General features: G+C 38.8%; 2 protein-coding genes and 1 long non-coding RNA gene across 5 annotated transcripts; 1 reads left to right on the forward strand and 2 right to left on the reverse strand.

The window, feature by feature from the left end:
* Positions 1 to 25,494: 25,494 nt before the first annotated feature.
* On the reverse strand, positions 25,495 to 214,475 carry XRCC4 (X-ray repair cross complementing 4). 2 transcript variants are annotated; one of them, XM_048045656.2, is made up of 8 exons: positions 214,399 to 214,475; positions 197,259 to 197,408; positions 190,032 to 190,219; positions 131,103 to 131,269; positions 126,138 to 126,290; positions 125,399 to 125,502; positions 92,336 to 92,474; positions 25,495 to 26,307 (listed from the first exon to the last, which is right to left on the reverse strand). In XM_048045656.2, exons 2-8 carry the CDS (start codon positions 197,395 to 197,397, stop codon positions 26,199 to 26,201), a joined length of 999 nt encoding a protein of 332 aa, XP_047901613.1. In that variant the 5' UTR covers positions 197,398 to 197,408; positions 214,399 to 214,475; the 3' UTR covers positions 25,495 to 26,198. The 2 variants fall into 2 exon arrangements, with proteins under 2 accessions (XP_047901613.1, XP_047901615.1); XM_048045658.2 differs by lacking the exon at positions 25,495 to 26,307 and adding an exon at positions 88,864 to 88,918.
* A 5-nt stretch (positions 214,476 to 214,480) lies between these two features.
* TMEM167A (transmembrane protein 167A) lies at positions 214,481 to 235,767 on the forward strand. 2 transcript variants are annotated; one of them, XM_048045660.2, is made up of 4 exons: positions 214,481 to 214,609; positions 225,955 to 226,064; positions 231,433 to 231,467; positions 234,527 to 235,767. In XM_048045660.2, exons 1-4 carry the CDS (start codon positions 214,607 to 214,609, stop codon positions 234,595 to 234,597), a joined length of 219 nt encoding a protein of 72 aa, XP_047901617.1. In that variant the 5' UTR covers positions 214,481 to 214,606; the 3' UTR covers positions 234,598 to 235,767. The 2 variants fall into 2 exon arrangements, with proteins under 2 accessions (XP_047901617.1, XP_013047248.1); XM_013191794.3 differs by lacking the exon at positions 214,481 to 214,609 and adding an exon at positions 225,655 to 225,717.
* A 32,264-nt stretch (positions 235,768 to 268,031) lies between these two features.
* LOC136789017 (uncharacterized) lies at positions 268,032 to 279,295 on the reverse strand. Its single transcript, XR_010827715.1, has 3 exons — positions 278,948 to 279,295; positions 271,749 to 271,865; positions 268,032 to 268,140 (listed from the first exon to the last, which is right to left on the reverse strand). It is a non-coding gene; the product is annotated as an uncharacterized lncRNA (long non-coding RNA).
* Positions 279,296 to 288,358: the final 9,063 nt, after the last annotated feature.

The raw sequence follows: 288,358 nt of genomic DNA on the forward strand, positions 1-288,358 counted from the left end.
GGCTGCCAAATGTCTCCCGTGACAAATCATTGTTTTCAGATGTTCAGATTTGTGTGAGAAAACCCAACAAAGGGAAAATGTTTAGGCTTTGTCTCAATCCTAAAGCATGTATCGTTAGAGAGAAAAAAAAAATCTTTTTAGCTACATCGCAGTCCAGAAATGATGAAAAATGTTATTTTCATTACACACTTTTTAAGCACAGGTTTTATGTTACTGACTCAACAATGGTTATCATTTCAAATGTGAACCACAGACCCTAAATGGTTCTTTATGAGAAACCATTGTTTTGAAATATCTGAAATTAATTAGACTGTGGCTATGGCCAACATGCAAATATCAAACTGAGCATCTGTGTAGAAAAAAGCTTCCCATCACTTGAAAGAATATTGTGAATCTGAAATACAGTCTATCAAGGAAAAACTCTCTCATCTGGCATAGATTCTCTCGAGCCATCTCCCTTGACAGACACCTTTTCTTTAGCCTTTTCATGTGCTTTTTCCCCATTTTCCCCCCTCCCCAGCAGCTGTGTGTGAAAAGCCCTATGTAAAAGTCAAGGAAATAATTCATGTAGTTTGGATGCCAGCAGCAGTAAGGTCAGTTCAGGCAAATCAAAGATCTTTGCAGAGCTACTCCGTTTGGCCTACCAGCCCTGAAGGTCCAACTTCCCGTGCCCTTCTGCTTGCAAACAAGCCGTGCTGGGCCAGCTGTGCTGGCAATGAGCCCATGGCTCCAATTTTCCTCTTAAACGTACTGAAACATAGGTTGCTTCCTGGCTCTACTGCGATTCCATTATCTAAAACCACCGTGTTTTCAGAAACCACAAAGTCTTTTGAAACAATGGACTTTTGCAAGTTCTCAGATACCGTATGTAAGAAAAGCTTTTTCCAGCCATTCTCTTTCCTGTTTCATGTCAAGCTCATTTCCAGAGCCAAGCTAAAACTCTTCAAAGGAGTCAACCTTAGCAGCAGTGGTAGCTGTAGTAAGAGTACAACCACTTTCAGAAATGGAACACTGGATGTCTTATGTCAATGTTTCTTTTGTGGCAAAACCCTTCTCCACCTATTTATACTCCGTAGCTCTGTAGCAAAGGAGGGAGCACTAAGCTATGAAAAGCTACGAACGGAGTGTTTCGTTTGGTATCAGAACAAACCACAATTGATGGTTAGGTATTATTTCTGCATTACATGTAATGATGCAGACACCACATTATCTACACAAAGACAGTCAGTTTCCAGAGCAGCTGTCCTTTACCCAAAGGAGGTCTGGGACACGGAGGACCTCAGCATCACTTGCCTGAGCAGAGACCCCCCTGCACAACCATATGTTCTTCTCCCACGTTTTGACTCTGCCTTCTGTTCTGCCCTAGTGTTTCTGCCCCAACGCTACAGGCAAGGGGCCAGGCTGGGTTATTTTACTCATGCAGAATGGCTTTGCTTCCATGGCTAGCCTCGCTGAAATCCGTGTTGGACAGCTGGTGGTGTTCGGTGCTCCTCCATACACCCACAGGGCTCAGGCTTTGTCTTCAAGTTAGGCTCAAGGAGCAGTCTGCTTTATGCAGCCAGACCGGACTCTCCAAAGAAGAGTTGCTCTCTGATTTTGGGGAGGAGCTGTCAGAGCGAAGAGGTCACCGCCGAGGTCCTTCTCAACAGTGATGCCTATGAGGAGCGGACACGAGGCAATGAGGGAAGACACCGAGCAACTTATCAGCGTGGGGCAACTTGAGCCAAAGTTAAGTATTGTGCTAATCCCTGCTGTCCTGGGCTTCCTCTGATAAACTCCATCCTGGACATGCATTATTTTTGTTTTGATAACTCAGTGGCTGCATCACAAGCTTGAGTGCAGAAGTAATCCTGAAGTATCAAATGTGGTTTTGTTCGCTTACGGTCACCAAATGAAATGAGCCTTTCATAACTTTTTTTTTTTTTTTTAATATGATATGAAGGTACCATCTCTGTGCAAAGAACAAACTTGCTGGGTCTGGTCCTGCACCAATAGGGTAAGCTCTTGAAATGGATTAAGAGAGATTTTCTTAACTAATCTCTTTTTCCTGGGCCTTCTCATCCCTTGCTAACACAACAGCAAACATTCACAATGAGATCAATCCTAAACCCGCCAAATCACTAGAAAGATCCTGCTGACTCCACAGGTGTCAATCAGTAGTTTCTTCTCCTTTGCCACACTTGAAGGAGACCAAAGAAATAAAATGGAAAAGGAAGGTCCTAAAAACTGGAGATAAAGAAGACTGCAGGCTTTCTCTTTGTCCCCCATTGTGCATGAAAGTCTCTACTTCTCTTCTCCAGGGTCTCCTTTTGGTAGATCAAAATAAAAATGCAGATATTTTGGAGGGTGTTAGGAGGCAAGGAAAGAGATCCACATCTACAGGGAAAGCAGACCTACCTCGGGGAGAAGAGTGTAAGCAGGTTGGAAGGACTCTCATGATTTTGAAGCAATCTTCATGTTTCAGGGAGATGGGCTCAGTACATTGGGAATTTTGGAACTGCCAATAAATGAGAATCCCTTTGTGGAGCACACCCTGAGCACACCACGACCTGCAGCTCACTCCCGCCCTGAAAGCCAGGCACAAGGCAATGCTGCTAAAACGCCTCTGCAGCCCCAACTTGGGACTCCCTGTCTGCCACCCAGGGAGCCTCAGGCTCTGATTTCCCACCACAACCTCCCCAGGTCTCTGTTACAGGCAAGTGTCGGCACCAAGTGCTTCTCAGCCACCTCCCAAAGACACGTGCTGTTATCATTTGGCTGTGAAGGAAGGATGAAACAAGGCTTTTCTGGTGTCTGGATACTCAGTAGGTTTATTGTGCTGAGTGGGGTCTCCCAGGATGAGAAAGGATGGCAACAACTTTGGTGATCATCACATTAGCTACAAGAGCTAAAAAATGTCATTTTTTGTATAAAATCAGACATAAACTTTACGAGACTTTCCCATGCTAATGCCAGTGAACCTACCACATCTGTTATGTTGGCAGAGGAGCACAGCAGAGGTGTCCTCTCCTCTGTTTTGAACTGGACACCCCACTGAGCACACACCTTCAACACAATAGCCCTGTCCACTGACATTTCCATGCCAACAGCACTGAGATAGCTCATCTTCCTTCTCTTTGCTTTTCATCCCCCTGTACAGAGGCACGAGGGGTAAGGTAAGCTGTGGCTGTGACGGTCCCGGGATTGTAGGGGAGGGATGACAGGACTGGGGACCCTGCTTTCTGCAGACTGCCTTCTGGCCAGTTCCCATTAGCTATTCCACAACCCTAAATTGCATGGGGCCTATCAGCAAAGCAAAGCAATACAGAGTGTATAAGTTAGAGGAAATCCCAAAGCGTGGAAGCAATAACTCATGGTGAAGCAAATGCTGGCTGGTCCTTTGGACAATGCTACTGCGAGCCAGCGATGACCAAGCTGTTACAACACAGCACTTCGGAGAAAAGCAGCCTCCCCCTCTGGCACTAAACAAGGATTTCGCACTGCAGGCTGAGGTCGGCTCAGGAGGAGAGAGGATGCCCCCAAAACACTCCAGGGGAGCAGCTGGAGGCAGCTCGGAGTGGGGATCTTGATGCTTTTATGCATAAAGGCGTGAAATAATTTTGCACTGGGGGATGTGAGGAGCCATGGGGATGGAGGAACTACATGGTGGCAGCAAGGTAGATGTGCTCTGAGGGACAGGAGGCCTGGCTGGTGGCCAGAGAGGTCTTGTGTGCAGCCAAAGGGGGCTGAGGAACAGTGAGATGCCCCGAAAATGGGAGAAACCTGGGGACATCCTAGCTGAAGGAAGGAGGATGAGTGTCAAAACAAACGCCAGAGAATGACAAAAGGCAGGGGAGAAATACGTGTTTGTTTTTCTCCCTGTTTGCTTTTTAATGAAAATAGGCAGGCCAGTGTTTGAGGGCTGTTAGCATTTCATGCTGACCTGCAGCTGGTGCATTTTTCACCCAGTTCTGTCAGAATTTATTTGAGTTTGGTACTGAACGCTGATCAGACTTTGCCCCTTGCTTTACTTAGGCTTGGAATTGCTTATACAGCAAACACTCTCTGCTAGGGTTCTCATTAATCCACCTCTTTGTTGAGGTTTCCTAGAGGAATTCCTATTTGGTAAACCAAACAGAATTAAAAGGAATGCGTCTGCACTCGGGATATCCATCTTGGGTCTCCGGGCTCTATTGTCCCTTCTAAATTAGACTAGGAGGCCCCCTGTGTTTGCCTGGTGCCACCATTCTCACTGGCACCCGATAACGAATTAAGAGCAGCCCGTACTGGTCCCGAGAAATAAATCCGTGAGGCCGCGGCCGCTAGGTGGCACTTCCCTTCTTGCAAATTACTGCAATTAGCGGCCCCGGGCGCTGCCGGAGAGGGCTGCACGCCCTTCTCCATCGGCTGAGGGGGATGGAAGACGAAATATAAATTAAAAAAATAATTTTTTTAAAATGACAAGGTCGGGGGTATTCATCCGTGGTTTTTCTCAGCTGCGCACTTTGGCTTCTGCACCTCTGCGCTGGTGTTGCTGAACCTCGCCAGAGCCCTGCAGGCAAAGCATGCTCCTGAAAACACGGATTTCAGTTCCCCATTCTTTCCTCGCCTCGGTTCTGGGATCAACCAGGGAAAATGTCCGGGAAGGCAGACAGGACCTGCAGCTGCTGCCCCGCAGCACCCGCGGGGAAACGCCAGCGAGATCTTCAGAGACGGGCCCGAGAAGGCGTACGCTTCCTCAAAAAGCAAAAATAAAAGAAAGAAAGAAGAAGAAGCCAGGTTTTACTGTGGCTTACATGACATTTCACCTTGTGTTTTAAGTTTCTAAAAGCCTAGTTTGGGTCAAACTTATTTTGGCAGAGCACCAGGCATAACTAAGAGCTTCATATAGTTTCCATCTGAAAACATAAATCAAGCAGCAGGCTCACGGGCAGCTCGGCCAAGCCTTGCTGAATCTCACTGCCCCAGACAGTGAGGCTTTCAGCGGGTGTAGTCTGATACCTGCCTCTGGCTATGATACGCAAAGATGTAGCTTGTTTGTTTTGCAAAGCATCTGGGCACAAGGAGAGGAGGGAAGATAAGTGAAATGTGCCTTTTTCCACGCTCAGAGGCTGCCCTCGGCTCCCTGGCGAACAGTGGACTCTTTTACACAGCCCCGAGTGGCTCAGGGGATCACGTGGGATGCCGACAGGAAGGCTTACAGAAGATTCATACATTTCTTAATGCACGCACAGATGTATTTACACTGCATCATCCACGCTGCAACCAGATATCCGCTCGTACCCACCCTCTCCCATTGCCCGCATCCCTCTTTACCCCGTCATCTTCATTGCCTCCCTTCGTTGGACGAAGGAGGACATGGAGGCCGGGCTCTGCTGAGCCTTGACGCCCTCCCTGTGCCCAGTGCCATGGCTGCTGTGGGAGGATCAGGACCAGGGCAGGGTCTGAGCGCCTGCAGAGTGCCTCAAGGCAATCAGTTCAATAGGAGTGCTTGTATTATTTTAAAACTGGATGAGGGCACACAATTTCACATTTGTGGCATGGTTTAATAACCTTAAAGCAACACAAACAAGGCTTGGTTTGTTTTGCTTTGTTTTTCTCCCATAATTTTCTCCTTTCATTGTAGCTTTTTTATAGCATGAGAGTCCGAGCGGACTCTAGCAAAAGCCTTCACACCGTGTAACTCTGCTGATCACCCTACGCTTCTCACGCTACTACAGCAATATTCCTCCCATCCACAGAGGGCTGGATTGTTTCTGCCTCTGAGCATTCAATATCCCTCAGGATTAATGCCCTTTAAAACTTCCTAACATATTCCAGCCCGTTCTGCTGCTTTCAGCATCGCACTGATGACTTTCAGCACACCACTCCATGCTGCAGATTCAGTGCCTTATGAACAAATACTAATTATGTCGCTGCGGGCACACACTGCAATGGTTTCCTTATATGCAATCCAGGTATGCAAAGACAGGAAAAAAAAAGAAAATAAAAAAAAAAAGAGAACTAATGTTCAGTATGAAATGCTGGATGGATACAAGGCGAAGGTGTTTTTCCCCTATCACTACCATATTGCAAAGCTGACAAGGAGAAGCACGCTCCAGTTTGTGAAAGCGGGTTGGAAGCTGAGGGATCCAGCAGGGGTGAACCCCCCTGAAAGTGAGCTGTGCCCAAAGACTTCTTGACAAGCTTTGTTCCTCTTAATTAAATTAAGCAACTGTGAAACTAGCGAGAAGAAGGCTGAGCATGGCAAAGAGAGGAAGAAAAAAATTTTACTTTCATTGCTCTGTGGGAAAATTTTGCTGTCTTTTTTTTTTTTTTTTAGGCTAGAATAGCGTTAATTCCACCCCAAAGAAAAAATAGCTAAGAAAATAAAACTCTTATCTTAAGTGGGAAAGTTGAGGAAGACTTTAGACTAGTAGACTTTGCTTCATTCTTTCGCAGACAATTGCAAAATAATAAATGATAATTAAAGAGCTAGCTCAAAATGCTCCCCACGATGCAAAGTAGAAATAAACTTTCCACTGTTGTTCAGTTCACAGTTAAAATACCTGTGGGATATGTAAGAGCCTCCCCTGAGACAGCTCTCAGCAATGCCTTGTGGTTGGCGTGTATTAGCCATCCAGCCACAGATGAACCCTGAGTGCTAAAAGCCGCAGAGATGCTCGCTGACCTTTAACACTGGGAGTAAAGTGGGTAAAGCGGACAGAAATACCTTACAAGGAAGTCTGCACAAGGAAGTATGCCAGTCTTTAATTACCTAATACTCGTTACCTGGACCTGGTGATGCAGGGGGAGGGCCTGATCCGTGGTTGGAGATGTCAGCTGCAGAGCGAGCAAAATCACCAGAGTGACATCTCTGTTGGAACAGGAGGGGCCACAAGGTCCCACAGACAGCACTGTAACTACTAGCTGTTCGTAAAAATGTTTGGCTGGTGGAGCCTCAAAGGGGAACCTTTTCTGGACAAAGGGAGCAGATATTGGGTAGTGGAACAATCTACAAGGAGGAGATACGAACACAATCTACAAAAAGGAACAAAAAGAAATTGCTTCACAGGAGGTTGCTTCACAGGAGGTTACTTCACCATCCGTTTTACTAAACTGCCTTCAAGGAGCCGTTGCAATCCTAGGTCTGAGTTTTCCAAATTTGCCAATGAATATGAGGAATTGTTAAGATCAAATTTGCGTTTTTTGCTTGTGAGATGTGTATGTGTAACCTCACAGTTTAGTTTATCTATGTAATTTTACTACATTTGCATTATTTTTCACTACTATTAGTTGTCTTTAGATGTTATTGTTAGACTAGCCTGAGTTCCAAAAGGAAGAAAATATTGGAGGTATCTTTATTTCTTATGATTTTTTTACAGTGCATGCCTGGGTCCTAATCCCAAGGCCTCAGAAGGTTTCCATTGATCTCACAGGGCTCTGAGGTGCCCAGTAACAAGGTCAAACAAAAGGAACACACTGATCATGCTCGTGCTTCTATAAAACAGATCCGGAAGGGTGTTAAAATAGAAAAATACTGTGTTTCTGAAATGCATGCTTTTCAGGGCCAGGCATTAACATGTCCCCGGAAGACTTCAATAAGCAATTCACATAATAATGCAATTATTTAAATACAATGTGGTAGGATGCCCTGCCTGTGTGAGTTCATACAGCTTTGCTATGGGGGACAGAGCTTCATGTCCATCACCTAAGGACAGACATTGGCAGGCTCCCCAGGTGCCTCTGAAAGCTCTGAGACCTAAGGACCAGGCCAACCAAAGTCATCTCTGAGCCAAGAAGCTGCAACTTCAGTGTTCCAGTGCCACAGCTCCTGCTGCTGGGTAGCATAAAGGAGCTTTAGCTCAACCCCGGACCACGTGTCCTTCGTAAGGATTTGATATCAGAGGCCATCTGCTCACATTTACCCATATATTAACATTTCTGCTGCCATGCTGCAAGTTGCACAAGAATGTTTTTCATATTCCTGACTTGAAAAAGTGCTCCCACAGACAACAATTCCATTAATGGGTCCCAGATAGCAAATGAAAGCTCTTACAGAAAAGGACCTACACAATGACCTTTTCAGATTAAAAGCTGTACAGCCAGCCCTTTCTTAGAGCAGCTGGTGCTCTGCTAGCAGCCAGACAAACTAAAAAGAGCAGATATTTTAATATTGTAGCCATTTCTACTTAGGCATGGGGCATCATGCAGTAAGCATTACCATTCTTTCCCAGAAACCTTCCTCACTACCTATCCCTGAGCAGCACCCGCGCTGGTCTGACACAGGTGACCCACCCACAGACAAGCTGCTAAACAACAAATGTCCTATCTCTCCATATTTTATGGTATGGTATAAGATGTTCCTCACCACTCTAACAGGAAATATAAGAAACACACCTGTGAATGCACCACTACGCACCGCTCCATCAAAAGTAAGAATCTGGAGCCTGTGAGCGCTGTGAAGCCATCTGGGAGGTGGTCACCCCGTACACAGCTGCTGCAGGTTTCTGCTCTCTCCCTTCCTCTGTGGTGGCTCTGTCACCACTTGTCCTCAAGGATTGTATCCTTGGTGCTCAGGTATAACACCAATGCAATAAATAACACTAAGGGATTGATACACAGGGCTCGCTGAAATATGCTTCATAGATTTATCATGAAAATATAAGGTGAAAGATTTTATTGTATAATGTGATGGCACTTTTGGTTGCTAAAGAGATATTTTAAAGTTGAAAATGTCAAGAACACAGGGAAATTAGAAATGAGCATTTCAGTGTTGTCTTTTCTAATCTGTTTGTAAAGAAAAATAAGCTCAGCAATCATAAATTTCCACTTTCTTTTATTGTCATTAGAAATGTCTCTACCTACAGCCCAGTCAACAACAATTCAGCTGTGATTCATGGTTTTAAAGCCTGAATTGTGACAGAAGAAGTCATAAATTGCAGGAATTATTTTACTTTAAATATGATGGAGTATCTACACTGACCAGAAGGCTTTTAATCTATTATATTTCTTAAATAAATATGCCTAAGCAACTAATCACTTGCTATTAGCAGTCTCCTATGATCACTTCAACTAACATAATACTGTATCTCTTAAATAAACTGGCAGAGTCCACAGGAGAGATTTATGGGACTTAATTTCTCAGCTCACACTTGTCTCTTTTGCATTCAAAGCAAATCCCAGAATGTAGCTGGCGGACGATATTTGTAGGATCCATTTATTTCATGTTTTGAAAGAAACTAAAATACTTGTCAGCTAGTTTTTGCCTGCATATTCTGCATGACAAATAAAAAGTAGTAATAATTAAAAAAATCTAACAGGACAACAACAATGCCTCTGGGTAATATGGCAGCATTTGAAAACATCTTTTTCTTTTGTTTTTTATCATGACAGCATATTATGTATATTGCCTCTCTAGAGGAGAAGGTGTGGGTAGTGCCTTCAAATGCAGTATTACTCTGATGCAAGTTGCAGAAAAGCTCAAGTGATGCAAGGAGTGGCTGTGCCAGCAGGATCTTTGCTAACCCCAGCTGGCAGATGGCAGCTGGAGAAGTCAAGTCATGAAATTCTGGTGGTTTGCCACCCACACAGTGCCCAAGCAGGTCACATTTGAAGTTGTGTAATAAACATGGGCCATCCTTCTGCTGGTGCTGGTCCAGGCAAGTGACATATCAGAATACTTTTTTAAACTGTTGCAGGTATGAAGACAACAAAAGTTTCGCATGAAAAAGCTTATTCATGATGATGGCGAAAGATATAACTTCTCAAGCAAGCTTTCACAGAAGAACACCTCGCCTCCGACACAGTTCTTGTCCTTCACCTTTCCCAAATGTATTTGGAAGGCCCCAAGGACAGGAGAGTCAGACTGCCTGGGGAGGATAGGGAAAAGTCAAAGCATCCTCATTACTTCATTTGGATAAATCCCAGAAGCCCTACTGGCATTTTTCGCCTATAACAAGAGCTGGAGAGGGAACAGAGTTTTTTTTTTTTTCAACTGCTAGCTGAAAACAAATAAAATAAAGGACAAACAGCAAAGAAGATCCTTATTTCAGGCTGACCCAAAGTTAATTACTTTCTGTCCACTGAAAAATTTCTTTGGGATTAAGCAACATTTTCTCATCCTTAAAGAATCATTTTGGTTTTGATTTAGATTTTTAATTTAAAGAAGTAAGGAACAAAAATCTAGCCTAAATGGAAATCCCCAAAATAATATGAAGCAATGCTTGGACTTCTGTTTCCTTGCTGTTTCCAGTCTTTTCATGGACTTTCTGGGAATTTTTATAGGACAAAAAACTTGGCAAAAATCAATTTTGAATTTGCAAAGTGTTATGATATCACCACATCTGCATTTTTCATAGGAAAAAAAAATAGTTTGGTCTATCAAAACAAAACTACCAGACAGAAGTGACATATAACAACAGTGATCAATACAGCTTAGAGAGGTGATTATCTCCCATACATCAGTTGGAAGTGAAATTATTTCCCTGTTTGTAGGACAACATCTTCTCCAAGCAGTGTTTCATTCCTCTGTAATCACTACTTTCCCACTCATTGCACTGAAAGGGAGTGAGGTGTGGCCTCACAAAGGCACACAGAGGCTACTGGAGAGCAAATGCAGCTTTTGCTTGCCTTAAATTGCCAGGGCACAAATAAGACCATGCCAGCAGCTGGCTCACAAGCAGCACGGCCATGCAGCACTGGGACGAGCTGTAGTGCAGGTCTGCTAGCCCCGGAGACCAGAGGATGTTGATGAATATCCACGTGCCCCACACTGGGAAACAGGATGGTACTGGTGCTCCACAGCATCCCAGCAGTGGGCAGTTTGTGCCAGGGTCTGCTGTGTGAGCCCTGAAGCTGAGACGTAAGCCCTGCTTCCTCACATGCCCTGAGAGCTTGCATGCCTTTGCAGACGGCTTAGGAATATCTCTTATGGGGTCACTCATCTTAAATGTTCTTCAGATGCACCTCTAAAGAAGCATGGCCTGGTGTGTCCATCTCATACTACTGCTCCAGGCGCTGTGGCTCATATATATCATTTCTGCAGGTGCTTTCTACCAGGCCATAGGCTTCCATTCATTTCCTTCACACCTGCATGGGAAACCACCACTAGTGAGAGCTTACTGGCAGTATCTCACTCCCTAGTTTTTCTTTAGGATCTGCTGCTCTTCACCTTGGACCTTGTCTGACCTTGATCAGAAAGGGCATGCATCCATTCATCTGTGGTTGTCATATAGTAGCCATGCACTACAGCATCCAGGTAAGAGCAAAATTTCCTGTAAGGATTAAGAGTGCTTTTGCATGGTGCTATTTTAGAAGGCAAATGGCCTGACGTTAAAATTTTTTAGTCTTGTCATTATTTTTTTTTTTTTAAATAGGCCTGTATTGAACCTTCAGTCTGCATGTAAGCATAGATGATACCTGGGAGAAGTACTATGTAGAAGATCAGCATTTCTTACTAAGACTTAAGCCACCTATAGCTGCATCAGGATAAAGCTTGGGTTTGGGGCAGAAGTTAGACACCAGGGGTAGAGCTCTGGAAGGCTCTGGTTGATGTTCAGCCCTGGGTTTAAACATTGCAGCCCGTGCTTAGGCAATCTGACCTTTCATACAGGTGACCTCATAAGAAAATTTACAGAGCTTGGCCCTCTTTCTTGCGAACCTCTGGCACAAGGGTTCTTGAGAGACTTCAATGGTATTTAGACAAACTCAGATAAAAATTAAATAAATCCGTAATATCGTGGGATGTCATTTCTCAGCCTGTTATCCCAGCTAAGAAGAAGTGCTGCTGGGTTTAAATTCAGGTACTTATTGTGGAGAAGGAGAATGGAGAGGGCAAAATATCAGTACGTTGATTTGCTGGCAGGTTACAGATTAGTTTGCTCTAAGTTCCTATATTTTATCTGTTACATAACTTTGCATGCATTAACTGCATCACTAAATTTATTTCTGGACTTTCCAAGTGAAGAAGGGAATTGACAGAGATGGCATGCATGTACCCTCACTTGTTTTAGATGTGTACAAAACCTGATCAAAGCCAAGTAAAAGAAGAAAAAAGATCCAAGAAAATCTGGGATATTTCCAGTGCTATGCCCCTAACACTTTGTTTAGATTATTATGTATCTCAGGGCTTGCTTCATGCTGCCAGAGTGAGAAATCCTCCTTGATCCCTGTGTGCAGTCAGAAGCAGTTGGGGCATCTGCTCTGGTCTAATTTGAGAGAGTAAAGATGTCCGCATAGTAATATTGAAATGCATGGCAATTTAACCTAGAGGGGCATGCCTTTTCCCTCTTCACATATTCCGTTCCCATCACCCTTTAAAATTAATTGTCTGGGTTCTGTAGGAAGTAGTTTTGCAGAATCTAAATACTCTCTTTTATTTAGTTTATGCTTGTTTTATGGAAAGCGACATGTTTTCAGGTCAGTGGTCAATGGAATTCTTTTTACAGCTGCCTCCTCCTGTTTATCTTTATCTGTCAGTAAAGTAAACTCTCTTGTAGTTGTTTAGAAATGAATGTATTCTGTAAGAGCTATCGTTACATTACAGGCAGTGCCTAGATGCCACGCTCTGCCCAGCGGGAGGCAAAGCCCCTGCTGTCTTCTGCAGGACGGCTACCAATACGAGAGCCTGTGTGAAGGACGGGGACACCACCAACTTTGTTTCTGGCATTCAGAGGCAACCCACAGACATTGAGTGACATTGATTCTGTTTGTTAGCTCTGACCCACCGAGATCTGCGTCCACACACCAGGCCCACGTGGATTGAGCTTGCCCCTCATCCCAGCCTCCTTCTGGCTGGATTTCTGGCCACTTCCCTGGGGTTGTCCCCAGGGTCTGCCTCCATCAGCACTCCCCCAACCCCTTGGCAGGGCACCTGCGAGGGTGTTGCCCCAGCTTCAGCTGTTTGTTAATGCTTCTGGCACTCGGTGACCGTGTGTCACAGACACACTTCAGTCCGGTCTCCCCTTCAGCCCCGTGGCTGGAGCACAGTCCTTCACCAAAATCACTCCAAAACATGCTGTGAGGAAATAGCCTTGTATTTTGGAAGGAAAGCAAGTGGCTTAGCTGGGGCTAAAAAAGTGTCTATGCTCCATGCTTGTGCCGTTTCTTTTCCATGAGAAAGCATCTCCGAGAGGCTGGATTCCTTCTTTTATTTGGCCGTATGCTTGCACTGTAACTAAATGTTTTTCAAAAAACAACCCTACACTAACTGTACATTATTAACCCCCAGAGACAGAAACTTCATTTTAATGTTTTCCTGTAAGCACTGTGCAAAACTGGGGTATAATACTAATGTCTTTTTTCTTTTTTTTTTTTTTTTTTCTTTTTCCCTGTCTATACTTTGAATGTAACAAAAAGGGAAGTCAACTTTAAGAAAGAAACAAAAACTGATCCGACATGGAGCATCCAAATTTGAATTATATTCTGGTAGAAAAGAGCGTGCAGGTGGTAAAACATCTGTTCTCTCTCTGGGCTTTAGGTATCCAGCATTGGCTCATGCTTAGCAACTCTCTCCTCTCCCATATGCGTTTCTTACAGGTTTAACACTTACTTGTTGGAATCTCTACAGTATTTTTAAATTCAAAATAGGAATAGAAAAATGCTTCAGGTGGTAAATTACAACCTTATTTTCCACGGTTTCTGTAATGAAGTTTCCCTTCTAAGTTATGATAGCTGGCACTTTGTTTTGCATAAGACCCTCGTAACAGAGACACCAGCACCCGCTGAGCGTAGCATGCAGGCCTTTGCATGGGCTGCATCTAGGCTTATGAGCAGGAAGGCTCAGGAATCATGAAACAGAAACAGGAGAGGCTAAAATCACTGGCATAGCCCAAACAAGGAGGGACCTCAGCCAGCGACAGGTTTCTCTTCTCAGCCCGTCCCCATGGACGGAGCAGGGCAGCCCACAGGCAGCCATGGAGCAGGCCGCAGAGCGGTGCAGAGCCCTCACCAGTGTGACATTTTGGGGGAGCACTGGTCTGCCACCAGTATCTGCTGGGCAGTGACTGGTGCCTGATCCTGGGAGACCCCTAGAGCTGTCCCGAGCACAAGGAGAAGGGGTTTCCTCAGAAAAGGTGTTTGGCATCGTGTCGGCTCATGAAGGAGGGTTTTGGCACCAGGCCTGGCATGGTGAAGTGCGCGCCATCGCGTGCAGTTGGAGGGCTGGACGGCTTGCTGAAGGCAAGGACATCATGCCAGATGAATGAGAGCAAGCATAAGCTGCGTCTTGACTGACTGCCTCAGTGCCGTGATGTCTTTAGGAACAAAAAATGTTTCTGGCCCTGGTTCCTGTACTTTAGGGAAAGAAGGTTTATTACAAGAGATCTCAGAAAATCCTGTGATGTCTTAAAGGTCTCAAGCTGGGACCTGTCAGGATATAATTAACAGATGTAGACAGCCACTATCTCAGCATGACTAAGCTAGTTTTACACCAGATAAACCCAAATTATATTTATTTTCATTTCACAACATGTTCATAATTTTAATGAGCCAGTGCGATATACAAACAGGAAAGTGAGGCACCATGACCAATCCTCCTCCCTGAACTGCTGGGCTTGGTATGTTAATGGACAGAACTAACACAGCAACTTCACCGAAACAAAAATCTTCCCTAACAATTGAGCAAGGCAGCTGGCGGGGAGGCAGCAAACAGCTCCCAGGGCCCACAGCTATTATTATCTGTTTGTGATCGGATCAAGCAGTCGTGATAATGGTACCTTAAGAGCATGGCACTTCACTCCAAACGCACTCAGTGACGGAAGCCAAACACAACAATTAGTCAGCGAAACACATCTCTCAGGCTGACACACAAGAACTGTGTTTTCACGGAGGGCAACGTTATGCAAATGTGTAGAAAAGTAACTGGAGACCCAGGCCTTCTTCAGCAAGGGGAGCTGAAGAAGACACATGGGGAGGACAATGGGCTCTGAAATAAGTTAGACCTGGGCCAGCTGCAGCGTTGCAGCTCCTGCTCCTGAAGCAGAAACCATGTTTTCTCTACCGCTGGTTGCTATCGGGAAGCCCAGGGATGCTCCATGGTGGTACCTGTGTGTACCAGCATTGCCAATGCCAACAGCTGTCCAGGTGTTCACTGGCAGAGATAAGGCTTTTCTTTTGCAGTAGTTGAAAAATTAAGCATCTTATTTAAAGATGTGATTATATGGTATCCATGGAGCGTGACATTTCAATGTCTACCTGCCAAATCTGCCAATATTAGATGAAACTCAACACACTGAATGGCACCAAGTACCACAACAGAGCACTGTTTTAACTTCTAAGTACTCAAGAGAAGGTGATTTAGTGCAAGGCCACACTCAGCTCTGACTGTGGATGGAAGGACACAGTGATCACATTTGGTGCTGTTGTGCAGCATGGGGCAGGAGTACCCACCTATGCCACAGGAGAAGGGGAATAAGGAGCACTGAGGAGATAACAACTCACCATCCTCAGAAACCCACTCAGTGGTTGCAGGCCAACATTTGCTAGGTTAATCTTCAACACCAGTTTATGTAGGAATTTCCTGTTTGCTCTTGTAACTTCTTCACTTTTAAGCATAAAACAACCTGTTAATAAGCTGCACCCGTGGGAAGAGTCATGGCTGGTTTAGGCCACAGGTCTATTCACCTCAGCACCCATCCCCAGTGCTGGTGAGATGTTTAGAGACAAGTAGGAAGGGGGTAACAAGTGTGACGCTTCCCCCCAGCACTCTTCCAGCCCACAGACACAGTCATCTCAGGGGACTCCTCTGGCCTGTGCTCAGTGACCTTTTCCATACTTACATCCCCTTTCCTCTTGGAGCTGTGTTAGCTTTTAACATCCACAGTATCTTCTGGCAAAGAGTTTCAGAGACCTACATGGCATTGCATGAAGAACTGCTTCCTTTATTTTTTATTTTTTATTTTTTTTTTTGGTCTTTAACCAGTCCTAGATTCAGGGCTGCTATACTCACAGATGTGTGAGTTTAATTCAGAAGTTATACCAAGTCCCTGGTCCTGTTTTTGTCACACCTGGGCAGCTCAGAGAGTCCCTCAAAGGAGAGAGCAAGAAGACAGGGAGGACCTCTTAAACCGCACCCATCTTCAGGACCAGGGCCACTGGTGGGGCTACAATCTGCAGCCTTGTAGGTTAAAAATCAAACTCCTGCTTTTCAAAATCTGAGCAAGACACTTCCTCATTCTTTCAAAACATCCCTTTCTGTACATTACCCAGGTCTTCAGAGCTCATCTGCATGCAAGGTGCCCCTGTACACCATGTGCTTTACTTCTTGTCTAGCACCTCAGCTGTGCATAGCCCCACTGAAATGTGGCCATTTTAATGAACCTTAAAAAATATATATATCTTGGGTTACCTCCTTGTTTCCCAAACTCTGCATAACATTTGGGATTGGCTTCAGTGAGGTGAGGACTTGACTCATGGACACCCTTAGCAAAACCCTGTCAAGTCATTATATGCCACAATGAAAAGCTATTCATTACAAAAGGGCTAAAATAAAAATCCAGCTAGACAAATAAAGGAAAAGCACCACTGTCACTAGAATTTATTGAGACATTTTTAAGGCCTTCAATGGGGTTTTATTTCGTGATAGTTTTCTATTCAAATTGTAATCACAGGACTGGGTGTGGAGTTACTTCTATTTGGCAACATGGTCCTGGTGAGGAGAGCAAGTGTGCTACGGGCACGAGTATCAGGGAATGGGCAGCCCCCGACCAGCTCGACCTAGATGTGAGCTCCTCCCTGAGCTGGGTTTCAGAAATCAGTATTACACAGCAGAATGTGCCCCCAGTGCACACTGCCTCCACTTTAGCCTGATTTTTGTGTTTCTCTCAAAATCACTAATGTGCTGAGGAGAGGAGGAAAGGATATGAAAAAGTTATTGTGAAACCTACAAATATCTTTTGTGAAATCAGAGACCACTTTTTGGCTTGCGTACCTTCTTGGGCTGGTTAAGTTTCATTTCTCATTTTATGGACTTGAACTGGAGTGATGAAACCCATCAGCATCACCCCACCACGTCCCATTGTTTTGAGAATTGCCAATAGCTTTCATGCATAAAACTTCGGTCCCGGCTGTGTAATCTGGGGACTTCAGCTCCAGAGATGTCTCCTCAGCAGGACTCTTGCATTGAGCAAGTCTGCAGGTTTCATGGCATGGACTCCTGCCCCTCACACAACATCGCTTCTCCTGAGAACCGTACTGACAGACTGTGTGAGCTCTGGTGTCATGACAGCAAGTTCGTTCCTGGACGTTGTGAGAAGGAACATAGGTCCCTGTGAGGGTAGAAGATGGTACACGAGTCCCCATCTCCACTCTGAGCGAACCACCCCTTTAAAAGCCAAATCTTTCCAGTACCGCTTGCTTCTTTCCTTTGGCTGATCTTACTTCTTCTGTGGGCCTGAATTCCAATCATGTGCTCATACTGCATGTCTCTGATAAAGTTTACTTAAGTAAATACATCAATTTCAAAAAAAAAAAATTTGAAAAGGTGACCTGAGGGCAAGAAAACCATCTGCTGAAATCCTTGATAGCAACAGGAAAGGCCCTCACGTTAGTTCCAGTTGGAGAAAGCAGGCTGCAAAACCAGAAAATTGTTAGCTTTTTCCTCTGCACATGAAACTGAAAGAAAAATCAGGATTAAAAAAAAAAAAAAAAAAAAGAAGAAGAAGAAGAAAAAAGAAAAAAAAAACAACAGCTTATTCCGGGTTTACTGCAGCTTATTACTGAGCATTTGCAATAAATCATCGTCCAGCTTGGCTGATCAGCTCAGCTCTCCTCTAGCTGCGTGAAGTCAGAGGGGAAGACACAGCATTCCTGGGATTTGTCATGAGGAGGTTTGTCACATCTTCCTGAGGCTTGCGTAAGGAGCAATGAGACAAGCTGCAGAAGGCCAAGTGTTAAGCAGAAATTATTTCACTTCCTCCATGCTTTTGCAGCATGAAGTATTTCTGGCCATAAATCAGCCCTGATTAGTTTATTATGGATGTTTAGGTTAAATGTCTCAATTGCTCTTTTGTTCTTTGGGAATCCAATCTTATTTTTATAGATATTTATTAGTACAGCTTCTAGACGACTGATTTCATTTCCCATCTCTTTCCCATATTTTTGGCTGCGCTGTGGGAAGGACTATGTCATAAAGCTAAAATACCCGCAGACATTAGCAGCGGGACGTGGGCTTGCCTCCCTACCTGCCACGCTGACACCAAGCAAGGCTGCGTGGAGAGGACATGAGCCCATGCAGAAGCTGACTCCCAGCTCTTCCTCTCCCACAGACCTGCCACAGCCTTTGGGAGAAATGTGGCTAGCAAGGCATGGCCACTGAATGAGAGCTGCTCTAAGCGAGCCGGTCGTGCTGAGAAAATTGTGTGAGGAAACACGTGCCTCTCATTCATACGTAGGAAAGGTTCGCACCGTCATACAGTTTAGCTTCTGCTCTTCCCTTCTTTAAAACCACTCTGCCACAGCCTCCTGAGGAACTGACATGAGGGGTGGCCTGATGTGAGCAGGGGGCTCTCCTCCCAGATCGCCGAGCCTTCTTCACTCCCACATGAATTTCTCGGTGGGCTGCTGCGGGGACGTGGCTCACTCACCCTGTTACTTACCTCGTGCATCAGCTGCGCCGAGTAATTCACCAGCAGTTGTCGAGAGGCCATTGCAGGGGAAGTACTGATGTGGCAGATGTTACTTTGGTTTAGAACCTCGGTTGTTCAATAACTACTACACAGGTTAGGTGTCGGAGCGCTCAGCTCCAGATACCCACTCTGGCGGATGGGTCGTGCTGCTGCGCTGCTGCGTCCACACCTAATATAACACTTGTACTTGGCTCCCAACACTGCCGTTGAAAAGAGGGTGGAGTGAACTTGACTTCAACATGTCTGGTAGAAAGTTCCCTGCAGACAATGTCTAATGAGGTTTTGATTTTCCAAAATAAACTTACAGTAGCTCGCACGAATGCAGAGCCTCTCCTGCTCTATTGCTCCCCCCCGACAGAGGAACTCCCACCACCTGTGTGCCAGCACAGGTTTTCTGGATGTGGCTGCAAGACAGAGGCTTGGAGGGGTGGAGCAAGTGGTGCTTAGATCAGGGTGCGCTCTGGGGTTGCCAGCAGCCTTTCCAGCAGCTTACCGGAAAGGATAAAGATTAACTTCTTCCCTCTGTATGAAGGAAAATTAACCACATGCTCGCTGTGTGGAAATGGTAACAGAGAGTGTTGATAGTGCTTCCTCTCCAAATACAGTGAGAAGTCAAAAGTAGAAAAAAAAAATCACTTGGATGATGTGGGAAACTAATAAGATGGTCGGCTTACCCTGCTCTCTGAATTACCCAGACCATCAAGAACCCCAAACAAATTAATCCGTATCACAGCAGATGGGTTTGTGCTTGATCTTATTATTTCATATTTTGGTACTATATATTTGATATCTATGTAATATACATATTCATTTGCTTCTTTATTATTATTATTATTATTGTTGCTGTTGTTGTTGTTCTTCTTCTTCTTCTTGTTTTGTTGTTGTTGTTGTTGTTGTTATTATTATTAAATAATATTATTATTATTTGTGTGTGCGTGTGTGTGTGTGTGTGTGTGTGATGTAGAAGCTCTTCCAGTGTCTTCATAAATAAAAAATTAAAAGGCATCTTCCTCTTTGAGGTCACGTTTCTTGATATCTGCCCTATTCATAAGGAGGAAATATCAGGGAACACAGCGGGAGAACGTCTTTCCTTGAGTGCTGCATGGTGGTCCTGGTATCAGCTATGCTCAGGTGAATCAGTGGGGAAAATGTTCAGACTGCCTGCAGATACAACACTGCACAGTGACTTCTCCTGCCCACCAACTTGAAAGGCTCTAATAACTCCAGATGTCAGGTGTCCTGAAGCACTTCTTTGCCCTTCAAGAGTAAAAAATCCACAGTAATGGTAGCTACCAACCCACTGGTGGTCATCCACTTAGCTCCAAGCAGCTGCAAGCTTCAATGTGTGCCATTCCTGTTCCCCTGATTCTCATGGAGAAAGTGAGGGTTACCACCTGGGAGCTAGCCATCCTATCCTAAGATAGGCAAGCTGAAGATACCCACCTTCTTCTTGGTGCTGAAGGAGCCTCTGGGTGACTGTCTTAGGCTGAGCATCTCACCCACACATTTTAATACAGCCCAGAGAGGTTTCTCCTCGCTTACATCCTCTCCATGTAGCAGCTAGCCCCCATTTGGTTAGTCTGCTCAGCTGCGCTTGGTGCACCCTTGGAGGCACCATTCTTTCTTCCTAAACCCTACCCAAGGCTCACCTCTCAGAAAAAAGCCTGTAGGCCAATCTCCCATTCTGACCACAGGTTTGGCAAAAGAGGGGCGAGGTGACCATGCATGAGGCAGGACTTCCAAGTGATATTTAATTAAACAGGGGAAAAACAAACCAAACCAAAACAACAACAAAAAAACCCTGACCTTTAAATTTTCCTTTCAGATATTCCTCTGTCAGGCTTTCTCTCAAAAATAAAGCTCCTCCAGAAACAGAAAATGATAATAGCAGTTTTCAGCTTAGAAAAGAGAATGGTTCTATGTATTTGTTTCCTAGTTGTCCTATGAAGACTAGTCCAGCTAGGACCCACTGGTTTAAGTCTCAGTAGAGACATAAAGCTAAGACTTCATGGAAAACCTTTACAGCACTTGGGGTATCTATAAGCACTTCTACCGAAGACAGGGAGACACTTGCAGTAGGATGGACGGGAGCATTTATCAGCACTGCTGTCTGGTGACTGCAGAAAACTTCACAAAATCCCAGCAGACAGAGTGATTTACATTCAGAGCTACTGCTGACATTAAAGCTTTTTGGAAGATGCAGACTAGATTTATTTTCTTTATTAAATAATGACAGACTGGGCAAGGTGTGAGAAACTTGCCTAGGTTGACCCTTCCCTGAGCGTTGGACTAGATGTTCTCCAGAGGCCCCTTACAACCTCAGCTGTCCTGTGGCTCTGTGATGTTGAGGTACAATGGTAATTGTTCTTCAGATAAATATTTCTGACAAAAAGACAAATACAGACACACACACAAACAAAAACAAACAAACAAACAAAAAAAGCAACCAACCAGCCAAACAAAAAGCCTACAGAACTATTCTGCTTTCCCGAGAAATACCCTGACAATAGTGTGTTAATCCTTCTTCTCCTGGGCATTAAAAAACAACTCACATCAGATAATGTTAAGGCTGCTGTAGCAGCTTGACAAGAGATGAGAATTCTCTCACAGAAGGCAATTTCCGGTTATTGTGAACCCCTCTGACCGTTGGCATTAGCAGGTAATGTAAGATCTGACAATGTCAGGTGTCTGCTGCAATCCTGTTCCCCAGAGAGAATGAATTAGAGAGGGCCAAGTATCTCTGCTCGTCTCCCATCCCCCCTTCCTGTCACACTCAGGCCAAAAGTGCTCTCAATTTCTCTTTCTTTCTTGCCATCTCTCACATGTTCTCTCTGTCTTTCTTAGGCTGTACTCCCACAGATTATCCCAGCCATGTCCTTGTTTTTGCACTACCTTTTTTTCCTTGCACTTTTTGTCATCTCTGTATGGGCACACAAATTGCCACAATGCAATACCTATCAGAAACTACTAATCCTGCATGCCTTATTCATGAAATGTGTTTAAAGGTTTAAAGGCTGCTATTACTTCAAAAAACCAAGCAGCTATTTGTCATAAGGCCTCCCAGATTCATCTCATCAACAGATTTCATTGGGGTGCCTGTTTTTTTGTGCCAATGCCATTAAAGAAATATTGAATGAGATTGGGATCAAGACTCATCCCTGGGATTCTCTGCAAGTAATCCTCTTTCAGCTGGGTGTTTTCCCTTGTAGTAGTTATCAGTTTTAAAAACATACAGAGTTTCATTTTCCTAACACTACCAGATTAATACTGATAGATTTTATGAATTAGATTGATTTTGTGGTGTATTTATGATAGTAGCAAAATAAATTAATGGTCGCAGAGAAAGATGAAAATTCACATATTGTCCGACACTATATGAGAAAGAAATGAGACAGGGAATGGCAGATTACCAAAAGGAAATTTAGGATCGATGAAAGGATTGAGGAAATTTAAGATTTGATGAGAGCTCAGACTCTGTATGGAAGTACAGAAGTACAGGACTATGGGAAGAGAATTGGAAATTCAGCTAGAGCTGAAAAATAGCAGAAAAGTGGAAATAACCCCTGATGAGAGGTTTGATGTGTTGCTGAAGACAAGCAGGAATAGAAGAGGGTTTCCGGAAGACGAGAAGGTTCTGCTTGCTGCTTCTCCTTCAGCAAGATAACTAGTTCCTGGAAGATTTTTAGATTTGCTCAGAACATAATACCTTTAGTCTCTAAGCAGCCTGGACATACTTTTATTGACTTGTTTTCCTACCATTCTTGCTTCACTGTTTCCACATTTTATTTTTTCCACGAAGAAAAAGAAAAGCCAGAAAACAGAAAAAAAAAAAATATATATGCTTTTCCTTAAATATTTAGCAGCATCTGAATTCCCATGTGTAATGGCTTCTCCTATCCGCCACCTTGGGTATCTCCAAGGTGCTAGAGCAAACTGCAGAGGATGTCTAAGTCAGCTAGACTGTGCTAAACATTTCCAAGGAGTCACATTTATAAACACAATTGTTTATATCCTTACAGGCAAAATGCAAGGAAGAACAACACATTTTATATATACATATATACATATGAGTGACTCCTTTGGGGAATAATACTGAAAAGGTAACTAAAATACTGATATGAATTGCCAAAACATTATCTCAAAATCAGAATAATATTTCAACCCAAAGGCAATACTTTATACAGCACTTCCTCAAGAAAACAGTGTTTTTTTTGTTTGTTTGTTTTTTGGTGCGGGGTATAACACTGTCTCTTCTATTTAAAAAAAAAAAAAAAAAAAGTTGTTAATCATTTTGAACTAACTACTGAATAAACCCAGACCTCAAATGACAAATTGTTATGCATAAAAACACCCACTCTAAGAAGTTACACTGAAAATATAAAACTCTAGACGAGTCTAAACCTTTAATGAAAGATGGCATGGTTTTCCTCCTGGAAAGCAAATGTATGTTTTATCTTCCCCTAAAGTATAGTTTAAACTGAAGAACAAATTTACCTGGGAAATCATTTGCAGAGCAATATCAAAGAGAAGTACTAATTAAGGACAGCCTTTGAAACTGGATCTGCATTTCTTGACATTGGTTAATTTCCTGTCTTGAAAAACCATTTGTGGGGAGGTTTCTCTAGTTTGTCTTCCATCATTACTAAAATATTTTGGACAGGGGAGAAGCAATTGACTGATATCTCATGTCAAGTTATTTCATGCGATGGTTTTATACACTTGCCCAGAAAACATGCTCTTCCAAAAGGTGAGTTAGAAAACCATGCTCACAAAGCGAGTCTCAGTTGAGTAACCCTGCTAAGTGGAAGGAAGAGTAAGGCTTAAGACCAGAAATGTTCAATGTTTTTATTAATGGTCTGGGATATCAGCAATGGGAAACTTACAATGTTTCCCATAATACTGCACTGAGAAAGAACAAGCATACAAAATCATCTTGACAAATGAGGGAACTCAGCTCCAGAAATTGGATGCAAGTTCATAAGGTGAAATGCCAGTTACTAAACTCATTGAGGAAGTGTCAGCTGCACAAATGCAGAAATGAAAAATGAGTGACTACCTAGTAATTCTGCATGTGAGAGCCTAAGGATAATGGTGGATCACAACAAGAACATAATCTGGTACATGCTATGTTATTGCAAAGAAGGTAAATGTTGCATTCAATTTATGTGTAGGTGTACTTGACTCTCACGGGAACCCTTCTGCTCTGTCAGCTTTGGAAAAATCCTACAGCAAGAACTCCATGGGCACAGAGGGATAGCAAAGGTCCCAGCTTTTCTCTGAGACTTCACCAAGAAGCACAGAGTACTGTATTACTTCCATAGGTTTTTTAAAAATATCTTATGAGGTGTTATTACTGAGTTCCCTTCCCAAAGATCGCAGGTTAGTTTGAAATGGATTTTATTTGGCATGGCCAAAGGAGGCCACTGGGTCCGTTTCAGTGCATCAGGATGAATGAGTTTGCAGATGAAGTGGATGTCTCCCCTACTTGTGGACGAATATGCATTGTAGGTAAGTTTCACTCATTTTGTGTAGGTTTCACAAGACTTCCTCTGCTCTGACATGAGCTCCTTTTGGAATTATTAATGAGATGCTCCTTCGTCTTCAAAGTCAACTGGAAATTGGAACCTCATTGGCAGAAAAGCTATAGCTTCTCACACAAACTCTTTGGAAGGGACATTTCCCTAACACATTCTCACACAGTTGTGGAGATAGACATGTTGTAAGTGTTTTTCGAGGGAGAGGAGGTGTTCCCGTGTATACAAACAGCCCCAGCTGACTCCGACTTGACGGAAACTGGCTCCGTATCATAGCTGCTCTAACTAGACAACACATCTGCGCTCAGTCCAAGGTACAACCCCCATCACGTCATTTCCTACTAAGTTCCTGGTCTGATTCTATAAACTCCAAAATAAATAAATAAATAAATAAATAAATAAATAAATAGATAGATAGATAAATAAATAAATATTCTGACAGAATTATTACGTCTGCCAACTGAGTGTAACATTTGCTATTTATATAATAGCATTTTATTATTAGAAACCAAGTTTCTTGAAAGCAGACTTTTGCAGGATGTTCAGGTCCATTTACCTTCATTTTCTGCTCTTCTATTTCAGGTAAAGTCATGGAACATTTTCACATTAAAATTGAAACTATATACAAGCTTTTGCTGAAAGCATTGTCAGATCAGCACTGGAAGATTTTAAATCAGGCAATGTCTATGAATGGGTGTATGAATAGGTCTTTTGTGGTCTTGTCATTTCTCAGGCGCAAAGCCTATAGAGCAAGCAAAATATTTTGTCCATTCATGTTTTTACTATGTGATTTATAACACTGTCCCAAAGCCCTTTGTGAATTTAAAATGCTGTGACCGTGTTTTTTAGAAAGGACTGCTTAATTTTAATATTCCCAGATCCTCACTGAGATTCTTAAATGAGGCCCTGATCCTGCAAATACTGACACCGGTGCTTTTTATTAAATATAGGACTGAATTTTGGCAGGATGAGGGCCTAAATAAACTGGCTTTTTAAAAATACATGGTAATTTTCAAGGTCCATTACAAGCCATTGAGCACAGAAGCAGTACTATGTTGCATAGTGCTGCTGACTTCAGTGGGATTATTCACGTTTAAAACTCTTGTTTCTCAGGCAGAAGAATGGGTCCCCTCTGCCTTAAATGAGAATTGATTCAGGCTCTTAAAACTGCAAAGCAGAAGTCTGACACACATGCTTAGTTCTATGCACTGGATTTTGACCTCTGAAGGTAAATACACGTTGCTAACTTTTTATCTGATGAAGCCTTAAACCTAAATGAATGTACCAGCTTCAGGCAGGAAGAGGTCAAGCATTAAGGCATTTTTCTAACTAGTCCCTTTACTCATAGCAGGTCTAAGCAAATAAAACCAAAAAGATGCCCTTTTAGAAAGCATTTTATTATCTTAGAAATCATCTTAAGAAAAACAATGAAATATCAAAATGTCTCTTTTACAGTCTGTGGGTTTCTACAGGTCTATGGCATACTACAGAAGGTCAAAATAGATTCAATATTAAACACTTTACTCCCCAAAGCAGGTATGCACCATATAATGCATAATACTACAAAGAATCTTTAAAAAGCAAAAAGTCATTTATTTGCACACTTGATTTTTTAAAGATATACCTCAGTCAAAGCTGAGGAATCAGACCACATCTAAGCTGAGCTGCTCGAGAAAGGGGCAGAATATCGCATAAGTACAATGACAGCCTTAAGTATTCCTTATGTCTGATTTATTCTCTGGGGATATCTGAAAACCAGTTGATCCTGGATACAACTAACAGCCAAAGACTGTTAGGATGTAAAACGTTGTGATGGGGCTCTCTTTCCCCATATGCATGTGGTAATAGCTCTACACAGAGGCTGAACTGATTTCAAGGCTGTCACAAATCAAGACTCAGCAGGCCAAGGGTCTACAACCGCGCAGTGAAGAATGGGGACAAGGCCAGTGAAAGAGAATTAAAGCAATATGTCATTAAATACCATACAGATTTTGGCTCAGTGTCTATACCAAAGCCTTTTAGTTTTATAACTAAATTTGATGTGGAGCACCAGTCTCTGAGTTTCTCAGACAACACATGGCTAGATGTCATCAAAGAGGTCCTCCGGCTCACAAGTGTTTTCCAGTGTTTCGAGAGACATCACATCCGGAGACTGCTTGCCTGATGTCTTCTGTGAAGCAGGGTCAGGCCTGGAAATATTAAGCAAAGACATAGGTTTGAAATAAATTTAGATACGGATATAAAAAAATCCAACATACACAAGACCAAGGTGCCTGTTTAACAGTGTATTTTGAGTTTTTGTTAAGGTTACATGTAAGAGAAAAGAGCTTTTTGAAAGACCTAATTTTGTGCTGAGATGTCAATGGCAAAACAAACAGATGAAATTCAGCTTATAAATATCAAGCCTTTAGCTATTTTGTTACAATTTTTAGGAGAATGACCATTTCACCCACAGATTCCACATGGAGAGCTAGGGAGAGCAGAACAAACACAGAAAACAAGGAGAGGACCTGCCCTTCTGCTGCTATACAGGATGATGCTCTGTGAATTATTCTTTATTTTTACCCTGGTGCTAAGCGTGTGTGTGCTGTCCATCACTTTGGCACACTGAGTTTTCTCAAAAGGTCCATGCCCCGAGGGTGCAAGCCTGTTCCCACGCTGCACAGCAGAAGAAAACACAGGTAAATGCAGAAAATCCTTCCATAACACATGCTCTCCACCCCTGGAATCCAGGTATTGAGGGACTTCCAAATCCCTGTCCTCCACCTATATATATATTATGTTTACATGTGCTCTAACTGTGTGCAAAAAAAGCAGTCATCATTCACTGCTACTTATATGCCAAGGTGCAGGTTTCTCCTTAGGTAAGTGGACAGCACAGAGTCCTACCTGAAAACTCTGCTTGAATTAGACATCCTTTATTATATTGGATAACACACTGCTCTGCAGCAATCGGCCCTATTTAGCCCTCCTTTGACTGCCCTCGTCAAGACAGATGATTTAAATGTTTGTTGGCTGTATGAGCTCCTGGCATTTGCTGAGTTCATGTTTGCTGCTTCTCCTCTCTCTCTGAGACAGCATTCTGACAAACGCAGAAGACAAGGTATCCTGCACTTACAAACATGATGACATTTGTGACAGCTTCCAATCCCTATGGGAATTAATACATATAGACTGGATCCTCCCCCAAATCTCTGAATCCTACACAGATTTGTTTTTGTGAGCTTGAGGAGGAAAATCACTGATCACAGATAGTGGAGCTCTCAGTGAAGTGATATTCCAGGATGGTATCACTAGATGCTTTGAAAACAAGAACTAATCTCTTAGTCTTGATTCAGTAGACTGTAGAGAATCAGCATAGGAAGCAGGGAGTGGACTCGTGCTTGCACTGTAGGGTTTGGGGTTGGCTGGAATTTCATGAGGGTCGATGGCTTCATGCCCCTGCATATTCCACTGGTGTAATCGTGACAGAAGGTAAAAAATCTGTGTATTACTAAAACCAACACACCATTCACCAGAATGGGAAGAACTAGACAGAAATGATGGAAAGTTACTCTGAAACACTGCCATACACGGGCTTTGTGTAATGAGGCATTCAAAAGCCATCTTAATTTCCAGACTAATTCAAACCTTCAACCGCTGCACAGCTGCCAATATATTTAGCCAAAATCAGTGTTTTTGATTGCTGTTTTGAAGTTTGGTTTCACACAGATTCGGAACCAAGCTTTAGAAAACTCCCATTCTAACTGGAAAACTCCAGGAAGCAACAGTTTTAAAAAACACTGCAATCTTCAAAATGTGATAATCTTCCCAAAAACCCAGCCACTACCTGATTCATGGCTTCTTATCCTTCAAGTCTGTGAATCTACCGGAGGTTGAGAGCTCTCACTACAATGTTTCCTGGAGAATGATTTCCAGTTAGAGGTGGAGCCCTCTGTGCTCCTTGGGAACCAGCAAAATCCCATTAAATGCTGAGTTTGGGATGCCTTCCCTTCGTATGAAGTCTCCGGTATTCAGAAGGGTTTCCTTACCACCCTATCCATCGTTCCAGTTCTGCAAACTGCTTTAATTTCAACATACTATTATTTTCAGATTACGATCATTACTTTCCCTGGAAGTCTAACTAGGTTCCTCTGTGAACTGCAAAATGTTCTCCTCAGGTCTGAATTAATCATGTCAAAGAATATGTTTTGTTTTGTTTGTTTTGTTTTGTTTTGTTTGTTCTGTTGGCATGCAGTGACATCTAGACAGATGACAATTCTCATCAAAAGCCACTTGGACCAACTGCAAATCAAACGTGCCAGAATCAGACCCTTAGCCAGTAACCTCTGGTCAGCAGGATCAGATCACTCCACACCATTCTGATTGTTAGTGATCAACTCATTCATACCCTTTTTTTAGGTATAAGCAACATATATCATGTTCAAGTTCACTTATTGAAGGTGCATAACCTTTCTTGATCAGTCTAAAGCATTATGTCTCCAGTGAGAACACAGGTGAACCACACAGTGTGGAGCAGCACACATATCATTTTAATTAATTTTGAGTGGTCTCACCAGCAGATAAATTAGGCTGTGAAAGACCTCTGTATCACCACAGGTTACTTCAGGTACTGGAAGTCTCCTTCAGAGTAGCTTGGGAATTTTACACTGTCCATTAAGGTAATGGACATTAAGGTAATATTACACATGCCATTAAAGTAATATTGAGTCTGAGATTTGCTGACTTTGAGGGTTCACCTATTGCAGCATTTTCTGATCTTGAAAAGTGCGCCTGACATTGTTTAAGAATGGCAGTATCAGTAACAATTTTATCCTCATTAGGAAAACTAACTGTTTTCAACATTACACATGAGATCACATCCATAAGCCAAATCACTGGTGAGTTTTAACATTACACAGCTAGAACTATTAAGCTTCTGTGTTCTTGTAACAACATGGTACTCCCATTTACTCTCCAGAAGTTGTTATACCATGCCTGTGAATAAACCCAACTACACTTGCAAAGTGGAATCATTAGACTCTTTACATGAAGTTCATAAGCAACTTGATTTTGGCTTTAAGACTGTATGAATCATATTTGCATGGCAACTATTCAAGACATGCCAACAGCTTGCTTTTTGCTGTGAATTTTTGAATCTTGGATTCTCACTGAAGCTGTATTACCATATCCTGATGCATAACTGAGGTAATTTCTTTAAATTGCAGTAAGTTGTATAGTCCTCTCTTGCCAAAAAGCCTGCAAGTAAGGGCATTCTTCTTGAAAGTTTATTCTTCTGTTGGATCATTTTTTGAAGTCTTGCCTTTTGGTAAACTTAAACTCCATTAACACATCTGGAGAACTGCTGACTCTAAGAGATCATTTCATATTTCCTGACATTTAGTTCAAGCCCTTCATAAATTGAGACAGAAGACCAGATCCACAGCTGGTGTGAATCACTGGAGCACTAATAATGTCAGTGGAGCTCTGCTGACTTACACCAGCTGAGATTCTGGCCCAAGATTTGGAAGAAAGTGGTTATATTACTTGGTATTTCTTTCCACAGCTGAGTAAGAGCCATAAGAAACAGAAGACATGCAACACGGTACTTCACTAAACAGTACAGTAACTAAAAGCCATGCAGGATGATGGTTTAGCACAGCTTGGGAGAAAAAGCAACATATTTTATTTTGCGGTAGGACGGATGGACCAGTCCCATTTGCTTCATGTGATGAATTGTTCCTGAGTTCACACAGACCCCAGAGGAGATCTGCATGACACTATTCCTGCTGCAAATACATGGCCAGCTCTGCTTGGTAATGTTTTTGCAGGAGTATGAAGCAGAAAATAATCTCTAACGTGACTGCTATAAATGACACGGTTAAAAAGAGCTTCCTAGTGGCAAAAAGCTCAAACAAGTTGTAGCTGCTCTGAAGCAAAATCAGGTCAGAGGCTGCAACATTAGCACCATTGCTCATCTTGAGGCTTTCCTAGCCGAAAGGATGAAAGCTTCTTGCATGGAGCTATGCTTGCACATCCAGCACAGCACATTGTGGTTGCACTTCCACTGAAGGTTTTGTTCTCAAGCAGCTCTCGTGGGATTTGGAAAGAGCAATACTCTGGTAAATTAACATAGCCAGAAAAGTTTCCTAAAAAACTTGAGCAATCTAGGAGGCATGCTCGTGTCATTGGACAACTGTATCATTTTCCCCATTTTTCTTAGTAATTAAAAGAATTACTTCCAATCAAAAGCTGGCATTTTACTAAAAGAGGAGATTTCTCCAAAATGTGTCGCAGGTTTCTTAGGAAAAGGCTGAAAGTATTGATGTGTATCTCTCACCTTAGTTTGGTTTAATGATTCATTCCTGTCATTAATCTGAAAAAGGCTTAAAAACATGAGTAGCTATGAACAGAGGATATAATCTGATACATATTTTCTTCAGTATCATAAAAATAGGTGGCAGCAGCAGTTCATAAACAGAAAATCGGTAGTCATGACAGCACTAACAGTGAAGCAAAGGTGAGGCACCTCAACCGCTAATGAACAGCTGCATTGTGACTGACAGGACAAAAGCTCAGAACAACAGTTGTGCTCTAGAGACGGCATGTTTCGTCCATCCCAAGAGACAAACTTGGATTCTTTGATTTATCATCAATCTGCTGTCTGGGCTGTTACATCCCTGTCTCCACAGAAAGTCCTCAGAAGAAAGGTACTCATCGGCAGTCATTAATAAGTAAGGATTATGAAAGGAGCTTTGAGGAAAGACCTGGGTGAAACCTCACAGACCTTCTGGCTATGCGTAAAACCTTAGTCTTCAATAAGTGATTCCCCATGGTGTGAGCCCTTGGGAGACATCATATTGACTGCCTACGGCTACTGGACAAAAAGAGGAAAGTTCAAACATGAAAAGAAAAAGAAATGGTGTAATGGAGGCAGAGAAAAAGCCTCTTACATTAGCAGATGCATCAAGAAAACTATGTGCAGACATACTTATTTAAAGATGATTTTTAAAAATATAAGTAGATTAAATTGAAACTATATGGGATTAAAAATATGGTCAGAGATTCTCTTTTACAGCAATGCTGATGACTATAACATAAGGTAAATTATAAAGGTATTTTCCTTTTTAATACTATTTAAAATAAATGAAGCTCAAGGATTTGGTTTAGGTTTTGGCAGTGTTATAATTATGCAGCTTCCAGATATGATTTATTCTGGCATCTATTCCTGGATAATATGAAAAGCCAAGTATTTAAAACTGATCTTACAAAATCAGATCAAGAATTGTGAAGAACAATTGTGCTGATTACAACCACCCTTGTGATCAGAAATTACAGTTGATGGACTTTTCTTGAAGTTGTTCATGAAGAAACTGATTATTTTTTTCAGTCACTTTCAGTCATCTGAAGAGACCAGCAGCCCCAGGCATCATCAGAGCCCAAGCTGTGCTTGGTCCCTCTCAGAGAATCTTCCATGTGTGGCTTTTTCATACATTCAGCACATAAAGCAAACAGTCTAGATTCAGTTAAAGTCAGCAGACAAATAATAATAAGAATGTTCAATTACACTGTTAATGAAGAATATTTTCAGTGCGGCAACTACAGATTTAATGTTCAGCCAGGGAATCAATGCTCCTTAATAAGCTTCCACCTCTGGCTGAAAGCCAAAGAGTGACTGCACCTGCGTTCATAACCACTGGGTGTAAGGTAGGTCTGGAATTCTCTCAATGCACAACACTTACAGCATAACTTCAAAAAACAGGACAATTTTTAAATACTACTTTAAGCTCTTGCAAGTTCCCCTCTTTTTTCTGTATGACTAGAAACTAGCAAGAAGAGGATAATTTTGTTTTGCATTTACACCATTTTTTTCTGCAAGTGTCATCCTGGAATCTTTCAAAGGGAGAAAAATGAACTGAGAATCCCTTAAATATCATAGAAATAGGCACTTTTGTTGCAGCAAGAAAAAACTTGCAAACAAATCTGTTATATTATAAAGACAGACATATCACTCTTATTGATCTCCGGCCTAGATCAGCTCTCAAAATTATTTTCATCTTCTATGCTACCTGCTTAGTCCCAAATAAATAAATAAATAAAGGGGGTAAAGGCCTAAAGATCCTGAGAAATCTGTATGCAATGTCTAAAATGGCTGCACAGACATGTCATAAATGAACACTGACAGCACATTTTTAGGGACATGTATCCATTCAGTTGCAAACTTCCAATTAACTTCTGCTGGCAAAGGTGCCGGTCCTTCTTTAAAAAGAACATTCCAGTGTAGGGATATAAATATAGCCTTGGATCTTTCCATCTGATCAAACACACTTGTGGATGCTTACTAACAAAGATCTACTTAAAAATGCAATAATAGATGTCACTTAAAAGGAAAGGCCTAAGCCATGTTTGTTTTAGACAAGTGGCACACATTTCTGTGGCTCATTTCCACTTAAACTCCTTCTTGCTTAAACAAACTAGATCGCATTCAGCTTGAGAAACATACTAGAGCCACGGCCTTCCCTGGCAAAAAATACAAATCTCTTAATCATAACTACAAGAGTACATAGTAGAGGAAAACTTGGTTTGTTTAGGAATTTTGTCAAGGCCTTTCATAAATCCAGTACATTGCAAATTTATTGGCAAATGTTAGAAGCCATTTCTCATAGTCATGAAGCACTATTTATTGCAAATATACATTTATATAACACCAGCACTGGCTAAACAGTGTCATAGCCCTTTTCCAGGCTGTCAGACCTCTGCGGCTGCTTTCCGTCCCTAACCCTTTCTAATCCCCCCAGGGTGATCATAAGCAGCAACCAAAGGACTCAGAAGGCAAATAAAAAGCCCAGAACCAGTTTCTGATATGCGAAATGGGCGTCCCCGTGCCTCTCAGCCTACTGTCCCCATTTCAGACCACTGCTGCTGTTGCAGTGGTGCATGTGTTAGTGGTGCTGCTGTTGCATGGTGGTGGAGCACGGAGGGATGGGTTGGTCCCAGAGCCTGCCTCTCCTCTTGGTGGGACCCCGTCCTACCAGCCAAACATGGGTTGGCTCTTTGCTCTGTTCCTAATAACGCGATGCTACTGGTTTCCACTGGCATGACAACCTGTAAAACCGTGCTGAGTCCAAACACAAAAATAAGCCTTTAATCGGAGGAAACCCTGCAATGCCGAAAACTACACTGCACTTGAGATCTTCCATGTCTTTTCCACTCTCTTCTAGCGCACGAGGCTCTAAGTGGCTGTTTAAATCCTATTGACTTCATCAGCTGCTAAACACTTGCTCAGAGTTAAGCATGTGCTTAGAAATTCTCCTGAACCGTGGTCTCAGCTTGCAACTCCCTAGTGTTCGTTCTTTACTTTGCCACAGGAGAAAACTTAAGAACTTCACAATCTGAGAAAATTAAATAAAGCCGTTCATACAGAAAAATGGATTAGTCTGGCATTCATACAACACACTAGGCTAGATTACTTTCAAATCTTTACAAACTAACCAGCTATAGCTTAAAAAGATCCTATCCTCAGAAGGATTTAGGAGAATACACAGGTGTAATCTTAAAAATTATATTTTAAACACTCCCATAGCTAAATTAAATTTTTTTTCTCAACAATTTGTACACGTCTACCTGTGCATTGGCAGAATTACTGCCCAGATTACCTATTATCTGCAGATCTGCTCAGTACACTTTGAATCATTCATTTTAATCAGCTTACTGAGAAAACCACTTTGGATCCGTACAGTATTCAGATACAACTTATGTATCTGTTTTCTGATGATTAAATGCTCTTAGAAAGAATTGAGACATAGCTGCAGTGAGTTCTTACATCTGGGAGCAGTGAATTGAATGGCTGGGAGCAGGTTCCAACTTACAAGTTAAGGCAGAGCATGTAAAGTATAACAGGCTTCCCCTCAGTAGGTGTCTAATAGGTCTCTATTGAATACAAGATTATTTTCATAATGAAAACTGTGTTTCCCTTTCTGCTGTCTCTGAATTCCCATTCAACCTGTCCTATGTTCCTCCTGCCCTCTTCCAGCCACAGATGTGAATTTATTCACACTTCTCTGAAATAAGTTCAAACCTTTGATATTTAAGATCAAATTCCTGCCTACAGTGACACCTGTGAGAGCTAAAGCATGTTGAAACAGTGGTACCAAAAATAAAAAGAAAAAGAAAAAAACGAAAACAGAGGTACTGCACTCCAGCCCTTTGAAAACATCAGGTAAAAAGTAAAAACAGGCACACTTGGCTGAGACAAAACAGAGCAGGACATGGCAACAGCCAGTGCTTTCTGACTACAACAGCATTTCTTTTCCTTTGCAGTTTCACCAAACCTTACTTGAGATGTCTCCTCACTCAGGCTGGAGAACTGACATTACCTTTGTCCATTTAAAGCCAAGCCTATTCCTTATTTTAGGGTGCATAAATGAAATGAATATGGGCCTAAGAACCTGCCTATGAATCTCTTAACTCTCTGGTAATACTTCTTTTTATTTTGGACATGTTGCTAAGATATTTCATAAACCTTCCTTCTAAAGAGCACATCTATGAATATGTCTATTTATTTGTAAAGAAACCACCTTCCAAATATATTGTCTATTATTATAAAAAGCAGGAATCATCTGCAGTTCATGACACAATTGCTCTAAGATCGAGACAACAAACTTGAGTCTCTTCAAGACATTTTTTCTCCTCCAAAGTCCCAAATGGTCTCCATCCATGCTAGCTCTTGGGGTCTGCCTAGGCAGCAATATCTGCACTAAGTACTTTACCAGAAACACTTAACAATAGAGCAAATAGCCAAGCCATTACTTGTTGGATAAATGCTGCAAAACAGTCTAGACTGTAAGATTTTTAAGAAAAGTTGTACTACCTCCAAAAACAACAAACCCCCAACTAACCAAGAGGACTGGACTGGCCTTGTGTGCTTCTTTCACAAAAATTCTTACCTGAGCTGGATTTTTCTTCTTAATGACCTCCTCCCCTCCCCCATTTTTTATTTTTTATTTTTTTATTTTTGGTAAATGGTCAAATTCACTGAAACGTTCTTTAGCCCTTAAATTTCAAAGACTTCCTCTTCTGGCAGAACAATTTTCAAGCACGTTGTACCAGAATCAAGGGACATTCTCATCTTACTCGTGCAAGTACTTACTTCCCTCGCTGTTGTAGCACAGGAGGTTGGAGCCCTGACTGGTGCTAAATCAGCACACCCCAACAGGTCATTGCTGAAATCTGTCCCCAAAGGTCAGATGGCAGGAGCACAGAATGGTGACTGGTCAAGATCTGCCACTGCTGAAGCAGGCCACCCATCTCTGCTTTGAGAAGGCACCAAGACGACCAGCAGAAGAGATGGATTAACAAGCGCAGCAAGCTGAAAGACAGCAACCAACCCCGTATTTTAAATGGAATTTTTCAATTACTACTTTTCCGTGAATATAGACCCGGTTTCAGAGAGCCCATACTCCACAAGGACCTCTGCCAGATGTTTCTTCTCAGACTCCAGGCTCTCAGAGACACTTAATCAATCAGGAAATTACGAGCAGGGTCTCAGAGGGAGTGTAGGCCATCTGAGGAGGCAGGACTATCGGGCTCATCAGTACTTCCAACCAGATGCACAAATGCAGCCCTGAGAGCACATGGTGCTGGTGTCAGACAGTCGAGCTCCTTCAGACTGCCTGTGCTTGCCACCCTGGCTTGGGGAGATCACCTTACGCTTCGTCCTCTAGGCCTGCTCAGCACCTGCCTGACTTGGCACCGTGCACGGACACCTGCAATTTTTATTTCACACGGGGCCTAACAAAAAACATTCTGCAGTTTTGGTCACTGTGACCTGAACTGCGCTGAAGTCAGTGCCTTCCTGGGATGAGGAAACAGGCCATGTCAGCCAATCTGAAACAGGTAATGAAAAAGAAATTTGTCAGACTGCTAGAACGTAGGAACAGCTGTCCTGGGTCAACCCAATTTAGCCCAGAACCTGGTCTCTAACAGTGGCCAAGAGCAGATGTTCTTTGAAGAACACAAAGTGCTTTTTCAGCTTCCAACCATTTGGAGATCAGAGGTTTCCTGAGTTAGTGTTACTTTCTATGGATTCGGCAACATTCATTGTGTCTCTGTCACAAACTGTCACTATCTCCCCAGAGCACATTTACACTTCCAATTATTCCCAAAATGTTGAAGGAGTTCCACATGTAATACACAGGAATAGGAAAAAACGTGGCAGAGAACACAGAATAGAATAAACATGGGATAGAAATAGGATAAAATTGATCAGATACTAATATATGGTAATTTTCTTGACAAAGTTGTTCCAGTTCGACAGTATAAAACAGGTTTTAACTTTGGTTGTGATACATTAGTGTAAACCTGAAGTAGCTCCACTGATATTTTCTTGCACTGGTCTGGCTCAAACCAGCATTTGAACCACTAACTTCATAAAATTTTGATCTGTAGAGAGCCTTGATAATTCTACCGATGCTGTCCTACTGACAAATTTAGATGGCTTGCCTTTTTGTGAGTTTCAGCACAGTGTTCTAAAGGATTTTTTATCTTATAAATGCATTAAGAAAAAAGGGAGCACCATACAGGTGGGCAACTGGGACTTTATTAGGAGAATGTGGATGTCAATCAGAGTAGAATAATCACGGTGTACATGTGAAACAGATGCTGCCTTGCGTAAAATAACACAGTGTGATATACAGATGAATCACTGAAAATGCAATTACTACTTCATCTTAGGTTATTGGTAACAGGTCTACTTACTTGAAACCCATCTGGTTTTACCCACGCTACAGTACCAGGAAACAGGGAAAAGAATAATGCCCATTTTTCATGTACACCTCCTCACCTGTCTCCATTTTTCTTTCCAGAAAAAAAAAAATCTGAATCAGCAGTATTCAGATTAATAGTCCGAAATCACATGGAAATCACTGTCTTCTGTTAATTAAGATATTAACAATTTTTACATTTTGAATATTGTTTCTGCCAGACTTCAGTATCTTCATAAAAGTGAAAGGGAGAAAGAAAGAGAAGAGTTCCCATCTAAACCATAGCTCATAACTACCTCAGCCCTTGCACAAATTCTCACAATCAGAAAGAACAGTTCAGATAATACAAATGGATGCAAACAATTTAAAAGACCTCGTGAAAGACCTTGTGGTTTAAAAAGCTGTGATTTTTTTTTTTAAAGCACTATTATAAATAAAAATGGCTGCTTGAAAAGCTTCCTAGTAAATCTGGCAGGCGGAGAGCATTTCTGGTATCACTAGGAAAAGACAAAAAAGAATTTTTCAGAATTCAGTCTGAAGCTTGAATTTTCAGTTCAAGCAGTTTAGCTCTCCTTTTAATATAATCGCTTCTTTCAGAGCAGGATTAGATTAAGTGATTGGCATTTTTTAAAGACTGCGCATGGAATTACCAAAGCTCTGCAGCTCTGAGGACTCCTCATTGCAGGGGTGATGATTTCCCTCTTTTAGTTGTTCCAGCAACAGTGGAGGGTGTGCTGCAGCTCCCTCTGTGATATCGCTGGCACAGGGCCCTCCTAATCCCCAGCGATTCTTCACAAGAGTTTTATTACCAACAATATGCAGCATAACAATTGACTGTATTGCATATACTCTTGCTTGCTAAAGATTATAGGTCTGGTCATAAAAGATGTGGTCATTAGGTACTAACTATCTAAAGCTGACTCAAATCCATGGAAGTTTCCCCTTTGGCTTTATTTTGCTTTGTGTATGTTCTTTGTACACAACACACCTACATAAGCCTCCCAAAACATAGCAGGGGAATGGTGGATTTTTTTATAACCTGCATCCAGAATTCACTTTTTTTTTTTTTTCCCCAGATATCTCTGGACTCACCAGTAAGATAGCAATCCAAAGTATATGGCCCTCTTATTGCTGTGTATCTTTCAAAACTAGTGATGAAACAAAACCAGCCAACCAAACAAGAGAGTCCTTGTTGCATGTGCCATTTGGTTTTTGACACAAACCTCAAGCACACCCTACTCACTGGTTAGGTTAAATGGTGCTTTTTGTGTGTTCACTTTGTACGTAACCGCTTCTGTTTTGTTCTGTCAGGTATGTAGCATTCATGAAAATGTCTGTCAGAATTTTAAGCATACAATAGAATCAATAGAGGAATTAACAGATGATGACAAATTGATTTCATTCACATTTTTAAACTATGAGAACATTTTAAAGAAACATCAAGGAAATATTAAAATCATTGATACTGATCCTTGCAAAAATTGTGATACAAGATAGGTATTTGGTACAAACCAGCAAACTGGGAAGCCTGTTTAATAACCAACACGAACTTGTAAAAGAATTTATCAACCAGCTTTCCATCAGACGCTCTGTGAAGAAGAATCCATTCTACCTTTTCATATTCGGTATTGGTAATTGTAATAAGATATTCAGACAACAGTAATAAAAGCTCATTCTAAATCTGGTGGGAACTGATGAAAGCAATTATGGTGAGGGCTTGGTACTGTCAAACTGTCAAGTTTCAAGCTTAATGTAATTCTTTAGAGTTTACGTCTTTTCTACTCACAAAGAAAAGGACTGCAAGCCATTTTCTGTTCAGAATGCAATGAGACCAAGGAAACAGGCCATTTAGCTGCAGAATGCTAAAACAGTATATAACACACCAATAAAATTATGTCATGTCACAGAAATTCTTCAGGAAGGGACCCATCTTGAACTTTTGGATATTACTAGTGAAAAAATATGACAACAGCCTTGAGGCCCTTGGCAGGGAGTGCTAGAAATTTCAGAGGTCTGTGAAAAGTGTTCATTTAAATTTTATCAATTGTTTCTGTTTTTCTAGGCTGGAGAAATGCTCCATTGTGGAGGAAACAATGAAATAATAAAAAATAATGAGGAGTCATTAGGTTTAGTCTGAATAATGCCATTTATCAGCAGAGCATATTCTGCCTAAAGACCTTCCTACACTAGTCTGCAACACTAGGGTTTACTTGAAGTGAAGTGCTCTTCACGTACACACTTCCAAGCTGCACAAGCTTTGTGATTACTAAAAACATCAGAAAAGGGTGCAGTCTGCATCCTATTTGTATGAACAACTCAAGTATGACAGGGGCTGTAGCACTGACAATACGACTCATGACATGTGCTCCATCTAATGCTCCACCGTGCTGAGAGACCCTTCATGAACAGCCAAGAGCCACTGGGTCTGAACATCAGCTCAGTCTTTAGCCCCTCAGCTGAAGCTCCCTGTGACAGTGAAAATCATCACTAACGATGACTGGATGCACCAGGAGGCAGATGATTATTACTCTACCTGTTTGCCTCAAATATTCCATAAAACAGCAACCACCAGTCAGTGGAAAACCTGAATTGGAGCTGAACCGCTTGCAGAGCAGTCAGTGAGCAGACAGCAACAATAATGATCCATGAAGTCAACAGCACTGGAAAAAATATTACACTTTGACTTGTGTTTTAATTTTATGCTAAGGGAGTAAGGTTTTCTTTCTTATTGTGGGGCCAGGCATGCTAAACTTTGTAAAAGGAAGAGTATAGCATGGGCAAACAAAAAGGACCTAGATAATGTGATGTAGATCTGGTGGAGATATGTGAACGTAGCAGGCATGACAGCAGAAGGAAATCCCAGTTCCAGCTCTATGAGTGTTAAAGTGCTGTACTATTTATGTTGCATCTGCTTGCCTCTGGCAAAGAGGAGGTGTGCCAAACTATAAATAAATCAGCATGCTATATGAAGAACAACTGAGACTGATGGAGCTAGCATTAATGACTTTGGCTAGTGAAGACTGCTGCATTTTTCCTTTAAAACTTTACTCTGTTAGGCAAAACTACAACAACAAAGCAATGTGTTAATTTACGGCCGTGGAGACAGTTTAGGGAATAAATTAAAACGTAGACGCCCCCCAGACACAAGGGGCAGAATGCAGTAAATGTAACCCAACTGATGGGCATAATATCATTTGCTGCTCTAAGATGCCTAGACCTACAGAAATGGTTCCAGACTTAAAATACTTCTGTTCTTTCTTTTACAGCAGCTTAATTAATGCACAGGCACATTTATCTGATTCCCTCTTCATAACAGGAAGTGAACTAACAGACAGAAGAAAGAGTTGGTAGACAGGATACAAAGAATAAAACTCTTATTTGATCACTACAGCTGCTGCAAAACCAAGGCAGAGAGAAATATTCATGTTTCCAGATAGAATTTTTATTTTAAGATGCTATTTTGCTTGTTGTAAGCATCCTAGATCAGTTGCCAAAATGAGAAGATTCAGAAGGCTTGGATTTGGACTGGAGGTATGTCAAAACTACACGGATCTTAGGTCCCTAAAAACACAGCAGAAAATCATGACAGAAAATACCTCTTGTGAGACTTCTGTGTTATTGCTTTTAGAAATGTGAAGGGGAGAAAAAAAGCCACCTCCTTTTTACAGAATGGGATGAAAAATGTAATAACATGAACACTCAGGACAAGACTTTTGAAGTTTGCATCAAAATGAGGGGTGGGGGAAGAGGACGGAAATTGACTACTTTCTTATATTGATTCATTCATCCACAGCGCATCTGTGTGTTTATTAAGTGTCAGCAATCACAAAGTAGACAACAAAGTGTGATAAAACTAGCCATTCCTAAAAATCACTTCCTATAGATTATGCTTAATTCAAAAGTGTGATTTTTTTTTTCTTTTATTGTTGGCTGAAAAGACAAAAACTCTAGTGAAACTGTCTCTGTTGACCTGTCCAGATCAATACAAGGCGAAGAGCTAGAATTAAATCAATAAAGGGAATAACGAAGCCAAAGACAATTCTCTTTAAAGTGAAAAATAAAAAATAAAAAAATCAGGTGATTCAAATTCCCTCAGAGATACTGCCCTGCCTCACTGGAGTTGACTGATCTCAAAAAGGCTTGAAACTGATGAACCATTGTGCTGTTAAAATATCTCAAGAAGAGAAAAAAAAAAACAAAGAGAAAGGAAAATTATCTTGTCCAGTATGGCATCATTGTGGGAATGGCCTGTGGGGCTCCCCACTCTTTCCATCCCATAATCTGGAGAAGGTAATAGAAGCCACAGAGGAACAGAAGCACTCCTTCCACCCTTCCACTCTTCCACCCCACTGGCAGACATTACCTGGAATGCTCTGAGTCACCACAACACTGTGTTTGGCTGCTCCAGGGGTTCTGTTAGCTTTTGCCCCTACTAATACCACACCAATATCACACCTGTCTCTACTTCCATGTTAATGTGGACAAAGAGTGAAAACTGAAGTGTTGCAAACACGGGTGAGGGAAAGAAATGCGTGGGTCTCCTGAGGTCCACTCAGAGCAATGCAAGTTTGGACAAAAACCATGTTTATAGAGAGGCTGGCAGTCTGAAGGTGGCTGCTGGAGAGAGGTGAGCAGACATCATGCTATGTAGTAAAACGAGTTGTTATTGGCACAGGTTTACAATAGCCACATTGCACATGTGTGCCTCAGCCCCAGTGGCTTATACAGCTTGTCCTAAATGAGTGCCAAAAACACCTATTTTCCCACCATGCCTCTCCATGTGTTTCGTTTATTGCTTCCACCCCCATCTACAGCAGTCCAAATGGCAAAACCCAAGCACTGGCTCTGACGGGAACAGGAACACAGTAGCTGGCTGGCATAAGCCCAGTGTGGGTCCAATTCAGGAGAAGCTGGACCTACGCCAGCTACAAAACAGGCAGCTTTTGGGGGCAGGAACGGGTTTTATAGGTTATGTACACCACATTCTAGCACAACCTCCAGTGGATGATGTATTGCTACTCTTTCCAAATGTGAACTCCCTTAACAGAGAATCGAGCCCCAGAATCACTGAAGAGTTTGCTGAGTTAATGCATTAGCGGTGATTCTTTGAGTTATAGGAAATTAAGAGAACCTTCTGAAAACACCAACCAAAAAAAAAAAAAAAAACACAAAACAAACAAAAAACCAACCAACCAACCAACCAAAACCAAACCAAACACGCCAACCAACCAACCAACCAACCAACCAGCCAAGACATACAAACAAACAAAAAAACACCCCACAAAACCCAGCCCTGGGAATGAGCGCATCCAGCAAGGAGTATGACAACTTTAAGCCAAAGATCTGTTGAGATGTCTGTTGAAAATATTACTGGGAAAAATCATACAGACAAGTATCGGTAAGACTGATATTATTACAAAAAAATACAATGGTAAGTAATGCATGCTGTGATAATGCATATTTTGCAAGGCTTAATTTCAAATGTACCATTCAAAGAAAAACAAAACAATCTTAAATGGAAGATTTGGAAAGACTCTTCCAACACATCTTGAAGCCAGTTTGCTAAGAAACTGCCTAGCCACTCTTGCCATCTCTGGGCTCCAGCAGTCACTACATCCTGCAATACCCTACCTCCTGCAAGAACCCCAAGGAAATAGCTGCGATTCACAGCCCCCTGAACTTTTCCCCCACATGAGAGCTGTTCAGGCAGCTCTGTAGCACGAGGAGTGTATTCTAAAGCCTGACCATCTCACAGTCTCTGAAATGGGAGGCTATTGATCAAATTTCATTAGGATACGTTCTTGCTGATGCCTTCTTGGATTAATCTATGGTATATACATCTATTTATATATGTAACCAGTAGGGAGTTTTCTGGCTATGTTTTTCAAGGAAATCCAAGATACGTATTAAATACACGTCCACATTAATTTTAAGAAAAGTTGGGAAATGAGGACTTACGGTTCATAAACCAGTTACTTAATTATACTCACCCACATACATCATTTTTCCTATTTGTGACACATGAAATGGCTCGCATACTTTACTTTCTTCCTGAAATTTGTTGTGCAATGTTCCTGTCGTAAGTGGTACTCTGCTCTTCCTTACAAAAGACTGGTTTAGAGACTAAACCACATACATTGTCAGAAAGGTTCTTGGACCTCCCTCAAATTTAAATCCCTAATGTCTGCTAAGAGATGTTAAAAGAGGCTTACAAAATAGAATGGTATGTGGCACTGTTCAGTATAGATCTTACATCTAGTATTTATGAATATCATAACATACAGCACCTGGGCCAGACATGCTCCTGTTCTGCGGGGGAAAGGCAAAATAAAGCATTTGTCATCTGACCATTTCATGAAGCATGTGCGTCTTGTGCAGCACTCAAGTTGTTACCATACCCAGCAGCAGCCTTTCAACCTCGTGCCTTGCACAACACAGGTGTGTATCTCAGTCTGACAGGTCTGAAGGCCACCTGTAAGAATGTAACAGCAACTACACATTTCTAGTGAAATCTATGTTTACAGGTATCTTCAAAATGCGATGTGCACATAATAATCTCCTTTGCATCTGAGCTTTTAAAAGTGTCCTCCCTGTTGTAGAACAATGCCATTAGTGTTTCCCTTTAAAATATATAGAACCATAGAATCATAGAATATCCCGAGTTGGAAGGGACCCATAAAGATCATCAAGTCCAACTCCTGGCACCGCACAGGTCTACCCAAAATTTTAGACCATGTGACTCAGTGCACAGTCCAATCGCTTCTTAAATTCAGACAGGCTTGGTGCAGTGACTACTTCACTGGGGAGCCTGTTCCAGTGTGTGATCACCCTCTCGGTGAAGAACCTCTTCCTGATGTCCAGCCTAAACTTCCCCTGCCTCAGCTTAACACCATTCCCGCGGGTCCTATCACCGGTGATTACGGAGAATAGGTCAGCGCCTGCCCCTCCACTCCCTCTCATGAGGAAGTTGTAGACTGTGATGAGGTCCCCCCTCAGCCTCCTCTTCTTCAGGCTGAACAGGCCAAGTGACCTCAGCCGCTCCTCATATGTCTTCCCCTCTAGGCCCTTCACCATCTTCGTTGCCCTCCTCTGGACACTCTCCAACAGTTTTACATCCTTCTTGTACTGTGGTGCCCAGAACTGCACACAGTACTCGAGGTGAGGCCACACCAGTGCAACGCAGAGCAGGACAATCACTTCCCTTGACCGACTAGCAATGCCATGCTTGATGCATCCCAGGATATGGTTGGCCTTCCTGGCTGCCAGGGCACACTGCTGGCTCATATTCAACTTGCTGTCAACCACCACCCCCAGATCGCTCTCTGCTGGGCTGATCTCCAGCGTCTCATCACCCAGTCTGTACATATAGCCAGGGTTGCCCCGTCCCAGGTGCAGGACCCGGCACTTGCTTTTGTTAAACTTCATGTGGTTGGTGATCACCCAGCTCTCCAATCTGTCCAGATCTCTCTGCAAGGCCTTTCTACCCTCAGCCGAGTCTACAACCCCTCCAAGTTTAGTGTCATCAGCAAATTTGCTCAGAACACCTTCTAGTTCTACATCCAAATCATTTATAAAAACATTGAAGAGGACTGGCCCTAAAATGGAGCCTTGAGGGACCCCACTAGTGACCATCCGCCAGCCTGATGTGGCCCCATTTACCACAACCCTCTGAGCCCTGCCCGTCAGCCAATTGCTCACCCATCATATGATTTTGTTTAGTTGTATGCTGGACATTTCGTCCAGTCCTATGGGAAACCGTGTCAAAAGCTTTGCTGAAGTCCAAAAAGATCGTATCAGCTGGTTTCTCTTGACCGACTAGATGGGTGATCTTATCATAAAAGGAAATCAAATTTGTTAGGCAGGACCTACCCCTCATGAACCCATGTTGGCTGGGACCAATGACTGCATTGTCCCCCACGTGCGCTTCAATAGCTTCAAGGATCATTTTCTCCATAATTTTACCAGGCACTGACGTGAGACTGACAGGCCTGTAATTGCTAGGGTCTTCTTTCTTACCCTTCTTGAAAATTGGCACAACATTTGCCAGCTTCCAGTCCAATGGGACCTCACCAGATTCCCAAGACCATTGAAAAATAATTTTGAGAGGTCCCGCGATGACGTCAGCCAGCTCTTTCAGCACCCGGGGATGAATCCCATCCAGACCCATGGCCTTGTATGGATCCAGGTGGAGCAGCAAATCCCGCACACATTCAGGGTCAGTTGGGAGTTTATCATTCCCACTGTCATGGTCCTCCAGCTCAGGGCACCCTGGCTCCCGAAGCCATCAGTGTTGAAGACAGAGACAAAGAAGGCATTAAACATCTCTGCTTTGCCTATGTCATTGTCTGTGAGGAGACCTTCCCCATCAAGTAGCAGACCTATGTTTTCTTTGGTTCTCCTTTTTCTGTTCACATATCTATAAAAACCTTTTTTATTGTCTCCCACAGACATGGCCAACTTCAACTCTAGTTGGGCTTTGGCCACACGAATTTTCTCCCTACAAACACAAACAGCATCCCTGTATTCCTTCCACGTCGCCTGACCCTCCTTCCAGCAGCCGTACACTTTCTTTTTTTGCCTAAGCTCCAGTAGACGATCCCTGGTCAGCCACGCTGGCCTTCTGCCCTGCCTGCCTGACTTCCAATATTTTGGAATCTCCTGATCTTGTGCTTTTAGGAGGCAGTGCTTAAAGATTGACCAGTACTGATGGACACCAATGCCTTCAAAAGCAGTTTCCCAGGGTACTTTGCTAACTAGTTCCCTGAGCAGCCTGAAGTCTGCTTTCCCCATATCCAGGGCTGAAGTTTTGGTGGCAGTTTTCCTTCTGTCACTGTCATTTTAAACTCAACCACTTCATGGTCACTATGACTGAGACAGCCACCAATTGCCACATCCCCCACAAGACCCTCTCTGTTCTCCAGCAACAGATCTGGGAGGGCACCTTGCTTAGTTGGCTCCCTTAGCACCTGCACCAAGAAGTTATCATCTAGGTGCTTTAAGAACCACCTGGAACTGCTCGTGTCGGTCGTATGGTGATCCCAGTTGATGTCTGGTAAGTTGAAGTCCCCCATAAGGTCAAGGGGAGTTGGTCTCGAGGCATCTCTTAGTTCTGCAAAGAATAATTCATCGGCGTTGTCATCCTGGCCAGGTGGTCTGTAATAGGCTCCCACAACAACATCCCCTTTATTTGTTCATCCCTTAATCCTTACCCAGGGGCTCTCAACTTTGCCATCGCCAACTTGAAGTTCCACACAGTCCAGCCCATGCTTCACATACATCGCCACCCCCGCACATTGCCTACCCTGCCTGTCCTTCCTGAAGAGCCTGTAACCATCTATTGCAACACACCAGCCACAGGACTCATCCCACCAGGTTTTGCTTATGCCAGTGATGTCGTAGCAGTGGGACTGGGCCAAGACTTCTAGCTCATCCATTTTATTCCTCATACTGCGTGCGTTTGTGTAGAAGCACTTCAAATGTGCCTCCCTACATGCAGCATCTTGTGGAGCAGACTGATGGACCTCACTAGCACACAGTCCCTCTGATTCTAGCACACCATCCCTTAGCTCATCATCGGCGTGCCTGGTTTTATCCCTTTCCCGCTTCGACTCTAGTTTAAAGCCCTATCTATCAGCCCTGCCAACTCCTGAGCAAAAAGCCTTATGCCTCTCTGAGAGAGGCACATCTCATCTGGTGCCAGCAGGCCTGGTGTCACCTAGACCTTCCCATGACTGAAAAACCCAAAGTTCTGCCAGTTGCACCAGTCCCAAAGCCACATATTAATGTGATGAGTATGCATGTCAACATCGATCCCCCCTATCGGAAGGACAGAGACAGACACAACCTGTGCCCCTGAACCTTTAACTAGTCGCCCTAAAGCCCTAAAAGTCCCTTTTGATTGTTCTCGGACTTCTTGTTGCTACCTCGTCATTACCAGCCTGAAAGACCAGTAGCGGGTAGTAGTCGGTGGGCCGTACCAGGCGCATGACTTTCTTAGCAAAGTCTCTCACCCGAGCCCCAGGGAGGCAACAGACTTCTCTGTGGGTTGGGTCCGGTCGGCATATTGGGCCTTCTGTCCCTTTCAGAAGGGAGTCCCCCATGACGATAACCCTTCTTTCTTTCTTGACAGCAGATGTAGCAATGCGGGGGGTAGGTTGCCTTGCCTTAGGCACCCTCTCCAACTGGGACAGGCTTTCATCTACATTGTTGTTCTGACTGTCATGTTCTAGACCCTCATACCTGTTATGTAAGGGTAGATGGGAAGGTGAGGCAGGCAGGGACAGGGCTCGCCTACCACCCTGAACAGGAACCTGCCTCCATTCCCCTCCTTGGCCTAGGTCCCCTCCTACTGCCTGGCGGGATGAGGGAACTTTTGTCTTCTGCATAGCAGGAGACACATGTGCTGTGGCAGGCTCGTGAGTCTGTCTCAGAGAGGGTAGAGTACACCTCCACCAGTCAATTTCCTTCTCTGACTCCCTTATGCTCCTGAGCCTCTTCACCTCCTCCCAAAGCTCTGCTACCTGGCTGAGCAGCTCTTCAACCTGGGCACACCTCCCACAGGCATACCCCCCGCTGCTGCTCTCGGATACCGACAGAAGACTCAGGCACACCCTGCAGCCCAAGAACTGGACGGCAGTGTGTTTCCCTGAGCCCTTCGTCTGAGTAGCCACATTGGTGACTGTGGCTGGAGAGGATGCAAGAGATGCGGAGGCCATGGTTTTCTGCCTGGCTGATACCATGGCCAGGCTCTTCGCAAGCAGGTTACAAGTAAGCTATGGGAAAGACCGCTGCAGAAGAGTGGCGAGGGGCCCTCTCTGATTGCCCTGCCTGCACGAACTGCCACGCAAACTGCCCACCACACCCTTCAGATATATCTCAGATGTATCCGATATATCTCTGTATAGTGGGAGCTGTCTAACACATGAAGGCAAGACACACGTTGATTTTATATGATTGCCAGACAAAGAAGTGAGATAGTAAGCTTAAACTTAAAATGGTTTTTGATGAGTCTTGTCAGAGAGTAAGAGATGAGTCGTGCTATTTGTTGCTGTGATGGGACAGTCTTTCTTCTCAGCCTTTTCAGTTTCTCTTGTACAGTTGAACTTGTATTTCTGGGTGAATACACTAAACAGAGTCTAGAGGTAATTATTAAACTGATAACTGAGAGGTGAATAAAAAGCCATATCTGAAACAACCTTTCACTTCAAGCTAATCGTTTCAGTACATTAATCACTTAGGCTTGAACTCCTGTGCTGACTGGAACTTACTAGAAGAAGCTAATAAAACCAAACAATCCAACATACCTTTCTCTACATATTCATATGTTAAAGTAGTATTTTAGAAATACTAATTGGAGCAAGCCCTCCAGTCTGGACAGCCATGGCTTTAAAGTTAATGAAAATTTCCAACAGAACAACAGTTACCTCAACAAAAGACACATAAAAAAAAAACATCTTTGCATATGTTTATCATACCAATTCGTTCTTACATGCTATTTTTCATCTCAAACAGTTAATTTTAGAACAGAGACGACTGTATCTTGGATTCTGTCAAGATAAACACTAGTGACACATAGTGCACAGAAAATAATCCAAAATGACAAAATTGATTTTGGAAAATGACATCTGCTAACACAGCTAATGGTGAGTAATTCTAGGTTGGGGTTTACCAGATTTGATTTGAGCCATAAACTATATCTTGGTTTACAGCTCTATAGAATAATACTTTAATGTGACTGTGGCAGATTTCCCATATGAAAAACTCATTCTAAAGACATAATTATTTCCTTAGACTAGTAAATAGTGTCTTATCACACTGATGACATTGTAAGAAATGCAGGCTTTTGATTAAGGGTATTATCATTGAAAACTAAGTTGGATTAGTTGGCATTAATCTCCCATAAAGATATCATGTTGGTTGCATTTCCTATGGCTTGATTTTTAGAGATGCATTTCACAGAATAATTAGGCTCTCTGATTCACAGACAATACCACCATTTTCCCTTCCCTACATACACTTTCTACACAGCACTTGGATGATTACAAACATCTCAGGCAGCAAGACGCAGGTATCACATTCAGAGATTTACGGTTATTCATCACAGGTCCAAGGACTAAGGAGTTTTGCCTCCTTTCCATACTCTCCACATACAGTTGAAATCCAATGCTGTCAGTCTGCAGTAGCACTAATTTTCTAGCACGTAGCATGAAAAAACTGACTGACTGATTTCATAAGAACCCTTAGGAACGCACAATCATCCTTCCCTACTTCTTCTGCTTTTGGCCCACATACCTCTTTTGTTAGTCCTCCCCCTTGATACTGTTCTCTATGCTACAGTCGCATACTGTTTATGCACAAACAGCTGAGCCAAAATTACAAACTCCTCTGACTTCGGACTCTGCCAAGTCTGTAAGAGTCCAGAATGAAGAAGCAGTTCAGTGATCCAAAGTTCCAGTTGCCTAATCGGTCCTTTCACCCTAGCCAGGAGGCAGTCATGCTTTTGCTGTGGTTTTGCAAAAAACATGAATTATACAGCAGTACGATGAACTATCAATTACTGACCCAATTTGCAATGCTGGGAATCAAATCCCAAAGAATCTAAATGATCAAAGAAGAATCGTAGGTTGCAAATTTTATTGCTGTATTTTTACTGGAACACAGTTTACTCCTCCTAAAATCATCCACATTAACACAATACTTGCATGGTCTGGAGCTGTTTAAACAAAACCTCCTTCCACAGCTCAGAGTTTCAAGGAAATTAGCCAAGTAATAAGACAAAGCATTTTTTTAGGAGTATTAGAAAAAGCATTGAAAGTTTTGAAAATTTAACCTTTGACCCTGAAGACTTAAACTGGAATAATCTGAAAATTAACCATACAGCATATTTTTTCTAGGTAACTAAAGGTATTTGTAGTGGATTTTAGGATTAGGTAGGTGAACAAAAACTGCTAGGGAGTCTGTTAGGAATTACCAAATCAGTGTAAAGAATTCACTGTTATGTAAAAACTATCACTTATTTGCTTCTGCATTTAGCCACATGCATTAAAGAAGAAATAACATTTTGGGCTGAAAGAAAGCCAGTAATTCAGAAGATAAGGACTGAAGTTTAATGTAGAGAGCAAAATGTGACGGTAATAAATCAGTTTAGGGGATGTGTATAGATAGTATAATGCATATGCAGCAGGATAAATAGCACTTTGTTTTTATTATTCTTTTCCACTCTACATCTTTTTGCTGGGAAATCTGAATGGGCATTGTTAAAATCACTGGAAGGAGACTAGGCACAAACTTTCACTCCTCTTGGCACAAGTGAGATTTAAATAGATAAATTTACTGAATTTCTTGTTGCCACCATCCACACTTTCATAGAAGGAGTTTCAGAAAGGAAAGACTCTTTGGTAGCTTTCCCGTTAAGTCTCCAGGAGAAATTTAGGCAACACCAGACTACAATTGCAAAATAACATCCCTTGTGAATTTGACAAGGTTCTTCCTCTGGGTATCTCACCAAGTGATGTCCTTTCCCCATGGCTGGGGAAGGGTGTGAAACAAGACCATTCTGGAGCAGACCAGAACAGAATATGTCTGAGGGCATTTGCTTCAAGCTGCCTGAGGCCTCACAGGCTTTCTTCTGTAATTCTGCACACTAGCATCTTGCACATTGAGAAAGCACGAAGGGACTTTGTAAGGAATCTCATTTTGCTGGTCTTAATCTGGCTACCATAATCCTACTGGGAACAATGCTCCTGATACCAGGAACCTGCAGTGAGATTAAAAAAAAAAAAGGCGAAACTCCCCCAAACACACAGAAAACACACTTCTACTCAGTCCAGGCAAACAGGGAGTACAATGGCTTTAAATGACAATTTGAGAAGATAAAAGAAATTGGGGAAAAAATAAAATAAAATAAAATGGAGTGAACAGATACATATATCAAAGTACAGTAGTTCTATAGGATCTTGTAGGGGAAAAAGGAAGGTTGTTTCACTGCATGCCAGCCACATAGACCTGACCAGCTGCTTGAAATAATCACGCAGAGATCTGAACATAAGGACTACAACACTGTTCCCATCTTTGGCCAGCTACCAGTGCTGTACAGACTTACATACCCCTTTATAGCCTAGAACCTCAGATTCACTCAAACTAAAACATAAGAGCAGACTTTTTATAATATACAGTTAGCTGTACTGATCTTACAAAGGATGCATACATGATATGAAAAGCTACATTTGAAACTGAAAAAATGCCACAGCTCTACTCGTCTGTGTGCTGCTGCTAAGAGGGAGCCAGTATTCCTCTTTATTATAGCTCAGCCAGTTGAAGTGCCCACCTGCCCAGGATGGAGGGAGAAGCACCACTGAAAGTCCCTATGTTCTTTCCTACTGCACGTCTCAGGTAGGTTTACAAAGCAGTTCACGTGTTATGCTTACAAAATCAGCCTACCTACACCACCTATCTATGCTTTCAGGCTCACTAAAAGGTAGCAGAGCTTTGGTTCCTATGAGCCTAAACTATGAGACTTAAGTTCTCCAATGATTTCAGCACTTCAGAAAACTGTGTCCTTTGCTCACAATTGATCCATTCCATATGAACATTACCTGAGAGCTGCAGGATCAGACACTAGAGGAGGCACATATTCATACTCTCTGCATATGAACTATGATACTGTACAGTTCTTTCTGTACAGACCAAAGATGAGTTTTTAAATCACATTAACTCACTTCAGCAGAAACTACTTGCTAATGCAGATGTGGACACCACTCAGCGAAACGAGTATCATTTGAACTGGTTGCCTTGCTACCCTTAACAAAATCTCAACTTATCACAATGTTCAGCTCAGCTCAGCTCAAAATAATAAAGTGTGATTGGAAGAAGCACGGACAAAGAAACTGAGGTAACACTAATGGAGAACACACCTTTTATCCATATAAGCTATTCCTAAGAAAACAAGGTGCATGAAAAGGAGGCAGAATGTTTTCCAGAACACAGTATTAGATGCATTGTATTTATTTACCCATGGTTCCTTACAAAAGACTGTGAAGACAAACAAACTCAGACAGACGAATCTATTTCCTGCGACAGAAGAACTCATCCACATTACTCGTATTTTTGCAGCCCAGTTCTAAATGAAGCAAGAGAAGCAGCTTCATTTCTCTCTGGGAATGTTATTTTGCAAGCTAACAGATAAAACTGACAAATTCTTAATATATTGATCAAAAGCTCTTTTTTCATTTCAACCCATCTTTCTTAATCCCGTTTCTCATATTAAATTCTCTGCTTTGTGTTGATACTCTTCAAGTATTATCAGAAGTTTCCTTTGTTGTCCTCTAAGCATCCAGCACGTATTTAACCTAAAACCATTCCCTATAAATCCCATCTCCAAATACCTTTCCCAAGTGTGCTGTTCTCCCCACCTCACCAGCTGTCAATATCTTTCTGCTAACGAGACCTCTGGATCCTGAGTGACAGGAGAGCTCTGCTTATTCAGAATAAAATTGAATTGGTCTTTATTGCTGTCAAATCAGCATTCTAAATTTAAGCATAATTTGCTGTCAGCTACTACTTTTAAGTCTCATTTGGCATTATTGCCTTCCAAGGTTTCTCTCACTCATAGGAATCTGTGTCTCAGATTATTTTTCTCTTAATAGGCTTGCACTAACTAATGTTTCTAAAATGCTTTTAAAATGGAAAGCACTAAATAAATACTAAGTGTTCTTATCTGCAATGGGGAACGTGCTCCATTACCATTGTCACAGAAATTTCTCATCAACACGCTTTATACATAGTCCTTGGTCATGGACACTTGATTTCCTAAAAAGCATTACCAACCGAATACATTAATGGGAAATATTTATGTGTAGGCTATGTACACATAAGAGCTGGGGCAGGCATTGTATGTGTTATACATACAAAATGTAACTCAAACAACTCTATCTGTTGTTTACGTATTTAATATAAACAGAAATTTAGTCCAGTTTGCAATTTTGCATATGTATTTTACACTGATTTTTACTATATAAACACTGTCTCACTGAATTATTGACTGCCTAGCAATGTTTGGTGCAAGAAATTGTTCAATACTGAAGGAAATGATATTTGTTAAGTTTAGGCTGCTTAGGTATTAATTACTCAAAAAAAAAAAAAAGTAAAGTCAAAATATTTAAAAAAAATCTGTACTGGTGCTTCTTAATATTTCATAGATTTGACTTTAATGAGTATCATTTCAAATGCTCAGTTCCAGAAAGAAATGCAAAATCTACCTGTGCACTTCAGCATCTTTAAACCACGGGTAATTAAGAAGATTGTCAACTGTAGCTATTGCAGATGATACAGCACGACATCCATTCTCAGCAAGGGACCCAGTGTCACACAGTGCCCTCCGGGTCTCGTAGTTCAGAGCCTGTGGGGTCACCCTAAAAAGCACATGCCCACGGGGCTGATGAGCAGAGGGAAGGCAAAGGAAGGAAACCGATCCAGATAATTTGTTAAAGCAGGCATTAAATATATTGGCGGGGTTTTTCTTACTAAATGTTGCATACTTGGTCCTGCTCCAATAACTCGCTTACCATAGCGGTCTATGTGAAGGTTAAATTTGTGTTTACATACTCTGGTTGGTTGGGATCTGCACAGTCAGCTCACTTCAGGATGGACCCACTGTTAGCTAAGGTATTTTATTTTTTTTTCAAGGCTACCAGCTTTTGTCTCAGAAAGGACTGTGACAAACTTTCTGCAAGTCTCACTTCAAAGACGGTTGGATGGAATAGCTTCACTTCCATCTGTATTTATTTTTACAACAATCATATTTAATATGGATCATGATATGAGGCATTTTAACATATTCCTTCTTTTTCTGGACTATTGTCCCTTTCCAAAATTCAGATCAAAGAACATAAAACAGCACATAATATTCTTAAAGACTGTAAGAAAACCATTCTATGCTGTTTTATGATAGCTGATATTTGGTGAATTACACCTTGCAATGCTGACTTACTGAGTGACACACGTGTGGCCATGTGTCATGGCCACCATTCCTTCCCATAGGTGGTGGCTGATATACCTGTGCCATATTTGCTAAACCATAGTTTCAGATAAAATGCCATCAGACTGCTTATTTAGGAGATTGTTTAGGCAGAACAGCACACAGCTAACACACCCATCATGCCACCACCAGACCAAAAAAGCTGTGTTTGCCTCCCTTATAAAACACAGAAGGGGGCCCTAAACTCATATAAAATGTCTAGACTGTGAATAAACAGTCCCCAAAGCCAGTGCTGTTGCTAGTTACCGAATTGCCATGAATGAAGATGAAGCTGCACGTCGATAGCATGTCATTGACATTCAAGGATGAGAAGCAGATGTAAGAACATCTTCGTCCTCTAGAGATCTGCAGTCACCTGCAGTCCCAGGAAGGCTTCCCTGTGCCCTGTGACTGCAGCAGCCCTTGGCAGCCAAACTCTAGGGAATTTTGGTCAGGCGGAGGAGCAAGTGATCCTCAACCAGTGCGCTTGTTGACTGAAGCACCTCTTAGCTCCCAAGACCCAGCAGGAGTAAGCGGGCTTGCATCTGCAATAACTCTATCCGAATCTCTTTTACAGCTCATAATCTTGAATGCCAGTCTCCTCCACGGGATAGAATCCATCTCACTAAGTTCTCAAAGGCCTCCCCTTGCTGCCACAGTTACTCATAAAATCCACGTAGCGTCATTATGAATTCAGCATAACCTGCTGACAGACACGAGGGAAATTTAAGGTGAATCAATGAAATGTAAAGGCAAGGGACATACTCCACTAGATAAAAACAGTTTCTTTCAGGTGTACAATGTACTTTGTTGTACCTTAACCCTGCTAACTTAATCATGCAAGTTCAACCTGCCTTTATTTGTACACACCGATACAACACTCTAAATTGAATATTGACCTCCATGCATTTTATTGTGTTAAAAGTGCTTCAGATTCTGGTTCCTGGCAGGAACTACATAAACTATGACAAAGCGGCTTTGGAAAAAGTTCCTGCATTCTCATGGCTACACAAACAAAAAACACATAGAATTTTTATTTATACTATTATTCATAGTTGAAGATAACTACAAAGATGATAAGGATCACCACAATGGTTTGCATGGGATTTCTGCAAAACAGATGCTTGAGATGGTTATAACATTTACCGTAAACACGCTGAAAAATTCAGACAATGTAAGAAAATGATAATGTTACATAAAACAAATATATGTACCAGTAATGTGCTTGTTTTACAAAACCAGGAAATATTCTATCAGAGAAGTTGTTTTTTCTTTTCCTCCAAATAACAAGCAAAGAATGCAAAAACAAAAAAACCCTACAAGCACTTCCAATTAGACACAAAATATCTTTCCTTTCCAATGCAGCATTCGTTTAGCTTGCTAAACATTGACAAGAGCATTACAGCTATTGCAGTGGCTGACTGCTTCAAAAGGCACCAGTGATGGTGGTATTTTGGGAAAGGTTACAGGAACAGATCTCAGCAAGGAAGAGCTCAGAGCACCTGCAGACAGACATCTCGCTTGGTTTGCCTGTACCCGCAGCACGCTACAAAGGGAGTGTTTTGCTGAACCTCAACTCCTGTGAGGAATGGAGGCACAGATCTGGTAATCTTGACAATCAATCTGAGAACAGCTGTTTTGCTCCTGAATTTACCCACGAATGATCCTTTGTTGGCCCACGTGGAGACTGCAGGAGCAGTCTTGAGCAGGCTGCCCACATGAGTATGTTCCCTTCACGGGTAATATCCACCTCCTGTTTTCTGCACTGCACGAAATAGCTACAACAAAACCAACCCAATGGCACCCAGAGCACCTGCTGCTGTCTCCTCAAGCAGTATAGATCTAAAAGACCTAGAAACTGGGACAGATTTGAAAGAATTTTACAAGATTTCATGCAGGAATGCCTGTTATCTGGCTGAAAACCAGCTGGGCTCCTTGCTTGAAAATGGCTGTGCACTCTTTAATCACACAGTCTGGTGGGCTTCTGTGTCAGAGGGAAATATTCAGAAGGTTTAGGAAAAGAAAATCAGATCCATTTACAACAGTGACCTAAGCAGCAGCTTGAATCTGGATTTAGAGATGTAAAAAGTGGAGAAATCCATTATTTCATTCTGCCCATACTCCAAGTTACGGAAGCATAAACAGATAAATATGTCAGTAAAATCAGCTTGCTTTTATTGCATGGTTAGCTCTTATGAATGACCAACTTTTCCCCACCACATTTTTTAAAGAATAATTTGTTCCTAGTCAAAAGCCTGCATGCCAAGTTTCAGCACAGAATAAAACTTTTACAGTGAAGTTATAAATTTCTGAAAAGTGGGTTCTATGTACTGACATACGCTTAACTATTACAAGGGCAGCAGGTGCCACTATAACAAATGATGTAAAGTTCAATTTAAACATCAAAGAACATACTGAAATAACTTTGGAAATTGCCATAGATCACTAACATTTTATATGAAAGAAAAAAGAAAAAGAAAAAAAAAAAAAACAACTACAAACTTCCCTCCCTAACATTTTTTTCCCCTACAAGGCAAAGTAAAGAAAACACAGACCCAGATTCTTTGTAATTAACAGGACTGTGGTTTTACAGCTAAACAAGGTCCAAGAAGTGAAAAGTTAACAAGTCATTAGACATCATACGCTGCACTGAAAGGGAACTGCAACAATCTGCAAAATAGCTTAGGAAGCATGAGCATGAGGTCAACTGTTTTCAGTAGATAATTGTACGTATAAGCATCTTTACCTCATGAATAAGGCATGCAACATAACACAGGAATATTCTAGCATTTTCAAAACAATTACATTTGCCTTCCGTGTTATTTTAATAAACACAGAAGGTAAGGTCACTAATCACAATTACGATTTACATATTGAGAATAAAATTGCATGCCTTTTTTCCTCCTTCCCACCTCCTATTTTGGTGCATGTCCTTGTAGTTTCCATAGCAGCTGCAGTGTGTACAACACAATGGCCTCTTCCCTCTCCTTGCTGGGACTCCTTGATGTTACAAAGCACTTCAACACCTACTTAGATCTGAAACGAGGGGGTTCCTGTGGGACCGCTGGTACCCTGTACCCTGTGTAGGTGCTTTGCTCATATTGGGAACGAAAAGGGAATATACCAGGTCATCTGAAGGAAAAGGAGCAATGGAACTATCTGTTCATGTAGGGACAGTTGTCTTTGACCCAGCCTGCCCTACTATTAGAGTGTGTTCAACATGACCTCCAGGTTTCACATGGTGATCCACACTCCTTCTAACCAGCACCTGCTCAGGGGTGTACCTGGTAGCATTCACGTGCTGTCAGCACTGCAGACTGATCGACAGTTTACCCTACGAGTTGCTGCCATTGAAAGCTTGGCTGAGTGTTTTACAGCAAGAGCATCTCTCACATCCATCTGAAGGCGCCCTCTGAGGCTCATAGGAGCTGCACCAAGCCCTGTGTGTGCAAGATCTGACAGCTCAATGGTGTGGCTCAAACCACAGAGCTTCCCTCCTTAGGAGGATACTTGACCTCTGATGTAGAGCAACATATTCTACACTAGAAATCTACCAGATGGAGGATTTCTTTCTGATTATAACAAACTTTATAACAATAGCAGCATTATCTTGGAAGTCTTTAAGTCTCTGCGTGCACAGCTGTTGTGAGCTGTGCATCCTCCCCAAGACTTGTGTTCTGTGAGTGGATGTGTTCATGACTGCCACTGCAATCTGTCAAGGCATAGTATGGTGACTTCGGACCATACACACCTGGCGCTTGGCTCTGCAGCCAACGCAGCTGCAGGTAACAGAATACACCATGAGGTGGGGGCAGCAAAGGAAATCTTGGTGTCACTGCACAGTGAGCCAGATAGAGTGATGCCTATTCAACATGATGTTGCTCTCATTTCTACCAGTGTCACTGTGCACACGCTATACACATCCATGCTATACACATCAGCCAACAATATGCTGGATTTTTCCTGACTTGGTGCTTAGGGACATGGTTTAGTGGGTGACATGGGTAGTAGGGTGATGGTTGGATCAGATGATCTTGGAGGTCTTTTCCAACCTTAATGATTCTATGATTCATGGCAGTTAATGGGCTTGATCTAAGTGTATAGACTTGATCTCAAGCAGCCTCAACCACCACACAATGTGCATTGTTGTTGTCTGATATCCCACCTTTCCTGCATCAATAAGCACTTCACACAGATCATCCAGCCCATATTTCTTCCTGACCACAAACATCTCGTCTCCTTGAAATTTCTGGCCATCTTCAACAACTGATTTTCTCAAACCACCTATAAGGCTCTGGCCTAACAGCAGTGATTTTAACCCACCCAACTCATAGCAGCAAAAACAATAATGAAACAACACCTACTCCAAATGCCATAGATTATTAGCCAGGCAAATTTTAACATGTGAGCAAAAAAAATCAGGGAGAAGTGTTAAGTGGAAGAGTTAGTTTTTGGTTTTCTCTCGGAAAAGAGAAAAAGACATACTCTGAGCAGATGGGGATGGGAGTGAAAGTAGACACTGGCTGCAAGCGAGTCCTTGCTGCTTGTTTTGCCCCTTGTTCCGTTTTCCCAGGTCTGGTAAGCACCCTCTGTATCAGGCATCAGGAACCAAGGTCCTCATCGTCCCAGGCAGCTTCCACATCCCCTGGCGGCCCGACCTCCCACTCACAGCACTGTGTGGAATTGCTGGTCAAGCTGCAGACACTGCTGGAAGAGTCAGTCTCATCCCCCCCCCCCGCCCTGGGAAAGGCAAGCAGGCTGCATTTTTCAACAGCCGTGCCCTAAGCAGTTGCCTGTTTCACCTGTGCCTGAAGCTAACTGATATTTAAGCTCTTTCTTGTCTCGAAACGAACGTTTTAATCTGAGAAATATGAATATTATCTGTTAGATGTTTTCTGTGGCTTTTTGCTTCGTCATAACATGTCTGGCCCTGGTTCAACAATGCACTTAGGCATGTGCTTAATTTTAAGTAGTTGAATAGGCCTGTTGAAAAAATGCTCCAGTTAAGTATAAAATTGATAATGTGCTTTGGTGTTTTGGATTAGGCATTAATTGCAGAAAAAGTTTAAAGCCAGATTGTGTAATTGTGTAACATTTAAACATTGACCCATAGACAAGTCTATGTTTTCCCTTAAAAAAAAAAAAAAAAAAAGTTACTAGTGCTCCATAGCATTAAAGACCTCTAGGATGAAACTAATATTACCTAGCAATGTGATAGATGTGCTACAAAAAAAATGATCAGTGATTTTTCTGCTAATTCTTCCTGTCACAGACAAAACAGACCATTTTTTTTAACAGCCTCTGTAAACCAGACTATACTGTTTTGAAATATCAGTACAGTTAGGGTCTTTTTTTACTAACTTGTTCTGCATTCAAATCCAAAATGCACACGTCATGCACAATTCCAGACCACACTGATATCAGCACATTTTATACACTTAATTTGGAAATTATAATCCCTCATATATCTATTCTCCCCAGCCTACTTATAGTAAGAAAACAATGTTTCAGTTTTATTGTGAAATACTCCAAACAAATACCCTAAATGGCAAATAAAAAGCATAAACATGAACACTGAATATGTGTACCTTTCTTCCCTCCTTACAAAGGCAGCTTCTATCTGTACAAATTTAGCAAAAAAAATGAATTTGTTCTGATCTGAAAAGTATCATCTTGTGTAATTTTAAACCCTAGCACAGTGAGCTTCACTTATCATGGTGAAATGACAACAAAACTCTCACAGAACTCTTAAGCCAAATCTGGAAATTGGAAGCACTTTAGCACATCAGTGATACGTCAAGTAATGAGACAAGCCCTGAGATGTGCAGAATGAAGATGCTCTTTTGAGGAAGACTTTCTAGATATGAAGGCCAAAGATAGTGTGGATCAGGGATAAACACAAATACAAGCTGTTGAAGACAAAGGATGAACTTTGGCACTAGAATGAAAAAATACAAATTGCTTATGAAGCATTAGGCATATGAATGAAATCAGAGAACTGCCAGGACTGCGAGGTTCTCAAATTAAGGAAAAAGTTGGGTTTTCAGACCTAGCCTCCAGCTCTCTTCAAGTCTTCTTGAAGCCACTTCTTTCTTACAGCAGATTACAATAAGGCATCTCATTTCTGACGAGGTCCTGAGCAAGGCGTCGGACAACATGTAAGCTGTGCCAGCTACATGAAAATATTTATGGGGCAGTTGATAGGAAAAGCACACAGCGAGAGGAAGGGATAAAGAAGGCCAGAAGACATTTCTCTCTGCAGCTGTCAGTAGGAGGCTGCACACCAAAAAAATGCTCCAGTAAGTTTTTGCAGCAGTTTATTCTCAAGAGGCACGGATACAATGACACCTATTCAGTAGCCTGAGCCTCAGAAAAACAGAGATTTACACTTCACTGTTTCTCTGTTCACATACATTGTCAAACAGCAAACGAGACAGACAGAACAGAGTTTTCATAACAAAAAAAGAATTGTATATATTGGGACTCTCAACATGTTAGAAATGCCAAACTTTTATTCATAGCATCTATGTAGTAAGACCTCTCAAAAGATAAAGAAAAATATTTTATCAGCCTGAATCGATACTGGACTTTCTCATCAAACACTGCAGCATTTTATTCCTACAGGGTTGCCTGAGAGCTATCGTTTGAAACCACTGCCATCACATAAATAATTTTTTTATTATTAATAGCAAGAATTTTCCTTACAGTTGTAGTGGGAACAGTGTTCACATATTGATCACTTTAAAGCAGTTCCAGTACAGTAACGTAACCATCCCATGCTGCCAGCTTTGCAAAAAAAGTCCCTACAAGTTATAAAAAAAACACATTCCTACTGATGGGCCGTGCCTCTAAACTATCTGATTTCTCTCTCTTTTATTACAAAAGTGACCTTTTGATGGGGGAAACATGCAACTACACTAGCTTTCTTTTATTTGTACCAGTCCACTAGATGCTTCCAAACCACGCAGGGCAGCACAAACACTACTCAGGGCAAGTAAGAAGCAATCTATCAGCATTTGATAACTGGTGCTAAGCAATACTTAAACAGTATGTCAAAAAGAAGATGCTGATGTTAAGACTGCAAAATAACCCCATCCATTGATTATTTTAAAATTCAAGCTGCTACAAATTTTTTCCTTTAAAAATCCATGGTGATAGAAACAACCAGATTACCGGGACCAGAGATATTACAGTGAAATTTCATTAGGAAAAAAATACATTTTCAATACATTTTTACTTAACAATTTATTTCTTTTTGAACTGCACATGCTTTAAACTACATGTGTCTGAATCACTATCTTCTTTAGATTATGTCAAAATGACAGGCTGTTACGGTAAGAAAGCAATGAAGAAGAGAACCCTTTATTTTCTGTGCTAATGAAGCAACAGAAAATAGCATAGGTTTTGATATGCACATGGTTGGTTGACTTGGGTTTGAGCCATGATCATATAGAAGAGTATCATCTCTGACACTGAATTAGTGCCACGGCACAAGGCAGTCATTGCAGACAAAGACCACTCTGACTGGCTCTTTTTGCTTGACAGAGTATAAAATCAGAGAGTGGGGACAAAGGGAAGCACAATAAATTAGAGTGACACTGTTACTTACAGTCTTGTATTTTGTTAATATTATGTCTTGCATGCCTGATTGATTTTCATGCAAATAAGGACTAACATCCTAATTTCATCCTGAATCGAGTCATTATAGATTTATCTTGTATTTGTGTTCCTCCACCATTCTCTTCCATAAAATGTCCAGATGGGAGTGTGCAGAGGGTGAAAGTAAGTTTAGTAGTAGTTGGATGAAATAATGCAGATCATTGTTTTCTCTGGTTTAGGTTGATCAAAGTAATACACAACAGTACCAGGGTATATGCTTCTCTCAAGAGAAGACTTGGGCTCCTGTGTGACTTAACCATCACCACTTAAAAGATGCTTGGCATTTCCCCTCATCACTCTACAGTCAGATGGTGACAGTAGACATTAGAGAACAATCATCACTGGCAATTGATGAGAATTTTGAAAATGTTACTTTTATGATCACATTTGATGAACAAATAGTTTTTTGTCTTTGTAAAAAAAAATACAGATTGTGTTAATGAAGTAAATTTTATGAATAAATAATTTGCTTATTTTTAGACTTGATGGTGATTTCAAAATTTCAAAGCAATACGGCTTGTTATATGAAACAACTTGTATACTTCTATTCAACAGTTTTTTTCAAGTTAAGCTACATAACAATAGCAAAAAAAAAAAAAATTCCATAATTTTTGCTACACAGCCATCCTAAGTCAACATTCAGACTGGTCTAATTCACTTTTTCCTTCAGCAATACATGAAACAAAATGAGGTGCTATACATTTGAAAGAGGAATGCCTTGAACTTACAGCCTTTTTATGAAGCTACAGCTTACTGGGATACAATAATGAGTTGAGTTTTTCATACTTAACTGCAGTGGTATTAAATTACACTGAATATGGAAAGGTTGCTGAGTATCTACTCTGAGGTAGATTCTTTTTTTGTTTTACATAATTTGCCATGGACTTATAATTGCATGAGCTCAACTTGCATCCCACACTGACAAAAGCTCTTTGCAGCATTGCCATCATTTTCTTGTTGATTTACAAACTGACAGTGGATTTACATGAAGTCAGATTTAAAAACTTCCAAGTCTTTTTTCCAAAGGGGTATTTTTTAACAGTTCTGCAGTGGTACAATGCTCTTCTCTTACTTGGCAATGACATCATGCACCCATTCTCACCATTTTTGTGCTTGGACATTAAGTTCTTCACTGTGATTTCAAGTTTTGCTTTGTTTACACCTAAAAGTTCTCCATCTCACAGTGAAGTCCAGTGTCTTTTTTTTTTCACTCAGCTTTAACACGTAAGCACTTCAGAGATAATTCAGCTGTTCTCTGAAGACTTCACTAAAACTTTAATTCTTCTCTCCTCTTTGACTCTGCATAGTTGTTCTCACTTGTTTAATTTTTGTGGTAAATAGAGCAGCTTTAGTTGCAACACATTTGTGGTTAGCTTGGAAAGACTTCACCAAAGAGGAAGCTGAATATGTGGTGGTTAGCAAAGTTCACATTCTCTCCACTATACTGTCTTCCCACACAAATTTATCGCAGCAGTATCTGTTACTGCCTAACAAATAGACTAAAGTGTGATTTTATTTCTAGCATAAAGGAAATATAAAATTTCTTGTATTTCATTATGCAATGAGTAGGAAAGCCAGTATGAGATATTTCAAAAATCGTTTAAAATTATTGTGAAGTAAGATTAAAGTAACAGTTTTTTTTTATTTCAAAAAAAATGAACAATTGGGAAATCTATAATGAGTTAATGTGGTATCTTTTTGTAATGTGACTCGGTGAGTTGTAAAACACAGGGCTGAAATTCCAAAAGGCATTGTTCTGTACATTACATTAAGTAATAAAACAGAAAACTCCAAAACATAGTTTTCTGTTAGGATATTTATCTCTTACACTACTATTTAATGTTTATAAATGTATACTGAGCTAAATCAATAAAATACAATTTGAAAAGGAGGGTATCCTTTCTCTTATCCTTCTCTCCTGTGTTGTAGTTTGTACTTCTTTGTAAGCATCTTAATCCAAGACCAGTGTTTTGGAAATGTTTACTCCCAGGTGTAATGCTTACTACACCAAAGAGTTCTGTTGAAGTCTGAGAAGACTGCTAAAGAAAAATGTATCCCAGGAGACCGATTTAGACTGAAGAATGTAGACAGGGTGTTTAGGGGTACTGCACAGTGAATACTAAAACAGTCTGATATTTACGTTAATTTTGTAGAGTCTTTCTTAGCAGAAGAGACTCATTACATGAACTAAAAGAAGTAAACTGAAAGTTAGTTCAAAGTGTGTCAGCCTGCTTCAGGAATCTCAGCTCTAAATGATTAAGTGCAAAATATAAATGGCTTTTAGTTATTGTTTTCCCACTATGTTTGTTAGTCACACATTCTTTAAGATAGATTTGTTACGTACAAAACATCATATTTCTTTTAAATCAGTGCTAGACTTTTGAAACCACCATATTTACTAATACAGAATGAAGGGGGATATTTGCACAGAATTATACTCCAGAGGATTCATGAACAACCAGCTTTGAAGTCTCCTGCAGAATAGATATCAGATGGCTAGGTGAGAAGATACGTGGGTTTTAGTTTCAAATGCTTAGCACCAACTGTGAACCCAGTATAAAAAACTACTACATTAAGAACAATAAAAATCTTCTTAACATCCACAAAGACCCCCAGGTGCAGCAACCAGGTTTTCAGAAGATTTCTGCAATGGTTCTCCGTCATGAAAGTTGCTTCTGTTGACATTTCAGAGGATGACAAACTTTACTACAAAACAGGTTTGCTTACCTAGACTGAAATTTTAACATAGCTGTCTATGATTCTTCACCACAGAGATTCATATTAGCAGCACATTTTCCTTTACATTCAGTGTTCCCTGTGCTATTTGAGAAATAAATGGCAGAGTGGAAAAGCATTTTAAATGAAGATGAAGCTAAAACAAAGAGCCACCTTATGGGGCTGCTACAAGTGATGGAGGAGGAATACTACTGAATCAGTAGCCATCACAGCAGTGGGTGTGGTGGGTGCAAACAGGCAGCTGAGAGCTTCCCATACAAACACTGTCTTTCTTCCACTTGATAAACCAACATTGTGCCCCTTGGCGCACAAGAATGACCTACACAAGGTCCAAACACGTGTTACACCCACACCAAACAAGTGAGTGGAGTTAAGTACTCATATTGTATAAAATACACATTTAACCAAATGACTCACTGTATCCTACAGAGGATAAGTAGGTGAACAAAGTTTCTCTTTACTTAATGGCTTGTAGAAAAAACATGAAAACAAGCAAGTGAATCACAAAAGGAAAAAGAAGTTGTGGCATTCAGATAAGGAAACAATTATCCACCAAAAATAATGAGAAAAGAACCTTCCACCAGGGAGTGTTTTGTTTTGTTTTGTTTTTGTCTTTTTTGCCTTTTTTTTTTTTTTTTCCCTGGAAGTAGACTACAATTGATATTCCTTACATTTGCATTAGTTATTTTAAGAGCTAAAGATGGCTCTGCTGCAAAACAAAAACAAAACATGAGTATCTTACAGTGTCCCAGAAAAGACAGTTTAAAAACATATAGTCTTAGTATTCTAAAAATACTATTAAAACAAAGCAACTCAAGTATTTTCATGTCATTCATATACAGAGGATTCCAGTGCTTCCAAATTTTATGATCTGTAACTCATTTCAGTCCCAAACACACCCCACTAAATACATGACGCTATAAAGTATGGTTGAAAATTCCTACTATGCAAAAATGCAAATTTAAAACATATCAGTAATAGAAACTAAAGAGAAAAAAAAATCCAATATCTTATGAAATAATATTTTTATGCCTTTGGATGTCATTCTTTGTACATAGTGAAAAATACATTTTAGTTTTGGCAGGATGAAAATGATGCGTTAGACCTCTGCAGACAATCAGTGACATTGACTTAAACCAATGAAGATTATAAAGTATTTGGATAATTTTATTTCCACTAATCCCTTAAAATATACAATGTTTCCCATTTCATTGTATTCAAACTCTTATGATGAACCAGAAAAAATTCTGTTAGCAATCAAGCTCTACATAGTGGCTTAGTAGGCTTCCAAAAACTCACACTACTGCAGACTTGGAATTTAAATTGCTTTTTCCCTTTACATTAAAGATGGAGATAATCCACAAAATCTGTTCCCTCCCCTGAAATTTAGTTTGCTTCACTGAGAGAAAGACAGCATTGAGAAGCCAAGTAGAAACACAGATATTGACTCTTCCTTTTTTTTTTTTTTCCCCAGTCTTTTTTTTGAGGGAATCATAGAGTGAAGAAATGAAATATTAATAATGCTTTGTAGGGCAGTGATCGAAGAAATTAAATAGTCCAGCAGAAAAAGAACAAATGGCTATATCTACTGTGTTAATGAGCCTGCCAGTAGAAAATTAATTGGATACCAGGTATACAGTACTATGAAGAACTTATCTCTCCACTTGCTTATGTATTATTAGGAGTAGCAGTAGAATTGTTAGAAACACGTCAAAATGCCCTGGAAAATGTGCTATCAGTTTTCCTTGCCTTTATGTTCTTGCTGTTTTTTAAGGAACATTTGGAGGCTTTCAGGTCAAAGGATTCAGCGGATATGAATTAACACACTTCTTAACTTCAATTGGGCCACTGATTTACAGAACCTAAGTATCAGATCAAATTAGGAAGTAGAAATAAAACAGAGATTTATGCTATTTATTTATTTTTATCAAAATGTCCTCTGTTACCAACATGGCAAAAATCAAATGATCTATGCAATCCGACTTAAGTATAGTTTCATTTCCTTTTAAGGCACTTCATACTACTTTTCATCTGATGAACAAATATAAAAAGATAGTGTGCATAGTCAATGTTATATTACTGCTTTTTACTTTATAGTTAAAGACACTTTTAGGATTATACCTATTTCAAATTCTTATGAACTGACAAAAAATTAATACATTGTTATAAAATTGAGAAGTAATCTACTTTTTCAGAAGTTTCAACCTATGAGAAAAAAGAGAAGAGGTTTGCCATCACTTATGACAAAACCAGTACCAGAGTAGCTGACATGGTTCCCAAAGTTGATGCACATAGTATTACATATTACAGAATATTATATAGAAGTGGAAGTGCTAAAACAATAAAGAGCGTCTTCCTAGCATGAAGAGAACGGGAAACCTTTCATATGAAAAACTCCTTTTTCAGTAATAAAAAGTACTGACTAAGGACTTCACTTTCACAAACAAACCAACCAACAAACCTCCTCCCCCAAAAAAGATTTATGACTCTCATCTTGAATTCTTCCCAACTGGATAAAAGACTCTTTGTGGTCTTCCTCTAACAATCTGGTTGCCACAACTCCAGACCAATGTGGTGGGCGTCCATACAACGTGGTCACCATTGCAACTGCTGCTTCACATACTCCTTGGCAGTTTCAGTGAAGGACGAAGTAGGACTGAACATCTCAGATATAAACAAGACGTGTTTCTATTTGTGTCATTTCTATTCAACAGAAACTGAAATTTCAACCTTCAGGTCTAATGATTTGTCTCATCTTGAATGCTCATTCATTTTCTGGGAGGACAACTGCCTTAAACTTGCAGGATGAGTTATGTCTGCCTTTCAGCAAAAATCAGCGAAAGCCTCTGGGATCAGACACACTTTGGATAATCATTCATACTGTAGCCAAAAGTAAAGAAAGAGATTTGAGGATATCACACCCTTACTTACTCTGTTATAAAAAATGTGCCATTGATTTTTAAAAAGAGGTAGGCAACAACAAAAAATATTGGGAAAAATAATCCTGAACATTATTTACAATATACTTTTTTATCCTTTCTTTTTGAAGTTCATTCTATTTTATGAAAGCGGTTGAAATAAGACAGATATGTGGAGTTCAACTATGTTGAGTATGTATGGAAGTGCATGATGCAGTTTGGGTGCATGATGCAATTTAAATTTTATAGACAGCTTTATTAATTATTTATTATACAATGAATGAAGAAAAAGCCTACCCTCATAAAAGTCCACTAGATTATTAGAAGTATAATTGTTTTGTTGTTGTTGTTTGGTTGTTTTTTTTAAGTTGGTCTCACTAAGTCCCATTGATTTTCTGAAGTGTAAAATTTATCCTTTCTCATTGGGCTTTTCTTATATCCCTCCCTGATCTAAAATAGAGGTCAGGGAGATCTCTCCCTCTCTCTGTTCTAAAACAGAGCTCTGCACAGCTTGGGAAGAATGTGAAATATGGCATAAAATAATAATGGTCAGAAAAAAATAACTCTCAAATTTTGTGTGTTGCTCTCTCAACCTCATTGTGGACTTTCAGACAATATGAATCAAATGGGTACAGACTTCAGCCACAAAGACGTCACTTGCTCTGACTTCTCAGTCTTCTTATCTTTACACAAAAAGAAAAGAAAAACCTTGTTTGTATTTTACCCTTTTATGGAAGAAGAAAGCATGTTTTCCATAAGCTTTGAATGCAAAGCACAGCCCTGATGAACGATCCAGCTAGGACTTAAGAGAAAAGTACTTACGACCTGTAGGAATATTTTGTAGAGGCCATACTAGTATCACCTTAAAGAATACGAATACCTGAGGGTAAGTATATGGATTGTCACTGAATGTCTGCAAAGATATGTTGTTTCCCAAGGTACTAAATTATTATCAATAAATTCTCAGAAATAATAATACGAAAATGGTCTTTATATTGAAAGCACCTCAACTGTACCAAATCAGAATCAAAACCACACAAAGCTTGTCTGAATTCAGAAAAATGATTTCAATAGAACCTCCAAGTCCTTATGAAGACTACCAATTCTTTATCAAAACTGTTTTCCTTGCCAAGATTTTGAGTTTAAAAAATTTGTAGTTAATTAACTTTCCAACAATGACCTCCAAAAGCTGAAGCTGCAATGTGAAAAATAAGCAAATGTGAGGGAAGCGGATGGACAGGGCACAGTGTTTCAACTGCTCAGACGCTGAAAACTGGGTAACATTTGTGCTGACGGGAAAGTAAAACACACTAGCTCTCAGCTCCATCAGAAGCTTAAGGACTGAGATGTGACTCGTGATACACAGTTTGGCCTTCCCTTCCACGCAACTTGCTTGCAGACAATCTATTTCATAAATACTGACTTTAAAAAAAAAGGCAACACGCAAAATGAACCATTTTCCTCACCAAAACTGAAATCTAATCACTCCTGGCGTAATACCTTGAGACAGGGAAACAAATGCTATTTATTACATCTAGCAGTAATATAACATCTAGCAGTAACCTAATATCATCAGGTATTCAAATATATGCCTTCAGCTACAGCATTTCCCTAAAGCATTCAATCCTTTTAAAGACTCACTTTTTGTGGCAGCAGTTAAAAAAAAAAAATGTTCTTTCTGCTTGATTAAGAGAACCACTTCATTCCCTAAAGGTATCAGATGTTACCTGTCAGGAATAAAGACAAGAATTGAGCCTTGTTTCACAGAAGAAATATTAAAAACACCAGACAAAATCAGTGTCACTGCAATATGTTGATGAAATACAGCATTTGGGAAACAGCTTTGGTTAAGAGCTGCTGGCTAAGACCTTATCCAGGAAACAGCAAAACCAACACACACACACACACAGAAATAAAAAGAAAAAAAAAATCAGCAAGCTGCTTGGAAAGACTTTTAGAAGTTGATAAAGGCTATCAGCAAAGGCTTGTGTTCTTTCATAGCTGAAGAAGTAGACAGGCTGGGAGTCACTGTGTATAACCCCTCCGAACAGAAAGACTCAGTGTTGTTTTTAAGTGGTGACATGAGGTGAGGGCAGTAGCAGAAGGGACCTTCTGTACAGACTGAGGGAAGAAACAAATCTGTTTATAATTATTAGTTTTATGGGACAAGCAATTTTTTTGGCCTGACAAATAATTAAAGAAAAAATAAAAGAAACAAACGAGGAATTCTGTATCTCCTGTGCTGTAGGTCTGAGGTTTCCGAGGGGGTGAAAGATGAGTCAGGCCATGACTCAAATTGCTGTCACGCCGGTGCTTGGGGAACGGAGAGCCACCTTCTGTCTTACTCTCAAAGTGGGTGATCTGCGATGTTAGTCATCTGATGATAATAAATTTGTGGGACTTTTAAGTAAAGACTATTTGCCATACACACACAAGGCCATGGAAGTAGAAAAAAGGATACAAGAGCAAAGAGGGAGCAGCCATGTGGATGCCCTCTCATAACACAGACCTCTTCAAACTTTGGGTGGCTATACACTCAAAAAGTGTGGACAGGGATCACCTCCAAACCTACTCATAGCCTTTGAACCAGACATGGATTAAAGCTCAGTCTAAAACCGCATAGTTTTATGTGAGTTTTATACCTCATATATTACATATGAAGTACATAACCTCACACCTAATGAGCACTCTTCAGTTTTATATACTTAGGTATATCTTAATAATTATTCAGCGTGTCAGGTGCTGGGTTTAATTCCTTGTAATTTCAGCACAGGTCTTCATTAACTTATAAAAAAAGATCGCTTCTGTGACTTAATGATTCCAAGTAAGGTAAGAATTGCCTAAGGGCGGGGAACTGTATTCCTCCCATGGAGCACTGCTCAAGTGAAGGAAGCTCAGAAGCATTAAAACATGGTCAGAAATTCACACATTCACAAGAATAAGACTAGAGAAATGGAACACTATTACAAAATGCCCTGTTCCAGCCTGAGGGCTTGTCTGCTGTGAATAATTTCTGGATTTTGGCAGGAACACATGCTAGTTTAATTTCCTTCTGCAAAACTTTGTTTACTTACAGTTCCTTCTTACCAATCAACAAGCTCTTTTGAGCTACCACTCCCTTCATTATTAAAACATATGCACAAACCTGAAGAGGATTTAGCTCATGGCTGCTCCGTGGTTTTCCTCTTGAGGGTATATACAAACCAAAGAATTTACAGATTTTAATATATTCAGTATGAAATTACAGATTCAGAACTATCTGTCTAAATAAAACAATCAGGAAAACAATGAAATTAATTATAAGCTTTGAACTCTGCACCATTACTATGAGAGGAAAATAAACCCTTATGCTAGGATTAAATCAACCGAATAAATCTAAATTGCATGTAATTAAATTTCTGCTAGGAACAAAGACTTCAGCATGTAAGTGTCAGAATAGTCTGAAACACTTGAAAAATCTCCCATATAAAAGTTTCAAGGCAAGAGAAAAGGCCTGGAATGGATATCTAAATGTGGCAGTAAGGTAAGACTGTAAACAAATATACAGCTGCAGAACAAATCTAATTATTCCTCATTGCAAAGATTGATTTTGTTTCTAAAATAGTATCAGCATCAGTAATAAGTGGAAAAATGGTACATCTAATTCTATGGCACCTGTAAAAATGAAATTTTCTATGTGTAGCATGGTTTTAAGAATAAAAAGTCATTCATTAGGAAAGGAAAAAATAATACACTTTCCAGAATATTTTATCCTTTCAGAAATATACCCAGTTGTGACCTTCTTTTCCCTCTCCTCCACCTGTTTTCTTAATCCAGTAAAATACACAAGAACCTTCTAACACTCTAACTAGATCCAAAATAATGCTTAATAGAACAAAACGAAATGACTGAATTTTCCATCCAGGATGTGCAAGATGGTTTAGCCCAACTAATAGCAGCAGATGAAAGTAAAAAAGACTGTAAGAATTTTTTTTTTTTTTTTAAAGATAGCCTTTGTCTCCCTAAGAGACAAAACCCCCAAAAACTAATTACCTGGAAAAGAAAAAGAAAACAAAAACATAAGGATTTCTACAGCCCACAATATGAGATGAAACTCTACTGAGAGTGCTTAACTAGTAAAAGGAAAGGAAGGGCAATGCAAAAGCCGGAAAAAAGAAAATAGTGTGTTATCAAAGGGCTATTAATTGCTCCCAAAGTAAGAGCAAGTGATGATCTTCTTCCTTTATTTACTTGGACTTTCAGCTGTCAAATCAAAGAAATGCTGTGTTAGTTGTGCTGAAAGAAAACTGTACCTTTTGTTTTAGTTATTGCCCTCTAGACCTTAAGGGCTTTCATTTGATTGGTTTTATAGCTCACTACTGCACTTTAGAGAAAAAAAAAAAAAAAAGGAAAGGAAAGGAAAGGAAAAAAAGAAAAAGAACAGCAGACAGCTCTCAAAGTCAGCTTATATGGTTAGTAAACAGGAACAGAATTACAGCGCAGCACAGTTCAATGGAGTTTTGTGGCTGTCATCAGTCGGCCAGTCCTTCATCCAGAGCTGAAATTTGCAGTTTTAGAAAATTTACTGCATTTGGAAATTTGGATTTCTAATTACAATTAGCTTTAATATTCAGGTCAATAGATTAAAAAAAGCTGAAATAAAACAAAGTACTCTATCTTTCCACATGGAACACTTAGATAACTGGCACGCAGCGGTGTTGGGTACCAGCATTCCCTGCTCTCAAAGCAGAGCAATTTGGCAGGAATTCCATTGCTGGTGGCCTTCTTGCAGCTAGTCCCTGACAAAGGAAGCAAAAAAATGGTTTCATACTGCCCCACAGACCTCAGTGTATTAGATTTTTGTTTTCAACTTTAGGAGTGGGAAGAAGAAAAAATGGAAAAGCACCTCATCTGTTTGTCCTTCCCTCCTTGCATCCCTCTCATAAGATCTGCTTACCAAAGCATCCCAAAGGTCTGTAAATATAAAAATTCTGCAGATATGACAGGTCTATTTCTTTTTATTAGATACTGAACGAACACAGCAAGCCTTTTCCCTGTGAGTCTGTGAGCCAAAGCACATACAAGAATCCCAGTAAACTTCTATCTGCATCCATAGGAATCCAGACACCATTAAAACAGCCAGCCTAAAGGGGCTGACTAAGCTCATGTTTTTCTGGATCTGGCCACAACTTTCGCATCTCAGTGAAACAAACACACAAGAAGGATGGGTAATGTATGAAAAAGCTTGCAGAAGAACAGCATCAGCTCCAGGTCAAACTCTCATTTTATGCCCCCTCTCTCCTCTTCCCCCTTTTTCTTAGCTGAAGAGAGATGAAAGAGGAGTAATCAAGTGCACTAAAAGCGCTTAACTAGCAGAGATGGAGAAGGAACATTTGCTGAAGCTATAGCAGGAAGCAACAACACAAGGTCATTGTATCCCAAACCTGTCCGGACAAAGGCAGCTCTGTCAGTCTATTTACTTTTCCCAGTTTGTCTTGCTTTGTGCCTTTGATAAACTGTCAGAATTAGTTCCTCCAAGGAATGTATTCCCCAAAAAACATTCTTTGCCAGCCTCACATATGGTACAGCTTCATGCACTTCAGAAGCCTACGGTTCTCGCAAGAACTGTTCATGTTTTCCATAATATTTTTTAATACTTTTTGCATTATTTCTCCAGCTGTGCTGTGCACAGACTGAGCAGCATTACCAATTTTGCCCTGTAACTTTTAGCTACTGCTGCAGCCTTGTGGGTTAAGCCACAGAAATTTTAAAAAATAAAGATCAGTAACCTGAATGCCAAATACAGTATCAGTGTGTGCAAAAACAGATAACACCACCAACATTATCTAGGCACTGAAACAAAGATCAGTTCAGTTCGTTTGGCTCTAAAGAAGCATACGCCAAGCCGAATGCTCAAGTTTCCCAGTTCCAGAGGCATTTTTTAAAAGCTGATCAGGCTGAACTACCTCCCAGAAACTAAAACTACCAGCAAGTTCATAGAGTATCTATTTAATAAAATAACATTTTTGAAAGCTCTTGAAACAGCCAGATCTTTTCTATTTCCAAAACAACCTGGAAGAGCAATTGCAGAACAAATCCTTACAGAGAGACTCTTGGGCTATACTGGAGAAAGCTGAAAGCACAGAAAGTGACAGTTGTGGAGTAAGGGTGTCATTTAGGGTCTTGTGCAACACTACTCTTCTTTAAACTCACTTATTAAATTATTAGCTTATTTTGCAATAATTTATCTGCGTAATCAGCTTATAGCAAGGACTAGAATACAAGAACTGTTAATACCAGGGTGACTAAGCTGTCCACTTGCAAAAGCCAAGGAGAGAAACAGGATAAAATGCATGTCTGATGGCAGGAAACGCTCCACGCTGAGAGTACAGAATGGCCTTTTTTTCAAGAGTGATGCGTGCTCAGCAGCTGCCACTGACCTCATTACACTCACTCTGCTGAAATTCAAACTTCCTATTCTGGTACTTTCTTAGGAAGGGAAAGGCAGAGATTTTTAAACTTGCAAGTCATGGATGGTTTGACATCCTCCTTCCACTGACAATCAAGGAGAGTTGGATGCCCAACACATCTTGTGCTCGCTAAAACCTCATTCCTAGCAAACCACCTTCTGGCAAGCAGCTTTCACTTTACCTGCCCATTTTCACTCACCACCTGCTCTGAGTTTCGTCAACAACAGTTTAAGCGGAGAGATCACCTCTAGCAAACCTGAAACAGATTAGTGATAAAATTGCTTCTCCGCCTACCGAACTATTTTTTAGCACATTATTCTGGTCAATTCACTAGGTGACCTGTCTCAATGGGAAGGCACGGAGACCTGAGTAAATGAAGATGAAAGCTTTTTTCTCCATAGACAATCATGTTATATTTTTAATTCACTAAGGAGCTCATCTAACTCCTCTAACAAAAATATAGATTGCTGACAGCGCTGTCTGTGGATTATCAGCGAGTACAAATTCAAACATAATCCGTATTTGAGAATTTGTCCACAGAACTTGTCCACAGCTGTATACAAGTATTGTCTGCCTGTCATCAGCGTTTTTGAGCACTTGGTGTTGTATTATTAAGCTTTCATTAACCTAAAGTAACAATGCAAATGTTTGTGTCAAGGACAGTTCAAAACTGGTGGTTTCAGTGGGACATTGAGTGGGTGCCAATTTTTCACCACGCATCAGCCTGAAATATATTCTTGTATCCTGTTCACGATGTCACTGAAACTGTTCCAGTTTACATCGAGAGTTCACCCTACATTTTCAAACTCTGCCATAAAAACACTTCCCTTAGAAAGGAGTTGCATGGCCTTCAAGTCAGCAGTGGCTTGCTGAGAATGTGACGGTGCTCAGAAGTGCAATCTCCAAAGACACTCTGGATTTCTGGAGGACAGCTACACACAGGACATGTTCTCACTTCACACTGTCACTGGACTTTTGCAAGTCTTTCAGGGAGCCATAGGATGCAGTTGCTTCCTATTTTCCTTTGTTGCTATCTACTTGAATGGATGCCATAGGCTATATTACAAATCAGTATGAAATTAGACTGTTGTCGCTGACTTTTGGGTTGACTTTAAGATTTTGCTAACTGTCTCTTATGAAATTATGAAATTGCCTTTTGACAAAAGTTCTGATGGTTCGTGGAATCACAGAGAGAGACCAGTAATTACTCCTGTGTTATGCTTTCACTTTGGAGAACAAAATTCCTTTTCATTTCTCAATCAAAAAAAAACTTCATGCCATATACAGGAAACACAGATGAAAATTTGCTTAAATCCAAAAAAAAAGAAGAATCTACCTCTTTAGCAAAGCCATGGAGGTTACCTAAGAATGGCAAACTTACAGTTTTGGTCCCATCTTTTCACAGACAGCAGTATCTCCCAAGAAAACAATCACTGGGAAATGCGTAATTAGAAATTGTAATTTCACTCTGCATTGATCAAAATCTAGTAGTTTATTCAATCTCAGTGTTGGTATGCTATTGTCCAACGTGAGAATTGCATTCTCAAATAACAGAGGATTCAGTCCTTCAGAATTAATATTTTTATGCTCACCATCTTTCTGACTAAAAATCTCAGAAAAGCATACATATAATGGCACAGTGTGACTGCAAAAAGAAGAAGCTAGAGGGACAATGAAAGCATTCTATGGGGTAAACTGCAGTGGCTCAGTAAGCTCAGTATGCACCTGACCAATGTGTATACAAATATACCATCAAAAGGTTAAAAGCAGGCCCACCTCCAAATGATTTTTACAACTAAGATGAGCCTGGGTCCATACATTTAAGGAACAGTATTTATTTCAGACTCGATAAGTATGTATATTCATCCATTTAATCACACTACATCACTCATATGTTTGTTACAGAACTGATTTTTTCCCTAATCCAAGTGAACCCCTTTCTATAGGTCACTCTCCTGCAGTTAACACTTTGTTAACTACATATATTTTCCAACCTATGAGCTGTATGTAATTTTTTTTTAATTGCTAGAACAGTAAATAGATGCACATGAAATCTTCAGACACTTTGTAGTTAGGGCTAAAAAGGTGCTGTATCATCTGCACAGTAGTTCTGCAGTTTAACAAAAGCATCACTTCTGAACAGTTGTATATTGTACTAGAATACAAGGTTACAATAAAATTAGTCTAAGATATCCTTGGTGAACTCAAAGGGTAAATATAATTCATTTTCAATATTTTCTAAATGTAAAGAGAGAATTGTAGAATGCAAAAGTGTTAATTCTTTCAAAAGTGTTGATTCATTCAAAAAGTGAATGCTTCTGTGTTGATTAATAACTCTAGGGACCACATGTCATGCATGCAAAATTTATTACTTTGTTCTCTGTATTTCAGAGGTAGGTATACAAAATACCTGAAACACTACAGCAATCATCAGACTGGGTTTTGGAGATTATGTTAAAGACAACTCTTTTAATAGGAAATGGAATATAAACAAATAAAAAAAAAAAACACAACAAAAACACATGATAGATTTCATTGATCTAACCCACTCTGAGTGTATAACTCATCAAGGTGTTTACGAACATTTAGATGCCTTGTTTGAACAGCAATCTGTGTCTTTCAGTAAACTGAATTTTAAATTCTTGCATTTGCTTCAGGGAATAGCAGTGGGTGTGCTCAGCTGTCTAGAGGTATGAGGGAGAAAAGATAAGAAACATTAATATGAAAAGCAAGAAAAAGTGTCTGTTTCAAAGTGAGTAGTGTTAATTAAAAGGTTATGAGCCAACAACAAAATGCATAAATATTCCAGTGATGGTGTTCACCACTTAAAAAGAAATTTAATTCAGAATTTAAAACAGTTTTAGCAGACATATTTTCTAACAGACACTTGCTTTTTCAGTTTAAAAAGTATTTTTTCCATTTTTCTGAATGCAGCCAATACACAATTTACTTAAGACCATCTTTACTAGTAAAAATCATACTATTTTGATTAATGATCAATTGCCAATCAATGACAACAACCAACAAATTATACCTGAAAGAGACAGAATACACTCAATTTGTTCTGAATTAGGCTCAAGCCTACAGTAATAGCAGCAGACTACTAAAACAGATATGCCCACCAATGTGCCATGGTGACATAAATGCAAGGCTGAGGGGATTAGATGAGTGAGTCTACCAGGCACTGGCTTGTGAAGCAATTAATATTTGCTCTATGGATTCATAAAGGGTCCAGGAGGTTTTGTGCCTACTGGGCATCACCTACCCACAGTTTAAGAAGAGGTATTCCTCTGGTTTATCAGATCTGTACAGTGTTAAGTAAGGGAAACTTCTGTCCCACTACAACTGGTTTTGGGAAATGCCTAATGCATGGGATGAAAAGAAAAAATAACATATATATATATACATATAAATATATATAGCTTCTGAGTCTGGGTATAAGAGTAAAGGGATGCCATGAAAATTGTGCTCCAACTTCTCTGGCACAGGACAGCCATGTATTGCACATCCTAGATTTGTTGTGCACCAAAAATGTTTCTCTAGTTAGATGGATGGAGGATTTGACCAGCCTAAGTGAATGACACAGATGGGCTTTTTTTCTATTTCCCTAGAATTGCCACTACCTCCTTACAACAAAAAAACATCAGTTGACCTGGTAAGCAGGAAAGTAGATAAGCCATAATTCTCCTATCAGAGAAAACAGAGCAACCTGCCCTCAGTAAAGGCATACTGGAGTTCTCTGTAGGACAGTTAATAGGATAGCCAGCTACAAGGAAATACAAGGGAGCAAGGGAAATACAAGGAATTCTCCTGGGAGAAAGAGGCTGGACAGGTCTTTCCTACTGCCTAGCATCAGAAAAAACTTGGGACTTTGGAAGCCTTCTGTAAGGCAAAGTCCAGTGTGGTAGAATACTCACAGCCATCTCTCTAACAGAAGGTGTGACAAGCTGGTGGGCCTAAAAAACGTGGTCAGGTCCAACCTGACCTTTGGGAAAGGAAGAGGAAATCATCAGGACTTACACCCCTAGTCTCCTAGGAGTTTGCTTAATGCAGTCTCTAAACAAACCAATATTTTTTGTGTCCCTTAACTATATCCATGCACTGCTTACGCTTAATTATGTTTTCTTCATAAGTGCTTTCTAATAAAATTGAAGCCTGCTGCTTAAGCCCTTGTCACACATCTGTGCCAGCCTTGTGATGTCAGTTCAGTTATAATTAATCACTAGAGAGCTTTATGATCTGTCAGTCATCATTTATCTAGGCATTCCTTGTCAAATAACTTATGTATTACATTTTTTTTTTGTTGTATACTTGCCTGATATTAAAGCCCTGTGCCACTTCAGTAAGTTTGTAAATACTGAAAACAGGAGCAAAATACTTCTGAAATCAGGTGGTGTCATAAAAAAAATAGTACCTTCAAAGCTGGTCCTATCTATGCATTTTTATACAAGCTTCATATACAGATCAAATATGGAACTGTTATTGCATATCTTAATGTGGATTGTGCCTTGAGTTCCCTTTGGAGTTAAAATAAATGTTATTATAATTTACCAGCAAGCCTGGTTACTGGCAGGAGAACTCATTTTAATGAAAGATAAAGAAGAGTGAGGAAATAAAAGTCACACTATAATGAAAATAATATAAAATAAGTAATGAGGATGCAACAGTCTAAGTATAGATTTTCCTCTTTCTCAGGAAAAAAAAAAAAAGACAAATCTAGGGAGATGTTTTGCTCAAACATTTATAATAAAACTTGCAGTTGTCAATTATATCACAGTAATATCCCGTCTTGCACAGTTTTCTTTCCTATCTAAAAATTAATTTTACATACTCTACAATGGGCTTTTGCAAAATAATAATAAAAAAATACCTTCTCTCAGACTTATGAATTCTTCTCTGCCAGCAGACCCATGAGAATACAATTGAAGAACTGATATTTTAGTAACATCTGTAAGAGCTTATTAAATACCAGGGACCTTGATTATGTTGGGTCACTCTGATGATTTTATTTAATTTCTTCTATACCACAGGGTCCAAATATGACGAGAATCAGGCTTCCAAGACTATACATCTTGAGATCAAAGATTACTAACCCTCTTGAACATACATGTCTTTCAGAAGTCTTTAGTTCTTTTCAGAAGTCTTTAGTTCAAATATGACAAATATAAGCATGATTCAATACATTTGATTCATTAATCTACATTATTTTTGGATTTATTTTTTTAATCTCTAGATGATACTAGAGATACCAAGAGCCACTTAACAACTGAAATAGCTATTTGATACACATTTTCTAGGAATGTCCAACTTTACAAGCATCTGAAATCACTAAGAAGCTCCATATATAGACTTAAATTTCTTTGGGAACTTACTATTAGCTACATGTGTGAAGTGGCCTTGCAGAGAATCCTCATTTAATCTAGAATTATCAGGTAAGCTCCACGACTCTATCAACAGAAACTTCTAGAGAAGCTCAAAACCTCTGATGAAGTCAAATCAAATTAGTTATATGCTCAATATCACATCACACAGTGTCCCTTTTTCTCAGTAGTCTAGGTGAGAACAGTGGCCTAGCAGAGGTTCAAGATTCCTGACTCTCTACAGCCTAAGATGCTGCAATACGTCTTTTTTTTTTTCCCAGGAAACAGTCCAAATCCAGCAGACTTCAAACATTCAGATGGAAGATCCCAACTTTTTTATTGGTTCCGCCACCAAGGGATGATGTGGCCCCTAATGAAGAGAGTGCTGAATCTACACTAGATGAATCAGATTGCTCTTCACAGTTATTCCAAGGTACCTAGTATGTTGATTAAACTCATCAGAAGTTTAGGCCGATACATTTGTCAGACAGAACGTACCTTATTTAGGGTCAGACCTAAAATTAAGGTGAGGTAACTGCCTCAGTTTGACACCATTAATGGGGCAGAGTGGATTCCAAAAGCTACTCGAGATGCTATTGACATGGTTATGATTTGCCTCAAGAAAATAAATCCAGCTGTGGATTTTCATTTTGTGTTTTCTCTAGTAGATCTAAATGCTTAGTTGAAACAACTCAGTAAAAAAAAAAAATGTTTTCTCTTTCTTCTGTGTTTCTTCATATATATTAAGGCAGGCACATTTTGTTCTAGCAGACAATAGAGACTGTGTTAGAGGAGACAACGTACTTTTGTAAGAACACACAATTGAAGAATAATATTTGGAGATGTCAGATGATGGCAAGTTAACCCCCACACAGGTGCACCTTTATGCAGACAGTGTTAGGCTCCAGTTCATTTTCTGAATTCCACATCAAATTGACTAAGCCTAACAACTGGAAAGTTTTCAAGATGAAAAGCACTTGTCAACATGACTCAGCCAAGGAACATATTTAAAAACAGAGAACTCAATTATACTTGGAATGTCTGTGCCCTACTAAGGACAGCAATTTCAGGTGGGACAGAAATTTTAACGATAATGATTTGGAAGTCCAAAGACTCAGCTTTTCAAATGCTAAGGTAACAGTATTTAAATAAATTACAGCTGAGTGTACTAAAACTAAATGTCATACTAGATTGCTACGAAAGACAGGAACGTCCAGCAAAGAAGCAAAGACATGAAACAAAAATGTGAAGAGCCAGCTTAGATTCAGAAAGATGCAAGTAATTTGAAAGGCTTGCATAGAATATTCAAACTTAAATAGCGAACAAAATTTAACTGTCCACAAAAATCAATACTGAATTTCACTATTATAAATGTACCTCAAATTAGCATTTTTTTTCACCCACATATTTCTCTGTTGAATAGAAATATGTACTTAGGTTGGTATATCATGAAGTTTAAAAAGTCTTTGGTAAATTACTTTCAAGCCCTGTGTAGCTCAACTTCATCCTTAAAGGAAAGTTGTTACTGATTTTTAACTTAGGCTAACTTCCAAGGTGTTTGAAAAGCACTTTCAGCATACTCAAAAGTCTAATTTTGAAGTCTTTTTTATATTGCTACCTGTAAAAATTCTGACCAGCCAAATACTAGCACCAGAAGATGTACCTGCCAGTGAAACAAATAGCATTGTATTCATTACAACCTCTCTATAAATGAGCTGGTATTCCAAAGAGATCTCAGCTACAGAAAGGTTAAAACTAATGAAGAAACAAAATTGTATCTTTTTAGCTTGGCAAAAGGAGAACATGTAAGGACACAGGACTCATTGCAGAACTGGGAGTGGTAAGCAAACCATGAAAAAGAGGAGTGCCTGGCTAACACTGTCTTATGGTAACATGAAACACTAACTTTTTTGTAAATCTAGCCTAAGAAACATTGTAACAGCATCAGAATCATCTCAACCAAGCAAATCACTTCATTACAGACACTGAATTTAGTATTGTGGTCGCTGGCAACATCCTGTACCAAGTCAGGCTGAATAAATAGTCTAACAAATATTCCCACTTCTGCCCTAAGACATGATGTCTGAGGTGGTATTGCTTAGAGCAGAAATGGTGTAGATGCATATCCGGCATGCAGATATACACCTCTCAAGTGTTACGCCGGATAGGAGAAACCAAGAAGACAAATAGAAGGCTGAAAGGTCTGACACAAAAGAATTATTAAAGTGTTACAAGTCTTAGGCAGCACTGAATGTTCCTCCCAATCATGACAGTAACCCCAGCTCTTATAATTTTTGTTATTGGCTTGAGATATGCCTCATTTTTTCCCAGGACTCACACTATGTACGTAAATGCTTCTAGTTTCCTCACCCTCCTACTGCCAAACAGCTATATCCCTTACCTCCCCAGAGCTATGCTCTCAGCAACCACCCAACTAAAGGTGCTAAGCTTGAGAATTGGACAACACAACGTGGTGGGCACACTGTGTGTTCCACTAACCACTCAACACCATTCACGAATGGGCAAACAGGACATTTTACCTTGTGGTTGGGCTTGTTGGCCTAACCAACCACTGCTGTTCCCAGCTTTGGGAAGTACAACATGTATACTGATGGTATGCTGCACAAACTTGATATATGCTGTAGCAAGGATATTTTGCTCCCTTCTGCTCCTCTTCCCTCTTGCTTCCCTCTCATGCCATTAGCACTGGTGGCAGAGAAACTGGTCTGGGAGTTCTCCTTATACTTGTTCCGGGATTGCTCTGACTAGCATTGATAAAAAGTTGGTGCTTTTGGCACTTTTTGTAACTTTGAATCTGGAGCTCATGAAGTATTTTGAATCCTTTAAAAAATGTCAACAGGAAACTCATCATATCATGACAGTATCTTCTGTTTGTTTTTTCAAATATGTTTTGACTTTAACTGAAATAGGTATTCAGGTGCTTGCAGGTGCAGGATTTTGCCAACACAAGTGAATAATCCAAGTGACTGTTTTTCCCATTGAACATCTTCAGGTATTCCCATAGCTAAACAGTTACATAACTAAACAGGACTCTTTACATACTAAAGGTTTCTTTCTTAATTGCTTGTCAATGATACAGAACCCAAGCAGAAAAATCCTTCTATATGTATGATTGACAGCAAATCAAATAAAAGTATTATTAGTAGAAATATTTTATTATTTAATGGTGTGCTTTACCCTAAAGACCTGAGGAGTTTCTTTATAAAATACTTTTTTTTTTTTTTTCAGGACACTTCAATAAAAATATAATTTTATCCACGTAATTTAATAGTTATCAAGGGAGCAAGTCCAGACAGACAAAAGCAGTAATAGTCTGGCTGATTCACATCACCACTAGAAACTAAGTGACATGATTTATCATCACTTTACTTCAGTTTTACACTTGTGTAACTTCAAGGCTTAGGGAGTTGCACTGGAACACTGAAGTGATGAATCAAGCACCATATTCCACTCAGAGCAAAAAATAACCGTTATGAAAATATTCCAAAATGTTGCTTAGGAATCTGGGGAATGGAGTGGGGAAGGTCCAACTGTAAATTAGGGATTGGTAACTGTTTTCCTCCTTTGTCAAATAATAAATCAGAACTGGATAATTTTAATTAGCACATGGTTAATTTCTCAATATAGAAAGAAAAAGGATGCATTCTATGTTTTTGCAAAGTTCAGTGCAGCCCTCTCTGTGAAACAGATAACAAAACCTAGAATTATTTCAAAGTTTACATTTACCACCTTTTCAGCAATCTTTGCACAAATTATTTTCCCAGTTTAAAAATCTTTACCCTGCCTTTTTTGGAGAAACACAATATAAGAGGTATTATTTTTAAATTTAACAGAAGTGTCTCTTACCTTGATGTCAAATTCTCTTTCTCATACCTACACTAGTCACATAAAAAATATTTATTTCTACAGTCCTAAATAATTGTCAGTTTTCAAAGAAGAAGCACATTAGAATTCTCATCTATTTCTAGAATGCAATTGTCTTCATTAAACGACAGAATTTTCATGCACATCACCCTTTCCCACAGTTTTAATTATTATTACAGCAATCATTCTGAACATACAGAATCAAATATTAATGTCACTGGTTAGACTGTTGTCAGATTTTAATTTATCTTAGTACTTGATATTTTTTGAATCATCGAGATAATTTCAAAAATAGCCTTTTATTTTAGCTCAGTTTTGCTATTTAACATACATTTCAACATATCTTTTACTCATCTTTTTGGAATACTGAACATTTTCTTTCAGTTTTATCCCGAGCCTGTATTCATGCTTACAATAGTTGCTATACAGTTAACAATATGAAGAAAGCATAAGCTTATAATAAATTTCGTAAGTATTTTTTGCTTTTCATAATACTGTTCATATGTACAAGCTGGAATGATGCAACAACTACATGAAAATTATTATGAATAGCTTGACAGCTGAATAAAGTAAGGGATTTACTTAAGTGCTATTAAGTAATCAAGAGAGTCTTCCAGTGGTATTCTATGTAAACAAGGACTGTATTAATATAATTCTGTACATCTGCAGCTTTAAATAAGCTATTGTTTTTGTTTACTTTCAAGGTAATTGAAAGGGTAGTAAATTTTTTTGGTAATATAGACATAATTTATAATTTGTCCAACTCTCTCTTACTCTACAAGTTTTTAGACTGATACATAAGAATGTGCTATCTACCTTCTCACAGATGGCAGAACTCATCAAAAAGATACTGATTAATGTCATGTTGAATCTTGATGCAAGTTGACTGAAACAGATGAGTCCTCTCAACGGACCATGAAAGTGCATTTGCTCATACCATATGTATTAGTCACAGTGTATAAATTTATGAGTATTTATCCATACGGACCAGATTTGGGAATGTTCTAAATATTATTGAAAATCCATTGCCATGGGTTTTCGGTGCTTAATGCACTACTTTGGGGAAACACATATATGTGAGCAATAAAAAAGCAAATGCACAAATAATAAATGCCCCTCGCTATGTTCCCTCTCATCTATTTGCTCAAGAATATGCCTGGTGTCAACTCTCACCCTTTTCTATACTACTCTCCAGACCTTTTCTTGCTCCTTCTCCAAGTCTTTTTGAAAGATCATCCTGTTCTGTAACAGAGAAGATACAGGATTAAAACAAAACTCATCAGAAGTCCTTTTAACTTGGAGTCCTTTTCCCTTTGGTTTTTCTATATTTTTGCACTAGATTTCAAGCATTCTGGAAAAGAAAATATCTTGATATCTGCATCTTATTCAGATTCAACTGCATCCCTGGGAACTATGAAACTGTAATTGTAATGAACCTGATGTAAAACACATAACAGGAGATGGAGAGAAAGTCACAGACAATGTTACAGAGTCTACTTGATATTAAACATAATATATTGGAGGTCTAGCAGGTCACTTAAGCTTCCAATACAGTATTTCTTTCTGGCTGGATGTAGGTCTTCACAGTCAAGAACAATCAGTGAAATTAAGCAGGCGAGAACAAGTAGGACATAGCCCTCAGAGTTTGAGGAGCGAATTTGCTATGGGACAGGTAAATTGCATGGATTTAGTTACATGCGTTTTATACGCAGGAGTAATCACTTTTGCAGAAGGACACTGAAAAGTGTTGCCACTACTAAACAGCAGCTTTGTAGCCACGCTTTGCTGAGGTTAGTTTTCCAGGGAGCAAAGAGAGGAAGAAAGTATAATTCATGATTCATAAAAGGTAAGTACAGAGAACGGACAAACAGAAATACAATTAAAAAGATTAATAGCTTCGTGCTCTGAATCCCATTTTTGAAAAGTCAGCACAAACTGAGCAGAAGCTGAGCAATCGCCTCAGTGGAACAGGATTGTTTGCAAGTATTTTTGAAATCATTTTCCAAATCCCATATTTTAAACTATTTTCTTGTATGGGACTATCTCCAGAATGTTTTCTGGAGTCCATAATGAGTTAAAAGACCATTGGTCTTCACAGACAATTATGTTATATGGAATACTCTAATTTAATCCATTATAGAAGACATAGTTCATGATCAATTTAATGAACAATAAAACAGATACTTGAAGCAGCTTTATCTCTTTAATACAGCCAAGTTTCCATCTCATATTCTTCTGCACTGTCTATTTTTTATTTCAGGACTGAGCTGGCAAGCGTGGTTGCTTAGGTTTTCCATCAGCCTAGTCCTAATCTCCTGCCAGTGCATACATTCAAAATCATAGTCATCTACACTACCTGTTTCTTGCTAATAAAAGTGAAGTGAAAGAATTTTGCCTGAAGAGCTGTTTTGGGAAATGAAGGTTTAATCAATACCATTATCAAAAGCCTTTTACAGAAAAGTTCATAAAAACAGTGTACATTTGCTGCTGTATACAAATCACAAGGAGGTATAGAGGCTTTTAAATATTATATATTTATTATATATATAGACACGTAAATATTGCCTTCTTTGTTTTATTCAATACAAAGTCCTTTCTTTCTTCTCACCCTTCCACCCAAAAGACCAAAAACACTGTAGGCAGCTCTACATTAAAATCCAGGGAATATTCCAGTACTGTCAGTTAGCTCAGCCACACAGTCTTTCCTGTTTCTTGCCTTAATTTACCCCTGAAAAGCAATTTTTTGGCCTCCCACATTAAAATACCCAGCAGGGTATCCCATTAAAATATTAAAAAATATATTTTAAAAATTAAAATATTAAATTACCCCCAGCAGAGATCATAATGTTTAACAAAACTAATCTGTCATGCTATAAATTAAAATATACCAACCAAAAAACTACCTAAAAGAGGCTTAAAATATAAAATTTAGTTCAAGCATTGTTCCAATATAAAAGCTTTGTTAGAAAATCACCAAATATTTACTAGAAAGGTAGTGGAAAAACATACTGTTTCCATTTTTTAATCCATCATTTTACAATCTCAGAGCTACCAGTTTTATTAAAATACATTATAGATTAATCATTTGAGATATATATCTCACCAGATCTGTCACTGCAATAAAATCGTGCTCTAAAGAACGTGCCCTGATAAAACACAGAGTACAATCCTGTCTGTCCTACAGAGTAATAACTTATCCATCATCAGTCAATTATTAGACTATTACTAGACACAAAATTTGGTGAGATGTGCTACAAACTAGAGAGCTGAGTGGCTTTGCTCGGGAGAAATTGCAGCCTCAGAGGTCAGCAGATAATGCTCGTTTTTCTCTGCCTCGGGCTTTCAGCCTTCATATTTTGCCTTCTTTCCCTCGAGAGTAGGGAGAAATGGTGATGTGGATAACAATTCCTTGTGCTTTCCATGGAAATAAATCATCCCTTCCCACATGGACTGTGGAAGCTTTTCTAATTATCTACCACTCAAATAAAACAGAGAATAAAATAAAGATAAAATAAAATAAAATAAAGATAAAATAAATAAAATAAAGTAAAATAAAGTAAAATAAAGTAAAATAAAATAAAGTAAAATAAAATAAAGTAAAATAAAATAAAATAAAATAAAATAAAATAAAATAAAATAAAATAAAAAATAAAATAAAATAAAATAAACAGAAAGCAAAGGCAACTGTACTGTGGTGTATTTCTGCCTTACATATTCCAGTTGATTATGGAATTACTTTAGCTGTTTTGCTACTGCTTTTTTTTTTTTTCCACAGATGTTACTGTGCATTTAATCAAAGAATTCTATTCTTTTTCCTCTCACTGTACTCTATTTTTGTACAGCTACAAGTCATACAGCACAGGTAATGAACACGGCTCTTCTTTCTGCTCCAATGTCACGCAAGATTAAATATTTCAGAAAACTGAAGATTAGTATCACTTATCAAAGCTCCCATCAGGCCACATAGAGTTACAGTACAACCTTTAACAGGCATGCAGGTTAGTCAAAACAGTCTGTCTGGTATGCTTCTGCTGCTGCCAATGCCATGGCACTACAGGAAAGAAATAAACCATCTTAATGAAATGATTCCTGTTCATCTTAAATAAGGGAATACTAAACATGAATGAAACACAGAAAGGACTTAATTCAGCTACTGGAAAATAAATTAATTTAATTGTCACATTTGATTCTCAAATGAACCTGCTTGTCCGCTTCTAAGGTATTTCCTAACCTGTGTTCCAGCCTGAATGATTAAATTATCAAAAGCTTCCTGAACACTGCGTTTCATAAATTTATGACGGTAGCAATGACCTTACACTGTGGTACACAGACACTCCAAGGACTCACATGTGCATACCTGTGATCAGAGCGCTCTGTCTCACCACACAAAGCTCTACAAGTTCTTTCCAATTGCATCAAATAAATGCATTCAGTGTATAAAAAAGTGGCATGTCAACGTGTGCTCCCAGGAAGATCCTTCTTTAAAGACGGTAGCTGTGGTGTAAACTTTATAATCCTCCCTGGACCATGGAAGGCTATGGTATCATTTTCACTGGGATCCAAACTTCACTTGGTTAAACCTTTACTGGAAAGAACTACTTCACGTGTGAGACAGTAACACTGTTGTCTATGTGCAACCCTCCGAGAAACCCTGAAGGGTTTTGCTACCTGCATCCTAGGTGGTGGCCGACCATGTTTTGAGTAAACTGTGTGTTAGAACATCAAAAATGTGACCCACAAGCAATAAATCAAACCAATGCAGAGAGAGGATCCCATGGGGATTCCTGGCACAGCACAAGCTCTGAGTGCTTTTAAAGGGGTGAGAGGTTATCAACAGAAGGCCAAATCTAGCTTCTTTCGGTGCTGTAATATAAAGCCGAGAGCTTTCTTTCCAAATAAATAGTATGTACCTATGAAGACGGTAAAAATCTTTCAAAAGCACAGAAAGGGATGAGTACGAAAAGAAAAAAAAATGTGTTTATCATTAACAGGTACAAACTAGGCAGCTGATCCTACACACAATTACATGCGTGACTAACTTTAATAGACCCTCAAGTCAAGCACCAACACTGAACGTGAGGACCGTGACAATCTTATTTAAAAACTCAAAACAGAAACGACATTCTCTCGTTGGCCCCTCCTGACAGAGCAGCTGATGGCAATGTAGGTGGCACAAACGCCCCATCAGCAGCATCCTGTCCTTGCTCTGAAGCCACCTCTACTTCCTTGACATGCACTTTGCAGCCAAGGTAAGTGGTTGTTCAGGTACCCACCTGCAACATCTGAGTATGATTTTTTTCCTTCACAAAGGTCTTTCTGAGGAGTTCCTAATATATGTCGAACACTTTGAGCTCTCTAAAAAAGTAGTAGTTGCGTGAGGAAAGATTTAAAGTACTGGTGGCAAGCACCTTCTCAAATTCGGTGGGGCTAATGGATACTTCAAAATATTTCAGCAAAACCAAACATACTGAAGTTAAGGGAAAGCATCTCTTTCCTTCAGTTTAAATGTAGGCCTGAATCTGACAGTCATTCAGTTCCATCAATCAAAGCAAGAAGGAATAAACCAGCAGTAGTCAAATATCAATACAAAAATACATTTTGAAGCACAGAGAATCATGTAGAGAAATGTTGTGTCTTATCCAGTAAAGCTTTCCTCCTTGGATAAGACCCATGTGTGAATGAAGAGCATAAAATTAGATTTTTCATTAGTAAGCAATAACTGACAGAAAGAAAAAGAACATTTTGCTTTTCTTACACTTTTACATTAAAAAAAAAAAAAAAAGCTAAACCAAATCAGAAAGATCATTTTTTACTTGTGGAAACAAAGGAACGATTGCAAACTGTAAATGGAAGGTTTTTGCTAATTTATTCTTCTTTAGACTACAGACTCCAGCACTGCTTGGTCCATGTTACAGATTATACAAATCTAACAGAGCATTCTGTATCCAATGACTATGCTTAATTTATAAGATTTTTATAAAGCTTTCTTGCCAGCATCTTCAGTAGATACTATCTTCTCTCAAATGCACTCCAATATTCCTGAGCAAAATAATTATAGGAATAAAAAATTATGTATAGGATTCAGGCTGACAGGCCATATACTTAAGCCTCTATATTGTATGCATATTATACATAGCTAGTCGTGTTATTCATATGCAGAGCCCCCTGAGAGATTTGGTTAATGCATCAATAAGCATAATTTCTACATGTGGATTGGGATTGCTTTTATTAATTTTTCTCCTCCAAGTATAAAATGCAAATTACAAAAAGCAGAATTTGCATCTTAACTTGCCTAACATATTATCTCTGCTTAGCACCTTAGGAAATTGCCAGATATTAAGTTACAGTCAAAGCTTCACAAATACCATTACAATTAACTGGAATCAGCATAATTTTATTTTACTTCCTAACTCAATCATGTTATGAACTCTAAGAAAATTCCTTTGTCGCATTTCAAAAATGCATAAATTGTGAACTGTAGTTTGACCGTTACCAACTATAAGTAGCGTCTGTCTGCCTAAAGATGTGCTCGCTTTCATTGGTATATCTCAGATTGGAAAACAACCTGCTACAAAGACAGATAAACCTCAATCCCAGCAGTTCTGTGACTGACTAGTTATGCTGAATTTCTGCTTCACCCGGAAGAACATTATTATCTCAGCAAATAATTTAGCAGTTAATTTAGCAAATCTTGTTCCACAAATCCTAGCTCAATTCTTTGCTGATCTCAAGGCTACACTACTTTCAATAAGTTTCATTTTACCCAGGTTTCCTTAACAGCATTGATTTAAGCCTTCAATAAATTGTCAAATAATGGATGTCTATATAGACATACAATTCAACTCCTTTTCCTGCCACTGCATCCACACACAATGCATAAGAAAGGCAGTACTCCTTTTGCCCTAATTTCTATGTTAAACAATTTTTTATTTGCATTCCTTTCAGTGTTCTTGGTCATATCTGAGAATATATTTTCATTCCATAAAACTAGAGAATCACTACATAACTAGTCTCACAATCCATAAATCTAAACTATTTGTTGAAACAGAATCCTTTCATTTGTCATGACTCTGTGTTTACTTAAGATGCTTTTAACTTAAAGCATAAGTGGTACTTTCTTAAAATCTCACAAGTAAACAAAATTTAAGATATAATTCCTATTATGTGATAACATGACAACTGTATTGCGTAACACTGTATTTTCAAAAGAAAAGTCTAAAATACATTGATAGCCTTCAGGTCCTCATTTCTGGTTTGGGAAGCAAAAAAAAATAAAAAAATTTAAATCTTATTCATGAATGAGAAATATATCTCATTCAAAAGATGTATTTTTTTCTTTTTATTTAGGATCTTGTATCAATTGAGTTACAATGCAAGAATATAAAGACAACATTATGCACTTGATGTTTGGTTTGTAACTGCTCTTTCATTGCCTGGCAAACATGAAACAAGCACTGATGATGTCAGCAAAACTTGCAAATGGAAAACACCACTAAATAAACTTTAGTTTGTTGAAGCAAGAACTGTTGGCTATGACTTTATCAGATAGCACTTTAAAATATTTACATTACAAGTAAAGAATCAAATCTTTCTGCAGGTCCGTGCAGGAGAGTTCAGAAATAAGGACTCAGTCATGCATTCATGAAGGTGATCACAATCTGTCATTTGATCCTTCTGCCAAACAGAAAAGTATGACACTCTTCCAAGGGCTGAGCATCTTCCATGTTTGCCGTGGACCACTTCCAAAGGTGAAGGAGTTTAGAGGTCAACTTCCCTTTCCCTGCTTCCCCCCAGGAGTCTGGGGTGGTTTGCTTGGATTTGTAATTTTTTGCTAAATGACACAATAGTGGAAAATATTTTGGACGAGACCCCAGTGTAACATCAGCTTAGGATAAAACCTTTCACACCATTTTAGGATCTAGCTTTCCACCAATATAAATTACTGAAGAAGCTTCACAGAACAAGACAGCTGTATTTGCTAAACTGGATTACAACACTAATTCTACATCTTCCTACTTTTGACAGGCTGAAGAGAAGTAAAAATTATTAGCCAAACAAATTGAGTGAAAGCTTGATTAGCAGCCAGCAAAGGACTTAAGATGAAGTTTGAAAACTAAGTACTGAGCAGGGACACTGAGAAAAACACACAGCAAGATGGAAATGAATGCAGTTCTGCTTTTGTAATTTTCCAGGTAAACAAGGGAGATCTAATACATTCTTATCTAATCACAGAACGAGCACTACCATGACCACATTTAATTCTTAAATAAAGGATTCAAAAGCACATGCCAGGATACAATGATATCACATTTGATTTTGTAAATCAGTGTAGGATCAGAAAAAAGCATACAGATTTTTACTATCAGACACACCTTCATAGTACTGTAAGGTATGTCACATCTGAAACAATGCTGTGACCTGGAGTGCTAACCAGTTGTTTACAATGCAATTAATACATAGTAAATGCAAAATTAAAACAGAGGTAGAGATCTGACAGAATGGAAATTCTGTTTAGTAAGCTTTAAAATATGACTAATTATGGCATAGACAAGAAGACCCACTCTCCAGATTCAGCTCTGACTTTATTCTGCAAGCATACTAGAAATGCTTTGCACAGAATGAAAAACATAATGCTGCTCTATTTTTCTTGAAATTTGCCTCACTTAAAGGAATTATAACAAAAATACCAATATCATCTCAGTCATTCCCCTGGGCACAGGACTCAGATATTCATACAGAGAATTACTCGGCCCAAGGCCTCTCTATTCTCCTTTGCAATCATTTGCCTCTGGAAGTTTTCCTTCCACAATCAATACTAAAAAGAGTGAAATTATATGTCAGGCAAACACAGCCAGACTCTCAAAATCAAACTGTCTGACTACATATAATTGACAAAGGGCATGGTTCATTGTAATATACAATACTCTAACAGAACAGAAGAGCAAAATTTGATATTTTTCTAGACCATTCTCAAAAATAATCATTTCTTTTACAAATGAAACAGGATAGTAACTTTTAACATTAATAGCTGGCATCAAATCACAATCTTTTATGTCAAAATAAGATAAATTTCTTGCTAATAACTACAGAAATCTTTGATAATCATTGGAAATGTCTTTGTGGTCTGAGCCTATGCTTGGTTAGACAATTTATTACACATTGAGTACTACAGATAAAAGGTGGAAATAAAAAATTCAAAACTAATTTACCATTGATCTTACAAAAGTATCAATTTGGAAGAAGATACCATTAATCATATGGCAGCCCTGTGGACTGACTGCATTTAATCATTCATGTCTATTCAAAGCTGGACAAAATGAGTGTAAATGACTATAAAGAGTGCAACAAAACAGTATTCAGAATACTCTGAATATTATGAAACTGCACAAGAAAATACAAAAAGAATAAGCATTTGTAAGTGCAGAAACACCTCAATATGTTTTCAGAAGTACTCACTTTTCCTTTGCTGGCATTTCTGTCTCATAAGTAGCCATTTTAGCTCCTGTTCCAGCAGGTTTTACTGTCCTTTGTCTTCTCTTTCGTCTTGGAGTAGTATTGATGACATCAGGGCTAGCCAGAAGGGAATCATTTCGTTCTGGTGATGTCAAAAGGAAAAAGACCAAAGTTGAGAAGAACCCCGATGACAAAGTACTACAAATATTTCTTAAACTATTTTTTACTTTTATTAAAATCACTGCATTGCTAAGATAGACTCTGATTTGACAGCAATTGGTGTCAAAACAAATAGGTGACATAAGAGGTAATTTAAAGAGAACAAATTTAAAATAGAAAGATGATCTTCCTTTGGCATCTCTTTGTAGTCACTAGAGAGTAAGATGGGCAGTTATGGACTAGAAATACACTAACGGTCTCCTGATGCCTCCTTGTAGACTCTCACGTAACTCCAGTTTTCAATATTCACTAGGATAAAGCCTTTAAAGATGCTTGCTTCTGTGGTCAAGTGCTGTTATGCTATGTACTGGTAGGTACTTCGTTATGTCCCAGTCATTGTGCTACCACAGATCACCAGGCCATACATCCTTAAGGGTTCTGCTGTAGCGTCTCTGCAGTCAATGACCAGAAAAACTGATGGACAGCACGGACAGCCTGCTGCCTGTACACCAAGGCTGGAGCAGACCAGTGCATAAAATGAGGTAGCACCACTTTACAATTCCACCCATGGAACAGGTGGCCCCGATTCAGAGTAAATCTCCCCGAATTACAGAGCGGCTGCAGTCTGGTAGGAAAACGGGGAGAACTCCTAGCTCTTCAGAACCCAAAACTGGATGACCAGTCTAGGTTTCCACTGATCCCTCTGCCTAAGATAAGTAAAGTAGGCTGTATCCAGATTCATTCAGATACAATTTAAATTTCACATTCATATTACTTCATCATGTAAATTCATAAAAGATGCATTGTCTCAATTAAAAAGCAATCCCCTCTCTGCTTTGACAGTTATCACCTTGAAGCTTTAATGTCAAGACAATCATATCCCTCCTGAAGTAGAAGCCCTCCATAGTCTCCCTTGCTAGATGCTCACATGATACATAGACATTTTTATTCCAGCCATCAAGACTTTGTAGCACGCTTTTATTTGGTATGCCTGCTTTAAAAATAAAATCTTTAATTACTTCAAATTTTTAAGATAACGATATCCAGAGAAGCACACATTTCAACTGAAATATATTAAATAATAATGTGTTGACTGAGGCTGATGCTGTTATGGTAACTTCACTCGTTATTGCTTTCTCTGTGTTTTAGGAAGTTTTAATCTTTACATGGATGAAAGACACCATGATTAGAGATTCATTACTGAAGGTTTTCACAGAAAGTAAATAATGGGTCCTATTTCTGCATTCCTTTCACATTTGTTATTCAGCTCTTCTGAAACTGAAACAGGAAGAAAATATGCAACCCACAAAATATTTTTGCTATTTCTTAAAAAACTGTTTCTGACCAAGAACACCGCTAAATTAAAAATGCAAACAGAGTCTTCCTAGAGCCAATGCAACTATTGCTTACAAATAAGCACATGCTTAAACATCAGAACCTCCTAGCTTCCACCAGCACGCACTATACTTATACAATATAGACTTGCAGATCTTTGTAGAGTGACAACAGGCATTAGTTGACATATTTCCAAGGCACAAACTTAACAAGTTTCAAAGTCCAGTACAGACAAGGTATGCTGCCTGTAATAAATGCTGAAAAGATTAAGTTACAGCCTAATCCTGCACTCTAAACTTTAACTAGCTATGCATACTTTTCCAGTGCTAAATGTTGAAAACATGTTCGTGACTGCTAGTTACAATTTACTGACAGCACATTCAGAGTAGTATACCTGTATACCTAATGTATACCTACTATAACTATACCTGCTATACCTAATGTATACCTACTGTTTTGTATATTCCAAAAACAATTCCCAAAGTCAGCCCCTTCTTAATTAAAACACATAAAATGGTTCACTGTCAAGAACCATATAAAGAACTATACACCAACAAACTTGAGTAATTTAATTATTGTAGCTCTTATCTTTCCCTGTTGTTGTTCTCCTCTCAGACTCTGTTTTGACAAAAAGTAGATCCAAAGGTTAACTGCATATATAAAACTATCACATTGCTGATGTTAAATTATGTCCCTGTGCTTTTAATTGTGGAATATATAATGGTGCTCTGTAGAGAGATGCTCATGCTCAGCACTGCTTAATGTTGAGACACAAATCCCGTTTGTCTACTGCAGCTGTCCCACTCATGCTCATGTCAGGTAAATGGAAGAGAAATATTAGTCGTTGCAGTATATATACTGCATTTATTTCCCAACCTCAGCCTGGGAAAGGTCTAATTTTTTACCAACACCTCAGATGAAATCTTCCCAATGAAAACAAATTTTGCTCTTATGACCTGTTAAAATCAAACAGAATAAAAAACGTAGACCTAAATGATAAACCTCTGCAATAAAATAACAATTTTTTTTGTGAGAACATTTCTTTTAATCATACCAAGAAGAAGGTGTCTCAGCCAGATAGTGTAGATAATGTCTTATGAGTAGCAGTAGACTGGCTCATACATAATAGTTCATCACCATAGGCTTTTTTTGCTGGATTTTTTTTTAAGCCTAACTACCACTATGGTTAGAACCTCTAACGAAAAGATGACATATGCTTGAAGCTTAAAATATCTTGCATCACCATAAGACTTTAAACTAATACCCACTACTACTGCCCAGAAATGAATGTCATTAAGGGATTGATTCATTTACAGTACTCGACTAAAGGCCAAAGAAAGCTTCAGAAAAAAAAAAAAAAATCATTGCTTGACACAAAAGCATTTGGAATAATGGGGGACAGTCTTGAATATAAACTGAGTTTTTCATTCTGATTTTTTTTTTCATTCTGTCTGATTTTTTTACAATTTTAAGGAAGTAAAGTTCCTTTACTTCTCACTAAATTAAGTTTCTTACTTTGAAATTATATAATACAGTATGGAGTACCATCATACCTTTGAGAAAAAATGCAGCAATTTAAATAGAGGAAAGAGTGCTGTATGATGAAAGCCAGTCAATAAACCCTATAAAACAACAAATATTGATCAAGAAATGTTCCAAATATATAGCATGCCTTCTGAAGGTGACAGTTGCAAAAACAAGATTGACAAGACAGTAATAAAGGGAAACATAATTTAAGTGCTAAAAGAATATTTCTGCAAAGAAGATTAAAGGCTTTGAATAAAAATGCTTGATTTATTTTTTATTGTCATTTTGAAGACTGCTATTATTTGACATGCAGAGGGACTTTTCTACTAAAAAAGGATATCCTAGATATAAATTTATAGCGGAAACTAAAAATATCTTTCCCTGGTTTGGAAGAGTAGGAGTGAAATGAAATCAATACAGTCCCCTAATGCTGGGGCCTGCAAACAGAAGATGCCTTTACCCTGGTACAGGAGAAGCCAGGAACTATTCCTGGAGACCCAAGAGCCTTTCTCCACAGCCCTTTGCACCCAAGCAGAATGGCCCCGGCCCTTCCACGCTCTCTGCTGGCAGCAGTCTCCAGCCATCCAGGCACTGCCTGGGGAAATGCCCAGCTCCACTGGCATGCAGAAAAACCTTAGCAGGGAACCCACGAGCAATGACGTCTCATTGCAGACAGCTAATTCGACTGACGGCATCAGGGCCGTGTCCTAAAACACAGTGAAGAACACCTTTCTATATTTTCCAATTTATTTTACTATTTTCGCATTATTAAGAAACCACTAAAGAAGACTAAGCACATCATATAAGAATGAAATCCTTAGAAGTACTGGTTTTGGCCTGCTGTCATTTCTCGTGCAGGAAGAGAGACTAAGCTTGTTGCAAAGAGATTCTTAAAATGGTTGAATGAAGCATAGTCTAGCTCTGCCATACCGTGATAAAAATCTCACAGAAAAACATAAGAATGGCAACTTGATCTGGACACACACCTGAAGGAAAAGTAAATGAAATGCCAAAGCCCCAGCTGTGTAGACACCATGGCTCCTGAAAACTACAGGCATTTTAAAATAAATTTGTATAGTTTGGTTGAAGGTAGGCAGTCAAGTTGTGTTTTAACGTATCTCCCAGACTTCTGCATTAATTTATTGATATACAAAAGCGAACTCTTTAATAAATACTTCCAATCTATCATATTCACCTATCAATTTGGGAAAACAAACAAACAAACAAATAAACAAACAACAACAAAAACCTTCATTCTTTGTATATCATCACCCGTAAAAAAAATTCTACAGCTTGGAGGTGTCTAATTGTTCACAACAGTATGGAACTCACATGAGAAAACAGAATCCAGCTCTTTTTCTCCATGCAAACTCTACACTCATTAAAGGACTAGAACCAGTACTAAAAGCTTAGTTTTGCCATAATATACATATACATATAGATGGAACCAAATAAGCAAAATTTGAGTAGAAAGTTTCTAAATTTGAGCAATCTGTTTGCCTGCAATGACCTAACTTCACACACATATAAAATATACTCAGCATCTGAATTCCTGAGAGCTGTAGTGCAAGCAACAAAATAATTGTAATTGATGGATTTTACATATAGCAAGCACAGCCACAGACCTAACTTCCCTCCACCTTGTGAGAATATATTAAGATGTAGGAAAAGATCTCTTCATTTAATACATTTCTGTCACCCCAAAAATCTGGTTGAGCTGCTACACTTGCTTAGCTAAACTGCTCCTCGTAGGCCCAGATTAAAACCATGCATTTTAATACCATTTTGCAAATGATCTATTTTAATGTAATATGGATGAAAGCAGAATGTGGGCCTCAATATTTACAGTTGAAGATGACATCACACTTCCCATTTGTTTATTCCTCTGTCTCACTGTTAATTAGCCTAAAATATGTTTTTGATTGTCTTAAATACTTAACCTTTTTTTTTTTGTTTTCACTTGACCAAACCATTTTTTCTCTCTGAATGTTTGTACTCCTCAGCATGCTGAGTTACATTAGAATGGGAAGTGTCCTTTGCAAATAAGAGCCCTACAGTCATAGATCTCATGGGATTTGTCCCACTGTTTATAATACTGGACTGATTTTAGGTTAATCAGTCACTCCAGAAAAGGAAACACTGCACAGAAAAACATATTTGAACAGCCAGCTACTATCAGATTTATGTTATTGAATTATCAGGACATAAAATGATAATTTCAAAACCAATCATCAACGTCAAATGGGTTCAAGGAAAATTTAAATTTCTGTCATGACCCACCAATTAAAACTTATTTAATACTCTGAACTTGCTTTGCTTGCAATAAGGAATTTGAAGTTAGGAAAAAAAAATAAAATATTTTTTTCCTAGATCAGAATAAACAGGCAAAATTTACAAGGGACATGGACACTTCATCCTCAATAAAAGGACTGACATTTACTTAAACCTCCTATCCTGAAAATTATCAACAGCAATACAAAAGTCTGCCAGTTATAATTTCTGCTCTGAATGAAAATTTACCCGATTCCTTTTTCTGTAGAGTAATAAGGACTCCTTCAGAGTAGTAAGGATTTATGAACAGTCATTAGAATTTGTTCAGATTATCAGATAGTAGTGCTGCCAAAGGTCTGCTAAATTCCTCTCAGAGTCCCCCTGTTAATGGAACAGAATTTCCTGCTTTAATTCTGTTTATATCCAGGTAGCATGATCCATAAAGTTACTTGGCTGAACTTCCAAGCTCTGCTGTCTCTCTTTAATGAAGCAGATGATTTAACTTAATTAAGTCCCTTGCTACAGGGAGCAAGGCTCCTACCAGGCTACACCTACAATGTTTACAGCCTTTCTGCTGCTGCCCTTGCACAGCGTTGGCAGCAGATAAACTGTCCTGGAAGAGGACAAAGTGCTCACCAAACAACCACCTAAAGCAAGCTAGGACCGTGCGTGACAGCTGCTGCCCAAGCCAGGAAATTAAAAAAAAAAAAAAAAAAAAAAGGCAGAAAGGGAGCAGAACTCATCACTTTAATCCCTGACTATAGTGTAACTTCAGTAATTATGTGGTTTCTCAATCTCAAGGCTAATTCCCAAGGGATCACCAGAGCTGATAATAATTAGCATCTTTTTGACATTCTCAGCAGAGAGTCTCCTAAATGAATGGGTATGGAAATGAATATGTCTGACTGATGTAGGCAATTCCTACAAAGTAGGATTAACTCATTTTTGACAGGCAATTTAGGAAATACCACTCCTACCTATGCTAAAATTATACTTTATAACACACACATTTTGGCCATAATTTTTCACAAGAAATAGATCCCTATAGATCACCCAGAGATCCCAAATGAAACACCAGTGTTTATAGTTTATGCATATGCTTTAGTGAAAGTAACAGGAATATGTCATTATTTCAATTTTAGAAAAATAGTAAGAACCATTCTCCAGCATTTTTTTTTTTTGGTTCTATTTTACATTTCACTCTTTGTATAAATCTGGCTATACTGTACCATAATCCCCTGGAGCCTAAAGGCAGTTAAGACTGCAGTTGTATAAATTCTCTGTCAGTTAGTTATTAACGTTTATTTTTATAAAGAATATCGCCATGGGAAGTGTTTATGAAGACACATTTTAAAACAACTCTAGCAAAAAGTTTAGATCCAGTTATACCAAATTTCTAAATTGTATTCAGTTCAGTAAGGAAGTTTACATTTCACCGTGCAAGACTGTATTACCACTGACAAACTGCCCCATGTCCTAGATGTTTCTATTTGCAAAGCCTATTCTTATGTCAAACTTTTTCAAACATTTTCAAAATACAAATCTCTTCTTCAGCTAAAAAAATACTATTTCAAACCTGCAGTGAAACTTTCTCAAGTTTTAATAAAAATTTGGTTGACATATGGTTTACTTCTCAGTGCTTACTTATCTGAGACAACTCAGGTGCTCAGCTGTTACTAGCTCATACTGTTTTTAAACTAGATTGCCAAAAAAAAAAAATCAGGCTAAAATTGAAAAGCAAATAACAAGTTTGGTCAGGAAGCATGAAAAAGTCTTTTTTCATATGTCAGAATATGCAAGGGGAAAAAAATAATGTGTTTCCACAAAATCTGCAGAGATTGTGAAGGAGCTCTTTAATTTTAATCATCAAAATCCTGATCCCTAATAGAAGCCCTTCTTTTAAAAATACTTTGTTATGTGATATTTCAATGACCATATGTACTTCAATAGATGAGACACTCATTTTTAATAATCCAGAATAGCGCATGTTGCTAAAAGTAGTTTAGTAATGCCATAATTCTAAGAAAGTCACTGGTTTTAAGTGTCGTCAAAGATTATGATTTATCAGTAACACGGAGATCTTGAAAACACTCATTGCATGCAGCATATGAAGATGTCTCCAGTGCCTATGTATCAGTACTCACCTTACAATGTAACAGGAAAGCTTCATAATGTGCTCAAATCTCTCCTGACACGGGTCATAGGTAAGACGCTCCATTATAAAGTGGTGAAAGATAAGAGACTGCTATTTCAATACATAAAACATACTAACAATTACAGTTGCTTTCTCTTTTTTTTTTTTGTTTTTATTTGGGTGCTTGAGAGAACCAAAGGCAATATTGGCAACTCAGATGCCTTGTGGATTTTCACTAGCTGAAAGTGGAGACTTAGGCTGCTCAGCAACAGCATGCTCTGGCCTTACAGTGTTCCGCTGGAAGTCCAGATTTATTATGTGCAGTTTTAGAAATCCTCTTCCATCTCTCGCCCTTGAATCCTTTTTGAAATTCTGTATTAATTCTGCCTGATGAAACTACTTTTTGCGTACCATGGTTGGATGTGTGGTCGTCTAGCATGCCAGAGCATCCAAGTTCAGGGAAGAGCATTTAAAAAGTGTTCATCTGAAAAGGTCTGGATGAGCTCACTGTCCCGGGTGTGTCTATTTGCTGAGTCATTCTCTGGACTCCCTTGAATGTCCTACTTGGATCATCTGTACCACCCAGGGTGGAGGTAGGAGGCTTCTGAACAGCGTCCCCAGGAGATATGAAACAACATGCAGGTCAAATAAACAAAATAACAAGACAGACAGACGGAAGGATTAAAAACATGAAGCTAAGAAAAGCTTTGGAAAAAAATTCTGGGCTGTGATCCTTCAACTCAATGTGAAGTAGTGGAGCCCAAAGTCATTTCTCATTACGCATGTAAAACATATACATCATGACTGGAATTCCACCCAGTGCTGGCATCAGCGCTGCCAAATAAATTTGTCTGGTGTCTATAGCTTATGTTGCCGAGCCCATGCAGCTGACCCCAGCCCTGGCACTGACAGCGTTGGGCTTCCAAATATCACCTCTGAGGTTACGCTACATGTCAGGTAATACCCATTACTAAGTCTAACCCACAGTCTAGTTCTGTGGAGACTGACATTTGAAAGCCAGTCCTAAAGAAGAGTTTGAAGTATGATAATTACATTACTTACTTACCGACCTGAGATCAGTAAGAGATTACTTTGCTAACCTTTACATAAAATGGTCACCTGTAATGCTATTTATGGCATGTGTGTACAAGGAAACTAGTTTAGAAGATCATCATCTTGACACACGGCATTTTTTATTCACTGAGAAGCCTGCAGGGATCATCTAGCTAGAGAGATCTACTACTGTGTACTGAAGGTAGCCTTAAAAACAGAGAAGTGCAAGCTGTACTCAGCCCATAACCTATATTACCATCTGAATTTGCTCCATAGTGCTTTGAAATAGATGAAGCTTAGACTCTCATGCCACAAGAATGATTTCTTTCACCATTAAACAATTTTTGAGGAAATCAGCACAACTCGAGGGAAGCCAGGGGCTGTAATAACTCCACAAAATGTATGTTTTCATGATGCTGGCATTGAATAAATTACTAATCTCTACTGCTAATGGTATTGTGTGGTATTTTCTAGGCTATCCTAAGATTTTTTTTCAATTATATTTTAAATTTCATTTTGGGAGATAGATATTTCTGCTTCAGGTTCACCAAAGGTGGAAAAATCTAAAATAAGAATCTATGTTTAAGCAGGAACTTTGTCTGCACATAGTTTACTACAGATTAGTAACAAAATACTATAAAATCTATGCAAAGATTGCACTCAGTTCAGAAGCTATTTTGCTATTTATGATATTTATATAGCAACATAAACGATGCGTGGTCCTATTTGTTCGACAAAAAGATGGATTGTTGACAAAAAGATGGATTTCTTTTTGCTGGAGTTGTTTTAAAAAAGATGAAAAGATGGATGTTGACAAAAAGATGGATTTCGAGTTTGAAAGTCACTTAGTCTAAGAACTTACACTAAAAGTGACACAAGCACTATTCTCTTCATAAAGTCGTGTTTTTAACCTTGGAACCCTAGACAGCTACATTAAAACTGTCCTTCCACATGAACATATGTAATTTATGATCGGATAAAGGATAATCATTCAAAATTTCACCCTCAGATGAAAAACACTGAATAAGAATTAACTGAGCAAAAAGGAAATAAAAACATCTGCTGCAGTTCACACAATGGTTCTGCATCACTAAGTACTGGAAGTAGTCAAGGGTGGTTGGTTACTCAGAAAATTACTAACATGCCTTTTACCTCTAGTTTCTCCAATTTTCATTCTGTCTATGTTCTTGTCAACTAAAAATCACAGTCACTTTTAGATGCTTTGTAGATAATGTAATTTAATTTCAGCAAGGCCCCAGGAAATATTTGTTAGTGGCTATGTGTTGATACTCAAGTCATCCTTGGTTACCAAAACATGGATAAAATCTCCTGGAACCTATAAGCAGAATATAGGCTTAATTACTTATTCCCAACACCCACAATCTTCTGGCATCCCATACTACAAATAAATTTATATGGGTAAAAGTTATTCAATGTGCAGGGGTTTGCACTGCAGTCAGGAGGACACAAGATCTGTTGCTGATCCTACCAATGACCTTGATGAAAAGCCATGCTCAGTTCCTTGTGTGTAAGCCGCAAGCAATGGTTACTTGATCACAGGGTTGATGGATAAGGGAAGAGCAAACTGACATTATCTACCTGTACTTGTGCAAAACATCTGATACTGCACCACCTGCAGCCCAGAAAGCCAACTGTACCCTGGGCTGCACCAAAAGCAGCATGGCCAGCAGGGTGAGGGAGGGGATTGTCCCCTTTCGCTCTGCTCTGATGGAGAGGGCAGGGAGACTGGTAGGGTGGTCCCTAGGAGGAAACGTTCCTAGGAGGAAATGGTGAGTCTTGGGGCAGGTAGGCATAAGGAAATGGCTGGTTTTGTCAAGCAAGGCTCAACCACAGATAAGCTTGGGATCTACTGGCCAGGTGAGACAATCCAATGGCCAACAACATTCTTCAGCAACTGAAAATATGTTATAACAATCAACCTATCAGTGTTGATATAAAGGAATTGAAAGGATTAAGTCTAATTAATACAAATCCAATAGTAGTACTGCCAGGATCAAAGGTCATGTCATTAGTATAAAACACTGAATTTAAGAAAATTAATTTAGACATATATTTGAAAACAAAACAAAACAAAAACACAAAAGAAGTAAACCTTATAAAGTTGAAACTACCTGAAGTATTCAGTGTCTTGAACACGGAAGTGAAATGCTTGGAAGTTAGATGTGAGTACAGGAGACATTCACGGAGAAGCCTGTGCTTTGCTTCAGCATCCTCTGGATTTAAGTGATAATTTCAAGAATTTTTTGGTGAAGTCTGTATGATTTGGTAGTACCTTCTTTTCCATCTTTTCCTTTATCCTTTTTCTAACTTTAATAAGAATTGAGGTGAACAATAAAAGGCCCCTGCCCAGAAAGTAACTATACAAGGTCCTGGGCAGAATTATAACAAGATAGCCAATGCCTTCCTTCTGAAAGACTGTTTCATGAGAAGCTGATGCTTTTCCTAATAGTCTTGCTAAAGAAGGGGCTTCTGGAATATTCATATTATGCTTTTTGTACGTATACAGCTTTTTTTTCCAAATTTAAGATACTTTAGATTTTTATTTCATGGTATATATTTTTTTTTCTTCTTGTACAACCAGCAGATATACTTCCAAACTCTGGCACGCATTATCTAACGTTTGCTGTGAAACAAGCAAGCTGACCTAATGTCTCAAGCGTCATTCACCAGGAACAAAGTTCTATTTACACCATTAGATTTCTGGAACCATTTATTTCTATTGAAATTAATATAAAACCTCCACTAAATCAAAGACATACCAGGAATATTACCCAGAAATTGCTGTTAGCTAGCTGCTTTTTTCATACACAGTGTTTCTAAAAGGCTTTTCATGCTGTGAATTTAAAGACAGCATTTAAGATGTCATTATGGCATGTCTTTATATACAGCTGCCATTAAGGTCTTATAATGGATTCAGAAATGATGAACATAGAAGGTGCATGTGTCTCAGTCAGACATGACATTAATGTTTTTATGGCAGATGCACTGGCACAGTTTCAATCAACATCACAGGATAATTTTACTGTGGAAAATGCTACAGGTAATTTTGGCTCCTCTAAGAGGTTCTGAGAATATATTTAAAGAAATGTAAAGACCTCAATAAGTACTTCGGAAGCAGCAATACATTAATATTTATTATAACAATTACTGAGTATTGCACTTGGAATCTGATAATTTATAAAGACATCAATAAATGACTAACAAAAAATTATCAATTAAAATGCCTTAACCAGAACAAGGAGTCTGGTCTAGTCAATCACAACTTTTATTTAGATTTAGAAACTTTTAAACACTTAAAACTCTGTAAGACACATACATAGCACAACCTTAAATTTTATTAATCATTTATTATTCACCATGAATGGATCATAAAACTTATTATTGGACTGAAGGCTCATGTTTACATTCTGACCCGGCTGTTTATCTGCTCTCTGGACATCTGCAGAGCTCTACTGATCTGGCTGAGTTGTTCATGTGTGCAAAGGTCACCACTAACAGACCACAGCTGAAGATGTAGTTAAAAGGGAGCTCATTTTCAGGGCTTTAACCTACTTCATGAAATTGTCGATGAAACACGTTCTTGTTGACAAGCTGAAAGATATTCAGGGAAGCTTTGCAGGGCAATGGTGAAAATGAATGGCAGAAGTCTATGACAAATAGCCTGGTCCTGAGTTGGTCAAACATCTGAGATACACAGCCAGGATGCAAGATAAAGTGATTGTGTGCTGTGATGGTAAGAGTCACAGCCAGACTCACTATAAAGAGCTGGCTTTGTTCCCCTGGAATCCACTAACTCTGGGATGGTCTTTCCATATGGCAAAAACTCCACTCGGCAGTCAGAAAAAAAAAGGGATCATGCCCTGAGCTGTGCTAATGTTCCATGTATCCTTCCCCAGCCAAATCCCCACCAGTCGGGAGGGCCAAGAGGCACCATGCAAAATGCTTATTAAAATGGAAATAACAGGTTGTTGATTACCTAAATCACCAAACCCACTTGATAACAGGCAACAACATATGTTCAAGCCTAGGAAGCACACTAGTTTCTTCTGATAAAGAATCTTACTACTAAGCCATTCTGATATTCAGACTAGACTTTTGCAGTATGCAGCAACCTGAGATATTACTTAAGGGCAAAAAAGAGCTTGTATGGCAAAGCTTCATTCAATTCCCCTGCTCCTCCCTCAGTAAGCAGTGACTCTAAAATAAATGGGGATATCCACATACAGGAATAATTCATTGTTCCTTAGTAATTTAGAAAGCTCAACAAATCCATACAAAAGCAGAAAATATTCTTCCATTTTGAATATATTGCAATTTCATTACATTAGGAAATTTTCATGCATTTTTGCTACCAAAAATTTATTTAAATTATTAAAGCTCTATGGAGATTCGAATACTTCCTCACATTCCTCCATAACAACAGCCACTGCAATGATAAGGTGGTTTCATTAGGAAAAGTAATATAGCCTCTCCATAACTAAAGAGAGCTTGGAGAAAATAGGATTTAAATACAAAAGATTTACATACACAATCCTTTCCCTAGTACAACACGGAGGTTATCAGAATAACAATTCAGAAGATCAGTGAATGATGGGGGCCAAATAAACCTCCTTTACACAGGGAAAAAAAAAAAAAAAGAAAAGAAAAACAAACAGGAAAATGTGTGCAGGTCTTACAGTGTAGGTGCAAGCAGATTAATTATTTCATTTGTGGCAAAAAAAAAATAACTTTGATCATCCATGAAATAAAAGAAGTGAAGAAAAGGCAGCATAGCAACGTTTATCTTAAAAGATATGTGCAAAAGCATCCAAATATGAATTCAGAAAATGGTAATGGCAGATTACATACTTCTACTTAACCACTGGTTCCTAAGCCTGCTTTTTAAAGACATAAATGACCTATATGCTTGCTTGAGATTAAGAAAAAAATAAATCGGAATGCTAGAAACAGCAGACAATTTAAATTAACAGACTGATCCAGACTGAAGAGAGTTTTCTTTTTCCTTTAGCACTTTGCTGCACATGGAATGAAGGGACCAATCACCATGATATAAAACACACATTAAACTCTAGTAATGAAACACTATGAAAATCTGATGTTTTCCAAGAAAGAACGTTGGTGGGCCATTTCTAGCAAAATTTGCTGAAGATGTTAGAAAGCAGGTATGATTTTAAAATGAATTTTCTGGGAAAAAAAAAAGAAAAAAAGAAAAGAGAGAGAGAGAAAAAAATGTGTTTCAAGCTAGAAAGATGTAGAAAATGAGGTTTATGAACAGTAAAATTGTGTCACTAGCTTATGTGTGGGAAGACAGGAAGCCATAAAAAGGTCCTATATGCAGAAAATTATTGTGTCGTTTGATTTTAGTCTATTCCCAAATGGAAAAGATTTTCTATATTTCATACAGAAATCTTAGATATCATATTTTCTCACATTGCAGGCTATATCTTATGACTATTCCAGCTATCATATGAATACTGTATCATTTGGCAGCTTGATCCTTAGAAATAATAGTATTGATATTATTTAGCATTAGACTTTTTGCCTTTAACTAATATTATTTCCATTCATCATAACACTTGTCTAAAAGATGTTTGAGAACCTATAATTTTCTTTAAATGGAATGGATTAATCATTATTATACTGCTAGTTGACTTGGAAAAAAAAAATCACACCCTGTTCAAAATCAGACATTTAAAAATCTTTTTATTTTGCTGTCTGCTCAAGTTTAACCAACTTCACAGTGATGTTCTCAGTCCCACACTCACTGGTTCTGATTGTTATTTTGGCAGCCATCCTTCCAGATAATCAGCTTTGATTAGACTACTCATGGAGTATTAGAATGCTATGTGTACGAGCAAATACATCAGAATAAAGTTTAAAAGCAGAAGAAGATTAATCTAATCCTTGCCCGTGCATACCCTTTTTTGCACAACGCTCTCTTTGTTGATCAACAACAACAAAAAAAAAACACATTAAAACATCCAGGACTGAGTACAAAATACTAATGTGAATAACAGCTGTTAAGATGACTAATACTTTTATTACATATTCAGAATTGCACACTCTGGCCAGAAACTGAGCCAGAATGAACCAGAGTAGCCCCTCTGGAAGTTAATGGATCTATAATGAATTACACCAATTAAGAATTCAGAGTATTATTCTGGGATAGTTTGCTAGAAATACACAAAACAAAGCAAAAGACTAATTGCATGCTGCACATGAACACTGTCACTTAAAATTGTATTTCCTGAAAAGGCAGCTGAATAATATGACTACCTGAGAAACACCTGCAATCCTTCTTGACCTGTCGTTCTAGTAAAGGCTATACATAGGAATTATATATATATATATATATTATATATATATATGTATATATAATATACACACATATATACCAGAAGGTTTACAGTGGATTCCTCTTTTCCCCCACAAGCTCTGAACTAATAAGGAAAAAAATCACCCTGACTATTCTGTCAAACATACAGTTTTAATGTGATTACCCAACTCACCTGCCCCGGAATATGAAATTTCATTTCACACAATAATCATTCCCAATGCTGAAAAAGTCAAACAGAGCTGCGTAGCCAGATGAGTTGAAGAGGACATTCATGCTGCTGAGGTCCCAGCTCGTGCAGCTAGCTGCTCCCTGGGCTGCTGCTAGCCTGCATGGCTGCATATCAAGGCAGCCATTTTAGAGCCTCTTCTTTTGGTGGTATTAAAAGGGAATATTATGTACCTTGGTGATTTACTGCCTTTACTACAAAAACACCTGTTCTTTTCTCTAGAACTGTCTTCTACTACTAACAAGAACTGTGTTGATCTCACTTTCCAGGGATATCTACGGAAAATAAAGACATCCAGAAACTGTGTTCAGGATCTTCCCTACCATAAATCACCACGTGTGCTCGGCAGTTCAAAATGCTGCTTTCTCACAGACAGGAATGGTAAAGGTTCTCAGATTCAGTTGCAACAAGGGCAATTCTGAAATGCTACCACAAAGGAAACTGGCAGTGCATTTCCAAATGGCAACAGCAGCAGAATAAAGTCAGCCTGAGTAACCAGGAGGCACAGGCAGCCCAACTGTGACACAACAGACTGTTGGAAGGAAGGGTTTGTTTTTTCTTATGCTATCTGGTTTCCTATCCCAGACACTGGATGCAGATATATGACACAGGTCAGGGTTAAAATGCTCTCACAAAGATAAAGGGCCAAGACTGACCGAACCACTGGCTACTGTTAGCAAATGAGATTTCACTTTTCTACAACGCTATAGTATTTTAGGAAGCCATGCTAAAGAGTAGGGAATGAAGTGGGATATAGTTTACACTCTCCTAAAAGGGATGCCACTTTTCCCCATCTGACATCCCACTTTGTCAAAAGAAAATAAAACAATTCATCTGTCCTTTGCTCCTACAGCTACTTGCTGCAGAAAGATGGAGCAGCAAGTCGTGAAACAGCCAGGCTGCCGTCATTCAAGCTCAAATAAGAGCCGCAAAAGAGCATCCCCAACCTGTACCATGAGCTTCTTACCTTGCCGGCTGTCAGGACGAGACAGGGATCTGTGAGTTCTCCCCCTCTTCTGCCAAGGCCCTTCTCCCCAAGCAGTGCTGTCTGCCCCGTGCCCAGCCGAACACTGCCTCTCTGGCAGACAGTTTGCTGCCTGGGGGAATTTACAGGCTAGTTACTTTATCCTAACTTTGCATTGTTTATGCAGAGAATATTCTCCTCAGTAGGCCAGGGATATGGCCCTACTGTGGCTTCAGCTTTAGAAAACTATTTAAAGCAAAATACTTCAACCATAAAATATACACATCTTCTGAAAGTGCCCGCTTATCTGGATGCTCAGTGTAGCTCTTTAATTTTAATGCCACTTCAAAGAACACAGGAACACTCACAGAGCTGGTCTTACTTTGTAGGTAAAAGTAACTTTAATCCCCTAAACATCAGTCAAACCCCACAAGCACGGCATACACTGAGTGGTGATATACTACCTACTGTGGGGTGACTGTTTCTTTCTGTCATTAGTTATCTTGTCTTGGGGTCTAAGCAGGGAAGCAATAAATCAACTCCTCTCCTGAGCTCTCCAAGGCTTTATAGCCACCTCCCCGAAGATCCAGCATAAGGTGGACAAGACCTTCCTCCTCTCAGGATTCAATGGGATCAATGGTTACTTCCAAAGTAAGACATGATTTCCACCTCTTATTTTACTAGGTTATCAAAATTTAATTATGCCACAAAGCCAGTCAGGAAGGACTCATGTATTTAAATATCTATTTGATGCTCACATGTCTAGAAAGAGTTTTCTTTCACTAGGCATTTCTTAAATGAAGCGCTGTAACCAAGTAAAAAATAAACAGAACAGAGCTGTTCAGTAGCCTACAACATAATATAATTCACTAGCACAAGTGCACAAACAGAAGGCTGGTTACAGTTTTGACCTCGTCGATGCTTTATGAAAATGGCTGACATCAATCTCATGGTCTAAATATTTTAAGGAAATCTTGAAAGCCCTTAGCATTTTTCCAGTAAGAATCTTGTAATTCCTGTTACATTTCACAGACAAGAGACACCCCCCATGACAGAACTCTCAAGAGAGATCTGATTTCCCCCCTGGTCTGTTGCAGCGATGCCATCAACCTGCACTGGCTGAAGTCAGCTGCTCAGCATAATGGTTAGCTGTGCTGCAGCACCTTTCATTTCACTCTCAAAAAATCAGTTTTGATGCAGGCAGGTGAGAAAAGTAAGGTCACATTTCCATCATTTATAACTCACCTCCATCTCAGATCACAGAGAACAGGCAGATGTATTCATGTCACAATTGCCAAAAATCTTTATCAACTTCTTGGTGGCCAGAAGCTCTTTACACATCTCCCTAAAAGCTAAAATCCTTGTGTGTTTCTTGCAATATAAACTAGAAATTCCAGAAAGAAAACAGCTCTCTAGTCTCTCCTTTGAGGAAAAGATAAAAAAGTCTTGCATGAAAAGCTTCATCTGCAAAAGCTAAGTGCACAATAGGAGCTTATCCCTCCTGGGCTACTGGAGATGATGTGTATTTAATTTTCTTCTCTATCTGGGTGGGGGGAGGGATGGAATGGGGGACAACTTGTTTAGTGACTTGTTAATACTTTCACTGCTGACAAACACCTGGCAAAACAAGTCCCTGAATTTCTCCTGTTGTATGATGTTTTTTAAACATGAGGGGCATTAAAAAAGAAGTAAAAAGAAAATAAGGCACTTCATATGAAAACGAAACACAGTAAGCACACTAAAATGATTGAAAAGTCGCTTAATCTAAAATCCATCCACATTTTACATCTATCAAAAAATTCCCAGCTTTCTAATCTATTACAAAATTCAACACCAGAAGCCTACCTACTCTGCCACTGGGTGTAAGTTGTGTTTCTACATAGGTTCAAATGCATTCAAATACATAGGTTCAAAACCATTCAAATCATAGAATGGTTTGGGTTGGAAGGGACCTTAAAGATCATCTGGTTCCAGCCCCCTGCCATGGGCAAGGACACCTCCCACCAGACCAGGTTGCCCAAAGCCCCATCCAGCCTGGCCTTGAGCACCTCCAGGGATGGGGCATCCACAGCTTCTCTGGGCAGCCTGGTCCAGTGCCTCACCACCCTCACAGTACAGAATTTCTTCCTTATATCTAATCTAAACCAACCCTCTTTTAGTTTAAAGCCATTCCCCCTTGCCCTATCCCTACACCCCCTAACACAGAGTCCCTCCCCAGCTTTCCTGTAGCCCTCTTTAGGCACTGGAAGGCTGCTGTGAGGGCTCCCCAGAGCCTTCTCTTCTCCAGGCTGAACAATCCCATCAAATCCATGTCTCTCCAACTATGAGACAAGGATACAATGGAGGACAATGTCAAATGATTTGCACAAGTCCAGGTAGCTCTTCCTCTATCCCCAGTTCCGTACTCCCATCATAGAAGGCCACCAGATTTGTCAGGCATGATCTACCCTTAGCGAAGCCATGTTGGCTGTCACCAATCACCTCCTTATTTTCCATTTTCCTTAGCATGGCTTCCAGGAGGATCTGCTGGGCATAGAGATGAGACTGACTGGCCTGTAGTTCTCTGTGTCTTTTTCCACTTTTTAAAAATGGGGGTTGTGTTTCCCCTCTTCCAGTTCAGCAGACTGCCATGTCTTCTCAAATGTGATGAATAGTGGCTTAGCAACTACATGTGTCAGTTCCCTCAGGACCTATGGATATATATCTCATCAGGCCCCATGGACCTGTGCACCTTGAGACTCCTTAGATGGTCTCAAACATGATCTTCTCCTACAGGGGGCAGTTCATCATTCACCCACTCCCTGTCTTTGCCTTATGGGGCCAAGGCTATGTGACTAGAGCTCTTGCCAGTGAAGGCTGAGGCAAAAAAGCCATTGAATACCTCAGCCTTCTCTATATCCCAGGTGACCAGGTCTCCCACATACTTTTGGAGAAGGTCCACAGTTTCCCTAGTCTTCCTTTTATCAGTGATGTAGCTACCGGAACCTTTCTTTTTGCCCCTGATGCCCCGGCCAGATTTAATTCTAACAGAGCTTTAGCTTTCCTAACCTGATCCCTGGCTGCTCAGACAATGTCTCTGTATTGTTCCCAGGCTAACTGTCCTTGCTTCCACCCTCTGTAGGCCTTTTTCTGATTGAATTTGGCCAGGAGCTCCTTGTTCATCCAACCTCCCAGTCATGGGAGTCATCTCACAACGTCTCCATAATGCCAATGAGGCCGTGGCCCTGCAGACAAGCAAGCATTTCTAACATCTCTTGTTTATTCCCCATGCTATGTGCATTAGCATAGAGACATTTACATTGGGGCCCTGATGAAGGTGACTTACTAGCTGGAGTGGCTGGAATTCCTTTGTGCTACTCTTCAGTTGCCTGCCTGCTGACCTGCAGCCCTTCTGCAGGCTCTGGACATCTATCACTGACACTGGGAGGCGTGGGATGGATTGAGGTTCCCCTCCACTGGCAACTCTAGTTTAAAGCCCTCTTCACCAGCTTGGCAAACTTGTGACTGAAGATGCTATTGAAGATGCTATCATAGTTATCACCAAGTCCAGTACAAAAGAAACTCTAGGTATATTCATCCAAAGTGACTGTATTTCAACAAACCAAAATTACCAAAAAGTTAAGCAAACATTTGCCTGCTATATCCAGCACTCTTCTGCTGCCAGTAAATCAACAGCAAAGGCATTCAATTAGATCAGCAAAGGCATTTCTGTTTCTGTGCCATTTTCTCAAAAATCAATCATTTCTTTTTCCTTCTTCCTCCTCTACCTATACCCAAACCTTTTCACTTTCTTGCACGGAGGATACTCTTCAGTTATGTTTCTCCTCTGCTTGTGAGGTATACCAGCTTCACAGCTGCATACTACAAACATTCCAGGGTAAACCATTTCAGTAATATTCTTGAAAATCCACCCCTTAGCTCTTAGATGCCGCTCTAACAAACTGAAGACAAGAGTCTTAGCCAGTGTTAAGTCAGTAATAAACCACGCCATGGTTACCTGAGTGTCTGGTTGTAACCATTCAGCCAGAGTCCTCAAGTTAAGTTGGGTGCTATATCCCCATGACACCCGTTAACAGTATGAATTTATTTTAAGGAATAGGGCTACCATATACCACTGAGAATTTTCCCTTTAAAATCAAGGTAGCTGACAACATTTGAGCTGACCTTTTTGCTGAATTGAACCAAATTCAAATCAGAAACAATTTACAAGCAGCTTCAACTGGAGGACAAACATCAACATGTTTTTGACCTCCTGCATAAAGGGTCATTTCTCACCGAGCTGCCACACAAACACGTAGCCCTGTTTTGTAGGGAAGTTTATTAAGCACACCTGGCTACACAGTCTAAAACAAGCAAGCACTGGCAACTGTGATTCAGATTTGCTGTTGTCAAACGAGGAAATTAGGGAACTACGTTTTCAGACCGCCTACAATCGGTCTTGGTTAAAGCAAACTGTGAGTAAGTGACAGACCTTCGCCAAGGAGCAAGTGATGAATGGAATGCTTTTAATGCTAATTTGAACGAAGGAGCAGTGTTTGAATAAACTGTGGATGGAGATTCATCTTTGAATAGAGATGAAAGCTGATGCCAGGCAACTAAAACAAGCAATGTTTCATGGCAAACAGTTAGGCAGGTGATTTTGTCAAATGAAAGCCCTCTTTGCTGAGCTTTGTTTAGCACGGTGCCTACACATAAAATGAACTGTTGTGTTGCAATTACACCCCAACAATAGCAGTCAGGTAATAAACACAGGTATTGCAGACCTACACACAGTTCTATTTTTGTGGATTTAGAGGTACATTTTTAAAAGAAATGGGCCAACATATCCTGTATCCTGTAGTAAGCATCCTGTTTTTAACATACACCCATTGTTTCTTTCCCATATTGATGTGGTGTTTCTGAAAATCCCTAGGAAAAAAAATGAAAAATTTTACATTTATAAAACCAGAAATCATTGGAAGCTAAGGACAAATGTCCTATTTAAAAAAAGACATTCAACGGTTCACAAAATGCAACTGCCTTGGAAAAACAACATTCTAGTGAGATTTTCCAAGGCCACCTGTGGGGTTCTCCCCTTTGAACTCTCCTTCTTACTGCACAAACTCTTGTAATTAGATTTTCTGTCATGAAATTTACCCTATATATGTTTTCAAATATGAATGCATATCTGTGCTTCATTAACATTTCCTTTGGCATACACTGATGCAAGAAGCCACTGTCTCTCTTCTCAAAGAGGTGGCCAAAATCTTCTCTTTTCTGCTGTGAAACATACTCCTTCCATGTCTCCTGGCCTGGAACTTCAGGGAAGTGAATAAGAGGTTGTATAGCGTGCATTCTCTCCTAACATCTTAAAGGTAAAAATAAAAAGACAATAAAGTTTTCAAGCCCATAAAATTCTGAAAGTCTTGTTTAAGTCAAAAGATTGGAAAAAAAAAATGTTTTGATGCTTTAAGCAGGAGTGAATGAACTACTAGTGAACCATGTAGTTAACGATGCTGTTCCTAACACAGACCAAGTCTTCTGTGTAACTAAAGTTAATATTTGTAAATGGTGTAATGAGGTAAACTATGATAAAGTAGGGAAAATACTTTATTTTGCATGTAAGTTTTTGTGTATTTTCTTTTAAATTACTTTAATGTCTTCAGCAAACAAGGTGCATTCACATAATAACATGAAAGTGATGGAACAAAATTAAAATAACATTAAGCAACTGAGAGTACCAGAATCCTTGTACCACCCTTATGCAGGAAACACCAGAGGTTACAAAATAGGTTAACTACTCTGGCTTCACATGGTGTTTCTGAACTCATATTCTAAAACCTTTCGATAGCCTGCCTCATAGGTTTCCCAGGAAAGGTCTTCAGGAAATTGCTGGCAATCAGATACTCATGACCTGACCCTTCTCTCCCAGGAACCTAAGTAATGAGTATCCTTGTGAGAATTCAGCTCATGGCTATAGATTAAAGAACCATTTTTTTCTGACTGAGACAGCAGCTCACAATATAGCTAGAGCCCAAACAAGCACAGCTTTTGCTGTATTGAACTGGAGATAGCTGCGGCTTGCAGGATTAGCAGATGGAAATCTAGAGACTGCCCTGTATAAGCAGAAAACATAGTTCAGCCAGGTAAACAGACCTGGCAGATCAAAAGTCTCCACTGCTCGAACAGAACTGGGCATAGCAGCAAGAGCACTGCTGCGAAGTGCTCTCCTACAGCTCTTGACAGTTTTCCCCCTTGAAACAAATAGGATCCTTACAGAAACAAACATGAATTTACTGTTGGGAATGGGTTAATTAATGACAAGGCTGTAAACAAAAGAATGTGCGTGGTGAGAGGAAGATGAGGAAAAAAAAGAAGGGAAGATGATGGTAGGTTTAAAAATTACACAAAATGCTCCTCTGATTTGCAGCAAGCTGATTTGCAGCAAGGTGAATTCAAACCTCTGATAGCAGCAAGGTGAATTCAAACCAGTATTTTTCTGTCATGTATAAGGGATTCATGCAGTAGCAGCAGGTTTACTAGTAATCTACACAAATCTATCCAAATGTGTGCATATCTAGAAGAATGGATATTGAGCAGCTCACTGAGCATCCAAACTTTCTTTCTGTGGAGAGTAATAGTGTGCCTTTTTATATGCTGACAGAATTGGTAATGAACATGAGTTATAAATGAGCTGTTAATGATATTTTTATAAGGTACAAAGGAAGAAAAGGTTAGCATCTTGACTCCAGGGATACCTTATTTGAAAGGCTTAAATTTGTGAGGAATACAAAGGAAGGCCCAGTGATTTCAATATGATGATTAGTCCCAGGTGATCAAGATCACACCTACTAACTGCTGTCTTACAGGAATAACAGAAAAGCTGTCACTATTTAAGACTTGTGAATTGGGGATGAGAAGTGCAGAAAGACTAATCTATCTCTCTGATCATGTCTTTATTTAAATTTATCCTTTATTAAGAAAAGTTCAGAATGCATAAACCTATATCATCATTTTATCTGAACATGTAACTAAGAGAGATTTAATCTCATTACAGAAAAAGTAATCCTGTTTTAGAATACATAGTGCAAAATAATCCTTTTTTTTTTCTTTTGCACCTGTCTTCACATATGCAAAGTGTTGAATCTCATGAATTGACATTTGGCTATTTATGGGGGGTGGCATCCTGTGTGTCTTACTAGAGTAAATTAAATTGAGCATATAAATAACTATGTAAAGGGAGGAATCTGTAAACATGAGGAAATGCACTCTCTCTCTGTTGCAGATATGTTAGGTTCAAGTCTCCACCTAATTTATAATAAAGTTCATCATACTTTTGATTTGTAATCATATCTTTTGTTCCCCTTAATTTATACAGTAAGTCAAAAAAACTATTAAGATGCTGCGGACAGCTTCAGTTTTGAAAACACCTCTTCCCTCCATCAGGTCACACATGAATAAGCTGTCTTTCAGAGTGTGTTTTGATCACCTTGAACACAAGAATTTTAAATAATATCTTCTCTAAGGGATCATTTCACCTGTTGTACATAAAGAACCATAAATCAACAAGCTTGGGTTAATCTTTGAAAACAAGCAGAATATAGCCAACCACCTGCATTATATAATTATATACTTAATTTGTCTCTTGTCTCTGAATTATTTTAAAGCCATTTTTTCCTTTCCCACTCAGTTTTCACAAATGCCTAATATTTTACATGAAACTTGTGTATGCAGTGTATGTATTGTTATGCAAACTGAAGAAAACTGTCCTGCAGGAGAACCTTTCTTCACACAGATGAAAAGGAGCTTCTCAGCTTTTGAGTACGACACTCAGAAACGTTGCTGTCCCACAAACCTGGCAACATGTCAAACTATTTTTGTGAATTTATTTACCACTTAGAGTTTCTATTAATTAAAACAACTTTTCCTAATACAAGTTATATCCTTACACAACATCACCCTCAACATCTATTGATCTATGTGCTACTTTGAGAATAAAAGCTAAAGGACAAACAGGGAAGTGATTTTGTGACAGAACCTATCACTTGAGATGGACATAAACAGTAAAAATTACCTAGTTTAACAATCAGGTTGGAAGAGAAAAGAAGGAAAAAAAAAAAAAAAGCAGACAGCAAATTGAGACAAGTAGTACATTTGCAAGTTTTAGCCCACTGAGTGAAGGGGTTTCCTTCTTCTTACTCAAAAACTTTTTAGAGGACGTAAAAGAAAAAAAATATCCTTTTCTGTTGTTATTTTACATTCTATTTCTATTCTTATGTATGCATATTTTTAATTTTCTGTAGTTGTGAGTTAAGTTTCCAGTCAAATGTCCATGGTGTTTTAAGATAAAAAAATGACCCACAGGAAGCGTACCCAATCAGGGAAGCCAACTCTTCAATCTTGCAGAGACCTACCAGGCCCAGAGTGTGAAGTTTGGTTGAGAAAAAGTCAAGTTAAAAATAAAGATGCATACTTTAACCTAGAAAAGTAATAAATCAATGTAATAGCCATAGATTATTGTGCAATCTTGAGCAACTCAACTTTTAATCAAGAGAGACCACTTGCTCAAATGAGACATTGTAATACAGATAGAAGTAATTAAGAGAATGTTACACAGGTAGCCAGACAAAATGTCTCTCCAGTATTTTGTCAGAGAGACATCAACATTTAAAATTCAGAAGTAGAAGCTCGTTATTGTGCATAAAATAAATATGGGTATAAAGCAGTGGAAAAATTTGATTGCTTAAGTCATTGCCAGTCATGACAAAACACACATGAAGCACAACACATGTGAAGACAACCTACAAAGTATTAAAGTGAGAAGAGTTGTTTTAAAATGTGCATAGAGCTACAGGTTTCAAGTCATGCCAGTAAACTTAGCTTGAAGGTGCTGCTTGCTGAACACAAGATTCTCAAGATTCTCAGGCCTGCAAGAGTAAGGATCATCCAGGCCACTGACACACAGTCTATTCAATAGATGAAGATAAGGGCTTTTATCCAAATGTCAAGGGTTATAGAAACTGGCTATCAGTACCCCTGCAAGTGCTGTTTTTTCTCAAAAACCAATACTTCCCTTTGATGAAAGGATAATTCTCAATGAGCTGATACTGATAAAACCAAGATCAACTCATCTAAAGTTTCCCATTTACCTGATAAGCAGTTGTTCTTTAACTATTTATTGAAGGAGGATGAAACAGAGCTACAGTGTTAGTGGCGCTGCTCCAGCACCACTAATGCTCTGGTTTCACAACTGATGTCACCAAATGGGTGTTGAAATAGGTCTTCTGTAGTTCATGGAGAAAACAAAACAAGGATCCTGCTGAATTAGTGCTGTCTGGTAGATGGTCAAGTTACACTATCCTTTTGCAAAGGAAATAAGTATCAGAAAGTGCATGCCCAGTGCAAAAGTGCCTTGACTCACAGAATTTATGTCCAAGTCTACTCTTATTACAGATTGTTGGGTACACGTCAAATTGGTGTGAAATATGAGCAAGAACAGAGGAGAAGTCTCTACATTTCCTTTACATGTCCCGTAGGATCACATCAGTACTCTACAAAGATACAAGAAGGATTTGTTATCACTTCCTAATTTTTTTTTTCTAATGCTGTTTAGTACTTTTAGACTTTCAAGCCATAGCAAAGTACAACACATTTTGAGGACAAGTATATGGAACATTAGAACTCCAGCAAGCCAGTTTCAAAAACATATAGCTGGTTTGTTTCCTTATGCAGAAAACCTGTTTAATCATGGAATAACATAAAACATACAGCTTCATTAATGGATTTATTTATTTTCTGAATTATTGAAACTTTAGGTTATTTGTTCCTCTTTGCAGGAATATATAAAACCCAAAGAAAAAATACACAGTAATTCTACCTCTGCTACAAATACACATTACTACACTATTTAAACTGCTTTATTGTTAAGTGGAGAAAAAACAAATAAAAACAAAAACAAACAACAACAAAAAAACAGTATCCATAGAAGTGTATTATGCTTGGACTTTAAATCTGTAATGATTCTGAAATTAGTCTTAAAATTTAACTTAAATCTGACAAAGACCTAATTTGGCAGTGATTTAAGCAGGGCTTTAATTATGCATAAAAATTTTACAGCCCATCAAAAAAAAAAAAAAATTCTTTTATACCTAAACTTTAGTAATGTGTGGAAAATGCACAATGAAACATTTTAAAACTTGATATTGGACAATGCCATTGCACCCAAATCACAGTGTGGTGATTAGGTACTCTACTTTTTTGATCAGTCACAATATGTTGTAAGGCAGAGTAGTATTCTCAAAGCATAAATCCATTAAGATTATGTCATTGTGATTCTCCTGATTTAAATGAATAGAATAAATAATGACTTACTTAGAGACAACCACATTCAGCTACATTATTTCATATACTGAAGAATATATACTAAGAAGCCTAGCTGTGTGCAGTTTTGATAATTTTCGTAGTAATATTTTGAAGTAATACCTTACTAATGCCTCTCAGTGTGATAATCCTAACAGGATTTTTAAATGGACATAAAACATATTGATATTTGTGCTGTGATTGCATTTTGACCATGACATCTGGTATAACATGGATGGGCAAGCACATATACTGCACAGGCATAAAACCATCAGGTTAAAAGGAAAAGTAGATCTCTAGCAGTGTTTCAGAAAAAAAGGTATCTACTACTTTAAGGCAATGGGAAATGTGATTATTCCTTGGGATGAGCCATTTCCAGTTATAGCTTGACCAAAATAATAATGATAATAATAATAATAATAATAATAATAATAATAATAATAATAATATAATGGTTTAAGCCTGAAGTCAATTAAAATGGCAAAGTTCTAAAACTCCTTAAAATAGGCTTTAGAGTAGAAGTCTTGACAGATGGAACTTTAACTGAACAGCACAGTTGGGTGCTGTTATAATAGGCATTTTTAAAAATAACTTTGATCAAAGCTTTTTAACCAGCAGCAACAAATCATTGGCGGTTTGGACTACAAAAGAGAACTAATTAAATTTAAAGGGCCAGAGGCTCATGAAGGCACAACATGTAATCCCTAAGGCAAGACCTTGAACAAAGGGGATGAGAACGTTTGCACATTAAAACAGTGAAAAGTGGCAAGGTGCTTGCTATTATTTATTTTAGGCACTATAGCGAGTTTATTAGAACCAATTCTGAATCCGGCCTCGTAAGGAAACAGGTAGAAATGTATGAGCATTGCAAGTCCAAGGATTCACTTGAGATAGAATATTTCCATAGAGCTGTCAACAAACAAAGATTATAAAAATTTTACTCAATCCAACAGGCCATCTCATGAGGTCCTTCTGTATTCTAAGGAGCAGTAACTTCCACCAATCTCTATGAGAAATATGATTGAGGAAGGATATGGACAAGAGAAAATAAAATAGAGAGATAGAAAGCTGACCGTAAATTGGTGCCCAGTAGCCTTGTTTTGTCTACAGGCAGCTATATATACTAGCCTTATAACTGAAGACAATAATCAGAAATTATAAAATAGTTTCTTCCATTGCTCATCTCCCACTTGCTATATTATCATTCATAACTATACATATCTATATATAAGTACTATATATATTTTGTATATAGTATCAAGTACAGTATATAACATCTATCCTCACACTTTCATCACATTTCTGGGAAAAGGAATAAGGTTGCCTTCACTGATCATCTTCCAAACCTTGTGAAGAGGGAAACTATTACCCTTCATCTACCTTTCAAGCTCCTTGGAAGTAAGCAGAAAGGGTGGAATTTTATCCAATACTTGCTCCTGTTTTAAAATCTTCCTGCCATGTGAAGCACTGAAGTACTTTCCACAGTTAACAAAAAGGTTTTATTTGTCTGACAAAGTCATGATTGCCAATCATGACATCAAACATTGTTTTCTTAGCTTGATAGTCTTACTGGCTTTTTAAGTCCCACAGGAGAAAGGACTCAATAGCTAGAGGAAATAAGAGTGAAAATTATCACTGAGCAAAACAAAGGGGAATCAGTGTGAGGAACCAAGACCACAGCTGGGTCATGTTCTGGACTGCCCATAACCAGAATAAGGGCTTCTGCATTCTGCAGCGACACAAGCTTCCTGCATCAGCGTGGTGGCCTCATGCTAACTGAGTCACCACATAACTCTTGTGGGCTAACAGAAATACAGAGGTCAAAAGGACTGGAAATTTTCTGCCTTTTTTTTTTTTAACAGATCCTATTAACAAAAGAACGTGAAAAGAACTAAAGGCCTTTCAAAGTCTTATTCCAATCAACATCGCTCTGTAATCTTTTCAAGCCTGCTCCAGCTGCTTCTCATCTATGTGTGTGTATAATTCTTTCCACTGTCACAGGACCTAGCAGTCCCAACCAAGAATGATGACTCTAAAACGCCAGACACCAAGCAAGCTAAACAAAATATCAGACCTTTGATTAAGGAGTTGAAGTACAAGACTGGATGCAACATGTGAGGGAGGAGTAAAACAAATGAGACAGTGCTGAAGAGCACAACAGCAGTCCCAAGTGTGAGACACCTTCAAAGTCACTAGAACTTAGTTAAGTACCAATAGCCAAAGCAACAGCTCTATCTCAGCTTTGCATGGGGCAGCTAGAATCTTACCAGTCCTGAGAAAACAAAACAAAAACAACCTTCTCCTGCCCTAAGATACATTCACACCTCCGCATTTCTGAAGAACTCCCCAACAGCTGGAGGACTTCCTTCCTGTCTTCCTTCCTGAGCAGAAACTCCATCAAACAAGAGAAGACATTCACAAGCCCCTGGCACACCGATTACAGCTGTGACTTAGAAATGTTCTACTCACATAGAACCCTTCAGGTTGGAAAAGACCTCTAAAATCATCTAGTCCAACCTTTAACCTAGTGCTAACGTCCACCACCAAACCACACTTCAAAGATCTACATGTACTAGACTGGGAGCTGCGTGTTTTTCAGTCCTAAATTCACGCTAACCAATATGCCAAACAAATTTCCCCCATGCGCATGGAGTGGAGGGCAAAGCCGCTGTAAAGAAAGACATACAGTATTATTTATAAAACTTCTTACATACATCTGTTGTTTTCCTGAGAGCTTTACTTACTAATGCCTACTAATCCAGTTTCAAATTGTTATTCTAGAGTACAAAGAATTAATGACATCAGTATGTAGATTTGAGGTAAAAATGACCATATTTCATTTGGCTTTGGCTTTAAGCCATGAATTAGACACTACCATCAAAAAGCAAACCATAAATCATATCTACTAATGTTACTGTAAATGCCCAAACACTAATTTTTTTATGTAAACTTTTAGGTTACAGATTAACTACTATTGTAGGGAAAAGACCCTTACAAAAAATTTCTGTGAAGCAGAACATATAAATGCAACCTGCTGCTCTGCAATGGCTTAAAACCTATCTGATAGCCTGGCAGAGAATGCATGCATGAGTAAACTCCTTTATGCAGAAAACAAAATAAATGGTTTTATTCTGCAATTTATCTGCTCTTACTGATGAAAAAAAAAAAAAAAAGGTAAAATAATAGCCATTTGCAATGCCCCATGTGTCATTGGTTGTGGGCAGCTTTGAGGTAATACTTGCATCAACAAGATCTTGTCTTTTTATTAAAAGCATCCCATTATGATTTCAACACTGGCACCAAGTTGTTCTAACAGTTAGTTAGTCTGCAAGAAAAAATGACCCATTTTTGTATTTTTCTTGTGTCAAGTTCCAATTATTCAATCTCATTAGACAGCGGTGTCTGCTGGACACAAAGACCATCTACTACCACACCACAGAATCATCACAGAATCACGTTTGGGCTGGAAGGGACCTTAAAGACCAGCTAGTTCCAACCTACCTGCCAGGGGTAGGGACACCTTCGACCAGACCAGGCTACACAACTTGTTGTGTATTTGTAGACCATGAGTACTATGATTGTTTAAAATTCTTCCCAGTATTTCACTTAAATCATTTGCCAATCCCTCCATTTTTATCACAATGTTATCCTCCCCAACTTGCTAATGTTTATTCTTCGAATCTGGATTTCCAAACTTGATAGAGCACTGCATCAAGGGACAAAATTGTCTTCACTCAAAATCACATGGTCCACTTCCCTGTAAATTTGCAGATCTCCTTTCTCTATGCCTTTTTATAGATATAGGTATAGATATAAAACTTTAAAAATCAATTATAGTTCAGAGAATGGTCTGTATCTTCTTTATTTCCCAACATAGCAATACATTAGACCAGGAGGTAGCACTGAGAAGTCACAAAATCACAGCAGGTTACGTAGAGAGACCAAATGAACTAACACGACCAAGCCTAAATTGGTTTCCTGCAAGGCTAAGGACAACACTCTGCAGAATGATACCTTATGGAAGTCAAAATCTATTACTTTACTAATTTTACCTTCTTCAACATGCTGGTAAAATCATCACAGAAGACACATGTACCTAGTTTGCATCCGCCAGTCTCTGCACCTTTACAAAGATTGAAATTAACTGTTCTTATTCCTTTGCTTAATATTTTTGTTCATTAAGTCGTGCTCCAACATTTGCCTCAGATCAACACCAGACTGATACATCCATAATTGAATGTGTCATTATATTCACTTTTTCTTTTGGTAAAAATTGGCAGCTTTTTTTCTAAATCTCCTGTAATCCCCTCAGTGAGCTGAAAATTCCAGAAAAAAAAAAAAATATTGCAAGCTAAGAAAAATCCTCAGACATTTTTTAAACTCTGCAATTCAACATTCTCTAACTGGTTAATTTTAAAATGTCTAGGTTTCACAGCTGTTGTTTTATGTCTCACTTGGTTTATAGGACAACAGAACTAAGTCATGACACAACAACAACTTTTTTTCCCCTAAACCCAAATCTAAAGCATTTACAGAACATGGCTGCTTTTTCAGTTACTAGTAAATTTTTTATCATTGCACTAAAAGGCCAGTAGCAGCTGCATATATGTTCTCAGCTTGCTTGAAGACTGGTCATTTGCTTTCTGTTTCCTGGCTTGAGATTCTCTGTCTTTATATTACATGGCTTTCTTCACCAATTTCCTGCAGAAACGTTCCTACTTTTCATTTATGACAACCAGCATGAGCTTCCTGCTTTCTGAATTTTGCACATGCATACATACAAATGCCCGTGTATATGTGTGCTTTCACTTTCCTCCCAAGCAGCTTTTAAATTTTGACCTTCTCTCTTGATTTTGACTTTAACCTCTGTCTTCCAAAATATTCCCAAAGATCCTCTTGCACTCCTTGACATTTTTCCTGCAATCCCCGCAATTACATTCCAAATCCACCATCCCTCAAAAAAAAAATGAAAAAAAGAAAAAAAGAAAAAAAGAAAATGTTGGAATAAACGGTAGGAAAACTACAAAAAACAGAAAAAAAATATATTTATATTTTCTTTTATGCCTTGGAGTTCTTGACACTTAAGGTATGTGTGCTTATTCTCTCAGGCCACTTACCTCTGAAGCAGGTTCTCCTTCACAGGGACAGAGTCTGTCTCAGACCTCTTTTTGCATGTGAAGATCCCAGATCACACAGAGGTACAGACCTTATGTCTGCTTTTCTACTGCTCATGGAAAGAGAAAGCTGGGTATATAGGGAACACCATCTAACCTAAGCAATACTCATTCCTGAGAATGCCATTACCATGAAAAAACTCAGTGTGTTACCCAAAGGATTAACTTTATAATCTTATTAAATTCAAGTTTTGCATTTGAAAACTTTTTTCACAATCAAAAGAATCTATCTTTCTAAGGCGACAGTAAGCACATTTTTACAATTTAAATGAAAATAAACTTGCTGTTTTTTTACAGTAACATTGATCAGTTCAGTCCCTCATTATAGCTTGAGGGGTGGGATTTTTACTGTTTTTTTAAAAGACATTTGTCTGTCTCAAAACTCTTACTGAGTTAATTAAGCCATACTGAATCTACCGAAAGAATCGATAACTTTCACTTTCTTTGTCTTTTCCCTAAATTGGATGTATTTCTTTCTACATTATCTCTCTGAGCTGACCAAATACCACTTAAAAGCAAAGCTGTCTGAACTAATGACCACAGTAAAATACAAAATCTTTGCTTTCCATAATTGCAAATTCTTTGCGTAAGCAACTTTCTACACTTGTACAAGTTCTGTCTGCTTTACACTATATTAGAAAGTTCTCAATAAATGAACCTATATGAATTATGTAGTTTAATACAACTTGTTACAGGGTTTTGAACGTCTGCTTCCCAATATTCACAGAAAACAGTTAAAATAAATTGCTGTCTTGTTTACCATTACCTATAGTGGAAAGGGAAAGCTCCAGTGAGAGAACCCATAGTATACATGAGCACACCTGTAGTTTATAACTACACAGCAAGCACCATTGCATTTTTAAAACTCTGATATCATTCAGCGAATAGATTCCTACTACTTTGCCAAAATTTCTTATGATTCACAGTTAAATATCTTACATTGTAGAATGGGCTACTATTGTACCCTATATACTTTACCCATCCTAGAAAACTTATTCAAATTACTTTTTATGAGCACCTTCGTGAGATCAAATATTCATTGGGAAATTAAAATTAATTCTGCTATAAATACATTTTATTCCATTTTTGTGATGCAAAATGAGTGCACAGTTCTTTTTATAGTAGTGAAACCTCCCCTCTTTCTCCTCTTTAAACACTGAAACTGTCAGGAACTACATTTTACATTTTAGCAATCGTTGGGTACACATCACAGTTCCTAGAATTTAAAATGAAACTGTTGATAGTTCAGATACCATTAGACTGCAATTAGTTCTGCAAAGTATGCAATTTGTCATGTTGGAAGAAATGACAGTACCTTCACCTTGTGCAACATGCTTGTAACTTTCCTCTCTTTAATTTGAAAATGCTAGTATTATACTCTGCTTCAAGAGAGTTATTTTTAAGGCCTGCAGGTTGGCTTGTCATTGAGCAATTTGTCAGGTAGTATTTTGTCTTCATTAAGGTTTAGTTGTGTAAAGAGATTGGTCTGTCCATGATACTCCCCAAAGACAATACATTCAGCCTTACCCGATGGTAATGAGGACCATGTTAAATTTTCACTTTCGTCCTCAGTGCTGCCATCATAGTCATTTTCTTGCCCAGTAGCCATCTGAGTTGTAGCTACACTTTCCCTAAGAAAAGAAAAACAACAAAAATATATCTTCCATCTACTATTCCTAAAAAGCATATAATTACTTCTGTACTACCTCAGACAATGCAAGCTGATTGAAAGCAACATGGAGTCCCCAGAGTTACAGTTAATTTCCTTAGCATTATCAGGTAGAAGTGCAGCAAAAGGTAAGATATTAAAAAGCAGCATAAAAATGGCAAAGAAATTAAGGTGTGTTGTAGCATTAGGAAAGTTCAACTTCATCTATTTTTAAATTAGAAGTAGATAAAAATGTTCAGATTTAGATATTTTTGTTTCCCAAAGAACAAAAAGAATCAAAGACTTTGAGGAGAAGGCTCAAAAATACCACCTATGGAAATGGCACAGACATACTGTGTTTGGAAAGATAACTGCATCCAAATAGAAAATAGCAGAGGAGAGATTCAATGACTATTTAGTTCTTGGCTGCAGAGCCCAAAACAATATGCTGCTTTTTGCAGTGACACTCCAAGGAATCCTCTGCTTTCACAAGTATCGCAGTTGTTTTGGATAACCAAGCACTCATCCAGGAGGAATTGTTAGCGCTAAAGAAACAGAAAATAAACCCAACTACGTGTCACGAGTAATACCAAGTGACTCAGGGAACTTAGGAAATACCTTGTACATTTGGTATCTGCTGCAGACTGTTTAGCTTCATTCAACAGCTTCTGCAAGTTTCTTATCTTTGCCTTCTTTTCATTCAGCACCAAAATAAAGCGGTTATAAAGATCTGCCTCTAGTTCTTCTTTAGCTTCTACGCATTTTTCCAACCTATAATGTAAAATCAGCTGTTACTTGCTTCACGTCACATCATTTCTTCTTAAAACTCTATGTGTTTTCTGGAAGAAAATTCTATAATGAGGCCATCCTTCCTACTACAGGAATTCCCTTGCTATATGTTGCATGTCCAGCGTCTTGCATCTGAAACGGGCCAGAAGCAGCTTTTTTTCACAGAAATGCTCAATTAATTTTGCTACCAAAAGAAGAGCATTTCCAAGGAGGAAAATTTCTCTTTATTCTCTTCTGGATATCTTCTTACACACATGCATCTCAGGCAACTTAAACAGGCACAAGCGTTCTTTGGTTTCCATGCTGAGTTCACCATAGAGGGCATAGCTTAGCAGGAGACACATAATGAGATTATGAATAGTTATGATTAAGCTTGGCAGGCCTCAGATCTGGCCTACCCACTCTGACTTGAAATACATTTGAACAGCAGAAAAACACAACAACAGAAACCCCAAACCAACCAAATGAAAACAAATTGGATGACAGCACTCCAAGGTGGCCTGTGGTGCCCAGCAGACGTTCCAGGCCACTCGTGCAGCTCACAAGCTCGTTTCTTGCCAAGACCCCCAGGGCAGACGTGGGTGACCAGACTTGCCCAGTCCTTCCCACCACCATAAAGATTTTATTTCCCTGAACCAGTCACAATTACATGGTAGAGGACTAAATTTTTATAATCTATATGTAAATGTTCTTAAAGATGTTAATTAATATCTTCAGAGAAAAAAACTTTTCACGTTTGTAAAGGTTTAATCTGCATCTGTAGGTAGGTGAATTTCAAGACAAAGAAGCACAATGGAAATGTAAAATGAAGAATGTCTATATATACTCTGTCAAAGGCAAGGCAAAACTGGAATACAAGCAAACATAATCACACGAAATAAAGCAAGTGACTTGCAGTAAATCTGACCCTATTAATTACTCTTGTGTTTTGTAACTTTTTAGTCTTTGTGTTGAGACCCAGACATTTTAATAGTTATGTTCGTAACAAGCAAGTAAACACCTTGATTATCTTATTGATCACGGTAACTATGGTATTATATCAAACAGTAATAACTTATAAACAGCATTCTTTTCACCAGCCTATGCGAGGCTGAAAAAAGTTTAGAAGGCTTATTTTGGTATTAAACACGCATGCATAACAGATTTTTAGAATATTAATTTAAAAGATAAGAAATTTCAACAGACCTCCTATGTAAATTCTGATTATTTTGTTCATAGATCAAACCCACATATGATGTAAGAAGAAAGACAACAGAAAATAATCTCATGAAGTATTAAGTCTAGTGTGGAATGCTTTAGGGATATACTTGATAGTTGATAAATAATTCATCTAATTTAAATGCAAATAGCAGAACATCATTACCATATAGATCGGTTCAGTAATTCCTAAATGAAAGATCATACGTACTAATCAACTACCAGGAGACTTTCCACCTATTAAAGGAAAGTTAACTGTTTAAGTGGGGAACAAACAGACAAAATATTGAAGCACAAAGAACCACAAACCCTAATACAAGATCCAGGAGTGCCTTGAGCAGTTCATGGAAGGACAAAGGTAAGGACAGGGATTGGCTCCCACTTATCAAGCAGTATTAAAAACATATTAAAAAAAAAAAAAGAGAGAGAGAGAGATTATAAAAAAAATACACCCATTGGGTAAATTGTCATTTACATGCTTCGAATTAATTATGCCTGTATACATAAAAATGGAAAACATTTTTTTTTGTATGTGCGTGTTAAATATGGTAAGCCTGGCTGCATCAAGTCCTTTAGAAAAGCCCCCTCTCCCACACACAAAACAATACTAAGTAAAGAAGGGTTTACTACTATTCCTTTATTTTGCCAGTGAGCTGGTTAGTGTCAGAGCAGCTGAGATTGGTTTAAGTAGCTACACTGAGACATTTCCCTCAGTTGGCCAAAAAGGTGTCATGTAAGATAACTTCAGTCCTGCCAGGATCATCGTCTCTGATGAATATCCATATAACTGTAGACTCTGAATGGAGTACAGTTGATACTACCTGGACATTATGAACCACAGCATAGGAACCTATTGCAATACTAGCCAGCTTCTTGATGCCCTGGAACAAAATACTAGCATTTCAAGATACACACACTGACTTCATGCACAGAATATTAACTGTTCCCTGTAGGAAGACACTGTAGGCAAATCACATGCCTACATGGCAAATGCCATCATGCCATCACTTAATTACACATGAATGCTGTCATTTGTATCAACATCTTTTTTTTTCTTTCTATTGTTTAAGGCAACTAATGCATAAATACATTCTTCAGACATACAGTTATTTAGTATAACATGCAACAAAAGAATCAATGTGAAACAGCATTACATTAATGCCATACTTGCAAGTTATTTGGCTTTAAAAATCATTATCATATGGAACATAATGACACATAAAAATGGAACAGTAAAAAGCAACAGTCCTCTACCACTTAGGAACAGGGATGCACTGACTGCAGCATGTATGTGTGTGTTGGGGGGTGGCTCTAGCTGCAGCTCTGCGTAGTCTTTAGGATTCACTCAGGCATGCATTACCTGAATTATGTGACCGCTAAGCAAAGCTGGCTAGGTTTCATTCCAATACCTATCAGTTACAAATATAACCTTTCATTGCAATTCGTCACATGCTCGTGCCTGTATGCGATTTGTCTCACTGAAATACCGTTTCCCCAGGCCAAATAAAAGAGCTGCTCATCTCAAAGACATCTTTCAAGTATAATGAAAATAAACAAAAGTTAACGGCTAGAGTGGTGCAAGTCTTATTTGCATGTGCTTTACAGTTTCTGTTCTCTAAGATGTCTTTTATGTCAGTGCAATGCTTTTAATGTGCCAGATGCTCAAGTTCATATCCATCAAAAAGCTCACATACCCTACTGAAAAGAGCTAGTATTAAGAATGGTTCTGATTTGTAACTGAGAAAATAAGGTAACTGTCCAATTCTTCAGCACTGCCTAAAAATGCAGAGAGATCACCACACGCGTCACAAAAATTAACATGAACTATGTAACTTATTGGCAATTATGCATTCTCCATGCTCAAATACTAGAAATGTGCTATCTGTCTTTCTACCCTTGTCCTCAGTGCTCTAAAATAATTACCGCTCTTATGGCACCTTTCTATTACATTTCAGATTCACCCTCGCTTTCCCCCAGCACTGGTGATGGTATGGAATTTCAATGAGCTCCTGCTGAAGAGTCAGTTTCAAGTACCAAACTACCTAGCCTGCATTTTTATAAGTTATTTGTGGCTTAAATATACTGTCGCTGTAGCTGACTGCAACATAAATTAGTAGGGCTTTTTGTTTGTTTGTTTGTTTGTTTGTTTCACCCACAGGTGAAAGAGGGAGCACTATTCTTCAACAATGTGCTTCATATTTGCTGTTTTAACTCTCCACACTGTGAGTGATACAGAATGTAAAGCTTGAAACACTGTCTAGTGAATAACAACAGGCAAAGCTTTTGCATGGCTCCAAGAAACTCTCAGCAACCTAGACCCAACAATTGGAGCCAGAAGAACAACAAGAGACAACAGGGTAGATTGGACTGGGGAAAAAAACAAACAAAAAAACAAACAACAACAACAACAAAAACACCACACAACAACAACAACAAAAAAGTTTTAAAAAATCCAGTGTTTGGATAAAAATAATTTTTATCCTCCACTTAGGGGACATGGCCAAAGCTTGATGACTGCACAACTTTCAGTATTTATTTTGAAAAATCAAGTTTCCGCTATTCAAAATATAAACATACTAAAGAAAATCACCAGCTTTCAAAGCCATGAATACATTGCTTTAGCGTGCAATGGTTGTCAGGCAACTGTGAATTTTTCTTTGGGGTTACTATTTAAAAGTGCCACTCCACCATGGAAATTGATACAAGCACTAATGCCTACTACATGTTAGCGTGTAATGCAGCACAGCATACTGGTTATACAATACACTATTGTTCAATAAACTGTTAAGCAGTAAAACACTATTTAGGAAGGCCATATGCTTGTCAGGGAGATTGTCAGGAAAAACTGTTACTCATGTTAATGAAAGAGAAACAAAACTAGCTCCTCCCAAAAGTTAGCTCTCTTTTTCAAGGTAAATTAACACCAATTAGCTACATACTTTCATCAATCTTCCTAAATGTAGTTCTTCAGATAAAGCTATACAAAAAAAAAAAAAAAAAAGAAAGCTAAATCTCTGACTTTTACGTGCTAACCACTTTATGCCAGCTGAAATAAGCACAGATGACTTCAGTACAGAATGCTGGAGTAGACAAATCAGATCAAAAATGCAATGGCAATTAATAAAATCTCTCACAAAACAAGGGTACTTCTCCCTATAGCATCACATTCATTTTCCAATTCTGTCTGCTTCCATAAACAATTAAAGAAATGGCAACTTATTTCCCATTAAAAAAAAAAAAGTAAATAATTCAAAGTCCTAGTCATAAGAATTAGAGAAAATGAGGGAGATAAAAAGAGCCGCTTCCTGAAACAGGTGAAGATGAAAAAAGAAAAGAGGTGATTTCTTTTTCACTACATAATGCTAAAACCAGCTTTAACTGCAAGGTCTATGATACCAGTCACATTTTTGATACAGGAAGGAAACCACATATCCTGTAAGCATCTGGGCTCACAACTCTTTTTAAGAGAGAGAAAAAAAAATTGTGTCCATCTATCATTATATGACTTTAAAAGCACCCATCAGTAAACCCTGCACTGACAGTACAAATATGTGTGATTTTCTCAAGAATACCCTGTGAATACTGTTTTAAACTTACCGTTTCTCCACATCACTCCAATCACTGAAAAGCCTTTCATTTTCTTTTTGCAGGTGCTCATTTTTCACCTGGAGTCTTCCCAAGCAGTCCAGACAATACCCAATCAGGTGTCTTACCACCTCTGCTGGACTTGAAACTTTTTGTAGGTTCAGAGATCCAAGCCTGAACTAGAACAAAAGGAAAGACTGAGTTACTTCATCAGTACCCAAAAGATCACAAAACACCAAGCTAGCAACTCACACACTAAGCATCGACATAGGAAATACTATACAGTCCTCCAGTTCAAAATGATAGAATAAATTTGTAACAAGAATCAGCACGTAGAATAATTTACATGCCAATTATTTATGCAGCTGACAATGTCTTAATGGACACCTGACATTCAATATGCACAGGAAGAAATCACTGACATACCTTCAAATGGCAGGAAAAGAGATGCAATACAGAAGTGTAACATGACATAGCAACATTCTGCTCCTGTACAGATCACAGGAGGTCAGAAGTATAAAGGTGTGCCTACAAGTTTTATATAAAAGGCATTCTTGATGTAACGGAGAACCACACGAAAACGTACGGTAAACTTACGGTATTGCTAACATTGGTCTTGCTATCTGACCAATAAAACATCTAAAGTAACTTGCTGCCTATTCCAGTAACCACAGCAGCAATATAACCATAAATATTAATGATAAAACAAATGAATGTTAATTACTTTTGAATTAAAGTAGCTCCGCAAAAGCCTAGCTATGATCACTGCACACACCTGACAAAAACTAACCTGTAAGATTTTCCCTTAGGGGTTCAGTTGTAAAGTTCCTAATAATAAAAGGAGTCCTTCCTTCAATTACATTGGTATCCTCAATAATTCACTGAGACTAAAGGATAGGATCTGTAATGAATAGTTGTATTTCCTCAGCAATGAGGATGATATACAGGACATACAAGAGGTCTGAACAGACTTGTTCTGCCTGGTCTGGCAGGCAGAAGGCTGTTGTTTCTATTATGTTGAAGGAGGAACAGCTCAGCTATACACACAAAACAGCATCAGCTAAACACATATGCACAGCTGGATGAAGATGCAATGTTCAACATGACTGAGGCAATTGCAGATGGATAGCAAGTTTGCTTGAACAGGGTCACACGCATCCTCTGAAGAGAAGCAAACCAGAAATGAAGGACCTGACTTTGTTGCTCTCCATTGGGCAGATGAAACAGAATCTGAACTACCTTCGGGTGCACTTCCAAACTTGTTTACGCACACCGAAGTCAAAGGAGACACCATCATTAGCCTGACATGACAATAAACTAGTCAGGGAGCAGATGTAGAGAGAGACTGGGCTAAGTGGCATAATCTGCATTTGGCCAGAGTAAACTACAGTAAAACCAGACCTTTAGGTAACAGAGGTATCAAAATGACTTGACTTTGATGGGCAATGCCTGCAGAAACATTGAGGGGTATGTGGAAGGAGAAGGGGTCCTCTCTCACGTCTTAGAATTTTTGGAAGGATTCACACAACTGTTGTGGCATCTCCCTGCACACAGAACTGCTACTCTTCTTCTCAACTTGAATACGTATCATTAACATTATAAAAGTGTAAGTGATACATGCTAGGGAAGAATTCATTCTGTCATGCCACCACACCTATTACAGTCAGAATTACCATTTCCTTCATTTTTCTCCTCTCTTTAGTTCATTCTTCTCAGGAGGGCATGAAAAATGACTCCCCAAAAAGTCATCCATGAAAAAAACAATGTGTAGCATTTGTTAATACTTTTTACAAATTAAGTTTACTGCTACTATATATAGCAGTTTGATGAAAAAAAGCCTTGTAAAAAATGCTCACAAAGACTTTAGGGAACGTTTGCAACAAATGAGTTCTTCAACCTGGATAAAATATCCATGGAAGTCTGCAACATAACATGATACTACCATGAGCTTCTTCAGTAAGGTTAGTTAATCAGAAAGTATGTCTAACCCAAAGCTTCAGTTTCAAATTTGTCACTAATCCTTCTATTGAATTCACGTGTACAGTTTCTAACATATTGTTTTCCTTCAGCTTACAAACATCTGATGGCCATAGATGAAAAGATGCATTTAATTTATTTTTGGAAATTAGATTACATTATCAGTAACCCACAGAGTGACGTGTATTCCCTGGATATCACACTTGCTGTCTGACAGCATTAATGAAGATGGATATTTGTGTAAAGGAAACTGCTTTTCATCACTTGCAAGCCACCACCATGCCATATGGATAAAGAATTCATGCCACACTTTAATACTAGCCACAGAGATAGAGAAGAACAGTAGCATAGATAAATAGAAACATGATCTTCTACTTGTACTGTGGAGGAAATAGCAAGAAGTGTGCAAGTTTTTGTCTCATACTTTTAGTATAATCAATTGAGATAAGGCAAACACACATATGTTTAATCAGGACAAACACACTTTGTCTGACCTACCATTTACTCAGCACAAGACATTAAAATATGAATATTCTTGAAACAGGTTAGAGGAAATGACATTTCAGCTGAAAGCTTGGTTCTGCTCACAATCAAAGCATACCAAGTACACAGCAGACACTTCACAAGTACAAAATTATAAGCAAACAGCAGTTCAGCTTCTTAGCTGCGTTACACGAATCAATACTGCTCATGTAATGAAGAGCTTTGTTACTGCAAAATACATCCTCAGCTTCGTGGACCTCTGCCATGAAAGGACTGCCGAAAATCTGTAAGGAAAACCAGCATCCCTTTTATAAAAAATGTTGATCCTCCTAGAGAAACCAAAGCCAAGCCTTCAGGCATGCCACCTCTTGATGAATCCTCAGAAGGGAGAGGGGGAAAGGTCAGGCTGCAGGGAGCGGAGCGAGCAATGCGTGGCCGCCTGCTCAGTGGCTGCACGCAGGTTAGCCAGCAGAGAGAAGGTGTGGGGAGGATCTGCCACGCAGCCACCAGGACACAGGGAATTGGCTGGACATCTCTGTAGGTGTTTGTTTCAAAGCCTTACCATCCCCCTCAGAAAACTGCAGCTGAAAGCAATGCCTTACGCCCTTCTGTACCAACACGGTAACAATTAATCTTTAGCTTGGTCTTTATAAAACAGTTCTCTGTCTATTATGTACTTTATAAAATGAAACTTATCCATAGCGCCTTCCATACCATGATCCACAGACCCTTTCTAACAGGTCCCCCACAGGTAAGTAAGGCAAGCCTGTCATCAGTAGGCTTAAATTCATTACATTACACAGGTGCCCACATATTGACCCCAAAAAAACACAGGGTGTCTGGAAAATAATTATTCTTTTATATCTCTTTTCCCCTCTATCACCTGAGGTTAACATAATACAATTGTAGAAGTGTATTACCCTGGCTACACTGCAGCAATCTCCAGCAGCTCAGTGCAGAAAAACACCAGACATTTTGGTATGGCCCTAATTAAGCCAGAAGTAATGCAATATTGGATATGTGTTTTTGCTTTGCTTCCTTCAAACAGAATCCCACACACCATGCACCAAAAAAGACTGTTTCTTCAACATGAAATTATTTGTTACAGTGAGCTACTCCACTGCCAATTTAACAAACAAAAATGTTAGCACTAACAATAGAAACATTGTTATCTGAGCAAATTACAACTGATTGGCACTTGCCCGGGTAAAGAGCCTAGTGCTGAGAGACTGATAAGCCGTAAAGGCAGCCAGATCAGCTTCGCTTCCAAAGCATGAAGGCAAATCACGAGCCATTTGTAAGACAATATAAAGAAAATGAAGTCTCAGGGCAGTACCCAACTCTCTCACTGCAATACCCAACTGGAAAGCAAAATGGTCAAGGTGCAGATGAACAAAATAACAGAATTTTAGATCCCAGGATCCTGAATTTGGGACAGATGTGTAATTTGCAGCACTGACGAAGACAGAATTCTATTAAATTGAATGTTTGGAAAAAAAAATCACAAAAAAGGAGGCCTTAATTTCTCTACATGTTCTCTTTCATAGGCAATTAAAATGAGAAATACTTTATTTGTCCAAAATTACAGTAGTGAAATTTGACACAGTATTGGAAAGATTCAGTAGAAGTGGCTTAAGATGAGAATACCATAAAAAAAAAAAAAGTTACATTTGTAGGATCCCAGGATAAATAGATCTTGCTTACTGCACGAGTGAAAGGTCAACATTAACACTTCATTAAACTAATTTTACATGCAATGTATCTGATTTGGATCATGCTCCCAAGGTGAACCATATTTTGTAAATTCCTGCACATTGCTGCTATCTAGATGAATTTGTATTTCTTGCTGTTCTTCCAGCTGCTGTAGCTCTCTCTAGCTTTGTATGATATGCAGATGTAATTAACATGCCTTCAACTTCCTCCTTCAGACCATTCAAGAAAACATTATGTAAAACAGTGAAGCACTAAACACTTAATTCATACTGAGAATAATCAGATCTGCTAGATGTCCCAGTGGACAATAAACTGACTGTAACTGATATAATGCTCCCCTTCAATGTCTGTTTTATTGTTTACTGTTGTTGTTATTATTATTATTATTATTTTTTAAGGATGCATGAAGATGAAAAAAAAAAAATGTAAAAAGTTGCATCCCCTTCATCAGAAGTCACATTTAGCACTTATTCATTACACAAGTATCTGAAGTTTAGAAATAAAAACCAAAATTAGATGCTCATGACAAATCTGTCATTTTCCCATCACCTCTCACCCTGTCCAAACACTGTTTGTCTTCTACAGATGTAGACAGAAGTGTTCTCAACTATCAGACAGAAAATATTTTGGGAGTAAACTGAAAAGTTTCTCAAGTGAAGTTTTGGTTTTCTATGTACTGATGTTTAAACAAAGACGCCTCGCTCAGAAAATATTCTGTTAAAATATTATACAAGGCATTTTATCATACAAAAATTTATTCGTTCATATTACTTGATACTATAGAGATGACAGTTATTAGTTTTGATTTTTAATAAAAATGTATATACATATATATAAATATACATATACATTATTGTTTTCACGTTACTACATTCCACCAGAAATGAGAGTATCAAATCTAAGGCAATAAGGATCAGAGATCACACACTGTGAGCTCTCTTCTGAGGCACAATCTGAAGCTAGATACTAACAGTGAAATAGTTTCCAATAACAACAATTTTTCATTATAACATTTTGGTCTATGAGAAACAAAATAAATATATTAATTCTGGAAACTTTCACTGAATCTGCATTGCTGGCCATTGTTCCTCTCTATGATACTTAAGTATATCAGCAATCCTTTCTAACCGTATTTGTTATCCAAAATATATTTTGGGTATTCCATACTTCTAGAAGCTACAAGAAAAAGTTTTGATTTAGACGGCCAGATCTCGTTCTTTCTTGTCATGGCAGGCTATGGCACCTATTCAGCACCTGTCTCTCTTCTATTTACATCCAAACCCCCAAAATGTTGCTTTTTCCTTCCCTACTTTGAAAATGATTTTACAAACAATATGTACAGATAGTGTATTCATAGATATTTAGGTCTGATTTTGAAATGAAAATATTCCTATTGTGTGAACTAGCTAATGGGTTTTTAATTGTATGAGTTAGTGTGGCCTGTAACAAAATCACCTGTAACTCACCTCACTCACCTTCCACCTCCCCTACACCTTTAGAGATGCCTGCACTCTACTCCACACTCTGCTAACAATCAGCTGGTTAGCACAGTTAGCAACATCTGTGCAGACAGACACTGACTGCCTCCTGCAAGGTGGTGTCTAAGCGCATGTCCTTTCACCAGGGAAATATTAGTGAAGAATGTGAGGGGGGAAAAAAATCCTCATCAGCCCACCAGCACGGAGCAGCTGTGTAGTTTCTCCCTGTCTTTATCATGACCTGCAGTCCGTCACAGCAGATGTGACCCCTGTGCCGAAGAGGAAAACCCTACAGAACTATGGAACAACAGATCCTTTTGTCGCTGCCCTATCCTGAACATCTCTCAACACCTTTCCCAGGCTAGAAGGGAGCCACGCTGGGAGCGTTATTTCTAGATAGTGCTTCTTACTAAGCTTGGGCTTTCCATGCTGATTTCAGCCAGGTCTTTGGGAACTAGGGAGAAGGGGGGAGCAATCAGGGTGTTTTTATTAATAACTCCTCCAGTCTGAAACAGTGTATTTTCAACATTCAAAAAGATGTTTTAATGAATCCCAAGAGCCAAACCAAAACCTTTACTCATTAGTTTTTCAATTCCTGAAAAATTTTGCTAGGATAAGATACTACAAGCTGTCAGCTAAACCATCCTTAAATCTCCTGCTGATGACCTTGCCCATGGCTGATACTGAAAGTAAATTCCTTACTGCACAGTTAGAGATTAGTCAAAACACACTGGACAATGCTGAATGTCACATTAGTTCAAAAGTAAGATGTCCCTTGCACCATTGTGTTACATTAGGCAGCGTAAGAGACAGCAGCTGTCTCCTCTCAGCTGAGAGCTGGAGCTCCTGCAAGACAACAGATCATGATTTCTAGAATTAACCTTGCTACTACCAGTTAGGTATCAACCACCCCTTCTACGCCAAATTAGCACAGACTCCAAATTAAGACAGAAATCAAAATAAAAATTTTGATTAAAAAAAGAGAAAAAGCTTTCTCTATGAAAATTGATAGGTATTTGTAAGAGGAAAATGTTAATGAAAATTCACGTATAGGGTTAAAGAATATGACCTACAAATGAATGATGTTGACACTTACTTGCATATACAAAGAAAGTATTGTTACAAGCTTGAATCTGGAAAGCATTATACCATTTTTATTTCTTAAGTCAATCAGTGAGTGGTCTTGATTTTTTAAAGCTGCGCCACTATTATCTCCAGGGAAATCATTCAACAGTAACTATGACATTCCTGGGTGTGGTAAAAAAACGAGTATACTGGACTTGCACAATACAGTGATGACAATATGTAAAAGCAGAAGTTGCTTTTGTAACAGCAAACTCTAGGAAGCTAGAGAAATTACAAAGTACCAAGGAAGCCAAGAAAGCTTGCCAGTTACATCAGTCAGTGTAAAAATATGATCACCAGTTATGAAAAATCAAGTTTAAGACAAAATTTCTGCCTTTCTCCGCTTTTGCCTTTCCCTTCTGAAATGCTATTTATGAGAAAAGCATTACTTCATCCTCAAAAAAAAAAAATCTATCTTCTTGATGAAGGCATTACGTCTATTCTGGAGCAAAACAGCTGACATAAGCGATTGCTATTTTTCTCAGGTTTTTACTACATGCTGCAGAAACCCTCCACATAAATCGCCATCATATTTGCTGCACATCGACTAATGAAATTCCATCTGGTTCCACTATTTTGTATGGCAGGGGTTCCCAAATATTTTGGAGAGTGCTTTGCTGTTTCTCACACCCTCAAATCCACACATTCATGGCACCACGGCCCACTTGTGATCGCAACGCAAGGAGGCTACGTGTGCTCGATAAACCAAGGAGGAATTGTGAACGTTGCCAGCCAATAGAATACACCAGTGTTATACACATTGACAGCGTGAGACTGGCCCCAGCACGTCCCTGGCCCATCAGCCACCGCTGTACAAAACAACAGGAAGGCACATCTTAGGGGCTAGGACATAGTAGGGACCCTTCCCAAGTGCTGCTTCATATGTGGCCACCCTGTCCTGGAGGCTGAGAGCCTTCAGGTATGGGCCTAGACCATTCCCCACCAGCTGGCCTCTGTACTTGGGAACATTCCCAGGAAATTTTAATTTACCACAACCACAGCAATCCCTGGAATAGTGCTCTGTCAGGTTTGCAGCAAAAGTCACTGTATTTTACTGGATTAAGAAGGATGAAGGTACAGTGCAGAAGCAGTTCTCGGGTTTCCCTTTTGAAGGAACCCTTGGATCCTGGGAAAGAAGGCAGAAGTAATGCTGAAAAAGGCTCTGCCAGTTACAAGTTTTTTCTATCCATCTCACACGAACTTGTACGCTGCAGCACAGGGCAGGATGGAAGCAGATTCCTAACCCAAAAGCTCCTGTCATGGAGTTACCGGTCTAGAGGGATCTCTGCAGTTCTCCAATTCAACCTTTGCCCAAAACAGGGCCAGCTCAGAGATCACTGTGTTGCTCAGGGCTTTATCCAGCGTGGGCTTGGAAACCGCCATGCAGTGAGACCACACAACCTCTCCAGACAACACTTGACTGGCCTAATAGTAAAATACCTCTCTGCTATATCCAGTTGGAAACTCTGGTTTCTGTTATGTCTGCTGTCCCTCGCCCTCCTGACACACACCACCATGAAGACCCAGGCCCTGTCTTCTCAGCACTCCCCCTGACACGCCACTTCTGAAGCCACATCTGAAGCCACATCTCCTCCAAGGTGAAGCAGCCCTGGTCTCACAGCCCCGCAGGGCAAGTCCTCCAGCTGCTGACCATCTTGGCAGCTCTTCGCTGGATTCGTTTCAGAAGAACCCTCTTGTTCCAGCAAGACCTCTTCTTGTGGTGGTAGGCCCCAGACTGCACGCCACATCAAACCAACTAATGCCAGTTAAAGAGGGACGGCCCCTTCCCCTGCTCTGCTACTTGTGCTCCCATTGATCTGGCCTGGGACACCACTGGTGACAGGACTCGTATTCAGCTCACTGCCTGACAGGATCCTGAGGCTCTTACCCACAGATCTCCTCCACTGTCCCCCGCCCATCCCCTTGCGGGGCTTTCTGTGACCAGGGCAGGGCTTTGAATTTGTCCATTGACTTCTGTATGGCTCCTGCTGACCCATTGCCCCAGGCTGCTGTCTCCAGGTGGCATAGCCCTGTCCTCAAGGTAATCCACTGGTCATGCCAATGTTTGGTGTCAACTGCAAGCTCCGTGAATGTGCGCCCTCCAAGTCACCAATACAGATATGACACGAGGGACCCCTGCAGTTCTCCACTTGTTACCAGCCTCCAGATCAGCATGGTCCAACTATCTACTGCCCTCCAAGCCTCATCACCCAACTGGTTATCTATCCACCTTGTTGTGTGGACAACATACAGACTATAGCTGCCCACCATGGATACAAGGGTGTTGTGAAAAACAATGCTGAAAGCCTTGTCACAGTCAAGACAAGTGGCGTCAACTGTTCTCTTTTCAGACAGAAATCCAGTCATTTTATCACAGAAGGCAGCCTGGTTGGTCCAGTGTGATTTTCATTTGGTAAACCCATGTCAACAGCTCACCACCACCTCCTGTGTGCCCAGAAATGCAATCTGAGCACACAGGCTCCATGACTTTCCCAGAAATCAAAGTGAGGCTGACCAGTTTGTAATTTCTCTGATCACTATTCTGGCATTTTGTGAAGACTGGTGGAGGGTTTGCTATTCTCCAGGTGTGAGGGAACCTCCCCCACCCAATCTCTATGACCTCTTAGCTTTGATAAGGAGCAGTCTCATAAAGGATTTTTCTCTGAGTGCCCGTTGATGCAGCACATCTGGTCCAATGGACTTGGATGGGTTATATGGTGTAGAAAACATTAATACTGCTCAACAGTCTAGATTTTGTTTTCTTACCTGGATTTCCAGAAATTCAGTAAGGTCCTTATAAGCACTACACTTTGACACCCCGTATCTGAGACCATTTGTGCAAGAAGTTGTCAGCATAAATTGCAGTTGATTTGTTCAAGGGAAGAGAAGGAGAACTACTCTGATATTGTACCAAAACTCAAGGATCATTTTCCTGAGACTTCACTACCAGTTCTTTGGAACTGCAATGTGACAAACTCCTTATAACAGGATCAATGTCTTTAAAATAGACTCATTTGTTGATCCCGCTAATCCAGTTGGAAAGCTGTTCTGGGCATTTTTTTCTAATTTGTCTCTTACACATACACGTGCCCAGCTTATACCCATTTGCTCTTGGACAGACACTCTTCCTTAGCTTACAGAGTTCTTCTCTCTCACTAGTGTTCAGACTTGGTTATTTATATATAATTATTTACCTCTGTCAGTATTCAATCTGTTGAACTAACGTTCAAGGCTGTATGCTTTGGCTGCATATATATTAGGCTCTCTATCTCCCATATCATAAAAGTAAGCTTCCTCCCAATTTGAATTTGCATTGCTTGACTGAAGATGACTAGAACAATACACATAATTCTTAATATAAACCGCAACTAAGTAGACTGCAAAAAGTCTTTCGGTAGACTGACAGAATAAACATAGAACTTATATAACATTTGCAGATCATCAATATTCACCTTATTTGCATGTTTTGCTTCTTCATTTCACTCTATCACATTTACCCTGTAAGAATCATCAGCATATGTGAATTACCTATATTCCAGAAGGCCTGTCTTTTCAGGTAGTTCTGGAGTGAAAAGTGGTAAATAAAAATAATAAGCACATCAGAATTGGCTTAAATACCCATGCTCTCTTTGATTTATTTTTTTTAGGTGAGCCATATAGTCAGGTAAGAGTAGTTGTGTTTGTGCCTGTGAGACACTTATATAGCAAAAAACAAAGATGTTTCTTTTACAAACAGAATTATACCTAAATGTCTTTCTTTAAAGCCTTGGAAAATTTCCTCGTTTCATCTTTAAACTTCTTAGAAACATCATGTTTCACATATCTATACAATCGGCTACTTCTGTGAAGCTTAATCTTACCAGTGCTGAAATGGTCTTTAGCTACTGAATTTTGACAGCTGTGACATGGTCTGGTCAAGATCTAGCCAGGCTATGATTCACTGGCTTAAAGTGCTCTGTAATCATTTTTCCAAACTTACTCTAAAAACTGTCGCTCATGAGAATACTTTTTTTTTTTTTTTCCATTAACAGTGAGATTAACTGATTTCCTGTGAAACATTACATATTATAATACAATTGGGAAATATTTCCATTAACTTGGCACCCAGCATCAAGGCCCATATCATGTCTTTGTACAAATGAGACACATTTTTAAAAAAGGGATTAACTCAGTAAAGTTACAGAGCAGTTATAGTAAAATAATACTCACCTCTCAAGGTGCTACACTACAGAAAGCCACTACTGTTTTTCACCTCAATTTCATCACCACTACACAACTGAATTCTTAAATATTTAAAATGCAGTGAACACTAATATGCACTGCAGCAGAAACACTCAGTACCTGCAGTATTAAGTAGCTCTTCCAATTCTTTTCCAATGATAATTAGATACTATATTTCATTTCACAAAAAGACCTGAAGGCAAGAATCCAGAAAGATCAGGTGCATTGGTTATTTATTAGAATAATAAATATGGAATGGACAACTATACATTTTAATTCCACCAATAATGGGAACAGAGTCATGATTATGTAAAGAACAAACAGTTCAAGAATTTTATTGAATTTGGGGTGAAATTACAGCTTCCTCATGGAAAAGTTTGTAGTTTTGCATTATATTCATACATCCAAATGCTTTATCTTCTTTTATAATTCCCTTTTATCACTCCCTTCTATACTTCAGGCAATACTATCTATTCAACTCTTTGCTAGAAGTCTGCCTCTGAAGTAAGTTTACAAAGACAACTGAAGCAGGTCATCCTTAAAAGATCTTTTTAAATCTTTTTCCTCATTAATTCAATGGCTCCAGCAATAATAAGATACTTTCCTACCTCTCTGAGTAACAAGCAGGTCTGTGAGCAATGGAACTACTGAAGCCTGGTTTCCTATGGTTATGACTCTTCTGTTGGATCCCCTAACGTCTAAGAAGGTGAGAAATCCAGTCAAAGCTTATTCCCTTATTTGGGGCATTCATAATTTCTCTTTCCCATGAGGATTTGCTAGTGTTTAATAATACAGTTGATCTCATTCCACAAGTTTTTTCTTTTTTTTCTTTTTTTTTTTCCAAAGCAGACACATGAATAGGGTCTCTCTTCTCCATCCAGCCACCTATTTCCACGAAACTAGTAGGAACCTGATATCTTTGAGACCTTTACTCCTGTCAAATCTGTTTGAAATTGGCCAGTAGTTTCAAAAGTTATGGGGGGAACGGGGAGGAGGTAAGAGACTGGCAGTCAGCAGAGGCACACAGCATGATCACATAAGCTTTGTTTCCTTAGGAAGCAGCGTAAAACACTTGCACATTTTATTATTTTTAAAACTACCCCGAATGTATTCGGGAATGAGCTTTACTTGGAAATCTAAACTTTTCTTCCTTGTTTTACACTTGACTTGTAGTGTGGCAATAATACAATAAACTCCAGGTAAAACATCTGGATTCATGTCTCAGGGCTTAAAGATATAAACAGTTCACAACTATGTTAATTTAGGCTTCAGAGGGAAAGCCTCATAAGGTAAATCAGAATGTATTTCCTGCAGGCTAAGGACAGAACATGGGCCTCTGCCACGAGTCAACTGACACACAAACTTATCACATAGCAACGTATTTGTGTTTGAGACTTGAATGTCCCACAGCATGACGGGATTCTTGCTGAGGATTTTTCATTTAATCTGCTGGAATATTTGGTCCAATATTCTGCATTTATGATGCTCAACTAAAAATTATTCTAGAGCCAAGCCCATTTAAGGAAAGTCTTCCAAACAGGAGTGTGAAGCTTTTCTGAAAAGTTAATCCCAAAGAATATATAGCATGAACACATATCACTGAAAAAGTTGTGCAACCCTTTTGATAACCTCCAGAAAAGTTTCTGCAAATACTATGAAATATAGACCCAGATAAAAGTGCTTTTAGCACAGATCTCCAAAATAAAAGCAAGGCCTGCAGGAGTGCTTGTGATATTACTGTCAGCAAAAGTTCCAAGATAACAAAATATAACGATTAATACTTCCAAGATTAAAAAAAAAACACCACCACATTATGTGTTTGCTGCATAATGGGAGTATTTTAAAACTACCTGTCAACTGATCATATTCCTACATATGAAATCTAGAATGCAACTTTCTTTAAAAGCTTTAATAAAACATAACTGAAATGTCTAGAGTAATAAGTGTCAGATATGAAGACAACTTGTCTTGGGAGCTACTTCCCTTCAAATGTTGACCTTTAGGTTTGGGAAGTAATGGAAACTATAAAGTGCTTCTTGAATACACCCTTGGAACTAACATGCCAAGATTTTGCAGTAATTTAAGTCTGACTCCCCCCTGAATATGCTGTACTCAGAGTTAACAGCTCAATGATTGCACATGATTTCTTTGCTTGGAAAGTAAATGTATAACCACGTGAATAAGCATGAGATAATGCCTAGACCAAGGCAAAATATAAAAGTGTTCCCAACTAAGTACTACAAACAATTTTCCAGTGTGAGTAATAACACAGGATTCATTTAGAACACCCATAGACTGTTTTCTGGGTGGTTTTTCCTCCTTTGTTTACAACCTCCCTTCAGGACGTTGACAGCCACTTGCTAAAACCTTTAATATCCAATCCTCCAACTACTCAATAAAAACTTCATTGAATGGAGTTATTTTATTCCACTCAAGAAAACAAGAGATTGAAGATTTTTCTCTCCAGCAATAAGCGCACCTACCTGAGCTGTGTGGTGTACATCTGTGTGTACTGTGGCCTACCCAAGAACATGAAAATACTCAATGCATCACAAGATATATGTAGTGAATATGAGAAATCTCCAATAAATAAAAATTTCCATACTGTTAACTACATAGAAGGATATAAACACTTCTATAAATTACCAAGCTATGAATAGTATACTTCTTTCCATTTGAGAATCGAAAACAAGGAGACAAAAAAAACAAAACACTTGAATTGCCCTGCTCAAGAATGAAAGAAGCATCGGCTCAGATTTAGGAATGCTGTGTGTGTGAGAGAGAAATAGACTTTACTGAGTTCCATCTGTCCACACTTATCATGTTTCTTGTCTTACTGTTTGATTTGACCATCAACATGAGACCTCCCTCACCCCTTTAAGATTTAAATTGCTCCACAGATATGCAGAGTGAGATTGTACACACACCAGCCAGGCTCCTGCAGTCCTCCTCAATGAACACATCTTTTGTCTTCATGCAGGAATTTACATAATTGCAACTGCCTTCATGGCATCTTTACTTTATCAAGCCAAAGAAAAAAACTGAAGGAGAATTAAAAATCAAGGAGTATTCTGAAATGTATTAGTAGTAGGATGATGTAAATTTTTACAGTTAACAGACTCACACTTTAACAAAAAAAAAAAAAAAAAAGAAAAAGCTTGATCTTTTGTCACAAGAATACCCCCAAGAAAAATGAAATTGTAGCACAAGGAAGGTGGTTCAAGCTTGAACCCTTTATGGGTTCAGTGGCAGCAGCAACAGCATATCTTTAACCCCAAACAGATGGGATACGTATTAACCTTCAGGCCATTTTTCTCAAAACGGCTGCAGAAATCATTACGTCATTCCATTCAGAACTATAATGACCAGCAGAAAATTCCCAGTCATCTACCCAATTTCCTTTGGATATACTCATCTAAACAAACAGCGGAACATAATGAAATGCAAGCTGCAGATGACTTGGGAGGTTAAGGAATTGAGACCCCTTTATTAAAAGCCATTCTGTCTAAGCTGCTCCAGGCCAGCAGTATTTATTTATTTATTATTTATTTATATTTATTATTTATTTATTGTTATTTAAACATGTAATACTTTTGTATAGGAATGACTAGAGAAAACATTGTGTTTCACATCATCAAGGCTAACTAGCAGCTCAGAGTATGCTTTTGGCCTTCAATGAAGGATCTGTAGCATCGCTACACTTCATTTCAGGATGCTACATATATATATTACTACATATATATTACTTTGGCTCTGGGCTCCTTAAAGGAACAAATCAAAGAAGAAAAGGATAGTTTATTTTTCAGAGGTTTCCCTATAGTCAGAACAGAACAGAATTTACTACAACCTGTTCACCACCTGCCTCTCCTAAATGAGATACACTTGTGATATAGTCTTGTTTATGCTGTGGACATGAAATTAAATTTTCATCCTTCAACTCTGGAACTAGCCAGACTCGTTACAATAGAGGAGGATTTAAGCCTAAGTACTACTGCTAAAAATATCATGTCATTTATTTGGTCATGCAGCCATAATTAAAATGACACTTTAATTTCATAGGTAAAGGTCATTTCAGAGCACTTACATTCCTCAACACTAATGTGAATGCAATATAATTTTAATTTTTTTAATTTTTCAAAGCAACCTTAAAGACAAACAAAACTAATACATTTTAGCAAGCCATAGTACCATTAACACCTCCATACCCCCAAAATGTAGAGGATATAGTTCTAGAAGCTAAGGTTTAGTTTCATGGTAAGACGTTACTTCTGCAAGACATGTTTTTATCAAATGTGACTTCAGCATGCAACAGACAAGTAGCTAAACATGTAACCATTAGCCTGCTTCGACTTAAACGTAAGTAAGGAAAAGAACTCACTTCAGTTACTTCTAAGAATTATCTATGTAAGCAATTCATGTGAAAAACATTTTAGACTGTGTCCAACTGTGAAAATTTTCACATTATGAAGTTATTTTTCATGCCTTATGTTGCTTGGAATTTTGCCTTTTAAATAATTCCTTGTTCTATACATTAGGAGAAACATCATACAATGTAAGCAACATTTAAGGAGTTTTCAATTTTCAAATGTCACCTAATTAAATATCTTTCCAAAGGCCAGAAAATGCTGTCAGCCTCTCCTTATCTTAAGCACACATTTACACATAAACTTATATTGTAGAGTTTAAAAATAAACCTGCTTTAAACATACCTGCTCTAAAACAGCATAAATGACTCCATCCAATTTATCAGTAACCCAATTAATTTTCTAGATAACTTTATCTTCTAAAAAATAAAAAAGTGTATGTGAGTTCTGAGGAAAGGAAAAGGTTTCAAAAAGTTTTCCAGACCAGTGTCATTTGTAGTGTCCATGATAGGGAGGCAACCAGAAAACACAGGAATATGTGGACGAAATAAGAATTTCCAGATTGCTATATAATTGATTCAAAGGAATTATTAAACTGATATGTCAGATTCATTCATTGGCATTACAAACTCAGCTTGTGTTACATTTTAATATATAATACATAATATTTCCATATGGATTATTAAGATGATGGTACATGGCAAAACTTTGCATTCAAGAAACTTTTATAATTACATTTCCACTTAAGATGAATTAAAAATTACTTTTTTTTTTTCCCTGAAATTTCAGCCTGCACAGGATCTACTTATACAAACATTTTAAAAGACAGGAAAAAGACCAAAAAAACTATAAAAAACCTTATACTTTAAAGAGATGCAATTATATTATATGCCTTTTTGTAAAGGAAGCTTTTACAAAGATCAAAAGTTGAATTGGATTCAATTGAAGCTATTTTTCCTGAAATCTTACAAATTCTTATCTGCAAAAAAAATACAACTAGCAAATAAAAATCTTAGACTGAAGTGGTTGCTAGCAACACAAACAAAACACTTTCTCCACATAATACTGTTTTCAAAAGCTGTTGCTATAAAGTATTTGGTGAATCAATGTTTTCTTAAGCCAAGACAATCCAGGAAGAAGGAAGAAATTTCCTTCACATAATTAGAATTCTATAGAGCATGACTGATTATTTCAAAGGACTGTGTTTTACAACACATTAATATACTGCCTGCTGAAGCTACAGCATTTTAATTCACTCTGAACTGAATTCCTGAATCAGTCCTGCACTACTTGCTTTGGAAAGTTGTTTCTCTTTTTCAGATGGGTCGGTGAAATAAGTTCCCTCACTACACTTGCAGCAAAAGATATGGTAAATATATTTTGCACCTGGACCGATACATCATCACTGGGACTGTAAGAAACCATTAGAAACGCACGGAAAAGCTATCAACCCAATTACTGAAGTTACAACCCACAGAGCTATGGAACAACAGGGCAGACCACCTATTCTGCCCAGCCTGTAGTTGTCTGCATTGTGAGATTCAGGCATTGTTTAACCTGGTGGCACCGTTTTCTCCCTTAAAAATTCTTAGCTCCATGAAAGGGTATGTAGTAGCTGCTAGTTAAGTGAAGAGCTAAAGTAAAGCATCATATAGCCCCACAGCCTGGATCCATGGGTCACAGTCACATCAAATTACTTACACAACAAAACAGAAGCAAGAAGTTTCAGGGACCTAGGAAAAAGACCAAAGGCTCCTTTATACTACAGCATAATTAGAAAGCACCAGGTCTGTGCCTTCAAATTCAAAGGCATGGACAGACCCCTCTGGAGAGCCCTATCTGCACATGGGACACCATTATGTTCTACTCATCCCCTGGCAGGAATGTCTGAACGTGGGAAAGAACCACAGAATTTCATTTCATCTTTACCATAACTTCAGTAGACGGAAACAGTATTTCTCAAGACAATTATACCTCTTTTTCTCTCTCTCTCTTTTTTTTTTTTTTTTTTTACATCAGAAAAACAATGCAAAAAGGGCAAAAAGGGAGAATCCATTGATAAAAGTTTTCTGAAACCCTCAGGACTACAAAAGTAATAGTAAAACGATTAAAATTTCTTAAGAAACAAAAATTGTTCTAAGAGGTATTTTTATGAAATTTATTTACTTACTTTTAAAAACAAACATGGTATTGCATTTCAGAATTGCAAAATACTAGCTGAGGAGTACCTTAAAGAAACTGGCATTAGGCCAGAGCTGTTTAACATGACCGGGGGTGGCGGGGGCAGGAACGACAAAAAATACGGTTAGAAGGCAAACAAAGCAAAACTTAAAAAATATGTATTTCAGTTAGCAGAGAACTGGAAAAAGAATGTATACAACATCAAACGCAAGCAACAGCCAAAGACAGAGATATTGTTTCCTTTAAAGCTCAAAATCTCTTTCAATATCACGTTATTTTATGATTCTATATTAACCATTGGTTACCAGCATTAAAAAGTATTATGCCAATATATGGGGAAAACAAGATCTAGTGAGGCAATGTGACTCTGAAGAATGACAGTACTACTGAGAACCATTTCTCAAGTGACAGTCAATGCAGAGTTCTGGTTTTGGTGACTTTGTGATCTCTGTAGTGTCCAGGAGTTGTGATGCACTAACAGACTTGAAGACTATCCTTCACAGTCAAGTGCCCATTGCAAGGACCTGCACACAGAGTTTAGAAAAAAGCTTAATTTTATAAATTTTATTTACTTTTAAACCAGTATTCCATTGTCAAAGGGACAATGCTTGAAGAGGCAATTGAATGTCCTGAGTTACACAGGATCCCGTATATTCACATGCATTCTTTTCTGACTAAACATAAAGCAAGTACTTACAAGGTCTGAACTCTCCTAGGATCAGTTAGTTATCTCCAGGTTGCCAAATATAACTTCACTGTGGTTCTCAGCAGTCTGTTCTGCAGCATGATCTGTAAAGATCTGAACAAACTCAAATAAAATCTAAATCTACTACTCCTAGTTGAGGAAACAGCAAAGAAAAGAAAAATGCATCACTATTGCTGAACCTACTAAATGGATCACTAAACTTGCTTCCCATTAGAAGAACACAATGGTGTTCTTAGGTATATGAAACTGCTATGTAAGGCCCATGAAAGTGCTACTTTAAGCAAATCCAGTCTTATGCACACATGGATGTATGTGAACAAGCTTTTGAAGAGAAGCTGTATCACACTCTTAGTTTAAACATGTAAGAGGCAATTACTTATTCTGAGCTGTAAGCCTAAGGAAGCAGCACTTTCAAGCTCTACGTAGCTGAAATGGAATGACTAGTAGCATGAAATAGCCCAGACTGTGAAGCAAATACTGTAAAGTGACTCTACCAGCCCACACAAACACAACTGGGAGATGAACCAGAGCAGCAACAGAGAAGACTGGAATGCCTCTCCACTGCCAAATGTAAAAGAACAAGAACTCATTAAAAAGAAAAATAAAATGGAGGGGAGAGGAGTGGATTGTCAGTATTGTGCTCCTGATTTGCAAGGTAAGGAAAATTATTTCAGATTATGCAAGACTCGCGCCCTGTAGTCCGTAGCCAGCATTGCTCAGACCTACCTCAGAGCTTGTCAGATTTTTTGGCCAACCAAGATTTAAACAGTCACTAAAATAAATAAAACTTAAGTAAGGATGATCAGCTTTTCTATACAAACATATTTGGCTTTACTGTAAGCCAGCTGAAAGTGATGGTGGTAATTACAGCCTAAGTTGCTTGATAAGAATATCAACAAACAAAAAAATGTAAATGCTATCCACAGTTCTGTTAGAACATTGTGGGTTGTGTTTATTCTTTTTATATAAAACTTCTTATCTTAACTGTAATCATCTGAATGTTAGAAATCAAACTGACAATGGTACCACATGAAAGTGGAGATGAAATTTCCAGGAAGGAAAACAAGTTAATAATCGTGAAGAGCTTTCCAGCAATTAAATTCACCGGTGAAGCAGTCATCCATGGTAAATGCAGAAATCTTCATTAATTAAGCTTTAAAAAATAAAATGGAAATATTTAGTCTTCACAATTCACAAGTATAACTACAGAAAGTAATGCATTTATCTATATGTCATCTGCCAAACCTAACTTTCAACATATTCAGGTTCTACAGAGACAATAGGAGGACTGGTGCAAAATATCAAACACCTGCATCAAAAACTGCAATTTAATTACTTGCAGAAGTGTAAGCAGAGCAAATGTGTTTAAAAAGTTAAAGTGCAAAATGAACATTTTCTCCACAAGTTCAGCATGATCATATATAACAGATATATTTGGAAGACTTTATAAAGGACTAAGAGAAAGGAGTATCGGCAGACAGAAAAAAAAATAAAAAAATAAAAAATAAAAATAAAAAGCTATTGCCAGCATTCCTCTAAAGGATAGTGCATCTACTGTAATCTTGCAAATATATCTTAAATTACAGTACGTGATTTAAAATGTTCTTTCTGAACCTTTAAAAATACCTAAATATTAAAGTTACAAAAGTTACTCAGAAAATGATCTATTCATGGTAGCAGCATTGTGCATTTCTCGGGCATTTTTTTTAAGGTTCCATCACCTCAGTGTGCACTTGCTTATATCTGTGTATAACATCCTGACCCATGCTCATCTTTATATAATACCGCTTGCGATACAATAATAACTGCTATTAAATCTGAAGATCTGAGAGTACGTGTTCTCTCCAGAACAAACATTCGTGTGTACAGGATCTACTGCATAAAGAATTAAGTAGGTACATCTCTTGCATCTACAATTTCTTCTTAAAGCTGAACTTAGAAGTGTTACATCAAAAAGACTGCAGTCACAAGCACCTGTGCCACATCTGAACAAAGCTTATGCAGCTAATGCCAAGAGTGAAATCACAATAACAACTGAATAAAGAGCAGCCTGCATAAAGATCACAGAGTATAATGAATATCTTAAAGCCAGGAACCAAAGCTGCTGTGTTCATCTAAATAAAGCTTTAATTTGGAGAACTGATTAATATTTTAGGAAGGTGTCACTAGATATTATGAAGGCAAAGGGCCAGAAAGTTGCCCAGTAGAAAAGCACCTGGGGCTGCTGGTCATCAGCCGAAGCTGAACATGAGCTGGCAGGGTGCCCAGGTGGCCAAGAAGGACAATGGCATCCTGGCCAGCATCAGAAATAGCATGGTCAGCAGGGCCAGGGAAGTGATGGTGCTCTTGTACGTGGCACTAGTGACACTGCACATCAAACACTGTTCAGTTTTGGGCCCCTCACTACAAGAAGGATATTGAGTTGCTCAGGCATGTGTAGAGAAGAGCAACAAAGCTGGTGAAGGGACTGGAAAACAAGTTATGAGGAGCAGCTGAGGAGACTGGGGTTGTTTAGCCTGGAGAAGAGGGAAGACTTCGTTGCTCTCAATAACTGCCAGAAAGGAGGTTGCAGTGAGAAGGGTGTCGATTTCTCTTCTCAAGTGAAAAGTCACAGGACATGAGGAAATGGCCTCAAGTTGCACCAGGGGAGGTTTAGATTAGATATCAGGAAGGATTTTTTCACAGAAGAGGTGGTTAGACATTGGAACAGGCTGCCCAGGGAAGTGGTGGAAATGCCATCCCTGGAGGCATTTAAGATACATGGGGATGTGGCACTTAGGGACACGTTTCAGAGGTGGATGTGGTAGTGTCAGGTTGACGGCTGGACTTGATGATCTTATGGGTCTCTTCCCCTAAATGACTCAAAGTGACACGCTTAGTGGATGAGGGAAAGGCTGTGCATGTGGTCTACCTTGACTTCAGTAAGGCTTTTGATACCGTTTCCCACAACATTCTCCTCAAGAAACTGGCTGCTCGTGGCTTGGACTGGTGTACGCTTCGTTGGGTTAAAAACTGGATAGCCGGGCCCAAAGAGTTGTGGTGAATGGAGTCAAATCCAGTTGGAGGCCGGTCACTAGTAGTGAGCCCCCTGGGCTCAGTACTAGGGCCAGTCCTCTTCAATACCTTTATCGATGATCTGGATGAGGGGATTGAGTGCACCCTCAGTAAGTTTGCAGACAACACGCACTTGCGTGTGTCAATCTGCTCGAGGGTAGGAAGGCTCTGCAGGAGGATCTGGATAGGCTGGACCGATGGGCTGAGGTCAGCTGTACGAAGTTCAACAAGGCCACGTGCTGGGTCCTGCACCTGGGGCACAACAACCCCAAGCAGAGCTACAGGCTGGGAGAGGAGTGGTTGGAAAGCTGCCTGGCAGAGAAGGACCTGGGAGTATTGGTTGATAGCTGGCTGAATATGAGCCAGCAGTGTGCTCAGGTGGCCAAGAAGGCCAACAGCATCCTGGCTTGTATAAGAAGCAGTGTGGCCAGCAGGTCTAGGGAAGCAATTGTCCCCCTGTACTCGGCTCTGGTGAGGCCGCACCTTGAGTACTGTGTTCAGTTTTGGGCCCCTCGCTACAAGAAGGACATGGAGGTGCTCGAGAGAGTCCAGAGAAGGGCGACCAAGCTGGTGAGGGGTCTGGAGAACAAGTCTTAGGAGGAGCGGCTGAGGGAGCTGGGACTGTTCAGTCTGGAGAAGATGAGGCTCAGGGGTGACCTTATCGCTCTCTACAGGTACCTTAAAGGAGGCTGTAGTGAGGTGGGGCTTGGTCTATTCTCCCATGTGCCTGGTGACAGGACAAGGGGGTATGGGCTAAAGTTGCTCCAGGGGAGGTTTAGGTTGGATGTTAGGAAGAACTCCATTACTGAAAGGGTTGTTAGGCATTGGAATGGGCTGCCCAGGGAAGTGGTTGAGTCACCATCCCTGGAGGTCTTTAACAGACATTTAGATGTAGCACTTAGTGATATGGTTTAGTGGAGGACCTGTTAGTGTTAGGTCAGAGGTTGGACTAGGTGATCTTGGAGATCTCTCTTCCAACCTAGACGATTCTGTGATTCTGTGATGATTCCATTCTATGATTCACAGAGTAACACTTCAACTAACACTAGTATTCTCTGACGGTGACAGAACTGCCCTTAAAATTGTGCGAAACTGGTTTTAGGGAGGCTATTTTCTACGCTCTGAGGCAGCTCTCATCAATAGAGAACAAAACATTTTTGTCATACACCTCCCAGGAGAAAAGGCAGTTCTTTACAGAAGAACTGGAAGATAATTCACGTCAAAACTAGAAGAAATCATAGCTACTATGAAAACAAATACTGTATTTCAAAACCCACGGGGAGGATCCTGTTGTGCAAGAGGTCAGAATGGTTAGCGCTTGTCTACTTCAGCTCATGAATCGTAACTAAGGTCCAATTTATTTAGAAAAGTGAGGGAAGTCCTCTATCATAACATGATTACTTCCTTTTTTTTTTTTAATCAGCTGGTAACATGCCTTATATGCATGTTCACTTTTGCTTTCCACTGGTTCTAACAGTAAAAACAGCAGAAGAAAAGTAAAATTGAACAACACAACTCCTCTCTTCTCACTTTTCTCATTTGAAAAATTATGAGCAATAGTTACATATAAGAATGTATTTAAATAAGCCATATGTAAAATAAACAGTAACATGAATAAAATGCTTAATTGTAATGGTCAAGTTGTCTAGAAAACAGTCATTTTCTGATGTACAGGAAATATTGAAGACTAGGTAGGAAGTCACAGTTATAGAAAGAAAACAATTCCTCACCATCCTGGAAAGCCTGTATCATAAGGACTACAATAAGAATAAGCTCCGCAGAGCTGGTAAAAATAAGGCATAGGCAGGTGGAAAAGACAAATACCTAACGGACTAGAGAGAAAACCTGGGCCTGGTTCAGACAGCTGAAACTTTCGTGTGTATCGTTTCTTTCAGTCACGCATTGTAGATCCAGAACCCAGCAGCAGGTGTGGCATTTTGGCTGAATCCAGGCTGCTGAAATCAGATCTACAGAGCACACCGTCCATCATCCTGCCCTCCTAGCATAAGTATTAGAGCTCTATAGCTGTAATTCTACTGAAGAAGAAAATACTTCTTAGCACATAGAAAGATTTGCTACTGCTACTTTTTTTTTTTTTTTTTTTAATCTGGATTTGTACTACTGAATGCTGTGGTTCTGCAAAATTCTCTTGGATTCTGCTGTGCTTGAATGGTTGAAATATAGAATCTCACCAGACTTCAATACTACTTTGCACAGACAGGGTGCCTGTTCATGTAGAAGTCAGACACCAAACAGGTTCTTACAGATTAAAAATGTAAAACTACTGGGATAAAATTAGAGCTTTATGTCTCCTTGCAGATCACACTGACTCAGCAGAAGCAGTTCCCATCTTGAATGCTGGATGCTGGACCAACAGGTTAACACAGGCAGGAATCCAGCCACACAAACTTAAGAGCATCGACCTTGTAGCACTTGTTTTGGTAGTCAGAGAAATAGCATTTGTTTCTGTCAGCAATATTGCTAGCTGAAAAGCAAAATTCCCTTTTGCTCCAAAGGAATAACTGCACACCAGATAAAAGTTGTTCTGTGGCTTGGATTTAGCTTATAGGCCATTAATTAGACCTCCAGAAACAAGGAACAACATGCTGCCTTAGAGGTCCTGTGGTAAGGTACAAACCACACAGTTTGACAGATGAATTCGCTCCCTCCAGCAGAATAACCTCCACAACTACTCCACTTAACAATAAAGGTTCCACATCTGCTGGTAGCATAATCACACAAAGCCACACAGGTGCAGGTCTTTACAGCCATATTTAGTGCTGCACACTAACCACTTTTCACTACCATCTCGCTTCATGGTGCTCACAGGTAAGCATTCCTTCTGATGTAGGAAGCAAGAACAAAGGAGCTGGCTGAGAAATGCAACGCATCCCTCCACCGGAACCCAGTACTCATATCACCTAATGAAAGGTAGCAGCTGCTGTGGCAAATCATCATGGTGAACTTCATGATTACAAATTCTTATGACTTGGCTTTTAGGCACACCACTTTTCTACTTATAGCCAGAGATGAAAGACTATGTTTTTGGCAATACTAAGTACTCTCTCTCTGTTGTTTTTTCACTTGCAGTTAAGAACTGAATCTACTTGGAGGTTTGAAGGAGACAAGTGTTTGTGTTGACACCTCCTAGGATCCCAAAGAACTGCAGCCCTATCTCACACAAAGAACAAAAACAAAGCAAAATCTCCCATTTCTGCAAACCACAGCTTTGACTCAAACACCATGCACCTACACCGTTGCCAGAGATTTGCTAAAGAAAGACATTATGAACAATTTGTGGTGCATGCAGACAATGACAATTCAAATCCCACGAAATGTGACTTGCTAGCACTGAACTAGCTCTGTCTACACCCTTGCTTTCCTATTTGTGAATTTGCAGAGGTTGGCATCTCACTCAGGATCAGTAAATATTGTTATTGTTAGTGCTGTGTGCTACTGTGTTATACCGGGAACTGGATAAAGAGCTGTCTTTAGTCAGATCTGTGGAGAAAGACTCCCAGGCAAAAGTGTTCTACATCATACCTGAGTTTCATGCTAATTTCTGAATACAATACAGAAAGCTTAATAAGTCCACTTTTTCGTTAATTTCATACATCTAACATATCTGAGGAAAATGTGCGTTCATCTTGTATGGTGCACTCAAAGATAAAACTCCAGTTTTCCTTCAATGAAATGTTTATATATGAAGACTATTTGAACAAAATCAAACCAATTAATCATCATATCAAATTAAAAATACATATATCCAGAAACATATCTCTTTAGAAGAAAATAATGAAATGTGACTTTCATCAGTCAAGTAGTAAAGAGTGATGATACATAAAAGTAGAGGTCAACTTCATCTCTTAAACATACTCATGCAACATAACCTATGTTTTTGTACAACTTAATTCAGCCTTGTTCTGAATGTGCTCTTTATCCTCTGTGAAGCTTCCTTACACTTCACAGAAGCCTACTGTAAATTTATTGATCTTAAATAAGAAAGCTGTTAATTTAAGTCGAAAACATATGAAAAAACAACATGCAACTTTCTGGAAGCCTTGATCAAGAGTTTGATCTTCTGCCCTGAACTAGAATTATGACTGCTAACATTTCTGTCAGTTGAATTACTTTTACGACAAACCCCAAGAAACAGTAGCCATTTAAAAATTCAAGTCAGAAACTACTTATTTTACTGTTTCAGTAGATAAGTAGATAGAATGGAAAAGGTGTTTTAATTATTGCATAACATACAGGCTGCAAGCACCCATGGAGCTCACCTGGCCTGCATTCTAATGCCTATTTATATCTTATCACCACTATCATTTTGTGAAGTACAGGAGACTTCCCAAGATATTTTCTGTCCAAACACTAAGCTTACCAATGCTGTGTGACCTTACTTAGCTTGTATGAATCTAGGAGGATTGCAATTTTGCAGCATTGGTATTTTAAGTCATAGCATCACCATGATTTCAAGGAAGGCATCACACAACTTCTGTGAAATGCTTATATTATCACAACAAGCTTTATTCCTCTGTTATCTTGTAGAATATTCAACCCACAGGCAAAAACAACAGTAACAATAAAAAGTCTAATGCAAGTTTATTCAATATTAATCATATTCCAGAGCATATGGCTTTAGAATTTCATTTTCCATAACATCAACTAGCTTATAGTTGTAACAGAATCAGTCCTAATTCAGAACAAACGCATGTTTACGATGACTTACAATAATATGCCAGTCATGGAAGAGTTTTTGATGTCAAGGACTCCGTTATATATTTGGGTGCAAGTTCAACAACAGCTGCTCAGATTTAATGAAGGTAGTACTCAAGGGACAGACATTTCCTGGATTTATTTATGGGGGCTTACAGAAAATGTTCAATATGTACTAAAATATACATTGTTCAGAGACTTTCATGCTTCAGAGTGAAACTCTCAATGTTTGATTCATAATGGCTATTTCACAAGGGCTTACAGGAAATAAAACTGTTTGTTTTAATTGCATATAGCAAAATGTTGGAAAAGAAAGATTTATGTTCTCCAGTGACAGTGAATGTTTTGGGCTAATTTTTCATGCTTACCATGGACAGAACATAAAGGAATGTTATTACAAGCAGTATTCCAACTCATAGACAACTTAAAGTCTAGTATCAGCATATATGCACACTACTGCATGCACACTATATCTTTTTAATCTTTCATGAATTCCTACAGCATCTCTTAAATATAGTATAGACTACCCATGTAATTTTGTCATTTTACCTTTAGTATTGTTCTTCATTAATAGGAAGTAAGAACAAACAGCCAAGATGTTTGCTTTGTCACTTGACACCACTAAAATCCAAGGTGGTTCTAGATGACGGTATTTTCAGTATGTTTATATGCACATTATCATAAAATCAATCTTAGAATCACAGAATGGTTTGGGTTAGAAAGGACCTAGAAGACCATTTAGTTCCTAACCCCCTGTCATGGACAGGGACACCTCCCACCAGACCAGGTTGCTCAAAGCCCCATCCAGCCTGGCCTTGAGCACCTCCAGGGATGGGGCATCCGCAGCTTCTCTGGGCAGCCTGTGCCAGTGCCTCACCACCCCCTGAGTGAAGAATTTCCTCCTAAAATTTTATATTAATCTCCCCTGTTTCAGTTTAAAGCCATTCCACCTTGTTCTATCACTATCTGCCTGTGTAAAAAGTCACTCTCCATCTCTCCTGTAAGCCCCCTTTACATACTGAAAGGCTGAAATAAGGTCTTCCCAGAACCTTGCCTTCTCTTCTCCAGGTTGAACATCCCCAGTTCTCTCAGCCTTTCTTCACAGGAGAGGTGCTCCAGCCCTCTGATCATCTTTGTAGCCCTCCTCTGGACCCACTCTAACAGCAAACTTGCTGAGGATGCACTCGATCCCACTGTCTATGTCATTGATAGAGATGTTAAACAGCACCAGTCCCAGGACAGACCCCTGAGAGACCCACTTGTCACCAGCCTCCACCTGGACATAGAGCCCTTGACCACTACTCTCTGGGTGTGGCCAGAGCCAATTCCTTATCCTCCAAATAGTCACCCTTCAAATCCATGTCTCCCCCATTTACAGGTAAAAATTTTGTGTTTTATGATGATTAAATAGAACGCAAGAATCCATTTAATATAATACAGCATCCACTCTGCTTATGAAAGAATTACCTGTTTCTGCCTTTTCCTTGTCTCTCTCATACACAGGTTTTAACAGCAGTTATAAAATTTTTTAGAGGTCACATACTACCAATCTCTAAAGGTGTCAATGTAGTTTTCTGCTCCAACTTAGGCTTTTCTTTCTTGCCAGACCTTGATATGACAAGTTATTTCAAAACAATAAAAAATTAATGTTCTTACCTTTCCTTTTGCATAATACCCAACAAAAGACTAAGCAGCTGAGGAAACAGAAGATTTCTTTCATAATAAAACATAGCTGTCTATATTTTATTAAAAGTTCACAGAGATAAGTTATATGAAGAAATTTTTTTAAGGAAAAAAACAATGGAAATCTGATGACACCACATCCTAGGTAAACAGAAGTCAAAATGCAAATTTTAAAAGTTAATATATTTCAACCTTCATTTTCTTTTAAGAGTCAAGTATCTTTCAATATTTGTATTGGTCAATGCTTTTAAAAGCAGTACCACTTTCTCAGCCCAGAGGGATGGTTTCATATTTAGTCTGTGGAAATCTTAGCTTTTTACTACTTTTACTTATCTTCTGGGAATTTATGATCATAAAGGTACCTGATCACAGACTGCTGGTTGTTACTGTGTTTTGTTACATGCTGTTTCAGCTCACAGGGTGTTAACTGGAAAGATGACTGCGCAGAAATAAATGTCAGAGTATTACAAATGCATTTTTTCTGGCTGTTGAAATATTTCAGTTTCAGCATCATAATATCTATTCCAAAACCTTCTCCTTCCATATTCTAAGCTGCCAACTTCTGTCTTCAGTAAGAAGAAAACAGAAGATACTGCCCACATGTACTTTCATCGCACCAAAGGACAAATCCCAATACAACTCCAATGAACATAATTATCCTGTGCCAGTTAAAACTCCAGGAAAGCTATAATCTTTCAACTGTTTCTTAGACCTCACAAAATATTAGAAAATATTAGGAAAAAACAGGTCTTTCTAAAAGCATGGCCTTCATTGTGTCTTATTTGCCACAAAATGCTTTCACTGTGAACAACAGGAGGTATGCAGACTAGAAGTTCACCTTCCATTTTTTCTAATCCACCCTTTCTATTATTCTACCATTTTCTCCCTTCCTCCACAACTTGACTGAAGCATTTTTTTTTTGGCATAACCCTCCTCAATTTAATCTTTTTTTTTTTTTTAAAAACAGTCTAGATTAGTATTTCTAAATGGAAGATGGTTTTGTGTGTGAATGTGTGTGGTTTTTATTTTTCCATTTTTTGGCATTTCACTTTTTTATCCCCAATAACTTAAAAATAGAATTAAATTAAAAAGAAAATGTTGTTGTCAACTTTTCTTATTTTCTAATTGTTATTTTCTAATGTTTTCATTAAAAAGTTACGATATGCAAGTTATTTCATGTCAACCTGAAACTGAACAGAATTTTTGCGTTTACAACTGAGCGAGAGAGCTGTTTCTTACACCATTTATATTTTCAAAGTTAAAGAAATCATGATTATTTACCTTACAGTTACCTGAACAAGTGTTTTCCACAAAGAAAGTTCTAAGATCCAAACACATGCAAATTTCTCTCCAACATCATAAATTTCTGTCAGGGATTCTTAGAAGACATTGAGAAGGCATAACAACAAAGCACAGCATCCATTTCCTCTCATCTTTGCCAGTGTTGGTGAGCTCGTCTCCAATCTTTCCTCACATTCTCCTCAGTTTGGACTGAAAACTGTCTTCCACTGTCCATCTCTCTTTCTCCTTTCTTTGGGATTTGCCCTCTCTCATTTAATCATTTCAAATCATTTTAATTCAGAAAGAGACATGAAGGCCAAACTTGTGTTTACTTTTTTCACTTTACACTTCATCATTCATAATCCATCAAAAAATCATAGGTCAGATTCTTCATGATCCCCAAATCATAAGTTTAAAATGAAAGCTTTCTGGAATAAGTATTAATTTTTTTCCTACATCTTTGAGCTTTTAAAATACATACTTTCAAGCTTTTTCTGCAAGTTTCATGATGGGGACTCTCAAAAATAAAGTGAAAGCTATAACTCTTACTCTGCCAGGGAACTTCACAAGCTGTCTCTAAACAATCAGCAACAACATACATGCCTCCCCTTCAGATCCGGTGTATTATTGTTTAGATTGGATTTTTCTCATGCCCAGAATTCTGTTTCCTTAAGACATGAGCTAAAAAAAGGCATCTAGATACCACAGTAATGCAGGCAAACTCCGCAGAAAGAAACTGAAGCATAATTTAAAAAGTGTATTCTTGGACCAACAGATGTAGAAACTACACTACAAGGTTGAGTAAGCTAAGCCCAGTGATGATGATTACTTCTCACAGGTTTTATTCTGCTGTAACAATCAGAATGTTCAGCTGGAATAGACCCAAAAATACCACCCAATCCATCTGCCTGACCAGCTCAGGGCTGACCAGAAGTCAAAGCACAGTACTGAGGGCATTGTCCAAATGCCTCCTGGACACCGACAGGCTCGGGGCACCCAGCACCTCGCTAGGAAGCCTGTTGCGGTGTCTGGCCACCCTCAGGGTACAGAAATGCTTCCCGATGCCCAGCCGGGCCCTCCCCTGGCGCAGCTCTGTGCCGTTCCCGTGTGTTCCCAGGGAGCAGAGATCAGCAATTCTATAACAATTTATATAATTATATATTTATATCATTATAATGACAATCCAGTTACAGACATTTGAAAACTAGCTCTAAATCTATTAATTGAGGTTGTATTTCCATTTTCTAGAAGCATTACAAAAGAGTAGGACACAGAGGTTTTAAGTCCATTTGTAAATAATATCATTTAAAAAAGGTTAATTATTTCTCATTAATATTAATGCTCAGCTTGCATTATTCGTCGAGTTCAGCAGGTCTGGTAAAAAGATTATTCTCTTCAGTGACCATTAACTAACTGATGCTGTTTTATGGAGCTGGTTCGTATCACTAAGTGTTACATACACCACCCAGTGCAGTGACTCAGGGCATTAGGTAGTACTAGTGAATCACTGCATTTTTAGTGGAACTTTTATGATGCTCTGAGACTTTTTCCTCAGGTTTTTCCTGCCACTCCCAGTAGGTCATCCCTCCCTGACAAGGCAGAAACACTCTTTGCAAAAACTATATTCTGCCAGTAAGACTGGCAGAAATCCTGGCCTTTTTAGAGCCAGATTCCTATATAATCAGCAGACAATTGTTCTTCTACTCTGCAATACCCATCTTTACGTTTGATTATCGCCACTAAGATTGTTCTCACTGCAAGCTCGTGTTATAAAACAATTGCTGACCTAAAAATCTGTATACATTAAAAAAACTCAAATGTTTAAGACTTTCTTTTAAAGTTGGATTGTCCTCCTGTCCAAGGGCATATGTCAAAGGATGAATGAGAATAGCCCATATGCTAATAAGACTGTTTTCCACAAAGAGGTTATCTGCTCACTCCACTCAAGGGTCACTAATCCATGAAAGACTTTTCCCTATCCCATCACATGCCTGAAGGAGACAGAAGATTTCTCCAAGATCCACTGAAAGGTAATTCATATTGTTTTCAGTAACACAACTCATGCAGCACAAATAACCACAGGATTGCCCCTCAAAGTAATCACACTTCACAGAAATAAGCAAGAGTGCAGCTGAAGTGCTCCACACAGTCCAGTCACGTTCACTGAGCTAAGTTAACAGAGAAGTAGTTCAAGTGTAGACAAACTTTCAATGAGCATTACTGTGAAACGGTCGTGAATGAAAGACGCAGTCTAAATAGGCAGAATTGAAGTAAGCTCAGAGAATGTATGTTTTCTGTAACCAGCTATATACAACCGTTACTTTGCTGATTCAGAAATCTTACAGAAATCTTGCCTTTATTTTTTTTTTAAATGTTTCTATATAAATACACAATATTTCTATTAGCCATTCAGAAATAGCAAATGACTTACAAGGGATTCTCTACTTAGAGCAACCAGATCGGAGAGGCAGTTACATATTTCAGTCCCACCAAGGCTTAGAGCACAGAAATCTGTGGGTCTTCCATCAAGCCAAGAAAGAAATAAATTGTAAGTTTATTGAAGCCTTAGTGACAAGGTTGAATGAAGCATGTTTCAGTGATGTAGTAATTGAAACTCGTACTCAGTGAGACTGCTAGCCTGCAGAGAGAGGTAGAGACAAAGTCTTTAAAGCAATTACAAACCTGGTCAACATTTAAAAACTGTATTAAGAATAGAAACCTTAGATACCACTAAAATTGAAAATAGATGCTTTCCTGATGATCAAAAAGTTATGCACCTTCTACTGTCAATTCAGAAGGCAGAAAATAGCGTTGGGATAGGAGTTAAGATTACTTTATAATTATTTGGTGTCCAGACACTCCTAAATTAACCGTATGCCTACAGTGAGAGGCTCAAGAGGCAACAAGGCATCCTCCTCCCATGCCAACACTTTCCTGAGAAATGCCAGCATCTGACCTACAAGAGATGGCTTGTTGCTAGGTGTTGCTGTATTTTTCTCTATAAATAATAAAGCTGCTGAATATATGACCCAAGGAGCATATAAGGCTGTCCTCTTTATTGCCCATATCAGCAGGAGCTAGATCCGCTCAGGTTAATTATGGCCTTGATATAACTATTAAAACCTTCCATGAAAAGAAGGATGAATGCAGTATCTGGACTGTGTAAGGATGTGCTAGGAAAGTTACAAATAAGAAAATTGTTTTCAAAGATTAACAGACCATTTCCAAAGAAATCCACAGTAGAATGTTACAATAAATTTGATCTACCAATGGAAGTTTTAAAAGGCATTTCAAAAACAATTTAACTGATACACAATAAAAGCATGGAAAGAGCAGTCATTCAGTGTTTGATGGCCTGTAACCACAGCTAAAAAGAAGTCCTTCATAACTCAGAAACTTGGTGAGGAGAGCAGTGCTGCAAGCTTTTCCACTGCTATTGTCCAGTGTGTGAGTAACCCATAGGAACCACCCTGTCTTGGACCAGGCGATCATCTCCCTGCCTGCCAGCTCGAGCTTTGTGTCAGCTGTAACAAGCATTTCTAAGGTAAATACACACACACACTAAAGCCCTGGCTTAGGTTTTTTGTTTGCTTGTTTATTTGTATACCCAAAGTCTGGAGGGGAAAAATCAAACAACCTTTTTTAGGGTTCTAACATCTGAGCCATCCTCTTGCTTTTTTTTTTCCCCCCCATCAGTAATCATCCTAAATCTTCACACAATCTTTCTCACATTTATTGGAATATAAACTTGTATGAATAAAAAATTGAGAAATATCTGAGATCTTATAAAAATATTTAGTGCAGCTACAGAACAGTGATAATACTCTGCAGAAGACAATCTTATTAAATGAACTAACTGCTCACAGACTGAATTTAAGAAAGATTGTATTTTTTCCTCTTGTTTACTGTCTGGTTGCCACAGCAATGCACAGCCTGTTTGTTTTAAACATTACATGGTGAGTAGATTTCCTAAAGCACTTTTTTTCTCAGCTTTGTACTGTACGTGCACTGATGATTTCAGGCCAAAGAGGACGCAAGAGTACGAACGCATAAAACCCCACAGAATCCAAAATGAACTTTAGCCAATTCCAGTTTTAGAGTACCAAAATGTCAAACTACAGCTGTTTTGCCTTAATAAAGAGATGTTCTGCCCAGTGTAACCCCATCCCTTTCACTTCCCTAGAGGGAAGTTGATGACCTAATGTCAATTTATCTCACTAATGCATATATCTCAACTAGAAGTATCCTGCTTTACGTCCGCCTTTTCTCACTTGCATCTCTGACTTGCTTACATATATACATGGCAATCCACTTCAGAAGAAGCCTTTTACACAGTTTTTAAATACTTGTAAAAAATATTTACTGCTTCATAATGTGAATCTGACAGCCCACAAAAGTAATTTATTTTTTAAACTGTCAAAACATACACTATATGAAGCAAAATACAATTTCTTGAATAGATCTAGTATAATCTGCTTTTTTTAAAAACAACTGTCACTGAGCAATAAAAACATTCCATATATTTAAAAATTAATTTTGAAACAAAAGAGATCAAAACACCACACATTCTTATTCTGTTTTTCAAGTAACTACAGCATGCAATTTCCCATGTAAAATACGTTAAAGTTAAGCAAGTTTCAACTGACTTTAGCTATTGTAGTTTTCCACAAATCTTAGATTCACTTCAACAGTGCTATCTGTGTGCTAGAAAACATCATGGTTGGTCCTCTGAAATGTTTTTCTTATGGAAATTAGAGCAACGTCAACTTTTTCAATATTTGCATGCCTATATTTAATGTCACTATGTTCTCCTCCAAGTTTTGAAGCATGGCAAACAGTTTAATTATGGTGAGCAGAGACTAAAAGGTTTCACAACTGCATTCCCAATGCAATCCCATTTCATCATGAGATTGCTCAGAACGCTCAACTTCATTGCAGAATGATTTAACTTATTTTTCTTAAAATTTTACTTTAATCTTAGAATTTTCAAGCAGAAGAAATACTAAAATATCTCAAACTCTGCAGGAGATTAAATTATAAATGTATTTTTCAAATGCATTTCTTCCAGCTCTAGCACACAGCAGAAGGTATGTACACATTTTCAATTAAAATCTTCACATCAGTAATTCCATAAAATACACTGCCATTCTAGCAAAGCAATGAATAGCATGACTTCTATTATGGACAATAACATACAGATGCAAACCATAATGATACATAAGTTTTAGAGAGTAATGTCTGCTAATAGCCCTGGAAGTGAAACGACTAAACACAGAACTTTGAAAATGCAGCCCCTGTACCGTGAAATTTTGTGATTAAAAAAAAAAAAAGTACACTGAGTTTGTTTGGTTTTCCCTAGAACACAATTGTAAAAGTCAATGCAAAGCACATACAGAGAAATAACATTGTTTATCACATGAACTAACATATCTAGGAAAAAAACAACATGAATAGTCTTCAGAAATAATGAATTACATACCTGAAATGCTGTGCTGCCAGGCTCCCAGCTATACAAAAGTTACATAGCAAAAGATTATTTTTCCCTGAGCTTTCAGTCATCTGTATTCTAAACTATCACAACCACAACCACAAGTACTTTGAATGCCCATAAGCATTAAGATTACTACCACCACCAAAAGTTTAATGGAAGAAAACAACCATTCACTTTTCCAAGTGTCAGAAAGGATCCACAAAATACAAGTACCAAGACAAAAAGTATTTGAATTCCACTTCCAATTTCCAAGTTTAGTCCTTAGCTCAAATCACTATAGTATGAACACAGAAAAACTGTTTGACAAGAAGCACAATTCCACTGTCCTTCCAACCCTCTTCAACAAGGCTCCTCTAAAGAAATCTTACAATATTTACAATATTTTTCTATATTGTCCATATTTTTCAACTAAATTCTAAATTGCTCAAGTGTGTTTTTTCTTGAAAGGATATAATTCAACTTGCTTTCATTATAACACACAAAACATACCTAGTTGCCTCATGATAACCTACTGCCATTTCTATCATGCACAGAACGCACTTATATATTCCGATTTGTTCTCCACATCAGTCTAAGTGATACCACATTTCTTCACTATGAAGATAAGCCTCAAAACAGATATATGAATAGAGTCAGATCACTTCCAAGCACTTTTTAAAGTGTTTGGTTTCTGGTAGTTATTTCTTGATTTTATTTTGTTTTACCTGATTTGCCTAAAGGCTGCAGTTGTTAGGTGGTTTAAAAAAAAAGAAGGAAGAAAAACTATCCATGAGGCTATCACTTCAATAGATGTCATCTGTGGAAATAGAACAGTATTGTACTCCAGTTCCACAGATCTTCAGCCTAAACTACTGTAAAAGGCTTACGCTGAAGAGAAATAGACAATAAAAAGGGATACTGAAATGTAGAACTTGCAGGCCAGTTAGATCCTTCTAAGTTTTGAAGCATGGTAGAAAAAAAGAAAGAGTAATACAAGTTCTGACAAAATATTGTAGGAATTCACCAACATTTTATTCTCTGAAGTCATTAAAAGTACATGGGGATGCATCAAAAATAGGAACCTTCCTTCAAATGATTTCAGGAGAAAACAAGATTTCAGGGAAGGAACAAATAACAGCCAACAAGGCCAATAAAATGCTATGCTGTGAATGGGCATAACTGGTTCGGAGAAAATATTTTTCAGAAGCATATCTTCAAGAAGAGGCTATGTCAAGACTTAACAGAGGATAAACTACCTGTTTCCTTACTGTTTACTGTAGTTGAACTCACCTAAATTCAGATTCCAGCCTTTGCTCTATGACATACTACACCTGATAAAAAAGGCTTTTGTGGCTCTTTGTCATATATACAGCGTTTTTAGAATTACATTGAAAAAAACTGAGGCAACTAAACAGGATGCAATACACTAGTATAAGTCTTCAGGGATACAGTAATAAAATATCCCAATCTCTACTTTTACTTACACAACTCTGAAAAAGGTTGATCTGTTTTTGTTTGTTTGTTTTTTAACCACAAAATCAGACTGGGATCTCATTTTAAGCTGTCTGCCCTCCAAGATACCCAAATCCATTTCAGGGAGTTGCCACTTTCAGCACAGTCTTCTGTTCCGTTTTGCTGCATCCCTTCCTTTACCTGATGATATAACAACACATTGTGTGTAAAAGGACCTGCTTTAACAACCAACCAGAACTGATCTGTATGCTTGCTTGCTTCCTTAACGGACTACCATTTCATCAGCTTCGGTACCGTCTGCAATTTATATGATCTGGAAGAATAATTTCAGAACAGTGTCAGATTTTTCCCAAGATTTTCCTGAGTTTTCACATTCAATGTTATTTATTCACCAGTGATTAAAAATTTGTTAGCAAAAATAATTTGACTACTAAACAAAGCCAGAGGCTTCTGCAATGCTTATGCTCAAAGAATTCCTATCTCAAGTAGTCTCTTTAGAAATGAATACACACATACAATCATTGTTTTAGAGTTGCTGCATGGTACAAAATTAACAATTATGGCTATTACTTATTTTACAGAGTCTTAAATTGTCTGCTATTTCTTGGGAAATAATTAAAACCAGCTTTCATGTAAAATATGGAAAACTCCAACATGTTGCCTCAAAGTCTACTGCAATATCCCTCATCAATAGATTTCCTTAACAGGCCCTTCTTCACTTTTAGGTCAGTCTCTGCGACGTTTTCTTTGTAAGTAACTACAGAAATTTAAAACTTGAAGCTTTCCAAGGGCATTCTGAGATTAACGAAATAAAATTGGAGTGATGTTTACCAACAACTGCATTTTTGTTCTGCATTTAGCCGACTTGTGTATTATTGTATTTGAGACCAACTACAGCTTAGCTTCAGATTTCGACAAGGACAAGTGTATACCCACTGTATGCTGACAGAACAGTAGCACATTTCCAGGTCTTCCATAACTTCCCAAGGATTTAGCATTAAAAATTTATTTGAGCAAGCCAGAAATCAGTCCGGCCAATTCTTACTCTCTCGGACACAAGTTATTTGAGGAGGATGATAATTTAAATGTGTTCATCTATGTAATATCTTCCTTAGTAACAAATGGATTGTCTTTGTGATATACAAATATTTTTGCTTTTCAGATTCAAAAGAAAAATACTAATGGAACATTTTGGTCTTTTCTGAAGCAATGGGAACAATTTTTCATCATTATTCAGGACTAGAAATACATTAAGCCTAATAAGACTACAGGCCTAATACAATTAACAGAGAAGAAAAAAAAAAAAAAAAGCTTTGCTGGTCTTATTTCTACCAGTTACAGATCTTCCCCTTCTATTACTCTTCCTTTGATTGTTTTTTGTAACTTCATTTTTTCCACCTATTCTTTCACATTTTCAAACTATCACTTAAACATAAAAGCCTTATTTGATTAAAAACAACAACAACAAGGCTTTTGACCACCTAGATGTTCTAGAACTCACTGATAAAGATCGATGTATTTTATCCAACCAACTGTGTGGTTATTACTACCTGAAAGCAACACAGTAGGAATGAAGCAGATCAATGAAGGGCCAATCAGCCTCTGTATCTGCGTATAAAAAAATCCTCTGTAACCTGTATATACAAAACACACGGATGAAGAGATAGATACTCATTTCCTGTACAAAAACATCTTCAGTCCTGTCATGCAGCATCATTAATTCGATCTCCTTACTTTAGCAACATTTTAGTAGCTCAGTTTATGGCTGCCATGTAAAGAAGCACACAAGTTCCTTAGCTTTCAGAGTAATGAGGTTAGTTCTAAACTCAAAAACTCCCAAGCAGCAGCCAAGCATACTGCCAAAAGACCACAGATGTATACCACATGAGAAGTTTAAACTGTAATACTGAAGGAAAAAAAATGGAAATTATTTGTTTATAATGTACTCGTGTAATTTGAAGGTATAACATTCATCAGCTCTGTATTTTAGTAGCTTTGTTTTTCAAAGTAATAATTTTATACCTATACTAAACAAGTAAATTCACACTTAAAGAAAGGAACCCAAAAAGCAAGATAAAAGGAAACTAGAAAGTGAGACTATTGCAGAAGAGATGAAAATTAAAAATGGACCATGGAAGACAAAAGAATCAGTTTTAAGCTGAACAGAATTTACTGCAAAAATGTAATTACATTTTTATGTTCCAAATACACACTTTTTTTTGTTTGTTTTTTTAAAGTGAAAGAAACAGAGATTTGCTTTCTATTCTGTTCAAAGTAAAGTTTCCATGTTACAATGCTATTTATGAATGAAGCATTTTTGCCTTTTGATCATCAAAACTACCTACAGATAGAGCCAAGAAATACCTTCTCTAACACTGTTAAATTGTACATCACTAACCTGGGGTGGAAAAGGGGATGGAAATCTGCCTGGGCTGAGTCACTGTGAAGACACAGTAAAGAATGATTGCTGTACAAATCCAAAGCTATTGAGACACAAATTGGCTGACCTAATGGACAGTTTTTAAGGCTTAGCACAAATATGAGAACCAATCTCTCCCTTGATATCCTGAATTTCCTCTTTCAACAGAACTTTTGAGTTGCATTAGTTCTGAACTGAGACATAACTTTCAACTGATGAAGCATTCAAAAATAGGAAGTGATCACAATTTAGAAGCTTCATCTGAAAAGCTGCTAATTCAGCTGAGTGTTTGTTTGTTTCAGGAGGATCCAACTAGTCACCTAAGCAATAGATAATATTTCTGAAACCCAGACTCAAATGTAACTGCTTGACAAATAAGTTAAAAGTTCCAGGGTCTTTTTCTTGGCTGCTCTACTGCTGATTCACATACTACACATAACGCTTTCTCATTTATGTGAGCTTTCTCATATAAAGTTTGGAATAAGCAAACAGGCTGTAAAACACAGACAGATTTTTTCCAGTGAGAATATGTTCACAAAGCCTCCATGAAGATTAAAAGGCCAATATGCAGCTAGTCCAGTTTTCAAAATCACCAGATAGGGCATTAAGAGAAATTGATCTCAGCAAAAAATGCAGCCTTCTTTTAGTGACATTTCTAGTGGAATTCTCAGCGAAAAGATTTCATTCACAGACAAAAGTACCCAAGCCAGTGTGACACTAATAGCTACACTAACAGCACTACTGTAACTCTATCTGATGTCCTAAGTATTCCATTGCTAGTAAATGTTGCCATCTCCAACAATTACAATATTGCATGGAATAAAATAAGGGAATACTGGCATGTGTCTTAAAATGCTCTGAAACAATGAGTTCAACTGTTTAACTAGCAAGTGTTCTAAAATTAGTTTCCATGCCCACGGGAAATAACTGATGGAAACTCAAGATCTTGCCTATCTTCCATAGGTGTCAAGTTGATAACGAATGGAAAATTTAGGACCTGTGAAACAGCTGTGCTTCCACTCTGACCAAAAGATAATCCTTGAAAACAAACACTAAGGAAACCAGATCCTATCTCTTAAACAATTGTCCTTAGGCAATGGCTATGAATGCTTTTCTTCATTGAAGAGAGCAGCTGGGATCTATAACAGAATGATCTCCTAACTTAAATGTTCAACTTGAGTGGAAACCAAGAGCTCATTTAATATAGACAGTACTTGGGAAATTCTTTATAGTTGTAAAAAAGCACTATGGACCTGACCACGTCTTAGCTACAATTGCAGATTTTACTGGCATCTTTATAAAACAAAATTTTAGTCTTTTAAAATAAAGCTTATAAGGAAGCAAGGAAGAGAAGCCACCATACACACACACACATATATATATATATGAAACAGAGAGGACTACCTGAACAACAATCTTCTCTCCTCGCTTTAAAGAGGAGTTTGTGTTCAAGGGAAATCATGTGAAGAATCCCCCTTATTCTATACCTGGACATTATCAGAGGGACATAACTTGATCAGTCAAGAACCTGCCTGGTATCTGCTGAAGAAACCATTTTGCTTAGACTCTGGTTTAGACTGCTGCACAAAACATACTGAAATTTTAACGTATGCAGACATTTAAGTATACCCATGAAGCAAGCAGCAATGCTTTCTTACAGTAATGTAAAAAGAATAATTTGGAACAGAAGGTGAACCTTTGGATATTATCACAGATTGGTTTAGGTTGGAAGGGATTTCTAGAAGTCACCTTGATCAACTCCCCTGCTCAAACAGGACCACCTACAGCCATTTGCCCATGCTGAACCACATTCAGATGGTTTTTGAATATCTCTAAGGAGGGAGTCTCCATAACCTCTCAGGGCAAACCTACTACCATCAAGTGCTTACTCCTTCATTTATAAATTCTTCCACTGGTATTTGAAGCTATCCAATTACATACAGGGATTATAAATTAAAATGCAAGATTCATTCATCCAACGTAACTTTATAATACATACATTCCCTTAGTTACATCTGCATTTGGGATAGTTTCACAAGGTATTGTGTCTGGTTAAGTCAAAGGAAAAGTAAAGTCATATAATTTGCTTCAGAAATCTAATCAAAGCAAGAAGCTTATAACTGCTTGTTAAAGATACCAATCTCTCAGAGGATAGATTAAATCACTTACATTCTTAAAATCAGCACATATTGCTACCATCCTGAAATAAGTCTAAACAGAGCTCAGTATAGCCATGTGTATCTTGGCTTTCCATCATATACTAGTGGCTCTCAAAAGGAAAGAATGTGTAGATAAAGGCAGCTTTCTCTTACTACCCATTTTCAGTTCAAAAGTATTGAAAACAATAGGACATAGAGGTTGTCTGTTACTCACCAGACTACCGAGGTGTTAACAGTTCTATGCCTTAATGCCTTAGTTATGGAGAGACCCACATGAATATACATTTATTTATTTAGCAAATACTAATAAATTGTTTAGCATATGGAAATACATTGCTTTCTAAAGTCATAGTACAAATTAAATTTAAAATCGTAGCTGAAAGGAAAAAGCTTATGTGTTGTGCATCTACATGTTATTTTCCTATAAGGCACACTGACCTGAAATCTAGGGGCTTTTTTTAATTAAAGGACTGCCATTTGTTAAATTACATCATTTTCCATGCTGATGTGCACAAACTACACAAAAGAAAGAATAACAAATTAAAAAGTGTATTATTTTGTTAGGTTAGAGACCTGCATTTTAGAAAATACTACTCTAAACAAATGCACAGTTATTCTTGAAATCCCACATTAATGTATAGGTTAAGCTACTTCTTGTCATAGTTCAGAAAACAATCCAGGAGAAAAAAAAAAAACCACACAGGAGAAACTTAACATATCTCAAAAATACTAAGGATGCAATTGTGGAATCAAGTCTCAACTTCAAAATGCAATCATCTTTGGAGCATATGTTCCAAGGATTGACATATGCAGTACCATGAAAATTCTGGTACCTTTGCCTCCCTGCACAAGGTACCACCCTGGAAGAAGGGAAAATCAACTTATTTTGAAAAAGACAGCACAGACCCCAGGACCATGTCAACTGTGCACCAACTGTGCAATTTGGCATTGCACAATGCCAAATTGTTGCTGAGCCTTACAGACATGATCTACCAAGCTGAGTCACTTACACGCCAGAAATGCAAGTCTTCCTTTTTTTTTTTTAATATAAAAGTAACAGAGAACTAAAAATTAATTGCCTAAAACCTCAGACTGACAAATAACTGATAAACATTTAATTGCACGCATTTTCATCAAGTTCTGAGATGAATCAAAAAGTAGTAAGTCAGATGTGTTAAGTGGAACATGAAGCATATTAAAATAATGTAAACCTCTGAAATAGCACTGCAATCATTCACAAAACCTCCATGCACTTAAATGGGGTAGAATCATGATAACTAAAGCCTCCCTATCAGTGAAGCTGCCTTCTTGCACTAAACGCAATTGAAAAGTACATAGACATGTCCAGAAGCTCCCTGAGCAGATAGACCGGCCTGTCCCTCACTCAGTTTCAAGCTTCTCTTTCAACAGAGAAACTTGAAGAGTCCTAGGAAAGCAGAAAGAGAAACTTTGAATATGCAGTTGGAGTGTTCCATGATGAGAGGGCTAGAATTTGACTGCATTTTAAAATCTTAAAGTTACAACCAGATGACAAAAAAGTTTCTAAAAATATTGTTTTCAAGAAAATAAAAAGATCCAGGACAGTTCTCCCAACCAGCTCTGGCAATACCAAAGTTAACTAGTGCACCTTTACAAAACACTACCAGAAAACTTGAAGAAAAAAAGAAAAAAAAGCCTATTTCTCCACCCTCACAACTACATACAGACAATTAAAATCAAAGATAAAATAAAAAAAGATCAACCCATTAACGTAAGAGGTATTGTTAAAACAGAATGTCTTTATTTGGCACAAAAAAAACTAGAAACTATTAGAGACATAGTAAGCATCATAACTGCAAAAGATAAACTTGTAGTTATGTCATTCGACAAACACCAGATCAGTTTTACAAGTGTGACTGAATACATCTTCCTGCTTCTTGAATTTTATCTGAGAATACACACATTTTCAGAATGCTACCAGGCACACTTCAGTTTCTGGCTCTTATCAAATGAACTAACACCATCTCAAATGTGTTTGCATTTTCTACTTTTGTTGTTGTTTGTTTGTTTTTGTGTTTTTTTTTTTTTTTTAGTATCAACTGCATAAAGCCAGAAAAGCATTAACAGAGGAAATTGCTCAAAAATGTGTGAAATTCATATATAAGAGAATAAGATTTTGTAATATGAAAAAAAAAAGGGAATACAACAATTGTGAAATAGATGTTTCTTTTTAGACAGATCTGGAAAAAAAAATGGTGTTTCCTAACAAATACAAGTTATCAGGCAATTCCTAAAGGCCAATACAATTCTCAGTGATGACTCTTGATTCGTTTTTCTTACCCTGAACATCTTTAAAGGATTTGCACTCTAACTAATGCATGCAGAAGTTAGAGTGAGCATGAATAAAGGTATTAATTCCAGAGATGTGGTACCCTCTGGAAGTTTGTTACCTTGTGTGGAAAATGATAGGGTTTGGGAAAATGTATGTGTAACTCTAATTTTGGCATCCTACTGATTATGTATACAGCTCTTTCCAGCCTTTCCATAATAGCGGTCTTGATTAAAGACTATTGTTCAGGAAGGGAAGCACATGCATTTCCAGATGGCATAAATACGCCGCAATGACTAAACAACATTTGATGAACACATGCAGCACTGGCAGCACACCAGAAATAAAACTGTATTCATGTTATATAAGTAGTCTGACAAACTTGAGATAAACCACACAGCTTGATTAGGATGGGTTAAACCTGCAGACACAATACCTCCCAACTTAAAAATTGTTAGTAATAAAGGTGAAAAAAAAAAGCTCAGTATGTAGGATCAATTTAAGATATCAGCTTGTTCAACAGAAGTCAAAATAACAACAAGCTTCCCTCCTACCCCCCACCCCCCTCCCATTTCTGATCAAGCATTTTAAACTGTTAATTTTTAAGAGCAGTTTTCAAGTATTTGCTTCCTGGTTAGCTTAGTCTCTTTAATTGTGTTGATGTTTATGCACAAATTCAGCTCCCCCTTCTAGGCTGATGATTCTCAAGCCCATTTCTTCTTCAAGACCTCTTACTTGCCTCAGTCCAGCTCTTGAAAGCCTAGTTTTCTGCTCAAGCTCAGCATGGCTAAAGAACACAGGTCCTTACACTCCCTCCTCCAGATGCCAACATTTATTTTCTAAGCTAACACAAATATCAGTATCATGTTGGCCACTAAGGCTGATAAAGCAGGCAACAGCTTCAACTCAAATCTCTCCCTTGACCTTCACAGTCTGGTTTCACTATTAATGGAAGCAACATCTTGCAAATATTTTCCTCCTCCAAAGAAGTGGCTTTCTTTATCATGAACAATTCAGAGAGCAAAGATGTGTATCTGTCATCCTTCCTCTTGTGCTTGGGTTTTAATTGGGGTAGTGACCCTCATTCTATGTTTGTGCTACAGTAGCTACAGAGATCCAGCATTCCGTGGTCCCAGTCCAATAGCAATAAAATAGCAGTGCATTTCCCAGATTTTTCACAAAACAAGATACTTTGTTGACGTGAACAGACTGCCTTCTTCTGTGGTAAATGCTCTACTTTATCATCTACCTGACATTCCAGCCACTAAGAAAAGAGATGCTTAAAAAAATAATTTCATGAATTCTTGAGGACCACAGTAAAAAGCAGTAAACTAGCATGGTAAATCAAATGCATTTGCAATATGGTTGAAATGTATTTAAGGGTGGTGAGGCACTGGAACAGGTTGCCCAGAGAAGCTGTGGGTGCCCCACCCCTGGAGGTGCCCAAGGCCAGGCTGGATGGGGCTTTGGGCAACCTGGTCTGGTGGGAGGTGTCCCTGCCCATGGCAGGGGGGTTGGAATTAGATGGTCTTCTAGGTCCCTTCCAACACGATTCATTCTATGACTCTACGATTTTATATACACTGAAGCCTTAATTAGGATTTCAGTTGTGACGGCATGTATAATGGTCTTGTCAATGCTGTTGAGCCCAAACGTTCACCCACTTACTGTTCTTTTTCTCAAAAACAATGTACTTTCCCATTTCTAATGCCACCTGAATCTGTTTTGACTTTGAAAAAAAGTCAGTGTGTAGCTGGCCAAATGCAGAGATAACAAGCTCTGCCAACTACCCCACCTACCCCCACATACAATCTGGTGGAACTACTTCTTAATAACAAATTAAGAATGACTTTAACTTGAATAATTTGGACTCTTTATTGACATCAATCATTAAGTTGTTACAGCACTGTCTGGTTACACATACCTTTCTCTATTTTTAGGTTTTGGAGATGAACATGAAGAACACTGAATTTTTAACAACAAGGTATAAAATGAGAGAGCTTAGGATAAGTTAAGTGCATGAAAATTGCTGAAGCTATTACAAGAAACACTGTGTGCTTGCACAGAAAAAGAAGAGAAAAACTTCCTTTCTACTCAAGCAATTTCTGGTGATGCCTATGGGACAGATTCAGTTCCAGTATTTTACTCATTCTCCCTCAAGATAAATAACAGGTATACAAGCTTTATTTTTCACAGAAAGGATGTTCTTTTTGTTGTTTTTATCTCCAGATTATATCACTGAAAAAGAAATTTTGAAATACAACTATGCCAGGTAGATAGGTAACTTAACAAACCTCATTCTAATACCTAGCACAATATCTCTGCTACCATATATTCAAATAACAGTCTTACTTGAATATACCTTTTATGAATACGTTGAAAAATATTTTCTCTCACAAGCTGCAAGGACTCTTGACAACAGAATGCCTTAGTTAATAAGTTTACAGATCTTTCAAACTAACACTAATGTACCACCAGGTTTAATATTCTTGACCTCTTTAACCAGAAAGAATTCGCTTTTGACTATTTAAAGCCGGTGAAAATATGTTTTTGCCTCCAATAACAACCAACAAAACCTTCAGCTCAATCTTTCAGAAACATAATTGGTTTGTTGTATACCAATTAGTGCATAAAAATCAGAATACATACTTCATATTTTAATAGCTTTTAATAAAAAATACTGACAGTTCACAAGCACAGAGCTTAAGTATATAAATTTTGTTCACCTATAACCCTAAAAAAATCATAAACTTGCCTAAGTACTAATTTTTTTTTTTGCGGACATGCCATGAGAACCATTTTTTGAAATACAACAGTTGTTGTCTGGACATCTCCATACTAGGACAAGCAGGGATAGGAGTGACCAGGGACAGATGCTTATTTCTGTATGTTCAAGCATGGATTTTGTTCCAGAATGCTCGCTGTAACAGCATAGGTAAACTTGCAGTCAAAGGGAACCACTGAAAAGACAGCTGTGCTGGCTTAGTGGGGGCAAGACCCAGAAGATTTAGACATGTTGCAGACAGTTCTTTTACTAGAATATCCTGAGTTGGAAGGGACCCACAAAGATCATCAAGCCCATCTCCTGGGTATACACAGGAGCATTCAAAAATCAGACTGAATGTCTGAGAGTGCTGACTTCTTGAACTCCGGGAGGCTCGGTGTTGTGCCCACTGCCCTGGGGAGCCTGTCCCAGTGCCCGACCACCTCTGGGTGCAGAACCTTTCCCTAGCACCCAGCCTGACCCTCCCCTGTCCCAGCTCCATGCCGTTCCCTCGGGTCCTGTCGCTGTCCCCAGAGAGCAGAGCTCAGCGCCTGCCCCTCCGCTCCCCTCGTGAGGGAGCTGCAGGCCGCCATGAGGCCTCCCCTCGGCCTGCTCTGCTCTGGGCTGAGCAAACCCAGGGATCTTGGCTGCTCTCATCTGTCTGGCCCTCCAAACCCTTCACCATCTTCGTAGCCCTGCCTTGGACACTCTATAATAGTTTTACGTCCTCCTTATATTGCTGAGCCCAAAACTGCGCACAGTGCTCTACGTGAGGCTGCACCAGAGCAGAGCAGAGCAGGACTATCACTTCCCTTGAGTGGCTAGCAATGCCATACCATAAACACCAAACCTCAGTACTGCCTTCTGGTAAAGTGTTCTCAGCTAGAGACAATCGTCATTATTAATATAGAATATTACCAACTCAGTTCCTATAATGTTTGGGCAGAGAGGGGTGTTTGGAGAATAATGGATGACCAGAAAGACTGACTTTACTGAAATCTTCATTGTGTAACAGACAGCCTACCTTTTCACCAGGTTCAATTATTTCCATAGTCTCCACAAATTGCACATGGAAAAGTTTTCATCTTTGATTATAATTACACAGGTGTGTATATTTGAAATATCCCTTTAGACGTTCTTCAGCTTGCTGTTCAATGTTACATGCGTTCTTGATAACATTGCTAGTTCTGAGCTATATTACAAATATTTCATTATTTCCAAGACTGACTTACAATTGAGTTGTTTGATGTATTTCAACATAAAATCTAAGTAATATTGACAAAAAGAAAAAAAAAAAAACACGAGGTTGTCAATGGCTAACTTACACAATCAGTTTCTCCAGGCTGGTAGCAAGATTTCACTATTTTAACTGCTTTGCAATCCCATGAAAGCAAAAGATGATAGTAACTTCAATTTTTTATCTGTTGTCCAAGAAAACAATTAAAAAATATATCAGCTGTCTCTCTGAATTATTTTAAAGAATACACATTCTGAAGATGTGCATGAATGTTCAACAGGATTTCTGCTTAACTTAATATTTTAAAATTTTAATAATAAAGTAATACTTGTAAAGGCTTAGATAAACTCACATTTTTTCTCCAGCTATCTATTTACAGACTTCTAAATTCACCATAGTTCTGCAGACTTAGACACAGAGGGTCTTCACTACACTGGAAATTTCACTGGAGCTGTAACTGGCGATCAATAGCTCAAGTTGATAAGTCTGTAAAAAGCTACTTTAAACGTTCATAAACATTTTTTCCTGGGAGTGATTCAGTTCAGGGAAGTGGAGATTTAGGCTAGAGTAAAAGAGCGGTATTCCAAGTGAATAGCAAAATCTATCCGTTTATTGGTTCTTGGATGGACTAGCTATGCCTAGAGTAACAAAGAAATTTCGTTCTAATTAAAATTGAATAGATCCTAAACACAGCCGCAAGGCAATGGGAGTTCAGTTTGAAGTCATGAGCATCTATTTGCTATTGCCTTGTGAGTTGAATAGCAACCAACGAAGTGCACAGAGAACTTGTATGAAATGTTGCAAAAAGCTGGAAATTTCAGGAGGATGATAATTAGAGTTCTGCAATAAAACGTCTTAACTAAATGTGAATATCCCAAGCTAAACTGTAAATGCATTAAGCATCACCCAAAAACAAAGACCATGATTCATTCACTATTTTCTAATATTAAAAAAAAAAAAATGAAAATAAGTTCAGAGTAAAGTTAACCCATAATTATCAGTTTACATATACAGTTAGATACATATATCTGTAGTGCATATATTCAGCTTGTATCTGATTATGCAAACCATTGATAAACAGCTTTTATTAAGGAAATATATAAAAACAGATATGCAATACTAAAATGAAATATTTCTATATACTGATAGAAAAAATTGCTGAAAAGCATCACTTTGCAAGTCAGAGGACCATTTCTCAACTAAGAAGCTCCCCACTAATTCCACATAGTACTTAGTATAGTAATTCTGATGAGATTTACACATCTGATTTCAACATGATGGATGCTATTTGCAAATAAGGCCATAACAGCAATTCCTGAACTGGAAAATACAGGTTACTGTTGGAGAGGAGATTGCAGATATATGTAATTTTTCTTTTCCTACTAGTACCTCACTAAATATTCTTCCATCATTTTTCCCCCAAAATGTTTAAGTCACATTAAAAGATTGAAAATGATAAAAATGTTGCAACAATCGAGACAGAATGAACAATAATAGCCAGCTTTTTTGCACTATATTTTTCAGTAGCTGTGCAGCAATGAGAAACACTGGCAAAGATCTGCTACCACAAACTAGCACATGCTCCAACTATGGTCTCAACATGAATTTGTTCTATAATTCTGAGAAGTTGTAAAAGCCTGAAATTTACTTACCGCTTGCATGGAATTGGATGTTAATGAAAATATCAAACCAGCACATCACTATGTCGAATCAGACCAGCACAGAGAATGTCTGAAAAGCTCAGAACTGTATCCAAACATGCATGACTTTTCATGATTAATGGACTATGGGATAAATTCTTAGTACAAAAAAAAAAAAAACCCACACCCATCAGGTTTCACACCTCTGCTTCAAAGCACAAGCTTACTACAGCTTCTAAAATACATCAGCTTAACTTTGGTAAGATGGGTTATTATTTCACAAAAATGGGGATTTTTTTTTTTTTCAGGAAGATCCCAAAAAGCACATCAAGGAAAGCAGAATTTTCAGAAGAGTTATAAAAAATCAGATGTTATAAGGGAAAACGTCAAGCAATTTTAGCTCTAAATGTTGCTTCTGAATATGTTGCTTCCACAATACAGTACCAAACCTACATTTTTAAAAATCTTGGGCTTGCTCCCAGTGGCACCAAGCCTGTTAATATCTGAGTTTTTGCAAGTTTTTGCAAATGCTGTAAGAGCACATTTGCACCCTGAGTCTAGTCAGTCTTACTCACACACTAGATTTTGTAGGTGACCTACTGGTTTCAACATCAACTTGACTTCCTGGCTATGCCTCTGGTGCTCTGGACTCCTGTCTGAAACAGGCTGGTGTTACTGGGCCTGGGGTACTGCAGGACTTGTCCCCACCTGTCCTGCTGTCACCCTCACCACCCAGTCTGCATCTGGAACAGCAGCTTGCCTTGTTGCTCTCTGATAGTTAGGCTCTCCTGTGCGATGTGGCAGCAAGTTCCCCAAAGCCACCGTGTTACAAACAGAGCAGCATACAAATAGGAGTTTTGTTGATCCTTCCTTCCTCTGCTTGTGGAACTCACTGCTTGAACTCAGTCTGTATACTTCTTTTTTCAGCTAATAAGAAGAGCAGGGCCACAGGAAGACAGCTTTAGGAAGCTATGTGAAAGTATTGCACAGATTCATTAGGGGTTCCACTGGCTTCCATAAAACACCAAGTTCATTTACACCATATGCAAATATATAGACCATGTGAATTCACCTAGAAATTTTCTTTCTACTTTTCCCCAGCATTAGTTTGCTTGGTTTTTCTGTAGTGTGAGCCAAAACAACAAGACTGAGATTTGTCTGATAAACTCTGTTTTGAAAAAATTGAACCAATTCCTCACTGTAATCCTAGTTAAAGGTCAAGCCTCGTCTCTCAATATTAAATTCTTAAGGTTTATTTTCACCTAGAGTTTTTCTTCACCAACCCTCATATGTATTCCTTGCTGGGTTTATATTGGTATTACTCTCATCTTTTCTGGCAGATTAAACTACTACATACATCATGGTTGGTTATACTTAAATATTTGTGTCATACTAATAACCTATAAACAGAAATCATGCACTGAGAAGACGTACTAGGACTTTTATCAACAAAATAAAAACTTGTACCTCAAAAGTATTTAAAAAATACCTTTGCCAGTGATACAACACTTGCAGAATGACATGGATTTGTGTTCTGAAAACACAAAAAAAAGCAAGCTATCATATCTTATAGTTAAGTTTTACATTCAACAAAGCAATTCAAACTAAAATCTTAGGTAAAGTGTTAAACACTTTGCAAGACCTCTGAGATTTAAAAAAAAAAAAAGGATAATGAGGTGAACCTTTTTTTAGGGAAGTGTTTCCCCACAGAATGATACCACCCATGAATTCAACCATGAATGATACCACCCAAGAACTAGAAACTCACTCTTGAAATTGTATACTGTATTTACCTCTCTGGAAAATGTGTTTCCTTCTATAAGAGAACCATACACAAAAAAATTGACAGAGAACCCATCTTCCAAAGTACTTTCCAGTTATCTTTTCACAACAGTTCTAAAGGAAAATTTGATTCACCAGAAATTTTATATCTATTTGGTTTCAAAGTTTAAATCTCAAATTAAAAACCTTCGACTTTGTCCTCGCTAATAAAAAACAAACTTACTCCTCAGACTCTCTGGCACCTAATACGCAGGAGTTAGCATTCTGTAAAATTCTGAAGTCAGACAAGGCAGTTTACAGTGATGTATCAAAATTAGATTAGTACTATTCCACCAGGAAACAGCTGACCTTGTTTTGCGTATCAGGCAATGAAATTAGGAACTTGTTTTCACTGTTCGAAGCAAACTTCTTTTTTTTTCCAGAATTACTAATATACCAAGATTTCATGAGGTAAGTAAACAAAGTTGCATGTGTTTGACCTCACAGCAACATAAAGTAAGAAAAGAACAGGAAACATAAAAAATCCCTCACTGCAAGTATACAGCTACTTTATTTCTGCACCATATTATACAATGATATTTCCAAATGCCCTTTTTCTTTATTGTAAATATTGTACATCCTGAAGAGAACTTGCTCTATTGTTTCAAGAATATTTCTGTAACTAATTGTACAAGAGCTAATATGTGTGTTGAAATTACCTGGAAACAGTTTGTCAAAGCTTTCAGAATTCAAACATATCAATTCAATTATTTCATATTGGTAAAGGTTTTATTTCAGGGAATCAAAAATTTAACAACATGCTATTATCCTGAAATTTAGTTTTTTCCTGTGCCTTTACAACTAGAAAGATGAATGCTTCCCCTGGAGCTGCAAAAACATTTCTAAAAAGAAATGTAGGTGGTGTGATTCTTGCCGTTCTTCAGGCTCCAACTGTTGTTCATCCTTACAGAAAATATGAGACTAGAGTATTGAGTAAAGTTTTAAAACCCGGTACACAGTAATCTCTTTTCCAGAGCATCTACTGTCTTCCCTATTTTTCTTAGGAAACTGAGACTTGTCAATACCCCATGATTTAAGGATTTTCCTCCTAAAATGAAAGCATTTCGACTCAGCTGTACAAGTAAAAGCAACCACTGATGTCTACACAGAGGCTTGAAATGCACAGCAGGTATTCCAAAATGGGAAATCTGAAGGAACTGAGAGGGGATGGGAGACAGCGCAATAACATCAGGAAGAAGAAAGGACAACTGTACATTTTTTTTAATAATCAAAACATCTGTTATTTTGCTATGATAAGAACACATTATAACTTTTTAAATATATTTACACCCTTATGGCACTCCTGAAATAAGAAAATACCCCTTATAGTGCTATTTACAATAGGCCTTGAAAAAGTTAAATTACTGCTTTTGTTTGATAGGATACTTCCAGTGAATTCCAAAAATCATGATGGGTAGTTAGAAATTGGAGGAGCATTCATTCATTGCAGCCTTTGATTCTTCCTTTTTCAACAATCTCTCATTTTAAAGGTATATGCTACTTTATTTTAAACATACTTCCCCCAACACTTCCCAAAACCAAGATTATAATCATAGTTAAAACAAAATATAACAGCCTAATTCTCCAGAACATTTGTCAAATATTGTATATGTATGAATGTTGGAAAAAAAAATCCTTTTTTAATTTTTTTTTTTTTATTATTTTTAACCATAAGTCTACAGAAAGTAACCCTCTGCATTTAAAATGTACCTACAAGATCTAAAGAGTTCCTAAAGGTACACATCAGGTGAAATTGGAAAAATCACATAGCACTGAAGTCTGAGATTACATAAAAGATACTTTTGTTTTTATGTACAGTATATTAACATGCTGTTCCTGAACTGAGCTTCCGAGAAACTTACTCAAGTGTATGTTATTAAATCCTCAAGGACATAGATATAAATGATACAGAAGAGTCATTGCCTTTACACTGAGCTGCATTTTAATCATTTTGTCTCTCTGTACGCTTTCCTCTTTCCTTTTTAATAGAGCAGTTAGTTGAATTGCCTGGGAAACAATCTGAACTCTCAGTGACCTTTGTTATCCAAACAACATATCCTTGGTGATTTGGAGCAAAGTAACTATTCAAACCTTGAACCAAGACAGTTTGGACAGCATAAAGAGCTCTGCCAATTCTACTTCCCTCATTCAGTATGCGATAAATTTTCATTAATGTGAACTGCTCTAAGTATTTTTAAGTTGTAGTAAACTCATAATGAACTCAAGGAACTGACCATGGAAAAGCAGCCACAGGAAACTGAAGAGACAAATAACAGCATCTCTTCCATCAGCTAATTATTAAAAGTACTGTATCTAAGGTGGAATTTCTTAAGCTCGTATCCTCCCTGTTTACAAATTTACTTAAAAGGCAAGAAAAAAACAGAGCCTGTCCCATTACTGTAAGAAAGAAGACTGCTAGCACTCAAATAATTGTTTATCAAAGGCTATTTAATCAATTTAATTGCCAGTACAAAAAATCTTGCCGGATTTCCATTATTTATTATATGTGGAGTGACTCGCTAAAGTACTTGGAAAGATTTACTTCCAAGTGGTCACCTACTTAGATCAAGCGCTAAATCACTAACTCTGTGATGGTGTTTGTTTAGGTGGCAGCAGTTTAGCTGGCCGAGCCTCAATGGCCCCTCTCTGTGTGTGTGGCCTATTTTGCACTGCAGCTGGCTTGACACACAAGTCCCACTGTATACCAAACCCATTGTTATTTTAATGTGACTCTTAACAGTCTACTTTGCCCTCACCACCCCAAAAACAGTTCCTAAGGGCAGAGTCTTGAATACTCTGCGGCAAAGCCACCTGTCATAAGGACGATAAATCACAAAACAAATCAGAGGTTTTAAAGGTGCAACATTTTAGGCTCGGCTACACCAGGCTGAGATGTGGCTAGGACAAGTATTTCTAAAACTTTTTCAACCACTGTTTCAAAAAGCTAAGCATTAAAGTCCTAAAATCCATATGAAATCACTTTATATTAAATTGTGATTCTTACTCTAATACTTTTAAAATACCATGCTACTAAGACACTAAAAAATAAACATTGTATAGACATTTCCTCTAAATCAGGTATGAATTCTTTGTTACCTGGGGAAGTTTTCCATCCATTCAATACCAAACAAACAAAAATCAAGACCTAGGTAGCTCCACTCATTACATACATCTTTAAAATGATTAATATATAAATAATGCTGAACATATGGCATCTCTATAAGGATTTGGAGATACAGGTTTAGTTTCACCCAACCAGAACGGTGATGGACTGTTTGCAATCATTTAAGTATCCAGTTTTGGTAGCAGACATCAGTTCCTGGGAGGAACCTACCTGTTTATCAACTAAACAACAGGTGAAATAGATTATAAATTGTTGTATTCTGAATGACTGCTACACATATGCTGTAAATGACTCCACTGACACTTAATTATGTTGATGATAAAATCAGCACACTGGCAAAAGAATTTCACATCTGGATGCAGCTTGCCTTCTTGCACCCCTTAAGCTGTTGCACCTCTCCTTGGCCTTCATTACAGGGCTCTGGCTAACAAGTGTAATTTCAACCTTAATGATCCAGTACAAAAAAGAAGGAAGTAATTTTTAGGAACCACAGACATGTTTTTATCTCTGAACCTATTTATGCCCACAAGCAAATAAAGGATAATTATTCTTCCCTATCAGCTAGGAAAGGAAAACCAAACCGATCCTCAAGGGCTTGCTTGTAACTTTACCTCAGTGAGATGTTTAAAATACCAACATTTATTGTTATAGTGGAGAATCATCTGTCAGTCTTACCACTGTCAAACATTCCATCTGTACAACAAAAGGCACAACAAGCTTTGCACAAACAACCTATGGCACCTGAAGAGGGGTGATAAACCCGTTTTCATGAGGCAACTTGCAGAAACCACATCCTCCACCCTATTGCTCTTCAACCTTTGTGCACAAGTGTTTGTGCGTGTGCACACATGTGTGTGCTGGGGGGGGCCGTGACATGAATATTACTTCCTTAGTGAAAGTACTCATGGCATCACAGACTGATGGAGCTCACATGTATGGCAGTCTGGGCAGGCAAGCAGGGATTCACAGGTTCTAGAAATGAAGAACACCCATTAAGTCATGTAATACATTGTACTGCCAATGCACCATAGTTACAGTGCATTACAACGCATTTTCCATTCCTTTGTCCAGTTTTAAGTGACTGATGCAATGGGGCTGCTACCACTTCCTCTGGCAAAGGCTTCAACAGTTAAACAAATTTCAACATTAGAAAATATTTCCTAATAATATGTCTAGATTTTCCTTTGCTTAATATCACTCCATTATTCTTATTTGCACTCCTCTACACCACCCAATACACTTTTGGCACTAAAATTTTAGGGAAGTACACCTTCAGCAAGCTGAAACCAAAAGTGGTTAAAATTATTTCACAACACAAGTTTAATACAGCTATAGAAAATAAATTTCAGTGTCTTGTATATTTTAGCATTCTCGAATGACTATTACCAGTCACTAGTACAAAGTCACTAACAGATATTACCCACTAGAAGACTGGAAAACATTCCTGCAAGCACACTTAAAAAATGAAACAGAACAAAACAAGCAAAAAAAACCACAAAAAAACAAACAAAAAAAACAGAAAAGCAGAGTATTGAAAACAGAGTATTACAGATTTCAAAATTCACTACATTCCTGAAAATTACATTAATATATATGTAAAAAAATTCCCAACTGTTAACTCTGAAACTGAAAAATATGCTCATCAAGAGAAAAATGAAATGATACTGTTAACAAAGCTAACTTTAATTCACATCAGTCAATGATTAAAGTGCTGATCTTTAAAGACCAGTAAAGTACACAGCTTTTCTAGACTTAAAATTTTAAACACTAAGTTCTGATGGAACTAGTAAACCATGAAAAATTTACTACCTACCATATGAAAACTTTTTTTTTTTTTTTAATTTATGACAAATCAGGTCTGTTTTACTGAGTTCCTAGTCTCTACATATAAGAAGCATGCTAGTCATATACAGGATGTATTTCAAATGTGCGGATATTTGCAAAAAAAAGGGATGAACAGATACACCAAGATAGCGTACAGGGTTGTAGCAATATGCTTCTCCCACATGGATACAGTATGTAAAAACAAAACAAATAATTAGTTGTAGTTTATTGCTATTTGTCTGCCTTCTCAGACATTCTCTCTGTGAATTAAAAATTAGTGAACACCATACTATTATTAACTACTGCAAACTATAAATGCATCAGGAAAGTGATTTGAGATTATTCACTTGAACTGTGGTATCTAACAATAAATGTGAATTTTCTTAACAAGGGTTCAGAATAAGAAGCAACTTGTCTTACAAGCTGCAAAAACTTACAGCAGTGTATTCTTTAAGGTGCTTGTAACATGCTCATTCCAGTTGGGATATACACATCATGGATCTATACCTCACAAACTCTTTGGCCAGTATTTACTTACATATTGTGTCTATCACCTTTTCTATAAAAAGACCAGGACACAATTCATGAAAAGCAGTCAAAATAAACAAGTTTGTGTATACAAGTATCCATATACCTCTAACAAAAGGCAAATGGATTTCCCAAGTGCATGAAGTTGATTCTTAGGCATCTGTGTAGTCATTGGGTGAAAATATTTGCAATAATAGATAGCTGCATGATCTGATGCCCATTTCATAGCCCACAAAGTACATCAAGGATTTTCACAAGGTTTTTTTTTTTTTTCTTAAACTAAAAAGTGCTAACCATCTTATTTAAGACTAAGCAAAACTTCCAGTATTCAAACACCTAATCAACAACATCTTCACACATACTTATCTGTAATCTCTCCCTTTGTTATATATCAAAGGGTAAAAACTATAGTGACTTAAGAATAGTAATTTTCTAATTATTCCTGATAATTGAATGGACTTTTCTCACAGTGGGGATTGGTAATAGAATGGGATAAGAGAGAAGAAGTAGGAAGTTTTAGAGAAGTATGATGTGCACTACTGTCAAAATCTGAAATTATTGCTTCCTTTCCTTTTATGTCCGCATTTTTTAGTAAAAGCACAAAGACTAACAAATCTTTCTGCATGACTGCAAGTAGTACAGCTAACAAAGGAAATGCAGTACTTTTCAACCAATAGCTCCATCACATCCTTCCCCTACCCTCCACATCCCACCCCCTGAAAAATAAGTAAAGAAGTTCCCAAGATGGGGGAAGTTTTAATTTGTGAAACCTGCCAGAAAAGATGCCCTTTAGAAAAATGGTAAGGAATAAACATGACTAAAATTCAGTGTTTAAGTTGCAGATCAGTCTCTCTAGGTGTTCTCTCCAGTAAACATACATTTAACTGAATTTCAGTCCTCTGGATGTATAAAGCCCAGCAAGATCATTTCGTAATAAGCTGTCAAGAGATATACAGCATGAATTTTCCCCAGAGACTTCACAAAATGTTTGAAACATTCTATTATGCACATTAAAAATATTTATAATTCTGACAAAGGCTTTGACAATTTTATTTGTAGGCATTAGTTTAGTACAGGGGGAAAAAAAAGGTGTGTTCTCACCCAAGAAGTGACATTTTTTCCAAAACCATTCTTTTGACAACCAAGCCTAAATGCATACATAGCAATCAGGACACTTTGTATTTTCAATTACTTTGGCCAGATTATTATTTTCCCAAATTGACATAAAGATGTTTTCATACGAATTAAGTTTCTCATAAGCCTTAATTGATGGAAACATATTAGGTGGGCCCACATATATGAAGATATTTTCCCTTAATAAAATATAGTATGTATTTCATCTGTCTGGTATTTAGAATATATTATGTGTGACACAGAGAAGAAAAACAGGATTGCTAAAATTACTGCTCTTATTTTCTAAGTAAAATTTGGTCCTAACCTTGTAATACTGTTGCAATACAGTACTTAAGCCTAGACCCTTTGTGAACAGCACTCAGCCTAGTGTGTGCACAAGAAGTGTCAAGAAGGTGGTACAGAGCCCGTAGGGCCTTGGGTAAATACACAGAAAAAGCGATAATGCAGATTGAAATACTATCACCTAATTTTTGGCACTTTACTCAAGAGCCAAATTGTGCTTGAAGTTTCCTAAACTGTATGAGCTTACAATGAAGCAACCTTTTAAGAAGCCTAACTTCACTCAACTTAATCTCTCTTTCTCCACTTGGCAAAGCAAAGCGAAGGCACTGATGTTGGCTTCTGAAGCACTTAAGTGAGTAGCTACAGATTAGGTAGTATGAATGGCCCTCAATTTACAATAAACTTTCTCATCGTTTTCAGGCTTGTATCTAATTCCCACACTGGATTCTTTATCAATTTCCAAGTTAGAGAAAAAGGCATTTCTACCCTCGCTTCAATGGAAGCATCCCAGATAAGGTAGTTCCTTTGGTTTTGGTTCCTTTTTGTTGTTGTTGTTACAAGTCAGTCTCTTAGTTTCTTAAAAGCTGAAACCTGACAAAATTAACCAAAGGAAGAGCAAGGCATGCCTCATTGGTCTGAAACAGTAACTTTTTAAACAAAGCAGGTAGGATAATCCTTAGACACTTTGCTTCTGGGAATGAATGAATGCTGATTTTTTTTTCCATGGAATTACAGACACAGCCTAAATCATTCCTACTCTTCTCTATCTGCAACCTTGATTTCATTCTCTGCCCACAGTTTTCTTCCCTATAAACAGGGCTGGTGAAACTGATTCCAGAACTATGCCCTGAGCCTGAACTTGATCAGTGCATTCATCCTACCAGAGCACTGCTATTGCTCCCTAAACCCAAATTCTTTCACTGATGTGGTTGAGAAGTCAGCCATCCCAGCACAACTGAAGCAGTGACAAACCTTGGTTACAGTATAGGATTAAATTCTGGAGAAAAATAGAGTAGGTGCAAGCAGGATTTCCTTAGATTAGCTTCTTCCCCAGAAAAGCTTCAACACCAAACCACAACTTGAAACAGCCAATGGTGTCTAAAGACACAGACAATACTACTTTGTTTCATGCTTTAAGAGTCCTTTCCTCTGCAGCCAAGAAACCAACATGAAACTGCATTCCCACTTGTGATTTGATGTAGTTCTAAGCAGGAAATCATTTTAGCATTAGCTTTCAAAATATTTAAAATAATAGAAAAACTTATTTTTAAAGTATGTTTTCACATTTGAAAGTAATCTTAAGCTTTTTTTTTTTTTAATTTATTTTCAATTTAGTATAGGCAAAAAGGAGAAAGAAACAAGCACAGTAAAAATACACTGGAGGTCAGAATTTGAATAGGGAAGCATGCTTCCCAAGTTAGGAGTTAAAAACAAAGTTACAGCTTTTGGAACTTATCAGTTTAACAATAAATTGAAGCCAAAATCTAGTCATACCCTGCTTACACACACACTCAAAAACTTAAATAAGTTTGAGAAGTAATACTCTTATTCAGTAGCATTTCAGATGCAGTACCACAGAAATAGTTCTGTTGATAGGCTTTGACAGGAACTACATGCTTGTTTCCAATTTGACCCATAGAGAAGCTCACCATATTTATTCAATCTGAAATGTGTCAGAATTCTATTTGACTTTAAAGAACCTAATAAAATATAGAAATGTATCAAGAAGGTCCTTCTCATAGTTTAACAATAATTTAACCATTTAACTGTACTTACAGAGCCATCTTTCAGATTTCTTTCATAGGAGAAGTGACACGCTGCATTTTCTTCATCTCTTGAAATAGCGAAGTTGTATTTACCAGCTGATTCTTCTCCAAGTATCAATGCTTTCTTCAGTTCTTCAACATACTTTTCTCTATTCATTTCCATGTCAGAAGCCTCCCTAGAAATTTCAGCTTCAGACACTATAAAAAAGAACATTTTTAAGAAATAAATATTCATGTGTGAGCATATACATACATTTATATACATACACAGACATGCTCACAAATGTTAAGGGACAGGCAAATATTAGTCTATTCCTTCCTTGACATGTATCAGTATGTGCCATACACTAATGAAAATGCAGCAGGAATACTGTTTTTTCCATAAGTTGTTCTGTGCCTGTTTTTTCCAGTCTGAAAATGGTTTATTACCATTATTTCACAATTTCGCTTAGAGTTTATTTAGAATACTAACCTTACAATAGAAAAAAAAAAGCATAATGTTCCAACTATGATTTATTGTACCCTCTTAGTTCTCTTTGAAACTGCGTAACCTAAACCCTAAAATGCAGTAGGTAGGCAACTGTCTCCTCACATACTCTTAATCTACGTTCCCAACTTTTAACTCAACCTTAAAACAAAATAAATTGTCAATTTACAAAGGGAAGATAGACCTAGAGGCAGGTGAATCTATGCTGTACTTACTGTTTAAACACAAGGCCCATTAAATGGGGGATGTCTCTCTACTTTCTATTAGATTTGGTCTATTAAGAAAATTTTATTCCATTCTTTTGAAAACAAAGAACATTTGAATTTGCTGCGGAATAGACCAATTATAGACATACTGTCCTCAAGAACCATGATTGCCTTTCCCATCAGCTTCTGATTGTGTGTTTATTTCTTCCTAAATCTTCTTTCCATTAACCCTTAAACTGAAAATGCAGCTCAACAAGATACATCTTCTCTCCATTGGAGTAACAAGAAACAGTTCTTAATTTTACCACCTAAGCCCTTGGTTATTTTCCTTCCTTTTTATTTCATTCTACAATTTCCTCAATACTTTTAGAGATCCATATGTTAATTTGAATAAATAACTTTTGTGTCACAGTGCAGTTTCCTGAACTGCAAAGACTCTAAATAAAAGAAATATTCCATCATGTAATGCATACTTCACTGTACAGCCTATTGATACAGTATTTTAGATCCTTTCCTTGATTCACAGCACTGTTTCCTTCCTTTCTGACCAATCTTCCAAGGAAGACTGCTCTAGATTGTCCTTTATCCTTACTTCCTCTTAGACATTTTTAGCATTTGCCCAGCATTTGAAAGAGCAAGATATGAAAAAGGAAATTAGTTTGTAACAGCCTGAAAACAAAAACACTTCCTTCACACAACTGCAAATGACTTAAAAAAAAATGTACCCTACTTAAAAACCTATTAATAACATTATTTCTTCTTTATAAAAATGCCTTTGACATTAACTTCATAGTGAGGCATAAACCTGCACATATATTGAAACTGTCCTGATGGAAACAGAGCAGCATTTCAAGAAAAAATAAACCTGTTTAAATTGCCTCATTTTTCTTCTGTTTTCATCTAGACATAGTAGTTAACCTCATACTACAAAGAAAGCACTACTTATCAAATCTATCCATCATTAAAAGTACAGCAGAGGGGTACAGGTATAACTATTTGCTGTGAAGTTATATCCTGAAATGCTTCAGGATTTCTTAATTCTGCATCTTCGGTAATTTTAATTTAGATCCAGAATCAAAGAGAGGCTGAAGTTAGGAGTGACCTCTGGAGATTGTCTAGTCCAATCTGCTCAAAGTATGATCAGCTTTAGAAGCTGCTCAGGACCACATCCAGTTGCATACTGAATATCTCCAAGAACTGACACTCCTCATCTTCTCCGGGCAAGCTATTCTGGTGCTTGGTCACCACCCTATGGTAGAAAAGTTTCAATTTCTGGTATTTTAATTTGTGCCCATTGCCTCCTATGTTGTCACTGGACAACACTGAGAGGAGCCTGACTGTCACCCTTACTGCTTCCGTTCTGGTACTGATACACGTAAGATCCCCCTGAGCCTTTTCTTCTCCAGGCTGCACAGTCCCAGCTCTCTCAATTTCTACTCTAATGCAGGCTCTAGTCCTTCAGCCATCTTGATGGACTTTCACTGGATTCAATTCAGTAAGTTCAATGTTTTTCTTGTACTGGGAAGCCCAGAACTGGTCACAGCATCACATGTCTCCCCAGCGCTGAGCAGAGAGGAAGGACAACTGCCCTTGACATTTTCCCTCATTTTCCTTTTGCTGCTGATAGAAGAAGCACTAGATAAACCTGTAGAAACATTCTCCTCTCTAAAGTCATAATCCATAGGATTCTTTTAGAGAGATCCTAAAACAGGTCAGAGTCTGCTTTTCTGAACTCTAGGGTCGTGAGCCTGCCTTTTACTGTTTACTCCTCTCAGGATCCTGAACACCACCATCTAATAATCACTGCAGCCAAAGGCCACCCTCAACTTTAGAGGCCTTTTTTTCCCCCCCCCTTTTTTTTTGGGGGGGGGGGGGGGGGGGGGGGGGGGGGGGGGGGGGGGGGCAGAGTGGGAAGGAAGAGGGGTTGGGAAGACAAAGAAGGGGATTTTTTTTTTCTTTTTAAATAACATGATATACTACAGCATTACCAATTAGAAAGATCATCTATTCACAAACACATCAACTATTTGTGCACACACAAAAAAAAGAACTACTACCTTACTAATTACCTTAAGTGATTGCTGTATGTCAGTAAAACCAGATAAGGCAGGTCAGACACTAATGTACCAGTCTACTACTCTGTAAGACACAGGCTAACAGCTATGGAAAAAAGGTGGCAAAAGACAGCATACTAATGTCACCACTGCAAAGAAATGAACAGCTGACACAAGGACAAAGTACTCCCATCTGCGGAAAATCTAAGCCTGGAGATACACTCAGTTAAAGTGATAAATTAGCACCAGAATCAAAATCAGCTATACCTTAGGCAGTTTTCCCTAGGCAGATTCAAACGTGTTAGACCCTTTAAAAGCTAGAAAGCAAAAGCATGCAGGGGGAACTGAACTGCTTCGGAGTTGTTTGTAACAAATAAATATTGGAATTAGGCTCAATAAATATGAGCAAGTCGGTCTTTCTTACAGTCAGATGTGAAGTATACCACAACCATGCCAGTCCAAAGTTTGCCACAAAGTTCCCCATGTACTGTAACCACACAATGCCTGAGGTTGAGTATTCTTTCCCTCTTTTTTCTTTTTCTTTTAAAGAGAAAATTGTAAACCTGTCACACTCATAAAGTGAAGGCCTGAACATGGCATTTTACCAGATCTCCAACAATACACTAAGAACAGTACAGGAGTATTTTGGAGCATGCATTAAGAAAAAAACAGAAATAAATTAACCTCATAACCAGTATTCCTAGATTAGGAAAGATGTTTCCACCATTACATTTTAAGTTGCACTATTTATATCAGAGGTTGGGAAAAACAGGTTAGGAGGCAGTGGGGTATATTATAACTGTATATCCCTAGAGATCTGTAAATTCAAAATACGTGCTCTTCCCAAAAGAATGCTTCCTGAAATAGAAATTATATTTGTTGTTTGTTACAGCAAATGTAATAGACAACCATACATAGATGTTTTTGTATACAGCCTAATACTGATGATCTTTTGGGCACTGAAATACATAATAAAATATAAACAATTTGAATATTTAGCTTATTATCATCATTTGAAGAACACGGTGTTACTTATTCTACCGTTATATTTTTCAAATTTGTTTCCGTAGTCTAACAAGATAAATTCAAGCAGAGTGAAGAGGACTGCAGCTTACTTTGTGCTAAGTTAAGGTTTAAATACCTTTATGAAAGGGAATACAAGAGAAAAGGCAGTGGGAAGGCAGAAGAGAGAAAAAAATGCAACAAAATATATTTTTTTAACCCTCACAGCATGGGCAACTCAACCATCTTTTTTTCTAAAGTGAAATCCCTTCCTGATTCTTGAGGAGAGAGGAGCTAAGACAGAGGGCCACATTCTGCCAGCTGGTACTTGTCCTACAAACTGGTCTTTGAGTGAGACTCTGCTTTGTAAACGTTTAGCTCCAATGCCACATCACAGCCTCCCTACTGGTGCACCAAATATGTGTGCAGCTGGCACAAGGGGACAGGAACAAGAGAGAAGCCAGCATACTGCGCTGCAAACATGGAGAGACCTACAAACAAGCCACTGTGAAGTCAAAACCAGCTGTGTATCAATCCTCACACATTAAGACTGACAGATAGGAACTTTGGAACAGGACTTGGTACCATCACATACACGTGTGGCTGCCAAAGCTGAAGCAGTAAATTTGCCCTCACCTCTGCACTTGTTATCAGTTCTGCCCTACCTGATTCTAAGCCAAGCCAATCATATTCAAATTCAGGAACAAGTCTAAACTCTTTTTGGATCTAGTAGAGAAAGCATTTTGTAAATTTTTTAAAATATATTTTAAGCATGAAACAAATGTCATTAGAAAAGATTACAACAATTGCCTGCTGCATCTCGTCTTTTAAAACTGAAAGCAACACTTTTTAATGTTCATATAAAAATGATACAGTACAATTACTAACAGGTAAAAAAAATAAGCCTGCAAGACAGTGAAGAATTGGGTCTACAGTGTTGGTCAACATTTACCTTGTAAGGCTAACAATCCACTACAAATAGCAAGGGCAGAGTGGGAGAGAAAGGCAAGAAATTTAACACCAAAACATTTCTGTTTTGCTTGAAGCTACAGCCACCAATCATTTCCTACTCCTTATTAACTAGCTTATTTATTTTAAAGGACACTAGACATTAAGGTAGAAAAGGCCACTAGTGTGTCATTATTTCTCTTAAAGCAGAAATAGCACGAACAGAAACATAGTATCCCTTGCATTATGAGGGTGAGGAGAGGCAGAAAAAATAAGTTGGAAATCCATGAGAATACAATTGTTTGCCTAGAACAATTATATTAACACTGAGAAAAATTAGACAAACTTTTAATAAAAACAAGAAAGCCACCAAAAAACAGACATACTAGTACATTGTAATAGAGCACTAGGATTTTTTTTCCTCTTGCTTTGCCTCTGTATTCCTTTTGCATGCTGTGTATTCCTTTCTCTTACAAAATTAGCAGAAAAACAAATCAATCTGTAGGAAAACATGAAATTTATAAATGTATATATCTGCAGTTCTTTAACACAATACCGAGTGAATATACTAGATCATACTGCATATTTGTGTGCTTCTCCTCCCCTCAAGATTTTACTTCATTTTGTTTTTCAAATCAGACTCCCAAAGCTTTTCATCATCACATTAAATATACAAAAACCGTAAAAAACAACTCCATCAGCAACTCTCATTCACTTCCTGGTAGATCTTGCCAAGTAAAATAATCCACAGCATGAGAAATCCAAAAGGGATTTCCCCCAGCAAGAATTTTCTGACCACTGCCTTTTCTCCTTCCAGATTTCGAAGCTGGTATCTAGGCAGTCTCAAACATGATGTAATAACTAAGAAAAAGTGATCAAAAGCAATGGTGAGAGTATGAAGAGACAGATCTCTGCAGCAGATGCACAAGAATTTCAATTCCCAATGAAATTACTAGAAAGACTACAAATTTTATATGAATTCCTGAGAAATGGATCAGATTCTTGCAAAAGAAATAATAGCCCTTCTCCTTTGGATGAGTACCCAATGCTAATGTTAAACTGTTTTTCTTTCCCCTTTGTTTAATAGAGTGAGGTCATCTTGCTTTCACTGGTCCTCCATTCTGGAAAATTATCATCCAGCAATTCTGCCAGATGCAGGAAATTTACAAAATGAGAACTGTGTACATACTTTTTCTACACTTTTCCTGTTAAAGTAACACTAGGTTTCATTTACAGAAATAACAGATTTTAAGAATTAGCTTTTTGTGAATTTTAAGGTATTTATTTTGAAGTTAAAAACTTCCTTTGATACAAGAACAACCACAAAAGCTTTTAAACAGAAATACTGGAATACTCAGTTAAATGTTTATCAACGTTAACACCTTTTCTATTATTTTGAAAACATATACTTTGACTATCTGACTGTGAAATCAAAAAACAAAAACTTTCACATCAGACTACAGGGAGCCAGTATTTGAATATATGTATTTGGCTTATGCAGGAACCACTAATTTATAGAATGTTTTATTTACAGAATGTTCTAAATGGGAAAAGGAATGTGAAAGAGCAGATTTTATACATGCACACAAACATTTTAACTTAGCCTTGTTTCCTAGGTTTGAAAGAAAAAATAAATAAAAGAAAGTTGTATTCAACGGAAAGCTACTGAATGATTAAGGTTCCTACAATACACAAGACAACAGACAAAGCACTATAAAACGGCTGCCCTATTTGAAGTTTTGGCTTAAGTAAGTACCAGGGAGAAACAACTTCTGGGCAGCGAAAAGGAAGGAAGTTATCTGTTCTTATAATTTAGAAAAAGAATCAGGCAAATGTTTTTGCCTGTATTACACTGTAAAATATATCGTTCTTCCCTCCCTCTGAAACATTTCTGCTGCTGAGAGAAGTGCTTTGGACCAAGTACCTGACATCTAAAGTAACACACAAATCTTTCCTTCTTTCACAAGGCATGAATGAGACAAACATGCATATATGAAAAAACCCACTTTATTATTCAGATTTCTGCATGGGAAAAAAATGCCACAGGCTAGGTTTTTTTCTAGTAATTTATCCCCAGGGGAAAAATAAATCTTGTCCCCTATTTTTCTCAAGAATTCACACGAGCACCAAGTACAACTACCTTTCATTATTAATATCTTATTAATTTTTTTTAAAAAAATGCAATTAAATGTTTCATGAACTACAATGTGTAAATACTACTTGCATTAACCATTGTTCAAGGATCTGAAGAACACACATACGGTACTGCAATATCACGGCAAGAAAACTAGCAAGCAAGAACAAAATATTGTATAGCTGTATGCTAATGAATTAGTATTACTTTAGACATAAAGTTTCGAGATTTCAAAGATATCTGAACACATCCCAGAAAATCATGAATCTACCCCCACCATCAGTGAGGAGAGGTAATATTAATAAGATCTTTTTGCTGCAAGTTGTGGGTCACAGTCTAAAAACTACTTAAAAATTGTAATGAAGAACAGTAACAATTTAAAACACTTTTTTCTTTCCATTATTACCTGTCCCAGTCCATGCACATTCACCATCAGTAAGTATTATACCAAAGCCAGTGCCTAAATCTTTTTCCCATGATACTTGTAGAAAATACACTGCTTCTGGATCAGAAACTGGATGAATTCTGTTCAAAGTTTTCTCCATTTCCCAGTCACCTGTTTTGGAAATAAAATAATCTTGTTATAATCATTAACTTATTTTCAGAGATGCTTAGCAGTTTTATGTAACCAGCTTCGAAGAAGAAGAAAGGTACAAGCATACTCAGAATGGTATTTCACTTTCCTATAGAAATTCAGTTTTTTAGATAACAGATGATATGTCCAAATAGAAAAGTGGATTAAAATAATTAAGGTGTAAATAACAGTGCCAACGATCAAATATATTTGAATAGTCCCTAATTATGAAACCATGTGTCAGCCAGGAAGCTGGGGAACGTAAAGTTGTCATACACAAGCACTTCCTCATGTTACCTCACTGTTTACTATCACTCAACACACAGCACATGGAATATAATTAAAAACTATCATGATGCAGCTGAAAGACTGTCACTTGCAAGAATGCTACTCAGCTCCACTGCAAAGCATCTACTGCAGTAAATGCCAGCAACAACCAAAGAAATTATATTCAAAAACAGATGCTGCAGAGAAATAAGTTTATGATGCTATAGTAAATTATTTTTTTTTCTCAATATCAAAGCAACTGCACAACCTGGAGCTGACATAAAACCTTCCAAAGAAGGACATATATTTATACGTATCCCAGTCCAACAATAATGAATGCCATGGTACTCAAGGTCTTTATGACTGCATTTGTCAATTGCTCCATAGAATAATGAAAAAACAGCCAATTCTAAAGTTAAAGTTGACTCATAATATTTTCATCGAGAATGCTTCATGCTGTCCAGTACTTGAAGAGGTTTATTGGGGCTATTAAATTGTACGGGGCTTTAAAAAAAAAAACAAAACAGAAGGAAGTGAATGAAAAAGTACATGCTTACTCACACGCACACAAGCATGTATTGATAAGAGTAAGAAAAACGTAACTGAGGCATTTAAACCACATGCACTGACTACACCTGCTCGGGCAGGTGTACGGTATTAAAAGCTCTATCTAGTTTTCCATCTGACATGTAGCAGTAAGTAATCAAGATCAGCCTCAGTTCAGGCCCTGAGGGGACACTATTCTTAAAGCAGTACTGGTGAGGAGCTCCTGGCTTACAGATATTGAGGCAAATCTAGATGCAGATTGAACTACCACTAGCCTCCCAAAAAGTTGGTATTTTCATTTAAGGAGGAGCAGCTTTAACTGCAGTTGCCTGCAGTGTCTGACCTCTGCTCAGCTACATTTAGAAATGCTTTTATCTTGTCCAGACAGTGCACAGAATTCAAAAGCTGCAAAATACATGAATGTATGACTTGTTTTTCAAGCATAACGCTGCATTAGCAGTTAGAGAACAACTACATTGTAACAATAAATGTTTACAACAAATATCAACAAGGTTAATGCAATAACAAATTAGATACTTCTGATGGCTAATTAAACCACAGTACAGGTCAACGTAGACTTAACAAATCACATTTCTAAACAATGAAAGGATCATCAGGTAAGGTGTCTGCTGTAAATTCCAGGATGAATTTTGGTTAAACAAGTCACTAGGTATTTCTAGCACTATGGACTACACATTACATTTTCATCATTAATTTAACAAAGAGCTAACTCCATTTTTCAGCTTAAAACTTAAGTTTAACTTCAGTTTAGAATGTATTTCAAAAGAGTTTAGAATTAAAAAGACAAAGTAGGAGTAGGAGATAAATTATGTATGTATAGAGCTAGGCATCATAAACTCTCTCCAACAACAGCAAGAGGGATGACTTTACTATTTACATCCATAAAACAGCACCATTCATACTACTACAGATGCCGTACTCAGTTTGTATTCACAGAAAGAATGCCAGAAACTAAAGGGTAACTTAATTTTTCAATATTGCTTTTAAGTCCAAAAAATATATATTCTATTTCTAACACTGCTCATTTCTGAAAGCATACAGTACATCTCTGCAGCTGTAAACAAGAACAGAAAATGGTATATTTGGGGCACAGAAGCCTGGAACAAGGCCTCTTAAATTACTGTTTATGGAATGAAAGTCATTTTAAAGATTTGTAGTGCACCAATTGCCTGAGTATGGGTCAATAAAGAATACATGACAAGAAGCACAAGTAAGGTGCATAGTATATTTAAGCATATAGACATGTATTCTCCTTTGCCCACCAAATTCCCTTTCCCTTTTTTCCTTGTTCTGGAATGATACTGAGTCTCTTATAAAATATTTTGATAAAAATCCCTCTCCAAAAGACACTCCTTATAAAAAGACTTTAATTGCTTGTTAATTAAAAGCTGTGAAACAGTTGCATGCAACCCAGAGAGACAACATACAACTTACTAATGCAAATATATAGCTTAACAGGGAGTTTTTGTGTGTTGCATTTGATTCTTATCACAAAGCAGAGCAGCAGTCAGTGAAAACCACCTGCACCAGAGGCTTTTTTTTCCCTTTCCTGTTTGTAGCAGAAAGCAAAGAATGCTGGATTTTCTATTTATATGATGATAAAGAGGATGAAGTGCCAGTCCTCAGTGAGAAAAAGTGAAGTAAAGAGTTGCTCATTAAAAAGAATTTTTATTGTTTTTGATGCTCTAACGAGGTCTCCAAGGCCTGAAACAAAACCCATATGATATCATAATAGTATGCTTCCCACACATCCATCTTCACGTGCTAGTATTTCACATGAGCAGTATGGAACAGCTAGGAATTGACATCTTTTTTAGACATCATTCTTAAGAGAGCTGTTACCAAACTAAGGAATGAGCACATAAGCAGAACTGAGAAAGCTTCCACGTTATTTGTCTACCTGTGGCACAACACTAAAATAAAAACCAGCGTGCTGAGGAGATGCAGTGCAGAAGATTGCTCTGCATTTTAAAAACTAAATGCAAAGTACAGTTGACAAGCTTTCCCACATTTTGTTGTGCATCTTTGAACAAAGGAGTTTACAAGCAAGCATAAAACAAAAACATTACCCTTTTCTCCCAGCTTTCAACTCCTCCGTTGTGCTCACTGACCTTCTGAGATGTGCATTGGCTATGTTTAGAGGCTGCCTTACAAAGCAGCACTCAGTCTTGCTTATGATCTCCAAGCACTCAACTCTTCAAACTCATCAGCAAAAGTGTAAGGATTTCTTGGCAGTTTACACTGGTTATTTACTCCTCTCCAGAAGGAGCAAATGTTCATAAACAGTAGTCTGACCAACATGGCATACACAAACGTCATTGCAAACAAAAATATTGTACCTTACTACCTATTTTTGAAAAAATGTTTGTTAAAAAAAGGCAAAAAAAAACTCTTCCCCAAATATCCTAAAAACATAACTCATAACTCCTCCATAGTGTATGGTGTAGTGTGGAGTAAACCAATAAACCACAAACAGCTAAAGTGTGAGCAAAAAAATAGCTAAGGACTTATCTAACAAACCAGCAGTGAAAAACTACCACTAATGAAAGGGGAAAAAAAAAAAAGAGAAAAAGAAAATCAAAGCACCTTCTTTATTCACCTACTACAAGCTGAAAGCACGCATCTCACCCACCCTAAAGGCAACGCTGAGTAACAAACCTACAAAAGTGTATTACTGAAATATGTACGGCAGGGGAAGGAACTGGGACATCCTTCTTGGATCCCTGAAGTCAGCTACATGTTCATGGGATTCACAAGCTGTTTTGTTCAATGCCTTTAAAAGAGATATATTCCTCTATACATCAAGAACTGAAGTAAATTAAAATACCCTCTTTCTAAGACATCACCCTCCCATCTTCATCTGCCCTCTTACTATATTCTCTCATCTTCCCATCAGCCTTCAATATGTCAAGTACATGACTCTTCACAGATCAAGGACTTGTTTGTAAAGGGTGCCCATGTCCCTACTGGAGTTTCTGCACCAGGGTGTCCCTTGAGGTGAACGCTGAGGGGTACAAGACGAGTAAACTTGAAGAAGATTCTCCTACTCCCCGTCCCCAAATTAATACTCAGGAAAAAAAAAACACCATGTTGTAAACATTTGGCTGCCAATCAGCACCCACAAGGAATGCAAAAGAAAGCACACCTTCAAGAACTCCAACTAAATCTACCTTTATTTTGTCATTTCCATGGGAGAAGATGTTGTATAAACACAAACTGGAGGCTACTATAGGATCAAGGCTGAACCAGATGATGTCTCCCATTGTTACTGTACACATTATCTTCCAAACTCTAAATGTAGATTGTAGAAAAAATTAAAGACGAAAAGTAATTTCAAACTGATATCCAGATACGTTTTTAAAAAATTATTTAATGTAATTCATTGTTCTAACCACTACACATGCAAAATTCAAAGAGACTGTCCGACATGTGCTTACCTAAGAATTTACCTTTATACATTGAAAATGCAGTCCTAGTAAAAATCCTATTTGTCTTTTTTTTAAAGGATTGCCAAAATATTCCTCTGTTTTGGTTTTTGTCTCAAATGACTATACATGCAACTGGAGAATAAACATGACAGAACATATCACAGCTGTTTGAGATGCTCTGGGCCAGATACTCATCCAGGACACAGTAACTGTGGATGTACTGACAAAGGAGCCTGAAAAATCCACCCCAACCTGGAAACTGACCTTCCACAGAAGTTGGTCACACAAGCTTGCAGAAGCTGCTACTGCTTTTTCAGACTTTACCAACACCTCTACCAAGTGATATTTTTCAGTACGAAACACAGCCAAAATACAAAGATGAATGAGGGAGAATTGAAACTCTAAAGTTGCACTTTCACATCTTTGCCAGGAAAGGTAGGGACATAGATACGAATTCTATTAATGCTCAAAACTGTTAAAACAGCCACCTGAATTTTGGCACTCTCACTGTTCAACAGTCCAGTCGCTACTGAAGCTTATCAAAAACCACTGAATAAAAAACAGCTATAAAAAAACCAGCTACTTAAATTACTGAATTCAGGAACACATTATAGCACTCTAAAAAGCACCTAGGAGTCAATTAGAACAGACAAGTACCTTGGAGTGCCTTTCAAGATTCAGCAATACTGTCTATGTAGGCTCTTTCCAATTCAACATCTCAATAAAATGAGAGCAGTCAGTACTTCTTTCCTCCCTTGCTTACTATAAAGAAAAGCTTCAGAGAAACTGATTGATTAGGGCCATAAGAAAGCCAGTATTTTCCTCCTTAAGGGCACAGTAGGTCACACTACACATCAGCACCTCACCATGTCAGAGCCAAGGATCTGAGACAAGCTTGCAGGTGGGAACAGCAGAGTCCCGCCCCAAATTAGTAAATCAGAGGCTTTATTGAGGCCTTCGAACAGTTGAGGATTGAGCTGTTTATCTTTAGCACTTTGTCCCTTCGGTCTTTGGCTTCCAATGATCTATATTAGTCAATGTTTCTTTCTAAGGAGAAATCAGCTGTTGGCTGGTTTGCAATTAACTGGAGCCTACTCTCCGAACAAATAGAGTACACAGTTGCTTCTGAATAAACAAGACACTTTTAAAATTGGTTTACAAAGAATTTTATATGTTGTTTTGGATAGCACTAGGCATAGACTAAAAGCCAAATCTTTTAGGCTGCTCCAACACAGCATCATTGATAATATGAACTTCAGCACTTTATTTTTCCTCCATGCAGACTAATGGCTTTTCTTCAAATTGCTTCAGCTGCAGGTGTTTCAAACTTTAACAGCTATGCATGGAAGGCTACTTACAGATCAGAAAGAGCTACTATATCTTTCTAATGGAGCAATTAACTTAAGTGCTTTCTTGTTGAGAAAAATAGGGTGCTATCTACACTGACTTCAGAATAGAAGACCAGCACAAATAGCACACTGCTATTAAGTCTATAATTCGATCCTTTCTTCCATTGGCTTGACCACAACATACACTAGAAATCTGAATGGAATAATCAGAAGAAAGTGCATGGTTAACCTAGTCAGAGAACAGGTACTATTCATGAAACATTGTCTGTATTTGTAAGTGGATTAGTTGAGATTTAAAGCAGTCAGAAAAAAAACTAAGATTACCTTTAAAGAATAAACCTAGTTATTACCACATTTCCTAGCTGAAGGCAATAAGATAATGTCTGGATTTATGAATATTTCTAGAGACATATTTCATACAAGTTGATTTTCTCTCATGTTAATTTAAAATTCCATTAACTCCAATGCTTCAAGAGGAAGAGTATTAAAATATCTGACAAAAACCTTAGTTAATCTAAGATTTACTATCCACCTAATAAGGACTTCCTCTTTTTTCTTTTCAGAGGAACATGTCTGGGCCAAGAAGCATAAAAAAAAGAACACAGCAAACTTCCTATCGCATCTCACAATGAGCCTCCCATTCTCCTGGCCGCAATATTTGTTTGACACTGCAGAAAGGTTCAATAATAAATCTTCAGCTGCAACTTAAGGATACCTTTGTAGACCAAAAAAAGATAAAAATTTTGAAAGAGCTCTATTTCTAATGAATTTTAGCAGGCTAACATATTTTTACATGACATGGAACATAAATTGTTTCTAGTTGTTCCTTTGTTTAACCTTGTTACACAAGGTTCACAATTTTGTCAATAATGTATCTTTGTCTTGCAGACAAAAGAAATGAATAAAAAATTGGCACTGGATATAAAGAAGCAACTGAATGACTTAGTAACTTCAGGAAGACGGGTTAATGGCCCATCTTAAAAATGCAGTGCTACCTGACATTTGATCAAGAGACTGACTTCAAGAAAGCTGCAATCAGTATTTCGTCCTCAAAGGACCCAAGTGCAGAAGCAAAACCCACATGGCTAACATTTGCACTGCTTGTTTCCCACTGTTTTGTGGCAGCCACAGAAGTATTGGAAACATGCACATACTTATTGTACAACTGTCAAAAAAAAAAGCAGCTTTTTAGCTTGTCAGACTCTGTAGGCCAATAGGATATGCAAGATTTGCCACAAAAGATCTGGAATCTACGATAAGGAACAACCCTTGTCAGACTTATTTACTACAGTCACCAGTTGAAAAATGAGGAGAAACAGAAGGAAGTAGACAGTCAACAACCTTTATAGTAGGAATCTTACTAACAAGCTTTGATCTTAATTGTAGCCTGGAGGCAAAGCCCACCCTGGTGTCTTTCATTCCCTTGAAGTCTCAGGCCTAACCCACTACCAACTCCAGGCTTCCAGGCTTGCCAAGCTCACTTGTAAGCATCTGTATTAGGAGGCAGTTTAAGCTACAAGGTTTAAAAAAAAAAGCCTTAATATATTAAAATAAATACCCAAGTGGGAAACTATACTAGCAAATAATGGAAAAACTTGATATATTTCCAAAAAGAGCAAACCTTTCTTTTTCACACTTCTCCAGGAATTCTTCCAAACCCCATGCTTGGAATGGTTTGACTGCATGCACACCGTCAAGTTCTAACTTTCCAAAATTCATATCTGAAAAATCCTAGAGTTTCTTTAAATAAATCACAATATACTAACTGAATGTTACCAAGATATCACATAAATTAAAAAAAAAAAGAAAAAAAGATGATAATAAAACTCAATCACACAACTGAAAACTTTACCAGTGAGAAAGCTAATTTTAGTACTAAGTTACTAAAGAGCATGTGCAGAACCGAGCAAGGATCAAAGAACAAGACCAGACCAGATTCAAGTGGGATGGAGAGTCAGCAGGCATGCCCAAGAGACCCAGACTCCCCACCTCTGTTGCCTCTGGAAGATGCAACTTCAAAAAATATTTATTGACTTAGTTTGGCAGAAGGTCAGCCTGGCTCTCTGAGGCCCTGCTATAGCCAACGGTGGCATGGAGCCATACCTACTTAGCCTAAGACTGTGGATTTCAAGGAACGGCAAATTATTAAGAAAGAAAATTTGCTTTCTCCAAAAAAAAATAAAAAAATAAATATATGTAACAATTCCCTCATAATCTGAAAAGCAAGCATTAAAAACTTTACATTTTGAAGATAAAAATAAAAAAAGGAAAAAAATCTGTACATGTTTACCACATACAACTTTTCAGCCTGCAGATAATACAGTATATGATCAGCAACAGCAGAGAGCCAGGAATTCCTGGCATCTTAGTCACATTTCCAAAACCATCTCTGCAGTTTTCAGTAACTTATTATCCATTTGAGAACACTGAAGCTGAAGGGGAAAAAAAAATAGACAAGCATGTTTTATCCACCCTTCGCCTATCTAAAAATACTCGGATACATGTGTCTTTTTGATGTACGTTTGGATACCCTGGTAGACTGGTTGAGGTATCATCTGTTTCCCAAAACACTGCCTTCTCTTGGATTAAGAATTACCAGGATATTCAAGACAGCAAACAAATCTGTCCTACAGACTTCTTTTGTTTTATATTCTTTAGTCCCCATATACACCTTCTATTATGATCTCACTCAGACTGACATGTTTCTGTAAATCTTTGACTTGGTATCACTCAGCAATCAATTTCACTAAATGGTCTTACAATTTTATTATTATTTTTTTTAATTTGAAATAAAGCTAAATTAATTCAGTGCTGTTGAATCCACAACTGTTCCACAGGCAGGCATAACAAATCCCAGTCAAAGAAAAATGAAGCAAAGAAATCGGCATCAGCCACACACTGATGCATATATTTCTATATCTGAGTGGGCTTTCTGAAGAGCTTGGAAAAACTGAGCCAGGAACCTAGAAAAACAAGTTTGGCCAAATGTAGCCGCTTCAGGTATAAATATGAAGGCTTACATATACTGCCCTCCCCCCAACACTTTCCAAAGAGATGGATTATTTTAATTTCACGTCTCTGTCACATTAGTAATAAAAAATAGGCCTAGACTCCAAATTGCTTTATCTTGCTAAACACTTTCCTAACAGATTCTCTTTGAAGAAAATTCCTGTGTTACCCTGTCTTCACTTAACAGGAGCTTTATTATGTTTTTCTTTCCATTTTCTATTTATCAACTGGAATAGGCCACATTGATCTCCTTGAAAACAAAAAGCTCACACCACTTCAGTTTATTAAACATTTTAATTAATTTTTCTTCATGTGGTCCCCACATAAAAATAATTCACAGGACGTTTTCAATGAACTTTCAATGCACTTAAATTTCAATTCTGCATCTCTTTGTTCAGCCATAGTAATCCCTTTGCATTGAAAATGAATGCCATTTGTGACAGATTAGGTTAAGCAACCAAGAGTTGAAGATGAGGCAAAGAGACATCAATCCATATGGAACATTAATTTCAGTTGGTTCCACAGATAGGCACAGGTTCACCTTCGGTTCTTTAATCTGCCTTGAATGCCAAATCATGATATTTAACATATCAGTAATGCATCAGACACCGTCCCCCACCATACAGATCCTTCAAAAGAGGCAAAGAAACACAGAGAAAAGCATGGCACCTGGTTAACTTAGGTTTTGTGATGATGCACACTGGACAAACCAAAACAGGAGGGAAACACCAACCCATACTAAGAACTGAAAGGCCAGTATTTTAGCAAGGAAGGTGTCCAGTGTACAAGTCCCGTAACGTCAGAAGTCTGAGCTAATGAGCAGCATTCTTTAAATTAATAAATAAAGATACCTCCACTAAATTGACAGCAAATTCAGTGGCCATTGACTCTGACTTAAAAAAAAAAAAAATCACTCAAACCAATCAGCACATATTGTGTCATCACTAAGTATAGAAACTGCATTTAGAAAGGAACAAAGACACAAAATTTCACAAGTCAGCTAAAAGTCCTATGAATAAAAATATGAAGCTTTTTAGGAGATACCTACTCATTGTCTATCTAGGTAGTTTTCTTGACACTTTCATATAGTGAGGTTTTTTTTTCTTAACATTGGCCAGGCAAAAAAAAAAAAAATCTCTGAAAATTAAACCCAAGACACTTGATGCCAGGCAGGGGGTCTACTTAAGGAAGACAGCTCTTCAATATTAGTTTCCCTTCACAACTACTACAGAATACTAGCTTGCACTGGAGTGAAAAAGAATTTGCAGACTAATATGAGGACACAGCAGGGGCACACCAGTGGAAAAATGCCACTGGGACTTGAACAGAGAAAGAACTTAGGCACTTACTAAGAAAATATAGCACAAAAGTGCTTTGATATTCCACCAGTTAAATACAGTTTTTAGGTTTTAATGTGTAAATTATTACAAGACAAATATGTGGTGCATCAGTGTCTAGGACCCAAAACTGTTGTTTTATGACAGTAAGTCATTGCATTGCCATATAAATTAAATGAATTCTTAGGGAATGACGACAAAAGTTATTGGGAATAAAAATTAAAGCAGAAAATACTTTAAAATTAAGACTCAGTTAAGTTTAGGCTTCACTGCATGTTGGGTCACACTTCACCTTCCATTGCTGGGCTTTCTGGTTCCCAACTGCAAAAGGTAAACAGGACCACTATGGCACAGCAGTATCCTAAATGAAACAGTGAACAAATACAATAAATCTAAACTCATGTCCATACACCAGCATGTAAAAACCCAGCCCTCTGCACAGAAGAGTTAATTCTCGACAACTGCAACAGACTGTTGCAGTACATTTTGAGATATAGTACCCCCACTGCATTTTCTCCCCTCTCATACAGTCATTTGTTTTGCATTGTCAACTACCAAAGTAACAATATGAACATTGAATTTAGAGTATATACTAAAAAAATCCCTCCAAGAAGAGAAAACACATCTATTTTTAGGACAGTTAAAGTTAATAAAACAAATTCCTAGCACAGACAAGAATGACTGTAAATTGTAAAGCACCATTTTCACCTATATACTTCCCTGATTAAGTCAGGAAGAAAAAAACTTCTGACAGTGCTTTCAGGAAGCTATGAAAGGTAGGCCAAGTAATACCTACTGCTATGACACACACAAGAGTGCTAACTTCTTGTCTCTTATTTCAAAAAATAATTATCCTCTGCGATACCAATGCCTACCTTTTACTGAAATTAACATTTCTGTCCAACCTCTGTAATGCCTATGGCCACTGTGTGCTGTACTCTGACTTAATTCTAGCATTAGGTTTCACAGCTGGTGAAATTTAATGTAAGCCCACACAATACAGTTTGCTGCCTCCAACTACTATCTAAGCTTCCCTCATTTGCTCAGTCAACACAAATCTCTCCTGAGGTTTTTGTGAAGTTTCCACCATAAGCTTGACACAGCTGACTGCATTTGGAAAGCCCCATGGTCCCTCTTTCCTGTCCAGCTACTGTGCTGAAAAGGGTGGCCTCTAAGATCCTTTTGTAGACCTGCAAACAAACAATCCCTTTCATAATCATTTGACTCATCTGTAAAAACAAATGCAGCCTGTGATAGGATATATAGCCCCACTCTTCCTCTAATGGCATTAATTTTTCCATCCCAAGATAGCAAGTAATTTGGCTGATCTCTAGATCAAGAACACAAATGTTCTCAGTCTCTGCACTCTTAAAATCACATAAGATTAGTATCTCTCTTTTTTTTTTTTTTAAATTTATTTTACAATCTCTGCTCTATCTGTCTGCTCTGTTGGAGGACACCTCTTCCCACAAGGCCAGCCTCAATACTCACCTAAAAGTTTGCAAAGCAGATGTAGAATGGTTTTTATTATTGCAATAATTTTCCAGACTCTGTAGATTTGGTGGTACTTAATCAAATAATCTTTTATGGCATTACTATTATGTCTCAGGAGAGAGGAACATCAGAGGCGCTTGGCTAGGCACACACATAATGAAAATATTTTTTCAACTTGGAACTTTTCCTGTAAAATATGCCATTTAAGTTGATCAGATTTGACACTTAGATTAGCAAACGAGAGCAATTTGTTTAGTAATTCTCTTCTAAATTTTATCCTGATTTCAGAGAACACCAGTCCTTCATTACTACATTGATACCGGATTTCCATACTAATTACCTTCACGTTCACAGGGACCTTCCACCACCTCTCCTCTTTCCACCTCATTAACAGGAGGTAGGGCTAACACCCTAAGACTAATGCCCGCAAAGACACCCTGATGACAACCTGTAGGAGGTGAAGACGCCAATTCTGAACCTAGGAAATGGGATGCAGCTCTAGTCAGTGGATGGACCACAGAAGAATAGTAAGGCAGGCCCTATTTTTGTTGCAGAAGTTTTAATTTAATGTTTAGAAATAGTATTTTAGAGTAACTTTCTAAATTATATTCTAGCTTTTTCACTGAGTGATGCTAGTTAGATCATAATTTAATGTGAATGCACATTATTTTACATTCTACATGTCCTAGAAGCAAGAAATACAAACTGCTCTGCCAGATATAGTAGAGAAGAAATCACAGCTGTATCCTATTAACCTTAATGATAAATAACAGTTTGAGACCTTGCAAATCTCACCCTAAACTCCTTGTGACTCCACCTACTCTTTAAGGGCATGTGGTGCTTTTTCATTTGGGGTTCCTGAGCTATAAACGCCCTGAAAACATTCTTCACTTACTCTTCCCTCCTAGGCAACAAGAGATAAGGATTAAAGTTTCTCATCCACAAGAGGCACCAAAAGATAATAAGCACATCAGAAATAGGCATTGAGACCAAACAGTAAGTGACCCTGGGAGGTTCAATGCACGCAGATGAGCATGTATCACACAATGCTGGGAAGCCATGCGCCATTTCAAATGATCTCGCCCACACTAAAACGGAAGTCTATAAGTCAAAACAGACCACCAGAAGCCATCTAGCATTCCTGAAAACTTTCTAGCAAGACAAAACACCAGCAGCACCAACACTGGGATTGGCTATATCAGACGGGGGGCTACGGTACCTCTGCCAGGGGCACAGCGTAACTGTGCCATGCCATGACACCAGTTTGTTAAAAAAGCTGCAGTGCCTTGCTAAGTTGCACGGTAACCCTGACACTAGCCCATCAGTTGTATGCAACTACATTTTCTTCTTTTTTCTTTGTAAATAATACATAATGCAAAAGCTTTGTTTTGTGAGATATATACAATGAAGAAAATACACTGATTTTAGTCTAGGTAAGTGTTTGAAATCAACAGAATTCAAATGCTGAGGCATTTTGGAAACCCTTCCTGTGGCTTTGTCTAAGATAAGTGTTTACAATCTGACTCCCTAGGTTTAGTTCTTAAATATGACAGTAATAGATACATAGAATCATCTTATTGGTCCAAGACGCTGTTGTTCTGGTCACTTCACTTTCAGTGTCCTTATGTGCCTCTAATGCCACTGCCTCATATAACCAATCATTCTAAAACTCTGTATGACAGCAGACAAAAATGTTGTGTATATAAAGTAAAAGGCAAATGCTTTCCCTCTTCAATGGGCCTAACGTAGGTACTACCTTCCTATCCAGCTGAACGCATCCCAGAGTATAAATGCAGCATCCATTTAACCCATGTGAAGTACAGCATAATCACTGGCACAGTTTTTTCTCACAACTGTTTGAGGCTCCGGTCAGCTCCTGTGAAACAACAGCCTATACAATTCACAGAATTCTATCATACTGATGGAAGATGGCAATCCATGTCAAATTTGTCACAAAAGCAGAAATTTTAAGGTATAAGAATTAGCATTGTTATATGAACATTCCTTATCATACATTTCCTGATACAGTACTGTTTATAACACATGTGGTTACAATACTAGGTTCGAGCACTCTTCCCAAGCATCTCTGCTGCGAAGTCTGAGCGCTTATTCTGTCTCAGAGAACATGGAAGCTACAAACATTTTACAGCTCTTGTGGTTAATCCTACTACAGAGCATACAGCATGCACCTTTACAAGGCAACAGTGGAATGTAGGAGAAGTAGAGAAATAGAAGCTGTACATTTAGTTTTGTTTTGTTTTTTTCTAAATGGTATTAGTGGACAAAATACCATGTTCCAGTGCCCCAGTGTCCTTGCCAGTGTGCTGGTTTCACTATGCTTGCCTGAATAATGCACATCCCTTGTGTTTCTCCGCCTCCTTATTTCAGTGTGAAAGCTAAACAAATTCATAGCTGTTGTGACTAGGCAAATAAGGTTTTATGCATTCATGCTTGTATTTGGAGACACCAGGAACAACAAAAGTAGACATGATGTAAAACCTAAAAAAAAAGAGCATTACCAGATTTTATCAGTACATTCAAACTAGCACATCCCAGGAAAAAAAATGCATCTTATTTGTAAATGGCTTTCTTATATACATGTGCACATTTGTTATGCACATATACTTGTTTGTTTACACAGATGTACCTGTCATGCCAGTCAGCTGCCTGTGATATTTTTTAAACTACCTTCCACCCTCCTACTTATGAAAACTAAAACAAGAGATGCTGAAAACCCAGCCTCCCACATGCACGTTGACATTGTTTAGTTAGAACTCAGCCTGCATTTGAAGACAACCCACAAGCTTAATTTCTGAAGCCACCTTTTATATGTTTCAAAATACACACTAATTCCTTGGTATGCCCAGTTGATTAAACACTCAACTGAACAGTAGGCAATCTCTTCACTGACAAATCACACTACTAAAATATTTCTTAAGGGGCACAGCCAACACCTTTAAACCACCTTAAAAAAACAAAAAAAAAACAAAAAATCAGAAAGCAAGTATTCATTGCATGGCTTTATTTACCTATTTGAATATTGTTAGATCAATATAATTGTTTAAACTTCTGATTCATTTTGATGTTTCAGCAGACAAGAATACATATCCAGTCAATTCCTGTACACAGCATCAACCCTGCCATCTCAGCCACTTGTAGTTTGTTTTCCATGAAAATACATTGATTAGGAGAAAAAATACAATGAAAAGTGGAGAACAGACATTAGAAATCATATCCTATATTTCAGCCAATACCCTATATATATTACAGCTGCATCCCAAAAGACACTGCCATGCTTGATACACTATCCTTCTAATGATACCAGCAAGGCTCCCGCAAGGAGATCATTAATGATCAAATGGCATTCTTCCCAAAAGAGCAAAACATGCAGCTGAAAGCATGCAATCAATGAAAAATCTTCTTCAAATAGCTCAGACTGTTGGAGTCTTCACTTGAAAATGAAATTGGTAGGGTAAATAAAAAGCGTTTTTACAAAAATCTGTAACGGAGTTCATATGTGAGTTTGTAGTAAACTAGCAAAGTAGGTAACATTACATAAAAATTACCATAAGGAGCACACTTGCAAAGAGAACTACTGAGCAAGGGAAAGCTACCTGGCTACCTAGAAGCAGGCCTGACTACACCATAATCAACACCTGACTGTTGCAGTCACCTCTACAAATGCACAAGTAACTTTTCCATTCACAATGAAGAACCAAAAGTGAAACCAAAAAAAACCCAAAAACAACACCAAACTTGCCTTGGAAAACCAAACTCGTTTTCTTTCTCCAACCCAGAAACACCTAAGTTTAAAAGTATTATTGTTTCTAAAATTTAGGGTCTTGGTAACCATTAGAGGTTTAACTGTTCTTTGGTTATAGTTGTTACTTCTTTCACTTTAGAATTCATCTTAACGTGAAATAAATCAAACACATTAATATTAGGTTATACTAAATATCAAAGTTGCTTTTAGAACTGCATTTTAATTTAACTCCACTTTTGATCCAAAACTATGACTAATGAATAAAAAAAACTGATTTGTTGAATGCAATTCTCTAACAAAACAGGATTAAGAAGTCTAAACGTGTTACAACAAAATAACCAAGCATCTTGCTGACTACCTAGCAAAAAAAAAAAAATCAGAATTATTAGACTTTGACAGTTTCTCAAGAAAAAGCACAAAACCAAAATCAACTTTCAAAATGCCTGAAATGCACAGGACAGAAAAACTAGTTATACAAGACAACCCACCTTACATTCTACATCTCCATATGTTGAAAACCACCCAAGTCATTTCTGTGGTTATGAAACTACAATTTTACAGAGAGAACTCCAAGTGGGAGTTACCTAGGCTGCTTCTGCAAATCAAGGTGCTCTTCAAAAAATAGCAAGAGCATTATACATGCATTGTATATGTTTGTTTTAGTTGCCTCGAAGCATTTTAATAGAATATGGCCTTGATTCCACTATGCAAACATGTTTCATATAGATACTCTCATTACCCTGCAGCCTCCTACAGCAACTTCTGGAAGCACGTCAAGGGTTATGCCCACTTCTGGCAGGATGAAGAATTTTGTTTACCCTTATCAAGGCAAAAAGCAAAAACCCATCCCACGCTTAACAGACAGAATCTATTTGGCCTGAGAACTAAAGATACTGAATCACTGAGACGTCAAAGCAAAGCTATCAACTTCGAAAGTGTTAATGCTTGTCAAGTTCTGTAAGATAAAGTGAACTTAAAGAAGGAGCTGCAGAGTGTTCCTGAAAGTTCGGAAGTTTTCCATGACACCAACATCTAGGCATCTTGCTGCAAATGCAAAATAGCCATAGCCAGGTTCTTCCAGAGAACTCATCAGGGTAAGCGTAGTGTTGGCTTTACTAAAATCACTCAGAGGATCAAATAAAAATAATAATAAAAAAAAGGACACACCCACAACCAAACAAAGGGGGAAAAAAAGGAAAATCCCCCACCCCTGGTTTAAAAAACAAATGCTGCATCGTTTTCACAGGGAACCAAAATTATGGCCTATCCCTTCTAATGGTTCGACGGCAGAGCAGCAGAGACTTTGAAAACCAGTTGCCAAGCGCGTAACGCTGCAGGTTTTAACAGGCTTGTCTCATACACAGCTACATGGCCCCTGGAGCAGGTAGCTCATTTGTGCCTTTGGCTATAACAATACGGTGCGGCCACGGCAAGGAGATGCACCCCAACGTTTTCCAGGGGGCTCTATGAGCGCGGTGCAGACCGACGAAGCCCCCACAAGGAGGGCGACGGGAGGGGAGCACGGCCGGAGACCCCTGAAGGAGCAAGGCGGGACTGGGGGCTCCGCGGGCAGCCCCGGGGCCATAAGGCGGGCACAGAACCGCCCCGGGGCCGCTCCTCCCCGCCACGGCCCTCAGTGCGAGCGCCCAGCACCCTCCGCCAGGCCAACGGTGACCAACGGCCGCTAACCGCCGTTAACGGTCCATTCCCCCCACTGCCCCTGCCTCACTGCGCGGGGGGCGGGGCGCCCACACCTACCTCCGCCGCTGCGCGCCGCTTCCGCCCTCCTGAAATAGCCGCCCGGCTTCCGCCAATGAGAAGCGCTTCCCGCCTCTCCGCCCCGCCTCCCTCCGCCCTCTCCACCAATCGCCGCTCGCTATCTGCTCAGCGCGGCGTCGCCCAGAGGAGCGCCGCGGCTTCCGCCCGGTCGCCGCCGGAAGTGTGATGTGGCTGTGAGCGGGTCGCCATGGTAAGCGCGGGGCGGCGGGCGGGCAGGGGGGGCCTCTCCCTTTTTCCCCCCAATACTTGCCGATAATATAACTTAAAGGTTTGTGTTTGGATTAGAGTTAAAATCTGCTGTGAATCGATCTTTAATAACTGAGATAAAATACTGCGGGTATACGCTTTTAAGATTAAAAGCCAAAACAATGGAATAAGAGGTTAAAACCTGACCCAGTACAAGTAAAATACAAAAGTATTTTAAGTATTTGTAAAAATAAAGTGCTTTAAGTATTTGTGAAGTACGTAACTTTGACCTCAACACAAGTCATTTTAAGTGTACCGTTTCCAAATCGTTTGACAGGTTGTCGTTCATCAGTAGTGATGCATACCGCGCGAGTTCCCCCTGAATCCTTTTTTCGCAATTCCCATGTTTATTAAAAGATTAATATCTCTTGAGTTTTCTTAAGGTTTGGTTCAAGGCAAGTTCGTAGGCCTCAGATCTTGTCACCAAGAGGAAATTGCAGGAAGTTGCTTGCCAAGGGTCTTTGGCAGATCTTTTAGATGAACCTGTGCTAAACTATGGCTTCAAGCAGTGAACAAAGGGCTTTCCTGATAAGAGGCATAAATTGTCTTAGAATATCTAAAACATGCTTACATAAAACGTGTGCCGGATGGGAAGAAAGGAAAGAGGTCATCGCCTCCAGTTTGTGCCTTGGGAAGTACATCACCACTACCTTGCTATGCTTCGTAGCACTTCAAAGGACTTGAGGGTGTAGAACAAAAGCAAGAGAAGCTCCGTGATCAGTCAGACACCTTGCATTACCTTTTAGCACTTAAATATAACACTAGTGCTTATAACCAGCAAAAAGGTTATGGCATGCATAAGTGTGCTTGTGAGTTGTTTTATTTTTTTGGCCATTGGGCCATGTTGATTTCAGGAGATTAGGCTGTATTGTTCAAGGAACCTGACGCATGCTAGAATTTCTTAATGAGATTTTTCTCATTTTATAGAGGTGAAAGTAAGATTCCTTAATCTTGTAGAGTTTGAATTTCTTCAGGGAAGCAATAACCCTTGTGGTCTGATCAAGATTTTGGATTATTTGTGGTGCTGCTGCCTGTGGTGTCATGGCTCTGCAGAAAAATCTTACCTCCTGGGATTAACAATCATGAGCTGTAGTTAATTACGTTTTCTTTTGCATGCACACTTGACTGTGAGATGGGAAACAACTGGAAGAAAGCAGAGCTGTACCTCCAATTTGTTCTCTTTCTCCAAAGTAAATGAGCTGCAACTGTGACAAACTAGCTCTGTGAGTAGCATTTCCAAAGGACTTCATCCCTGGAACTTTCCACCCCATTTTCTCCCAGGGTTTCTTATCACATCATTTCTGCACAAGTCCAGACTTAATCTGGGTGAGTGGCCACCTGCTGACAACAAAATACATAGAAGCTGACTTCTATCCAGCTTATCCTTTATCTACAAGCACAACTTTGTGTGCTTATTTCTGTTTACTGCCAGTGGGTAGAAAAAACCTACTGTTTTAGATTAAACCAATTCTGAAAGGGGGTTGAAGGTGCTCAATGGATTAAACAAAAGAACTGGAACTGGAAGGGATGTGGTATAATGACAGCTGCACTGTTATTTTAAAAGCAGAATATTTATTCCTTAATAGCATTCACTTTCACTAATCATTGTGTCAGTTCACCCCGTCAACTTCTGAAATTTTATATTTGAAAACTCAACAAAACTTGTATTTGGGTTGAAAAATACACTACAAACATGGGGTTTGGTGGGTGGGAAATGGGAAGAAGCCTGAAGTAACTTTGTGTTAAAGATGGGCCTTTCATCTGTTGAATTGAAGTCTTCACTTTTCTTTGTAGTAAAAATAAATAGCATGAATAAATATACGGAAACTTCAGCATAGATATGTTTTGTGTCTATAATTGTGATTGGGTGTTGGAGAAAATAATGAATTGGACAAGACTGTACGAAGATTGCTCTTTCCCAATCACCCTCTGGTTAGGACAAGTACGGCACCTCAAGCCCCATCCTGTTGCAGAAGAATTGATCAGGGAATTTTCCATGGGGACAAACCTTTTTATCACAACCTTTGTTACTGTCTTAGGATGGTATTTACAGAAGGAAGGAGAATTGCTCATGGAAGCAATTCCTTAGAAAATACTGATCCAAGCCAAGATCTTGGATATGAACACACCAGAATATGAGGTAGCTTTTTGTGAAAGAGCTTTCAGGTGTCTTCAAAGTTTTGTGTCTGGCTTGTCGGAAGTTAAATCAGTCCTGATTGAAATTTTCTAATAGCTTTGTTTTTATAATGGGCTAAAGAGAGATAAGACCAGAAAAGATGTCCTAGTTCATCTTATGTGTGGACATATATGTGTCTTTGTATTATGAGTGTATTTTGGAGCAATGACAGACAACTTCTTGCATGTCAGTTTTACATTTCATCAGGCATGAAATGTTTTGAATAAAAGTGATTAGAATTTCAGGGAGTTTCAGCTGCAGTAATAAGTTTCTCATCTGACAAAGTCTTTGCTGCTCAGCTAATGTGCTTTTGCAGGGAGTCTGAGCATTTTCCTCCTAGGCAGAAGCAGTAATGCAGAAAGATGCTGGGACCTCCTTTGCTGCCAGTCGTGCAACAACTGACTCACGTCCCTGCACTCAGTATGTGTCGACCCTGTGCCAGCCCCTAGGAATGGGAGGAAATCCTACAAAGGAGAACAGAAGAAGAACCTGCTCTCCATGCACCTCTCCTCCTGTCAGAATAGCAAGCTTGTCAGAGAATTGAAAAGAAGAGGGGAAGGGAGAAATAGTGTGGTTGGATAGGGACAGAGGATTGAGGTCTTTACTGCACTGGTATTGGTGCTTAGTAAATCTGATGCCTTCTGTAATTGCACATGTAAATTGTAATGCTACTGTGGAGTAGGAAATGTGTAGTGAATTACTGCTTGAAATGGTTGGTATAGATACTTATGTGTCAGCATATAAGATGTGAAAATATATCATTAATATTTTTCTTCTCTGATTATGGAACAGAGGAAACAATTTATTCTGCTGTTGTAAGACGCATGTATTTAATGCGTTTCTTAATTTGACTTGGGAGGAGTAGGATGTAGTGAAGCTACTTGTACAAGTTTTACCACAGACCTCAACAGTGAAGGAATGACACAAGTTGAGAGAAACAATTTCCTTGCTGAGTGCCAAATAGTTCTTACTAAACCTTTCTGGCAATCAATCTACTATTAAACATCTTTATTCATTAATAACATGAAAAGTGTGGAGGAGGTCACTTTTTTTCTGTAGCCTATTTTAAATTAGTAGTGAACTGCTTATGCACTCTGTATTTCCAACTCATAATCCAAACCCTGAGGTTTTACTTAAAAAAAAAAAAAGTCATGAAATAGTCAGTGTGGCAATGTAATTTTTTGATTGGCTTCAGCATTAGGCACCGTGCATATCCACTGCAGTAGCTGTACTGCCGATGCACAATGCTTGGTGTTCAAACCCACCAGAAATTTTCAGTTTCAGCTTTGTAACAAGGAAATCAAAGTGGAACCAGCTGTCACTTGTCTTACAGATACTGAAAATCTAATCCATGTACCTGAACTGTGGGAGGCCTGCCTATCACCAATGGACATCAGAGACTTGGCAGAGCTTTTCCATGTTTCTTGAGTAACTTTTACCTCTTTTACTACTTTTACGTCTTGTGTAAGTTATAGGATATGCCTTTTATTCAGCCTTTGGAACGAAGTAGATACTATCCCATTTTTGCATGCAGCAACTTAGGCTTTTTGTAAGGATGCTCAGCAGACAAATTCAGCTATGAATTGCACAGGCTTTCTGTGAGGGTGAGGTATTCAGGCAAATAGCTCGTGCATTTTCCTGTTGTGCTATGGAGCCATACCTAGTTAGTTTTTGACTCTTGCTTGTAAATTTGTACTTTAATAATCAAACGCTTACAGATAGAAAGTTAGCTATATCCCTGATGTTAAAATATTAAATAAAGCAAAATAATTCAGTATCTTCCATTTTGAGAGTTTTGTCTCTCTTCAGTGTACATTCTCAAATTCGTGTTGCAGTTTGTGTTGCAAATCAACTTTACCTCTCATGCGGTTTGAACACTCTTCATTAGAGTGGGAACATTGTCCTACTCAAAATGTGCTGACATGTTAGAACTACTCTTGCAGCTTTCATTCACGCACTTATTACTGTTTCTGCTGTTTCTACTGTTAAGATTCTCTGGTAAATTTGTGGCAAACAAAGCAATTTGATGTGCAACTTCATAAAGGAGAGTTACCTAATTTGACAGAAACTATGCAGCTCAGTTATCAAAAGGACAATGGTAGTACAGGCATAGTTAGCCATACTTCTTATTTGAACAGCAAGAGAAGCCAGAACTGATTATGGGAGAAGATGTCTTTTATGTGGATAATATCTCTCCTTCTGTTCAAGTATACTCTAGAAATCTCTAATGGACAGATTTTTAGAGTAGAAGTGGCAAAAGAGCTACAGGTCAAGATTTATGTCCACTTTGAGAGGTCTGTGGTAACAGCTAATGAGTACATATTCTACTTATAGTTCCAGAAAGTACCATTAGTTCCCTGCTACTCTGGAGAATATGCTTAATTTCAGCTCCTTGAAATTGGATTATAGAAACTATTCCTATTATCAAATGGTGGAAGAATGTGGAATGTGGAAAAAAAATCTGGTAAATTGCAAACTATAATCTGCAAAAAAGATTTGGAGGAAAAGACATCATGAGCGTTTGTGCTACATCAAACATAAAATACGTTTTGTGAATAAATGTATAGACAACACCCATGTGTTACAACACCAATATGAAAAGTTTAACATTGTAACTTCAGTTTGCTTTTTGTTTTAAGATGTTTGGGGGAATGCTGCATCTGCTAGCTGTTTTATACCGAAAATTCCAGTTTGGAACTACTGTCTAGGTTTTGGGCTACAGAGGAAAGAATTTAAGTGAGCGTAGAATTTCAACATTGTCATCTCAAGGTGTTGTTTGAATGTTGTGCTGTGTATTTGAATAGCACTAACAAATCGTGTTTTAAAGTTGAGGGGTTTTGTGGGAGAGGGCACATGTTTCTTTCTGTTAATTGTTTAAAAAATTGGTTAAATCTTAAATATATTAGTCTTCAGTTTGACTGAAAAGCATACCTATTACCACCTATGTGTTGCACTTGCCATTTCAATTAGAAAATGTATATCTTCAATAGATGTGTAAGGAAAAGATTCCTTCTTATTCTAATTGAGTCTTACCCGAACTTAAATGATTGTAAATATTTTAGGTGGAACTGCAAATATTACAGGCAGAAATGTGAATTAGTGTAAATACCGTACTTAAATTTCTTGGAAACTACATGCTGGGATGAATATGAAGTAAACTTGAATACCCTTATTCATCTTGGAGCAACCAACAACTGCTAACAAAACAGTATCTGGATTCTTAAGTATAAACCAGTTACGTCTAAACACCTCTTGCTTAGTTGTTGAGTGTAGTCTTGCCAATAATAACATCAAATTTAACTGATTTGCAAGTTTTTTTTTATTTTTCTTATAATTCTAATTAGCATGTCTCTTTTACAAATGTTTATTTTTTGTACATTTTTTGAGATTATGTTTGGCAGGAGTGGAAAAAATATTTCAGAATAGGTTGTAAAATAATTACATGCATGTTTTAATTTTTAGCAATTGCCTTGGCCTTCAGCTTGGAGTAGTGCTACAAGTTTTATTTCCTGCTCCTTTTAACAGTTTTATACTCTTAAAAATTGGACTTAGGCTGGGAAAATAAGAATGGCAGTACTTAACGGAAACATTAGATAATCATTTTCTCCTTCAGATTTTCAAGGGCTTCTTCATTAAAATTTGATGTAGATTGATTTCAGCTTTCTCTAATGGCGATTGGATAGTACCTCTGAGTTAATATTTTAATACAGGCTTTTTCATTTTTATAAGGTCTTGTTTAACCACAGTGTGAACTCGTGCTCACGTTTTAATATGAGGACAGCTACACAGTCAGACATTAGCATTTGTTTCTTTGTTTGCAGAGAACATATTCATTGGTTTTAATAATATTGTAGAGGAAAAAAAAAGCAGTTCTAGAAGGTGTCTGTATTTTGCAACATATCAAAATTTGGTTATTATTTCTTAAGAATATGCCAATACTTTATCTATATGTGCACACATAATAAATGATTATAACAGTAACCGTGGGGCAAAGTTTAGCTTGCTGGCACTACAATGGCCTCTCTTTTTCTAGCATACTCAGACGAAATCATGGTCACGCTGCAATCAGAGATAGAGCAATCATATTGTAAATACTGCAAGTCTAGTGCAGATTAAGCTTTGGTTTCAGCTCTCAGTCTTGAGATAAACTGCCAGAGGTTGTGTTTTAAGCTTTCTACCAACCCAGGAGGGCAGCAGTATGAGATTTACAATCTCTTCCTGTGTGTTTTTATTCTTTTCTTCCCAAGAACCCTGATATCAGGTGGTTTATTTTAAATGGAAGTATATGAGGTAAGGGGAAAATCAGCAGGTCCTTCCACAACATGCAGAGTAGCATCAAAACTTACAGTGTAAGTTACAGTGCTACCCAAGGTTTGCATCATTAGGTGGATCGCAATTCTGTTGCGGTCTCTGCAAACACATGGAACAAAGTCATACATCAATCAGAGAATGTTGGAGAACTGGAGACAGGGATGGATACCGTTCGAAGTCTTGGCTGCGGATTTGTTTTCATTGTAGAACAAAGTTTCGTGTCTATGACTACTGCGATGTCTGCTGAGGCTGAACACCATTTCCCAATGATCACAAAGAATTTAGGCAATTGTCTAAGAGTGCCCTTCCTTTCAGCACATTGAATTAAATAAATAAAGTGCCAGAGTAACTGATAAGTAGAACTCTGAACTGCCTCTTTTTCTCCCTGACTGTAGCAAATTTAATGCTGTCTGAATTGTAGGACTAATGACACTGTCTGTAATCAGGTTGATGTGGGCTGTGCAAATGTTATGGCCCATCAGGGTTCTGTTTCTCAGCTGCACAGGAAATTTTGCACTTTAAATCAACACCGACTAAAGCATATCAAACACTTGAAGTACCACTTATTATCTAATGGACTTCTTTCTTCCCTTGCTACTTCTCCTCCTAAAAGGCTGTCGCACCAATTCTTGCTCCTCTGTTGTAGCAACCTCACCAAGAAGCAACTGGAGCCATTCCTTTCCTTGCAGCATCCATCCCCTGTAATGACAGCCATGCTGGTTAGGTGAGGTCTCAGATAGGAATACATTCAGATTTCTCTAGTTATACCATACGGCTTCCAAAAACCACATATTTGCAGGAACTTTCAGGAGTATTCATGCTTTATTTCTCTGTATTATATGGAATTATTTTTACTAAGATATGATGTGATTGAAAAAATAATATTGAGGTGACTTTTAAGTTCTAATTTTGATAAGTAATTAAAAGAGCCTTCAGGTATGTAGCTCTTAATGTTAAAATCCATTGTCTTAAATTTCTGAAGCTCTGTGAAGCAACTTGCTCTTGCAAGTCCTGCTAAATACAATACCTCCTTAGTGCTTTAGGTGATAAAGGTAGTGCTCCACAACTACCTGGAGACAGCACACAGGAGATCGAAATTTAAAAAAAAAAAAAAAAAAAAAAAAAAAAGTACTTAAGTAGCACAGAATGTAGCTACTAAGGTGTTTCCACAGTGTCAGAAATGCACAAAAAAGGAAATACAAGAGTGTATAATTAAAGCCACAGCTGAGACTGTCCAGAATCGGAATAAAATACCAGTGCTGATTCTTTTCTGCATTTGCAATCTGAGTCTTGAGAAGCTATCTTTTCACCAGCATGTGGATGCAATCTAAAAGACAGCATCAACTACTCCATGTTATGAAATGTACTTCTAGTAGGAATTAGGATCTCTCTCCATTTAGCCAGTCAGCACTGTTTTAAAAAAGCTAATTCGTTACTTCTGGGTCACAGGAACCTGGTTTAATCAAGTGAATTTACATTTACCTGTATTACAGTGTTTTGCAAATAGCTTGATACCTTAATGCCATGTTTTTTAAAGGGTCCCAGTATATGACTCTTACAGCAGGTTTTAACTGCATCAGTTTGAGCAGTAGAATGCAGGTTGCCCTTTTCTGTAAATTCAGTTGGGCTGTAAGAATTATTTCAGATGTGAAATGTGTAGCCATCTGCTTCAGAAATAAATTTCCACTTCCAGTTTAAAAATGCAGACCAATTTAAAAATACGCTTCTGTCCTGTTATAGTGACCCATAAATACGTGTAATTCAGAGCACGTTTCAATGGAATGACATATATAATTGTAGTGATGCCCTACGCTGCATATCTGGGGAAACGCTTGAGAAGTCCAACAAAGAACAATTATATACTGTCCCTATTGATTGACTAATCACACATTTCATGAGTATACGTTTACATTCCCTGCTCAGTACGCAGCAAATGGGGCAGTGTTGCCTCCTGCCCTTTCTCTACGTCTGCGTGCCCTGTGCGCCAGGCTGCTGGGGAAGCAGCTGCAGTGGGAAACCTGCAGGAATTCATGGGAACGGGGCGCTGGCAGGCGCTGCGCTCTGTGATGTCGGGAGCAGCTGTCTGTCCCGGAGGACTGGCGGAATTACTCCGTTGATCGGGGGTATATAGCGCGTCGCTGAGGCAGCCACTCTCAGGTCCAGCCCCACCGTGTTCCTAGACCCGCAGTAGCCAGGGGACACTGCCTCATGTAGGCTTTGAGTCGTCTCTGCTAGGGGATGGAGAGTTCCCTGGTGCCTGAAGCTGGCAAAGCTTGCGGACAGTACCAGGGCAAGATGTGCTGGTGGTGGTGAGCACTGTTTTGCCCATTGAAAGTAACCTGTCCTTTACTTACAGCATTGTAGGTTAAGCGATGGTTCAGCTAGCCCAGTGAAAATACTAAACTGAACACGATTTAGCTAATGCTTTGTCTAGGGAGAAGAGCAGGTGGCCTCAGTGTGGGGACCAGAGGCCTGGCCTTGGATACTGCATCACTGGTTGGCTTAGTCACATCCCCTCTCCGTCTTCTCCCTCATTACAGAAACCTTCCTTCCTCCTGTGTGCAGTTGCCACTTATCTTTTACCTTTCTCCACCGCCCACCATATCTCTGTACATCCTAATAATCACCTTTTCAACCTGTGCCTTTTATTTTCATTTCCCAGTCTGGTGTAGTAAGGGCATGAGGACTGCGGGCGCTGGCTTGAGAGTTTTGCTCCGGTGCGAAGGCAGCTGGTGCAAGGTGGCTCCTGCTTCAGAGCAAAGGGGAGACTGAGAATAGCGCACCCAGCACGAGCCAGCTAACCCTGCCGTGAGGGCATGCAGCACCAGGATGCTGAGCTGCTTTTTCAGGCTGCACAGACAGCAGAGCTGTTCAGTCGCTCCTTGAGCCGCCCTGTGCCGTTTCTCCTTAATGTGAAGTTCTCCAACCAAGAGTGGCCTGCTGGACCCTGTTAGCTGGGACATCTGTATCAGTTTCTGCATCTGCCCATTTATTTAGGCTGGCAGTGTGATGCATGTTCCAGTACTGCTTCACGTGATTCACAGAGTCTTCTACATAAGCTAAGGATTTTTTTTTTTTTAATTAACAAGGCTCTAGATCTCATGATGTTCTCTCTAACAACATCTTAGTGAAATTTGATTCTCAGAGCTTCAGAAAATCAGAATGTTGTGACATAGGAAGAAGGTGCACCCAGATCAACAGAGCTGTGCCTCAGGATAGGGAAAGGGGAGCTCTGATGTGGTCTTAACAAATCCCACCCACTTCTCTGCCCGAAGAGGGAAACTGCAATGTAATATCCCTTCATAAGTGCAAAGTATTTACACTTAATTAAATAGTACTACTCAGCCCTCTGGGTTAAGCAGTAAGAAAAAATATGACGTATTTAGACATGAATTCGTCCGTAACACAAAAATCTAGGATGAAGAGTGAGTTCATTCTATTTGTTTTTCTACTTTTTGGAGTTCAGAATAAATAGGATCTGGAAAGGAGGGTAGTAGAACAAAGCAAAAGCATGTCTGTCTGCAGTAAGCAATTGTCTGTTACACTACCTGGTGCTGTTAAGTTGACCAAAATGTCAGCTGACACATGCTAACTGTAAAATAAAAATTTAAAAAAGCCTTAGATTCATGCAGCTGCATTATTTTAACATTGTAGCAGAAACCTACATCTCAGATTTGGGGCTAGTTATTAGAAAATATAAATCACAAGGCCTAGTTGCCAAATATTTCTTCCAAAAGTTCCGGGGAACCTATTGCAAACAAACAATAATAATAATAATAATAATAAGGTTGCTAGTGCGTTATTTATTGGGACGGTGACGTAGCAGTTGCTGGAAATCAGCATCAACAAGCTTTCTTCCAGATGTTGCACTGTTTTGAAGATACAGCAGTCCTTACATGAGCACCTGCTCTCCCTCTGTATGTGTCACTTAAACAATGATAGTTACATGTAATCTGAAGACTAAAAAACATTTGGCCTCACAAGATTCAGACTTTAGTTTATAAAAGATGCTGGTGAGAATTTCCTGATATTTTAAACTTTAGCAAATAACCAAATATTTTAGTAGTTTCTCAATAACTGCTTCTTATTGCCAGTAAGCTGTTTATTTTCACTGGTAAGCAATCAATCTTTAGTTCTAAGCTATTTTCTCCATTTGTCTAGCATTTTCCATATAATTAGCACTTCTAAAAAATGTATTAATAGAAAAGATATTTTTAATTTTAAAATCAAAAATTGATTTGAAAGAAATCTGTTGTGTTTTAGTAGTTCAGGTGGGTCTAGTTATATATTTCTACAAATCTTGAGTCTCGGGGGTAGTCTTCATAAAGTAGTATATTAACAATCTGCCTGTATATTTCTTGTTTTACTGTGTTTAGGCTTGCTACTCGTTTAGTTGTCAAATACTCTTTACCTCCACCTTCACCACCACCATGATACTCTATTGATGCAAACCGCAGTTACGCTTATTCTTGGCTGAGAGGGAATGTCTGTTTTCCGTAACTCTTAGACTGCTGCTAATGGGTTTCCAGAAACTGGCTTTGGAACAGCAGCCTGGGAGCAAAGCTGTAAGGTTACCATTTTGCCTGCTATTTTGGGGATGAATTGGGAAGGGAAAACTCCGTTCTTTCACCATTGCATGCAGAACAATGGCTGTTAACAGTGATTTTAGCTCACTGGCAACATAGATTATGTATTTTTTTGATGAGCATCGTATGGGGGATCACTTACTTTCTCCAGCTTATACAGCAAGGGAAGTTTGTACTGGGAAGTTGTAATCTTTCTTTTCTCATTTTCTTCCGTAGTCTGCCATCTTCAACTTTCAGAGTCTGCTGACTGTAATCTTGCTGCTCATATGTACCTGTGCCTATATCAGATCCTTGGCTCCCAGCTTACTGGACAAAAATAAAACTGGGTATGTAGTCTGATCATTCTAAAAATTCACAGATTGTTTTTTTTTTGTTTTATTCTTAGTATCTTCTAATGGTGTGTGATAATATAAATACTATTTTGACAGGTTTTTTTTTTCATCTTTAAAGATAAAAAAGCTTTAGATTGTCTTTAATAAAGATAATAACAAAGATCTTCATTTTCTACTTTCCTACAATAGAATGTTGAAATTTTATAGTAAGAATTTATTAACTTACAAAGCCAGCTAGTGTTGCTTTTTTAGTTATTTTTTGGGCTTGCAGCTTTTTCTTTAGATGCTTGTTAATGGTACAGAAATGAGAGACAGGAAGCACCTTCCTACATCCCACTGTTGCTGTAAGGATGTATTTATTTTTGATTCGTAAAGCTGTGAAATAAAGCATTAACAGCAGAAGCTGCCTTGCTTATTTTTTTCTCCCGTGTGTCTTTTGGTTGCTGTAATTGCATCTCACTTTTATTCCTGAAGCACATTTTCCTGGGTGACCAACCTTTTTCTATCTTGTGTTCCCAGTTCTCTTGGAAGGTAGTTGATGTTGCTGCTATAAAACAGTTCTCTACCCTGCTCAGGCTGATTTTGGGGTGTGGTGGGAAATGGGGATAGCCAAGTCTGTGCCTTGCTTATGCTTTTAAAGCACATTCACCTTTTGGCTTACCAATTTCCTTTGTACTACAAAGAATACGATGGGGTGTTGGATGCGAAGAGCAGTGTGCAGAACTGTGATTTAAGAACTATGTTTTTGAAGTAATGATTGGGCAATTTTGACCTAGAAACCACTGAGGCCACCCTTACTACTTCAGAAATACCATTGCCTAGGGTTATTACAAAGGAGATAGTATTTATTAAAATGGCAAGTAATTCTAGCTGGTAATGTTCTAACTGGAAAGACCAGGCAAAATTTTGGTCTCTGGGTGTTCAACTTGTCCATTTTTTCCATTAGAGCATTTTCTGTTAAAGAAAATGTTTTTTGCCTAGTTATCTTCTATCACTTCGGGATTTAATTTTCTGAAAAAGTGCCAAGTTTTGAACAGACCCTTCCTACCAAGAATCTCAGAGGGTTTGTCTTCTGAAACCCTTCAATGTAATTAACTTCTGGAATTGCCATTTTATCACACAAGATTTCTTCTAGTGGTGTAAGCTAGCCAGAGTACAGTAGCTTTTTTTGGTTGGGAGTTCTAACATGAAAATGTTTGTCTCCTTTCATAGGAGACCGTGAAGTTACCCCTGACACGAGAGATTTCTTTTGATACTAGTAAAGATGGAACGAAGGGATGACTTCATGAAGGACTTTTTTTTGGTGGTGGGTTTTTTTTGAGTGTCTACTAATGGAATATAACCCAATATTCAATGAGGTATACATAGTAAGAAGCAAGAATATTTTACTGATTAAACTTTTAGTGCTGTTCTTGGCAAGGAATATATCCTTTAATCTGGAGCTACTCTGTTTATACTTGAGGCAAATCTGTCTAGAGCACAATAGAAGTCTCTTCATAAAATATTTTCAAAGGGTGCTGACACAGTGGAGGAGTTGAGCGTTTGATCCGTAGGTTTGTATTTATATAAATGTTGGACATACTATTTTATTTTTGTTTCATATAAACGTGTGTAGACTACTTTGTACTGGAGAATAAAATGTTGGCCTGGAAGCAATGAAATTTGTTTCCTGAATGGTAGATGTTTACATGGAGATCATATGCTGTTAAACCCCTCTCCCTCTTCACCGGCATATTCCATGCTCAAATGGAAACGTCTAGACATGTTGGATAAAATAAATTCTTAGTTATACTTCATTTTACCACAGAGGTGATCTTACCTCATTATTCCTGCTTCACATTAATAGCAAAAAAAAGAAGCAATAAAATACTAAAGCAACACAGAGTAGAAATGTTAGTAGTTACTAGCTGTATTTCTGACTGGTAAATTTGTTGAAGATTTAGGTCTGTTGATAGTAAGTAAAGAAACATGTTTCAGTTTGTTGAGAGATGGCACTGCAAAGTGATGTCACCTGTCCTCATAACATTGTATTTCATCCCAATGACTTCTGCCAAAATGTGTGTTTTTCTATCAAGCCAAACAGGATTTTAAACCTTTATTTTCCCTGAAGCGTTGTGAGTGTTTCCATGTGCTTTGTCTGCAGCAATAGCTTTTAAGGTTGGGAAAGCAAGTGGAGATTTACTGTTTCATACTAACTTGCACCACAACACAATTCTGTTCTCCTGGCTAACCAGGAAGACGTGTTAGCTTATATAGTGGAGACTGACTTGCCATAGGCATTGCAACTGGGTATATCTCACATTCCTTACTGCAGTTGCAGTAGGATTGTCCTAGTAAACACAAGGCAGCAGCGTTTTGCAGCATTCTCAGTCTAGTGGCTGAAGAATGAAGCATGGCTGACCCTTTTTTGTCTTTCTGGTTCCGTTTCTTTGAATTTTTTCGCGTTTTTTTTTCCCCAGATAGCCAACACCTCCTTCGTGATTGTTGCTATTAAGGTTAACACTGGTATTGAGGAATGTGCAGCAGCTTGTGCATATATTTGACGTGTGGCTGCTGGAAAATTGCACGTTTGCAAGCGAGACTGACATGTTTCACATGCATCAAAATGAGGATGAGTATGAACATGAAGGGGAGAATAAGGAGCAATGCAATTGCTTTGAATAGTTACTTAAGGAAGAATTATTTTGGAGCAGATGCATTCAAAGAAGCATCATTTCTGTAGCGATCAAACAGGTTTTGACTTGAAGAGGTACATGTTGAGGACCTGAGATGAACAGTAATATATAAATACAGGAGGGCAGAAGGCCTGAAGAAGCTTTTCTAGTAACATGAGCTCTTCAGTGTATCCAGAGGTTGTGTTTACAACTGTGGATGCTCCACATCTCAATTTGCTATTGCTCAGCCTCAAACCACTTGGACAAACAGATCTACTGGGCTGTTCCAATAGGAGCACAAATGTCTCAAAAATGTGCTTGTGTTTTCTCTTGGCAGGCTTGTTAGATCTTATGTCAGTGGTAGATTTAAATTCAAAAAATGTTAACTGATGATTGGCAGCTGATGGAACCCATATTCTGTTTTGTACCTCCCATATTGGGAGGAAAAATTCTTACGTCCACCAGCGAGGAAGTTTTGTAAGGCTAGAAACAATGTACGATACTATAACAAGTCAGTTATAAATTTATGTTGTTATACATGGTCAAAAAACCCTGAGAAGGCAAAGAAAAACCCTTGCTGAGATTGTCATACAAACTACGGATTTGTAGACTGCCTGAAAAAGATAGTATTCTTCTTCCTGGGTAAAATTCTTCAAGTATGCATAAGAAAAGGACAATAATGTTTTGTTTCTTCGAGTTCCCAGGCATGCTTGTGAGAGATGCGAACATGAGGTGCCAGGCTGTGGAAGTTTTTGCAATGGTTTTGCTGCATGCAATCTGTAAATCTTCATTTTACAGAGAATAACAACAGTTTCAATACTCTTGAGTGCCGTTCGCATTAGGTCTCTGGGGCTGTATTTTTTGCTCTGAATGATTTACACAAGTGCCATTTCCTGCATGTCTCTTCTAAAATGGCATGGATGTCTTCGGGTTATTTTACTATATGACCTCTTAGCCTGAAAAAGTGTGTGATGGTCTACATGCAGGAATTATTACTTCTGCTTGTGGAATTATATAAAAGCAGAAGAATGAGCTTTCACTATATAGAAGTACTTTTGGCTTGAGGTAAAATGATCTAAAATAAATGAAAAAATGTGTTGTATTTTATAAATGCAAATGCCTGGAGTGCTGTTAGCAAGAAATTGGTCAACAAGAGAGACACTGGTCAAAAGGCATTTCACTTTCACTTTGAGAGCTACAGTCACTTGCTGCCTCTTAGAACTTGTGTTTCTGACCTGCTCAACCCCAGACCTTTATTTCAGAAATAAACATGAGGCTGCTAAATGGAAAGAGAGAGAGATACAGAAGTAAACGAAGATAAAAGAGCTCCAGGTAGAAATATGAAGTAACACAAATTCTTTAAAAAAAAAAAAAAAAGTAGGATATGGTGACTTCAACAGTAGGCATGGGCAAGTGGCCCAAACCTACCTATCTGCATTTAAACAGGAAAAAAGCATGTAATTGTGAAAGTCCAGGAACAGGAGAGGGAAGACAGGTAATCAGAGTAGCGTGGAGATGGGTTTAGAGTATTGTGGGAAAGCACCTGGAGACCTGCTATCACAGCAGGTAGTAGATGAAGCCCCGCAAATAATGTACACTGAGGTTACTGCTAACACACGTCAGGAGAAGGGAAAAAGAGAAACGGATTTTTTTTTTTTTTGGTTCTTAAATCTGTGTAGTTGATATAGTCAAATCCAGATGTTTTTACTGCACTGCAACCAGTCATGCTACGAAGCAAACTTTCCTGTAGACATGATTTCAACACAGTTTTGACCAATATTTGAAAGACTGAAAACTGCCTTCTGCTTCAGGACACCTCAGTATTTCTTTCCGTCTTACTTCAGAAATTCTAAAGATTCCATTCCACTTCTCTTATTCCTCTTGAGTAGTCAATGTGAGATTAGTCTAATTACACAGAGAAATTATAGATATGTGGCCTACATGCTTGTACTTCATTTTGGGTATACTCTGAATAGTTGAATTCTGGTTTCATCCTTTTTTAGTTCCAGTTGTGAGCATTAATATCCTGGATGGGCAGGATTAGAGAGACTTTACCTAGGTTAACCTTGGTAAAAGTAAAAACGAACCTGGAGAATTGTTTTGTAACTTACTTCGAGGCAAGCATTCTGTCATACCAGATTACATGTATGAGTATGCTCTGCTGAAAAGTGCATACTTTTTATCTGCAATTTTTTTTATCTGCAATTCCTAAGGGAAATATAAAAGACACTACAAAGCAGTACATTTAAAATACAGTTTTCTCATCTCTTATACCTGCAGGAAAATGTGATTGAAAAAAACCTAACATTAAAAAAAGAAAATCCATATACAGCAACATGGAGGCCTGTTGGCACTTCACACTCTCGTTTTCTAGTTCTGTTTTTTTTTCTTCTTTTTCATGATTTTCTCTCTGATCTGCTTCAGTGTAGAATGTGGAATTCTGATGGAACACGGACTGAGTAAATGGACCTTTTGTTTTTCTTGCATGCCAAAGCTTTGCTGGACTTAGAAAGAACTTCATGGCTTGTGGGTTGTAGCTTGTAACCCACACCGGTATGTGGTGTTTTCTGATGTTAAGAATAGCATCAGCTTGAAAAACTGTTTATTTGGATTGTTTTAGCATGGAAGGAAGAAAATTAATTGGCTGAATTTATTTCTTAAATGATTTTATTAAATCAAGAGCCTAATCAATTTCTTTATCTTTGCAGACTATTGGGAATATTCTGGAAATGCGCCAGGATTGGTAATTTTTTTCTTTGAAATCTTTAACACCAATGCTTTTTCTATAGTGTGCCTTATTTATTAGAATAATGTTCCAATGTGATAGTGAAAACCATACTCAAATCATCTTAAAAAATGTACGTTTTACCTCTGTAAAATATAGCGAAGATAGGGGAGGTTAGCTATGACTTTTTCTGTCTTTTTGTAAGTTTCTGTGTACTTCTGAGTTACTTGAAGCTGTTTGTTTCAAGTGGAATCTATGTATAGGATGATCAGTTATACCTGGTGTTAGGCGTTTTCCCATAGCATTGGTATTTGTATGTATTTTCATCATTATTCTGGATTTATTTTGAAATGGAAATGGGAATATGCAACGCAAATTCAGTCTTAGTATTGAGGTATATATAAGATTTAAAACAATAAAATAATGCATAATTAGAACACTTTTACAGATGGCATTGTTAATACAGAGCAGAAACATTGGACTTGTAAATATAGATTTTGCTACTTGTCATTGACCCTAGAGAAAAATGTTAGGTTCCCCTTTCTTTATTCTCAGGCTTTGAAAGGAATGTGACGTGTTTTTCAGCATGTCAAAATGCACCGATGCAAAAAGCATCCTTTTCTGAAGACCTGCTGTTAAAATGAATTGCAGGTATTGTCCTATTTAGGTAATGGACATAGCAGAACCAATTTTAATACTGTAATTGAAAGATAGCAGTAATTTGGCAGCTGTTAGAAATGAATTCTGAGCTATACTAGCAAAAATAAATCTAAATTTCAGCTGCATTAGTGTTTGTTCAAGGTTGGAGAGTACACCTTACCTTACTTCACCACCTTCTTTTTCACTTAGTTAAGTGCAAGCCTATTTTTTTCTATTAGCCGTGCACAGCAAATAGTTTTAAAACGCATTTAAAAGAGTACACAAAAGGTTTTACAAGGTCCCTGTCAACTTGATAAAGTCAAGAACTGCAGTTAATCTTCCTCTCTCATAACGTAGTAACTTTAATAAACTACATTTGCTGCATCCAAGGTAATACATGCACTCTTGTGCCCCACACCGAGCTGCTTTCTTTTCTCTTATTCATGTAAAACAGTAATTTCTTTTCAGTTTACATTTGGAATGATCTGATTTTACTTTCTCCCAGGCTGAGAAGTGAAGCAACATCTTAACATTCCTCCTATATATTTCCTTACATAACACTACAATGCACTCGTTATGGGAAATCTGTTTTGAAGGTGATTTTATTTGAGGTAGTCACAAAAGACATGGAGGAAAGTGTAGGCTTTTAAAAATGAAAATGCCCACTGGCTTCCTTTATGTATAACTTGCCCAGAATGTTTAAACAACCTTTTCACATGTGCATAAGATTTTAATAATCAGCAAGTGGTTACGTATTTACAAAGTTGTGCAAAATGATGTTTAATCCTGCCACATGATGATTTCTCTTTCAAGAAAATTAAGAGCAGGAAAGTATAACCCATATGAAAATTGTAATACTCTAAACTGTAGGAGTTGGACTTCCTCAAAAATTTATTTTAAACAGATGTGAAACTGCAGACATTAATTCATTCAGTTATTTGAAGTTTAATTAAATATATGCCAGATCATGACAACATCTTGTAATGTCACTGTGGCAGTCACCCTTGCTTATGGGAGGTGTCGCTACAAGTATTTTTTTTTTTTCTTTTCCTATGGAAAGTTTGTTACTGTTGTATTTGAAGGTCCTGCTAGTGAAAGAGACTCTTTTCCTAAGAATTACACCTTAATGCTGGACTTGGGAGCTGTGGCATGTTTTCTTCTTTTTTGTCTTTATTGATTCTCCGAAAATTGCATCTCAGAAAAGTTTGTAATAAGATAAAAGACTGTACACAGCAAGAGGAAATAGAGCTTTGTTTAGAGCAAACAGCTCCAACTCTGTCTTTATGCTTCTGAACGCATCAAAACAGGAATTTGCTCATCATAAAGAGACAGTGGTGTTAACACTTCTGATGGTTTCGTAGGCTGGAAGTACCATCCAGTGTAGGAGTGTCTCTGCCCTCCAGAGGAAAGTCAATGGATTCGTGAAGAGGGATGCCTAAGCAGAAGGGCAAAAACTACAGGCTGTTTGAATGGAGGAAGTATCCCTGTAAATCATTAGCAGTCTCATATTACTGATGTTCCCATGACAATGTTACGGTTCCCTACCTAAGATTTTGTGTGTTTTTCCATACCATGTTTGGTGAGCCAGAGATGTTTGTAACATTTTGTTATGGATGAAAATAGGTAAAAACAGATCTCTTTTGATTGCATTTGCCACCAAACATAAGTCTGCCAATTGGACAAACTTAACTTTTGTCAATGGTCTGCCATGCAAAGCTATAACACTAATTTGAAAGTATCAACAGTAGGGGTCTTTGTACACCTTGTGCAGTCTGTTGACCATTTTTATTACTAACCTGAAAATCTGTGGACCAGATCCTCTCCATATGCTAGCAATGTTATGTCTCCCTAGTAAAGAAAAAAGACAAGCATCTGGCCATGTCTGCTGCTGTGAGTTCCCCAGCCAGTTCGCTGGCTCCTACATGATACTACATGTAGAATATGCATGCTGCGTACGCAGCCATCATGGCCAGACAGCATCGAGTTAGACCTCTTCTCAGCTGACATGGAGTAGCCTTTGAGCAGTGTTAGCTCTTAGAACTGAGAACAAAGCCAGGAAAAGATCCGGTGTCTTGGTTAGCTTTCTGGTGCCTGCCTCTTGACTCTCTGGCACTAAGGGATAGCAATGACATACTGTATTTTTTCTTTAATGTTTTCCCAGAAATGGCATCTCAGAAAAGATGGTTACTAATAAGACAGAAGTCCTTGCCAATTCTGTCCTTATATGGGGCAATATACCCTGTCCTACAACTTAGTTTTCCCACTCCCATGCATTTTCTTCCCCAGTGCACAACTGTATTTGTAACAGCATTTCTCCAGCTAGAAGTGTTCAGTGTTACTTTGCACATGCAATGTGATAATTGCAGTGTTAGGCTAGGAGCCGCCTAGATCTATTTAGTTATGCCTGGATTGTTTTGTTTTGTCCTCCCCACCCCAAGGTGAACGGAAGAGCCCATATGTAGCTGTGTGCTGTGTGGTGATGGCCTTCAGCATCCTCTTTGTACAGTAGCAACTGGAGAGTGTCTCCTGTGCCCTACTACCAAACAGCAAAGCATGGAAGAACTTCTGGCAGGAAAACTTTGGGAAGTGTCGTCTACTCTCCTCATCTATGTTGGATATCTTGTCTCTTTGTGGACAACCCTCTTCCTCCAAATGGACCATCATGTACAGTATTAGTGATCATAATGTAACTAACTCCAGTATAAGTACATTCTAATGTCACATCAGTACTGACACTGCTGATGTAACTGTTAAAAAGGTGTCTGTTGTGTATCTGAGTTCCACGGGAGTATATTTTACACCATGCAGTTGAATAGACTTTTAATGTTTGTGTTTGATAGACCTATTAAAAGAAATTTAAAAAATTACATATCTAGCAATAGCAATAAGACCACTCTTACAAGAATGAAGAACATTACAGGATATGTTTACAGAAGTATTTTTGGTTCTTACTGTCTGAACAAATCCTATGATGTTGTGATAGGTATATTCACATGCTTAAAGCACGACCTCTTGTTTAAGTTACATTCAACTTTTATTTTGTAAACTTGAAATTTCTCAAATAATCTATCAATATTTTTATTGGCAAGATGAAATATATATAAAGGCAGGGATTGGGATCATTGTTGTAGTGATGTCAGACTATCTCTTGAGGATGCACATACGTGGGATTTGACAACCTTGACTACTCTGTGAAATATATGTATTCATCTTTAGAAATCTAACTCTCAGATAAATCATTCTCCATTTTTTCAAAATTGTGTCAAAAAGATTCTAGTGGCTCGTACTGTTTTTGATGCATTTAATAGAAGGTTGTTAAATTAGCTGAGTGAATGGTTAGCTTCTCAGAAGTCTGCAGGTACAGAAGTTGCATGTCCCAATGTTCTAAAGGTTAAAGAAAACTAAATTAGATTACACTTATTATTATGTTATCTTTATTAAAAAAAATAGGTTATCTTTATAAATACCTGCCATTAGTGTTTGTTCTATAATTTTTCAAACTTTTACTGATTTAGTAACTTATTTTAATAGTGCCTAACAGGTGTGTTTATACCAGACAGCTACATGACTTCATATTGACTGCGTTTGAGAGAGTTGTCTGTCAGCAGTACTTTTTTTTGTTCTAAAAATGTGCGTGATCAGAACGAGCTTAGCTGGCAATAAAACACACTGAAAGGTACCTGTTGTCATTTTTGCTTGAAAAACTTGTTTCATAGATCTAAATCACCCTGCACTTAGAAAAGATTGTTAGTTAGCTTTGGAATTATCCCATGTATACCTGCATAATCTAAATCACCATCACAAGTAATCTGTTATACAAAACTGATTTCTAATCTGCAGACAGGGAAAATAGCTTTCTCCATTTTGCACCACATAAATAAGACTGTAAACCATGCAGGTTCAGAAGAGTACAGAGCTGTATGGTGATGACCACAGTGTGCCCAGATACAAGCTTTAAGCTGAGCAGGAGATCTGGGAGAGATCCCAAGTCTGGTCCTGTACCTTTAAATGTGGATACTTTTCAAAATGTAGCATCAAAGCAAACCAATTGTGGATTTCAAAGGTGTCATTCCTACAGCTGGGGGGAGGGAAACTGCTAAGGAGACTTGGATTTTGAATGTCAGGTGTATGCATGTTCAAAATATGTAAAGAATCATCCGATAACTTTATATATTAAGCAATTATATTCTAGTTTTTAACATTTATTGGACTTTATCATAACTAATGTTGTTTGTAGATACACATCTCCAATGCATCTAAAGCTGTCCTAGTTGTCAGATTAATTCTTAGTAATCTCTGTGTTTATCTGTGACTAGGAATACCAGTGAAATGACCCAAGAATTTTTTTTTAAGCCTTGAGAATCCAAAAACCATTGACAAGAAGGCACTGTATTACAAAGGCCTTTCCTGTTCACAGCATTTTATGGTTAAAGAAGTTCAAGCAAACAGGCCTCTTCCTACTTATCACATGTAATTCAATCCTTAAAATTATTTCTTTACAACAGCTTTTCATTTTGTCCTAAATACAGATATTTAGTGGATGCATCTTTGATTTTTTTTTTTCTGCTTATCCTTTTGTGACTTCTAAAGGATATTCACGGCTTTCTAGCTGCAGAGTTGCTCAACACTACTTACTACTTTAGCGGCTAAGTAAAGAACACATTTCTCAGAACCTGCTGGCAATACACAAGTTCAGAAGCGGGTTGTGTGCAAGCTTTAGAAATGACCATAGCCAGAGATAAGCGTTGTCTATGATGGGGCTGCTCAACACTTGCCTCTAGTAAAAGCATCCAAAACCAGGATCTTTAAGCTCTGACAAATGTCAGTTGTTCTGAAATGACTGCTTTAGGCAGGTGTTCGCCTCAGGGTAAGTTCTTTGTATTTCAGAGTTTTGGCTTTGCAGAGAATGATACCTCATCTCTTACTGTCTTAAGATACGAAGAAAATAATGTTTTCCCGTGTTAGAATCTTAAAGCTGGTTTATTTTCTCAGCTCTTTTTCTCATGCAAATTACTGACATTTGATGAAGACACAGGGCTCCCCAGTGTAAGAGGTACGTGGAGCTACTGGAGCGAGCCCAGCAGAGGGCTACTAAGATGATGAGAGGACTGAAGCAGCTGTCATACGAGGAGAGGCTGAGAGAGCTGGGCCTGTTTAGTTTGGAGAAGAGGAGGCTGAGAGGGGATCTCATCAATGCGTGTAAATATCTGAAGAGAGGGTGTCAAGAGAATGGGACCATACTCTTCAGTGGTGCCCAGTGACAGGATGAGAGTCAACAGGCACAAACCGAAGCACAGGAGGTTCTCGCTGAATGTGAGGGGGCACTTCTTTACTGTGAGGGTGACAGAGAACTGGGACAGGTTGCACAGAGAGGTTGTGAAGTCTCTTACCTGGAGATATTTAAAACCTGCCTGGATCCGATCCTGTGCCGTGTGTTTTAGGTGACCGTGCTGGGCAGGGGGTTACACCAGATGACCTCCAGAGGTCTCTTCCAGCCTCAGCCATTCTGTGATTCTGTGTGATTCTGTGTAACTCTTGTGAGAAGGAAGAGGAGAGCATAACATTGCACACACAGTAAAACTTTACAAGTCATCCTTAAACTTTGATTCTGAAATGTGTCATTTTCAAAGTGCAGTAAATGGGGTCCAGTGGAGCTCTATCACAAGAGTTGTCAGTGAAAATAGTGTTTTCCTGAACTCAGTCTTTGCTCTGATTCCTAGACCAAGTGGAGAACGAAGTGAAGTACTTACCCAAGTGCTGTAGGTGCTAATGTAGACTAGAATAACAGATTACACACACTGTAGCATTTTACATTATCTTGAAACAGCAGGTAATGGCTATTAAAGGTAGTGAGAAGACAGGAACAGGAACTCCTGGATGAGGTGCAGGAGTTTAGAGCCCCAGTGGGTCTATGGAGACCTTATCCTATTTAGAGGTGCTGGAAGGTGGACAAGGGAACATATGTAATAGTGATTAAATATGACTTAAGCTATAGTTGTGCCTACTGGTCTAGAAAAGTACTTCCACATTGGGACCTCATCATTATATCTAAAAATCACGGGCAGTGGCTCTGTCAGCAAGGTTCCCCATCTCTACATGTTGCACGCTCTTGTTGAAAGGTGAGGGTGGTTTAGGCTGTGGTTTTAAATGCAGCTCAGGAGAGGAATCCCAATTGTTTTTCTCCAGGAATGAGCAAAGAGACTAGATAGGTAGCTGGAGCATCCTGCTTGTAACAGTGGGGTAACGAAGTGGGTAATGAGGAAGGTGCAGGCAGGAAATGTGAGGGAAGATGGCTGCAGCAGAAGATACCTGCACACTCCTGGAAAACAGGTAGGTCCCAGAACAAGTCGTTTTGCCACATATAGAGCACTTTCAGAAACTACTAAATCGGCATTCAGTTGGGTGAAAAGGGTAAGGTGCTGCAGTAAAATTATGTATTTTCCTTCTATGAGTGGCTGAAGTTATGAAGCTAAGGACAGCATTTTGCTGGCAACTTAACATTTTCTACCCCTGCATTTAATGTTAACAAGCAGAATGCAGGAACATAAAAGGCACTTTCCATTAAGACAGCAAGCACTAGATCAAGATTATACAACTTGAAAAACACAAAGTCTTTGTTCAAAGAATTGAACCAGCAGAAGGAATCTGCATGGATTCTACATCCTGTGTTTGGCACATGATGGGGGCTTTTGCTATGCAGCATTTTGCATTTGTGATTGAAACTCACACAGGCATACCTGAGCCATCTTGTGTTTTCACATAATTACAGGCAAGAGTGGGAGTCCGTCTGCAAACCATTCCCTTCTCAGGCACCAGCTCTGAACTGAGCTGTGTGCTGCCACAGCTGTATTGTTATTTCTTAAGGTATACAAAGCTAGAATTTACTAAAATGGCACACATTTGCAACTTTGAACAGAATGTGGCAGTCTATGTGCTGTGCACATCCAAATTTACTGCTTAACGATGCGAGTAATAAGGAATTCATGTGGTAAAACCTGAAACGTGGTGTGTTGTTCTTTGAATAGCCAAAACATTTTATGTCATTGCATGTACTCACTATGCATTAATGGTATACTAACTTCCATCCGTGACTGCACTCTAAATGACCTCAAATTCAAAGCAGGGATTTAGGACGACTAACTTGAAAAGCAGCAACAGCCATATTGGGAAATGAGTAAAGCATGAGTAAGAAATGGGATCACCGTAAGGCTCCGATGTTCTGGAGGGACTGATAAGCAAATGGGCAGGCATAGGTACTGGAGGAGGAAACAAAAAATAGAATCCAAGGGATGACTGGAAGATTTCATGTGCTCGGAACAATGTTATTGTTCTGCAATGCCCTTTCTACCTCACTAACCGCAGCCAGTGAGCAATGGAAACACGCTGTCGCCAAGAGGTGAAGTTGCAGTGCAGTAGAGGAAACAATTATTCTTTTAGTGCACTGAGGCTTTTGTTCTTTCAATTCATTCACCAGCTGAAACAATTTGTGTTGCCTGTGCAGACAATGTACCATTCACAAATGAAACAACCTGCAATCATTCTCTACAACCACCAGAAGCAAAGCCAAGCATGAAACACCGTTTTGCAGTGGACCATTAATTAGAAATACAGCAAGGATTACTGTCCATTTCAGTAGTGTGACTGGTGTTTCCCCTCTGCTGAATCCCCCAAAACGTGCCTGGTTCTCTGATTACTGCTTGAAATTAAAGACACCCCTTGCAATTCTTCCCAGTGTCTCAACAGGAGATCAAAAACAACAGCACAGACACCAAACCTCCATTTCCGTCCTACTGACACTAAGGGGAGAGCCCAGCAGCTAATGCTTAGAACAGCTCCCTGTGATCTTGTCATTCCTTCCCCCCTTCTCCCTTTCACATCTTAACTACTCCATGGGAAAAGAAAAACAGCATTTCCTGATAGTTTAAAATGCTAATCTTGGGGAAATATATATATATATATATATAATAATAAAAACAGAATCCAGGGAACTGTGAGTTAAACCTGCTTGTTGCACTCATGCAGCAATTTTAGATTATGTAGTCAAAACATCCCTAGTTAAAGGTTTTTCAGCCTGTTTTTTCCTGCATTTTCTCTTGTTTTACTTCAACATAATTGTTCATTCTCGTCACAGTTGATGAGCATTAGGTTCCACATGTATTTGATGACACTTGACTAGCTGAAAAGTAGTTTTCCTTCAGCTTCTGTAATGCAATATAATCAGCATGATGGACGCTGAAGATACACCTAGGCGTTGTAAAAAGTCTTGAAAATATAGCCTATATAGTTGGTTGCTTGACTACAGTTCTTATATTTTATAAATAATACTTTTATTCATGATATCCCAAGGTTATAAGAAAGGCAGAATGTGTGGAGAAATATACTCATTCTGCAAGACCAGCTGGCAGCTAGAAAAAGAAAAACGCTTGTGAAGGCAGAATCTTTTTCAGGTCTGAAGTGAGAAATCTCACACAAAGAAATAATCCGTACCAAGCTTTCAGTCACCTTTACTGTTTCAAACTGAAATGGCTTATGTGCCCAAAGGCATACCTATTTTTTTTTTTTTCAGTTGATCAATAACAGACAAGACATAATGTCTCTCCAGAAATTTTTTTTTTTCAAAATTCATAGCCTGTTCTTTGGTGTGTTGATCACAGGTAGTCCTTAGCAAGTAACCCCTCACTTTGTCGTGCACCATTCTGTTTGACTATTGCACAAGCAGAGCCTAAGCTCCTCTTATGAAACAGAAAGTCACACTGAGCTTTCACTCAAGGGAGTTCAGAAATAAAACAACTTTGACAGTACAGCGCACCCATTGCTTCCTACTTCACAGGAACCACTGACTTTAGGGAGATTATCAAGTGCTTCATTAACCTAAGTCAGAGAAACCTTCCACAAGGCTATGAACTCACATAATTCCCACCAGTACTGGAGGGAAACACCAACATTTTCTCAAGGATCTGAATATAAACATTTCCAGTCACACAGATATTTCTGCTATCTCCTGGTATGTCAATACACGAGATAAAATTAATTAATGGGTTGCTCTGTCAAATGCAAAACTTTCTGTGAGAGCCTCATCGCATCACTTCATTTCCGTTACTTGAAAGGGCAACTTGGAAGCTCCACCACGAAGAGAGAGGCTCTTCTCTCCAACTCAGCTGAGTGGGAAGCGGTCAGCATGCGTCTCCAGCACAGCTGTAGGCATATCCAGTGACACAGTCATTTCAGTAAATTGCTATATTTGTGTAGACCAGTTCATTTGTAGACTAATTCACCAATTTGCATTGGCCTAATTCAAACTCCATGGCATGACACCGATCTCTTTTTCAACACGACATAAATGCATATAATCCAAACATGGTGCACCGGAACCCTTGACATCTTCTGCATCCTCTACATCATCTATTTACATCACATATAAACTAATCAGGGGAGTCTATCATGTACCAGATGATACCATCATACCATATGAGAGCATTTACTTTTTACAAATTCTGTTATTAAAATATACAGCATTTTCCCCTAAATAAAGACAATGAGATTTTAAAAGGGTAAAATTATATATGATTTAATTTGTTCTGTAAAAAAGACTTCTTTTAAAACACAGAATAATTGTTGTTTTAAAGCAAAGTCGAGTCAGGTCAAAATATAAAAGTACCCCTTTCAATTCTAAAGTCTTCACAGCTGGTCATTCCCACATGTAAAAACTTAAATAACCTTTCAGGGCTGTAGTAGGCCTAAAGAAAAGTCCAACAAAATGATAGATGTATTTGGACATAAATGTCACACCCAGTGGAATTAAAAGGAAATAAATAGTAATTTTACAGCGTTGGCAAGCTGCTTTTTTGACTATAGAGCACCACCAGCATATTTTACATGTGTATCACAGTCATGAATAAGCCAAACAAGACACACATACTCACAAACCAGTTTTGATTTCCTATTAAACATTTTTTTTTCCTTCCCCCACCCTTTTCAAGCAATAAAGGAGGCCAAGTGACACACAGATCTTCATTTCTTTGGAACAAACATTAACTCCTAATTCTCATGATTGATTCTCACAAACTGGTAACACTTCAGAAGAGAGAAAAAAAAAAATCCCTTCATACTAATAAACCATTTTTGACATTTGACATTGGAATTGTTTGTTATTTACTAGAGACATAAAATCTTGATATCAAAGATGGCATTTAAAATTATCATCATCGCTAACAATGTGCCTGGGGCTACAGGCCTTCAACTGATTTCCTCATTAAGGAAAGTTTATGAGCTTGCAGTGTTCAGCCTATTCCATCACTTCCCTGCACAGAATGTGAATCTGCCTGCCAAGGAACAACTTTTAACATCAATTTGATAGCTTAATCATATCCTTCCTTAAGAGTCCATAGGCATGGAAAAGATTTTGGTGTCTGGATTCATGGCGACTTCTGGAAAGTAAGAGAAATGGACCTACCTAGACTTCTGCAAAGAATTTGACACAATCCACCATTATATCCTTGTCTCATAGTTGGAGAGACATAGGTAAGCAATTGGCTGGATGGTCACACTCAAAGAGTTGTGGTTAACAACTCAATGTCCAGGTGATCAGTGACCAGCAGTGTTCGTCAGGGGTCAGTATTGGTACCGGCGCTGTTTGACATCTTTGTCAGTGACATGGGCAGTGGGACCGAGTGCACCCTCAGCAAGTTTGCCGATGACACTGAGCTGTGTGGTGCGGCCAACACGCTGGAGGGAAGGGATGCCATCCAGAGGGACCTGGGCAGGCCTGAGAGGTGGGCCTGTGCAAACCTCATGGAGTTCAACAAGGCCAAGTGCAAGGTCCTGCACCTGGGCTGGGGCAATCCCAAGGCCTAAAGGACCAGAGGGTGTTGGTTGAAGAGAAGCTCAACATGAGCTGTCAATATGTGCTTGCAGCCCAGAAAGCCAACCATACCTTGGGCTGCACTAAAAGCAGTGTGGCCAGAAGGGTGAGGGAGGGGATTGTCCCCCTCTGCTCTGCTCTTGTGAGACCCCACCTGGAGCCCTGCGCTCAGCTCTGGGGCCCCAGCACAGGAAGGGCAGGGGTCTGATAGGGTGAGTCCAGAGGAGGGTCACGAGGATCATCAAGGGGCTGGAGCACCTCTCCTATGGAGCCAGGCTGAGGGGGTTGGGGTTGTTCTGCCTGGAGAAGAGAAGGCCCCGGGGAGACCTCACAGCAGCCTGCCAGTGCCTAAAGGGGACTGCAGGAAAGCAGGGGAGGGACTCTGTGTCAGGGCGTGTGGTGATAGGACAAGGGGTAATGGTTTTAAACTAAAAAAGGGTAAGTTAAGATTAGTTATTAGGAAAAAATTCTTCACTCTGTGGGTGGTGAGGCACTGGAATAAGTTTTTCAGAGAAGCTGTGGATGCCCCATCCCTGGAGGTGTTCAAGGCCAGGCTGGATGGGGCCTTGGGCAACCTGGTCTGGTGGGAGGGGTCCCAGGGGGGTTGGAACTAGATGGTCTTTAAGGTCCCTTCCAACCCAAACAATTCCGTGATTCTGTGACCTTTTCTCTTCACAAGGGAGAACAAATCCTCTGAAACAGCTGCTTCAGGTCATATCCTGGTCTGTTGGCTTGACCACACCACCGTCCTTCTCATATCTCCACAGATTTTCACTTTGGTTTTACAGCCTTTTAAACTCTTTCCTTCTCCACTGGCACACTGAAATTTCTTCTTTCTCACTTGCTCCGGTACCAAAGTAGTACCAGGTTGGAGTACACACGTCTCCTAAACAGCTTTCTCCTCTTGTATGCAGCTTTCTGTGAATGTAAAGTAGCTTACATTGGTCTATAAGACAGCATCCTTTTCTTCATTTGAAATCCATCCATAAATAACTACTGCAATTGCATCTACAAAACACCAGTTAACGAATTCATAATGGCTTGACAGAACCTAGTCACTGTTTACAGAAGACAGAGGAAAGTGTGCAATAATTGGAAACAACTGATGCACAACACTTTGCATTTGGTTGATACCAAATACTACATAGTCATGCCAGATTATGCATACATAAGCCATAAAAGCTGTGTTAACCAGTGTATGCATCCTGGGGCTGGTTATGGTGTAATAGTCTCCATTAAAAAAAAAAAAAAAAAGTTAAGAAACAAACTGATGCTCCAGCCTTGTGTCTAGAGGGCATTATTGGACAACTCAGCTAGTAAGCCCCAGACCCTAGGAGAACCTAATCAGAGAGAGATTTACCCACCCACACCAAGCTCATCAGCCCAGCTCTGCCAAGGAAGAGTGCCTACCCTCTAAGAGCAGAAAGACAAAATCTGTCTAAAAAGGGAAGACCCAACCAGTTTAATTTCCTTCGTTGTTCCCTCCCAGCTGTCCTGTATTTTTCACCCTCACTTTTATCTGGTTGATGTTAAGATGGCCACGCTACTACAGTTTCTTCCTAGCACAACCCAGTGCAACATAAGAGAGCAAGGCATTTCTTGCTTTTCCATTCTTTTCCCTTTTGTACAGTGAGTTGATGATCTTGCTGGCTTGCAGACTTGATAGAATGATTCAATATGTGGTCACAAGCATCATAATGGGGGCTATTCCCTAAACTCATTCGGACTACTCACCTCACGTTTGGAAAATATGTTTTAAAGGAAAAACAGTTCAGAAACCACAAAAGTGCTCCCTATGACAAGTTTATTATATTTATTTAGTATGCCTCTGTGAGGGGCTCTGAATTGTGCATATACAAACAGACCTCATCACTCCTTGTCATAATAAAGTACAATATAATACACAGAGAAGTGCTCCAGTGCTGTGACCTGAGGGCAGGAATGGAAGCTTGGTCCTCTTCAATTCCATTACCAAATAATTCGCTATTCTTGGGGAGTCATTTATCAACTCCTTGCTGAGCCAGCAGATTGTGTCCTAGCAAGCCCAGTGCCCCCACCTGCCTTTTACCAGTCTCAGGGTTCAGATACCAGGTGGAGAAGTGAGCAAGCAAAGAGCCTTTTAAGACCAGTTTTTGCACCATCATAAGCAATATGCGACCATACAGTTTATATGTCTACTGCAGCCCATGTCCTGCAAACATTGATCTCGCTATTTTTTTGGTTAGGCTCTGGACCTCCTTAAAGTTAGCATTTTCCCCTGCAATTCTTCCCCAGGCAGATGGTCTGCGCTCAATTAGAGACTGACACACTAGTTTCAAAACCATCCCATTGATTTGAGATGAGCAGTGTGAAACATGTAGCACTCACAGAGAAGGGGCAGGGATGGAGAAAAAGAAAATACCTACCAAAAATCGATGTGAGGAACAGATCCAAGAACAAGCAGGAAAAAACAAGGAGCATGGACTAGATCACCCTTTTGTGACATTTCAGTCATCCAATAAATTTCATCATCTGCCTGGGAGCTACCCAGCTTTATGGTGAGCACTGCAAAGTGTCTTGCCACCGGCTCTGCATGGCCAGGGTTAGAGGAGTCCCCAGAGAGGAGGTGAGCTGCCCAATGCAGAGGCAAATGAAGAACCTAGGTCTTCTTCTGTCTAGGTAAACAGAAACAGTTGCCTTTCACCTATGTCCTGCCACAATCAGGGCAGTAACTCCAGATTACTTACAGAAAGATCTTATATGAGTAGCAAGCACTGCTTTTTGCTACTCAGTGTGTGTAACCTGGGAGCCACTATTTCCGAGTACTTTCATCATTATGCAAGATAGGTATAACTCCCACTGTTTATAGTTAAACATGAAGTCAACCAACACTTTCCAAAAAATCTATGTTTGAAAGTGGCTTTGGTGAATGTGTGAAGGAGCAGTCTACTGTCACCCAGCACAGAAAGATAAATTTTGATTTATATGTAGAAAGCTATCTCTGTTCTCTTAGGCCATAACACATTCATTATACATCTTCCAACTTGCTCAATAAATGCAGCAAGGTCCTGTCCCTTCTTAACGCAAAATCACTCCTAGAACAGTTACACTGTCAAAGCTGAAAGATGTTTGGGACCTCTCAGAGCACATCTGTGTCAACATCACCCACTTGAGCCAGGTAGCAGAACAACGTTTGGTCCGCCAGGACTGCAGAAGCCACCTGAGGCCCAGGGGTCGGACAAGGTTAAGTGGACTCTGGTCAGACAGCATTAAACTGGCACAGATATATAGCAGCAAGCTCCAGAGCTTAGCAGCAGCCGTGTCTGAACTTTCCTTTTATCCCTCTAAATCCAGCTCTAGAAGCTACATTACAGCATTTGATCCTTAGGAATGACTGAAGGGTTTCTTTTGCCATGCCTCCTAATACAATATTTAATTTTTTTATTTTATTTTTTTTTAAACTTGCAATCTCAAGGATTTTGAAATTAGAATAATTGAGTGTAAAATACTCCTGGTTGTAGATACCATTCTGTGGATAGGGAAACTGACACAGAAACAATTAAAGGCCTTGTTAAAGTAAACCAGTCAACTTATCACCAGAGATATTTTGTACAGTGATTCCACCCTTAGTTAAAAACACTAAGGCATCTTCTAGGGGTCTGGAAACAAAACAAAACAAAGAAACAAATAACAGAGAAACAGAACAACAACAACAAAAAAACCTCATCAAGTTATGCATGAACTTAAGTCTGTCTGGGAGGTTTTCTGTGATGATCTGCTGAGTTCCCTTCCAGTACTCAGTGCATAGAGATAAACACAAGATCCTGCCTACCCTTTTGTTGCAGTTTCTCTGCACTTGACCCATTTTATTTTCATCTTTCTGGTGGCACAAAATGAGGCAGAATGGTGTCAAAAATAAAAAGAAGTGCTCCACATCCCTGCATTGCAAATTCAAGGTTATCCATTTCCCCATTTTCTGCCCACTAGGTTTGAGGTAGTGCCCCCAGCAGACAGGCTGACAGGGTTATGATCAAAACGGAGTACATTCTGGCGGTCCTGGTGCAAAATGGCAGTAGGGTGCTTAGCCGGCAGACAGCAGCCCTTATGCTTCCTTTATTTATTTTCAACACCTGCAGGTCTCACCCTGGGGCAAGAAGCAGGGAACCTGGAAGGCTGTTGCATTACAGCATCCTCATTGTCTGTGTCCTCTCACGCCTGCAGGCATGGTGGAACAACTCAGCTATCAGCAAACAAAGTTTTAGACCATTTTTAGAGGAGGACTTAGACCTGCTCTCATATAACAATGTGAGAATACACCGTGTTTTATAGGGAGTAGCATTTGGCATTAAGCATGCAAAAAAAGACCTAGCAGCTCAGAACAGGAAAGAAATACATTACCCAGTTCATTTTCCAGGACAGACAAGACCATTGATAGACCATTAATTAGCACCAAGTAATATGAAGACTGTTCTCTAAGTTACATTTTCATATGTGGAGAGAGAGGGGTATATTTGCTGAAGGAGAGGGATCTGCTCAAAAGCCTTCTAGCCGAGCACTAACTGATTTAAACTCAGCACTTCAGTACTCTATCATTTTAAAAAAATAACTCAAAGCAGGATAGCTTTAAGAAGACATTTTATAACATTATCACAGATTATAAAAATAATTGTCACATACTATGTTATTCTGCTGTTCTGCTGCTGCAACTCTTGGCCATTTCCATGTTCAAAGCTGTTATTCAGTATTGCACACCCACCTGGAGCAAACTTGCTTGGGATGTCTAAATCAGCTTTGCTTTCAAAAATGTTCTATTCTAACAGTGTGTTGTTTTCAATGCTTGGGATAAAAATGTAAGTTACCAGGTCTACAACTAAAAATAAGACACTTATTAAGTTTTTATCTCCAAAAAGGCAGTACTTCTCCCTATTTCGAAATAAAATACACGAAAACATTTGTTTTGAAGGAAATAGAAAACTTTTCTATTCTCTCTAAGCATAAAGAATGATACTTCTCATCCAACATTCATGTCTACAAAATTTACAATTCACAAATGCATCACATGTTACCAGATGATAGGGAATGACTAGAAGTATATCCAATTGTATACTATCCCTCTTCCAAAAGTGCTAACTAATCTTAGCTGTCCTTGTGATTTACAACAATACTAATGGAAGCAGTTTAGCAACATGCTTTGGCAAGCACGTGCATGTGGACTAGGGAGAGAGTTGCATCTTACACAGGAGGAAAAGTGTGCATCTACCGAAGGCATGAGGAAGCATGTAAATCTGAAACACACACAAGTAGAATTAAAACACTCTGGTCCCTGGGTTTTCCTTTGTGTTTGCATTTTAAGAGTTTCTGGATACACATGAGTGAGTATATTGTACTGAGGATAGATCTGACAACTGTCAATTCCTAAAATACATTGTTAACAGGGCAATTCCTAAAATATATTGTCAATAGGACCCAAACAGGACCAAAATGTTTTTCATATCTAAGGTCACTTCTTCAACTGATACAAAATTGTTCCACCATAATTCAAGTCAAAGGCACAAATACAGCCTCATGAATCCATTTAGAACAGTGCCCTGTTTTGTGATAATAATGGTTTTTATACTTATACCTGGAAGTCCCCCACCTCCTCCAGTTTCATTTTCACATGTAACACTTCTTTTTCCTCAGATCTTAGATTATCACCAGTATATTCTTAGAGGATAACTTGAATAACACTATTCCTGCTAACTCTAATAGACATAGCATCTCACCTGAAATTGGCACAGCTGCTAGGTTATTTGCTCCATATTTTCCTCCTTTTCTGACAGAAAACTAACAATAATCGAGGCCTACTGGATAGATATTCCACATTGCTGCTTTGCTAACTCTAACACTGTAGAAAGAATACTGGTTTTGTTTTCTCAGGACTTAGTTTTCTTTGACCATTGTTTCTTGCTCTTTTGTCTTCTACTTGGTGGGCTCCTTTCCACAAGCAGCCTGCAAGAGAGAGTCAAGGAAAACTGTGAGGCCACGAGGGAAATCAAATGGTGTAATTACAAATGACACGAACAGTAAATGAAAGTCTTTCCCTCCTCAGGCTCTTTACATTTCAAAAGGCTCGGGTGACTGAAATGCTAGGATTAATTAAATATAACACCAGTGAATTCTGCACAAGTTAAGTAGATCTCTCTCTCTCTCTCTCTCTCTCTCTTTCTCTCCCTCTTCTTAACTGTAAGGAAATTAAAGAGACCAGAAATGGGAGAACATTCCTCTTTCCTGTTACATCTGGTTGACAAAGGGTACATTTTTCTAGGCAAGCGTGAAAATGGAGATGAAAGAGGACATTTCTACTAAAAGCAAGACTTGATTATGATTAGGTAGGGGGTAGAGAATAAACCAAGTCAGGAAAGCTGATGCCAACCTGCACAAATGTTATGTCTAATTGTCAAAATTTAATCAAATAGGAGAAAAATACATGGCTGCTTGTCTCTAATCAGGGTCTGTGGTAGTTAGCAGATGAGAGAAGACCACACAATAATGCTCAGCTGGCTAGAACAACCAGTTTCTCTTTCACTGTGGGTGAACTTGTGAACCACAACCCCTTCCTTGCCAGTGCACAGGACAGAAGAAATCCTCGTTGATGTACAGCAGCAGTGAGCAGGTAAGACAGCTGAACTTAAGATGATATGCCACTGTCCCAGACAAAAATCTCATTTCTTGTTGATCTCTGCTCTTAAACGTCATCTTGAGAAAGCGCATGAGTCTCTTTGGTTTGCCAGCCCCAGGCTCTTTCCAAATAGCAAGTTGGCTACCACATTGTGCATAACTGGGACAAAAAGACAGATCTGCTCTTCATACAAAAGTCAGCTGGCCTTTGTTTACCAAATGTTCTTTTGTTACTCGAAGCTTTCATCACTTGCACTGGAATAATGAAGGACACGCAAACTACAGCATAACCTTACCAATCTATTCTCAAGAAGTGCTCAAATGTCAAGCCCCCAGCTGTCTCTCAGAGAAATGCATGCAGAGAGGGATATGAATTATCATTTTAGAGATGCTGTGGAGACGCCTAAATTCTAACATTTTAAAATCAAAACATCTGTTAAAAATGTGGCAAAAGAATCAGATCTACAGGCGGGTTTGTAATTCCAAGTGACCGTGATAAGGCTATTTGAACAATGCCCTGTCTGATGTTTAGGTTTTAATTTTGTCAGGAACAGATGGTAGCTGTGCCAAATCACTGTTGCAAGATAAAATGAAAAAATTATGTCAAGGAACATCTTATGTTGTATCATATTTGCTCATAATGCAAATTTATCTGGAGATCTGGGCAGATTAAACAACTTTAGTAATAAGAGCACATACAGATTTCCAAAGTACTCAGGTCCTCAATCATCATGGCTTCATTGGTTAAAACCCAGCACACACTGCTCTTTGGATTAAATATCACTGTAAACTGAGCCAGATAAATTAGAACTCTTCATCAAACTACAACAGACCCCACTAGGAAAAGGACCCTGCCTTGCAACAGGGTTCCTCAGCAGTATAGAACTGCAGTGGCATAGTGGCATAACTCATCTGTAACTGATATACATATATGTATTTATTTATTTATTATATATATGTGTATGTATATATATGTGTGTGTGTGTGTGTGTTCTCCAAGGGCCAATGCAGGCAATAAGCTTGAATAATGTTTCTTTCCTGGATTAGTCATGTATATATAGGATCTAGTATCTCTGGGATGCTAGAGAACTATGTCAGCCACACATGCCACTGCCATACAAACTTAATTCTTGCTATAGGAGGAAGATAATTAGCTTTTGTGCTCCAAGCTTCTATTCAAATCCAAAGAACAGACTTCAGAAAGAGGACTCTGAAATGTTGTTCTTCTCTTTCTCAGTGATTACTCTATGGCATAGAGTGACTGTGTCCAGGACAAGGCATGCACTTTCACAGAATCACAGCATCGTCTAGGTTGGAAGAGACCTCCAAGATCACCCAGTCCAACCTCTGACCTAACACTAACAACTCCTCCACTAAACCATATCACTAAGCTCAACATCTAAATGTCTCTTAAAGACCTCCAGGGATGGTGACTCAACCACTTCCCTGGGCAGCCCATTCCAATACCTAACAACCCTTTCAGTAAAGAAGTTCTTCCTAATATCCAACCTAAACCTCCCCTGGTGCAACTTTAGCCCATTCCCCCTCGTCCTGTCACCAGGCACGTGGGAGAATAGACCAACCCCCACCTCACTACAGCCTTCTTTAAGGTACCTGTAGAGGGCGATAAGGTCACCCCTGAGCCTCCTCTTCTCCAGGCTGAACAGTCCCAGCTCCCTCAGCCGCTCCTCCTAAGACTTGTTCTCCAGACCCCTCACCATCCTCTGTCACCCTTCTCTGGACTCACTCAAGCACCTCGACGTCCTTCTTGTAGCGAGGGGCCCAAAACTGAACACAGTACTCGAGGTGCGGCCTCACCAGAGCCGAGTACAGGGGGACAATCACTTCCCTAGCCCTGCTGGCCACACTGCTTCTTATACAAGCCAGGATGCCGTTGGCCTTCTTGGCCACCTGAGCACACTGCTGGCTCATATTCAGCCAGCTATCAACCAATACTCCCAGGTCCTTCTCTGCCAGGCAGCTTTCTAAACACTCATCTCCCAGCCTGTAGCTCTGCTTAGGGTTGTTGCAGCCCAGGTGCAGGACCCGGCATTTGGCCTTGTTGAACTTCATACAGCTGACCTCAGCCCATCGGTCCAGCCTATCCAGATCCTCCTGCAGAGCCTTCCTACCCTTGAGCAGATCGACACACGCACTTAACTTGGTGTGGTCTGCAAACTTACTGAGGGTGCACTCAATCCCCTTATCCAGATCATCGATAAAGGTATTGAAGAGGACTGGCCCCAGTACTGAGCCCTGGGGGACTCCACTAGTGACTGGCCTCCAACTGGATCTGACTCAATTCACCACAACTCTTTGGGCCCAGCCATCCAGCCAGTTTTTAACCCAACAAAGCGTACACCAGTCCAAGCCATGAGCAGCCAGTTTTTTGAGGAGAATGTTGTGGGAAACGGTGTCAAAAGCCATACTGAAGTCAAGGTAGACCACATCCACAGCCTTTCCCTCATCCACTAAGTGTGTCACTTTGTCATAGAAGGAGATCAGGTTCGTCAAGCAGGACCTGCCCTTCATAAACCCATGCTGACTGGGCCTGATCACCTGGTTGCCCTGTAAGTGCCACGTGATGATACTCAAGATAATCTGCTCCATGAGCTTCCCTGGCACTGAGGTCAAACTAACAGGCCTATAGTTCCCCGGGTCTACCCTCCGACCCTTCTTGTAGATGGGCATCACATTTGCTAGCTGCCAGTCAACTGGGACCTCCCCTGATAGCCAGGACTGCCGATAAATGGTGGAAAGCGGCTTGGCCAGCTCCTCCGCCAGTTCGCTCAGTACCCTCAGGTGGATCTCATCCAGCCCCATCGACTTGCGTACATCCAAGTGCTGTAGCAGGTTGCCAACCATTTCCTCGTGGATAGTGAGGGCCGCATCCTGCTCCCCATCCCCTTCCACCAGCTCAGGGTACTGGGTATCCAGAGAACAACTGGTTTTGCCGCTAAAGACTGAGGCAAAAAAGGCATTAAGCACCTCAGCTTTTTCCTTATCCCTTGTAACTAAGTTTCCCCCCCGCATCCAGTAAAGGATGAAGATTCTCCTTAGTCCTCCTTTTGGTGTAGATGTATTTGTAAAAACATTTTTTGTTATCTTTAACAGCAGTAGTCAGACTGAGTTCCAGATGAGCTTTGGCCCTTCTAATTTTGTCCCTGCACAGCCTCACAACAGCCTTATAGTCCTTGTGAGTGGCCCGCCCTCTTTTCCAAAGATTATAAACCCTCTTTTTTCTCCTAAGCTCGAGCCACAACTCTCTGTTCAGCCAGGCTGGTCTTCTTCCGCGCCGGCTCGTCTTTGGGCACATGGGAACAGACCGCTCCTGAGCCATTAAGATTTCCTTCTTGAAGAGTGCCCAGCCTTCCTGGACTCCTCTGCCCTTCAGAACCACCTCCCAAGGGACTCTGCCAACCAGTGTCCTGAACAGCTCAAAGTCAGCCCTCCGGAAATCCAAGACAGCAGTTTTACTGGTCCCCTTCCTGGCTTCACCAAGAATAGAGAATTCTACCATTTCGTGGTCACTCTGCCCAAGACAGCTCCCGACCACGACATCTCCTATCAGTCTGTCACTGTTTGTGAACAGAAGGTCTAGCGGGGCACCTCCCCTGGTAGGCTCTCTAACCAGCTGCGTCAGGAAGCTATCTTCCATGCTCTCCAGAAACCTCCTAGACTGCTTTCTCTGGGCTATGTTGTGCTTCCAGGATATGTCTGGGAAGTTGAAGTCCCCCACGAGAACAAGCGCTGATGATTTTGCAACTTCTGCCAGCTGCCTGTAGAACTCCTCATCCGTCTCCTCATCCTGGTTCGGCAGTCTATAACAGACCCCCACCAGGATGCTTGCCTTGTTGGCCTTCCCACCAATCCTAACCCACAGAGACTCAACCTTATCAGTCCCAGCCTCAAGTTCCACAACATCAAAACACTCTCTAACATAGAGAGCCACACCACCACCTCTTCTGTGCTGTCTGTCCCTTCTGAAGAGCCTATAGCCAGACATTGCAGCACTCCAGTCATAAGAGTGGTCCCACCACGTTTCCGTGATGGCAACCAAGTCATAGCCTGCCTGCTGCACGATGGCTTCCAGTTCCTCTTGTTTGTTACCCATGCTGTGTGCATTAGTGTAGATGCACTTCAGTCGGGCCATTGCCTTCTCCCCCAGCCTTGCCATTGTTCCCCCTGGCACAGCTCCAACAAGCCTTATGTCAGCCCCTTCCCCCTTCTTACCTAGTTTAAAGCCCTCTCAACGAGCCCTGCCAGCTCCTGGGCTAGGATCTGTTTTCCCCTTAGAGATAGGGACCCATCTGTGGCCATCAGGCCGGGTGCCGAGTAAAGCGCCTCATGGTCAAAAAAAACAAAATTTCTGTGTTGGCACCAGCCTCTGAGCCACGTGTTAATCAGGTGGGCTTTCCGTGTCCACTCTGTACCCCTCTGTGCTACTGTAGGGATGGACGAAAACACCACCTGTACTCCCGCCCCATCCACTAACCGTCCCAGTCCCCTAAAGTCCCATTTGATAGCCTTCAGGCTTCTCTCTTCAATATTACCACTGCCAGCCTGGACTATCAAAAGAGGATAGTAATCAGAGGGGCGAACCAGGTTGGGAAGCTTTCTGGCAACATCCCTGACCCTGGCCCCAGGGAGGCAGCAGACTTCCCTATGGGTAGGGTCAGGCCGACAAATAGGGCCCTCTGTGCCCCTGAGAAGGGAGTCGCCTACAACAATTACCCTTCTGTCTTTCTTGGTGGAGGCAGTCTTGAGGCATGGAGTCGACCTCCTCGCCCCAGATATCCTCCTGGGTAGACTTTCTACCTCATCTTCACCCACCAGTCTCTGAAGCTCTAGGGCCTCAAACCTTTTTAGCAGCTCAAACTTTGTAGCAGTTGAAACCACAAAAGGTGTCTGCAGCCAGAACAGGTTCTGATGAAACACCAGTTATGATCATAGCTGACAGGAGCTTGACTTCTTTCTCTTCCCCACAGAAAAAGTTGTATATCAGAAGTGGATTTTGTTCCAAAATAGAACTACACACTGGAAAAAAAATAAAGAATAATAATAATAATAAAATACTTTTTTATAACAGAACAATCTGAAACGTTCTGAGCAGCTGAAGAGCCAGACAAGGCCAGAGACCTGGCAGTCATGGATGGAGAGTGAGCAATCATGGAGAAGTCTTACAGTCAATGTTACAAGCAGGAAAAGAGAATTTTAGTGGAAAAGTCACTTATGTCTCAGTGAGTAAACGGTCAGAAAAAATAAGCCTACTATAATTAAACCTTAATTTCACCTTGATTGATCAAGGTAAAGTGCCTTGAGGACATGCAAGTGATGAAAAACAAGTTCCAACTCATAATCAGAAGGATAGCAGCAGAAGGAAAGCATGGTGTTGTGTGCTGGATCTTGGTATGTAATGCACCCTAATAAGATTTTCAAAATACAAGTGTTTGAGGAACCCCAAGAAGCCTGTTTGAAACTCATTTTTCTTATATGCTAATGCCTGAAGTCAGGGGACTGGTGGAAAATTGAGGTCAGTTTTTTCACCCCAGCTAAAATTTACATACCTATGTTTCAGAAGGAAAACAACAGGAACAAAAATGATAGCTAAAATGCCAGGTTTTTGTGAACTGCAAATATCTGAGCACAAATTTGCACTGATTTATACTGCTGACTCTTGCTCATAAATACTCCTGACTTGAAAGACTCTTCATGTAAGAATGCCTAACAACTCCCCCTTCCTCTCTGCAAAACAAAACTGGCAGGAAATTCCAGCTTCCCAAGAAGTCAAGCTCCTGAAATGAAAGCTACCATTCAGAAGAAGCTGTATGAGGAAACCAAGGTGAGGTTTGGTAACTAAGCAATATCTGCACCCTAAAACCTTTCTGATATATCGTGGTCAAATTTTAACCTAGGATAATGGAAATTCACAACTACATTTATGATATATTACATTAAAACTAAACATATAAAAGCTTTTGGTGAGAAATTGTGGTTTGATTCTGATTTTATACTGGATTCTATGGTACCATAACTCTAGCAGAGGCATTTTTGATGCAGGGAGTAAGACAGGGATAACACTGTGTTTGAAAAAAAAAAAAGAAAAAATCCAGCATTTTTTTTTCCTTTTTTAAGGCCTGACTTACATGAGATAAGGTATATATTGCAGTGATTTATGAACAACCACACAACAAACACTGGAAAGAAAGCCCTTGAGTAACAAATCTGCAGGTAATCCTGAACCCTACAATTCCGCTTTTTACAGTCTGTTCAACTACCAGTACTTCCCCAGCCATTTTTGTAATAGTAGGCTATTTGAATTCTTTTCCTACAGCAAACACTATTCCAAGTGATAGGCACTGTAAAGCATTCTTCTGGAGAATAAATCTTTTAAAACACTCTTGAAGATACAAAGCTTGAATGGGTCCATAAATGAACTGCTAGCTGGGGAGAAGTCTAAGAAGTTTTCAGGTCTTTCTAAGTTAAAGTAGAAAAGCATGTGCTGCCACCATTATGACTTATGATCAGAGATTTCAGTATCCTAAACTCTTTCAGTTTTACTCTGCAGAGGATTTTTCCCAAAAGAATGTAAGTCTATGACAGTGGTAATGCCAGATGACAAAGGTATCAGCCTCATATAATGGCACTACAAATGCATTCATGGTGTGGCTAAACCCTTATTCACATGCTCATCTTCACTTTTATTCTTAACTAGCTGGATCGTTACATATACCCACTCTTGTTTATTCACCATGTTTAGTTTTTCAACCCATTCAACTCTAAAATAACAAACAATAGTTTGTGTGTTTATTTTTTCCCATATACTTTCTGAAAGTATAATCTACCTCAGCTTTTTGCTGCCTCTGTCTATCCAACTTTTAGAGTACTTCCCATGCTGCTCCAAAAATAAATTGATGAAAATATAGAGAGTAATATATCAAATGTAAACAAAGATGGGTATTCTTGGCTTTCTCATCAATAACACAGCTTTCTTGGTCATGTATCGAGTGGCTAGTAATTAATGATAAGGTGTTAATGGAAAAAAATAGCATTAAGCTCCTTACTGAATGTTTTCAAAGAAACAGATAACATTTTTTGACATCTTGTCAGACAAAAGGATCTCAGCAATGTGCATTATTTTTATACTCTTCTTGTCAACTGCACCACTGTTGTGAGATGGGGTTGAGGAAAGGCTTTCCTAAGTCAAAATATAGACTTTTAAGTAAAACTGTCAAGGCTAAAAATTGCTTTCTGAGGATGATTTACTCCATTAAGTCAGGCACACATTAACTCATGCTACCATAGTTAATTGCATGACTTTTTTCCCTTAAAAATACTAATCAAATTTAAATTTCTTAAAATGACTAAAAGCAAATCATGCTTTGTCATGATTCACCTTATTAGTATGAACAAATTTAAATAGGATTTAAAAAGAAAGTCAAATATCCCAGACATTTCATAAAAGAAAATCAAAATGCATTCATGAAAGGGGAAATTGCTTTTCTAGTTTTCAGAAAAAGTCCTAAAGGAGATTTGGCTGAATTTTATCTGGACTTTTGGAAACCCTTTCACATGACCTATCATAAGAGTCTAGTGATAAGAACTGTGTAGGCACAAAGTGAAAGGCAAAGCACAGCTACAGGACAGGACTTCCCTGCAAGATGGAGAAACAAGAGCATCTGAGGCCGTAAGTGATAAGCACAGTCCCTGAGAGCTTTGTTCTGGAAGAGTCAGGCAGAAGATAAAATAAAGAGATTTACCTAGTTAAGTCTAGTGATGTCTGCAAATGATTTCAGAATGCCCTCATGCATGTGCAGTAACAGGCGTGCTGAGATGCATTATCTGAACTACAAGCAAACCTCACTGATAAGTTTCAAGACACAGGTCAGAGATCAATTCTCTCCAGATCTTCCTTGCTCCATATAGGAAATACCTCCACAGCACTAGTCCTTTACTTATTCCTGAGCTCTAAAAAGGTACCAGGACTGAACGTGAGCATGCACACCATGCACAAAAGAAGGTTACATTTTGGCAGTCATCTTCATGGTACATTTGGACTATCCCAAACTCTTCTAACTTGATTCTCTCTCACCCAGCAATGTAAGGTATTTACATTTCCCTTTTTGTTGGTCTAGATAACTTGCTTATTTGGGCCAATTATTTTTCCACTTCTTGGCTCCAGCTCTTCCCTTAGCAAGTATTGTAATGTTCAGCAAAAGGAATCCAGCTGGTTGAATGAAGACTTTACATAAATTAAATGGGAAACTTGCAGTATGCCAGTTTTTCATCTAAACAACATGTGCATTGAAGTCTGGATAACAAAAGAGCCTGTGATTTCAAGATTTCGTTTGTAGGCACTTCTGACAAAAGACACTGCAAAATGTTAACAGATCTACATCTATTTTATCTCAAAGTTGCCTAAGGCAGTATAAGCCTAAAACAAGGGACGTCCGAGTCGTCTAGCAGTATGCTGGACTTTAATACTTTTGCCACTGAAAGAAACCAAGTTAAAAACTACAAGCATTTGTCACCTTTACTTCAGGCTGAGCTATTCTGCCTACTACACTTCAGAAGCCAAAGCCACTTGAGCTTAGGAAATTTCCTTCATGAAAATACGTCCCTCTTTGGGCCTTCAAACACTAATTGGCGTAAAAGAACCAGAACGAAGATGATCATTTCATCCATTTTAACCAGTTGAAGTTTTGCCCACAAATTTTCAGCCATGTGAGCCAAAACATGCATGAAATATCTCATCTGGGAAGTTCTTAATATTTTGTACAATACATAAAAATCTAAGTAATCTAAGTGGTAATTTGTAAAAATTGATCCCTGAACAGAAAATTTATTTCATCTTCTCTTGCTGTTTTAGATAAAATTTAACAACATCTTGTTGAAGGCTTAGTTTTTATTATTATTATTACTATTATTATTATTATTATTTATTTTATTTTGCTGTTTGTTTTTTTGTGTTTGCTTGGAACATTTTTGTCTTTCTTTTCTTTCTCTCTCTCTCTTTTTTTTCTTTTTTTTTTGTCTTCCTTAGTATGACAATATTGGAGAACAAATAGCAAGATAAAGCTAAAATTACATTATTTCATCGCTGTTTTGATTGTGTATCTGAAATTCTGTGTTAAACTGGAAAATTTTTTAAAATTAGATTTCAGAAAGTTTAAAATAACATTTTTGTCTTCAGTAGGGACTTTCAAAGGATTGAAAATGAATTAGAAGCTTAAATCCCACTGAAATCTGATATAAAGTAGTCCAAGTAATGTGTGTGTTGTGGCATTGAAAATTCCTGCAATATTAAAAAGCAATATACCATTTCTTGTTACTATACTGCAGTAGAAATAGAGACAGGTGAGCTAGCAGGAATGGTCTTGCTGACTTCCAAGAGACCAGCTCTGATCTTAGTTTTCTCAGAAGACAGAAGATTGTTTTTTTGTTCTCCAGTAAAATATCCATGACTTTTAAATTGCATCCACAGATTGTGAAGAATCGTTCAGTGCCACAGTCCAAAAACCCAATTCTGCTCTGTGGTATCCGCAGTGGGAGGTGTCCTTATTTGTAGTTGGTTGGAATTAGTCAAGACAAACAAATTAAGCTTGTCCTTTCTCATCCACATTCAAACATTAACAGTCCTATTTCAGCTGGCAGGAAGTGTACACCATCACTTCAGAAATACAGAGTAAAATCCTCAACTGACAGAAGGATAAGCATTTTCATGGAAAGAATCAGGGTTTCACCCAAAATGTGTCTCATCTGTCAATGTCTCCGTTTTCCAAAGGTACTTATTATTTGGAATTTTTTATGACATTTCTTCCTGTCTCTCAGCTGCCCACATGGATTTCAAACAGCTCACAGTCTTTGGTACTAGATAAGCCTGCTGGGAGCTAATTATGAACAGTGAGATAATACAAAGGGTATTTTGTTCTGATTCATTCAGCATGCAAATACTTTGTGGCACAAATGTCATCGCGGGTGAGAACTGGAAATTTTTTTCTTCCATGAATTCTCTGTTGGTGAATTTTGGGCTAGGTAATCCAAGAACAAATGGTACAGTATCATGATTGGAACAAAGTCAGTAAAAATGAGAAAAAATATGTTTCCAGTATTGGGCTGGCTCTTCTACTAGAAGGATGAAATATTTCTAGTTTCTGTATGCAACTAAGCTGAATGTGTCTCTGTGACACTCTACTGCTTTGGTTAACCCTTGTGGCATTACCCCTGCTGGTTGTTAGCCACACACCGATATCTTCTACAGGTTTCTATACAAATCTGACAGAGTTAGCTAATTTACTTCAACAGAGAATATGATCCTTAATTTCTTAAAGGTCCAAATGGCCACTAAAATGGGAAAGAATTCTTTCCAGATCTTTGTGTGCCTCCTGGATTCATCAATACTAACGTACTTTCCAGCTCTGGGAACACCCAACGCTTGTATTTGCATGACAAGAGGTTACCTTGGCAACTTGCCTCTGTTTCCCAATACCATACCTCCCGTAGTACCATGTTTCTGGGAAGCGTTGTTAGTGAGAAAGACTCACTGGGCAAGAGAGGCTGTTGAGGAAGGAGGCAGAATAACTGGGGAAAAACTGAGGCAAACCAGATAATCACAAGGCAGAAGCAGAATTATCTCCCAAGATAATTGCTAGCTCTTTTATTCTAAGGAAAACTCTCTTGTTTAGAGTTAGAGGTGAATTGTTATCGTCAGATGAGATATTGGCATGAGTAAGCTCCAAGCACCTAGAGGACATCAGTTCCAAACAGTTTTGGTGATACTTAAAGTTTCAGTTTTCCTACAAAGAAAGACCAACAATATCTGAAAAAAAATATATATAAATAAATAAAAATAAAAATAAAAAATTCCCCAACACTCAATTATGTGTCACAGCATCGCTGGCTTTGTTAAACAAAGTTTAGTATTTATTTCTTTAGGGTAAATATATCAGTATGACAAGGGTTTCCTCTTTACCTACTTCTGAAAGGTGTAACACAGCAAAGATGGATGGCACTTTTTTTTTTCCTTATAGGAAATGTTGATTGGCAGCATTTGTACTCATTAGAGCATTTGCTCTCATTAGAGACTGTCTTACTAAGCAGAATACAGAAAACCCATATGTATCATCTTTTCCATTCTCAGCTGTCAGCGTGCAGAGACACCGGGCTTGGAGGAGAGTCAACTGTAAATGTTAACTGTTACAGTGACATTCATAGCCATGAAATTTCTGCAGGATATAGGAAATAATTATTTATTTTTACTCCAGGCTTATCACAGAAAATTGATTATCTCCTCGATTTATCCAGAATAAGATACAGTCTTCAGAGAAAAGCAGAGGTTCTAAGAAAGAAAGAAAGAAAGAAAGAAAGAAAGAAAGAAAGAAAGAAAGAAAGAAAGAAAGAAAGAAAGAAAGAAAGAAAGAGAAAAGAATGAGATTTTTGTTTTGTTTTTTGGTGAAATCAGAACAAGGACTTTCCTGTTGCTGGCAATGGTGTCATGTGCAATAATCTGGTCATTGTAAAGCCATATCTGGTCCTAATTCCCAACCCAACACCAGATGTTTTCAAGGACTGTTCCCTTGCAAGCCTACTTCGCTGGAGAACAATAATGCCCAGATTTCAGCTTCCATGTTTCGGCACCTCATCATGGTTGTTAGAGAATGTTGAGAGGGATTTGAGAGCTGTAATGCTGCCAAAGGCAGCTACAGTGGCGAAGGGGGGATTTGCAGTAGGGTTAAAGCTGTGGCTGAGAACTCAGCCCCCAGTGGGGCCAGGGCAGCTGTTGGGGCCGCTGTGCCTGACCCAGGGTCAGGGGGTTTCTCTCCCAGGGCATCCAATAGAGGCATGGTGGGATCTGGCACCCCTCCAGCCAGCAGTCCTCCACATCCAGCCTCTCTCACACGGATCAGATTGTGGGGGACTCGGGCCTCCAGTCAAGCCCCGCTAGGCCTGAGGTGCCAGCTCGGGCCCCATTCACGGCTCTCCTCCTCTCTGCCCCATGCACCATCACCCTGACTGCCAGACCCATCTTCTCCCACCCTCTGTGCACCGCCTCACCTCCCATGGGAATGAATGAAGGCACAGAATTTCTCTTACCACAAACCCAGCCTCTGTGCCAAGTCTCTCAGGAGGCGTACAGGCGAGGACCAACCTTCCTGTGGGTACTAGGATGGCCTAGTGGGTGGGTGCCTCTGCACGGACTGCAGTGTAGCCACACACACACAAAAAAAAAATTATCCTCCCATGTTGCCTAAGCAAAACAAATGGTTTTCAGAAATCATCCAGATAAAATCTTCCTTCCAGTAAATCAAGAAGCAGGCAAGCTAAATGAATCACTTTTTACCAGGAAGGAACCCAACTGCTGATGAGTTATCTGGACTATGAAGTCACCAGAAAAAAATACAGAGCAATGCTGAAAAATGTATGGCTCCTTTCTCAGTGACAGGAAACAGTTTTTCAGTATCCCCCACAGCCTGAAGCAGAGGGCTGTAAATTAGATGCAGGAAGTTGCACGAATGGGCAAATACACTTGGCATTGGTACATGCCATGAATACATGTACCCTGATGGTCAGTTATGTGCAAAAATACCTGTCATTTTGAAATATTTCAGTTGTCATGTGATGCCTAAAACATGAAACATGGGAGACATCCCTGAGATTCAACAGGTCTGCATGACATCAGGTTGGCACAGACTTGTTCTGCCTTCTCTCTGAAATGAACGAAGCTTATTTGCTAAGCAGAAGTTGTAGTCGAACTGTAGATACTCATAGCCATGCCATATACAGTCACGAGTTATCCTGTAGCAACAAAATGGACATAGCCAGCTCCTGCCTTGCTGTAAGACATGATTATGATGATACTGCTGCTCACAATCATGTAAGTAGAGGAGCCACTGAGTGCTGCTATAAAGTTTGCTAACCTCTAGCCAAAGGTCTTACAGGTGCTATAAAGAAATTAAGTCTACTGATTGTGATTTGTCATTAAAGCTGAGTGCTTAAAGGTCTCTCTCTTTTTTAAAAAAATGTACTTCAGTAAAAAGACTTAAAGTCCCAGCTGAGTCAGGCTGAATTATATTAAGCCCAATAAAAGCAGCCGGACCCATCCCACAGAGCAGCTTACAGAAAACACTTTGAAAGAAGAGTAACATTTTAAAGAGTTATTAATAAGAGCCAAATAACAAGGATTTGCAAAACCCTTATGTCTGTCTCTAGAAACATCTTCTAAGTGCTACTGTTTTTCCACCATCATTTCTACTTTAATCCGAACTTCAGGGTAGTGAGGCAGAGCAGTGTATATTTCCCTCCACAATAAATGATAGTATCTGCAAAGCTTTCCCTGCTGTCACACATTGCCTGCTCACCTCCACGATAACAAATCTCTGCTACCACATTCAAATGACGTCTCATCTGGTGACCAGAGCCTGGAATAAGAGGTTGGTTGAGCACTTGTTGCAAACATTGCACCAGCTCTGCCTGGCCAGCCCAGCACACTGCTGCTCCAGCTGGACAGTGCAAATGCAGCTGCTCCTACAAGGAACAACAGCCACAAAAATGAGGGAAGTGTCTTATCCTACGGACACAGTGAGGTGTAAGAAAAAAAATAAAAATGAAAATAAAAAAAAATCACATCTGGATCCCCACTACAGTGATATTTGAGTGGTTCTGATTTAGATCATGAGAAATTTCACAGCAGGTCCTGGCCATGCTCACCCAGATGCAGTAACAGGCTAGTGACTGTGTGAATAGAACTGTGCAAATCTTCTGCAAATGCAGAAATTCCCACCAAATACTGACATATGAGATTTCAAATATGATTATTATTATTATTTTTTTTAATAATATATAAACTGTCAGGTTGTGTCACTGAAAGATTAAGTTCTTTGTGGACTGTTTTCCTTTTAGGATTAGTTGCTTGAGGGGAAAGAAGGAAAAAAGAACCTCAAACCAAAACAATGTAATCATTGAAAGAAATAAAGAGGAGCACAATGGGTCCACACAAGGTAAGTGGACATTCTTCTAGGAATCCCAGCCTCTAGGTTAGGTCTGTCCTGGAGTAAGCTGACACCTTACCCACATCCACAAAAACCACACATGCCACCTTGTGTGGCCAGGTGGGCACATGCAAGCATGAGCCTTGGGTCACCACAGACGTTGAACCACACAGCTCTGGCTTTATCGTCTCCTGCTCCCTTCCTCCCTTCCTTCTCCCATTTCCCACACCCATGGACGAATTGCTTGGATTCACTCTGTATTCACACAGGAGGTCACGGCGGCGTGCACGGCCCCCAAGTGTCCTCACAGACACAACCTTATCATGCTGCCTTGCACCTGGTGCACCCGGTGAGAACAACAGCGTGGGCGGGCCAGCCACCCCCAGCCCTCCCGCAGCCGGCTATCGCCGTTCTCATGGTTTATTTTTTCCTAATCAACACGACGTTGTGAAGAGCTCTGCTTGTCCCTGTGCCCCTTGTCAGCGGGGTGCCGGAGAGGCTGGCGGGCACCAGCAGGCTAATCCCCACACCACCCAGTGATAGGGCAGCTATTATTATCCCTGCTTCACATGGCAGTGGGGGAGCGGAAACTCTTGGAGATTAGGCATCTCAACCCAAGGTCAGGCAGAAAGGCCTCTTTTTCTCCTGTTCGGGGGCCCTTCTGAAGGAGAGGACAATCCCAGTGCTTACACCCAGCCTGCAGCAGGCAGAGCTGCAGAGATTTTAATGCAAGCGTTAAATTTATTGAAGAACAGGGAGAGTGTCCTCCGGGGCACAGGGTACAGAAACAGACATCATCAAGTCAGAGGCAAGGTCACCAGGTCTCAGCAGACTCATTTATTTTGCCTCAGCTCACATCATCGATGATGTTCACCATCATTACAAAGCAGTGTGGCAGTAGAGGCTTCCTCGGTTGAAACACGTGCCCACCTTGCGTGCCGTGCTCTATTGGGTTTGCTTTACCATTCTCCCACACATCTGCTTCCAGACCCAAACCACTCCAGCTAAAATTGCACCAGATGAAAGCTCCTGTCACATCACATCACAAAAGTGGCCAGAGTTGAGCAGGAAAGTGAGAAAGTGTAACTAAGGGCAGGACGAAGATGGCCAATACCATTTATTTATGGAAATCAAACCACTTGGCTTCCTTCTACCTACATTTTTCCACCTGTAAAGCCACTGTGGTGTGTTGCACGTGTTTGTGGGTGTTGTAGGGTTTTGCTGCCCTGCAGCAGGATATTCAAGAAATTCAAATTTTGTTCTGCCTCAAAATGAAAATAACATACTGAAACTTTATTATTATTGTTGTTGCTGCAAAATGAAATCTGTATTCTATAGCCAGCCCTAAAAAATGAGTAACTTAAGCTTTCTAAATAGATGCAAATATAAAATTAAGACACATTAGTATGGCTACATTTGAAAAAGCAGGAAGACATTTAATCTTTTATGAAAAATTTCAGTAACTACTTTTGCCCTCTCCACCCGGACAGCTTGATGCAGTCCAGATGTTTAGTGTATGATGGGTGTGTACCTTCTGTCTCTGACCATGAGACCAATCCAGACATCCTTGGGTTCCTTTCCTTTTACAAATTAAGAGGATTTAAATCTGTTTTATCCTGGCCTGTCTACTCACATTCTCCATTAGAGATGGGTAAATCACAATAGGACTGAAACAGTGGCTTACATCACTACTGAAAGGTTTGTTGCCCAGGCAAACTCAGCCAAAACGTTCATCTATTTGAAAGGTTTTAGCCTGCATGACGAGGCAAGAATATAATAAAACCAGGCTTGATAATTTCTGGTTTTACAAAAAATAAAAAATATCCAGAGAGCCTTAATTCTGTGTTTTTGTGTTTATCCTGAGTTTTCACTCTGAATCAGAAAGTTAGAGATGTGTGGCAGTGAAATAAATACATATATATATAAATGAATAAATTAAAATCTGAACCAAACGTGTTGTTTGGGGGAAGCTTTTGTTTTGGCCTGAGGTTTGGGATGTGTCACACTTCACCTCATGTACATGACTGTAACGTGTGCTTCCTTTGTGTTCTCTCCACAGCTACTTTACTTACCTTAGGAGTTTGCTGTCTCCAGAAACATCCATCTGCTTTGTTTTCAGTGCAGCACCACCTGTCAGAACCACCATGGGTAGCATGTGTTCTCTCAGTACCCTCGCACGGGACCTAAGCTGTCATCTCTTGTTCTGCTAATAGAAGGTGTAAGACATTCAGAAAGTCTGTAGGTGCTTTTCATGTAGTGACAAATGCACCACAGAGATGGTACAGCATCTGTTATACATGGGCATTTCTTGAAAGGTACACCTGGGAAAGCACACAAAGAAGATGGTCAGCCCTTTTTTTGGGATTCCAGCTAAGGGCTGATTACAAATTTCAATCCCACAACCATCTAACTTTTACTGTGTAGTAAGGTATTCCAGATAATGTATATATTTAAAGGTGGGAGCATGCCTACAGGCAGTTTACCAGAGTGTGTCAAACATGCTGCAAATCTTCACCTCAGGTTTTCCCAAACTGTTCATATGTGCACACCTCTTTTAAATACAAATTATTATTTGAATTTATTGAAATATCTGCATTATTTTGAATCAATTGCATGACTGCATAAATGAAGCATTTGTACATGAAAGTGGACAATATTTAAGTCAACATACTCTCTTTATACACTGGAAATGGGGGAATGATAAGAAAAATAAAACTTTCAGACTCAGATTGCAATTCCCATAGGTAATCATTTTACCCCCTTCAGTCAAATGGTAACTTTTGTTTTTGACCAAAACCAAGCAAATACAAAAAAAAAATAGAAAAACTCCAATATTAAAATAGATTTTGGTTATATTTTAGGTCAGTTATGCAGAACAGAGGTGGTATATGGCATCTGTTTAACAAATCCATGAGGATACATATGATAAAGCTACCAAATCATTAGTGATAATCTTATCATCACTGCTAACACTGTCAGCCCTAGCAGTAAGAACCTGTAGAAATCCACGCAAAAGCAGACAACCTCCAAGGTACACTTTTATAATTAAGAAATCTTTCATGTAAGAAAGGAGGAAGAGCAAAATAATGAATACAAAATTTGCTTGGTATTTCATAGAGACAGTAGAATGCCAGAGTGATTACATTATCACACATATAAGCAAGATAAGGAAATCAGCCAGAGAGGGGTAGACAAATTTATTCCTAGTGTCACTCAACACTCTTTAAAAAGGTTCATGAAGGATAAATGCATGCTGTTCAGACCATATTGCGGAACAGAAAGACTAACAGCTCCCCTCCTCCCCGAGCTAATTCTTGTATTATCGCATTAGTAATGGAGGAGGAAACTAGAGAAAGGGTTGGTAGCAGAGGACACATCCATGTAAGTGAATGGCATTGTAAGGCCACTTTCTGTCTTATCTGAAAGGCCATGGAAACTGGGAGAGGTACCTAGGGAGTAAAGAATGGTAAATCTTTGAACCACCTTCCACAGAGCTTAGAATGAGTATCTGGGAAGCTGTAAGATGGGTCTACTTCGGTCCTCCAAGAAATGGTGCAAGTCTTCGCAGGGCACATTTCTGGGTACAGGAAGGAGATGGCAGATAAAGGGAGCATCCAGCATGGATTTACCTTGGGTAAAGCATGCCTGACCAGCCTGATTGAATTCTGCCATAAAATAGCTGGTTTTATGCATCAGGAGAGCAGTGGATATCTTTTAGCTAGAATTCTGCTTGTACTTTCGGATTCCCCAGCAGAAGTCACTGATCAGCTGGGACAAATCCAGGGAATGGCCACCATGATGACCAGGGTCTGCAGCATTTTCTGAGGCTGAAAGAACTGGGATTCTTCACCATGGAGAAGGGACAGCTTCCAGGGAACTTATAAGCATTTTCCCAATACCAGAAAATGTAGACAGCCTTTTCACAGTGGCATGTGTTGGTAGGACGAAGGACAACAGACAGAAGTTGAAACAGGAGAGGTTCAGTCTGAACAGGGAGAAGCATCTCCCCTGTGAAGGCAGTGAAGCACTGGAACAGGCTGCCTGGAATGGCTGTGCCATCTCCAGCCTTGGGGGCTTTCAAGACTTGACTTGAAAAAGCCCTGAGCAAATTGGTCTAACCTCTGAGCTGTCTCTGCTTTGGGCAGAAGGTTGGCCTAGAGGTCCTTGCCAGCCTGAATAATTATTATATGGCCCTCTGAATTCTCTGGCCCTCATCAGGAGAATAACTTCTATAGGAATTGGTGATGTATGGTCCCAAAGTAGTCACAGTGTCTGTGGATAACCAGGTATCATAGACTCTCACCTTAAGTATATTTCAAGGTATTTGCCAATGAGGAATAGGTCACAAGAAGCTACTGAGAGGGTCCCAATATCATGTTTTTAAAAATACAGCTATTGCACAAAAACTGGAAGGTATTTGTACCTCTCCTTGTCTTTAAAGAAACTCTACACAGGTGAAGAATGGATTGTCTTGGCAGGGGACTATTACAAACAACTAAGTTGAAGCAAGGAGAATATCTGCCTTTTAGAGGTCATCATAACAACTGCGGCCATCAAATGGAACCTGGAAAACGAGTATGAAGAGAAAAAAAAATGCTTATTTCAGACATATAAGTGGAACAGATGAAGAGGGAAAATTAAGAGTTTTATCCTCTACTGAGCCCAAACAATACCTGATGATGAGAAATTGGAGCATACAGAGCCATCTCCCCCAAATTCCCTATCCTTAAGACTGGTATGGACAGTGTTGATGCTCAAAGTGTTATTTCCAGACTGCTCTATGCTTAGTCCTGCTAAAAGTCCCACTGATTGCTCTGCTGGTCAGAACCGTCCCCATGGCAGTGTCTTCTCTTGTCCCAGACACACGTTCAAAGCGTGTGTATGTGAGGAAGGGGGAAGCAGGAACCAGCATGAAGCAGCTGGCTATATTCATTTAAGGGGAATCCCCAGCCAGCTGTTACCATCAACTTTTCATTGACTATGGCCAGAAAAAATAGAGCAGGGGCCAGGATATACTCAAGTGTTAACTGCAAGCTGTTATCTATGCTCTGTAATAATGAGTGCTATAGAAACTTGTATGCTTTTCTCCATCACACGGCTGCTCTCCCATGCCAGCATGTACATAGCAGATTTTTGTTTTTATAATCTCAAGCATGTCATTGCTTACTTGCTCTCTTGAAAGTCAGCTGTTGGGGTGGGAAACTAAGAAAAACAGATGTTTTACTTTTCATGCTGAGGAAGTGAAATTAGAGATCATCTTCTTAAGCTTTTTGTGGAAGAAAGTTCAGAAATATGAGGAAGGCTATACTTTTAACCCTATAGAGCTTAAGCAGCAAATCCAGTAGTTCATGACGACTAGAAAACACAAGAGAAATAAATGATATGGAGGGGAAGAAGAGTACAGGGGTAAGAAAATGGGGTGATCATCCTTCATTCTTAGTTAAATATTGACCTGAAAATGCATTTTCTTCATGTACGCTACCCTAGGTAAATTTCTACTACTTGCAAATCACTTACTTAGGAGTCCTACAATGTTTGTATTTAGAATGAGAATTTCCACATCTGGCCTTCGGGAGCTAATACTACAAGGATCCACTGCTAAAATGGATACATGCCGGTTATTGTAAAATGTATACATGTTGTGGCTGGCATCCTAACGAGATTTGAGTACAAAAATCCTAATAATTTTCTTGTAGATTTTTTTTAAGGAATATCTAAGGAATATCTTACAGCCTTCAAAAGGACTACTGCAATATCAAGTCAGAAGGAATGAATGGATAGGAAGCTTTAGGCAAGCAGCCTAGAGTAGGAAGTCTTTGTGCACTGCCAGCTCTTGACAATAAGTGTTGGATGACGTAACATTCATACCATGGCCCTATTTAATTTCTCAGTGTTATCACAAATGGGAAATTAAACATTTTTCTCACAATTGGATATATTTGCTGGCTTGCACCATATCCTTTTAATTTAATTTAAGCTAGCAACAAATCTGTTTTTCATTTAATTACAGCTTGTTTCTCATATATATATATGTTTTGTGTGTGTGTGTGTGTGTGTGTAGTACTGTGAGTTTATATTTATCATAATGCTGGCTTCAACCATAACTCCAAGTTCACATGCTGTTCAACTCTCAGACTCTTCAGATTTAAACTTTAGCCCAGATCTACGGTCTTTCAATTGACTTCTGTCTTTGAAATAGCCCAAATCAAACCCCTGAAGCCAAAGACCTCTGGCGTCTTACAGGGCTGAATATGGAGCCATACCAAAGTCACAGCTTGAGCTAATTGCTGGCGAGATCCAGGCATAACCAAAGGGAGCCTCATATATGTTTTCTGTCTCACTTTTGCTAATGTCCTTAATGTTAATTCACCCGCCATTTTTTCTTTTCTGCCTCTGCCAAGCAGCGATTGCCAACTGTGCCAGTCTGCTGTGCAGCTTGTCAGGAAAATAAACAGAGCTAAAAAAAGGATGGCCAAATGCACTTTCAGATGTTAACCACTCCAAGAACAGATGAACTTGGGTCACAGGAGATAATTGATATGCAATGCTTCAGCACATTCTGGGTTCAAACACTATCCAATTCAGTGAAAGTAGACATTTTCTCATGAGAAGCGGACTGCAAGCAGTCTGAAAGCTCTGTTGACAGGTAATTCAGCTCAGATATGCATATTCAGGTCTTTCTCAGCCTTCCAATTCAACTCCCCCTAGAGATGTTCCAAAAAGAAAACTCAAAATTGACTGTACATTTGAACATCAGTCTCAGCAGCCACATTGTTTCCCAGTGAAAGATGGGAAGAGAGGAAGCCAGAAGAATCCAAAGAGCACTTGTTTGCTGCATCATTTGTCATGAGGTCTTTGCGCTGCATGAGAAAGCAGTCACTAGGAAGTTAGGAGGTCCAAAACCCCCAGTAGCATGCAAGACCCAGTGGGTGTATGTGCAACCACTCTGGGTCTGATGTTAAATCTTCTGAAGCAGAATGGGGAACCACAAGGGAGAACTCCCAGACTACTTGAGGGGTAGATTCATGTACTGCAGGGATGGCAGCACATTTAGCCAAACTGAAACCAGAGTAGGGCAAACAGAGGACAGCTTCTCTGAGCTCCCAGTTCACCCTGCCTGCCTAAGTAATTACAGAAATCTTATATTTTTCTTCTCCAAACCAGCAAAACAATAAGTTTTAAAAGTACGTAGAAGATAATCTATGGTTTATTGTATTTATTTTACTCTTTAAACAATTCAAACCACATATTCTAAAAGATATAATCCTTTAAAGGATGGTCCTTCTGGAAAAGGAAGAATGTAGGAAGAAAGAAGGAAAGAAAGAAGGAAAGAAACAAAGATAGATTTATGAGGTTGCTTTTTTCCCTGGTGATGGAAAACTTATTAAAGGGAATGACAGCAATAAATACCCTTTGGAACCCAGGAAAAGTGCAAGTTTTAATGCCAAATGATGGTGTTTTTCTTCATTAGAGAAAGCATTTTTCTATTTGAATTATATATATATATATTTTTCCTTTACCTAAACATATGGACTCACTCACTGAATCTGAGCTGACTTTTCACAGCAGTTCTGCGGCTTGGAGTTGTGATTTTTTTCTCCTTGGATATGCTAAAATGATTATAATTGGACATTTTTATAAAAAAAAGACAGTAAACACTGTTTTTCCACATTCACATATGATTTTTATTTTATTTTATTTATTTATGATTACAGGAAACATACTGGAATATTTTTCCTTTTCTTTTTTTTCCAATGCATGAGACAAAAGAAGGGAATCTCCTGTCTTTTCCCACTAGGGGTAAAAGCAAGGAAAACAGGTTGGATGTTTCCAGCTACAGTTTTTTATCTAGATATAAACTGCACTTATTTTTCAGACAGGTCTCTAGGTCTCCGTTAGCTTCAACATACTAGGCCATTGCATAAACCCCTTCTGGTTTCTGATAACTGGCTGCAACTGCTTACCTGCCTCTGCATCTCCTTAGGTTTTGATTCCTCTTCACTTGTGAAGGGCATGCGATCACAAGCTAAATGTTCTCACCTCTCCATGACCTGGAATTTCACACATGAATCCAATCTCTTTTCTTTTTAGAAATGTGTTATCTTCATCTTCAAAGTACCGCAAAGACTTCAGTGAAATGCACCAAAAAGATGTTTTCCATTTATCACTTACCATGAGCTATTTAGGAGTGGTGACCACTACAGACATACAGTACTGTTAGTACTAACTCTGTGATGTGACAGCTTGGCGTATATTACTTTTTTTCCTAAACTCCAGTGGAAGCAAAATCTGAAAAACAAGACAAAATCTTTATGAGCCACACAATGAACTCTGGCAAAGTTCAAAAATGATACTTTAAAAGTATGTTTTTAGGTCCTTATAAAATTACTCAACCTGATAATTACATAAAGAGCCCCTACAGAAAAAAAAAAATATATATATATATATCATGCAGAAATCCTTCTTGTAACTTTAAAACTAAAAGTTATTTATTTGAATTGCTAATCCAACATTTGATAATTTAATGATGGAAAAAGTTATATCCAGTGATTCATTATAAATTTTATTTTTCCATGAACTAAAATCACACGGCAAATTGACCAGTGGCTTTCTTCCTTGCAAGTGGCCAGCAAAATACCACGTAGGTTAGCAATTGTGGCACTAAGGGACATGGTCTGGTGATGCGACTTGGTAGGTCACGTTGATGGTTGGACTTGCTGATCCTGAAGGTCCTTTCCAACCTAGGTGATTCCATGAATCACCAGCACAGGGAGAACCTCTGTGTATCCGAGTCTTAGGAAACCGATTCCTCACCATTGTTTGGCACAGACCAAAATCCTTTCTCCAGTTTCCCAGTTACTTTGTAGGTCCCCATTGGCACGCATACGCAGCATCAGGCACTACCTGCAGCGCTGACCCAGCTGGAACTGGAAGCAGCCCAGCTACATGACATCCATCTCCAAGTGGGCTAATTTGAGAAGAGGTCCTGTTGTGCCACTGGGCAAGGTGGCTGCTGGTAAACCAGCTCTTCCCTTTGGTGCTTTGCTTCCCTCATACACTGTAATCAAGCCTCTGAGAAAACACTCCAGATGTGCCACCCTCCACAACTCTGCTGGTCTGCCCTTCAGCACCAGGGCACAAACACTGACCCACTGACGCGGGGGCTAAGCATGGTCCAAGGAAGGTCCCAGATACCAAGAGCAACCTCCTTGATTTTTTATCACAGTCTCCTGCTGCACATCCCGTCCTTCTCCAAGCCTGCCCCAGATATGCCTGCTCACACTGAACAATAGGGACAGCAACAGGTACCAGTGGCTGCACTGGAGAGGACCAGCTAGCTTTGCCCAATCCTTTTAATTTTCAGCAGCCCTCCTACTGTTGACAGGATGAGAGCTGAGACTTGCCAGAGTACATCCTAAGCTGAGCAGAGTTACTCCGCAGCTCTAAACTAATCAGATCAGCGATAGCATTTTGCACCATTTTTCTTTTTTGCATGCAGCATAAAAAGGCTTGGGTGTCGCTTCCACATAGAAAACAAATTGTAAAGACATATATGGAGCAGCCCTCTCTATCCTACAGGTTTTCTGCATGCTCTGCCTGCACTAAATCCCAATAGAAGCATTTCTGAATGGCTATTAATACCAATTCCTAAATTAATTGCATTGTCACAGACAATTTTGAGAAAAAGACAACACTATTTTCCTTTTTTTAAAATATATGAATAAGTGTTTTGTCCTTTTCATGCATTTTTAAATGAAAATGCTCTGCAGGAAATACAATGTTGGGTCCATTAACACTGTGGCCGTAACCAGCTGAGATACTGACTCACATGCACTCCTGTGATATACTCCCCTTGGCAAACTGAAAAGGATTTTGAACTCAAGAGTCAGAAATCTTGCAAGTCAGAATGACCAACATAATGCAGCGCAGTCCTATGAGACGTTGGGCAATTTTATTGATGTTTGTGGAGTAAGAGGTTGCTTCACTCCTCATTGGCTTTCATCCCTTTGCAAATAGTTATCCTGAAGTCGCTCATGCAAAGAAACTATTTGGGCAGCAGGCACTTAAAGGAGTATGGTACCTTGAGGACCATGACAAAAATAGTTTCACTGTGAAATCCATCATTTACACCATTCCATCCAGCACCACGTAATCTTTAATTGTAGAACTAATGCAGGGGACTCTAAAATCTGTAAATAAATTTCTGATTTATTGCATGTTCATTACTGATTGAAGTAGGGAATAATTAGGAATGTAATAAAATCAAGAGGATACATACACAAAATGGATTCTTCCTCTTAAACACGTCTATAAAATAACAAATGCAAGTAAGGGTTGTTGAATTTTTATGATGGGAAGTATTATGAAAATCAACAAGCAATGTGTAGAAATATCTGGAAATTAAGGTCTTTCTTGGTCAGTAAGACAGCAGAACCTATCCTCCTGCAACTCCTCCCCCCAGACTAGCTATCTAACAATAGGATGAATTAATTTAACAGGGAAAAAGATAATAATAAATAAATCAAAATCCTGGAAGACAAAACAACACAGATGGGATCAAAAAGTAGCAGCAGCCTTGCTGAGGCTGGTCAAAGAGCCAAAGAACCCCAAACCCAACAGAGAGCTGTGTCTGGGGAGGGATGCTTGCAGGAGGAGACTAGAGCCAGGAGGAGCACTACCCATCCCTTCTTCCCAGCTCCTACACCGGCATTTCTGAGCCTCATTGAGCCCTAAGTGACACTGGGACTGCCCCATGCAATGACAGTCACCAAAAGGCTTATTCTTTGCAAATTTGTCTAATCCTGTTAAAACCATTCATACTTTCGGTCTCTGTTCTATTCTTCAACAATGGCTTCCACAATTGATTTAGTTATTGCTCACTTCAGTTGACTGAAGAAAAATATCTATGTACCTATAAAGGGAAAGAAATGGATATGGATTTTAGATTCAGAGTGCTTTAATTAACACACACACACACATTTATATGAATATCCACAGAACAATCAGTTATAAAACTTGCTGTTCAGGGATTATAAAACTGAAAGACTAAATCCCACAAACAGTAAAAATATCCAGCAGAATAAATTGGATGGAGTGAGTTAATAAGCCTGCACTGCTGATCCCATTACTGTACCTGAAACAAGATCATGTACCAACTGACAGCACATTTCTTATCTATTTCACTTGTATGAGCTGCTTTGGGTGTATTTCCCAACAGTTGGCATGAATTTGTACATTCAGGGAAATGGAAGAGGATAGATGAACATGTTTTTATGCTCTATGAAGGCTAAATTGCTCCTTTAACCAAGCTCACAACGATGGGAGGTGACTAACATCCCTCTACCAGACACAGTCCAGGGAGACCTTTGATTTGGGCAGCATGAGAGTCCCAACTCCTCCCCTTCCAGCCCTGACACAAGCAGTGTTATTGTAGTGCTCCTAACCTAATTCAACCCACCAAGAGAACGAAACCCAGTATCTTAGGAGAATCAGGCCTGTGCACTTCTTGCTTTGTGCATTTTGGTCAAAGCTTTGGCAAACACAGCAGCTTTTCAACACTTCCATGGCCAAATACCTACACCCCTGGCCAGACCTACAAAAGAGCTTGCTTTTTGGCACCTGGACTGATGCAGACAGGTTTCATAATGTGTCTGTTTGATCTGATAGCAGCAATGCTCAGTGCATAAATATATACCCCCTAGAAGACTGTCTCTTCCTTTCCAGGTGAAACACTGAAAAATTGCCCTGATAATAACAAACTGAAAACCTCCTAGGATATATGAAAGTTATCAGGATCTTTTGACTTCAGCGGTGTTGTTAAATTCCTGTATACCAAACTATCAAAACCAAAATAAAACTGTGAAGTTATTTGGTATCACTCAACTGTGATTAAGCAGGCATTCTCATGAGAAAATAAATAAATAAATAAATAAAAATCTGAAGCAGATAAATATCACCCAGACCTGTTTCTAAAGCGTTCGCAGTATCAGACCAGGAAACTGTAAAAGTTTACTGGGACAAACATGGAAAGGAATGAGAGCGACTCATCCCTGCATGTGACTAAAGGAAAAATTAAGCAAATATTTCTAGGATTATAGCTCTGCCAGCAGGCTTTGCCACTCATTCCACCGTGGCTTACAACAATTTCCAAGATACAAAATTCATTGTTACCTCTAAATTTCAAATATTCTTATGTATGAAAAATGAATACGTTTGAAGTATTTTTTTTTTTTAGGCAATACCAATTGTACTGAGTAAAGTATCAAATCCAATTAGCTTATTTTATATTATTTATATATATATATGTTTTTTGAAAAGGAAAACTTTCAAATTCAAAGTATTTTAAATTCTTCATCAGTTTATTTTCAATGTTTTTCTATGGAAAATCATCTGAAGGTTAAGCTTTTCCTTGATTTTCAGATAATACACATTAGGATCAATGTTGAGTACTATAGTCACCCTGAATAAGGTCTCTTTTACAACTTGCTGTTATGATTTGTTATTGCGGTACTGTAGTGATGCAAATTTGATTTAGTCATCTTGTGTTCTTATTAACATTTTATATGTACTTTGTACTAATGTAAATGGGCACCCAAAATGCATTTTTTAATATAATATTCAAAATTATATTCTTGCATCAGACAATCAGACCTGCAAGATTTCTAAACAAGCTCTTTGTGTGATGCAAAACTTTATCCAACAGAGTAGGTTGGTCTTAACACAGAAGAAATAAAAAGAAGTTGTGCACATTTATATGTTAGTTTGTTACAGTAAAGACTTCATGTGTTATTAAGCAGATTGCTACCACCTTATGATTTAAATGATGAAATAATTAACTTGTCTAGCAAAAAAATTAGAAAGGAATTCAAGGGAAACTAGCCAGAGGCAATTATTGTATTAGCAGTAATATCCTCCTTTGAAAACAGAAAATCTGCTTTTAAATGTCTTGTGGGCTATGGATTTGCTTCTGATGTCAACGGAAGGAAAGCAAGTTTCCTTCTCATTCTTTGAAGAAACACAGTTCATCACTGTCTTATCTGACATGTAGTCATTATGCCTTTTACTGAAGTCAATTCTTAGCTTCATGGGAGGTGTTCAGCAGAGCTCTTACTATAGAATAAAGACACCTTCCCTAGAAAAGTAATGCTGAAAGAAAAGTGGAATTTACTATTCCCTAAAGACATCTCATTCTGAAAATTACTTGCTAGAGCCAAACTTATGCTTGCCTAATTGAAGCCAAGTCCATTTGCACAACAAATGCTTACAGTTTCCCACTCAGGTTTTAACATCTAACTTTTGCCACCCACCGCGCTTATTTTAAATAGTACATTTTCAGCAACATTATTTACTCCAGTGAAGGCTCTGCAGCCTAGGAGCATGATTTTCAAGTGGAGTAAGAAAGAAAACAGGACAATTGTTCAATCACTCAACAAAATGTTTCCCAGATTAATTCATAACGTGTTTTCTTTTTTCTTTCTTTTTTTTTTATTTTTTTATTTTCTCTTCTTAAATACGAAGAAGTAGCCTTGGTAGGCTATTCAAATACAAATTGACAGAACTGCACATGTACAAGCAGAAAATAGCAGCATATTGCCATGGAGATGAATCTGGTTCTGGCAATTTACCTACTCCTCCCCCTGCATAATTCTTAAGCTGATGATAGAGTTGCAGCAGTATCTCTGGGAAACTGACAGCACCCATCTCAACAAAGTTATCCATATCAATCTAGCTTGATAAATTACTAATACCTAGATCCTCCACATGGTGTTCAGCAGACTAGCTTACTTTACAGAAAGCACAACACCCACTCCTTCATAACCAAAGCAGCAGGGGAAAGGAAAGGAGAAAGGGAAAAGAAAAAATATCTATCCCTAAAGGCAAACAACAGTCAGAAAAATACGAATAATTCTCAGCAACAGCTGAATAGTGGAGCAAATGGTCTCATTTGCCTGGGTAATGGCATTAAACTTTGCTTGCAAGCTCTCACCTTACAGGTCTTTTTTATGCTCCCTCCCACCTCCCTCCCAGTTCTCCTGTTCTTTCAGGGCTGTTGCCAGTCTTGGGTCCTCATAGCATGTCCAATAATCTGAGATGTGCTGTCACATGGCAGGATTTCCAGTCTAAAATCTATAAATCTAACTATTAAATGTTTCTGATGGCAAGAATAAGTGTGATAAGCTTTTTCTCCTAAATGTAAAAAGTGAACAAATAAACAATCACAAATATCTGAGCCAGAGCACAATGCATATAATGGGTATCTCTGCTACCTGATAGATTAATAAATGGCCATAAGAGATTCTAGAACCATATAAAGATACTCTGAAAAAACCTTATGAGGGGTCACAGACCAAACAAACATGTTTAATTTCAGAAAGGACTCCCAAAGCAGCATCCTCTTAATTTTTTTTTTTTTTTTCCGTATTTATTTATTTATTTATTTATTTTCCTAACTTTCCTTAGCTCTCTGGTGATGCCCCTGTAGGGTCATTCTCTGTTTTCAGGTGACTATCAGAAAACACCTCTGGTTTCCTCACCAAGTTTGGTCTCTGAATCTGACTCTCTGAATTGTTCCTGAGAGTCGCTAACAGTTGTCTACTACAATAAATCTTTGAAAAAGAAAACAAAAGATGCATTGTTTAAATATGCAACGTCACTGTAGAAGTAAATAAGTGCAATTAATGTTTTGCTTTAAAAACCGTCTGGTTTCTGTATGCAGAAAAACCTGGATTATATCTATTGTTCAGATGAAATGTAATAATACAAACTGGTTATAAAGGAAGTTGTTTATACAAGCTCCTTTCCACCATTATTCCTTTCCTCTCTTCTCTGCTATTATTTATTTTAAATTCTAGTTTAAGTGGATTAGATTTCATCCATAACCAGTGTGTGACTGCATGTTGCCACCCTGCCAGCTTCTGCTAAGACCTCACTGAAATCAGCTGCTCCCCAAAATTCTGCTTTTTCTATTAAAAAATTTCCAATGCTTTCCTTCCAAAGGTGGTTAGAAAAGCATTCTAGTACTAGTATACACATTTTGTTAACAGGTATTTCATAATCAGAGCCTGGGTAGTATCTAACCATCTGCATATTGCACAAACACAGACACAAACTGGCAGTAAAATAAAATCAGTGAGAGTGCAAGGTCATGTGCTTGAGAATCAGAAAAGTTAAGGCTTAAAGCAGCCTGTGCCTATGATTAAAGACAGTATCATAATTAATAACAGTGGACCTCCTTAGCTTCCACTCTCCAAGAAACACTTCTGGTACAGTCCAGATCTGGGAAAAAAGCAAGCTTGAAGTCTGACATCATATCTCCATTTGGAATGAGTCATCACACTGAGACCCTTTGAGTCACTTAACACCCAACTTACCACTTAAGGTAAGCCCAGAATTGACAGAAGCAGGCAGACCGCTGCGCTGTTGTCAGCAACACTGCAGAAACAGGAGATTTTGCAAACACTTGCTGATGGGAGATGAGAGGCGCACCCTTTGATTCTGCTGGAGGCTCCACAGCAGAGAATATCCTATGCATCACATTACTTTCTACCCAATCTCTCTCTATTCTGTTCTTTTCCCTCTAATTTATGCTCTGCCTTCCCACCCTTGTTGTCATGACAATGTCTTTCACTATTTGCAGTATTCCTGTCCAGTTTCCAGATTCCCTTTCCAAACGCAACTGTTCCTTTTTCCATTTTGCTTGGCCACCCTGAATGTCCTGTTAACAAGTCTTTTTACTTCTTTTTCTTCTCCTGACCTGCACTCATCACAGATGGCCTACATTTTCTGTCTTCTTCAAAATCTCTGTGCTCAGGGATCTGACTTCTTATTCAGGTAAGCCTCACTCTTTCCATATACCTCAGACCTTTATCAGCTCTGCTTCTTTTCTTCCATATCACATTGGGTCCTAGACTTCTTGTTTTCCAGTTCAGGACTGTTTCATCTTTTCCACTGCTCATCACCTCTCACCTGCTAACTTCCAGTTTCTATTTCCCATTCGCCATTTTCCCCTCTGTTCCATTTCCACCTCTGCCCAGTTTCCACCTCTGTCCCCTCCTTCCTGGGCTCATTATCAGCATTGTTTTGTACTTTCATTTCAACATCCATGTCAAGCAGCCTCTGCCATACTGTTGGAGTATATCAAGGAAGCACAGGAGATAGTCTCCCATACCATATCTAGAGTTCAACCAAATCCAACTATGCGGAGGATTACAAGTGAAACTGTAACAGAAATTCTGCCAAATTCTGCTCTCTGACATGTTCAGCATGGACAAAAATCTTCACCTCTTCCAGAGCTGCATTAACAATTTCTTTAAAATACTTGTAATTAATAAAGATTTTCAAAAGCACATGCATCATAAAAGGAGCTTTTGCTGCTAGCGCTCAAGTTTCTGGAGCTTCTCAGGGAAAAGCTGCCAGAATTCCTCCAGCAAGAACCAAACAATGTGGTTTTGTTCATTCTTGTTTTCAGAGGAAAGAAAAAAAAAAGAGAAGAAAAAAAAAAGGTATTTTTCCTCATAATTACAGTTAGCCTAAAGGCACACATCTTACCTGGAAAGCTGAAGTTCAAATGATTAATGTTCAGCAGAGTTTAAAGCAACAGAGAATGGAAAACAGTGAAAATACAGACACTATTAGTAGGTGGTGCAGCTAGTCTCACCTTCAGTGTAAACCATTTATTTTACTTTTTATTTTTAGAGCAAGATTCTCTGTGTTAGAGATAAAACACAGCTCACAGATCCGAGCACACCATCTGAACCTGTTGTAGAAACCATGTAGAGATGCCATATGTGCTGTTCCTGAACGTGCTGTAGATCAGTTTTCCAGGAAACATTTTGCTTGTCTGGAAACAGTATTTTTCTTGGGCAGTATATACGGCTAGCATCCTTTGTACCTTTTATGCTACATCCTCTGTTTTTCAACTGAATGAAAGCGGTCAGTGAACGCTCAAGGACAAATGTTGCCTTATTTAGTTTAATTGAGGCTCTAGCATCTTCTTACAAAAATATAACAAAGGGAATGGCATCATCTTTTAAAAAGAGTACAAGGGGGAAAATAGCCCCACCTCCCCCGTCTCATTCCTTCTTATCTCAGACAACACGTGCAAGAGGATGCAACACAGTAGCAGGAAATGGAATGGGATTATTGTATTAAGACTCTATTTATACCATGGAGAGCAGAAAAAGCTATCGTAATAGCTGCTAATGGAAGAGATGTTATCATGTGTCCTTTGTATTACCAAGGTCTGTAAGCCCAACTCAAAATCCCTGCCATCAGGTCTGCCTCTTGGCAAGTTTAATATAACACAACTATTTGCTATGAAATAGGCTTGTCAACCAAAAGACCTTTGCTATTACATTCCTGTGATCTATGATAAATATACACTCTTGCCAAACTGTCCCTGAAATAAAGACTTCTAGCAAATATAACCATAAAAAGTGAAAGAATATTAGCCATTTTCATTTTTCTTGCATTATGCAGCACTCTGGTAGCATCTGACTCCCTAACTTTGTACGGATTTGATCTAAGAAGATACTATGTGCTTTGATCCCTATCAAGAAAATCACTTTCCCATTAACTCCAAATGTAAACACATGTTCAAGCTCTGTGTAAAATCACAGCTCTCAGTTTTAGGCAAAAATTGAGTCCAAATGACAGTTTTCACCTGAGATTATAAGTAATGTCCTGTGAATAACATAACAGCTTGATTTTCAGAAAGGATCAAACAGTATTTCATGTATAAGTTCAGACTCCTTTGGTAATGTGGAGATGAGAGGAAGAAAAGGAAGCCAAGGCTATGGAATGTAAATGTAAGTGTAAAAATTAATTTTAAAAAAAAAAAAGTAGATGTAGAAGCTGAACATAATGAATAAGAGACAAGACACTGCATTTGAAAGTTACTTTTAGATCAATAGAATTATAATAATGTCCAGACTATTCCACAGATTTCAAGAAGTTTCCCAGAATCACAGAAAAATATTTATTTCAGAGTTATTGCTTTAGGTAGATTCTGTCCTTCCATATTGTCTCAATAAGAACCCGTCAGAATTGTTTTCTGAATATAAACCAAATTTTGAAGCATGTAAAATACACACTAGTTATTTGTTATATCTGAATTTGTTTTCATTGAAAGCAATAGTTATCACATATTAATCCAAATAGAAAACTGCTGTGGACTTAAAGATCTTGGATTTCTGAATACAGTAAAACTTCAGGAAGTAAATTACTGTCACCTCCATATAATGTGGCAACTGTGGACAATTTAGAAGTTAGGATCTGCCACTTTTTTCACCCACTCAGTCAAATTATGAGTCCTTTCATATCAACTGGAAATTTGAAATGCCGTGCTACTAGAAATATTTTGCTCTGGGATCCTGTGAATATAGACCAGAATTCCCCACACTTGTGGGAAAAAAAAAGCAGTCAATTCCACGTAGCACTCTTGAAATTAAGCAGATTGTGTGAACATCTAGACAAAAGGTAGCAAAAAGTTAAGCCCAGAAACTATAGATACAGAACGTATCTGTATGGCTATAAAACAAATGTGGCCAGAGTCCTTCTGGCAGTACTGTGTTCATGTAAGTTTCCTTTCTTTATCAGCTCCTATGATTTTCATCCCTTACAGTATGATGGTTGATAATATCCAAGTCATATATGAAAAGGCCGCTCAAACTCAGACAGAATTCATTGTATTTTTAACCTATTCTTTTTGCACAAGCTTTAAAATACTGAACTAGCGAAAATTGGCATAATCATTTTTTGTAATTATTACTTATTTTATTTTATTTTATTTGGTCTGTTATTTGTTTGGTTGGTTATTGTTTTGTGTGTGTGTGTGTTGTTGTTGTTTTGTAGACAGAATTAAAGAAAAAAAGTCCAGGTACATTTTATAGAAAGGGATTCCTGGTAGTAAAGACAGGTGCATAAACGTCTCACAAAAAGTTTACACCTCTGTGATGAGATATTGTATTAATAATCTCAATAGAGTAATCAGAAACTGTTGTAGAATGTCTGTATAATATAAAATAATGAATCTGACTTAGAAATGGACCAAAATATATATTTGGTCTTATTTTCTGATCCTCAAGGATACCAGGAGACAAAGAGTGAAGTGTATTATTTCATGTGTATCATCATGTGTATCACCATGTGTATCATCATCATACACATCATTCATGTGTATTCATGTGAGACTGCTGTGCTCAATGTTTTTAGCAGACTATGATTCATACCGTGGACTTTATTCATTACTAGCACACAAATCCACTGAAATTAGAAGCATTCTTTTAAATTTACATTTAACTAAGGGCTTGATTTGCTTATAAAACTTCTCCTACTCTTTAAGGATAACAAATGAAACTGAACAAAATAGCTTGATTTTCACGAATCAAGCTGTGCTTCCAAGTGGCACAAATAGGACTTTTGCCACCTTTTTTCATCTGTTTACTTGCATATTCAGGAATACAATTTCTAAACAACACTGAAAGGAGATAGAAACCACAACTTCATTTTCACTTCCAATTTCACAAAATAGAGTTTCAAGGACTTACTAAACCGGCAATCCACACAGATTTCACCACATTTTTTCTATATTCTGAAATAAAACTACAATTTCTCTTTGAAAGTTTTATTTGTGTTGAGTCCCTTCATGAGAAAGGTAGTGGTATTTAACATAAGATGCTTAGTAATATCTAGCTAAAACCACAAATTTATCTAAGTGAACGTAGTCCTGAAGATGGATCAAAACATATGCAGTAAAGTAACAAAAGCATTTAAGACTCACTAGCTCAATTAGAGCAGTTGGTTGAGCATTGTATGGCAAGGAGGCATCTTCCACCAGCAGAGAAGTCATTCATTGTTATTTTGTCCATAACGAGAAGATTAAAACCTGATTTCAAACACGTTCTAAGAAATGAAGTACAATCACATTTTAACAAAATATCATATCTATCTTGATTTTAACATTAATTTCCTTGTGGTAGTGTAAACAGTGATATCCTTGTTTCCTTCCAACTTTGAAAAACATAATGTCACTTAAAGCAAAACTTCCCCACGTAAATATTTTTTTGTGAAGAATTCTGGTAATTTTGTTTAGGTAAAAATTTCATCCTGATTAAATTTAACATATTTTCCCTGAACACAAACTACCACACTTCTTATACTGAACTAATCACTTCAAATGAAGCTTTCTGGTATGGAGTGAACAACAGTAAGAAAAAACACACAAAGAAGTTTTAAAACCTTAATTGTAAAAATATTTTCTTTTAATTTTTTTTTGGTGACTCATAACAGTAAATTCCATGATTCAGTATGTAATCTGTGACTCCCATTGAGGTAATGAGAATGTGTACCCAAGAAAATTTAACCAAAAAAGTTGGCGAAAGAAAGTGTTTGCAGGACTTGCAATACTAGTATGTTTCATCCTTCACCATAACCCCAAATAGCCTCTGGAATCCTTGTCATTTCCACTAAATCTCTTCTACTGACAGTAACATATGCACACTTCAGATTAAACAAAACAAACAAACAAACAAACAAAAACAAACAGTCACAGTTGAGAAATACAGTATGTCTTCCTGTACATTTTAACATGCCTATTAGTTCAAATCCTAGTTTGGCATGTCCTGTCTGTAAATAAAGCATGCAAGCACAAAATGGCAATCCATTCCTTCTTGTCTGTTGCCTAACCACATTACCTGATCTCTTGCTGTTTCCTTGCCTAGACAACAGAATTGTTCTTCTCTGCATACAGCTGTTTGAGCAACCTGTATCTGGTTCACACCTGTACAGACTATGAAGAAGAAGACACAAAATCTGAAGGCTTTGAAGGGGCCTGAGACTTACAAAGGATTAGGACTTTCATAAAACATATGACAATTTATTTTAAAAAGCAAAACAGAAACCACCATCTAAACTTTATATGAGGGGAATTAGCTAGGAAATAGACTAGGATTCAAAACCTTTTGGACTGGTACCATTTAGGCCTTCATTCTTCATCTTTTGAAATAGACCTCTAATCATAACATAATCATACAGACTACATGGATGGAGGTAGGAACACGGATCAGAACCAAGATTCCTCCAGTAGGGTGACAGCCATTGTGCTGCAAACCTACTTGCCTAGAGAGTGTCAAGGGAAACACTAGTCTTGCATTTTCTGTTGCAGACTGGAAATGTACTAGCATAGCTAGCAGATGTGGAAAAGTGGGAACCTCTCTGGCTGAGCAAACAGCTGAACTGGTAGCTCCACTTTCTGAAGAAATTTTTGCATGTAAACATCCCAATATAAAGTTGAGAGCTCTTTGGGAAAAAATAAACAAGCAAATAAGCCAACGGCCTACCTCACCCTAAAACACACGCACACACAAAAACAACAGATGGGTTATTTGCCAGATAAAATGTTAGGACCCTGCTAGCAGAGAAACCTTATGTCAGATCTGACAGTGGGGTACTTTGCTTGGGGAAAGTCTCACTAATTTTGAACCTAAATTTATTCAGAACCAAATCAAAGATATCCCCTCCTCCTCCTTAAGCTGTTGTCTTTGCTTCCTCAAATCATTCCCATAAGAGGAAATATCTGAAATATAAAATAAAGGGAAGAGACTTGGGATCTTCCAATCACACTAGTTTCATGATAAACTGAGTAGTCTCTTAAATGTTTTAATCTCATGTCTTCAGACTTGGGCTGACAAGCCATCACTATGTGGTCTGAGGCAACAAGGAGAGTGAAAAGTGGTGTAAAGGGGCCTTTCAGACTTCATCGTTTCTGATGAAATATGGACTAGATCACTGCAGTGACTTACCTGAACAATGTTATGGCATCAGGGCATTCCAGCATGCCTGTGGATCCTGACTACCCTGGGAAGACCTGTAGATTTAGCTCACATCCCAGGGAGCAGTCTGGGAAAGTAGTGACCTCTGTCTGGAAGAGGAGTTGGCTGGACAAGGCCAGCAGTGGATCAAAACCCTCTGTGTTACAAAAAGGCCAGAGGTCAATTTCCGTATCAGATGACTCACAGTCAAAGAAAGCGAATAGTAGTGCTGAACTTCCTTACAACGAGCTGTAGTTAATACTTTCAAATTCCTTCCCTCTGCTCACAGTTAGCATACAAATCTGTGAGATGAAGCACGTACAAGTATGGAGAAGCAGTGAGAGCCTCTAACTATTTTACAGATAGCAGAAGGCCTGTAAAGGATAGTGGCCATAAACAATATAGTTCCCACACAATCTTCTTGTGCTGGAAATTTGCTGTTATGTGATAAGCTAATCCTCATGAATCTCATTTGTTTTCAGCTACCTCATTAAATATATATATATATATATATATATATATTTCCAGGAAAGATAAAACAAATCTGAATGCCATTGTTAGATAAAAAGACCAAAGGCCTCATATAGATCCTATTTACACCTGTAACACCCCAGTGTTGCATTAGTGGGTTCAGGGGTGGCATATTGTACAGCTCAAAGAAAATATTAATGAATCCAGATATTTTTTGCTGTATAGTTTTATTTTTTATAAGATCACTACCAAATAAATCACATCTTAAGACGGTTATGTCTGGGGACATTGTTATCGCACCAGCATCTTAAAGGAAAAGTAAGGTCTGCTGTGTACACATAAAGGAGTATAAAATATGATGAATCTGTTTAACTGGTCATGTTCCAGTTATTACAGTAACCTATTAGAACTGCAACTTACAGATCTAAGGAATTACCATAGGGAAAAAAAAAATGAATAATGAAGAGTCAATTTTGAAATGTGTATCAAAACCAAAAATATTTCTTAACAAACCATCCATGTAAAGTTCATCAGATGATTTAAGGATGTAAAGCACACAGTGGTCAGTATATTTATATTATAATTAAACATTTCTTTTACTACCTGATATTTCATATTAATATCACCAGCTTGTGCCTCTATCTGCTGTCCAAAGAGATTGTGAAGATGGGTCAAAACAAATTCTCAGTTACACCCCTGCAATCCCACTGACCTCATGTGCTTGGCATTAAAGGGATGTAACTGAGAGTATGACCCATTATATGCTGCGCCCAGTGATGAAATTGAGCTACCACACCAAAAAGGTCAGAATTCAGCTAGGGATTATGGAAATTAAACCAAGAAAAGGTGAATAAGCAGCAAGGCTTTTTATTTATTAAATTAATAAATAAATAAAGATAGTCCAGCACAAATGAATGCCCACCTTTCTTTTACCAGGTCTGGGATAAAATTTCTTAACTGCTCCTGTCTCTCTTGAAGGGGACTCATGTTCATAATTAGCATTATTTTAGTGTTAGAACTGAGAAATGTTTCCACCCAAAGGTCAGAAGAAGATAAAGAAAGATGAAGAAATTTGAAAAATAATTATATATGTATTGATAATCTTCAACTAACATTTTTGTGAACTAAAATATTACCTACAAGCTGAATTTTTTCACTCAGCAAGATTAAATCAGACATAACTGAAAGACTTTCTGGGGGAGCTGCATGCAGGTAGACATTAAAACACAAAATTTACATCTGAATTGGTTTTCAAAACCCTTATACTTTAACATGGCATGATATAATGTCAATAAAAACCTCTGTAATAAACATTTGGTGGTACAACACACTGTTGGTGAACATACAGGTCAGTACCTTAAATATAAAATGAAACCAAGAAAACTTCAAACTGAGGAAAAAGACTGGTTAATGAAGGGGAACAGGGATACCAGCATTGGAACTAGTCCTCATATCCATGTTCCAGTTGCCAATGAATCAAAACCAAAATGAAAGAAAGCAAAAACAAACAAACAAACAAACAAAAAAACAAGCAATCAAAAAAAAAAAAAAGGCCTCCAAAACAGAGAAGTTAAGTTTTTCTTGAAGAATACTCTGTATTTGAAAGAAGGAGCTTCATATATTAGCTTAAAACATACACAGGCCACAGCTATAGATTACCGTGTAATTGCCATGTACATTTGAAGCACAACATGACAGACATCAAACTAACCTGAGATACCTTGGCACACCTGTGGAAAAAGCATTAGCTTGGAAATACTTTTTGCCAAACAGAGTTCAAGAAAGGTATTGAAGATATTGTTCCACCCATGCAAATGAGTTCTTGACATGATACATCAGACATGTAGAGCTATGCTGTTAAAGACTGCTTGGAGGTCTTTGTACTGCTTTCACTTAGTGGTTGAAGAATTGTTCTCCAGCTTGGGAGTGGAAGACACAAGATAGGCAAAAAGAAGTCGAATCCTTCAAATTAAAATGTACATTGGCATTAGAAAAAAAAAAAAAAAGAAAAAAAAAAAAGTTAGAATAATTCTGTTGCAAGGGACCCAGAAAGACCACCAAGTCCAACTGCCTGACCAGTTCAGGGCTAACCAGAAGTAAAAGCACAGTACTGAGGGCATTGTCCAAATGCCTCGGACACTGTCAGGTTTGGGGCATCCAGCACCTTGCTAGGAAGCCTGTTGCAGTGTCTGGCCACCCTCAGGGTAAAGAAATGCTTCCCAGTGCCCAGCTGGGCCCTCCCCTGGCGCAGTTCTGTGCCGTTCATGTGTCCTTGCCATTGATAATTGTCCAATGCTCCAATGTATCTAGATCTCTCTGCAAGACCTCTCATCCCTCCAGAAGTTAACAGCACCTCACAGTTTGATATCATCAGCAAACATCCCAAGGATGCATTCAACTCCTGCATCCAGATCGTTGATAAAAATGTTGAACAAGACTGGACTTAGAACTGAGCCCTGGGAACACCACTAGTGACCAGCTGCCAGCCCGATATTGCCCCAT

This window comes from Anser cygnoides, chromosome Z (assembly GCF_040182565.1).
Source record: "Anser cygnoides isolate HZ-2024a breed goose chromosome Z, Taihu_goose_T2T_genome, whole genome shotgun sequence".
NCBI classification, from domain to species: Eukaryota; Metazoa; Chordata; class Aves; order Anseriformes; family Anatidae; genus Anser; species Anser cygnoides.

Excerpts from the sequence above, each read along its gene's own strand:
- XRCC4 (XM_048045656.2), bottom strand. The coding sequence starts at position 197,397 with ATGGAGAAAACTTTGAACAGAATTCATCCAGTTTCTGATCCAGAAGCA. Across the intron at positions 126,291-131,102 it reads TGGAGTGATGTGGAGAAACG|GTTGGAAAAATGCGTAGAAG; the intron begins GTAAGTTTAAAA and ends TTTACATTATAG. Across the intron at positions 125,503-126,137 it reads GCAGATACCAAATGTACAAG|GGAAAGTGTAGCTACAACTC; the intron begins GTATTTCCTAAG and ends TTCTTTTCTTAG.
- TMEM167A (XM_013191794.3), top strand. The coding sequence starts at position 225,670 with ATGGGTTTCCAGAAACTGGCTTTGGAACAGCAGCCTGGGAGCAAAGCT. Across the intron at positions 226,065-231,432 it reads CTGGACAAAAATAAAACTGG|ACTATTGGGAATATTCTGGA; the intron begins GTATGTAGTCTG and ends TTATCTTTGCAG. Across the intron at positions 231,468-234,526 it reads CTGGAAATGCGCCAGGATTG|GTGAACGGAAGAGCCCATAT; the intron begins GTAATTTTTTTC and ends CCCCACCCCAAG.